Genomic DNA, 288,358 nt, shown 5'->3' with positions numbered 1-288,358 from the left:
CCCCCAAACCCCCATCGAGAAGGACTCTAAACTTGGAGCCGCCTCCTATCGAACCCCCAAGAGGCAATAGTGGGAGGGAAATCCCCCCCACACCGCTCTCGTTGGGGATTGGGATCCAAACGTGGCTTAAATAAGACCTCTGAATTAGGAAGATAATTAGGCTCCACATCCAACAATCTCCCACTTGGAGACAGATTATATCAACTCCATCGTTGTTTTACTTGCTGGACAATTCTTCCACTTTGGACCTGACTGATTCTCATCTTCATAATAATTCTGAAAGGCCAATTGAAAATATGTAGCAGCTCAATTTCCCCCTGGTTACAACCTTTGTCAACATAGCTATAGGATTATGGCTATTGTGTATCTTTTCCACCTTCAACTTTCCATCATCCAAAACTGGTCGTATGAAATGATACCTTAGTTGTATATGTTTAGTCTTAAAATGAAAGGACAAACTTCATCATGAGATAAATGGCACTATGGTTGTCACTATATAACATGATAATCTCCTACTTCTTTCCCAACTCATCCATAAACCTTTGTAACCAAATCATTTATTTACTAGCCTCTTTAGTAGCAACATACTCTACTTCCGTTGTTGAAAGTGCAACATGTTTTTGCAATATTGAAACCCAATTGACAAGTGTTCCACCTACAATAAACACATACCTTGTGGTACCCTGTGGTGATCCTCCTATTATCTTTGTCACCTGCCATATCTGCATCAGCATATCCCTGTAGAGTAATGTTTGAACCTCCAAAAAATAATTCTTGATTTGTGGTACCTCTCAAATACCTGATAATCCACTTCACTATCATCCAGTGCTCTTTTCCCATATTTTTCATATACCTACTTACAACTCCCACTTCATGTGCAATATTAAGTCTTGTGCATACCATTACATACATTAAGCTTCCCATAGTTGATGCATATGGAACTTTACACTATAATCCATCTCTTCCTCGGTCTTTGGACACATCTCCTTACTTAGTTTGAAATGGCTAGCCAAAGGGGTACTAACTGGTTTTTCACTCTGCATATTAAATATTTCCAACACCTTTTCTATGTACTCACTCTGAGACAATGTTAATTTATGATTTTCCCTATCTCTAAATATTCTCATACCAAGGATTTATTTTGCAGCACCCAAATCCTTCATTGCAAATTAATTTGCCAATTTTCCTTGAGCAGATTTATTTCCTGCATGTAATACCTTGCAACATGCATGTCATCTAAATACAATAGAAATATAATACAACTACCATCATTTTTCCTTTTAAAATAAATGCAATGGTCAGAGTGACATCTAGTATAACCTTGTTTAGACATAAACCTGTCAAGTTTTAGATACCACTACCTTGGAGCTTGTTTTAATCCATACAAGCTCTTCTTCAATTTGCACACTAATATCTCATTCCCTTTGACCTCACACCTTTGTGGTTGCTGCATATATTTATTTCTTCCTCCAAATCCCCATGGAGAAATGTTGTATTTCCATCTAACTGCTCAAGATGCAAATGATCTGCTGCCACTAGACTTAAAACATTTATGATTGAAGTCATTTTAACAACAGGAGAAAAAATTGCATCAAAGTCTATACTTTTCTTTTGTGAAAATCCCTTATACCTTTGTTTACCTCCATCTTCTTCATTCAACCTGTAAACCCACTTATTCTATAATTTTGTTTTACCGATACGAAACTTAACTAAGTCCCAAGTCTGGTTCTACATCAAAGAGTCCATCTCGTATTCCATGGCTTGCTCCCACTTCTTCCTGGTTTCTACCTACATTTCTTCTTCATATCTTTCTAGTTCAAGGAATCATTCAACAATACATAGTATAATTAATAATAGTATCGTTCACGAGGTCTACTTATCCTAGTAGATCTTCTAAAACTAGTTTCAGGTGTTTGAGGTGCATGTTGTTGTTGTGGTTGTTGTTTTTTATTTGGTTGTTGATCATTCTGATTTTCAGGCACCTTTACTCTTTTTGTGATCTCATCAAGCACTGTCTATTATTTGTTTTCCTTTTCATGTTTCTTTCCCTACTTCTGATCCTTATACAAGACCTTTTCATGGAATATGACATCTCTACTCCTAATGATTTTGTGATTTTCATAATTAAATAAGCGATAACCAAAATCATTTACACCATATCAAATAAAGGTACATTTGTTTGATTTTTCATCATCCTTTGTTCTATTTTCTTTATTGATGTGGATAAAGGCTTCACAACTGAAAGTATTTAAAAATGAGTATTTTACCTTTCTACCTGCCCATGCCCCCTTTGGAATACCACCATACAAGGAACTTGAAGACCCTCTGTTTATTAGATAAACAACAATATCTACAACATCTTCCCAAAATTGTAAGGGTAATCCTGCATGCAATCTCATTCACTTTGCATACTCCATGATTGTCTTGTTCATCCTTTCTGACACACCATTTTCCTGTTTTGTTCATGAAACTATCTTCTGTCTAGTAATTCCATGCTTTGAATAGTAGTTACCAAACTCTTTGTTGCAGTATTCACCTCCATTGTCTAATCTAAGACACTTTAACTTCCTTCCTGTCTCATTCTCAACCAAAGCTTTCTATTTCTTGAAAGTATCAAATACATCAGATTTATTTTAAATATGATAAACCCAAGGTTTCCTGGTTACATCATCAATAAAAGTAACATAATAATGAGAGCCACTGAAAGATGATACCTTAGCAGGTATCTATACATCCGTATGCACAAGCTATAATTTTTTTCTCTTATTTTCCTTCCCAACTCTGAGAAATCTAACCCTCTTTTGTTTTCCATAAACACAATTTTCACAGAAATCCAAATCAACATGCTTCAAACCTGGAAACAAATCTCTTAAGTGAAGAATCCGCATCCCTTTCTCCCTCATGTGTCTGAGCCTATGATTCCATAATGTCGTATGTGTTCCTATGAAGGTTAAAGCATTAACATAATTAGAAATGGCATTGCATAAATATAAAATACCGACCTTTTCTCCTTTTTCTATTACCAGGGTTCCTTTAGTGACCTTCTAGATTTTGTTTATGAATGTAGTTACACAACCCACACCACCTAACTGCCTTATTCAAATTATATTTTTCTTCAAGTCTATAACATGCCTTACCTCCTTCAATATTCATTGGTTTCCATTCTATTTCTTTATAAAAACCTTACCCATTCAAAAAAAATTATAGGGTTTGTCATCACGCAAAAAAACTTGTCCGAAATCTCCTTGAACATAGTCATGAAAATGTTTCCTTTCAGGTGTGGCATGGAAAGAAGCCCCTGAATCTACAACCCATGCATCAATAATGTTTTCTAATGAAAGAATCAAAGAATCTTGTAACACATCACATGTTACATTCGCTTCCTGATTTTTATCATGTTGTGTGTCTCCTTCTTTTCCCTTCTAAGATTTGCAGTATTTCCTCAGGTGTCATTTTTTGCCACATTTCCAACATATTATCCCCAATTTGGACTTGGATCTTCCTTTACTTTATTTGTTGTGATTTCCTAGGCTCTTTCCTCTTTCCATTTTTCTTCCCCTAGTCTCTCCATTCAAAACATTATCTGATGTCTCATCAAAGTTTTTTTGTCACATTTCCTTGCTAAAGATGGCACTGACAACATCATCAAATTTTAAATTACTATATGTAGAGATAGAGTTAGTAATATCCATAACTAGGTCATTCCAACTTTCTAACAATGAGCACAAAAATAACAGAGCCCTAACTTCATCATCGAAATTTACCCCTATAGAACTTAACTTGTCGGTAACCATGTTAAATTCATTTAAATGATCAGCAACAGATCCACCTTTTGACATATTCATATTAAAAAAATGCTTCATAAGAAATACCCTATTCGAGGGTAAGGGTTTTTCATATAGTTTCACCAGGGACCTCATTAGACCTTCCATTGTAATTTCCTTTAAAATATTGAAGGCTACTAACGCCACGAGGCACACCCATATTGTTCCTAGTTCTTTTTAGGTCAAGAATCTCCCATTCTTTGTCTAACATACTCGTCAACTTCTTTGTCTTCCCCGCTCAATGGTAGGTACACATCTTTCTCATATAGATAATCTTCCATCTGCATCTTCCACGGTTGGTAGTTTTGGATATTAAATTTCTCGACCCTAAACCTACCATCTTCTACCATTACTCCCACTCGAACCAAAACCCTTCTCTCCTCCAATTTTATCAGCCAAATAAACCTTCGACTTTAATACTAGTTGTTAGAAATTAATTAACAGAGCAATGACATACACAAAATATTTTGGAAACACAAATACAAAAATGCATAGAACAATAAAGACACAGATATATGTGGTTCACCCAATTTGGGTTGCGTCTACGAAGAAACATCCAATCCTTCCTTTTATATTATCTAACAAAATGAAGAGATACAACCTACAACATATTCATTGTAATTTCCTCTTCGCTCTCACATAATCTCCTCTCTCTTTCTCACTAAGAATAATAATCCACATTTGAAATACAATTCCCTTATATAAACCAAGGGGTTTCCTTCTTGGGAACAAAACCATAAATTAAACATAATTTCTACCGTCAAATCATCCACCTAATGAACGGCCTAGATTGACTACGAAATTACAATATTTTACAAGGAAATTTTTCATCTATTTTTAGTTATGGAAGTGTTTCCCCCAAGCTCCCACCCAGGGGGGGGGGACTCCAAACATGCAGTCACCCCCCCTGGAACCCCAAGGTATAAATAGTGAGGGTAACTCCCCCCCACACTTGTACATCAAGGATTGGGATCCAAATGTGGCTAAAACAAAACCTCGGAATCAGGAAGATAATCAAGATCGACATCCAACATGTGGTTAGCCACTGAAAGGTTGTACTCTTGTTAAAGAGGATCAAGATTGTGCCATACTTCTATGAAAAGAAAACAAAATTCATTGTGATCAAGTGTAGAAGGAGGCCTAAATTGTTTTTCATCAAGTCTAAAAAGGGGAGGTCGAGATCTTCCATCAAGTACCTATGGAGAAATAAGCTTATCATCAAAGGCAAAATTACGTTTGTTGAATCTGATAATTATAGTAGAATAGAAGGACAGGCTTCAAGAAGGATTCTCTAGAGCATAATTGAAGAACAATTGCTATAGAAGACTTTGAAGAGTACCATACTTGAAGGTACCTTGATGACACTTTTGGAGCAAGCATATTGGTCAACATTTGGAGAAACTTTATAAAAATATATGAAGAAAGTTTTGGAGTATTAAAGTCTATCCCTTGGAGATACCTTGAAGGCATGTTGGAGTAGATTTATTAACTCTTTCTAAAGCAATATTCTAAGATGAAGTAGAATTATTGAAGCCATGTTTTTCCATCAAGACACATACTAGGCCTATTGAAGATGACCTTGATGAACTAGGCCTTAAAGCATTATGCAGAGGCATTTGTTGAAGAGGATCTTGGAGTTGATTTCAAGACTTGTTGAAGAAGATAATTGAAGTCCTGAAGCAATACTCAAACCATTTTTTGAAGATTTGAAGTAGAAGGTTGGAGGCCTAGAGGATTGGAGTCCTCACACAAGGTTGGAGCATTGTGGAATACGAGGTCGGAGCCTGAATTGTTGAGAGGATTGGAATACTAAAGTAGACCAAGTTGGAGCTTGGTATAAGACAATTTGGAGCTTGGTTTGAAATAAAAGATTGTATTCTTCATCCAGGGTTGGATCCATGAAGGGATTATAAGTGTGATTGTACAAAGTATTGTTGTAAAATAGCATTGGGGTCCTTATTATTCTTGTTATTAAAATTATTCTTTTGTTTCACATCTTGTGTTTTGTTTCTATTAAGTGATCTTAACTGATATAAGATAAAAATAATAAAACAAATATTGATTAACCCCACCCCCACCCCCCAATATTTCAAACATGACATTCTATACTATTTTTTCACCGTGAAAATTTAATGGTGTGATTAAGTATTCATCAAACACTTTTAATGTGTTTGTAATAATTGACAATTGACATGAATGAAGAGGATTAGTAAATCATGATTTATTGTGATTGACTAGTATCAGCTACTATTAAATATGGTTAATGAGAGTTATGTTGTAGAATTGTTGAAGCCCAATTATCCCATCAAGGCACATACTACTCCTATTGAAGATGACCTTGATGAACTAGCCCATAAAGAATTTCTATATATTACTTGAGGAATTTGTTAAAGAATATTTTGTAGTTATTTTCAGGACTTGTTGAAGAAGATATTGGAAGTCCTGAAGCAGTACTGAAACCATTTTTGAAGAATTGAAGCATAGGTTTGGAGTCCTAGAGGATTAGAGTCCTCACATAAGGTTGGATCCTTGTGGAAAACTACATCAGAGCTTGATTCTTGAGAGGATTGGAGTCCTCAAAAAGACCAAGTTGGAACTTGGTATAGTACATGTTGGAGCTTGGTTTGAAATCAAATATTGGAGCCTTCATCTAGGGATGGAGCCCTTAAGGAATTATAAATGTGATTATACAAATTATTTTTTCAAAATAGGATTGGAGTCCTCGTTATTCTTGCTAATAAAATTATTCTTTTGTTGTACATCATGTGTTTTATTTCTATCAAGTGATCTTAATTTATATAATATAACAATTGTAAAATTCATACCCCCTCTCAATATTTCCAACATGACATTTAGTACTAATTTTTCACCTTGAAAAATTAATGTATGAATAAGTATACATCAAACACTTTTAATGTGTTTGTGCTAATTGATAGTTGACATGAATGAAGAGGCTTAGTAAATCATGGTTTATTTTGATTAATTATTATTGCTATTGTTGAAGAAGATTTTGGAGTTATTTTCAAGACTTCTTGACGAAGATATTGGAAGTCCTGAAGCAGTACTGAAACCATTTTTGAGGAATTGAAGTAGAGGGTTGGATCCCTAGAGGATTGGATTCATCACACAAGGTTGGAGCCTTGTGGAAAACCAGGTTGGAGCCTGAATTGTTGAGAGTATTGGAGTCCTCATGTATACCAATTTGGAGCTTGGTATAGTACAATTTGGAGCCTGTTTTGAAATTGAAGATTGGAGTATTCATCTAGGGTTGGATCCTTGAAGGAATTAGAAGTGTGTTTGTAAAAATTATAGTTGTAATAAAGGATTGGAGTCCTCATTATTCTTTTTAATAAAACTATTATTTGTTTTACATCTTATGTTATGTTTCTATTAAGTGATCTTAATTGGTATAAGATAAAATTGTAAGAGAAATATTGATTCACCTCCCCTCTCATTATTTACAACAATTGGTATTAGATCTGATACCTTCAAGCATAACCTAGTAGCTGGAATATAGATCCAAAGAACACAAATGGAAAATTCAATGAAGAAAGCCTCAAAACCTTCCGGATATATAAATCAAGTTGGCAAAGACCTCTCATTTAGTGGGATGAATTATGTACTATGGAGCACAAGAATAAAATTATTTTTTATGGCCCTTGGCAGTGAAGTATGGGAATCAGTGACTATAGGAAGTTCAGAAGAGTCAAATGAATTTGATAAAAAAAATTATGAAGGCAATCATGAGCATTATATTAGATCAACTAAAAGATAAGATAGGTCATTGGCCCTCAGCCAAGAGTCTTTGAGAAAGTCTACAAAATCTCTATAGAGAAGAATTTTTTTTTATGTTAGATGTAGGGAAAAATTATGTACTATGGAGCACAAGAATACAATTCCTTTTGATGGATCTTGAAGGTGATGTATGGGAATAGGAAGTTCAATAGAGGCAAATTAATTTGATAAAAAAACTATGAAGGCAATAATGAGCATTCTATTAGATCAACTAAAAGATTAGATATTTGAGTTCCCCTTAGCCAAGAGTCTTTGGGAAAGTCTACAAAACCTCTATAGAGAAGAAAAAATTTTGTGTCAGATGTACCAGATCTAGAGCATAAATATATTGAAGAGTCAAAAGAGGTAGATGAAGGCACCAATTGCATAAACGAGGATGATGATGAAGAAAAAGTTGAAATAGAAGGTGAATAGACCTAAAGGAAAAACTTGTGGTTTCTCTAGAAGATATAAGTAGATTAGAAAGGAAAATGAAGAACTCAAGAAGAAGGTACAATATGTTGATCATGACGGTGTCAAAATAAAGTAATAAGTTGTCCTTTTAAGGCATCAAGTACAAGAAAGAGCTAAAAATATCCACAATCTTAAGGAAGAATTCAATCAGAATGAGAAGAGAAATAATGAAGAATTTATCTCCATGATAACATAACTAAAATAAGCAGAGAGAAGGAAAGCCACATTTACAAGTAATCTCAAACAAAAAATCTAAATATTTGAGTAAATTTGAAGCAAAAATTGGACTACATGAATAATTCATCTCCCTAAATGTTCAACTAAAGGAAGAAAAGAGAGAAGAACAAGTAAGGAAGATCCAACTGAGAAAGAAAGAAGAAGGCTATGAAAGGCTTGAAGAAGAGATTGTTTCCTTGAGAAATTAATTCAACAAGCTATCTAAGAGTCTGAAGAGTTCTCAAGTCTTGGATGGCATCCTATGTTGCCAAATATCACCACTTGAAAAATCTGGTCTTGGATATGGAGGTGATCCTTCTAGAAAAAGTGAGGCATACCATAAAGCATCAAATAACAAGAAGGTGGAGAAGCTTGAAAGTTTTGCTAATACCCCCAACTCTAGCAAAAGTAAGGAAAGGAGTCAAAATAACATTGGAAGAACCTATGCTCCAAGAAGATATGTTGATACAAGTAGCAATGAAAGAACCCTAAGGAAGAACAACTTTATAAGTGCACCAAAACAATGCTCATCTTACAGGTATCAAACTATATTTTTTGGTCATTGTTGCTCTTGTAAAAATTTTAGGCACATGGAAAAGGATTGCAGATCATATAATAAAGATATTTATGAGGACTCCTATCATTTCCCCAAAAGTAAAATTGCAGAAAGATACTCTAAGGTATTCATCAACAAAAATTATGCTCCCTCATTCATGTACAAAAATGAATACTTCAAATTCCATAATGTGGGACATATAACTTGTGATTGTAACTTGAATTGGGCTCCTAGACAATTCAAATAGTTATAAATCAAGCATGGAAAAAGATTCACAAAGGTTTGGAGAAGGAAGCATCTTGAACAAGAAAAAGAACATGTTGAATGTGCCTTGAATGTTCAAGGCATCAATCATTGTTGCTGATCAAATTTGGGCATCATAGGCAGAAATTATGTTCCACCAAGGTTCTTCCTATTAGAAAGGGAGAGATCATCCATACTGTTAGTGACAGCAGAAATCAAAGGTTACTTAAATATTGTCTCAAAAAATCAACACTATAATAGGGGGAGTTGCTATATGACAAGAAGAAAAACATGATGAAAAGGGGAGTAGCATGTTGTCAAGAGAATTCATCCTTAATAAAGACAGGGGGAATAAATGTTAGGGAGAGAACTTGATGGGAAAACATTATTAAGGAAAGAACCACATTTTACATTGATGTCAAGAGGATAGAGGAGAAAAAGGAGTCTCATTGTTAATAAGAGTATTTCCATCAATGATAAAATGGGAGATTTTTGGATAAAGTTGTCATTGATGTCAGTGATGAAACCCTAGCATTGTTGGAAATGATGAAACCGTAGCATTGTTGGAGATGATGAAACCCTAACATTGTTGAAGAATTCCTAAGAATGACCCTAGTGTTGATGAATATGATGAAGCCCTAGTTCATGCAAGCCCTAATATGACAAAGAAACATATTAGGCTTATTGAAGATGACCTTGATGAACTAGCCCCTGAAAGCATTTTTGTAGACTATTTGAGGCATTTGTTGAAGAATATTTTGGAGTTATTTTTAGGACTTGTTGAAGAATATTTTGGAGTTATACGACTTGTTGAAGAAGATATTAGAAAATGAAACCTTTTTTGAATAATTGAAGCATAGGGTTTGGCCTTAGAGGATTGGAGTCCTCACACAAGGTTGGAGCCATGTGAAAACCAAGTCAGAGCCTAAATTTTTGATAGGATTGGAGTCCTCAAGTAGACCAAGTTGGAGCTTGGTATAGTACAAGTTGGAACATAGCTTGAAATAGGATATTGGAGTCTTCATCTAGGGTTGGAGCCTTGAAGGAATTATAAGTGTGATTGTACAAACTATTGTTGTAAAAAAGGATTAGAGTCCTCATTATTATTGTTAATAAAATTATTCTTTTGTTGTACATCTTTTGTTATGTATTGATTCCCCTGCCCCCCTTCCCAAAGTAATTTCAACATGGCATTCAATACTAATTTTTCACCTTAAAAAGTCAAAGGCGTGAATAAATATACATCAAACACTTTTAATGTGTTTGTGCTAAATAACAATTGACATGAATGAAGAGGATTAATAAATCATGGTTTATTTTGATTGACTTATATTGAATATTGTTAAATATGGTTAATGAGAGATATGATGCAAAAGTAGCTTAAAATTTTTATTTTTTTTAAACTAGTGCTAATAATTCTAGAAATTTTGTTACGCTTACATGTGATGCAAATTATTTGTAATAATCAAAAACATATAAATCTATCTCTATTTTCAAGGGGTTGATGTAAAATTCCTCCTAAATTACAACAGAGAAAACTATCTCGTAACGGTCCGAAAATATCTAGTAATTGCATGGTGGAAGACCATAACAGAAAATATCTAAGCTTCTTAGTTAAATAATTAAATAGTTGTGTTGTGTTATATTTAATTTTGAATTGTTGGTTCTGCTATGTTATTTTGGTATCGTAGCGGGGTTGTGAGAATGAAAATTTGAGAGGGTAAAACTTTGTTGCTTCGTACTCAGTGAGGATGTCTTGTTTTGTGTGTAGTTGTGTACGACCTAACATTAATTATAGCACACAAACCATCAAAACTTAGTTTATTCAAAGGTTTTTTTAGCTAGATCTGTGAGTCCTCCTCTGATTCTATTAATGGAATTCTGCATACTTTTCATACAAATTTATTAGATCATCAAGGTCTTACCATTACTAGCTCCAAAAATGTTCGAGTGAGGATTGTTTCAGGCTGATTGTATCACAACTCACTAGAATCGAGTAATACCTCTTGAATTGTTTGCCTTTGTTATTCTATCATTGGATCAATTGAAGAACCAAATGCCAACGTGAAAGAACCATTTGGGCCAATGAGCTTCATGTTGTTGTAGATTTGGGAAGAGTTGATTTTGTGCATAGCATCTAGCTATCACAACTACCATTTGAAATAATAAAATTCCTATGGAAAAGTGAAAAGAGGAATCTTTAACTAATTACTTCCACAATCAGAGAGTACCTGCATTGAGCTAAGCATACTTGTGTGGACCGTGGACCTTGTATGGATAGTGTAGAGTCACCACCTATGTAACAAATGGTGTGTTTGAAGTCATTTAAGAAGAAATGTAGTTGTGTGGAGAAGCTTGTGAAGCTATATGAAATCAAATATCCTTAAACAATGTTTTTCTTTGGCTTCAAAACCCAATTTGGAGGTGGAAATTTCTCATCATAATGCCCATTCCTAGACCATAATTTATGGGGGTTTTAGGGTTAACATGGGGCTTATATAGGGCTTAACAATCCCCTCCACTTCAAACAAGTATTGTCCTTAACACTCGACTAATTGTTAGTGATTCTACAAGAATAAGTCATCTTCCCATGTCATCTCTTCAACTGGTAGGTTCTTTTATTTGATGACGTACTCTAAAAATTTTGGGTTACTTGACTACTTAATCCTTATCTCAAGGATTGTTTCTAGTTATAGTATGAATTTCCTTCTTTATTTATCTTTGGTACACTTCTCGATTGCAAATGAATGGCATGGTCATGAACTCAATTATGTGAAAGACCCCTAAGACTTAATCCAAATGCCTTGGGATAATTCTTGACAGCTTTATGGAGATCCCCTAACATATATGGTATTGATGTGTGAACATTTAGTCAACATAATTGTGACATTACACCCTAGTGCCCCTTTTTTGAATAATTTTTTCATTCCTTTGGATCTCATCACTTCAAAGAGTTTACCTTGGAAATATCTAAGCTCAATCCTTTTCCTTCTAAGGTAAATCATATGAAGATATCTTGATAATTAAAGGTCATTGTTCCCAATTATTGCAACCATTGGACCCCTAACACAACATTAGCACCACTCATATGTATTTAAATCATGGTACTTTCCAACAAATGCTCCCCCATATTGAGCTTAATACTATGACACTTCCCTGAACAATTTATGGTGCCTCCATGTGCAATCATTACTTGAAACTCTAGTGTTGGATATATGAAAGGATAGAGAAGTTTTATTAATTGGTAATTGATGATGTTATGGGCACTACCCAAATCAATCAACATTGTTACCTTTTCCTTTTTAATATATCATTTTATCTTGGTGGTTTGTGGAATATCGTTGCCATATAATGTTGGAGAAATCTCTTATAGATCTAGATATTGTGATTATTCTAATTTTTTTATCTTCTTCCTCTTTAGAATCTATGTAGGATAATTTCTTCTCATTGCATTTATGCCCCTTACTATAATTGTTGTCATAGTTGAAACACAGTCTCTTTGTTGTTCCTTCATTCATTTTCTAATGATTCAACCTTGTTAGTTTAGGAACATGAGCATGATATTCGCTATAGTTATTAGTGACCAATTTTCTAGCAGCCATATCTTTACTCTCAACTTTTCTTTCTAGACTAATAGCATGCTCTAGAGATTTATGTTCAAATAGGTGTACGTCATCTTGGATTATTTCCTTTAAAGTTATTATGAATAAGTCTAACAAAGTATCCTTTGAAATATTATTTATTTTGAGATTTTACTTTTGGAATTTTTGAATGTCCTTTGTAACTAGACTTTTTTGTCAAATATTTATCAATTGACTAAATAATGTATTTCTCTAGTAATGTGCTATAAATTCCTTTGTAAAAAAATACCAAGATATAAAAAAATCATTTTTTCTTTTACAAATCCACTGGTATGATACATGTTAGCCTTTGTCTAAAAATAATGATGCAATATTTACCTTTTGTAAGGATGTCTCTTGGTGTAGATCAAAGTATTTCTCTATCTAAAATATCCATGCTATAGGATTATTACCACCAAACTTCCTCATATCAATTTTGGAATATAGTATTTCCTTGGTGTTGACTTGAAGTCCTAATGATAGGGATCTTGGATTGAAAATTCATGATGAAGGTTCTGCAATTCAATAATTTTTCTCTCCCATTGTAATAACATACTCTCCATATGAGATTTTACTTTTGGAATTGTTGAATGTGCTTTGTAACTAAACCTTTTTGTCGAATATTTATAAATTTAATAAATAATGTATTTCTCTAGTAATGTGCTATCGATTCCTTTGTAAAAAATGACCAAGATATAACATAATATTTTTTCCTTTCACAAAGCCAATGATATGATACATGTTAGTATTTTTCTAAAAACAATGATGAAATATTTACCTTTTTTTAAGGATGTCACTTAGTGTAGATCAAAGTATTGCTCCATCTAATATATCCATGTTACAGGATTATTACCACCAAACTTCCTCATATCGATATTGGAATATCATAGTTCCTTGGTGCTGACTTGAAGTCCTTATGATATGGATCTTGGATTGAAAATTCATGATTATGGTTATGCAATTCAATAATTTTTCTCTCCCAAAGTAATAACATACTCTCCATATGAGAATGATTCTCAAGAGCATGCTTCTCCATACGTCTATGATTTACTTGTATCTGTATGTTCATCTTAGGAAAATATTTTAATAGAATTTTTTGTAATTATTTTATTTCTTCCCTAATGGATTTTTTATTTCTTCCTTATTTTCTTCCATCTCCTTTTCTATTTCTCTTTTAAATTTCTTGAAAACTTGATAAATCCACATTTTTGAACATACTACCATCTATTTCATTAACTTTCCTCTCTAATCGAGATAACATAAATTCTAAGTCTTCACTTTCTTCATGAGTCAAGGATAAGACTTCAATGGATTTAATTGGTGTAGTAACTTTCTTTGGAGGCATGTTGAAAAATAATAATAATACTCCTCTCTATCACAACTTCCGATCACCAAAAAAATGGGATCATCTAATCAACAGTTAGGTCACTTGTATGTTGCATACCTTAATTTGGAGAATATATGAATGGATGAAGTTTTTCTTGATATATATTTGATATTTTAATCCGTTTCGATCTGAAAATTTTGTATGTAATAATTTGATATGTATTTTCTACACTTCTAGAGGTGTGAATATAATTTGATGTGCCAAGTGAAAGTTGTGGTAATTTTCCCAAAACTTAATGATTTAACTTTTATATTGTGACATGTGTCCAATTATTAAAAATATATATGAAATTTTCACATGAAATACTTTTGTATTTCTTCTAAAATTATTGAATATTTCACATTCTAAAAAGCCCCAAAAAAGAAGATATAACAAAAATATCAAGCCATCCTGTTTAAAATTTATTTTAGGCGTTAACACGGAAAAATAGTGCACATATTTGTACAATCCGGATGGCTCACAAAGTCATGCAGTAAAGTGTACAGGTGAAGGCTTTCCATTTGAAGACATCATAAAAAATAAAAAAATAAAGTTTTCCAAAGGTCTCAAGTATAAAATTCAACCGCACGGCCTACCCAAAGGTCAAAATTGATGACCGCACAGATTTTACTTCGATAGTCCTGCGGTCAAAGAAATGTTCAACTCAGCAATTTTGGACTACTTTACACACTTGGAAGATGATATTCCCTGACATGTTCGAGTCAAGGACAATCAGATTTGAGTCGCCCTGGATATATGAAGCCCCCAAAGGATCATCTTGTCATAATCATGTATCATTTTCTCGTTAATGGACCAAGAGAGGGAAGAGGGATTCAAAATTATATATAAATAGACCATTGGAAGACCAAAGACAAGGAAATTTTATGTTGGAAAAATTGTTCCCAAGCAATCCCGCATTCCATTGTTGAAGAAGAAGTAGAGCATTATTATGTTGGCCAAATTATTTCTCAACAATCCAACATTCTAGTGTGGATAGGATTTCACCATTAAGAGAGCCTTGATACTTCTTTGAGAGAGAGGAGAAGATTGCAAAGAAAGAGAAGAAAGGAACCTCCTTGTTGAGGATTTTGAGTACCATTGCTCAAAGAAGTATCTCCAAGTGTTTAGTATTCATATATTGTATTCATCTTCTACTTTCAACAGTCAATAAAGGGAGTCGTTTTCCATTACTTTGTTGACATTTTTTCTTCATCAAGAATTATTTATGTGTTTGTTTCTTAGTTTTTAGTTTTTGTTGTATATGCATTTCCTTAACCATTTACAATGCTTTTTTTACTCATGTTTGTCCACTAATACCAACCAACTCTATTTATGATTTCTTTGTAGCAAACAACCAACTGCTAAGAAGGTGTCGTTTGGTACCTCATTTCTACAAAAACACTAACAGAGATGTGGCGACTCCACTAGCCTTCTTTTACTCTAATGGTTGTTTTTGTTGGACCTCCTCTCTACATTATCACTGCTTGGTATGCTAAACATCTCTGGATTTTTTACAGGACCTTCTAGACATGTTCTCAGCCAGAAAGCTTGACTGTTCAATTTATCTTATCATCTTCATGGATTTTATTCAGATAGACATGCATGAATGTATGTGCATAGGAAAACATGTGTGGTTTACAGAGAGAACAAAAAACCATTGTAATTTTCCTTTCCCAGGTGATTGGCAGCCTTTAGTGAATTTCCTTCACCTCTACAATTTTTTTCTAGTTAGTTCATATTTCCTAACTTCTTTACTAATCACTATTAGTAGAGTAATCAGATTATATTTTCTTTTTATTTTCACTTTTCACATAGCTTGATTGTTAAAGGAGCAAGTGGCCCATTATTCACAAATCTTGTTACTAACCAAATAATTTTTGTTTCATTAGTTTTTGGGACTAGAACCAAGTGTTACTACAAAAAGCAAGTAATCTCCACTTCCCTTATGTCTTTTAGGCGAACCTGAGCTTACATATGAAAGCTTTCGTAAAGAACTTGAGTTTCCCATCTCCCTTTACGCGCACATAGTGTAATAGGAAAAGAGTAAGTGACCCATTATCCACGCATTATTTCTTTTTCATGCAAGGAACAATCCAAACATAGTGTAACTAGAGGGTATTGTAAAGGATCACCAAATATCCACATCTTAACACACTTTTTATGTTCACTTTACCACTTGCACACACATTACATGTCACACATTAAGCTTCTATAAGATTTGAACAAGAGGGCATCCAGTGTCCGGAGCTTTTTTAACTCAGTTTATTTTTTCAAACAAACAAACTCAATGTCCTATGATGTTTAGTTGTTATTAAAAATACTTTTGTTGATAATGCGCTGGACTCATTTTTGGAACAGATTAGAAAATCTAAATCTTCCTTTTGAATAGAGAACTATTACTACTAATATAGATCCATCTTAAATACGGATCTAACATGAGTCGAGAGGGATCCAATTTCTTCAGGTGAAATTTTTTTTTATGAACTGACATTATTTGAATATTTTGTATAGTTATTTAATTTTTTTATTTTTTTATTTTTTTTTATTTTTATTTGGCCTGACATGAGAAAAATTTCACATATCGTACTAGGTTGTAGAATGAGCCTCTCGGCTCAATAATATTGTAGGATAACATTATTGCTAATTAACTTTTACGTATGTGTTTATGATAATAAACATTAGGTCTCACATAAATTTGTATTTTTTCTCACCATCATTTTAAACATGGTAAGTTTCATATGTTCTTCAACCTTTCATTAATGTTATCGTGAATATATATTTTTATTCTCATTCCCTAAGTCATTGTAAAATGAAAATCATTTATTTTTTAAATATATTAAATTTATTTATTTAACATGTGATTAGGTCAGCTTATTTTATTCTTATTCGATAATGATGACTTGTTACAACCTAGAGCATAATAACTAGTGTAACTTGTTTTTTGTCATGTGAGTTTCACTTGTGTACGACCTACAACATGTCATGCCAATTTGGCTTAAGTCGTAAGTCATAATGTAGCCTTGTTTAATTTTGATCTGTCATAATGCCGTGTTGTATTTTTGAAGCCTACGATTACTCTCATAAATGAACTCAAAGAAGGAACGAATTGCAAATGTTTAATTTTTATAAATTTGTTCATTAAACATTGAGTCAATTACAAAATATAATAATTAAAACAATTGATATAGTTGTATAGTGATAATGGCTTTAATCCAATCTGCGAAATAGTCAGCTAAAATGATAAAATGACTAAATATTTTTTAACGTTATTATTATTATTAGTTGCCACTTAGAGAACATTGTAATCTAAATGTTAATTTCATTAAATATTTTTAATATTGTTTTATTGATTACCACTTATGGAACATTGTAGTCTAATTGATATAAATTTCGTGTAAATTTATTAATTAAATTTTTTAAATATTTAATTATTCCCAGGAGTATATGTGTCCATTGTAATGGTGTTGTGTTTACCATTTATATCGTTTTACCACATATATTGTTATTATTTGGTGTTTTTTCATGTATTTGGTGTGACATTGTTATATTCATCTAGCTATTTCCACTATGCCATGGTTGTGGTGAATATTTTCTCGAATGGATGTAGAGTAGAGTAAGTAAATGCAATCTAAGCATTTAATAGTTTCAAATATTTTATCGCAAGTCATTGTGGTTGCTATGGTGTTAGTGGGAATTTGTTTTTATACTAAACATATTTGGCATCATCAATGCACAAAGAGTTAAAAGTGTGATTTTTTTTCCCAACATCCTTCAAATTGTAATTTTAAATTCTGAATATATAAATTTATTTAGCATGGAAATATTTTTACAACTTTTTTAATATGCAATTTTGATAATAATTTATAATTTATAATTCTCATTACTTTGATTTTTACTAAGGTCATTTATCTATACCTTCTTTGATTCCTTTAACATTAGGATGGATTCTTCCCATCATTTAACATTTCTTGATCACATAAAACCTCATATGCATAAATATATGTCATGTATATATTTATCCATATATGATCTGCTTCTTCTTACTATACTCTTGTCAAAGTATCGACTTCATTTTAAGTATTAAAAACTACATTCTATTAGGGTAGGAAACTTAGTGTAATTCTTATTCTGTAATAAAGTGGTTTTATACATTTGCTCAAAAAAAATGATGTAGTGAAATTTGTTGAGGGAATACAAGGATATTATACATCAATTTGATTTATAACTAGATTGCAATCTCGAAATTAAAATATTATTAGATTTTATTTTATTTTGTATATTAAATCATTTTCTTATTTTATTTTTATTTTTATTTTGAATGAATGAAAATATTATTTTAATAATAAACCCAAGGGATTAATAGTAAAATGCCAAGGGATTCTAAACCCAAGGGAATAATATTAAACCCAAGGGATTAATATTATAAACCCAAGGTATATAAACCCTAAGATAAATATTATAAACCCTAAAATAAGCATGTTTGACCATGGTTGATTTTCATATTGAGAGAATCCTTGTCACAATGTGACGTTGCACCATGGTTGATGATGCTTGATTTTCATATCGAGACAATTTTTTTCAAAATGCAACGTCTGACCATGGTTGACCATGATTGATATTATAAATCCAAGAGAAAAATAAACCCAATGGATTACTACTAAAAACCCAAGGGAATAATATTAAACCTAAGGGAATAATATAAACCTTATGATAAATATTACAAACCCTAAAATAAACATGGTTGACCATAGTTGACCATGGTTGATTTTCATATTGACAAAATATTTGTCACAACGTGATGTTGGACCATGGTTGACCATTATTAATTTTCATATCAAGACAATTGTTGTCACAATCAAACGTTGGACCATGGTTGAACATGAATGATTTTCATATTGAGGCAATCTTTGTCACAATGAGATGTTGGACCATGGTTGTCACAGTGTGATGTTGGACCATGTTTATTGACCACAGTTGACCATGATTTATTTTCATATTGAGACAATATTTCTCACAATGTGACATTGGACCATGGTTGACCATGGTTGATTTTTATATTGAGACAATATTTGTCACAATGTGGCGGGTGACTATGGTTGACCGTAATTGACCATAGTCAACCATTTTTTACCAATGTTGACCATGATTAACCATGGTTGATGTTATGAAACCAGCTCAAGAAAAGATAGATCAACGCCTTAAAATTAAGCCTCTTTGAGGGGGCAACCTCCTTTACATTACATAAATGAACAATTCTTGGATGATACAAATGAAAATACCTCCTTTCTATATATAGGAGTCTAAGGGGTCATAACATAATCAGAGCCGACATAACAATAATAATGTAAGGGCACAATAATAACAATAGTGGGCTTCTATGTGGCACAATAGTAACAATATGGGCACTACATGGGTACATCAATATAATAAGTGGGTTGTACTAATAACAATAAGGGGTTACACTAGTAGTATAGGGGTCTAACATGCCCCTCTCCTTCAAAAAGTGTTGTCCTCAACGCTTGAGTAGTTCTTGATGCTTCTATATAAAATTCTTGTCCTTCCATGTGGAATCTTCGGCAGGTAAGTTCTTCCACTTGATGAGATACTTTGAAATTGATCGATTTCGTAGCTATCGGGTTCTTGTTTCTGTGACTGCTCCAGGTTCCAATATGATTTTTCCTTCCTCTTCAATTTCTGGCAATATTGTTTGAATTGGGATCTGTTGCAACTTTTGAATAAGTGGCCATACTTCTTCGTCCTTCTTCCATTCATCCCTTGCTTCGTTTATCCAGTCTGGTTGGATAATAGAAATAGCACAAAACAATGCTTCCACATCCTCATCCTTGAAGAGTCTTCCCATTCGGTAAGGTCGCCATTTTTTAAGTGCTTGTAGTATTGCCAACATTTCCTCCTCATAAATAGCTTGCTTGAGATGTAGCAGTAAAAATACCCAATCACCTACATCAAAACATTTTTCACTACGATGTTGATCTACCTGTTGTTTCGTTTGATTTTGCACCAAAGTGGCGTTATCCTTTAAAAGTTGGAGAACTTGTTGATGATGCTGGATGTGATCTTTCTCTGCTTGAACCTTTTTCTTCTTGATATGTCCTTCTATTTCTAGAGTTTGAGGAGTGGTAATTTCTTCCAATCCTTTACAAGATATGGTCAGATTCATTTCTTGATGCTCGATGTGATCTTTCACTTCTTGAACATTTTTCTTCTTGATATGTCCTTCTATCTTGATAGTTTGAGGAGTGGTAATTTCGACCAATGAATTACAAGATATGGTTGGATTCATTTCTTCTTTCTCGATGTGATATTTCACTTCTTGCACCTTTTTCTTCTTGATATGTCCTTCTATCTTGAGAGTTTGAGGAGTGGTAATTCTTGTCAATGCTTTACAAGATATGGTCTGATTCATTTCTTCTTTCTCTTGGGTGGGGTCCTGGGGTATATCCTCTTCTTTTGATGTTTCTTGATCCTTTTCTTCCTCCTCTTCATATTCTATGTAAAATAATTTCTTCTCAGCACACTTATGACCTTTAGTGCATTTTCTATCACAATTGTAACAAATCCCTTTTTCTCTTTTTCTTCCAATTGTTGTGGTGTAACCCTCGTAGGTTGTGGAAGGCTGGGAGAAACAACACTTCCATTTTTATAGTTGCAAGGGGTATGCTTCCTGGTTTCCATACTTTTGTTTTGCACTATGTCACAAAACCCTTTTACTCTTTCCAATTGTTGTGGTGTTGCTCTAAAGAAGGTGTTTCTCTTTGTATCATCATAATGTGCTATCATTTCCTCCGTGAAAATTGATCACGTAACAAGTTGTTTACGAGAACAAAGCCCTTCATACCATAAAAATTGATCCGGTTCTAAATATTAAGATGCAATACATACCTTTTGTAACAGTGGTACACCATGTAGATCAAAATATTGCTCCATCTGAAGTATCCAATTTACTAGATCCTTGCCATCAAACTTCCTCATCTTGCTTTTTCTTGCTTTTAGGAGCTCGATCTTGAAACAACTATAACTTTGTACTTTCAGATCTTTAAGTTCTGAAATTGTGACGTGTAGTAGCCCTCTGCATCCTCTTTCCAATGCCACTAGTCTGATCCAAATTGGATTCTCCAAGAAAGAGTTATGCACAATCTCCCAAGATGACCTGATTATAGAACTTTCCATAAGAGCGAACTTGTATGAAGTTCCATGTGTCACTGTTTCGACCTTTGGATCTGAAAAATGCATACAAGAAACTACAGTCCGTCCTCTTTCTGTACCTTCTTATGAACTTTTAATCCGATCCCCAAAGAGAAAGTTATGACGATTTTCCCTAGGTCACCTGTTTGGAATAATTTAGGAGTCTACAAAAAGACCAATTTCCTCAGATCATATCTCCGCAAATATAGCGCGAAAAGCTCTGAAATTTGAACCTGAGGTTCAGTGCGATTTCTTCTCAAATGGGTTTTTTTTGCAACTTCTGAAACGTCGCAGAAAAAAGTTATAGCAAAAATTCCACGATGACCTGTTTGGAGCAGCGAAACCCTAGAATCTAAAGCTTTGATACCAAATGTTATGAAACCAGCTCAAGAAAAGATATAAAAGATAGATCAACGCCTTAGAATTCAGCCTCTTTGAGGGGGCAACCTCCCTTACATTACATAAATGAACAATTCTTGGATGATACAAATGAAAATACCTCCTTTCTATATATAGGAGTCTAAGGGGTCATAACATAATCAGAGCCGACATAACAATAATAATGTAAGGGCACAATAATAACAATAGTGGGCTTCTATGTGGCATAATAGTAACAATATGGGCACTACATGGGTACATCAATATAATAAGTGGGTTGTACTAATAACAATAAGGGGTTACACTAGTAGTATAGGGGTCTAACAGTTGATGGTGTTTGAGCATGGTTGATTTTCATATTGAGACAATCTTTGTCATAATGTGACATTGGACCACGGTTGACTGTGATTATAAACCCAAGGGATTTATCTTAAACCCTGAGATTAGTGTTATAAACCCTATGAATAATATTATACCTTAGGAATATGAAGCCTAGAATAATAAATCCAAGGGATTGATATTATGAACCCAAGGGAATAATAAACACAAGGTGTTAATACTAAAACAGTAAGGGACCATCAAACCAAGTGAATAATATTAAACCTAAGGGATTAATATTATAAACCCAAGGTATATAAACCCTAAGATAAATATTATAAATGCTAAAATAAACATGCTTTAACATGGTTGACCATGCTTGACCATGATTTATTTTCATATCAAGTCAATCTTTGTCACAATGCAACATTGTACCATGATTGACCATGGTTGATTTTCATATTGAGACAATCTTTATCACAATGCGACATTGGACCATGGTTAACCATGATTTATTTTATAAACCCAAGGGATTAATATTATAAACCTAAGTCATATAAACTCTAAGATAAATATTATAAACCCTAAAATAAGCAATATTAACCATGATTGATTTTTATATTGACACAATCTTTGTCACAATGCGATGTTGGACCATGGCTAACCATGATTGATTTTCATATAGAGACAGTCTTTGTCATAATGCGACGTTGGACCATGGTTGATTTTGATATTGAGACAATATTTGTCATAACGCGATGTTGAGCCATGGTTGACCATGATTGATTTTGATATTGAGACAATATTTGTCACAATGCAACGTTAGACCATGGTTAACCATGGTTGACCGTGGTTGATCATGATTGATTTTCATATTGAGAAAATATTTGTCACAATGTGACAGTGGACCATTGTTGACCATGCTTGACCAAGTTTGCTTTTCATATTGAGACAATCTCTATCACAAAGTGACATTGGGTCGTGGTTTACCATGATTGACCATGGTTGACGATGGTTGACAATGGTTGAGTAGGTTGATTTTAATATTGATATAGTTTTTATCACAATGCGATGTTGGACCATGGTTGACCATGATTATAAACCTAAGGGATTTATATTAAACCCTAGGATTAATATTATAAACCCTATCAATAATATCATACCCTAAGAATATGAACCCTTAGATTAAAAACCTAAGGGATGACATTATAAACCCAAGGAATTAATACTAAAACCCCAAGGAATTATGGCCAACAATTTCAACAATGACTATAATAAAGAAGGAATTTGTTTGATTGATGTAGTTGACTATGTGTGACTATTACTATTAATCAATAATAACGAGAGGGATCAAATCCATCGAGGTGCAAACCTTTCCTCGACTTCTACACTCCAAAAATAAGGTTTGCACCTCGAGGGATTTGATCCCTCTCAATGCATGATAGATCTAGTGTTAAATGGATCTAAGTTGGTTCCAGTTGAGGGAAACAATTTCAAATTTTTAAATTATCATTATTATGTATATGTTTGAGATAAACTTCAAAATTCACATTATGTTTTCTTTTATTGGCATGACCATATTCTCTTGTTTAATTCAATCTGTTTTGTTTGTCATGAGTGATTTTTATGTTTGTTTTTTGAGGCTTTGAGTGGTTTTTATGTTTGTGTTTGGAGGCTTTGAGTGGTTTATGTGTTTATGTGTTTGGATTTGGATGGTATATTTGTGAATGTTACATTTGTTGTGTTATATTTTCATATGTGTATGCAATTGTTTATTAGTAATTAGTTGGTGATGAAGAAGGGAGACAATCTTATCGATAGTTTATAGGAGTATAGATACTGCAAACCTATTTCATTTAACTTTAGGTATCACAACATATTACACTTAGATCCATCTAACACCGAATCTATCATTGTGTGTGCACAATAAAATAGGATTATCAATCCACATCTACACTAAAATAAATGCATCTAGTGCAAGCAATCAAATATAATTAGAAATCAACATATTCATTAAAATCAATGCATATAGTGCAAACAATCAAATAGGATTAGATAGCATCATCTACACTAAAATCAATGCATCTAGTGCAAGAAATATTCTTCCCTCTCTGCGCCCCCCCTCCCCCCCCCCCAATCTAATCTTGAATTTTTTTTTTAATAAATTACAGCCTCAAGATTAAAAACATCTAATCCATCTAAGGCAAGCAATCAAATAGGATTAGAAAACAACATATACACTAAAATCAATGAATCTAATGCAAGAAATCAAATAATATTAGAAATAAGCATCTACACTAAAATCAATGCATCTAGAGAAAGCAATCAAATAGGATTATATATCAACATCTACACTGAAATCAATGCATCTAGTGCAAGCAATCAAATAGGATTAGAAATCATCATCTACGCTGAAATTAATGCATCTAGAGAAAGCAATCAAATAGGGTTATAAATCAACATCTACACTAAAATCAATGCATCTAGTGCAAGCAATCAAATAAGATTAAAAATCATCATCTACACTGAAATCAATGCATCTAGTGAAAGAAATCTTCTTCCCTCTCTTCCCCCCTCCATCTAATATTGAAAAACATTTTGGTAATTTACAGTTTTAATATTAACAAAATGTAATCGTCTAATGCAAGAAATAAAATAGGATTAGAAAACAATGAAATCAATGAATCTAATGCAAGTAATCAAATAAGATTATAAATCAACATCCTCAATGAAAACAATGCATCTAGTTCAAATAACCAAATAGGATTAGAAATCAACATCTACATTGAAATCAATGCATCTAGTGCAAGCAATCAAATAGGATTAGAAATCATTATCTACACCGAATTTAATGCATCTAGTGTAAGAAATATTCTTTGCTTTTCCTCTTCCCCCCCCCCCCAACATCTGTATCTGTATGTCCTTGTATCTCTCCTTCTTTGTCTCTATATCTCACTCCCCCTCCCCCAAACACACACACTCCACATATATCTATCTCTCCCTCCCTGTCTACCTTTCTCTATCTCTCTCTACTTCCCTCTCTTTACCTCCCATCTATATCTCTATCTCCCTCTGCCTCCCTTTTGTCTCTCTATATCACCACCAAAACATACACACTCTTTTTTCATATCTATCTACTCTCACTCCCTCTTCCTTTTCCTCCCTCTTCCCCTTCTCTCCCTCTCTCCCCCTTTCATGTATCTTCCCTCCTCATGTTCTCCTCTCTCTCTCTCTCTCTCTCTCTACTTATGTTCCTCTCTCTCACCCTCCAACTCCATATCTCTCTCCTTCCCTATGTCCTCTCTCTCTTCCTTCCTCTCTCTCCCTTTTCCTCCCACCTCCCTCTGTCTACTCCCCCCTCCCCCACTCTCTCTCTTTTCCCTCCAACTCTGTCACTATCTCCCTCCCTTATCCTTCTCTCCCCCCTCTCTTTCATCTCTCTTTAGTTGTCTCTCTATCTCACCCCAAAACATAAACACTCTCTCTCCATCTCTCCCTTATCACTCCCTCTCTCTCTCTCTCCACTTTTCTCTCTATATATCTTTCTTCTTCACTCTCTTTCTCCCCGTCCAACTCCCTCTCTCTTTCCCTACCTCTATGTCTTTCCCTCTCAATTCATCTCTCTAATCCTTCCCCTCTCTCCCTCTCTCTCTCTCTCTTAGCCCTCCAACCTTGTCACTATCTCCCTCCCTCTCTCCTTCTCTCTCCCCCATCCATCTTTGTGTCTCCCCTCTCACTCTTACCCTTCTCTCCCTCTCTCACTTTTCCCTTTCTCTCTCTCTTCATTCCTCCTCTCCCCTCCTTCATTTTATCTCCATTTTTCCATTGTCACACCCTCTATCTCTCCACTTGTATCACTTTATGTCTTTGTTCTTCCCCCCATATATATCTAGAGCTAATAATATCATGATATATTAATATATATTATAATATAACAAATTTAATATTATATTAAATTTAATATTGTATTAATCTAACGTTATTAAATTTAATAATATTAATATTATATTTAATGATGTTTTTTACATGGCATGATAACATAATTTATAATAAAACTACATCAAATTAATATTTTCAAATATTACAACTTTGATGATGACATATTTTTCCTTAAAGATTTAAATATATTCATAAGATATGGTTTTACTTTTTAAAGATTCATTTTACAAATATTTAATTAAAAAATTTATTAAAAGATTTTAGAGATTTTCATTCTTTATGTTGAGTTAACTCTTTTCTTTTGATTTAAGAAATAGTATTGGCTTTAATAAAGAGTAAAGATGTTTAAAATTTTACGTAATTTGGAATTTTAATGTGGTAAAAAATTATGTTAAAGGTAAATTTATGATCCATTCAAATTTACATATATCATAAAGGAATTTTAAAACACATGATATAAAAAGTTAATTATTTTAATAATTAATTTTAGTGTATTAAGATTATAAATTTATATATAATCTAAAGATTAAAGTTATATGTAATTTAAGATTCAAACTAATGTTTTGGCTAACATTAGCAAAAATTGCTTTTATTGTTTTTCAAGGACATGACATACGTACACATTAGGGTCATACTGGGTTGTATAATGTGTCTCTCCATGCAATAATAGGTAACTATGTTTGATTGACATTGAAGAGTGTTCATTGTCGAACATAACTAAACATAGTTGAACATAGTTAACCACATTAGTAAACCAATGTGTTCTAAACCATATTAATATAAATATTATTAAACATTTTTAAATATTTTTTATGGGTTTCCATGGTTTGACTATGTCATCATGCTTGACATAACAAGCATGATGTTTATGGTTAACTATAGGCACCAAGGTTAACTATATGGTTGACTATATTGTTGGCTATCTATATGGTTGACCAAGGTGGAATAAGGATGACTATGAGTGAAAAATGTTGCTATCATTTATTATGGTAAACATATAGTTGATTAAAGTTGACCATGGTTGATTATTTATACACTGACCCCAAAGGTTGACTATTTATACATAGACCACAAAGGTTGACTACAAAGGTTAAATATGTTTATCTGTGTCATCATGATGACTCTAGATATGTGACTATGCTTAATTGTAAGCATGTTAAACATAATGTATATCAATTATCATGGTTCAACATGATCTTCAAGTTCACTCTCTTCGACCAAATTAATCATGATTATGATGTGTTAATATTTAAATTAATATATTATTAATGTGTAAATTTATAGATTAAAGTTCAAAGAATATTATTAAGTTTAAAATGATATTAATAAAAATAATAATATATTAATATTAGTAACTATATCAATGTATAAATAGATTTCTTTCTTCATATGAGAGACCAAGACCTAAGTGGATGGTTATTGAGGAAGAACCGTGGGAAGAGAGCAATGATTGGTAAGAGCTAGGGTTTACAAAAATTAATCAGGCGTTGAACGCCATGGAGGGGCGTAAAGGGGGGAGCTCCTCTCCCTCCTATAGCTAGGCAGTCTCCAGCCAAGGCAAGAAACCGCTGGAGGTTGAAAGAGGTCTTTCAGGAGGAAGGACAAGGGACAACAATGACACACAGGAGCAGAATAATAGGAGGGAGGAAGATAGAAGAAGGGGACAAGAAACAAAAAAACAAACAAACAAACAAACAAACAAACAAATAAAAACAAAAACAAAAAAACAAAAAAACAAAAAACAAAAAACAAAATGGTCCATGTAAGCCTAAGACCGTTGTCACACCCAGAGTGGTGTTAAGCGATCCAGTGTTGCAGGTGCATGGGGATCACATGAGGACTTATGTTATCATTTATAAATTCATGGGGTTATGGCCCACAAAGAAGGCGCTACAGGCGTGGATTAAATATCACTGGAAACCTAAAGGGGATATAGACCTACATCTTGGGTCAAAGGGTTTCTTTATTGTAGTCTTTACTAACATCGAGGATAAAGGCAGGGTGTTTGAAGGAGGGCCCTACTTCAATGCAACTGCAGGCCTCTATATGCGGCCTTGGATGATGAATTTTGTCCCGAAGTGCAAGACTTTCACTTCGGTCCTAGTTTAGGTACGACTCTACTCCTTACCTCTAGATTACTGGCAACCAAGATCTTTATCAGCAATAGGAAATAAATTAGGGCGTTTTGTTAAAATATCTAAGGCAACTAGAAGGGGAAAATACACCTCCTTTTCCCATATATGTGTGGAGATGGATCTCTTTGGAGCTCTACTAGATGAGGTGATCCTAGAAGTTTTTGATGAAGAATGGGTGCAAACAGTAGATTATGAACATGTTCCTTTTAGATGTCGCAAATGCCATGAACATGGGCATCTATTCAGAGACTGCCCTCTCAACATTACAGAGAGCAAAAGTAAAGTTATAATAGGGAAAGAAACTGAGAGCTTTCATAAAGTGGGAAATAGAGGTAAAGGAGGGAAAGGGCACAAAAAAAACCACACCGAGAAAAAACAAGCAAGTCAGAACAGGTACAAGATACTAGAAGAAGAGGAAGAGGTAACAAAGGAAAATCAGGCCATGGAGGACAGCCCAGGGGAGAAGGAAAAGGAAGAAAATAGGGAGAAGACATAAGACAATAACCAGCAAAATGAGACTATGTTGAGCAACATGGAACTTGAAATGGACCAAGAAATGACCCTGAGTGAGGTGGAAACGGAGGATCATGAACTGCAGGATATTCTCGAAAGAGAACATCTAGATCTGGAAAGATTCCTGAAATAGGGGACCACAGAAGGTATGGATTCATTACCTCAAGAGGAGTTTAATAGAGTGCAGCAACTATTTCTATGGAGAACTCAAGCTAAAGGGCTGGGAGGGAAAAGAAACCTTGAAAGAAAGGACAATGAAGGGGTGAAAACCTTGAAAACCACACTAGAACTCGCTCCAAGAAACCCAAGAAGGAAAAGGGGCAGAAATAAACAAAATGAGTTACTGATAGAATGTGGAAAATTGATGATAGATTCAGGTAAGATGAAAGATCTAACCAGATACTCCTTTACAAATCTTTCTTAATGAATCTCACACCTTGGAATATTAGAGGTCTAGGAAATAAAAGGAAGAAAAAAAATCTTAACAATAGAATGAAACAAGAAACTCCAAATATGATTTTCATCCAGGAAACTAAATGTTCAATTCAAAAAATAAGAGAAACGCACAGCAAATGGCTCAATAGATATGAATTTCTAGAAGTCAAGGCAGACAAAACAGCAGGAGGTATTCTCACACTTTGGAACCCTCAAAATATTGGCATAGTGGATGTTGAGGCATCTAGGAATTATTTATTAGTGGTTATTCAGCCTGTGGGAGACAGGGAGATTTATTTAATCACAAACGTTTATGGCCCTCAGAGACCTGATGACAAACTCATACTACTCACTTCTCTAGAGGATCTAAGAGATAGACAAGCAGGAATACCATGGATTCTAGGCGGGGACTTTAACATGATCAAATCCCTGTCAGAAAAAAAGGTGGGACCAGAACTCTAAGCAGAGACTCTATAGCATTTCAGAATTTTATAGACAACATGAATCTAGTTGACACAGATACAAGTAATGGCCTCTTTACTTGGAACAACAAAAGTGAAGGAGAGTCTCAAGTAGCCTCAAAGTTAGACAAAGTTATTATCTCAGAGGACCTCATGCTCACAGGCCTTGATATGACAACGAGAATTCTCCCCTTTGGTGGTTCAGACCATTGGTCTGTTCAATTTGAGGTGATCGGCATTAGAACCCCAAAGAACAGACCTTTTAGGTTTGAAAATACCTGGCTCACCCATCCAAAATTTATTAGCAACATTGAAAAATGGTGGAAAGAAGATCTGCAAATCCAGGGAATGAGAATGTTTCTATTACACAAAAGATTGAAACATATCAAACTTAGGCTCAAATATTGGAATAAGAATGAGTTTGGCAATATTTTTGAAGTGAAAAAAGTTGTTGAAAGAAAAACGCAGGAAATTAATCAAACCCTTATCACAGATGGATTTGATGGGGAAAATAATGAACTAGACAACAAGCATCAACAGGATTGGGAGGACTTATGCAAACAAGAGGAAATATTTTGGAGAAAAAAATTAAGAGTACAATGGCTAAAAGAAGGGGAGGGAAACACAAGGTTTTTCCACAAATCTACAATGGAGCATAGGTCTCACAACAAGATCTCATTGATCAAGGACTCTAGAGGCCAACATCTCAATACCCATAAAGAAATAGAAGCTGTGTTGGTTCAACATTTTCAAAGCATAGCAGAGGAACCTCTCTTAGATAGATCACAATTTATCAGGGACTTCACAAAGCACATTCCTAAGCTAGTAACAAGAGAAGATAATTATAATCTTAATAGGCCGGTGAATGAAGAGGAGGTTAGTGAAGTCATCAAAGAAATGCATAATGGAAAAGCGCCAGGCCCGGATGGTTTCAATGTAGATTTCTTTAAAGCATGTTGGAGTATTGTCAAGCAAGATATTCTGAATGTGGTGGAGGACTCCAAGAATAATAGAATTGTATTGAAGGCGCTCAATACATCCTTCATCTCCTTGATTCCTAAACAGGACAATGCTATGACACCAAACAGATTTAGACCTATAGCTTTATGCAATGTGGTGTATAAGATAATATCCAAAATAATTGCCAACAGACTTAAACCCCTTCTTCCTACTCTGGTTTCTGTGGAGCAAACGGGATATGTGGAGGGCAGACAAATTCTCAATAATATCATTCAAGCGCATGAGGTGGTTCATTCATTGATGAGTAAAAGGCAGGTATGAATGATTATGCAATTGGACCTAGAAAAGGCCTATGATAAGTTAAATTGGACCTACATCAGGAAGGTCCTTCTAGCTTTTGGATTTGACCACAACTGGGTAAGATGGGTAATGGCCCTGGTGACTTCCTCTAGTTTTTCAATTCTGGTAAATGGTTCTCCATCTAAGACCTTTAAACCTTCAAGAGGCCTCAGGCAGGGAGATCCTCTCTCCCCCTTTCTCTTTATTCTTATGATGGAAGGACTAGGACGAGCCATCAAGTTCGCTAAAGAAGCAGGTAAGATCCAGGGTCTCAAACTATCCGGGAACGAACAAGCTTTGACCCATCAACAATTTGTAGATGAGACCATGCTACAAGGCATTCCCATGGTCAAAGAAGCACTACATTACAAACAAATCCTGAGTGACTTTGCAATGGCGGCATGTACAGAGGTGAGCCTCTCCAAATCAAAGATTTTCTTTTTCAATACTAACATTTCTATTCAATGAAATATCTCCAGAATTCTGGGTTTTCAAAGAGATATGATACCTTCCAAATATTTGGGAGTACCACTCACAGACAAACCTCTAAACAAGATTGTTTAGGAGTCTGTGATTAAGAAGCTACAGGAGAAGACTCGAATATGGACAAATAGATCTTTGAACTTGGCGGGCCGACTGGTGCTTACAAAAGTTGTCCTTCAAACAATCCCCATCTTTATGTTTTCAGCCCTTCCAACTCTAAAAGGAGTTATGCAACAATGCAGAAATATTCAAAGAGATTTCCTTTGGGGTAAGGGGAAGAAAGGAACAAATGGGCCTCGGTAGCCTGGAAAATATTTGTAAACCTAAAAACCAAGGAGGTTTAGGACTCGATGATCCTGAAGTGCTAAATAAAGTTTTGGGGGCAAAATTATGGTGGAGATGGATAAAAGATTCAGATGCTCCTTGGGCTCAAATTTGGAACCAAAAATATGCAAGCAATTGGCAAAACAAGGACCACATAAGAATGTCTAGCATCATAAAAGTCTCCCACATCTGGAATAAAGCTTGCGAGAATAGAGGCATAGTTCAAAAGAATAGCTTCTGGGAAACTAGAGTAGGAGACTTGGCGTGGTTTTGGGAGGACAAATGGCAACAGGAACCTAAGCTGTTAAGAGAGGACTTTTTGGATCTCAAGAATGATATTGATACCAAAGGGTTACTCCAAGTAAATGATTTTTGGGATCAGACTAATAGCGAAGGAAAATGGAGAACCTGGAAGAAAATGGAATACAGGGATAATAGCCCCTTGAAAGCAAAGGCTAATTCTCTAATAACCATTCCGGATCAAAGAAAGATATTGATTTCAGCTGATCCTGACCAACTTAGATGGGGAAATAACAATGAAGGTACCTTTAACCTTGAAGAGGCAAAATGCATAGCCATTGAGCTTGATTCTACAAAACTGGATTGGGTATGGAAGAATCTCTGGAAGAACCAAGGATGGATGAAAACCAAACTGTGCATGTGGCTGGTACATCACAAGAAAATTCTGACATGGGAGAATATCCAGAAAAGGGGCGTTTTGGGCCCATCCAGATGCCGGATATGTGAATCACAAGAGGAAACTATGGAGCACCTTCTCAACACCTACATATTCACCTCCACATTGTGGGATGGTATTGCCTTAATATTCAGACAAACAGACAAGGACAGAGGAAGCATTACCAATACCCTAAGCAGCTGGAGGAGAAACTTCTCTAATTATGAAACGATAAACAAAGCTTGGGCTTTAACTCCAAGCTTCCTAATATGGGACGTCTGGAAAGAACGCAACAATAGAATTTTCAAAAAAAAAAAAAAATCCTCCCAGAGCATCCTGGAACAAATTTTAAGACAGCTCAAGGAGACGATTGGAACTTTAATGCAAACAACCCTACAAATTTCCCTTCAAATGTTGATGTGCAGATACTTCTTCAGTTGGGTATGCAGGGGCTTATTCCTCAGGGTAAGAATAGGTTGGTAAAGCAACTGGTCATTGATAAAGATTTCTGGCATCCTCCCCCCCAAGGATTTATGAAATGTAACATAGATGGGGCCTCAAAAGGAAATCTGGGTATGGCTGGTTATGGTGGTGTGATAAGGGATGAAAATGGCTACATATAATACATTTTTCATTTTAATTTGGGAAGAGCCACCAACAATATGGTGGAGCTAATGGCACTAGAGCAATGTTTAGAAATCCTGAAGAACGAAAATCTTCATAATATCATAATTGAAGTAGATTCTGAGCTGATCATCAATTCGGTCAAGAGAATATGTTGTGGGTTGGCTCCAGAAAAGGTCTCGAGACACTAGAGGCTTCTTCAGGTCTATCAAAGAATCCATCTCCACCTTTAGAACATGAGAACCTTAAATTTCTCACATGTGAGCAGGACAGCCAATAAATTGGTGGACATACTTGTCAATAAAGGTGCTCTCTGCACTAAAAGCAGTAATAAGTACAAATGGCAAGAGGTTCCACAGGGTAGATTAAGAGATGACTGTCTCAACCAGGCGAATGAGGACCGAGAGATACATCAGAACAGAGAATGTTAGCAGTAGCAGAGGTTGGGTTTTGTAGATACACAATCAACATGAAGTGGTTTTCCAGAGGTCATTTGGAAAACAGCACGCAGGCCTTTGTTAGCTTTACCAGTCCAGAACAACGCAGACACAGAGTTCTTGGGTGGGAGATGATTTGCAGGTTGAGAATTTTTTCAAAACTTTCTCCTAACACAGATCAACTCAGTTTTACTTGGTGGGAAGGGGGAGTGAAGAGTCTTCAGTTAGAAGGAATAGCAAAAACCAACCATAGGTATATAACTGTTGGCAATGGATACAGTGAACCGGTGTGGTTGGTTTACAGGTTTTCGAGTGCTCGGACGATGGGAATCCCTCCTACTTTTCTTCAAATGGAGATTCCTCTCTTCCGTTGGATCAAACGACTGAGGATCAAGGGTGAAGATTCAAATTACAGATTTATGGGTTCAGGTCAGATTCTTTGCTTCCTCAGCGGACTCGCAACCTTCCTCATGACAACCTTTAGTTTCATTACCACCCTCAGGGTGGTTTTCGGCTCATCGGAAGCTCTCAACTCTGCAAGTGGTTTCACAGATTTGAGCCTGATGCCACTCAACTTGCAACACGTGGCTCTAGTAGGATAGAGAATACCGCCCTCATCGGGCGGGTATTTTCCGGGCTTCTTTTCCATCTGATATGTTTATCAACCATTGGATCTTGCGAGGCAAATCAACGGCCCAGGATCATTATGCATGTTGGTGGGTCCAAGTCAGATTTATGCCTCATGGTTATCATTTATGCTTGTTTAGCTTCGTGGTGGGTATCAATTAATTTCGAGCGGATCACATACGCAATGTTTATTCCCCTTTTCGGACTCGAAATCTGAATAGTTTGGTTTAAAATTCCTTTTTGGGTCCGGTTTTAGTTCCAACTTGTATGCCTTATTTCGCTCCGTTGTAACGGATCAAATTATATCTATATTTTTTGAGGACTTATAGTCAAGGGGTGAGCAGAGGGCACAACTGTTTTTCCTTTGGCTCGCTACCCCATACCCTGGATGGGATAGTTAATTCTATGTCCCCCGTGTCCTTTGGGTGGTTGTAATTTATGTAATTAATCCTTTTTGTTTAATTTGAATAGAAGGTACGACTCTTGGTTCAACAAAAAAAAACTATATCAATGTATAAATAACATATTATATTATTATTATATTATATTATTAAATCTTATATTTAAACGTAATATATATATATATATATATATATATATATATATTCAAATTATGAAATAACTAATTTGTTTTTGGGTGGTGTAGTTATCCTTAATTTTTAAATTATTAAACATTTTTATTGTTTTAAATGTTATTTTAAATTTTTATTAATTTTAGTGGATTTTAAATTTTTTAATTAATTTTTCTTGCTTGTTGAAACTTGGGAGCATGAAGAATCTAAGGTCCCTAACATAGATGGCTTTACACTATGGTCTACCTAGAACAAGTGATCCTCCTGTAGAGGCATTAGGGGTATAGCTTGTTACATTAAGAAGAACATCTCCCCACATGCTAGGATTTATAAAAATGACCCTTACAACCAATATAGTTGGATAGAGATTACTGACATTAATGATAAAAATGCCTACATAGCAATATGTTATTTTCCCCCATCAATTCTAACTTCTATAAGAAAAAGAGTCTAGATAAAAATAGTCCTTACAGTGGTTTAGAGAATGATATTTCTAGCCTAAGTAATGAAGGTAATATCCTTTTAATGGGTGACTTTAATGCTCGAACTTCAAGCAACCAAGCTATTCTTCTAAGGAATCATTCCAACCCTAATCCTCTTTGGTTATACGAAGACCTTACTCTGGCTAGCCGGTACAAAAGAAGCTCTGAAGACCTCGAGGAGAATTTGTTTAGGTTGGAGCTAGTCAGGCCCTGTAGTGCTCAGGATCTGATAATTTGCAATGGTCTAAAGAATTGGCCCAAATCTAGCCAGATGACCTACATCCATGGGCTTGGTAGCAGCGTGGTAGACTATGTTATTTTCGATCTCCCTTTATACAACGAAATAATAAATTTTTACATCTTAAACGACCACGAGCCTGCCTCTAATCATAGGCCTTTACTTATAACTCTCAATCTTCCATGCATAGACATCCCATAGAATATAATCCTTATAGACAAAAGAACTTAATCTTTGATAGAAATAAAAACGATCTCTTTCTAAGTGAATTAAAAAATAATTTTCTTCCTTTATCTAGTATAGACAACATAGAAGACCTCTATCATAATTTTACTACAACCCTCTCATATTCTATTTACAAGTTCTCAATTGAAGTTTCAAGTAATAAAAGAAACAGCAAAACCAACCCATGGTATGACAAAGATTGTAAAAGTGTGAGGAGAGCAATTAAGGAAGTTGTTGATGAATCTCTTAAAATTGGCAAGATAAAAATATACAAAGCCCTTACTAAAAGGAAAAAAAGGTATTATATTCGTAAAAGACAAGAGAATCTCTTACACCTCTCTAAGGTAGCTCCTAAGAAATTCTAGAGGCAGATTCTAACTAGGAAAACTAAAGATAATAATAAAATTGCTTTACACGACTGGAATTCCTATTTTAAAAATCTTTATGAATCTCCAAATGTCATGGATAACTTTGAAACCCTGCTCACAACGAAAGAATTTTTCTCATTAGAAGACATTGATTTTGGTGTTAAATGCCTAATAAATGGGAAAACTATCGACATTGAAGGTTACCAAGCGGAAATCTTAAAAATTGGAGGTCTTGTCCTCATCCCCCACATTCACATTACTCAGAGCCTCATTATCCCTATTTTTAAAAGTGGGGATACAACTAACCCCTCTAATTATCGGACAATTATGATCAGCCCTCTCTTAGCCAAGTTATATGATATTATTTTGGAAAAGAAGTTGAGCATATGGCTTGAAAGTGAAGGTAAGCAAGCTAAAGTCCAAGTGGGTTTTAGAAGGCAGCACTCAACAACGGACCACCTCGTTACGCTTAGGATCATTGTGGAGGAATGCCACAATGATAAATCCAATCCCTTTTGGACTTTAGAAAGGCTTTCGATACGGTTCCTAGAAACAACCTATGGAATAGATTAGAAGAGCTAAAGATTATTTTTGAGTTGAGAGTTGTCGCTATAATGTTATACGAGAATGTAATTACCAAGTTAAAGAGCAATGAGGGGTCGTCGAGAGATATTAAGTGTAATATCGGAGTTAAACAAGGTTGCCCCCTCTCCCCTACCCTATTTGGCATTTACATCGACAAGCTAGAAGGTTGTTTAGAGGAAGCAGGTTGTGCTGGCACAATCTTAGTTGGGATAGTCATCATCCTTCTTCTCTATGCTGACAATATTGTTCTTCTTGCAAGGTGCCCATCTGATCTTGATAAGTAACTTAGACTTATTAAGGATTTCTGCTCTACCATGGGTATGACTATTAACACTGACAAAACAAAAGTTATGATTATCAAATCCAAGAAGGAGGCTTACGCTAATTTTATGTATGACAATAGTAACTTGGAGGAAGTGTCTTCTTACAAGTACTTAGGAATTGATATTCATCACAAGCTCAACAGGAACTATAGCATTGAGAAAAGGATTAATGAGGGGTGGAAAGCTTATTTTGGTCTTGAAAATAATAGTAAAACGACAAACCTCGTAATGTGGGATAGAAAGAAGTTCCCCTTTGAAACTTTAGTCACTCTTGTTATCTTATATGGATGTGAGGTTTGGGGTTGCAGCATCTCTAGATAATCCTGGAGAAAGATTGAGCAAATACAGAAGCACTTTATAGCATATAACCTCAAAATTAAAAGTAATACACCATAACCTATTCTCCTTATAGAAGTGGGTATTTCCCCTATCGAGAGCCTACCTATGACTAGGCTTCTGGTGTATAAGCACAAACTCAATAACATAGGAGACCATAAACTTCCTAAGCTAGCTTTAAATTCCAACCAAAACCACCTAAGACTCAAACAAGGTTGGTATAAAGCTACCAAGGCCTGGTTAAACCATTGGGAGATCGACAAGAATGTTGCATTGCAAAACATTAATAACATTAAAAATATTGTTACTTCTAAGTTCAAAGAAAAAATGTGGTGTGAGAAAGATTTAGCAGCTAAAAGAAAATTAAGATATTATAAGGAGGTCATCAACCCCACCCTAGAAGATCAAAAGTATCTCTTGGTTTTAACTAGCTCAAAGAAGAAAATTAATATAGCCAAGATTAGAACGAACTCTCATGAGCTCCATAGTGAAACGAGTCATTGGGCAATTCCTAAAACACCATGGTTGGAAAGGATCTATCATCTCTATGAGAATATGAACACTGAGGATGAAAATCACTTCCTCTTAAAGTGCCCCTTGTACAACCACATTAGATCTCAGTTTTATAATCTTTGTTGCAATACTGACCTTTCTAGCCTTTTATGATGTCAAAATTATAGTGAGCTCAGGAGGCTTCTCTCCAAGCTTTTTGAGCATAGGAATAAAATCTTAAATCAAACTAAATAATTTGTTTTCTTTAAGTCCGATAGACCAAAGTTTGGTCTCAGTGGACGTTAACCATCATCATCATCATCAATTTGGGTGAGTATTTTAAATATTTTTATTAATTTATATAGTAACTTGTTTTAATTATGAAGTTATTATAGATACATGCCCTATTTAAATTTTTATTTTTAATTATGTTTAATTTTGAAATTACTAAATTTGGTAGTTATTTTATTAATGTGATTGTGTTAATTTATATTTTTGCAGGCAAGACAACTATGATGAACAATCTGATTTTAATTGATGCACATTCTACATTGATCAAATCTTTTTTCTTTTCCCCTTTATCCTTGTGTTTAAATAATTGAATTCTAAAACTTTTTATAGTATAGTTATATTTTACAAATGTATATGATACATTAATTTTCTATATAAATTAAAAGGAATTAATAAACATTTTTTTAATTTATTTTATAAATTTGAATTTAAAAAATATTATTAATTTTCATTTATTTGAAAATGAAAAGCAAAAAAATCAATAAAAATATAATAATATTATATAAAATTAAAAATATGATAATATCTTATTAATAAATAAAATATAATATTAAAAATATGATAATATCTTATTAATAAATAAAATATAATGTTACAATAACATTAAACATTATTACAAAATCCTATCATTCTAATTTTAATTTTATATATAACTAATATAGTTTATTTTAATTGATTGCATTAAACTATAATTATAACTGCATTAAATTAAAATTAACTACACTAATTATATTAAGACATAAACTTAAAATTAAATATTTTATATTATATTACACCTATATTAAACTTAAATTATTTTATATTATTTAAAATAAGATAAATTATTTTATATATATTATAAAATATTTATTTAAATTTTGATCTTTTAAAATGAATTAATTTTTTTATGACTAAAATAAAATTAAATGATAACACATAATTTTAAAATGAATTAATTTTTTTTGTATGACTAAAATAAAATTAAATGATGCCACATAATTTATATTAAAAATTAAAAAATAAAAGAAATTATTGACTTATAAATTTTATAAGATAAATAATATCTATTTCATTCAAATTTTCATTTTTAAATGAATGAAAAATTATAATATTAATATATGATTTGTTTTTTAAATTTTCATTTTTAAATGAATGAAAAACTATAATATTAATATATGATTTGCTTTTCAAATTCAATTTTTTTGGTAAAATTTACATTGAAGAAAACCTTTAATAACACCATTTAGCTCTATGAATTAGAAACAATTATAGTTTTTCAAACGTAACGTACTTGTTATGGCCACTTTTTTTGGAAAGGTGATCTTGCAAGAACCTCCGCATTAATGTTTTGGATTTTGTCGATTGTAAGTTAGCCTGGAATCTATATCATTCCTTCAATTTTTCGTTCATTCTGTTTTTAAAACATTCCGCTCGCTCTTCAATTGATTCCAAATGTGGCAATGACAAGAAAATTGTGTTTTCACCACATTTGATTACATCGATGTTGTAAGTGGTTTATTTTTAATTCTGATTTCTATATAATATCTGGTTAGTTAGGAGTGTATCTCAAGTAATTATGCAAATTCTAACTATATTAGCATAGATTTAGTTTAAATATGGATCTAACATGAATCGGGAGATCTAATTTCTTTCTTTTTTCAGAAGAAAAAACTATATAATATTTATATTATATCTCTAAAGAACATGTACATTATGAAGAGGAAAGACAAAAATTCCGGTTAATAAGTAGTTGGATGGAGCCCAATATCCGACCGTAACTTTTCAGAATATACATATTTCTATTGTTAGATCAAGTATGAGAACTATTGCAAAGAGATAATCAAACAAAAAAATGTAATACCTGGCCATAAGACAGTATAATATGTACGGGATCATGAAACATACCAGAATAGAGTCAACACTATATACCCGGCATGGAGAATGGTTGAATAAAGTGTGTGATGGATTCTGCAGTGATGCTCAGATGCCACATGCCACATGGAGACTGCAAACCTTTCTTTGATAGTTCGTCCGCTAGCTCATTTTGCAAACGTTTTATATGTGTAATAGGATAGAGTGTAGGCTTCCATAATGTTGAGATCCTGCCCAGCCATCCAAAAATATTGTTCTTTTTTATAGATTGTTTTCCGATTACATGTTCTATGATGATTTTAGAGTCACCGAATATTTGGATAGGTCCAATATCCAAAAATGAGCAGAATATGAGTAGACCATGTAGAGCCATGGCCTCAGCTTTGTTGTTGGTTCCTAGGCCACCGTTCCAAAAGATAGAATAATGTAGGTCCTTTGTAATGCAGATGTAAACACCACATGCACATTTGCCATCTTTTGCTGCACCGTCAAAGTGAGCCCATGGGAGGATATGCTCTTGAGGAGCTAAAGCACTAGTCGGAGACTTCAATTATTGGGGAATATATGGGAGGATTGATAAATAATAGGGGATAACCTTGTCGAATATATGCCCAAAATCCTCCTCGCAGTTTTGAAATATCCTTTGGTTTCTCCACTTCCATACGAACCAGAAGACAATAAGTGGAATGGGACGCCAAGTGATTTTCTGTGAACCCCACCATTCTAATGCTTCCATAATGGAGGAATGAGATATGATAGAAAATCCAAAATGAGAAGCCAGCTGTTTCCATAGGATCTGAGTGAGATGGAAATTAAGAAAAATGTGCATGTTGTCTTTTGTTTCAGATAGACAGATTGAGCATATAGCTGGCCCGTGCCAGTTCCTTTTCTGCAGATTTGACCATGTAAGACTTTTATTATGAAATACTAGCCATGAAAAAAGTATAATTTTTAGTGGACAACCAGATTTCCATAGAGTGTTGGGAAATATTTTTCGGGAGGCCTCCGTTAGATCTTCAATCAAGGAGAGATATATATCTCTCACTAAAACATTAGTCCTTCCTTTTTTAATCTGCCATACAATGTTGTCGCTTTCCTCTTTTTTGAAAATCCCAACATATTTCATTTCCCAGATAGTCTTGTTCCATTGAGCAGCCAATGTTTCATCGAGGCCCAGCTCCCTAGCCGATTTCCATCTAGGAATTTCTCCCTGCCATCCTTGAATGACTTGTGCCCAGTAGAATAGACCTTTTTGTTGAAGGAACATAAGAAGTTGTTGAGGGATAGGGGACTCCACCTCAACACCCATGATAGAATCAATGCCAATTAGAATGTTGTTTCCTGTTTGAAATTTCCATACCAGATTCCTGTAGAAGAAAGGAAGAACCTTTTGGAAGCTCCTCCAAATAGACGACCCTTGAGAAGGACCCAAAGATCTGTTCTTGTGCCAATAAATGACATCTTTATTCCCAAGATATTTCATCTTAATAGCGTTACTCCATAAACTGTCTCCAAAAACCGCTCTCCATAGAGATTTACATAATAGGGCCAAGCCAAAACAGCGAAGATTCATGATGCCCCAGCCTCCCATTTTTCTAGGGAGCGAAATGTTAAATCAATTTTGTAAGATGGTATTTCCTCTTGTCCTTGCACCCTCCCCATATAAAGATGGCCATTAAACTGTTTAATTTTTTAATGATCGTTGAAGGGATGAAATATAGATGAGCCCAATAAACAGAAATTTGTGCAAGTATAGATTGTGAGAGAATCATCCTACCAGCTAATGATAAACATTTGAATTCCCATCATGATATCCTTTTATAAAATCTATTGATGATCCATGACCAGTCAGATATGGAGTAGCCCGTGGGTTTTAATTGGTAACCCAAATATTTCATACCTTCTTTGATAGATTTTGCCTGAATCTTATATAGTTGAGAAATGTAATCCATATCATCCATATTGACCTTTCCATAGTGAAAAGATGATTTTCCTTCATTAATATATAAACTTGTTGCCCTTTGAAAGGATATTAATATCTCGTGCATAATATGCCATGATTGTCTACAGAGCATAGCAAACAGTAGAATATCGTCCACGAAAAGATTGTGCATGAAAGAGCTTCCCCAGGATATGGAAAGAGGACAAATGTTCCCCATAGCCACAGCTTTTTTGAGATGAAGACTGAGAGTATCCATAACGAGTATGAATAATAGGGGAGAAAGGGAGCAACCCTGAAAGAGACCTCTTGCAGCCGAGAAGAAAGAAGTGGGACGTCCATTTATGAGTATGGAAAAGTTGACTCCTTCCGCACATGCCATAATCCAATTAGTACATTGATCCTTTAGCCCGATCTTAATGAGAAGACATCTCAGATAGCTCCACTCTAGGCAGTCGTAGGCAATTTTTTAGATCTATTTTAAGAATGGCAGCTCCTATTTTTTTTTGTTTGCATTGAGTGCAAAGATTCCTGAGCTATAGCCACTGCGTCTAATATATTCCTGCCATTTAGAAAACCATGTTGTTCCTTTGAGAGATAAAGTGAGAGATTGCCACGGATTCTTTCTGCTATAACTTTTGAGATGATTTTATAAATAGTATTGCATAAAGATATAGGTCTGTAATCAGAAAATGATAATGAGTCCCTTTTTTTGGGATCAATGCAATATAGGTAGAAGTAATGATATGATTAATTTTGCCTCTCATTCTGGATTCTTCCACCATCCCCAAAATATCGCTTTTCATCATGTCAAAGAAATGGATGAAAATGTCGATGGTCCAGCCGTCAGGGCCAGGGCATTTATCTTTTTTAAAGGATTTCATTACAGCTAGTAATTCTTCCTCCCATACAGCAGCAAATAGTCTGTTGTTTTCTTCTTCATCAAACATACATGGGAAGGGTTCGATGCCCCACAAAATGTCATTTATCTCTCTGTTGGCGTCCCGATTATATGCCTTCTGAAAATGATTAACAGCTTCTTTAGAGATATCTTTATGAGTGTACAGAATTCTGCCCTCTTCACTCTTGATTTTCCATATAGAATTGGTAGCACGTCTTTTTCTTGCAAAACGATGAAATAACTTTGTATTTTTATCTCCCTCCTTTAACCAAGTGGCACGACTCTTAAGCCGCCATGTCATTTCTTCAATGGATAGTAACTTCTGCTTCTTTTTCTCTAGTTCCCAAATCCGAGATCAAATACTCCATGGAATGGAGTGTGATGACATACCAATGGCAATGTTTTCTAATTCATTTTTAATCTCTAGAAGTTCTAAACAGTTAGATTATTTCTTCACAGTGTGCCACTTTTTTACTTTTGATCATAGATTCCTCATTTTGCCAATCAAATTTTCCGAAGGGGAAGCTCCAGGTATAGGATTGCTAGATTGCCATGCTTCGCAAATAATGTTGTTGAATGTCTCATCTTCTAGCCAAATCCTGTTGAACTTAAAAGGATAGTTTTTCCGTGAATTCTGATCCACCCATTGCAATGAGATCGGACGATGGTCAGAAAGAAAAACTGGGAGGGTATAGTTATCTAATTTTTTAAATTTTTGGATTTTTTAAAATTTTTATTTTGCTAAATATAAATAAAATTTTAACTTTGATGACTAAAAGACACTCTTACACATCACACTGTTGTAGAATAAACCTCTTGACTCAATAAGCCATATCATACTAATTCTAATTCTGAAACAAGGTTCACAATAACATTTCAGAAAAACGTAGACTAAAATAGTTTTCCCAATACATTGTCAACAAGATGTAAATCCTCAAAATACATTGTCAACAAGATGTAAATCCTCAATTTTAGACCATGTAAATAGGTTAGATTTCACACAATTCTTAATGTGAAATTGTTGTTCTAGGTAGAGGATTGGTGCTCATACATATCAAGCCTTTATAATATCAAAATCCCCATAATAAAACTCATCATATGATGTAAACTTCGAAGGGAGACAAGGGAATTAAAAAAGGTTGCAAAATCAAAACGTACCTCCGACATATTAAAATAAAAATATAAACAAACTGAGCATTATGTTAAGCACAAATTTTTATAGATGTCCACGACGAACAATAAATGACAATCATAGATTTTTTTTATTGCCATTTATGTAGATTCTCACATTCAACATTAATCAACTACATCATTTTCGATGACAATACGTTTAATAAATTCAAACTCCAAACCGAGACTTGTATCAGGCCATGAAATAGACACGTTGAAGGAAATAGCTGAGCATTTCTGGTCCAGAGTGAGGGCGTTGTTATTGTATACATTCCGCATGCAGTAAAGCTCCGGGGACGCAGAATTAGATCCATTGACATAGAATCCCAGACCCTCGGACCTCACTTGCCCTGTTACAGATTATAAGGGGAGAGCGTTAACATCAATAATAGGGTTTTGCTATCGGCTATGAGGTGCAGAGGACGAAACAAGGAAGCAAAGGGGACGGAGAGAGGATCAAGCGCTAAGACGAACCCTAGCCCTCCTCAGTAAATCCCGCCCGTCCATTATTAATAAAAATCATAAGTCAACACATCTCCTTCCCCTCCTTCCACCTACGCCTATGGGCTAATTACTTATTATTCCCTGCAGCAGCAGGTTAATAACTCATTCACAATACGTTGATTTTGACATTAAATCTAGCGTCACTAAAAAAATATTAGAAAAAAATATATATATATATATATATTTTTTTCTCAATTTTGATCGGGTAATTTGCATGGGCTCTTATTTTGCCTTCATTATATTTCTGTACTTTCAGCACAGTGAATAGTACCTCAGATTTCTTATGAATTGTGATTTAGTCAATCACCTCCTTGTGGAGGTAGAAGACATGGAGAGTCTCTGGCATGCCTGTATTAAATATGGTATAATTGCAACTATGCACTATGACATAATTGCATTCAATATTTATTTTTGGGAATCTACTTTTCCAACAACTCTCAAGCACTATGGCATACTCGTATTAACTCGAATACAGTGAGAAGTGATTATTAAATGTTGAATACCATTTTAGGGAATGGAATATTAGCGCACCCAGATTGTGTTCCAGTTTTGCCGAAACAAGGTTCCTCGATGAAACAAACCTGAAGCTCTCGGCACTGTTCTCACTGTAAGCGCTGCTCTCGACGAAAAAGCTTCATAAATAACCAGTAGTGAAGGAGACTCTGCATCGCTTTTGAATATACTACTCTCGGCATGGAAGTTCCTATTTCCACCTCTATAGGTTTATAAATGCCCTCTGACATGAGAGGGAAATACCGGTCGCCCTCTCTCTCCACACTCCATTCATTGGTTCGCGCGTTGTCACTCAGAGGGCGAGCGGTATTTCCCTCACATGTCAGAGGGCATTTATAAACCTATAGAGGTGGAAATAGGAAAAGCCCTCTCGGCATGGTCTTGGCACTATTCTCACTGTGGGCACTGCGCTCGACAAAAAAACTTCATAAATAACCAGCAGTGAAGGAGACTCTGCATCGCTTTTGAATATACTATTAAAGTATATAGCCAAAAGAGACACAATGTAAAACAGAAAAAAGCTCATAAATGACCTACAATGCAAAAGACTTTGCATCGCTTTTGAGTTTTTGTTAAAGTACATAGCCAAAAGCGATGCAATGTAAAACAAAAAAGCTTCATAAATGACCCCCAATACAGTAGACTATGCTAAAATACATAGCAAAAAGGGATGCAATGTAAAACAGAAAAGCTTTATAAATTACCCACAATGCAAAAGACTATACGTCACTTCTAGCCAAAAGGTATGCAATGTAAATCCGCGAGCTGCCATTATCAAAGAGTTCCTAAGATGCCTTGGGAAGTGTTTTCAAATCTGAAAATATTATGTGCAAGAGACTCTGCGTCGCTTTTGAATTTTCGGTAGAAATACCTAGCCAAAAGGGATGCAATGTAAGGCAAAACAAAAAACTTCTTAAATTAGCCACAATGCAAGAGACTCTGCATTGCTTTTGAACTTTCTATTCAAATACATAGCCAAGAGGGAAATAATAAAAAATAAAAAAACTTCATAAATGACCCAGAATGCAAGAGACCTTGCGTTTCTTTTGAATTTTCTATTCAAATTCAAATACATAGCCAAGAGTGATGCAATATAAAACCAAAAAGCTTCATAAATGAACCCACAATGTGAGAGACTCTGCGTCGCTTTTGAATTTTCTGTTAAATAAAATGAATGCATACCAGATTCTTGCTCACCCACAATGCAAAAGACTCTGCGTCGCTTTTGAATTTTATGTTCAAATACATAGCCAAAGAGGGATGAAATATAAAACAAAAAAGCTTCATAAATGACCCACAGTGCAAGGGACCCTGCATCTCTTTTGAATTTTGTGTTCAAATTCAAATATATGGCCAACAAAGATACAATATAAAACAAAAGAAGCTTCATAAATGAACCCACAATGCAAAAGACTCTGAGTCACTTTTGAATTTTCTGTTAAATAAAATGAGTGCTTACCAGATTCTTGCTCGCCCACAATGCAAAGACTCCGCGTCACTTTCAACTTTTCTGTTCAAATACATAGCCAAAGAGGGATGGAATATAAAACCAAAAAGACTTCATAAATAACCCACAATGGAAGAGGCCACGCGTCTCTTTTTTCTGTTAAATAAAATGAATGCTTACTGGATTTTTTTCGGTCGCTGCTAAATAAAATTAACACTTATCAGATTCTTTCAGCCTAGAATGGAATGTTCACCAATTCCTTCTGAGCATGGTTTTCTCTCAACCAACAATACGTATACCTGAATGGGAGGAACCATAAATAGTGATCTAGAGGCAATAAAGAGCAAAGAAGCGCATTTATTGAGGAAACTCAATTTTACCATGCAGACAGACACGTATCAGCCCGACCTCGTACAATGTACACAAGATGTTTTAGGAACAAGTGATGAAGAGAAAATGCAGTAATTGTATCTAACATTTCCATTATTTTAAAATATCGGTAAGTAGTAATGATGACACAAGGAACAACAATGTTTTGTGGTTTTCATTTTTTTCTAAACTCTGTTAGATTTAAAGACTCGGAACTTATGGCTTCCCAAAATTTTACATCCCCAACAATGATAGAGTCATTCGATCATGATTCAAAAGGCCTCCATAGTGAGATGTAAATGCCTTAACATTGGCACAAGTGGTGATGGAAGTCATTGGATCATGCCTAAACAACAAGTATTCACAAGATCTCTCTCATACGACATAAGTGCATAAGTTAGCATGGAATGTGGAGACTAACACAATGGTGATATTGATGGTGGAAATTTTTCTTGTGGCTTTGTTATTATTCCCTGTCGCAACAAGGTAATAACGCATTTAGAATGCATTGATTTTGACATTAAATCTAACTTGACTAAAAAATTAAAATAAGTTTTCTAATGTAAACATTAGAAAAAAATTAATTTATTTTTTTTAATTTTTTAAATTTATTTTTTCTCAATTTTGATTGGGTAATTTGCTTGGGCTCTTATTTTTCCATCATTATATTTTTGTACTTTGCAGCACAGTGAATCGTACTGGCAGATTTCATATGAATTGTGATTGTCCTGTTAGTCAATCACATCGTTGTGGAGGTAGAAGACATTGAGAGTCTTCAGCATGCCCGTAAATATGGGATAATTGCAACTGCGCAATATGGCATAATTGCATTCAACATTTATTTCTGGGAATCCACATTTCCAACAACTCTCAAGCGCTCTGGCATGCCCGTATTAACTCCAATACAGTGAGAGGTGATTATTGAATGTTCAATGCCATATCATGGAATGGAATATTAGTGCACCCAGATTGTGTTCCAGTCCTGCCGAAACGAGGTTCCCCATGTTCAATATGCCTTGCACCACCCTCCCATTTCCCACATGATTCCGGCACCACTGTGACCCCATCTCATGCAGGGAAATTCCCTTTTGGCTATCGAAATTGTTTCACGAGCCTTCTAATTACAATATACACAGTAAGTACACAAAATTTATGCGCTAAGTCTTGATATGTACTATACATTGTTAAAATAAACTTGAATACGGGAAGGTACACTGAAAGCAGATTCTAACCAAAACAAGAAAATACCTATAGTACAAACAAAGACTAAGAGCATGTGGCGGATGCACTTTTATGCGATTTGAACTTGGGTCGCTTCGCCAAATCATTCACCGCCTCCATCTTCCACCATTTTGAATTTACTACACCACCACAATGAGATGAAATCCTCTCTAGCTGGGTCACTTCCATTCATTCTTGGGTTCATTTGGTAAGGAAAACAAAGTTACCACATCCCTCGCCCTGCTGTGGGATCCCTTATTCCTCCATTGGCTCCATCAATCTCTCATGCCTCAATGCTACTCTTCACTGATTATAATTCAGCTCAGTTATTCTTTTCTTGAGGATTCTGACTTTTGCAAATCCTATAAAGCATCCAAGGGCATATGTAGTTACAATGTTGTAAAGAAAAATTATCTTTGCCTGTGCGACCACTGGAATTCCCCACAAGCGGTAGGAGGAGGCGAGATGCAGGAAGAAGCAGTGTGATATAAGGTAAAACAGTGTGAAGACGCGTGGATGATATCTGGCATCAAGAATCATGGGAAGTGTCGAGTGCCAACATGTGCCAGCGATACATGAAATCTATTAAACTTAAAAGATAATTTGGTGTAAACTTTGGATAGAAAAAACTATGGGATATAAACTTCTCGTATATGCATCTGAGAAAAAATGAATCCAAAGTTGATATGCATTCAACATGAGAGAAAAATTTGGGTATGCATTCAACATGGCTTGAATGAATGATTGAGGAGAGTTTATAAAAGTTCATTTATGCAAGGTTCCATATCAAACTTTCTGCAATAAGACCTCAAACCTTATTTCCCAATCATGTTTAAAATAAAAATAATTTATTTTTATTATATAAATAAAATATATTACCATCTTATGTTAAAATTTGGGATGGACACATAATTTTAAAAGTCAATGCTAGATTAATAGGTGGTCAATGTTCTATCGAACGCTATAAATTGCAAAGACATATCTTCTTTTCAAGGATTTTGACCGTTTCAGGAATGATATGAAAGGCCTAGCAAAGGCTTCCAATAACTAGAGAAGGCCTCTCACTGTGACAAAGAAATAACGTGTAGAGTACAACTGTAAAAGCTTAGATATCAAATTAATAAGAGAGATATGGAGCAAGGACCAATTAGTTCGATGGATCTATGTTTTCTCAATAATATTTTAGTAGTATTCATTAACAATGAACTCAATAGTGAAACAAAACAAAGATAAATTATAGAATTGCACTTGTCATTCAAAAAATATTTGTATTGAGAGATATGTTACAATTACAAACATTAATTGTCCATCAAATTCACAAAGAAAGATAGAGCTTACAAATTTCTATTCTCTCAACCGCTTTAGTTAACCATCGAACAAATTACTGGGCTGAAATAATTCATTCCATCTAAACCTTGAATGTGCTTCCCAATCTCCCATAAAGGCAATTATGTAAACCTTACTACAAATTTTCACAGTCGCATACCTAGTTTGTAGAACCTTGCACCACCATCCTTGGGTAGGGGAAGGTAAAATCCAAAATTTTATTAAAAAATAAAGTTTTGAGAGCTAACATAATCCATGAATTCAAGTGGGAGTTCGAACTTTGGACCACCATCCTTGACCAGGTAAAATCCAAATTTTATTTAATATATAAATAAATTTAATATGGTTAATAATAATTAAATTATATTTTTAAATACTGAGATAATAATAAATACAAATTAATTATATTCTAATATAATAATAAGTACAAAATCAAGTAATTTAATTAGAGGATTAATAATAATCTAATTTCAATGACATAATTAAGTTTTAGAGACTAAACTATTAAAAAATTTATAATTTTATCTTTCTTTCTATATATATATATATATATATATATATATATATATATCTTTAACTACAATATTCTTATAATCATTTAATTTTGCAAAACAATTTAATAAGGTATAGAAAATAATATATTTTTAAAAAACAACTATAGCTATTGAAAATGTCCATGGAAATATATTTTTATATTATGTGAGGGACTAATAAGACTATTGTTGTGGTTGAGTAGGATTAGATTCTCCACTATCACAATGAAGCATTACAATTAACAAAAAATCTCAATTTACCAATTAGTAAAGACCTAGTTTAACTTATACAATTTACCAATTAGTAAAGGCCTAGTCTAACTTATAGATGAAATGGCTTTTTTTCACGATGGTTAATTTTAATCAAAATCCGACAATTTTTTTTGAGTTTAAATTGTTTAATATGCATAATTGGAGTGCCCTGGGGTTTTAAGGGTGCTTAATCTATTTATGCATTCAAAAATGTATTTTAAAAAACAACAAATCTTGAAATTGTATTGCTGGATTTTGGTGAATTCCGGTGAAAAAGATTTTTTCGTCTATAAGTTAGACTAAGCCATTAGTAAAACCTAAATTGACTAAATTCTAAATTTTAACACTAACATGAATTCAATGTTTTTACTTTAATTTAGCTAAGCCATTAGTAAAACCTAAATTGACTAAATTCTAAATTTTAACACTAACATGAATTCAATGTTTTTACTTTAATTTAGTTATATTTAAACTAAGCGACGGGTACTACCTACTATATAACATTTGTTTTAATTAAATTTCAAGTAAATTTTAGCTTGTAACTTTTCAATAAGCATCAAATTATAAAACAATTATGAGTATAGTATTAAAAAAATACATTGATGTGCTTCTTTTTAACAAAAAATCATCAAATACAAATTTCCAATTATATTTGCAAATAAATAATATAGTTGCACATGGGAGAACATGCTAATCATATATAAATTTTCATTAATGATGAAGAACAAGAAATAATATGCGTTGGCTCCAATGATTTCAGTAAGTATTAAATAATATGAATAAAAAAAGAAAAGAAAAGAAAAGAGCCTTCATTATTTTTACACACAATTAATGAGGGAAAAATACATTTTAAATTGGAGCTCAAATATCCAAATATATGTCACAAATACTTGGTTCATAGCTTTCAAAATTCAATAATTAAACTAAGTGGCAGGGAACGCTAGCTATGCGACCTTGTCATTTTACACTTTAGTTTTGTTCATATATTCTTGTTAATCATTATATTTGCCTTTGTTTATATATTTGTTTTTATTCATTTGTTATATTGGTTTGTTGTATTAATATGTTATACAATTAATTAACTGTTATATAATCAATAATATAGTTCGTTAATTTTATTTTATTTTTGTTAATAATATATATTATTTTGTTATAACTTGTTAATACAGTTTGTTAATAATAGTTTGATCATTTTTATCTGTTATGTTGAATTGGTTAATTGATTTTGAGAGTTTCGCTGCATTTTGGAACCGTGTATGCATTTTGTGTGTTGGTGTGTTTTGTGGACAAACAAAGTCATCGCATATTTTCTAAAAGACTATGTAAGGAAATTTAAATTTCAGAGTGAAGGAAACTTGACAAACCCTAACGATTCATTGGTTTGTTACCGCACAAACTAACAGGGGACCTAAAAGGGATTCCTAAAGGGCAAATCTAAGCCCAAGGGAAACAAATGGAGACTTAGCTCACTGTCACCTCAGCTAAAGCTCCCTTCTATTTATAGACTATCATAGATGGGAGGAGACCCGGTATATTATGGAGTCACTAATGAAGGATAAGTCAATGAATGGATATGAGTGACCCAAATAATCTCTTTTGCAGAAGAGCTTGAAGGAGGGAGCTTGTTTGCTTTCTAAGAAAGATACAATGTCTTCTAGGGAAAGGAAGGGAGGATTTTATAGTTAGGTTTATGGGATATGACTTGTGAAGGAATTTCCCAATCCCTAAAATCCTTGTTGAAATTGGTATCCCATATGGTTCTTGAAGAATTATCTTTTCAAAGGAACGAGACCACACGAGATCAAGTGGACCTAGTCTAGGTTAGGATGAAAGAGTATGGGAACCAATGATGATCCCTAACGTGGACAAGGAATGGAAATGGATCAAAGAAATAATATCCACTTAAAGGTTTGAATTGATCCAATAAGGTACTAGCCTTTGGGGTTACTAGGGCAAAGTTTCATCCCAAAGCTAGGGCTTAGCTTTTCTCACAAATCCACCGTCAAAATGGCTTCAAAATTATAGGAGACCTTGAGGAAACACTAATACAAAAGAACCTAAGAGATCAAACTTTTTGGAGGGCTAGCTTGTCGGGAAAATGATTCCCTATGTGACCTAACTTGGCAAGACCTAGGAAAAGGTGAAAAAGATTTGATTGTGGGTGACCACCTCTTGGTAGATCAGTGCCTTAGTCTTGGGAGGATGGATTCTATCATAAATATGAATGAGGACATTGTTTCTTAGTCAAGGAGGCCTTAAGACTACCTCGCTAACTTTCAGGGCAAAGGGAAGCAACCTTACAGATTTTATACATCGACTTGCAAAAGGTGATGGATTATCAATATGAATTCATTGATAGAATTATCCATAGGAAATTTCATTCAAATTACATGGCCCATACATTGAGAGATGATATATCGAGAAAAAATTTCCACAATTTAAGCAGTAAATGCATGCAGCAATTAACCCTAAAAATAGTGAAAATTCCAATCCAATGTATATGACAAAGTAAAACAAGAATAACATTTAAAAGCATGTGCTTACATGTAACAGAGTATATCCAACCATCCACAATTGAAAAAATAGAAGCTCTAAGATAAGATAGGTCAATATACATACATCAAAAATCATCTATAAAGCTCCAATTCATCCTTTAGAAAAAGTGTGAAATTCTCAAGGGAGAGAAGAGATCCAATCCAAAGTGATGATGATCAAAAGAATGCATCTCACTTGTATTTATACAAGAATGAGGAGTTTGAATTAGCCTCCTTAGCCTACATAATCCCCAAAAATAAAATAAGGTTCTAATAATTCAACCTTTGGTGACAAGCCCACTAAAATAGCTCATAAATGAAAGATTAAGCCTCTCAAGAGGTCAAATAATAACCTATGCATGTCGCAGGGCCCTCTAAGAAGCCTAATGAGGTCCACGGGTTCCACAATGAATAATAGGACCCTCAAAAGCAGTGGATAAGGGGTTGGCCCCTTGTAATAACCTATGGTGCTCCACATGACATGTGGGGGCACACAAGTGTCATCATGGGTCTCCAAACAAATAGAAGATGCTTGTAGATTTCCTACAAGGGCTAGGATGATGGTGTAGGTGATGCCATATCATCATGCAAGTCTTGGATCATCTGCCAAGTGTATGGTGCAAATCTGGGTCCAATTGGACATGATGGATTAGGTGCATCTTCCTCGTCCAGTACGTGAACCACAAGCAATCTTTGAATAGAAGTGGGGATCCATGGAGTGTTTTCTGTTGTTGTGGATGCCCATGGCTCTCAACACACACCCTACATGTGACAATATAGCCCTCTGGAGGATTAGGACCCCGTATAGGAAGACCAAACCCAAAATGGAAACCATCTGCAATTATGCATAAGATCCAATGCGTCCCCTAGCCATCCAGTACAAAACGTCATTAGAGAAATTGAATAAATTATCTTACCAATCATGGACCACAAGTGGACATTTCATAATGGCCTACCCTTCCAAAATGGGCTTCGAGATGTGCCATTGTCTCCTGAACTCCAAATGGTGTCAACCAATAATCATATTAGGTGGTTTCTACTTCTAAAGGGTATAATATATCCAAGGTACATCCTTCAAAAGGTGGTGGCATCCGACAAATATGTGAATGAAGTAGGTGATGAGAATGGATAGCCCTAGGCCACATGTTGGGGTACAAGGGTATCTAATAAAAGGTAAGCCCACACTTGGGTTTATAGTGTATAGGACGGAGCAATCATTGTACATGAGGTTCCTCGACCTTGATTTTTCCACCATTCTTTATATTCCTTTTGCCTTTTTATGATTTCCTTTTATTAATTGCTTGGGGCTTAAGGGGTAAGAGCATGATGTATAAGATATAGCAATGAAAACCCCCTTTTAAGGTAGGGTGGTTCATTTCCTGCCAGGGGTTGGGACAATCATGGGTTCCTATATGATGAAGGGGGTTCATAGAACTTGTAGGAACCAGAGTGATGACCATGATGATGGGGTAGAGCTCATGTATTGGATTTTTCCCACGTGCTAAATGTGTTTTTCCTAGACATCTTTTGCATTTTGTGGTACATTTTCCAGTTGAATGTGGCCATATATGCTTTTATCTTTTTTTTTAGTTGCATCAACCTTTGGGCTTCATTCGAGGCCATGACCCAAAGTGTGGGTAGGGTAAGGGGCATGCTAACCCTATGTGGACCCAAGTGGGAGAAATGATGAATGGGGTGATAATCAATGGAAAGAGGTTAATATAAGCAGATAAGGGAGCGGAACCACACAACCAAAATCAGGGTTTCCCATGAAGTACCATACCTAGAGCCAAATGGTCAGTAAAAGAGATTCCAAGGGACTAGAAACCAAGGTTAATACCTAAAAGGGGTCTAGGGGACAAAAACACAAACCTAACCTATTCTTTCCATCGAACGCCCCCATTAATCCATTCCCAGAAGTGTCCATGATAAGAAAACTACAATACTCAATTTCCAAATGACAAGGCATGCCTTTAGCTTCGGGAGGCCCACCTTCAAACATATGATCATGGAAGATGGGTGGGGGACTACATGGCTAGCTCAAGTGGCGGAGAAATGGCACAATGAGCTAGCTAGTGGTTGCAAGGGGTTGTTGGCTGTTGGATGAGGACCATATTGGAGAAAAAAAAATCTCTTAGGGATATTACCCACAAAATGGTGGGTAACATCTGGCTCCAACTGACACGTGCTCTATCGAAGAAGCGGGTGAAGCTACTCGAAAGAGAGGTCACAATAACTCCACCAATCTCTTGGTTACCCTAGACCTATCACCTGCACATATTATAGATGGGAAAACATGTGGTATCATGCTTTCGCAGTGTCTCATGATCACACATGCTATATGTTAGGCCATAAAATCAACACAAAATAAAATATGCAAATATGCACCTATCTACCATGAGAAATATCATATGATGTTATTTCTAATGCAGAAATAGGCATGTGATGCATCCTACTCTACCATGCATATGATACAATGTCAATTATCAAGGAAGGAGGTGATATGACTTAATTTGACCAACTCAACCAAAGTTCATCGTTAAGTTTGGCAATGTAGTAATAGTCATCTCCAACCTTTCCATGAATCCTAAGAGATATGGGATCTTTATCAACCAAGACTAAATCCCCAACCCTATATTCTTTCTTAGACTTCCACCTTTTGCTTGTTTGTGAGATTGGCTGCTTGAGGATTCAAATTTCCTGGGTAGGGAGAATATGGGAAGGTTTGTCAATATTGCATGTCTCATAGTATGGTCTACTCTTGATCACGTGCGGTAAGTAAGAAGGTTCCCTATAAAGGATAAAATGGGTTCCATCGTATTGCAGGATGGTTTCATATGATAGGTCCATTTGAACATGCCCCCCAACAGTAGCTCCCCATTTCCAGGATAACGACATCCCCCACTCATCAGGAATATCAATAATAATAACATCCATGAGGAGGGATATATAGAGACTCCTAGCTAAAGAAGCCTTAAGGTATTTGATCATACCTTCCACTTCCACAGTTTTGGAATTAAAACCACATACCCTTTTATATGGTCGAGTGATTCTGAGACCTAATTGCTTCATAACAGTCAAAGGCATGATATTAGCAGAAGCACCCGAGTCTAACATACAATTGTGTAAGAAGAGGTCATTGATATCCAAAGTAAGCAAGAAAGGTTCGTGCCCAGGGTTTCGGTTAGGAATATGAATGTTTTGCAATTCTTCAAGTAGTTCTTCCTCTTGAATCCCCAGGGACTTCTTAAGTTGTTTTTGTTGCTCGGGAAGCTTAGCAATCTCCTTTAGGGGAACAAGTACAATCATATTTCCTACAGCAGCCCCTATGCCGATGTCAATTTTAACTTCCTTCCCCTTTTCCTTCTTCTTGACGTATTCTTTCCTAGGATGATCCTTTTTTAGATTGACTTTCTGTGGGGGATCTTTCTTAGGAGGAATTTTGGGGATAGATTCTTTAGGAGGGGCTTTCTTAGGTGATGGGTCTTCCTTAGGTGATTTCTTAGGAGGTGAGGGGTCTTTGCTCTTTTCCTTTCGAGAATATTGGACCCCTATGAATCTTCCCTGGATATCGGAGTTAAGAATGGATTCTTCCTTTTCCTCCTTATGGGTGACCTCACTAATGGGAGCATGTTTGTATGACCCTCCCAGCAAAATGTTGAAGACATCATATTTCACAAGATTGGCTTACTCATCAATTTTTTCACCTTCACTTTCAACCTCATCCTCAAATGTAGAGTCTAGCTCAACGGCATTAGTTGGAGCCACTATATTTTGGACTTGAAAAGAGTTCGACCTATCTTCTTCACTTTTTATTTTTAAGAAAAGGCTTTCCTTTAGGGATGTAACTCAATTTTTGGGTTCTTTCTATGGTGGTGATTTTGTTCATGATAACCCTGTCACGTGCATTGGCTTCTTCGGTGAACCTTTCCATCCTTTTGAGAATGGCAAGGAGAGTTTCTTCATGTTGATCTTTGGACTTCTCCTTCTTGGTTTCAACTTTGGCTCTAGGGTGATCATTGATATCAACCTTTGAGATTTGTATGTTTTCTTCAACTTCCATTGCCATTTCTTTAGCCTCGGCCAAAGTGGATGGTTTCTTATCCCTCAACACATAGGTGAGGTGACCACCCACTGCCTTTATGAATTTGTCAAGGATGTTGGCTTGAGATGGCTTCAAATGATCAGGTATATCTTTGACTACCCTATCAAACTTTTGAATGAACTCTCGCACATCTTCCCTTCCCTTGGTTATTTGGTAGAATTTTTCAATGTTGAAGGTCCCTTGGGCATTGCATGACCACCTTTTCATGAATAGGTCCTCAAATTCATCAGAGTATTTTATGCATCCAAGGGGAAGGCTAAGGTACCAATCTCTTACTTGTCCTTCAAGTGATAATGCAAAAAACATTATGTTCCTATCTTCATCAAATATCATTCTAGGGGATAGTTGCCAATAAAATTCTTCAATAAAACCATGGGAAGTCCAAGTAGCATCCCCTTTGAATTTTGGCAACCATCGGTTATTTTTTTCAAGTAATGACTTGGGATCATTACTCAACTTCAAAGGGGCAAATAAACTAACCAAGTGTCTTTCACTCTTGGTCATCTTGGATTGATCCTTTTCGAAGTCAGCGCTTGAACTAGATGACATCTTTGGAGATGTATCACTAACCTTCTCAAATTCAAGGGAAAGGGTGGTTCTAACAGGCGATGAAGTTCGCTCTCCCCTTTTTGCGACAACCCTAGTTAAAGGAGGAATGGTGTCACCTTCAAGTAAACTAGGGGATTAGACAATGAATGGAGTTGCCAGAGGAATATTTTATAAATATCGTTAATGAATCAATTCCTCAATGATTCACTAGGGAGGTATCCGTTCTTCCTCCCCAGCAATAGTGCCAAAATGTTACCTCTCAAACTAGCAAGGGACCTAAAGGGGATTCCTAAAGGGAAAAATCTAGGCCAAGGGCAACAAATGGAGGCTTAACCCAATGTCACCTCAGCAAAGGCTCCCTTTTATTTACGGACTTTCAACGATGGGAGGAGACCCAGGATATTATGGAGTCATTGATGAAGTAATCAATGGATGGATATGAGTGACCCAAATAATCCCTTTCCTGAAAGAGCTTGAAGGATGGAGCTTGATTTCTTTCTAAGCAAGGTATAATGTCTTATAGGGAAAGGAAGGGAGGATTTGGGGGTTAGTTTTATGGGATATGACTTGTGAAGGAATTTTCCAATCCCTAAAATCCTTGTTGAAACTAGTATCCCAGATGGTTCTTGAAGAATTATTTTTTCAAAGGAACGGGACCACACACGATCAAGTGGACCCAATCCAGGGTAGGAGGAAAGGGGATGGCAACCAATGATGATCCCTAACATGGAAAAGGTATGGAAAAGGATCAAAGAAAGAATATCCACTTAAAGGTTTGAATTGATCCAATAAGGTACTAGCCTTTGGGGATATTAGGCCAAATTTTTATCCCCAATCTAGGGCTTGGCTTCTCTCACAACTCCACTGTCGGAATGGCTTCAAAATTGGAGGAGATCTTGAGGAAACACCAGCGTAGGAGACCATAGGAAATACAACCTTTTGGAGGGCTAGATTTCCAAGAAATTGATGCCCTAGGTGCCCCAACTTGATTAAACCTAAAAGAAGGTTAAAGGATGTGATTTTTGGTGACCACCTCTTGGTAGAGCAATGTCTTAACCTTGGAGGAATGGAACTTATGATGAAATATGGATAGGATTCTTGATTCTTAGTCAAGAATACCTCAAGACCACTTCACTAGCCTTCTAGGTCAAGAAGAAGTAATCTTGCAGCTTTTATACTTCGATGTACAAAGGAGATGGCTTATCAAGGTCAGTTCATTGATAGAATTACCCCTAGGAGATTTCTTTCACATTAAATCACCCATACATTGAGAGATGTTATAATAGAGACAAAATTCCACAATTTTAAACAGTAAATGCATGCAATAATTAGCCCTGGAAATAGCAAAAATCCCAGTCTAATGTATATGACAAAGTAAAACAAGAAAAAAAATTAAAAGCATGTACTTACATGTAACAGAGTATATCCAACCATCCACAATTGATAAAAGAAAAGCTCCAAGATAAGATAGATCAATATCCACACATCAAAATTCCTCCATAAATCTCCATTTCATCTTCTACAAAAAGTGTGAAATCCTCAAGAGATAGAAGAGATCCAATCCAAAGTGACGATGATCAAATGAACTCATCTCACTTGTATTTATACACTAATGAAGAGTTTGAATTAGCCTCCTTGGCCTACATAAGCTTAAAAAATGAAATAATGTTCTAATAATTCAACCTTTGGTCACAAGCCCACCAAACTAGCTCATAAATGAAAGAGTAAGCCTCTCAAGAGGAAAAATAATAATTTATGCATGTCTTAGGGCCCTCTAAGAGGTCTAATGAGGTCCAGCATGCCACAATGAATAATAGGACCCTCAAAAGCAATGGAAAATGGGTTGGCCCCTTGTAATAATCTGTGGTGCTCCAGATGACATGTGGGGGCACACAAGTGTCCTCATGGGACTCCAAACAAATCGAAGATGTTTGTATATCGCTTGCAAGGGCTAGGATGATGGTGTATGTGATGCCACATCAATGTGCAAGTCCTGGATCATCTGTTAAGTGTATGGTGCAAATATGGGGCTAGCTGGGCATGATGGATCAGGTGCATCTTCCTCGTCCAATCAATGAACCATGAGCAATCTTTGAATGGTTGTGGGGATCCATGGAGTTTTGTCTGCTAGTTTGGAAGCCCATGGCTCTCAACGCATACCCTACATGTGCCAATATAGCCCTTTGGAGGATTAGGACCTTGTATAGGGAGACTAAACCCAAAATGGAAACCATATGCAATCCTGCATAAGATCCAATGTGTCCCCTAGACTTCCAGTACAATAAGTCATTAGAGAAATCGAATAAATGAGCTTACCAATAATGGACCACAAGTGGGGACTTCATAATGTCTTTCCCTTACATAATGAGATTTGGGATATGCCAATGTCTCCTAAACTCCAAATAGGGTTAACCAATAATCCTATTAGGTGGTTTCTACTTTTAAAGGGGATAATATATTCAAGGTACATCCTTCAAAAGGTGGTAAAGTAAGGGATGAGAAGCAGTAGCCCTGGGCCACATGTTGGGGTACAAGGGTAGAAAATAAAAGGGAAGCACACACTTGGGTTTATAATGTATATGAGGGAGAAATAGTGGTACATGAGGTGCCCAACCTTGATTTTTCCACCCTTTTGTATATGTCTTTTGCCTTTTTATGATTTCCTTTGACTAATTGCTTGGGGCTCAAGGGGTAAGAGCATGATGTATAAGATATAGCAGTGAATACCCCCTTTTAAGTTAGGGTGGTTCATTTCCCACCAGGGGTTGGGACAATCATGAGTTCCTATATGATGAAGAAGGTTCATAGAACTTGTAAGAACTAGAGTGATGGCCATGATGATGGGGTAGAGCTCATGTATTGGCTTTTGCCCACGTGCTAAATGTGTTTGTCCTGGCCATCTTTTTCATTTTGTGGTACATTTTCCTGTTGAATGTGGCCATAAATGCTTGTATCTTTATTTTTACCTGCATCAACCTTTGGGCTTCATTCCAGACCATGACCTAAGGTATGGGCAGGGGAAGGGGCATGCTAACCCTATGTGGACCCAGGTGGGAGAAATCATGAATGGGTTAATAATGAATGGAGAGAGGGTAATATAAGTAGATAAGGGAGTGATACTATGAAACCAAATCGGGGTTTCCAATGAAATACCATCCCTAGAGCTAAATGGTCAGTAAAAGAGATCCCATGGGACTAGAATCCAAGGTTAATACCTAAAAGGGGATAGGGGACAAAAGCACAGACCTAGCCCATTCTTTTCACTGAATGCCCCCATTAATACATGCCCAGAAGTGTCCATGATAAGAAAACTAAAATACTCAATTTCCAAATGGAAAGGAATACCTTTAGATTTGGGAGGCCCACCTTCAAACATACAATCATGGAAGATGGGCGAGGGACTAAATGGCTGTCTCAAGTGGCGGAGAAATGGCACAATGAGATAGTTGGTGGCTGCAAGGGGATGATGGCTGCCGATTAGGGACCATCTTTGAGAAGAATAAAAAAATCTCCTAGGGATATTACCCATAAAATGGTGGGTAACATGGCCTTAGGAGAGTCAACACTATTGCATTCACATTTCCTTTCCTAATTGAAATACAGAAAAGACATACCTATAGGAAACTTGGTTAAGCCTCATAAGTAGCCAACTTGAGGATAGTATATATTATTGATAGGTTAAAATTGAATTTCTTTTGTTTTCTCTTAGGTTAGAGTGAGTCTTGGTCCTACATTTCCAATGCCTGCATCTCAAAGCATACGAACCTCGGGTTGACAATTAATGAGAGGATTTTGTTTTGACTTAATTGAACAATTAAACCCCACCCAAAAAATATGCATCCTCCAATAATTATTTTCTTTATGCACCATCACTTTTGGAGCTAAAAATGAAAACCTAATATGTTGAATAATACTTGAATCTAGAATGTCTTTGTACCAATTTCTCAATTTTTCCAATGAGGATATTTATAAGTCCTTTTATTAGTAGAAATAATCCTAGTTATTAATTCAATTCGATTTTCATAATATCTAGATGGAGGTATGCCTTTGGGAATTTCTTAAAAGGCCTTATAATGCATTTCCAAAGTTCTTTTTAATTCCTCGTGCATATTTTCATATTCCTACATGACTTCCATAGAATACAATTTAACCAAAACTCCATTGCTACCCCTTTTAGGAGCGTCCATTCTATAAGAGCTAATGACATGAGAAGGTCTAGATTTTATCCACTTGATTTCATATTGAATTCCTTCAAGATCAACTCTCATGAATAATTCATTATAGTTCGTAGAAATTGTACTCAAGGTTCACAACCATTGAATTCCTAAAACAACACCTACACCTGAAATTGGAATGGCATAGATTGAGGTTTTCAACTTATATCCTCCCATACTCAGTTTAATCTTGTGGAATTTTCCCACAATATAAATGCTCCCTCCATTAGCAAGTAAAACTTGAAAATTTTTCATTGGATATACAAAATAATTGAGGTTTTCCACAAATCCTATATCAATGAAGTTATGGGTACCACCTAAGTCAATAAGCATTATGACCCTTTTATTACTAATGCAACCAACAATATTTAAGGTTTGAGGAGCTCACAATTTTGCTAATGCATGAACAAATAACTCATACCTGTATAAATCAATTTTGTACAATTTTTTTGTCTATATTTCCTTCACTTTTAAGTTAACAACTTCAATCTCACTTATTTGTGTAGATGCATGCATTTCCTATTCATCACTATTTTCCAAGGTGAACATTTTTATCTTCTGTCGTTATAACCTTTTTACCATTTTCTATTACAACTAAAGCATAGTCCTTTTTCTCTTCTTTCATTCATTTCCTTCTATAATACTAGATTAGGTTGAGGTAGGATTTTCTTATGAATCCCAAAATGATCTCTACTTCCTCTGTACAATTTCATGGAAGACTTGTGTGTAGCCTTAGTCTTTGCTTAAATATGATGAGAAAATTGCATAGCTTCCATAACATTTTCTATATGTTTTAGGAAAAACTCATGTTTCATGTCTTCTTATAATACATCCATTTAAGATTCCAACAAATTTTCATTGCTTATGTTATCCATCCTTATGAATAGAACCTAAATTTATGAATTATAATCTTCAATATCACCAAATTGTTTCATTCTTTTCAATTCATTGAAGTAGTCTTATTCCCCAACTTTACCATATTATGCTTCTAAGTATATTGTAAATAAACCCCAAGTATAATGATACAAATAGTATTTCTTTTAATAATCAATAGGATTTTATCTCAAAGTTGAAATTCGCTATGTTAGTCATTTGCTTATCATCCATAATATTGTGTAATTCAAAACATTGCTCTAAACATAGGAAAAGACTTTTATTCCATAAAAAAATTTCAATTCAACCTTGGGAACATTCACTCTAGGAAACCATCCATGAGAATGTCCACAACTAGAGTTAAACCAAATTGAGAAATTTTTATTACTAGCAAGTTGTTCAATTTGAATACTACCTCTATTTTCATAAGTTCCCTCAAACACATTAGTAATTATAAGGAGCCTCTCATTTATGGATTATATAATATTTTTTCCATTGCATCTATGTTTTGTTCCAAATGTTTCATCTTCTTATCCATTTCTTCCTTGTTTATATCCATATCCCTTTTAATTGATTCTTGCATCTGTGACAAGTGACTTTCCAACTTGGATACCTAGTACTAGAAATATTCTATTTTTTGATGACCCATGGATGATCCTTCAAGAGGTTTAATTGGTGTAGTAACTTTTGAATATTTCTTTGAAGGCATGTTAGAAAATAATAATAGTACTCTTCTTTATCACAATTTTAAGTCATTAAAAGCATGGATCTTCCAATCGAAAGTTATGTTTCTTGTCATTTATGTACCTTTAAAACCTTAAATCTGAGAATATATATATATATATATATATATATATATATATATATATATGTTTGATTTTTTCTTTACATATATCAAATATTTGAGCCCTTACGAATCTGAAATTTTGTCCTATAGTAGTCAAATATGTATTCTTTGCAGTTCCACAAGTTTGACCAAAACTCCATGTGCTAAGTGAAAATCATGGTAACTTTCCCAAAACGTGCTTCCTTTTTAACTTTTTCAAAGGTCAAACTTATAAAGTGAGCCACATGTCCAATTTTTCAAATCAAATATTGAAATTTGTATCTAAGGAATTTTTTATGTTGCTGGATTGGCCAACATTCAGGAGCTCTCCCCGATATAAGGACTAAATTACCTCACATTGTTTAGTGTATGAGCTCCATCCGAAATACAACCTGGTTGTCGAAGCAGTGGGTTTTAATGATGTGCCTTGGCCGCAATAACGCATAGATTTGTGTAATCGTGACTTTGGTGAACAAGAGTGTGACTCTGCGGAGAGTCAAGTGCAATGTATGAAAGGTTCTAACACACAAAAAGAAAATGAGTGAGAAACTTAGAAGCCTGTAATAGTACGCAGCTTGAAAGGAACACACGAGCATAAAGACATCATGAGCTAGCCTACGAAATAGTTCACACATTAACCATGACAGAAATAAACAACAGTATGCATTTAACAAGATTCATACTAATGCGAACGAAATAGTTCATAAGCATTAGTGTAAGTGAAATAACATATATTTCAAACATAATAAGAATAGTCCTACTATATTCACAACATATGCATGAAAATGTGTCGGCTTTGAGCTTTTATTAAAGTGAAAGTTCCAAGCATAAATATACCATTGGCGAACAACTAGCCCCAATAGTGGAACATGAAGTCTACACCTGCTCTACCAAAGAAAGATACTCCCTCTATGCTACTATGAAGCCAAGGCTCTCAACCAACTCCCAAACTCCTGATCCTAAGCTAAAATCCTAGCCAAAAGCTTGGCTCCCAAAAGCCCTTTACATGAGTTATGAGGACATATTTATAACAAAAGGGGTGACTATTCACATCCCTCTTGTGACTCTTGGACTTCCCTCATGACTCTTCAACTTCTTTACAAAATGACTCTTCACATTCCACAATTGACACTTGGAATTTCACTTAAAAATTAATTACAAAAGAATATTACAATATACTCATACCCATATAGCACAAAATTGGGTAGAGCCAACTAGACAGGCTAATAAGACAAAAGTCAACCTTGATTTTGGGGAAACTCTAGCTCATCAATTTTGACTTATAGGTTCTCGAGGACATTCTAGTGTCAAGATTTGTACCGCGCGATGACTTCCCCAAACTGTGCAATGGGATCAAGTTGAAATCGATCTCTAGCCTCCATGGCATCTGGGTATACTGATTTGGAATCAGTCTAGATCTCCTCTTTAGCAGGAGCATCAAAGTGTTGATTTGGACAGGGCCACCAATGTACTTCTGCATGTTTTGCTTGTTTACATCAAGATCTTCTTTGGTAGAAATCTATCTAAATTGGTCCAAGTATTCTTCAACCTCCTACCTAACTTGATTCCTACGTTTAGCTTCAGTGAGCGAGCCAACTGATGGGATCTTGTGCGATTTCACCATGAAATCCACGTTGTTGTACAATAATGCATATGAGACCTGAATATTGGCGATGAATGAGGCAGGTTGTTTGTTTCTCTAAATGATCATCCGCACTTGCGCTTTCTCCAACTCTTCCTGTTGCATTGTTTTCTTCACCAATTCGGGTGGTGCCCTTTTGTATTGCATTGACCATTCATGCATGGAAGTGATGGTTGTATGGAAAGCCTTAATATCTTTGGCATTATTCTTACACTTTTGTTGCATGTCATGCAAGTGGAAAATTGCCTTATGCATGGTGACAAGTTCTTCACACAAGCTCCGCATAGTTTCTCCCAATGTCGATAATTTACCAAGTATGGTTGCCTTAAGTTCTTTTAGATAAACTTGTGCGGGAGATGCATTCTGAACCTTTGCTCAAAATTGTTCAGCTTCTTACCTTGCAGCCTATAAGTTCTTTGCCAACTATTTGTTCTCGGCCATCAGACACTCCAAATTTGACTTTGTAGCACTTGTGAAGGCCAAGTTGGTTGTAGTAATGGCACTCGGATTTCTTCTAGTGTCAGTCACAATCACCCTTTCTCTGATGAATATAGGAGATGCGAGGTTGTCTAGAAAATGTTTCTTCCTTGCTTGTACAATATTTTTCTTAAGCTCATCGTACATCAGATTGTACATGTCCATGATCGGACCATCGTCATGAGGAACAATTTCCTCTTCCTCGCTTGGTGCTTGCTCTACTGCTGGAGGATGGGGAGACTAGATGGTGACCTGCTGTGCACTTGGCATCAGATCAACATCTTGGTTCTGCGGCTCCGGTTCCACCTCCATGTCTTGGATATCGATCAATTCCTCAATATCTTGAGCGAGCTTTTTGTCCTACATCTGTTTTCTCTCCTCCTCCACTTATCGGCTCTGCTCTTGTTCTTCGGGTTGTCTTTGTGCAGCTTCTTCTTCTTCTACTCTCTACATTTCTTCTTCTTCCTGCTTCTTTTCTTCTCCCAATCTCCTATGCTTTTATTCTTCCCTCTTCTTTTGTTCTACTTCATGCATCCTCTATTTCCTTTTCTTCTCTTCTTCTATGGCCACTTTAAGTATGACTGGATCTTCTTTCACCTTGCGGCTTTGCTCTCCCCCTAGACTGTACGCAACTTTCCTCTCACCCTTCTCGCCCACTGAGTTGCACCTTTCCGTTGGTAATTCCTCTGGAGTGACTTCTTTCTACGGAGTAACCTGTGATGTTCCAACAAAGCTGACTAGTTCGTGGGACTTGGAGGCATTATAACAATTCTTCCATGCTTCCTCCTCAAGCCTGTCAAAAGTCTCGCTTAGCCACTGATCATGAATCATTGCACATTTGTCTTTGCAAACATTCCTTGGATCGTACAAATTGAAGTCCAAACAACCAAATGCTTATTTTTCTATTACCCTGCCTTCGGTGTCTACAACTTTCAGATTCTTGATTTCGTACAATCCAATCTGCATAGGAAAAGCAGGCCAAGGTGTTTTCGTCTTCCTGTGCAGCACTGTTGACAACCCAATGGAGAGATGGTAGGCAACTTCTTGCATGACTAACTTATCGATGGCATACCTCGGTAAAATATGCAGAGACCTTTTTCCACCAAACACTCTGAGGAAAGTGTCATCTAGTGAGGTAAACCAATTTGTTATCTCTGGCATTGCTTCCATTTCCCCACGTGTCACGCAAGGTGGCTCTTCCTCAAATATCAACTTATATAACGGAATGAGGAAGGGATCAATTAGCTTTTCCATTACTCCTATATGGTTTCACTCCGAGAGAAGCTTGTAGTAGATCTGCACGACAGGGTATTATGGGGTCCAAGTCCAATTCATGCCATGGAATGCATTGCCAGAGTGCATATTGCATTCAGGTGTTAGGAAACCATGTCAAATATGGCTTACTTTCCCTTGGGAGGATTCAAGGAATTAGCTACATGGATCTTCAGTTGTTGAGCCAACAAGTCTGACCAATTGAATGGTTTTCCTTTGTTCACAACCTGGTTCAGTAATATTTCCCACCCTTCAGGGAAGGTCTCAGTACTTTTTTGACCACAGATTTTGCAGCATAGAACTATCAAGAGTTGATTGGACCTCCTGAAATATTTTTTCTTGTAGGTGTTAGTGGGTGTCTGACGGATATTTCTTGGCTCTTTCACCCAGCTTTTGACAATTTCCTTTGTACTCAAATAGTTGGTGGTCGCATAAAAGTAAGAATCCATGAGCGATTCTGACTCCGGCAACTGGGACATGAGATGGTAATCTGGTACTAGAAAAGAAGCAAGTCTTTGCCTATTGACATTGTTGAGAGTCATAGTCTTTGAATCTATATGAGACAATATCAAGCTGACAATGTCTGCACATGGGAAAATCAGGTACCTGCATGCAACCTTATGTAACCCTGGCCTTTGGACATTGATATACACATGTCGGCCTTCAAGGTCTTCTTTTAAGCTTCTTGTTGAAAATGCTTCATTCACTTTATGCCATGTGATGTCTGATTTTTTCTCTATGAATAGTTGAGTATCTATGTAAACCAATAATTTCATTAGAGTACTCTCAATTGCCTCCCTATTGATTCTTTCGGTAGTATCCTTTGAAGCATGTCTCTTTGGTGCCATGATGACAGTAACTGATGAAGAGAAGTGCTCAACAACTACAACACATGTAGGAGAAAAATGCACTCATGGAAAAAATGAATTAGCTTCAGCAAAATGACTCACAAAGAAAGATCACAGCAGCAACCACATGACTAAAGGGAAGGATTAGGCAATTCTTGAGGTGAAGTGAGAGGGACTGGTTCCCTGAACTGCGTATTGTGCAGTCTCAACAGTCAGTGGAGAACCTTGATGTTAGAGATTGCACAGTCTCAGCCTGGGCAGACAGAGGTGGAGACTATGCATTATGCAGTCTCAGTGGCCAAGGGACAAGCTTGAGCCTTGGAACTGTGCAATGTGCAATTGGGCTAGGCAGGTACTGCGCATTGCGTAGTCCCAGAGGCCAAGCATCAAGATTGAGCCTTGGACTTGCGCAATGCCCAGCTAGACAAGGTAACTGCTGGTCAAGGGAAGGGCAGATCTGCCCAGAAAGAGTATGGGAAACTAGTAGATCTTAGTGATGGTGCAAGTTAGAATGCATATATGACTAAGGATAGATGGATCAGTGCAAATCAAATGTAGAAGAAAATCTCAGATTTTTCATTTTTATTTCCTAACCTGAGGCTATTTCCTATGATTTCAAAATCTACCTTAAATTCTCTACCTCTGGTACCTAGGCCTTACTAAAGATAATATTTTCATCCACACACATAAAAAGTGTTATTGGTTTTGTACTAGGTCCAGTAGATAGGCCTTTAATTTCCATCCCGGTTTGTGCATTCTTGGGTTCCCTTCCCAAAGAATCTGCCAACATGATAAAGAGATTAGGGGACAACGGGAAAACATACTTTAGTCCTCCTCTAGTAGATAGGAAGATTATTGTGGGGGTTTCATTTACCAAGTTTCCATAAATAAAAAAATAAATGTAGCCCTCAACACACCCAAGCTTTTGCAAAAGCCAAAAGATTTCAAAATACTTGAATCACTAGCCAGTTTCTTTTATCACCAATTTTGTTGATTTCAAGTTACATGACCACTCCAGATCTTTGCATGTTTGAATAGAATGTATTTGTTCTTGGGCTAGTATAAATTATCTTGAAGGTGCCTCCCTTTAATAAAAACACTTTGCTCCTCGTATGTAATAGACAATATATTCTTCAACCCATTGGCAGTGACTTTATCAATACCTTTAGAAGAGGTATTACTTGCAGAAGTAGTCACCTATACCTATTAGCATTTGTGGGATTTAGATTAAGAAATGTGTGGCATTCAAAGCATCAAGAACAACACCTGAATACCTTGATTTTTGTTCCATTTCCAAGACATCTTTTCCAATCACCTCAAAAGTTATTTGGTCAAACTCACAACCAAAAAGGTCGTTGGCATTGTAGTGTTGGTGTTGATGTCAACAGGTTGGAGGTGTTGCATATGCATGTGAGATGGATGTTTGGTGTGATGTCTTGTTAGTTGGCATGATGCCAACATACCAATGATTAGACTTAGTGGAGGTGATTTGGAGATGGATTCCACACGTGTGTGTTTGGTTTGAGGTTGGTATGTTATGTTGATTGAAGATGTTGCTTCTATAGGAGGTTGCAGTGTTGCTCTAGTTGTTGCATTGTCTCTTTATGTCTTGGAGACATTAAATTGCCGCTACACGTGTTAAGTTTTGGCTGCTTGTGTTGGATATGTCTTTATTAGTGTTGGAGGTAGTTGTATGACATGTTGTTGTTGTTGTAGGAGCTTGGAGATGTTGCTACAGGAGTTGGAGTTGTTGCTACAGGTACTGGAGGTGTTTAAAGATATTGTGTTTGTTTCTTAAGGAGTTGGAGGTATTGGTCTTGGTGCTAAGGTTGGAAGAATAGGTATTTCATTTCATTAACTTTTTCTTGACTTATGTCATCAATTTTAGACCTGTTACAGAGGCTTGAAGGAGTATTCAGGAGTTGAAGAAGATGTTTCATCAGTTGGCAGAAGTTCTAGGCTGAAGGCTTGATGTTTTACCTTAGTTTTAGCCCTAGTTGCATGGAGGATGGGTCATCAATGCGACTAGAAAGCTCCAGTCACTTGGAGGAAAGCCCATGCGAGCAACCGACAGATCCAGTAGATTTTAGGCAGGCCTGTGCGTGCGACCGAGCCATTTCATGAGTTTTTTCTTCATTCCTCGCATTATTTAGCCCATTTTTATGTTGTGGTGACATTCTTGATCATAAATTTTCAATTTATGGTTGGAAAAGTTCGTGGCACCTCTAGAAGCTGATTAAAGTTGAAAATATCAAAAATCCTAGTGGAGTTAGTGGTTTATCAAGTCAATGAGATGAATCTGGATCAAATCAAGCATATGAATAGAGTTGTGAAGCCCAGTAGTTCTTTGTAATTATTGAGTTGAGCACTTGATTTCATCCATATATTGGAGGAATCTCAATGATAGTTTGGTTAGATGAGTGATGTGTTGAGTGAGTGTGTGTGTGGAGAAGAGTCTGCAATTTGTGTGAGGATTGTATTGCAATAATTCTGAAGCAGTTTGCAGGAATTGTAGCAGTTTGTTGAAGTATGCTTCAACCATCATATTTGTGTTGTGAGTGAGAAGATGAAGTGTGGTTTAGAGTAGTGATTGGTGATTATATTGTTGCTTGTGGAGTATTTGAAGTTTGGAGTTTTGGATTTTGTTTGTGCTTTGATGCTATGTTGTTGTAGTGTTCATGTTGAGCAGTTCTTTGTTCCAGTTTGAAATATTTTGAAACGAGAACCACATAGAGGAGAAGAGTTGGGTGACTCAAATGAATTCAATATAAGTGAGCAAATTTCTCAATCCAATGGTTGTTGGATAGCTCAGCAGAAATTGGGCGAGGCTTGTTGGTCGTGATAACTTCCAGCAAATTGGAGTCTATAGAGTCGATTGTTAGTTTAAGAGTAATTGGGCGAGGATCGTTGACCATGGTGGCCTTAAATAGATGGTAGTCTATAGATCTGCATGAGAAACAATCTCCATTTGATAGTAGCCATGTATATCTCTATGTAAAGAATTGTTTGACATAAAAGAATTGAGCAGCGCAGCAGCAGCAGGGTGGTTTTTTCTTGGGGAAGGTTTTTCCACCAGACATGCTTGTATCCATTGTGTTGATTGATTTTATGGTTGCATTTTATTTTGGTGCTCTAATCTATGGTTTTGTGTTTCAGTTTATACATGGTAAAATATTAATAATTTGGAGAAAAATTTTATTTGTGCTCTCTCTACTGATTCACCCCTCCCCCTCTCAGTAGTGATCCAGATTCCAACAATTGGCATCAAAGCGGGACTCTCGATTACAGCTTGATCGTTGGAGAGTGGATCTTGGAGATTTTGATAGAAATATGCAAATTTTTTCAAAATGAACTCTCAAGGAATTCCTGCTCTTATTGCTGCAAATTTCAAGGTTTGGCAAGAAACTATGAAATATAAGTTATTTTCTTGTGGATCTAACATTTGGTTTTTGGTTTGTGAAGGATGTTATGATGATTTGCCTTCATATGAAAATAAGAAGATAAATGCTCAAGAAAGGCAAATTATTCTTGAAAATCTCCATAATGCATATTTCGAGAAAGTCAGAGATTTAAAATCTACCCAAAAAATTTGGTGCAGGTTGCATACATTATTCCAAGCAAGTTGCAGCAGCAATGATGAAGAGTTTGAGAAGAGCAGCAAAAAGAAGATGAAGAAGAAGGGATGTAAGAGGAACAAAGCTCCAATTGAACCAACTGTACAAGAGGACAATAGATCTGAAGGTTTAAGCTGGATTGACTTACTTTCAAGTTATATGTTTAATAGTAGTGGTGATAATAATTCAGATCTAGTTAGTGAAGAAAATGATGATCGTAATTATGTTCTTCTTAAAGCTGAATATGAATCTGCCATGGTTGTTATTAAAGAATTTTCTAGCGATATTGGTAGACTAACATATGTATGCAAGGAGCATGAGAATAAATTGCAGGTTTGTGAAGAAAAGGAGAAAATTTTCAAGCAAGAAATTACTACCTTGAGAACACAGGTCGCAGAATAAAAAAGATTAGAAGTCAATTGCAGCAAACAAAAAGATAGAAAGGATTATGTTGAAGCGCTTGAAGGTGTGATTGACAAATTAAGAAAGGAGCTTGAGGAAAAGGACCAGAAGTTGGAGAAAGAAAAGAGCACCATACCAGTGAGAAAATTTGGCAGCAATCTTCAAAAGGGTGAGACAAGTTTGCATGTAGGAAAGATTGATTAAGCAGAACCAAAGAAGCATGAAACAAAGAATGTGATCAACAATAGCAGCAAGAAAGAAGAAAAAAAACAAATCCATCAGTAGTGGCAAAGCAGAAAACCAAAAGGAGATTACACATCTAGAAGATCATTTTCTCCGATGGTTGGAGTTAGTAGTTTTCAAAGGAGAAGTCAAAACTCCTTTTCCCCCTTGATGGACGAGATTGAGTGCTTCAACTATCATGATTTTGGTCATGTGGTAGTTGATTGTAGTAGGAGAATGCACCCAGCCATGCAGTTGTTTTATTAGCCAAAAGGAGGACCTACATTCAACTGTACAATTTCTTTCAATGGTCATTGCTTTGTTTGTAACATGTTTTGGCATAAAGCCATTGATTGCAGATCTAGCATGAAAAGATGGAGGTCAAGTATGAGAAGCAAAAGATCAGATCCATTGGCTACATATCTTGGTCACATAGAGTGTTATGTGTGCCATAATTTTGGGCACATGGCCAAGGATTGTAAGATTCCTAGTTCATTGAGGCCATTTGTTCAAAAGTAGTAGTCAAGGGAAAATGTGAAACCAAGAAACACATGGAAGAAAGAGAAGCAGCTAGAAAGATGTGAAATTTCACTTTTTTCTCATGATGTGGATGACGTGTGGTATATAGATAGTGGATTCTCACACCATATGTCAAGAGATAATAGAAAATTTCATTTTCTCAATAAAACCAAGAATGGTTGTGTTGTGTTTGAAGGTAGTGAAACTGCTAGAGTGTTGGGAAGTGGCAAAGACAATCTTGGTGAGAAGAGGACAAATGCAGAAGATGTTTGGCTCATTGAAGGCCTAAAGCATAATATCTTGAGTGTGAGCCAAATGGTTGATGGAGGAAAAGAAGTGATTTTCAACTCCAAAGGTTGCATCATCCGGAAGGAAGGATCAAAGAGAGTGATTTCCAAGGGAGTCAAGACACTAGATAATGTGTATGTGTTGAAGAGAAGAGTGAAAAGCAAGAAGAGACCAAGAGAGTACTCTTCCTAATCAGATTCAGAATAGATGAGATCAAACCCTATTGCAATCCATTCTTGCATGTTAGATCTACTTGACTACAGAAGTATGCATGAGACTAGCATGATCTCAAAGGGAGTGTTGACAGCTTGTTTCAGTCACTTCATATGAGGTATATCATGCTTAGGGGTAGTTATGTTTTGCAAGGCTTGATTCTTTATGTTTATTCTTTTGCACTCATTATTTTTCCAGTTGATGTATTTATTGTATATGAGTGGAAAGGACATGTGTATTAACCTTGTTGCATCATTCATTGATTATTTTTCAGCTATATTGTTACTGATGGTTTTTGGAGTAGTTGCATGTTGAGAAGTTGTGATATTGTTGGAGGTACGGCAGCCACATGGTTGTCTTATGTAAATGGTCAAGGTGTGATGGAGGATCATACGTTTAAGGGTAGCATATGTGCTTCCTAATGGATTTGCGTAATGTTGACATTGTTTTATGTGGGATGTCACATTTTGCTAGTTGGATCATCTAGAATTTATGTACCTCGTTGCTTATGTTTTTACTTCTAGATGAATCATGTATGATGATGATATATTTTAGATGGTTGAATATGATGTTGTTTATGATGAGTTGGACATTCATTTTGTTGAGTCATGTTGATTCATATGGTTGATTATGTTTGTAGAGATTCTTGTTTCTCATGATTATGTGTTTATTGATGAGCCTCTTGGATGCTTTATGAGATGAGGATGTATTTGTTGTTGCATCTATGTTATATTGTCATGTTGCTGCTACTATGACTTTATTGTTGATGCATATGTGGAGTATGGTGGTGGTTGCTAGTGGTTTCTATGATCATTTTATATGATCAACATTGATGGGATGGTGATGGCCAAGGTGTTGAGTGGCCAAGCACTAGCATATGATGTTGTTAGTGTCTCTCTTGTAGTTGCTACACATTGATAGAGTATATCATTTCTCATGGAGGCCATATGTTTTGATGCACTTTCCATGTACTCGTGTTATTTCATATTTTGGGCATGTAGAGATGAGCACATTTATTTGCATATGTAAAAGCCATGTATTGTCATTATGTCATCTTTTGGGTGTATTTCTCAAGAAGAGATCCATGGTGTCTACTATGTCTTGAGCTATGTATGGGTCAATGGGAGTCCAAGTCATGTTTCATCTTGTATATCTTTGATGTAGCCCCACATATTGGGTGCATGATGTAAACTTGGGTCCATATAGTCATGGTTGGTGATAGGAGAGTTCACAGATGATTCATATGCCTGTCTTGTGTATTTGTCACATCCATGTATTTGCTCCATGAAGCATTATATTGTATTGTAATGTATTGTATATCATGTCCAGAGTCAGTCGCATTCATGGTCCTTGAGTAGTAGTCTCTTACACTTGAGTAGTAGCAGTAGTAGGAAGTGTGTGGTTGCAGCTCCATTAGATGCTTAGGGGGAGCATGTTCAGTCTTCAGTGTTGGCATGGCATTGGTTAGAGACATGTTAGCAGTTGAGATTCTCATTTTTGGTCTACATCAGTCTTGTATTAGCATGGTGTTAATTATGATAGGGGTAGTCTTTCTCTCATCCGGCACACTATTAGCATTGTTCTTCAGTGTTGGTATGGCCCTTTGCCATTGATGTCAAAGGGGGTGAGAATTTGGATGGATAGTTGCAGTTTTAGTATATGGAGGTCAGCCTAACATGTTGTTGAGGTTGACATCAATGCCAAAAGGGGGGGTTGTTGGCATTATAGTGTTGGCATTGATGTCAACGGGTTGGAGGTGTTGCATATGCATGTGATATGGATGGTTGGCATGATTGTTTAGTTAGTTGGCATTGATGTCAACATACCTATGACTAGACCTAGTGGAGGTGATTTGGAAATAGATTCCACATTTGTGTGTTTGGTTTGAGGTTGGTATGTTATGTTGATTGAATATGTTGCTACAGGAGGTTGGAGTGTTTCTCTAGTTGTTGCATTATCTCTTTATGTCTTGGAGACATTAAATTGCTTCTACATGTGTTGAGTTTTGGTTGCTTGTGTCGGAGATGGCTCTATCAGTGTTGGAGGCAGTTGTATGACATGTTGTTGTTGTTGTAGGAGCTTGGAGATGTTGTTACATGAGTTGGAGCTACGGTTATAGGTACAGGAGGTGTTTAAAGATGTTTTGGTTGTTGCTTGAGGAGTTGGAGGTGTTGGTCTTGGTGCTAAGGTTGGAAAAATAGGTCTTGCATGTCACTAACTTGTTCTTGGTGTTAGAAAATCAGAAAGGCAGAAATATTTTCTTATACTTGATAATTACTTGTGATGTTCTTGACTTCTTATGAAGTTTTATATCTTCTTTCTTCTAGTTCATCAAGCAATTACCAAAGCAAAAGAACATAAAACAATGGACACCAGATATAGGCACTATGCGAAGGAAAAACCCCCCTCAAGGGGAAAACCCAGTCAAAATTCTCTTCCTTTCAATCGTATTCTTTGAGACTCTTCACCCTAGACAAATACCAAACCTTCCCTCGACATTGTTATCACTCAGGTTGTCCCTTGGCTCCTCAAGGGATACGGCCGAGGTAACCACAAACCAATCTTTTGACTGCAGGTCCTAGCCTACCAGCAGTCAGAGAGGGCTCTCTCTTTAGGGTTTAGCTTTGTTGATGATGATTTTAGGCTAGTTATTGAGTACAAGGGGCTTTGTTTAGTTTTGGTGGGAAGGATGATGCTTTCAAGTAAAGAGGCAGGGATAGTATGAAAGTTTTAGAACCATTGGGCGTGGAGTCAAGGAGTAGGACTGCTGGGGCGTTTTCTTGGTCACAAGAGGGAATATGGAGCAAGCTAGCTACACATGAAACAATGATTCAAGCTAAAAGGATGGAATGAGGGCTAGGAATGAGAGGCAGTTAAGAATCTCTCGTTCAGCTTAGCAGAGGGAAGGTGAATGAGCTCTATCTAGGAGCAGTGAAGAATCCCTAGATAACTGTCAAACATGAGTGAATTAGGGGAAATATGAGCCACATGGAATTCATATTCATTACTAATACAGATGAAAACATAAAGAAACAGCAGAAATTGAGCATAGAGGGCAATTAAACCAATTCTAAACTATTCTTTCTTTCTGCTATTTTAGATGGTACATTAATGGAAAACAAAGGTAAGAAACACTTATTGAGTCATGTTGCAGCACAAGAATTCCACATTCAATTCGTCAAAACATTAATACACAGCACACAGTCATTTCTCCAAGCTTTTCAGCAGTCTTTGATTAAGTAAAACATCATGTATACAGAGCGAGTCTCTCTTGAAGCTATACAACCAACCAACCCTTTAAACAATGAATTAGGGTGGTTTTATAGATAAAATATCTACAAAATCAGATCCCAGTTAGATCTGCTGTAATAAGTGTCTTTAACCTAACACATGTCTGAAATAAATGCCGGAAAATATCCTCAAGTTGCGCTGGGTGCAGTTGTATCAAAAAGGAATTTAATGTGTTGTCTTTATGGTTCTGTGCTGACCACTTAGCCATAACTGTGCTTTGGGTTTTGGTCCATACTCCTGAGGTTCTGAGGTGCATTAACTGTGATGGGAGAGCCTTGATTAAAGCTCCACCGTTTTCTTTGACTTTGTTGCAGGTCATTCAATGTTCACCTGCGTTGGGAATAAAAGTTTTTCATTAAAGACATTCGACTGATACTCCTTGCCGCTTCCTTGATATGCTTTGGCACTGAATGTGCGCCTTTCTCACTTCTGATACTCTTTAAACTGTTTCATCGACCTTTCATGGCTGTTGTTCGGCCCTCTGCTACTTTACAAACTGTCTTTGCCCCTTTCTGAATGTTGCACGAAGAAATTTATGTCATTTTGCAACTTTCGGGCCTGCTGGAGGCCGAGCCACGAAAGGGCTTTCCATTTTGGCCTATTTCCCTTAGCAATACGTGATTAGTGCTAGGCGCTAATCGCGCATGAAAAACTGCCTCAGATTCTGATTTCGGGCTCTCTAGGCTGCGATTTGCGCCTTTCGCGCTTTCTGACGGTGACGTCAGCAGTGGGTCCCAGTACGTGGGTGACGTGGCAGGGTGACGTCAGCAGTACGGCCGGGTGACGTGGCAGTACGGTAGGGCTGATGATGTGGCAGTATGGTGGCAGCTACGTGGCAAGGACATGGTGGTAGGAGGCCGACGCAGGATGATGACGTGAGCACGACGTGGTGGTGACGTCAGGCAGGGGAGGGCGGTATCTGGTTTCGTGTCGCACCGCTTTTGTGCGAAGGCGGTTTCGGAGGAGGGGGCTCTGCCATAGCTGAGAGGGTGACGCGTGGTGGGAGTACGACGGGAAAACCGCCTATCTCCCGGACGTTAACCCTCGGCATGTCGGGGCACAAAAAGGCCCGCCCATCGTAGATCTCGAGCGTGCCAGATCTGACGATCGGCGGCACCGATAACGCGGCGGAAGGTTAGTGACGGGACCCGCTATGTTTTCAATTTTTTTTTCATACCGGGGGGGGTTAAACATTAGAAATGTGGGTTTATGGGTATGCGCAGGCAGCGTTTAAATAAACGCTAAACAGGGGTTGGCTATTGATTTAACAGGGGTTAAATTAATTCTAGGTCTGGACGCGGAAGGGCTAATGCCAAGCCCCAGATGAACTCAACATTCCCTGGACTTAGGAAATATGGCTATAGTGCCAAAGGGAGGGGTTATTTAATATTTTTTGAGGAATTTTATAGCTTTTTTGTATAATAAGGGATAAGGAAATGATACAGGGAGCTAGATAATAGAGTTAGGAGTTAATATGATACTGTGGTGAAGTGTAAGGGGGAGGTTAAGTTTGTGAACTAAAACTTGGACATAGGAAGTGAATGAAGTGTGGAGACATGATTTTACACAAGAAATGTGGCTTCTTTTCACAGAAGAAAGTCAAAGCTTGACTTGGTGCTGTTACAAAATAAAGTGATAACAGGACTGGTTGGGTAGATCCCAAGGTCCTCAAGGGGATGTTAGTGAGTGATTTGGGGAATGAGAAGAAGGGGGAGTTAGACATTCCTCACTTGAGCTCCTCCAAAGGGGAATTGCCTTACCTTGTGATCTGAATAGATATAACACTTGAAAGATGAAATGTATCACACAGCATGATTCTGCAACCACAAAACTACTTACCTAGCCTACTTACCTAGCATTTTTTCTTCTTTTTGCATGGGTGCACTTGGACTTGCAGACCCTAGTTATCCTTTTTTTCTTTTTTTTGTCCTTCTATCTAAATCTACACTTATTTCTTCCAAGGGCCCAGATTAAGCAGTTGGGCTCCTTTGTTTCTCTACCTATCTACAAATCTGCCAAGATTAAACTGTTTGGACAGATAATGATTTTCTATATTCTAAAACAAGAAATTGAAACCTAGGGTGCCAAGATTAGGCTGTTTGGACTTCCCTTAACAAAAAATTCTTCAAAAATGGTTAATTTATCAAAATTGGAATACAGTAGTGGCACTTAGACTGGCACACTTTCATGGCCTCTTCTTTGGCCTCTCTTAGGAAATATGGAGCATTGCAGCATGCAAAGTATGACATATTTGGCATGTAAAAATGTCAATCATGAAATATGAACACCTGTTGCAACAGGAGGCTAACAGTGGCTCCACTTGGGGATGGCTTTTCCTTGTGAAAAGACAAGAACAGCAGGTCAGACTGCCTTGATCTTCTATTGTTGCTGTGGACTTGAAAAATTTCCTTGTGCTGGCTGTTAAAAATGTGAAACTCTGAAATAGGAGCAGCCATGTCCTTCATTGAAATATTGTGAAATACATAGCACTGCCTGCTTTCTTCTGCGTGCTTGATATTATATACCATGTTGCTTGAGCATTGCCTTTGAAATAGATCCAAAATATGGATCAAAACTGATGTATTTCCCTTAGCTTCTGGTCTAGAAACAGTTGCTGATGTGAAACTAAACAATGCTCCTCTCTTATTGATACTGTTTGACTGAAGACTGCAAGCTGCAAATAGTTTCCTTTTACCATGAATTGATGTGATATGACAGTGTTACTCTTGCTGTTTTGCTGAGATTAATGCAGAGACAGAGATTTTTAGAAATGGAATATTTGCATTGGCTGTGTCTTAGCAAACTTTGCTGCTGCTCCTCTAACACTCAGACTACTTATATAAAAAAAAAAAAAAAACAAAGTGTTGATATATACAAATATCAATGTATAAAGAGATATTTACAGAGCTGCATTGTACCCCTTAAAAGGGATCATGGTAATGTTTTAGCATTCGGCCATTAACAGAGCCTTCTTCAGCAATGCTGCCTTCTACAGTTTTGAGGAAATATGTGTTATTTCCCTGAACAGCAGAAATAACAAATGGCCCTTTCCATAAAAAATCAAATTTTGCATGTTTGCCCTTGTCTTCTCTTCGTGAGTCCCACCTTAGAACTTTGTCGCCAATGTAGAAATCCTCAGCCTTAGCTCTCTTATCAAACATCTTTTTGAGTTTCTCTTGCAAAATTTGAGCTCTGTTATAAACTTGCTCTCTGGTTTGCTGAAGATGAATGGTCTGATTGATTCTTCTTTGAATATCATTTGGTTCTGCTTGGATCTCTTGTAACATTTTCATGATAGGAGTGCCCAAGGAAGATGGAAATCTGACCTCCATTCCATACACCAGCTCGTAAGGGCTCATCCCAATGGATTTCTTTGTTGAAATTCTGTCTGCCCATAGGGCATTTGTGAGATTTTTATGCCAGTTCTTCTTGTTTTCTTCTAAGACCTTCTTGATAATATTAATCAGGCTCTTGTTAGATGACTTGGCCAAGCCATTACCTTAGGGGTAATAGGCTGTGGAGTGGCCCAAGGTAATGTGAAATTTATGGCAAAAACTGATCATCTTTTTGGATTTGAAAGCAGCGGCGTTCCCAGTGATGATCTTCTCAGGGCAGCCAAATCTAGAAAGGATATTACACTCAAGGAATTGGATAATAATGGAGTCATTGGCCTGTCTGCATGGGATGGCTTCAATCCATTTAGTGAAATAGTCGGTGGTTGTTAAAATCCACTTGTGCTGGCCTGAGGAAGAGGGGTGGATTTCTCCAATGAAGTCAAGACCCCATTGTTGAAGAGGTTTCTCGGTTAAGATGGGCTTAAGGGGCAAGGGTAACAGCTTTCTTTTGCCCTCAAATATTTGGCATTTATGACATGAGATAGAAAACTTCTTTATATCTGCAAATAAAGAGGGCCAATAGAAACCAGCCCTTAAAATTTTATCAGCAGTGGACTTCCAGTATAGATGTCATCCACAGTCCCCTGCATGGAATTATTTCATGACATTGTTAGTTTCATTCATGGTTAAACAATTAAGCAATATACCTTCATGATTTTTCCAAAATAATGCACCATCTATGACACAAAACTTTGAAGCCTTCATTTTTAAAAATCTTTTCTTGGTTCTGGACAATCCTGGGAGAGCAAACAGGTTTAACAATACAAAGCATATATCAGCATACCATGGGGATTGCAAAAAGGTTTCACTGATCTGTGGAGTCACCAGCTCCTGTTCATTGTCCAGTTGGTTGATGTCTAAGGCTTGAAAGTTTGTTTCGGACATCAGTTTGGCTAGACCTTGTCCCTTTATGAGCTTGGTTGGTTTAATTTCTATGTCATACTCAAGGATGTTAGCAATCCACTCGCCTCTTTTGCCCTCTAACCCCTCTTGGGTTAATATGTCTTTTACAATAGCATTTGGGACATAGGCAATGACATGTGAATATAAAATGTAAACTCGGAAATCTTTGATTGCTTTAACAAGGGCATAGGCCTGCTTCTCCATGATTTGGTATTTCAAAGGGGCATCTCTTAAGGCTCGACTGAAAAATGCAATTGGCTTTTCAGCTCCCTGATCATCCTTTTGCAAAAGGATAGCAGCTATGGTGTGCTCAGATGCAAATGAAAATATGATGAAATCTTTGTCAAATTGTGGACTGGTGAGGATAGGGGCTTGGGTTAAGGCAGTTTTGATACTCTCAAAGGCTTGCTTGGTCTCAAGAGACCATTTTACCTTAGCATCCTTTTTTAACATGTTGCTTAACAGTCTTATTAGCTCGGCTAGATTTGGAATAAATCTCCTTAGGAAGTTGATTTTTCCAAGGAATGCTTGCAACTCTTTTATGTTTCTTGGATATGGGATTTGGAGGATGGCTTGGATCCTTTCCGGATCTATTCTAATACCGTATTTTGAGATGATATGGCCAAGGAGTTTGCCTTCTTCAAGGCCAAAGAGGGACTTCTTGGGGTTCAAGGAAATGCCATATTTCCTACATGTCATGAATATTTGCCTTAAGTGTTTGAGGTGCTCTTGATCAGATTTGGAGAAAGGGGTTAAGTCATCAAGGTAGACAACTAGGAAATCATGTATTTCCTTGGAAAATGCAATATCCATTGCCCTTTGAAAGGTAGCACCAACGTTTTTAAGTCCGAAAGGCATCTTCACATACTTAAATGTTCCCCACGGTGTGGTAAAGGTTGTCTTGTCTTGGTCATCCGGGTGAACCAGTATTTGATTGAAACCTGAAAAGCCATCTAGCAAAGATATTCTAGATGACCCCACTACTCTTTGTAGAATGTGGTCCATTTTTGGCAAGGGGTAGTGGTCTTTTAGGGAGACTTGGTTTAAATTTCTTAGGTCTACACATAGCCTAATCTCACCTTTCTTTTTTCTTGTGGGAACAAGATTGGATACCCATTCAGAGAATCTGATGGGTTCTATGATACCTGCTTCAAACATCCTTTTCACTCCTTTTCAATCAAAGGAAGGAGTGCGGGATTGATTCTTCTAAGTTTCTGTTTGAAGGGATTTTGGTTTGGTTTTAAAGGAATGGTGTGTTGGATCACTGAGGTGTCATAGGACTTCAAGTCCTCGTAACTCCAAGCAAATACATCTTGGAATTATTTGAACAAATCAACATATTTGGGTTTTTGATCGGGTGGTAAAGATTGAGATAGTTTGATCATTTTGGGCTTGTCTGCTGTCCCAATGTTGTGTTCTTCTATAGCAGTGTTTAGGGGCTATATTTTTGGCTTTTTGGGAACATCATTGGCATCAAACATATCTTCTAATGGAGTGAGGCCAGCAGGGAGAAAGTTATCTTTTAGATCAACGATCACAGCCTCTATTTCTGCTATTTCCTCCAAATGCATCTGTTTCAGCTCTTCTATGTTTGCATTGTCAAAAACAGTTGGGTTCAGCATTTGTTTGGCTGTTACAGCGGTTACAGCCTGCTGATTTTCATTTGTTTGTTGTTGTTCATCCGTCATAGCATCCATGTCAATGTTAATATTTGAAAACTCATGCTCAAGAGTGAGGAAGTTGTTAATCTGGGCATCACTTTCAAACACTTGCCAATCTTTAACATTATTTGGGATAGCAGGCCTATGTTTTATCTCAGCAGTAAAATGGTGATTTGGCTCAAAGGGAAGCTTGCATGTACTAGCAAAAGTGGCTAGGCTGTGTGCATGAATGTTATGATCTCTTGAAATCTTGGCAAGCTTGGATTCAGTGAATGCATTGAGTATATTAGTAGCAGTAGTCCTATAGGCCCTCATTCTATTGTCATTGGTAACAAAGTTGCCTTTCACTTGTTGTATGATTAAATCAGAGTCACCTAAAATAGACACTTTTGCAACTCCTAGAGCTTTGAGCAGTTTAAGGCCTAAAAGGAGAGCCTCATACTCTGCCATGTTATTGGTGCATTTGAAATTTAGTCTGTAGGCATGACCTTCTGCATGATTGTTATGTGTATTGTGAATCCAGACACCTGCCCCTGCTCCTAACTTGTTAACAAAGCCATCAAACTCTAAGTACCATGTGATTTCTTACTTGTGGTTAGTATCAAGAGTTTCAGTCACTTTAGAATTGGGCAGATTTGACATTTCTGTTTGGGGAGGTTTTTCTTGTATGTTGGTTGCCTTGATTGTTTTGACAGTTTCATCAGTATGGGCAACCAATTCTTCATCGGTGTGCGTGTTCAGTTCTAAGGCCAAGGGCTTGTCATCAGTGAGAGTATTTGTTTCATCATTAAATAGAATAAAGGAATCCATATCAAAATGGGTTGAGTGAATAGGAAAATTTTGGGGCTTGTCCTCACTAGTTACCACATACTTCATCAGTGTTTCTCTATATAGTCTCTTTGGTTGCCCAAAGACAGATATAGTGGCATAAGAGAGGTCTAATTGGAAGGATCCTTGGAGTTTTGCCCCCCAAGATCTTGACAATAGCATGCCATACTTTGGTGGAATGTCAGCAACCACCACATCCATGAGGATTGTCTTGTTGGGATATTGGACTAAGGAGACACACAAGTCTTTGATGAGGCCTAAACACTTGACTTGACTTGAGTCAAAGGAGAATAGATCTTTGTAGGGTCTTGTAACATCAAGGTTCAGTTTTTCCATTACAGCTTTGGGCATAAGGTTGTGTGAGGCACCTGAGTCAAACATAGCATTGTGCAAGACTTTGTCATGTATGTGCAAACTGACATAAAAAGGTAGAACAGAACCATATGTTGATTTTCCATTAACTTCTGGACCGAACAGCAGTTCAGGTTGATCATCAAGAACATTCACATCATCCTTAACCTCTGGCATTTGAAGTGATATTTGAATTTGTTTCCTATACACATCATGTTTGGCAAGTTCAGATAAGGGGATGGATATCTTCAGTTTACCTATTTCTGCCTCTAAGTCAAATGATTTTTCAGATTGGGTTTTAGTATTTTGAGAGGCAGGCTTCCCTTTTTCTATTGGAGTATCAGCAATTTGGTCTTGTTTATCGGCGTTAAGGGAAGTAATTGCTTGCGGTTTTTCAGTTTTAGGAGGGCTTTTTGGAACGTTGTTCAAATTTTCTTTCGAGGAAGAAGGTGGCAGAGGCTGATCATTAGAGGATTGCATGTCCGTGACATCCTCTATGGTGACATCCTTTGGATTAGAGACTGTTTTACCAGCAGTTTCTATGAGGGCAACCTTTTCTTTAATCTTCTTCGGCTGCTTGGTATCATTTGGTTTAACCTTTTCAGTTACATCTATGGTTCTTGTCCTCAGCTTATATTATTTGCGGACCTCATACACAGTAGTATCATAGCCTTGTTTAAAATCAAAAGATTCACTAGATTTAGTTTGAAATCGATTAAAGTCATGCTCATCTTGGTCTTGTTGAGTTAGGAAAATTTATTGCTCAGCCTTCAAATCCACCAAGTTCATGTGAGTATCTTCCGTCTGTTCACTAGATGTAGATGCTTCAGCATAATTTTCATGAAAAGGAGGCCTTACATCATGGTCTGGGCTAGACCTACCAGCATTTGTATTCTGAGTTTTCCGGAAATTTGGGTTCCTTATGGTATTAGGTTGTTGTCCTTCCCATGATGATTTCCTCTCAACACTCTCTACTCTGTCTCCCAGCCTGTGCATGCCACTGATAATAGCATCCAGCTTTTGATCTAAGGCTGAGGGTTCCTCTTTAAAGGTGGTTCTTCTCTCAGTTCTAGCTCTGTTTCTTTTGGCAATTAGATTTGCCTCTACGCTAACAGCAACATTTTTCATGTCTGCAAGGGTTTGAGGGGCTCTTTCCCTTAACTGATAATCCATGTCAGTGTCAAAACCATCAGGGAATTTATACAAAGCAAGATCAGGTGGAGGTCTTAAGTTCTATGGTATTGCATTATAAACATTATTAAATCTTGCACAATAGTCCAAGACAGATTCTTGAGGGCCTCTTTTGATGGTGTCATATTCAGATAATATGTGCAAGGGGTCTTTCTTTTTCTCCCATCTATTGATAAATGACTAGTATAAGGCTTCTAGGTCTGCTATGGAATTGGCTGTGAGTGCTCTAAACCAAGTTCTAACATCGCCTGTCAAACTTTGGACGAAAATCTTCATTCTCACGCTATCGTCATCTATCTCGTAGTTCTCAAAATAGTCTTGCATCTTCTTTGTATGCTGAAGGGATGTGCAAGAACCAGTTCCATCACAATATGTGATTTTAGTTTGATAATCCTGAGGCATAGCCCCTGGATTAGCAGGTAATTGCAGGGGTGCATATCTATTATCCATGTTTACGGGGATAAGTGGAACAACAGGAACAGCTATAACAGCTGTAACAATAGCGGTAATGGGAGTATGTGCAGTAAATGGAGGTGTGGAAGGAGTGCTTTGAGAGGTGGATGATGAACAAGGGGAAGTGGGGGTTGAATGAAATAAAACCTTGACAGGGGTTGGAACACAGCTTGGCTGAACTGTCTCAGGGCTAAAGTCAACAAAATCTTCTCTTTGCTCTAGCTTCCTGAGGTTCCTTGGGATTAAATTGGGATTTTCAAAAATAGTTGGGGGGTTTGGTTCTGGATTTGACCTTGTATACTATGAATTCCTTTTGGGAGCCAGATTCTGAACTTGTTTTGGTATTTTCTGTGAACGCTTTTTAGAATTAGCAAGGAACTGATCAAATTTTGAAATAGCTATGTATAACTTAAAACTAGCATAAGGATTGACTGAAGCAGCATTTGTTTAGTCTTGTAAATGCAAAGAAAGAACAGTTTCAAAGGCTTCCTGGCTGACATTCAGGCTTCATCTGTAGTTTTAAGGAATATGCAGCAATTGGAAAATTCATTGTTTTCCCCAATGGAGCTTTTCAACTTGATTTGTGAGATTTAACTAAGGATGTCCCCAGTGGAGTCGCCATTATGTTATCACTCAGGTTGTCCCTTGGCTTCTCAAGGGATACGGCCGAGGTAACCACAAACCAATCTTTTGACTGCAGGTCCTAGCCTACCAGCAGTCAGAGAGGGCTCTCTCTTTAGGGTTTAGCTTTGTTGATGATGATTTTAGGCTAGTTATTGAGTACAAGGGGTTTTGTTTAGTTTTGGTGGGAAGGATGATGCTTTCAAATAAAGAGGCAGGGATAGTATGAAAGTTTTAGAACCATTGGGCGTGGAGTCAAGGAGTAGGACTTCTGGTGCGTTTTCTTGGTCACAAGAGGGAATATGGAGCAAGCTAGCTGCACATGAAACAATGACTCAAGCTAAAAGGATGGAATGAGGGCTAGGAATGAGAGGCAGTTAAGAATCTCTCGTACAGCTTAGCAGAGGGAAGGTGAATGAGCTCTATCTAGGAGCAGTGAAGAATCCCTAGATAACTGTCAAACATGAGTGAATTAGGGGAAATATGAGCCACAGGGAATTCATATTCATTACTAATTCAGATGAAAACATAAAGAAACAGCAGAAATTGAGCATAGAGGGCAATTAAACCAATTCTAAACTATTCATTCTTTCTGCTATTTTAGATGGTACATCAATGGAAAACAAAGGTAAGAAACACTTATTGAGTCATGTTGCAGCACAAGAATTCCACATTCAATTTGTCAAAACATTAATACACAGCACACAGTCATTTCTCCAAGCTTTTCAGCAGTCTTTGATTAAGTAAAACATCATGTATACAGAGCGAGTCTCTGTTGAAGCTATACAACCAACCAACCCTTTAAACAGTGAATTAGGGTGGTTTTATAGATAAAATATCTACAAAATCAGATCCCAGTCAGATCTGCTGTAATAAGTGTCTTTAACCTAAAACATGTCTGAAATAAATGCGGGAAAATATCCTCGAGCTGCGCTGGGTGCAGCTGTATCAAAAAAGAATTTAATGTGTTGTCTTTATGGTTTTGTGCTGACCACTTAGCCATAACTGTGCTTTGGGTTTTGGTCCATACTTCTGAGTGGTTCTGAGGTGCATTAACTATGATGGGAGAGCCTTGATTAAAGCTCCACCGTTTTCTTTGACTTTGTTGGAGGTCATTCAATGTTCACCTGCGTTGGGAATAAAAGTTTTTCATTAAAGACATTTGACTGATACTCTTTGCCGCTTCCTTGATATGCTTTGGCACTGAATGTGCGCCTTTCTCACTTCTGATACTCTTTAAATTGTTGCATCGACCTTTCATGGCTGTTGTTCGGCCCTCTGCTACTTTACAAACTGTCTTTGCTCCTTTCTGTATGTTGCACGAAGAAATTTATGTCATTTTGCGACTTTCGGGCCTGCTGGAGGCCGAGCCACGAAAGGGCTTTCCATTTTGGCCTATTTCTCTTAGCGATACGCGATTAGCGCTAGGCGCTAGGCGCTAATCGCGCATCAAAAACTGCCTCAGATTCTGATTCCGGGCTCTCTAGGCTGCGATTTGCGTCTTTCGCGCTTTTTGACGGTGACATCAGCATGACGTCAGCGGTGGGTCCCAGTACGGCGGTGATGTGGCAGGGTGACGTCAGCAGGGTGACGTCAGCAGTACGGCCGGGTGACGTGGCGGTACGGTAGGGCTGATGATGTGGCAGTACGGTGGCAGCTACGTGGCAAGGACACGGTGGCAGGAGGCCGACGCAGGATGATGACGTGAGCACGACGTGGCAGTGATGTCAGGCAGGGGAGGGCGGTATCTGGTTTCGTGTCGCACCGCTTTTGTGCGCAGGCGGTTTCGGAGGAGGGGGCTCCGCCACAGCCGAGAGGGTGACGCGTGGCGGGAGTACGACGGGAAAACCGCCTATCTCCCGGGCGTTAACCCTCGGCATGTCGGGGCACAAAAAGGCCCGCCCATCATAGATCTCGAGCGTGCCAGATCTGACGTCGGCGGCACCGATAACGAGGCAGAAGGTTAGGGACGGGGCCCGCTATGTTTTCATTTGTTTTTTTCATACAGCAGGGGGGTTAAACATTAGAAATGTGGGTTTATGGGTATGCGCAGGCAGTGTTTAAATAAACGCTAAATAGGGGTTGGCTATTAATTTAACAGGAGTTAAATTAATTCTAGGTTTGGACGCGGAAGGGCTAATGCCAAGCCCCAGATGAACTCAGCATTCCCTGGACTTAAGAAATATGGCTATAGTGCCAAAGGGAGGGGTTATTTAATTTTTTTGAGGAATTTTATAGCTTTTTTGTATAATAGGGGATAAGGAAATGATACAGGGAGCTAGATAATAGAGTTAGGAGTTAATATGATACTGCGGTGAAGTGTAAGGGGGAGGCTAAGTTTGTGAACTAAAACTTAGACATAGGAAGTGAATGGACTATGGAAACATGATTTTACACAAGAAATGTGGCTTCTTTTCACATAAAAAAGTCAAAGATTGACTTGGTGTTGTTACAAAATAAAGTGATAACAGGACTGGTTGGGCAGATCCCAAGGTCCTCAAGGGGATGTTAGTGAGTGATTTGGGGAATGAGAAGAAGGGGGAGTTAAACATGCCTCACTTGAGCTCCTCCAAAGGGGAATTGCCTTACCTTGTGATCTGAATAGATATAACACTTGAACAGATGAAATGTATCACACAGCATGATTTTCAACCACAAAACTACTTACCCAGCCTACTTACCTAGCATTTTTTCTTCTTTTTGCATGGGTGCACTTGGACTTGCAGACCCTGATTATCCTTTTTTTCCTTTTTTTGTCCTTCTATCTAAATCTACACTTATTTCTTCCAAGGGCCCAGATTAAGCAGTTGGGCTCCTTTGTTTCTCTACCTATCTACAAATCTGCCAAGATTAAATTGTTTGGACAGATAATGATTCTCTATATTCTAAAACAAGAAATTGAAACCTAGGGAAGCCAAGATTAGGTTGTTTGGACTTCCCTTAACAAAAAATTCTTCAAAAATGGTTAATTTATCAATATTGGAATACAGTAGTGGCACTTAGACTGGCACACTTTCATGGCCTCTTCTTTGGCCTCTCTTAGGAAATATGGAGCATTGCAGCATGCAAAGTATGATATATTTGGCATGTAAAAATGTCAATCATGAAAGATGAACACTGTTGCAACAGGAGGCTAACAGACACCAAGTCAACCTCCCAGATCTTCGACCTCTCTTCCAGCAGCTTCGACTATGTAGCAAAAAAAAAAAATTCTTCTTCTCCTTAGACTCCACCCAATTTTCACTTCATTTGGCTTCCTTAGACCCACTTCGCACTTCTTTGGCTTCCTTAGAGATATCAAAATTGCTTGAGATGCTATGCTCCAAATGAATCTGACTTGCTTCTATTTATAAGCTTCAAGGGAGTTCAAATTGATGTCCTTTCGCCGACTTGATCTCTTTTAGGCCGACTTGATGTGGAGGATTCAAAAAATATATTTGACTCGATACTAAACCTTTTTACATGATTCAAAAGCCCAAGAAGGGTCTCTTTAAAAGTACAATGACTCTATTGACTCAGAATAAATCCTAAAAGTCCTCAATGCGAACTTTGACCTAAAACATGGTGACCCATGCTTTAATAAGTTACAATAATAATAATAACAATAATTTTCTTATTTCTTTTGACAAGTACATTACAAGATGACAAAAATACATTTAATGAAGACTAAACCTACTTACATTTTCCAACACTCCCTCTTAACTAGGGTAGCATTCATTAAAAACAAGAACAAGGAAGATCTCAACTATTTGAACCATGAAGAACTTTAGGCACCGCAATGCCATGGACTCCTGACCGGGGCAATATATACATTTGTCTCTCAACAATTTAGGCACTGCAATGCCACAGACTAGATTCTTGACCAGGGAAATCTATCCAGGTGGGACTAAGATGGACTCAAACTTTCAACCTCTCTAGGTACCATCAATCTTACTTACTAACCATCAACTTAGGGACCTAGGTGCGTATCCATGGTCAGATCTCTATGACCCATGCCACCCTCCCTACTTCGGGACCTAGACACCAACACAAAGTGCCAACCAGATGTCTTCCCAGGCAATGCTTCAATCACAAAGCCTCAACACTCCTTGAACCAGCAGATCAAGGACCACCAACCTCTCCCAATCAAACTGATTGGTAACCAGCATGCTATCAAAACCTTCGAGAGATTTACTTGTATAAACACAACCTCAATCAATAATACACTTTCATATGTACATAATCAAATACAAACCTCTGGGGTCTTCCAAACAACTTGATGTTGCTTCTCAAATTTTCATAGTAGGACTATCAACCAAATCTCTGACAGAATATTCCTCAATCATACACTTTCCTTTCCTACTTCTCATGCAGCAACATATCCTCTGAAATTCATTATTGAATCACAACCAAGCTATGCCCTCCCTCTCAACCAGGGAGTGTCTCTTTATCCAGACTACCTCTTAGTCTTAGGGAGATCTCTTCTATTTAGGCTTCCTTAGGGAGATCAGCTTCTTCTTTCCGTCATCGAAGAACCTTTCGTGGCTTCCAACCATTTTATCAGAGTTATCATCATCCTCGTCATGCTTATCACATCAACGAACATCTTCAACATATTGAAGATTGTGTACCTGCACAACTTAGATAGCAAGTACAACCAAATCTATACAAGAATGAAGTTAGCCATTTCATAATTATGGAAGCATTTCAACCTTACATATATCAGATACCCAAACTTTATTATAAACAAGAGACACATACTCTTCAACATCTTGTTAGGGACTTTTTCATAAACCCTAGACTACTTCATAGCAACTTTCATTCCATCTATTGTTTCAATGTTTCTTTTAAAGGTGTGACATAACCTACTACAACATATAGAAAACCATAGAAACAATTCACACAAATGTAGATCTACAAGGCATCTAACAACTTTCAGAATTCATATGTTAGAACTTCACTAGGGTTGCATACAAATCCTAGATTTCATACAAGAGAATTAATCAATCAAAACCAATCACAACTTAGTCATTAACATGATCAGCTTCCACTAGGGTTAGTTGCAAACCCCAGATTTTCAATCAAACATTAGTTCCAGCTAAAACTCAAATTTCAACAAATCTCAAATCATCATATTGTCATCATACATTAGAGATTTTACTTCTACCAAGGTTCAACTCCAAAACCCTAGAATTTCACAAATATTATCATCCTAGAAAGACAAACTTTGACTAGGGCTTAGTTCCAAACCCGATGAACAGGTTAACTCATACATCTAGGACTTCATCATCATGTATAAGTATTTCATATTATGTGTTAGTCAATCCCAACTATACAAATATCAACAAACTAGGGTTTTATCAGACAAACACACATATACCAAGGAAATCATTTCTAAGACATTATAAGGGTCTTTCTTACACATTCCACCAAACCCTAATGAGTTAGGGTTTCAATTTAAGAACATAGCAAACCCAAAATTACCAAAACTTCAAAAGTTCGAGATTTTAGACTTTATCATTCAACCCTAACAAGTTACATTTTCTTGATCATACCAAAATCCTAAACATGACATCATCAATGAAAACTTCAAATAGCATTTCTTAATATCCCTAAGTAGTTTAGGATTTCAGACATTCACATTAGCATACCCTTATGTTAGGGTTTTCCAGAGAACCTGTCTAAGGTTCTATAAAACAGTTAAGAGTAGGAGTGTGTTAGATTTATCAAGTGATGAATCACCCAAAATAAGAATCAATATGACTCAATATAACTAGATACAACAATGTTAGTAATATATTGTGAAATGAATAAACATTTGCTATGAAGAAATCAATGTTTTAAAGCATACCTTTGTTCCTTGACAAACCTTGTCTTGAGAGGTCCTCTTTCATACTCCTTGAGAATATAGCAGATGTTTTCCTAATCAAGACAATAGAGGGAGAACAGTCATTAGTAGTTAATATAATCAAAACTAAATGAGTACATGAAACCAAAAATTGAAAGGAAATGACATACTTATCTTTAGGAGTTGTTGTGGGCTCCCTCCAAAGCTTGAGGGATACCTATAAACTTATAAAACAAAAGAAAATGTATTTTCCACAAACATGTTAAAACCTATAAATTCTAAATATTAGAAATACAAAATAGAATAACGAAGACTAAAAGAAAAGGACTTAGTAGTGTAAGTCCCTCATGTCAGATTCTTCGAGTTTGACCTTTTTTGGATCTTCTTCTTCAATAACATTGGCTTGATCTCTTTCTCTCTTCTTGTTTCTTGGGTTGTTGGCATAGTCACTCATGTAGTGACCCTTCTTATGACATTGATAGCATTCTACTTTGGACATGTCTACTTTCTTCCTTGGTCCTTTCGACTTCTTTCCTTTGGGTTGAACAGTGTAGGCATTAGATACTTATTCAGGATTGGCAACTAGAGAGATCCTCAATTCTTCTTGACTGAAGGCAGTCCATATTTCTTCAAAAGTGGGAGCTTCCTTCCAACTGTTAAGTCTTGCAACAAATGCACCCTAAGTAGGTGGCAATCCGAATAGGAAAGTGATCACGAGTTCTTTGTTTGCAACTGTTACCCACCAATTCGTGGGTGATATCCCCAGGAGAAATTTTTCTCCATGATGTACCTCAGCCGGCAGTCAGCGGCCTCTTGCAACATCATACTATCTCATTGTGCCATTTCTCTACCACCTGAGCCAGCCATGTGATCACTCACCCACCTATATTGGTGGTATGTTTGAAGGTGGTCCTCCCAAATCTAAAGGTATGTCTTGTCATTTGGTAATTGAGTATTGGGCTTACTTATCATGGATACTTCTGGGTATGGATTGATGGGGGGATTTGGCGGAAAGAGTGGGTTTTGTTTGTGCTCTTGTCCCCTTGATCTCTTTTGGTTGCTACCCTTGGATCTTAGTCTCGTGGAATCTCCTTTATTGAGCATTTAGTTCTAGGGTGGTACTACTTGGGAAACCCCGATTTTGGGTGCGTGGTCTCGCTCTTTTACCCGCACATATTACTCCATTTCCACTCATTATACCTCCATTCATCTTTTCTCCCACCTGGGTCCGCAATCCCATTATGGGTCCACATAGGGCTAGCCTTCATATCCTCTTGCCCCCACCTTGGGTTAGGCCTAGAATGATGCCCCAGAGGTTGAAGCAATTAAAAGAAGAAGTGAAAAGCATAAATTGGCCACATTTAATAGGAAATTGTACCACCAAATGGAAAAGATGGTCGAGACAAAAATAATTAGCACATGGGCAAAAGCCATTACATGAACTCTACCCCAATCGATGGCCATCACCTTATTTCCATAGGCCCTAGATGAGCCTCCTCTATCACTCAGGAACCCAAGATTGTCCCAACCCATGGAGGGCAATGAACTGCCCTACCTAAAAGGGGGTAATCACTGCTATATCTTACACATCATGCTCTTGTCCTTTGAGCACCGAGCAGTTAATTGAAGAAAATTCATAAAAGGCAAGGTATATGAAGAAGAGTGAAAAAATCAAGGTCAAGGCACCTCATGTACTATGACTGCTCCCTCCTATACATTACATACTCGGGTGTGGGCTTCTCCTTATCTAGCTACCCCTATGCCCCACTATGTGGCCAAGGACTACCCCTCTCATTCCCTATTCCATCTCACTTATTTGTCACTTGCCACCCCCATTAGAGGGATGTACCTTGGACATACTATCTCCATTAAGGGTTGAAACCACTTAATAAGGTACTTGGAAAACCCCCCTTGGAGCTTGGAGACACTAGCACATGCCAAATCCCACTACAAAATGGCATGCCATTATGAAGTGCCCACTTTGTTATCCATAATTTGTAAGCTAGTTTACCCAATTATTTTAATGACTGGTTGAACTGGAAGCATAGGGATCACATTGGATCTTATGCAGGATTACAAGTGGTTTCCATTTAGGTTGGGTCTCCATATATGGGATCCTAATCCCCAGAAGACTACATTGGCACATATAGGGTGTGTATAGAGAGCCATGGGCCTCCACAATAGAAGACAGCACTCCATGGATCTTCATGGATGCTCAGAGACTACTAGCCCCCATAGGAGCCCCACACTCTTGGCAGGTGTTCCACGACTTGTACGATGTCATGGCAGCATTCATTCCACCACTTGGACCCTTGCAGAGGATCTACAAGCATCCCCTATTCATGTCGAGACCCATGGCGTCATTTATGTGCCCTCAGACCAACAGAGAGCACCACAGGTCTACTACTTGGAGAACAAGGGGCCAACCCCTTATCCATCATATTCTAAGGAATTTATTCCTAAATATGGAACTTATGGATATTATTATGCCTTTGGAGGGCCCTACGACAAGTACATATTATTATTTGTCCCCTTGTGAGACGTATTTTTACACTTGTGAGGTAGTTTGGTGGGCTTGTCACCAATAGGGGTATTATTTGCACATTATTTTATCATTAGGGGCTAATGTAGGCCCATAGGCTAATTCGAACCCCTTAGGAGGCTATATATTAATGTTATATACATTCATTTGGATCATCACTTGACTTGGGATCTCTCTAATCATAGAGAACTTTGCATTTTTTTCTTGAAGGATATTTTCTAGAGATGGATGAATTTTGATGTGTGGATTTGGGCTATTTTTCTTGTCTTGGAGCTTTGTCTTGAAAACGAAATGTTGGTTGGATATATTCTGTAAAATTGTAAGTAAATTTTCACTTTTTTATTTTTGTTGCTACATACTGCTAAAATTAGGTCTAGTTGTTGCAAAATTAAAATGTGGAATTAAGCATGTTTTAGCTAGTTTAATACATGGGCCAATGTTATATGAATGAAATGTCCTAAATATTATTTGTCTCAATAATCTTAAATAATTTTCTTTGAAGTATAAATGCTTGAAGGTAACTTTTCTTTTCTTTCTCTCAACATTGGCTGAAACTGGCTTTCCGGGCCTCCTTGATCAAGAAACCAAGTTCTTACTCATCATCATCCTTGATTCCATATCCCCAAGTGAATTAGGCATTGATCCCTCAAAAAGGGTGATCATTTTAACCCTCCTTTTACCCTTTTCCCATTTTTCCCTAGGTCTAGCCCCATTAGGTCACCTAGGGCATCAATTTCCCAAGAATTGACCAAAGGAAAAATTTCGATCTCCTACAGGCTACTGCGCTAGTGGATCCCCTCCGTCTCCTCCAAATTTGAGGCAATTCTAACAGTGGAATCTCCGGGAATCCCAAGCCCTAGCTCTAGGATCGAATTTTGCCTAGGCATCCCCAAGGCTAGACCTCAATAGGATCAATTCAACCTTTTGAAGTAAATATTTTTGTTTGGTCCTTTCCTTTCACCTTGTCCAAGATAGGAACATCATTGGTTGCTACATTCCATCCCCAAACCTGGACTAGGTCCACTTGCCCTGTGTGGTCCCACTTCTCAATAAAGATTATTTGTCAAGGACCATTTGGGAATCCAAGTTTCCCAAGGATTATATGGATTGAGAACCTAATCTATAAGTTTATTCCTTCTCCCTCAACCCTTCAATCCTCACCCTTACTTCTAGCAGACCAAGTCCCTTGCTTAAAGAGCAAGCAAGTTCCATTCTTCCCTCCATCCTTAGGAAAGGGTTTCCAGGGTCACTTTCCGCCTATCCATTGACATATACTTTACAAGTCATCCCTACACTACCGAGACTCCCATTGGTGAAATTTCGTAAAGAGCAGGGAGTCTTAGCCATGGTGACAGTGGGCTAAGCCTCCATCGTTTCCCTTAACCTAGTAGTTTCCCTCTTAAGAACCCCTTTTAGGTCCCCTGCTGGTTTGAGTGGTAACATTTCTGGCGTCGTTGTCGGGGACACGAAACGTGCATTTTGTTTCCCATATGAAAAATTGAAATATCATTACTGGCAACTCCATTTGAAGAACAAAGCCCTAGTTCTTCATTAAACTTTAAGGTTGTTGAGAAATGGCAACAAGAAAATCCAGTTAATTTGTCCTTGACTTAAACTGTGAATTAAAATTGAATTCTATTCTCATAGCAACTTGTAAATAGTTAATTAAATATAATTAACTTAATTATCTTAGAAATTTCGAGTTGGAAGTCTTTTTGTAGTCATGTATATGTTCTCCTTAAATTTTAGAGGTCCATGATGAGTTTATTTGAGTTGTAATTACATAACTCAGTTTGACTGAGTTGTAGACAATTAAACTAGTTCTAACTGTTTGTGGAACTAGTAGAGGATTAGTAATGAGTTGGTGCAATGGTGCATCCTCGGTGCTACTCCAACTAACTGAAGATTCCCTCATGAGAAACTCATGTATGTCAGTTCAGAGAAAGACCCAGTTGAGACTAGAGTGCACGAACAGTGTATTATCAATTGGAGAATGATCTGAGTTGTATAGATCATGCATGCAATCATAAGAGGACCTACATTTGGATTGCGTAGTTATGGAAGAAGGAATTCCAAATTAAATATGGGTTATTCCTCACAGGAATTGCGCAAGGAAATAGGGGCTCAGCAAGCAGCAAAAATTGGCTAAGTGTTGGTCAGTGCGGGCTTGTGAGGAAGAGAGTTGATCATACTTGTGCGGAATTGTTCTTGTGAGAAAAAGCTTTGTATTATCACTCAGATTTCTGATTAATGCAATAGATAATTGGGGTTTTGAGCAGTGGCTTTCCTTAGAGAAACAATTGTGTTATGTTTCTTTGATTATCTTCCTCTTGTCAATTATTGTTTTCATCGATTCTTGGTTTCCAATGTTTAAAGAGTAAAGTATATTCTTGTCTTGTGTTTTAATACATTACATGCACTGTGAATCTACAGGAAAATATACATGGTATTGGAGCTGAAGGAAGTTTAATAAAGGGGATTTCAAAGTTTTGAGCTTTGGGTTACAGGTGAAATTCGAATTTGCAATACATGCTTCAAGATCGGTAGATGGCATTCTATGGTTTGAGGCTCGAGTATGCCTTAGAAGGAAGCTCAAATTATATAACCTAGAAGGATAGAATGGAGGTTGTGTTGGAGGATAATGGCTTAAAGGAATTTGTTGATCAAGGCATTCCTAAGCCAGCAGCATCGGATGCATAGAATCTAGTCGAATGGAAGAAGTGTGTAGCGAAGACGAGGCGGATAATCCTTGAGGGATCTCGAGACCATATTGTCTCGAGTCCCCATGGGAAGGAAACTCTGTATGCTATGTGGAAAGCATTGACAGACCTATTCCAGAACAACAATGACCATAGGAAGTTGGCACTGAAAGACAAACTTCGTAAAATCTAGATGGAGAAAGGGGAGACCATTCCAAAATACTTGACCAAATTCACTCATTGTCATGATGAGATTGGAATTGATAGAATAACCATTACCAAGAATGATATGGTGAGCCTAGCTATCCTAAGCCTTCCCAAGAGTTGGAATAGCTATCAGGACTCTGTCAATGGGAGGGAGAAGCTATCAGATTAGGAACGACTGTGGTTGGATTTGATGCAAGAGGAGATCAGAAGGAACACCAGAGATGGTTCCTCATCAAAGACTGATGATGAGGAAAATTGTGCCTTAGCGAGTAAGGCAAGGAAAGGGAAAGGGAAGGCATCCCTTTCCAAATAGGATTCTAGCCATGGCAGTAAGAAGAAAGACATGACGAAAGTTAAGTGCTTTCATTGTCATGACCTAGGTCATTTTGCTACAAATTGCCCGCTCAAGAAGTCCAAGAAGAAGTCCTCAAGAGGAGCGGCGGGTGAGGCTTTGGCCTCTCAATTCAAATTGAACTTTACTCTCATTGCAGGCATGGTGTCATCAATGATGGGTAGTGTATGGTACCTTGAAAGTGGAGCTTCATTCCACTTGACTAGTGACAAGGATTTGTTCAGTGACCTGGAGGAGAAAGATCTACAGATGAATATCGAGATGGGTGATGACAGGAGGTATAGTGCTACTGGATTGAGCACGGTTACATTTCAGAGGGAGCAAGGTGCTCCTCTCACCTTGAAGGATGTTATATATGTGCCCGGTTTGAAGAAAAACTTAGTATCAGTCACCAGGCTTGAGGATAGAGGCTATGATGTGATTTTCTAAAAAGGAAAGATGTTCCTTCGACATATAGCCATGGGTCAAGTAAAGAAGATAGGGATTCGAGTTAAGAATCTCTATAAGCTGGAGGTAGAGGATTATGCTGCTTTGAGCATGAAAGTAGAGAAGATGCAGAGCTGAGATGTTGGCGAGTTGTGGCACAGGAGATTGGGCCACTTGCATCATGGGGCTTTGAAAATCATGCAGCAGATCTCTACTAGTCTTCCCAAAGGTATGCTAGAGCAAGTTGATACATGCAAGGGGTGTACTTTGGGAAAATACACCAAGGCTTCCTTTCACGACAGAGATAGTCGAGCAGAGGCGATTCTAGAGCGAGTCCATTTAGATGTGTGTGGACCATTCTCGACAGCATCCACAACCAAACATAAGTATTATGTTATATTTGTTGATGACTTTTCTCGTAAATGTTGGATATTTTTCATGTAGAAGAAGGATCAAACTTTCACAAGGTTTTGTGAATTTAAACAATTGGTTGAGAAAGAGTCTGGCAAGAAGGTTAAAGCTTTGAGGAGTGATAACGGTGGTGAGTATGTCTCAAATGAGTTTAAGAACTTTTGTGCAGTAGAAGGGATTAAATGGGAGTTGACGGCACCCCATAACCCACAGCAGAATGGGGTGGCCGAGAGGAAGAACAGAAGCATTGTAGGGGTAGCACAGGTGATGTTGCATGATCAGGGCCTACCACTACACTTGTGGGTTGAAGCATACAACACAGTGATTTATTCACATAACCATAGCCCACATCAAATTCTTGGGATGAAAACACCAGAGGAGGCTTATCTTCAAAAGAGACTAGATGTTGGTCACTTCAAGATTTTTGGGTCATCGGTATATTTCCATGTGACCAAAGATGCACGAAAGAAGCTTGAGCCGACAACAGAGTTGGGGATATTTGTGGGGTACATTGATACACCTCACAACTATCAAGTGTACTTTTTGACTAGCATGTTGACAGTGGTTCATAGGGATGTCAAATTCAATGAGGAGAATGCCATACGAGTTTCCCTTGAGAGGGAGCTTGAGCTACATGCGGTTGAGGAGCCTAAGATGGATGTGGAGCAGCCACATGCAAAGGATCCGGGAGTGGAGACATCCACTCAGGGAGAGTCTTATAGAGATTAGAGAAAGCGCACCAGAGAAGTTGACAGGTTATTGCATGATGCACAGGAGAATGTGGGAGCACCTACATAGGCAAAGGAGGTCACCTAAGAGGTACACTAGATACATGGCTCTTGTGAGCGGATGTGTTGAGACAGATCCATCTTCCTTTGAGGAAGCAGTGCAGCAGCTGGTTTGGGTTGATGCCATGGTGGAGTATGACACCATAGTTCGTAACAGTGTTTTGGATGTGGTCCTGAGACCGGAGGACAAGTCAGTGGTGAGCTCCTGATGGCTTTACAAGGTAAATCAAACTACAGATGGTAGTGTGGAGAAGCATAAGGTCGGGTTTGTGGCCTGTGGCTTTTCATAGGTAGATGGGATTGACTATGATGAGACCTTTTGTTAAAATTGGAAACTAGGGCCAAACTCCATGTGGGTCATCTTATTTATGACAACAGATATTTTTATTGGATCCCTCTCATCGAGAGGTGTAGGATTGATCTAAAGATCATCCGATTCTGTCAAGTATTCATGGAGTTATGAATTTATTTATGTTATAAAACAAATTTTCAAGTCAACCAACATCTTATGTAGGCTCAGAAGCCCAAGAGTCATGTCTATTCATCATCTACGTCTTAGTATAAATAGAAGATGACTTGAAGTCATTTGAGACACACACTCTTCATGTGATCTCCTCCTCTCCATGTCTTTGGGTTTTTTGTGAAGGAGAGACACTAAGAGTATGTTGGGCTAAGTAAATGATGCCCTAGCTACAGTAGTTGATGCCCAAGCTGTAGTAGATGTTACCCTAGCCGTAGGTCTAGAAGAGACCCTAATTCGTTGTAAGGAGAAGCCCTAAACATAGCTAAAGAAGAGACTTTTATCCGTTGCTCTAAGAGGAATAAATCCGCAGTCTATTAGAGCCTAATACGCAGCTTCAGGATGAGACATAATCTGTTGTCAAGAGAGTCACATACGCAGTTCCTAGAGGCTTCTATTTGTTGTCATAAAAAAACCTTACACAGCACACCTAGCCGCAATTTGTGAGGCCCTAAAAGGAAGCCTAAAACCGCAGTTAGAAAAGACCTAATCTCAGCTTGAAAGGGACCCTAAGTAACAGCTAGAAGGTTGGACCTAGCCACAACAAAGCAGTTATACTACAGCGTGAAGGATCCGTGTTAATGCCACATAGTTGTAGGTGACAGCGTGGTAAAATCCAAGGTTGTTTATGGAAAGAAGCAGTCTTGACACTAGATCTCGATGGTTCTTCTGTAGCTGCTTAAGCATATTGGATAGAAGTATGAAGATGATCCAAGTAGCATATCTATTGCATAATAGAAACAGTGATCTGAATTACAAGAAGTCTATGTCTTAAGATTCGGATCTGTATAGGCATATCACATGGCCTCGGCATACTTGTAAGGATCTCATTTGGATGAAAATCTTGGACAAAGGGACTGTGTTATCTCACACAGCAGTCCTAAGATATAGATATTGGTGAAATCCTTATGGCAGTACAAACATTTTGTACAACAATGACGTGGAGTATTAAATGATGTTCCAATACGAAGTAATGGAAGAAACAGTGATCACCTCAATAAAGAGTGTCAGTCTAATCAAAGAGACTAGGATCATAATCATATAGTACAGTAAGGTACAGTTATGATCATCACAGTGACAGGTGCAACTGATGATGAAAGATGCAGCATGATGGGCATGTTAGTAAAGGGCAGCATGATGATGAATGAGACAACATAATGATGAAAGATGCAGCATGATGGGCATGTTAGTAAAGGGCAGAATGATGATAGCAGATGGGAGTAGCTCAGTGACTAGGTGCAGCACAGTGATGGATGCAAGATGAGTACAAGTTGCAACACTATGTTAGGTGAAGCCGTCACCTTGGAGAATCAGTTGAAGCAGAATGTTTTCAACTGATCTCATGTATCATCACTATAGGAGATGATCTATGCTCATATCTAGATAAGTCAAAGTGTTGACTTATGTTGTAAATGTACTATCTCTCTCTCTCTCTCTGTTGAACTTTGAAAAACATAAAAGAAGAATTGTCAAGGGTTTCCCCACATTGGGGATTGTCCCTGACTGGGGCCACATCTTGTGTCCTCTTGTCTTGGTATGCTTTTCTGCTATTTATGTTTATGTTCTATCTGCAGTTTACTTTAATACAGATTTGATTTCTAATCTGGAAAAGATATGGAGCTAACTATGAAAATTTAAATCAATTTCTCTAGCATAGAACATACCTAAAATTAACATGGTTTCAGAGTAGAGGTGAAGACAATGCCCAAGCAAGAGTGAAAGAGCAATCACCGAAGACAGTTGGATAAGGAAAAAAGGATCAGTGGATTCCTCATCCCTCTTCAAATTCACCAAGGGTGAAATCGAAGCAGAGAATATTATCAGAATGGCGCAACGGAATATGGCCTACCTAAAGATCACTTCATTGGAAGACCAGATCTCAGGGTGGAAGGAAAGGCAGATAACTAGTTCGGCCATTATGCGAAGGAGTGTCTGAATGGCAGGGATACATCACTTGATGATGATAACAATCATTCCAAGGACATCTTCAATTATCAAAGGAATGACGGGTAATGCAGGTCATCAGGGAAATGGTTGACACTTCAAAGAAAGCAAGGAACCCCTGATATGAAGAATCAAATGTTGTTTCTGATAAGATAAAGTAGAATTATCTTGTACTGGCTTATTTATTGTAGTGCTTCAAGGCACTTCATCGGATAGATGGGTGCACTCTCTATTTTGGTAGAGATGGAAACAATCGTGGGATTATACTTGGAGTCGATGCCACCTATCCCGGAAAGGGTGTAGGGAATGTTACCCCTCAATTGAATGAGGGTAACTCAATTCATTTATAGAATCTCTTTCATGTATCTGATCGCAAGAAGAACCTGGTGTCCATGGAAGTCAAAGGTTACAGGGTGGAAATCATCGATGAAAAGGTACGAATTTTCAAAGATGTTTTTGAGTTTTGGGTTGTATCAAGTTGCAGGAAGTTCTATGAGTCAGATGGTGGCAGGGATGCCTGAATTCAAAAAAAGCATGAAAGTACATGTCTAAGATGTACCGAAGGAAAATCTTACAAGGGGACCATTCCCCTCATGTAGCAAGTCCACAGGTTTGGAACAATCCAAGGGGTTCGAGATTCATGATCAAGAATCTCACGTATGCAGGTGGAAGAAAGCCCTCTATGGCTTGAAGCAAAATTCATTGGGCGTAGTATGAGAGGATTAATAGTTGTCAAATGAAGCTAAGATTCACTAAGAGTGAAGATGATTCAAACCATTGTTTGAAGGTTATGGATGATAGACCTCCCATACCAGCACCTTCTGAGGACGACCTATTTTAAACAGGTGCATACCCTTTCACTTGCAGAAGTAAGAGGGAGTTGGATTTCGGATGTGCAATGGTGAACTGCAAGCCCGCAACTACCTCGAGGATCTTAACTTTCAGAATTTATATGGTGATGATGTCGGACCAGATTTGGGAAATGCCTTTGAGTTTCATAAACTCATTCGCGTTGATGTTCTTAGTGAACTTCTGTCCGGACATATGTTTTGCAGTTAGCACGGTGAGCTCATATTTGGTTGAGCCTCACTGGATTGGTGCCAACAATCTTCTGAGATATCTTCGCGACACAATCTCTCATGGATTGAGATACATTGTCGGAAATATGAAACTGCATGATTATTCGAATGCTGACTAGGCAAGCAGTGTGGAGGAACACTAGAGTACTTCTCAGTGCTAGTTCTCTTTGGATTCTGCTTCGATATCATGGATGAGCAAGAAGCAAAAGTCGGTTGTTATAACTACGAGTATGATCTCGTATGAAGCTTCCTGGTTAAGGAAGCTCTTCAGTGAGCTGTTTCTACAGATGATGAATACCACTGTGATTCTCTATGACAACCAGAGGTAGGATTCGATTATTGAGGAATCTCGTATGATTGCTCCAGCAGATAAACATCAGATACTACCTTATCTGGGATATGGTAAGTCAATGAGCAAGGAAGCTCCATCGTTGTGAGATGATGTACAGGTAGCTACACTTTGTCAAAACCCGGAGGGAAAGATCAAATCTGTCATTTTCTCGGACGACTTAGATTCATCGAGTGACCCTTGTAAAAGGGTCCTACATGTTGCATACATTGAGATCTGGGAGCTTTTGGGGCTTGGGGTACTTACTGGAGCAACATACAACCACAGGGTGACTCACCCTCCCCTGGTGGTGCTCTATGAACAGGATGATTAGTTCTCCTGTGGGCCAGGATGATTCGTTCTCCGTGGAAACCGTGGAACATGATGATTCGTTCTCCTGTGGGCATGGATGATGTGTTCTCCATGGCGATTGTGGAACAGGATGATTCGTTCTCCTGTAGGCCAGGATGATTAGATCTCCATGGCATCCATTGGACAGGATGATTCGCTCTCCTATGGACAGGATGATTCACTCTCCTATGGACAGGATGATTCGCTCTCCTGTGGACAAGATGATTAGTTCTCCTGTCGAGGCATCCTACCGATGCAATCTAGGACTCATGGGAAGTACCTCTCATCTGATCAATGAGAAGGGAAATGAGGATAGGGACCATAGTAGTACCCATGGACACATCGTTGTATCTACTGTACTCCCTATGCTAGGATGACCTTCATTGATCTAGGATCAATGATACTGGTCTAGGACCAGTGAGAGTGGTACATACTCTAAAACTGAATTCGGGTCAGTAGAGGACTGGTCTGGGACCAGTGGTGTTACAGGGAAAAGTGTCTACTCAGAACTGCTTATCCCACTAAGGTGTGATAGCTACCTTAGAAACAAACAAAGTAAAGCTACTTTCAATTTTCCTTTATAAAGTATAGATAGAGAGGAACAAAGAAGACCAACCTCTGTCTTGTGCTAATCTCCTGGTTTGATTCCTCTCTTCCTTGATAGTCTTTCGCTACTTATTCCCTTGCACGCCTAGCTTCACAGAGTACCTGTAAGATCACAGTAGCATAGCACTATACAAAGACATGGATCTATAATCATAAACAATCTAGGATCAGATGTAAATTGACCATACAAATGCAGCAAACATAAATGACACAAGAGTATGGAGGAAAACTTGAATAGATTTTATTGATAAACAAGAAAAAGCCAAGAGGAGTTACAACCAGTTCTTCTGACCCAGCATCAACCTCTTAGCAAGGAAGCCCCTCTTCACCTCATACAAAGCTTAGATCACCCAACAATCTGATGTTTGTCTCAAGAAACCAACAGCAATTCCTTACAATATGCAAAATTCTAGCCTCTGGATCTCTGGGTGAGTGATCCATATATAGATATCTGTAAGGGAGATGAGTCAGCTTGTGATTTGATTAGTGTCTTCCCTCTGATAGTTCTTGCTTCCACTTGGAGATTGATGATCTCTTACTCATCCTTGGTCGAATTCAGAGAGGCAAGTGTCACAGGAGAAGTTTCTGGAAGCTTCCATTGCCTCTCCACCTCGTGGAATGACACTGCCATTTGTCATTTCTCGCCCATCGCACCCCATAGAAGGGATTTTTGAAATGCAACGCACCCACACAGTGTATTTAGGTGAGATGCAATGCACTTGACCTGTGGAGCAGCTGAAATGATCCTGTTTTGACCAATTCTGAGCAGTTTTTCATGGAAAACTTCTGGGAGAAGCTGTAATCAGTTGACCTTGTTCCTTTAGGGGTTAGAACAACACTTTTAGGGACTTAGGAGCCCTTGGTTTATGGACATTTCATGCTTGGGGTTGTAGTGCCCAAAAATGTCTATAACAGTTGCCCCCTAAAGCATGAGGTCGTTAATCTTTTGATGTCGGGTGAAATGCTTTATTATGAGGATCCGAAGTTCTTTCAAGCTGGGAGGAGACCTGTAATAAGATACAATACAATACATTATCTTCATAATATTTGCATGATCTAGCTGAGGCGGGCATTCCCATGCTCAGTTTTATAAATTCATTTTCATGTACATAAGACAGACAATCGTCTGAGTGTAGACTGATGATTCTGATAGAGCCATCATCCCTTTGATTGGATGATTATCTGTGTAGCAATGATGTACATTTGATGTCTTTATTTTCCTGAATATATATCGCAGCCCGGATGGATGAAACTAGATCCGGGGTCTTCAATCTCGTTCGATCTTCACTCGAAGTACAAGTCTATCCATGTGAGAGATGTTCTGGAGTCGAACATGGAAAGACATCGCTTGATTACTAGCCAATGATATAAGCTGTTAATAAGCGCGAGAGGAATCACCGATAATGATAATGACCCTCAAGGTACTGCAGCACAATTCACGTGGTGTGAATAAAGGACTTGGCGTCAAACACCACGCAAAATCTTTCAGTCGAAGTTCATTAATGTAAACCTATCGCCGGAAGTGAGAAACTTGCCATTGAGGCATGCAAGCTTCAAAGTACTGAATGGGGTGTTCCTAGATCAACTTCTTGGATAATGAGCTGATGTCGACAAGAAGTGATCTGTCACAGGAGGGCCTTAATGAATCCCACATCAATGACACGAAACGGAGCAAATGATTTTAATGGAGGTGAAAACGATCTGGTGATATAAGGTTCAAGGTGGCGGTCATGAAAGAATGGAGTAAAAATGTATCGTAGTGGGTGAGACACAGGTGAATTCTCTGAATGACTTCTCTTGAACATATCGGCGACACTGACGTGATGGATTGGTAGCATTAACCCCGAATGTGGATGGTATGATGGGACCATGGTGATGTGACCGGTGAATGAAACAACCCAACCCGACTTGGATGCGGAGTGAAAGTGTCATGTTCAAGAGCGACTTGCTACCAACAAAGTTTCTTCAAGTTTTCTTCCCAATTTTTCCCCAGTCATTGCTGACCAGTACCTCTTTATTTTTATCAAGCTTGAGGAGGATAACATATACTTGTTCTATAATTTGTCCTTCGGGCAAACCCATCGCTATGTTTTAACGAGCCTAGCGATAGTGAAACTCATTCTCGTCTATAGACAAGTTTGTCGCTATTAAAATTTTAACGAGTTTAACGACAAAGATAACTCGGTCCTTTTCAATTTCAGAGAGTCTGAAAAGGAACGTAAAGGAAACTCCAAAATTCCTTTTTCGTCATCTAATCCCTTAAGTCCGAAAAAGTATAAAACAATACAGAAGGGATGAATTTTCGATACTTTTAACGAGCCGAACAAAACAAGCGCTCGATCTTTTTGTGTAATAATCTCTCAGGTCCAAAAAGATTAAAATTTAGAGGAGGGATAGCACTTCCGGTCCCTTTAACGAGCTGGAGAGGCCAATGGCTCGGCAATCTTTTCATATTTTACGAGTCAATTGAAAAGAGCTTAAAGGAGACTCGTCTTTTGAGGAACGAGTGATAAAATGGGTAGCAACTGATTCCAGGTAAGGTTTGGAATTTTCCAATCATGGCAGTGTTACAAGGATGGCTAGTGAGATCACTCTTCGCAGCTGTTCCTCAAAATGGGTAAACAATCAAATGGAGGTGAATGATCGGCCAATGCAAAAGTGGAGGTGACGGTGCAAACACGACCAAGGCTTTAAAGGCTAAAGTATTACATTCACGATGGTTATTTACCGGAAAAATGGTTCATTTTTTAATGAGCTTAAACTCTGGAGGAACATGTGCTCATTGCTTATGTTTATTTTTTAACGAGCATGAAGTCCGCGCTAAAACTGCTCGATTAATCCAGTCGTGTGATAAGAATGTCTCATATATAAAAACGGCAACTTTTAGAGTTTTTCCCCACATCCTTTCTTTATGCAAGTTAGGAAACGACCAATCCTACGAGTTTAAAGGGTTAGAGGACCTACAAATTTAAAAAATAAATAATCGCTCTTCGCTTGCATGCCAAAAGGTTGCATGCCCCCAGGTATAAAACAGAGTTTCAAGGTTACCCCTTCTTCCTTCCGTTAAAACATTTGTTTTACTGGGAGAGGCCTACCTTTTACAGGTTACCAAAGATTGTTCTATTTACGGCGTAAACAAAACACTTCTTCGGCGATGTTTATCGAAATAAACAAAGGTGAGTGGCGATGCTTGCCAACCCACATAACTTTGACAAGAGAATCTTATTCCAGAATAACCCCCTCTTCCAATCACGGATGGGAGTACAGACTAGTCATATTTTCTCGCGGAAACCTACCCTATACCCGAAGTTTTCCTGCCGAAGCAGGCCAGGATGCATGCCCCCTGGGTTTTAGTCATGTCCCTCGGATTACTCGCGCTCATTGGGCGGACGGACTGGAGGTTGAGACATTTCTTGCGTGAAAAGACCATTCAGGGATGGTATATGACTATTTGCTCTGTGTGATCCGGGAAATGAAAGTTGGTCTACAAGCTTGACCACTCTTCCTTTGTGCGGAAAACACATTAATCTAAAGAGTGAGGAGACAATCGCTCCCATGCAATAAATATAGTCTCGTCCAAGGAGTAGATTATAATCCAGGGGTCCTTGAACTACCATTACGTTCATTTGAACGGTTTTCCCCCTCAATGTTATTGGCACATTGGGAAGGATCCCTAACGATCGATTGGTTCCTTTATCAAAGCCTGTTAGATTTCTCATCTCAGGCAAAAGCGATGGCGAACCAAGCGCTTTCCAAGCATTGGAGGAAAGGATACTCACAGAAGCCCCTTCATCTATGATGGTACCAGCCATAACCATTCTATATATTTGAACAATGATTCGGAATGTTATACTAGCTGGTAAACGGGGTCTGCCTAGTTGATTCCAATCAAAGGAGACAACTAGGTTGCTTGGAGGTGGGACCGAATAGACGGCCGGATATGACTCTGACGAACTTCCTTCCTGCGGTAAAGGAACGGGTAAATTGCCCCATGTTCATTGGAGTCTGTGCTTACGAAAAGAATTTGGACGGTGTCATCCTTGTTCTCTTCAGTGACTGTATCATCCGAAGATGGAACCTCTGAAGGCAAGACCGGGTCAACTGCCGCCTCGACCTTTTGACTTTCGTCTGGTATGGGTTCAGATGGTTTGTCTTCAATGATAGATGCTTCAGCCGACCACCTGAGTGGCCAGCTGGATTTTCAACTAGTGACAGACTCGGCAAGAGTTTTTTATATCCAGGAGGAAGTCGTAACGGTGAAACCGGACGATCGTCCAAAACTCTTTTAGCCTCGTCTAAGAAGGGACAACGGTGGACGGCATGATCGCCTTCGCACAGTTTACAACGAAATCTATATTTTCCTTTTGTCTTGGGGCTTCACTTCCACTAGTTGACGGTGTGTTTTCAACATGATCATCAGAGGTTGATGACACCGGGTTGTGCAAACGAGGAGACCAGTCCCTTAAGATCCGAGGGATGCAAGGACAATCTCTATGATAGTGGTCTCCTTTGCAAATGACACATGGCGATTTAGGCCTGGTCGGTGCAGTGTGTGGATTTTCGCTAGAAGACGCTCGTTTGCCCCCATTCGCCTTTGGCTCCTTCTTCTTCTTCTCTTTCTTCTTCTTTTCCTTCTTCTTCTCAGGTACTTGACTTTTGGCTTTCCCAGCCCCATCAAGCGAAGAGGAAGGAGGAGAGGAAGAATTGGAGGAAGTAGAAGGTTGGTGGGTAACTCTGGAATCATCTAGTTGCTGACTCGATTGTTCAGGAATTGCGGTGTTCTGAACAACAGAGGTTGAGAAGAGCCATACAAGCAAGCCGATTGTCAGTCCTGGAAGCGACAATGTGGCCATATGGGGTGCACCAACATCTCCCTAAGAGGAGAAGGGACTAGGATTTCCTCCAAGGGGAATTCCTTGGTTGGTGGATTCCATTTTCTCAACCTAAGATCAACGTAGGAAAGGGTAATGAATATTCCATTTAAAATAAATTTTAGACGCTTTGACACAACTTGTTTTTTCAATTTTTAAGAGTCGAGAAAAAACAAAAGATGACTCTAGTCGCCTTCAATTTTTAATGAGCCTGAAGTGACAAGTGCTCAGATGGACCTTTTCTGTTAAAGAATCTAAAAAGGAACGAAAGGGATTGCTCTGGAAATCTAGGTAGAGGGATTATCAAACCAATTGCAAAACTGCAAAATACTTTTTACGGTACGGCAGTCAATCTTCCTGAATGTTGTGTTCAGTGCATTGCGATCGATAGGGCGGCAGACACGACTTCCTATGGATAAAGGATTAAGCCTATTGTGGTCTCCCAAAATATACTCGACGGTACGTGGGAGCACAAGTCCGTACTGGCACTTATCGTCTCAAAGTGGAGGAATCACCCAACCATTAGTGAGAACAACAGTTACCAGGCTTTACGACGCCGGAATACATCTCTAGCCTAGACTTCTAAATGTTGTGCATTAGGTTCCAAAGCGTTGTTAGATTAATTGAATTTATTTTATAGTTGATCTTGTTTATGAAGTTTGCCTTTCAGGTTCACCGCGAGATGTAGATGTAATTCCTAAAATGAAATCTAAGATGATAAACAATCTTTTTATCTTCTTTGTGCAATGAAAATCCTAGCTACTAAGGAAAGAAAGACAGAATTCTTTCACAAAGAGCAAAGAGCACACTCTAAATGCACTTTCCTAAATCAAACCAATCAAATTGTCTTAATGCAAATGCACATGCATCTATTTGTTTTCGACTTTCTTAGTATATGAATGATAAGAAGAAAGTTGATGCACAAATCTGAATTTCTTTTCAAGCGACAAATATCAACAAGTTTCTTTTCGAAATCAAAAATGGAGACGATCACAACACCTTACGATTTTGAAATGAATACTTGTTTTTGATACTAGAAAAATTACAAATTCAGACCAAAAACAATAGTAACAGGATAATCGACTATCAACAGCAATCAAACTCTTTCCTATGATTGAAATCGACACTTGCGCACTTTCAAATCAAAGGACGACAGTACGATTACGCTACTTTTGCAAAGGAGAACTGAAAATGACTCAAAAAACACACAAAAACATTTACAGTTCTTTTGTACAAAGGAGGCGGAATAACAGCAAGGAAAAGGGGTTTCAAACAGACATATACTAATCACAGGCAGCAAAATTCATGAATAGAACTGGAAAGAATGAATCACAGAAACCAAACTGCACAAAGCCTAGCCTGATCAGCGCACCTATGACACAGGGAATTTGAAATGCAGCGCACCTTCTACACTCAGGAAGTGCGCTAAATTTCAGATTCTCATAACAGTACCTGCGCTAGGCCAGAAACGAGACTTTGCTTGGGTTCCGGGTCATAGTTTGCAGTTCAGTTCATGGGTTTTGGCCGAGCAAAAGGTAATCAGTAATTCAACAATCAGGGGTAGATCTAAGGAGGATCTAAGAGCTATCACAAGGGCAATCAGAGAGTTTGTGAATCAGTTGTTTAAATCATAAACAGATCCCGGAGATGGACTGAAGTGGCATTTATCTACTTTGCATTTGCTATGGCAAACGTAGTTCGAATGCTACCTGGCACGACTTCAGACTCCGTCTGTAAGTTTATGAAATAGACAACAAGGAAGATAAACAAACAAACTAATTCGTCCCCAGCGGAGTCGCCATTTTGTTACAGGGAAAAGTGTCTACTCAGAACTGCTTATCCCACTAAGGTGTGATAGCTACCTTAGAAACAAACAAAGTAAAGCTACTTTCGTTTTTCCTTTATAAAGTATAGATAGAGAGGAACAAAGAAGACCAACCTCTGTCTTGTGCTAATCTCCTAGTTTGTTTCCTCTCTTCCTTGATAGTCTTTCGCTACTTATTCCCTTGCACGCCCAACTTCACAGAGTGTCTGTAAGGTCACAGTAGCATAGCACTATACAAAGACATGGATCTATAATCATAAACAATCTAGGATCAGATGTAAATTGACCATACAAATGCAGCAAACATAAATGACACAAGAGTATGGGGGAAAACTTGAATAGCTTTTATTGATAAACAAGAAAAAGCCAAGAGGAGTTACAACCAGTTGTTCTAACCCAGCATCAACCTCTCAGCAAGGAAGCCTCTCTTCACCTCATACAAAGCTTAGATCACCCAACAATCTGATGTTTGTCTCAAGAAACCAACAGCAATTCCTTACAATATGCAAAATTCCAGCCTCTGGATCTCTGGGTGAGTGATCCATATATAGATATCTGTAAGGGAGATGAGTCAGCTTGTGATTTGATTAGTGTCTTACCTCTTATAGTTCTTGCTTCCACTTGGAGATTGATGATCTCTTACTCATCCTTGGTCGAATTCAGAGAAGCAAGTGTCACATGAGAAGTTTCTGGAAGCTTCCATTGCCTCTCCACCTCACGAAATGACACTGCCATTTGTCATTTCTCGCCCATCGCACCCCATAGAAGGGCTTTTTGAAATGCAACGCACCCACACAGTGTATTTAGGTGAGATGCAAAACACTTGACCTGTGGAGCAGCTGAAATGATCCCATTTTGACCAATTCTGAGCAGTTTTTCATGGAGAACTTCTGGGAGAAGCTGTAATCAGTTGACCTTGTTCCTTTAGGGGTTAGAACAACACTTTTAGGGACTTAGGAGCCCTTGGTTTATGGATATTTCATGCTTGGGGTTGTAGTGCCCAAAAATGTCTATAACAAGTGGTACACACTCTGAGACTGAATTTAGGTCAGTGGAGAATGGTATTAGACATTCTCGATCAATTCTTCTTATTCATGGTTCAGCAGAGCTAAGATGAGCTAAGCAAGGCTGAGTTGAGCAGAGCTGAGCTAAGCAGAGCTGAGCTAAGCAAAGCTGAGCTGAGTTGAGTTGAGGTGAGCTGAGCTGCGTTGAGTAGAGCTGAGCTGAGCTGAACAGAGCTGAGCTGAGCTAAGCAGAACAGTGTAGGGCACTGATGGCAGAGATAGTTGGACATATGGATCAGCGGGTGGAGTTCTCCCTAGTTGAGAGGGAGTGTTAAAATTGGAAACTAGGGCCAAACTCCATGTGGGTCATCTTATTTATGACAACTGATATTTGTATTGGATCCCTCTCATCGAGAGGTGTAGGATTGATCTAAAGATCATCCGATTCCGTCAAGTATTCATGGAGTTATGAATTTATTTGTGTTACAAAACAAATTGTCAGGTTGACCAGCATCTTATGTAGGCTCAGAAGCCCAAGAGTCGTGTCTATTCATCATCTATGTTTTAGTATAAATAGAAGAGGACTTGAAGTCATTTGAGACACACACTCTTCATGTGATCTCCTCCTCTCCACGTCTTTGGGTTTTTGGTGAAGAAGAGACACTGAGAGTGCGTTGGGCTAAGTAAATGATGCCCTAGCCGCAGTAGCTGATGCCCTAGCCACAGTAGATGTTACCCTAGCCATAGGTCTATAAAAGACCCTAATCCGTTGTAATGAGAAGCCCTAAACGCAGCTAAAGAAGAGACTTTTATTTGTTGCTCTAAGAGGAATAAATCCGCAGTCTATTAGACCCTAATACGCAGCTTCAGGACGAGACATAATCTGTTGTCAAGAGAGTCACATACGCAGTTCTTAGAGGCTTCTATTTGCTGTCATAAAAAGACCTTACACAGCACACCTAGCCGCAATTTGTGAGGCCCTAAAAGGAAGCCTAAAACCGCAGTTAGAAGAGACCTAATCTCAGCTTGAAAGGGACCCTAAGTAACAGCTAGAAGGTTGGACCTAGCCACAACAAAGCAGTTATACTACAGCGTGAAGGATCCGTGTTAATGCCACGTAGTTGTAGGTGACACTATGGTAAATCAAAGGTTGTTTATGGAAAGAAGCAGTCTTGACACCAGATCTTGGTGGTTCTTCTGTAGCTGCTTAAGCATATTGGATAGCAGTATGAAGATGATCCAAGTAACGTATCTATTGCATAATAGAAACAGTGATCTGAATTACAAGAAGTCTATGTCTTAACATTTGGATCTGTATAGGCATATCACATGGCCTCGGCATATTTGTAAGGGTCTCAGTTGGATGAAAATCTTGGATGAAGGGACTGTGTTATCTCACACAGCAGCCCTGAGATATAGATCTCGGTGAAATCCTTATGGAAGTACAAACATCTTGTATAGCAGTGACGTGGAGTATTAAATGATTTTCCAATATGCAGTAATGAAAGAAACAGTGATCACTTCAGTAAAGAGTGTCAGACTCATCAAAGAGACTAGGATCATAATCATACAGTACATTAAGGTACAGTTATGGCCATCACAGTGATAGGTGCAACTGATGATGAAAGATGCAGCATGATGGGCATGTTAGTAAAGGGCAGCTTGATGATGAATGATAGTAAAGGGTAGCTTGATGATGAATGAGACGGCATGATGATGAAAGATGCAGCATGATGGGCATGTTAGTAAAGGGCAGCATGATGATAGCAGATGGGAACAACTCGGTGACTAGGTGCAGCATAGTGACGGATGCAACATGAGTACAAGCTGCAACACTATGTTAGGTGAAGCTGTCACCTTGGAGAATCAATTGAAGCAGAATGTCTTCAACTGATCTCATGTATCATGACTATAGGAGATGATCTATGCTCATATCTAGATAAGTCAAAGTGTTGAATTATGTTGTAAATGTACTATCTGTCTCTCTCTCTGCTAAACTTTGAAAAGCATAAAAGAAGAATTGATCAAGGGTTTCCCCACATTGGGGTTTGTCCCTGGCTGGTGCCACATCTTGTGTCCTCTTGTCTTGGCTTGTTCTTCTGCAATTTATGTTTATGTTCTATCTGCATTTTACTTTAATACTGATGTGATTGCTAATATGGAAAAGATATGGAGCTAACTATGAAAATTGAAATAAATTACTCTAGCATAGAACATACCTAAAATTAACATCTTTGCTCCGGTTGCAAGGTACTCATTGATCATATCTATATTGGCACTATCAATGCATATGGGTTGAAAGATATGTCAGATGGATGTAAAGACAGCGTTCCTTAATGGCACAATTGAAGAAGAGGTGTACATAGAGCAGCCTTAAGATTTTGAGACCTTCGACTGTGAGTCACTTGTGTGTCAACTCAAGAGGACATTGTATGCATTGAAGCAAGCACCCCGTGCTTGGTACACTAGGATCAATAGCTACTTCAGCGAGTTGGACTTCACCAAGAGTGAAGCAGATGCGAACCTGTACCACATAGTGGTGGAAGGTAAATTGTTGATCATTATGTTATATGTCGACAATTTGATTTTGATAACTGATGTTCAGCTGATCAAGTCTTTGCAAGGAGGACCTCACAAGAGAGTTTGAGATGAAGGACATGGGGCTCATGCATTACTTTCTAGGCATGGAAGTATGACAGGGTGATGGGGAATTGTTTGTGTCTCAGGACAAGTATGCCAACGAGATACTCAGGAGGTTCCGCATGGAGAGCAGCAAATCCATGGAGACTCCTCTAGAAGGAAAATGGAGGAAGGAAGATGCTACTTCAAGGGAAGTAGTGGAAGCTATTGTTTACAGGCAGCTTGTGGGTTCACTCATGTATTTGTTGAACACACGACCGAATATGTGATATGCAGTTAACCAGCTTAGTCAAGTGATGGTTAGGCCTACCAAGTTGTATTGGAAGGCGGAAAAGCATGTGTTGAGATACCACAAGGGAACTACTCAGTATGGATTATGGTACAGACGAACAGATGGAGTGAAGCTTCAAGGCTTCACCAATGCAAATTGGGCAGGGAGTCCATCCGACAGAAAGAGCACATCAAAAGGGATCTTTAGTATTGGGTCAGTAGCAATTTCTTGGTACAACAGAGAACAGAGATTGGTTGCACTCAATTCAACAGAGGCAAAGTACATGGCTACAAGTCAGGCAGCATGTGAGGCCATCTAGATGAGGAAGATTCTAGTTGGTTTTTTTGGTCAACAGAGGGATCCAAGTATGATTTACTGTGATAAACAAACTCTGAAAATCTAGTTTTTCATGATTGGTCCAAGCATATTGATATTCGATATCATCATCTTCGAGATTATGTATTGAGCCAGATTATGTTGTTAGAGTACGTTCCCATGGAGAAGCAAGACGCTGACATTTTGACAAATGCATTTTCAAGATGTAAATTCGAGTTTCACAGAGATAGGATCAGGGTAGCTGATAATCCATTTCTTGTTGAGAGGGAGTGTTGAAAAATGGCAACAAAAAGTTCCAGTTTAATTTGTCCTTGAATTAAATTGTGAATTAAAATCGAATTCTATTCTCATAGCAGCTTGTAAATAGTTAATTAAGTTTAATTAACTTATATAGCTTAGGAATTTCGAGTTGGAAGTCTTTCTGTAGTCATGTATATGTTCTCCCTAAATTTTAGGGGTCCAAGATGAGTTTATTTGAGTTGTAATTAAATAACTCAGTTTGACTAAGTTATACATTGTTAAACTAGTTCTAACTATTTGTGGAACTAGTAGAGGATTAATAGTGAGTTGGTGCACTGGTGCATCCTCAGTGCTACTCCAGCTAACTGAAGATTCCCTCATGAGAAAATCATGCATGTCAATTCAAAGAAAGACCCAGTTAAGACTAGAGTGCAGGGACAGTGTACTATCAGTTGTAGAATGATCTGAGTTGTACAGATCATGCATGCAATCAGAAGAGGACCTAGATTTGGATTGCGTAGTTATGGAAGAAGGAATTCTCAATTAAATATGGGTTATTCCTCACAGAAATTGCACAAGGAAATAGGGGCTCAGCAGGCAGCATAAATTGGCTAAGTGTTGGTCAGTGCGGGCTTGTGAGGCAGAGAGTTGATCATACTTGTGCGGAATTGTTCTTGTGAGAAAAAGCTTTGTATTATCACTCAGATTTTTTATTAATGCAATAAATAGTCGGGGTTTTGAGCAGTGGCTTTTGTCAGAGAAACAATTGTGATATGTGTTTTTTATTATCTTCCTCTTGTCGATTATTATTTTTATCGGTTCTTGGTTTCCGTTGTTTAAATAGCGAAGTAGATTCTTGTCTTGTGTTTTAGTACATTACATGAGCTGTGAATCTACAGGAAAATCTACAAAGGTCGATTCTTGTAAGGTTAAGCAAGCATTTTTCTAGGCATCTTTAATTTCTCCCTGGCGAATCCTACATATGTTTCATGTATATCTCAAAAAGGTTTTCATTATTTCGTAAATTTCCTGTTTTGGAGATCGTTAGCATCCCTAGACATCCTAATCATGTCACGGGAAGGATGTTGCATGGGATGCCCATGTTTGATGGTGATCCACTCTCCGTAATTGACCATGTAGGAATATTTAATGCACATGCTTCAAGAGAGAAGGTTGTCCACCAAGATGTCCTTATGTTATTGTTCATGGGATCTCTCAATGACCATTACTCATGGCTGCATAATCATTAACCTAGGAGCATCTCATCTATTGAAGAGTTTGTTGATGGCTTTCTTAGGCATTTTCAAGTACACTTTGCATTATGCATCCAAGAGGAATCTTTCATCAAGCATCATCAAGACATTAAGAATCTAGGTAATGAGCAAGAAGACGAGTCCTCATTGGGTCGACATGATGAAAATAATGACTTTAAAGACACATGTTCCAGGAAGGATGAATTTATGGAAAATGAAATTGACACCAACCATACCTTTCTCAAGGATATTACTCCCGGTGAATCCTCTTTTGAAAACGTTGAGAGAGATGACCCCATTGACTCCTTGAAAGATGACATTGAGGATTATTTTCACATTGAAAAGGAGAAATGGGAAATTGTTGGTCCTCAATTTGACTGTCCTCCCATTTACGTTACCGACAGGGAGGATGAGGATGAGATTGGTCGGCCCTTCCCCTCAAACAATATTTATGATGACATACCCATTAATACCCTTGGGAAGGAGAATCTTTATTTTCATTTGCATCAAGAGGGGCAGTTGGAAGTAATCAATTTTCCTTTAAGGAGAGGCCCAATCTTTGATACCAAGGAGATTGATAAGACCCCCACTTCTCCTGAGTATGATTCTATGTTCAAATCACTTGAGCCTTTAGATTATGATTTTGGGAAAGCGCAACCTGTTGAATACAATACTTCTTTCTCCCTTTTTCCTATTGGTCATCATCTTGAGTCCTCATCAAGTGATTCCTTCACCCATGGTCATATGATCTCAAGTAAATGTGAGACTTCCCCGCCTCCTGAGTATAGTGTTAAGGAAAATCCCTTCATTAATTATAATTTTCCTCTTTGGACATGCCCTCAGGGTTTTGATCACTCCATAGTCTCCCTTCTCCAGTGTAACCATTATGTGCAACCTATTTCTCTGTCTCATCAGCCTCCCTTTACTACCCATCATAACCCGATGAAGGCCATAAGACATGACGTAAATAGTAAGGAAAATGGTGGAATTGATATGCCAGAGGTTTCCATCCATCAAAAGTTTATGAGCTTGGTTGTCGACATCTCTATATTTTGGTTACAAAAGAAGATCTCATGGACTAGATTACATCATTTTCTTACCTCTTCTCACATAATCATCCATGTGTGAGCATCATATTTTCCCAGCTCCCGCTATATTTTCCCAACTATGCCTACATGTATAGGATGTTCCATGAGCAATCATATAGGTAGGCATATTTATATTGACTTGATGATATGTTGGTTGCACTCGCTTTATGATTACACTTAATAATAGCTTGATTATATGCATGTTAGGGTAGGATGCATTGCATGATGATTTTTGCATTAGAACTAACCGCATATGATGTTTCTCACAATAGATTAGATTGCGTTTAAAAAATATTGCATATTTATTTCTTGTTGGTTTATGGGCTAACATTAAGTGTGGGTGATCATAAGACACCGTGAAAAACATGTTGCCCCATGGCTTTGATCTTTGACATTTGTAGATAACAAGTCTACGGTGACCAAGAGATTGTTGGAGTTCTTGTGACCTCCCATTTGAGCAGCATCGTCCACTTCTTCGAGAGATCACGTCCCAGTTGGAGCCAGATGTTACCTACCACTTCATGGGTGATATCCCCAAGAGAAATTTTCCTCCATGATGAACCTCAATCGACAGCCAACAGCCCCTTGCACCCTCCTACTAGCTCGTTGTGCCATTTCTTTGCCCTCTGAGCCAGCCATGTGGTTCCTCACCCACCTGTGTTGATCGTATGTTTGAAGGTGGGCCTGTTGAATCTAAAGGTATGTCTTGTCATTTGGTAATTGAGTATTGGGTTTACTTATCATTGATACTTCAAGGTATGGATTGATGGAGGGATTTGGTGGAAAGGGTGGGCTTAGTTTGTGCTCTTGTCCCCTTGATCTCTTTTGGTTGCTATCCTTGGATCTTAGTCCCGTGGGATCTCCTTTATTGACCATTTGGTCCTAGGGTAGTACTACTTGGGAAACTCCAACTTTGAGTGTGTGGTCCCTCTCCTTTACCTGCACATATTACTCACTTTCCACTCATTATACCCCCATTCATCTTTTCTCCCACCTAGGTCCACATTCCCATTCTGGGTCCACATAGGGCTAGCCTCCCTATCCCCTTGCCCCCACCTTGGGTTAGGCCTAGAATGATGCCCCGGAGGTTGAAGCAATTAAAAGAAAAAATGAAAAGCATAATTGGCCACATTTAACAGGAAATTGTACCATAAAATGCAAAAGATGGTCGAGACCAAAATAATTAGCACGTGGGCAAAATCCATTACATGAGCTCTACCCCAATCCATGGCCATCACCCTAGTTCCATAGGCCCTAGATGAGCCTCCTCTGTCATTCAGAAACCCATGATTGTCCCAACCCCTGGAGGGAAATGAACTGCCCTACCTAAAAGGGGGTCATCATTGTTATATCTTACACATCATGCTCTTGTCCTTTGAGCCCTAAGTAGTTAATTGAAGAAAACTCATAAAAGGCAAAAGGTATATGAAGAAGGGTGAAAAACTCAAGGCTGGGGCACCTCATGTATCACGACTGCTCCCTCCTATACATTACATACCCAAGTGTGGGCTTCCTCTTATCTAGCTACCCTTATGCCCCACTATGTGGCCTAGGACTACCCCTCTCATTCCCTATTCAATCTCACTTATTTGTCACTTGCCACGCCCATTAGAGGGATGTACCTTGGACATACTATCCCCTTTAAGGGCTAAAACCACCTAACAAGGTACTTGGCTAACCCCCATTGGAGCTTGGAGACACTAGCACATGCCAAAGCCCACTACGGAAGGGCATGCCATTATGAAGTGCCCACGTTGTTTATTCATGATTTGTAAGCTCTTTTACCCTATTATTTTAATGACTGGTTGTATTGGAAGCCTAGGGGACACATTGGATCTTATACAGGATTACAGGTGGTTTCAATTTAGGTTGGGTCTCCCTATATGGGATCCTGACCCCAGAGGTCTACATTGGCACATGTAAGGTGTGGATAGAGAGCCATGGGCCTCCACAGCAGTAGACAACACTCCATGGATCTTCATGGATTCTCAGAGACTATTAGCGATCCACTTTTGGGATGATGGTGATATGTTTGGTACATTATGCCCAACGGGCCCCCACAGGAGCCCCACACTCTTGGCAGGTGCCCCAAGACTTGTACGATGTCATGGAAGCATTCATTCCACCACTTCGACCCTTGTGGAGGATCTATAGGCATCCTCAATTCATATGGAGACCCATGGGGTCATTTATGTGCCCTCAAGCCCACTGAGAGCACCATAGGTCTACTACTTGGAGAACAAGGGGCCACCCCCTTGTCCATCATATTCCGAGGAATTTATTTCTCAATATGGCACTTCTAGATATTATTATGCATTTGGAGGGCCTTGCGATGTACATTTTATTATTTGGCACCTTGTGAGGCTTATTTTTACACTTGTGAGCTAGTTTGGTGGGCTTGTCACCAATGGGGGTTTTATTTGCACATTATTTTATCATTAGAACCTAATGTATGCCCATAGGCTAACTTGAACTCCTTAGGAAGCTATACATTGATGTTAGATACATTCATTTGGATCATCACTTGACTTGGGATCTCTCTAATCATAGAAAATTTCACATTTTTTCCTTGGAGGATATTTTCTGGAGATATATGAATTTTCACATATGGATTTGGGTTATTTTTCTTATCTTGGAGCTTTGTCTTGCAAACAAAATGTTGGTTAGATATATTCTGTAACATTGTAAGTAAATTTTGACGTTGTTATTCTTGTTGATGTATATTGCTAAAATTAGGGTTAGTTGCTGCATAATTGAAATGTGGAATTAAGCATGTTTTAGCTAATTTAATATATGGGACAATGTTATATGAATGAAATGTCCTAGAGGTTATTTGTCTCGATAAGCTTGCATCATTTTCTTTGAAGTACAACTGCTTGAAGGTCACTTTTCTTTTATTTCTCTCAACATTAGATGAAGTTGACTTTCTGGGCCTGCTTGATCAAGAAACCAAGTTCTTACTCATCATCATCCTTGACTCCATATCCCCAAGTGAATTGGGCATTGATCCCTCAAGAAGGGTGATCATTTTAGCCCACTTTTTACCCTTTTCCCCTTTTTCCTTAGGTCCAGCCCCATTAAGTCACCAAGGGCATCAATTTCCTGAGAACTGACCCTAAGAAAAATTTTGATCTCTTACAGGCTACTACGTTGGTGAATCCCCTCCCTCTCCTCCAAATTTGAGGCAATTCTAACAGTGGAATCTCCAGGAATCCCAAGCCCTAGCTCTAAGATTGAAGTTTTCTTAGACATCCCCAAGGCTAGACCTCAACAGGATTAATTCAACTATTTGAAGTAAATATTCTTGTTTGGTCATTTCCTTTCACCTAGTCCAGGATAGGAACATCATTGGTTGCTACATTCCATCCTCGAACCTGGACTAGGTCCACTTGGCCCCATGTGGTCCCACTTCTCAATAAAGATTATTTGTTAAGGACCATTTGGGAATCCAAGTTTCCCAAGGATGATAGGGATTTAGAACCTCGTCTATAAGCCTATTCCTTCTCCCTCAACCCTCCAATCCTCACCCCTTACCCCTGGAGGACCAAGTCCCTTGCTTAAAGAGGAAGCAAGTCCCATTATTCACTCCATCCTTAGGAAAGGGTTTCCAAGGTCACTTTCCACCTATCCATTGACACATACATTACGAGTGATCCCTACACTATCGGGACTCTTCCCATCGGTGAAAGTCTGTAAAGAGCAGGGAGGCTTAGTTGTGGTGACAGTGGGCTAAGTCTCCACCGTTGTCTTCAACCTAGCAGTTGCCCTCTTAGGAACCCGTTTTAGGTCCCCTTCTAGTTTGAATGGTAACAAGAACAATTTCATCAATGGAAAAAAGATCGTATCTGATTATTGCTATCTTCACAAAGGAGGCCACTATATCTTCTTTAGTCATCTTTGTGGTCCTTAGTTCATTCTTCAAGCTTGCCACTTGAACAAAGTTTTTAATAGTGAATAGCTTTGACAAGGCTCCATACATTTTGTAAGCACGATTAATGTTCGCTATAAACTAGACAAGATTGTCCTTTATTCCTTCTACCATTAGAGTCATGGCCACCAATTCTAATAATATGAATTTTACTTTTCAACATCATTGGAGTCATCTGCAGGCTTCTTTACTTTTCCCTTTACCAAGTCTAGCACCTCGTTCTTTTCAAGGATGAGGTCAATCCTCTTCTTCCAAGACCTGTAGTTTGAGGCTCCTTCAAGTTTGTTCTCTCCCTTGATTGTGTTAGGCATCTTCCTTGAATATAGTAGACTCCTTCCCTCAGATAATACTTTTGAATAGTTCCTTGATCACGTGTTTGAGACTACCTTTTTCTTCTTTCTTCACCAAAGCTCTGATACCATTTTAGAAGTCAGAAAGGTAGAAAGATTTTCTTATACTTGATGATTACTTGTGATGTTCTTGACTTCTTATCAAGTTTTATAACTTCTTTCTTTTAGTTCAACAAGCAATTATCAAAGCAAAAGCACATAAAATAATGGACACTAGATATAGGCACTATGTCAGGGCAAACACCCTGCACCCCCGCCCCCCACCGAAAGTAAAACCCAATCAAAATTCTCTTCCTTTCAATAGTATTCTTTGATACTCTTCACCCTAGACAAAGACCAAACCTTCCCTCCACACCAACTCAGACTCCCAGATCTTCGACCTCTCTTCCAACAGCTTTGACTATGTAGCAGCTTATGGCATTAAGAAAACTTGGAAGATTTCGATCTCCCAAACTAGGGCATGAAACAAATAGAGAGGCAACAAAATTTTGTTTTTCTTCTCCTCCTTAGACTCCACCCAATTTGCACTTCCTTTGGCTTCCTTAGACCCACTTAGCACTTCTTTGGCTTCCTTAGAGATATCAAACTTGCTCCAGATGAATTCGACTTGCTTCTATTTATAGGTTTCAAGGGATGTCAAATTGATGTCCTTAGGCCGACTTGATGTGGAGGATACATAAATTATATTTGACTCGATACTATACATTTTTACATGATTCAAAGGCCCAAGAAGGGTCTCTTTAAAAGTACAATGACTTTATTGACTTAGAATAAATCCTAGAAGTCCTCAATGGGGACTTTGACCTAAAACATGGTGACCCAAGCATGAAATTCATGCTTTAATAAGTCACAATAATAATAATAATAATTCTTTTCTTTATTCTTTTGACAAGTACATTACAAGATGACTCAAATACATTTAATGAAGATTGAACCTAGTTACATTTTCCAACCCTTGGCCTATGTCATCAATTGCAAACCTGTTATAGAGGCTTGGAGGAGTGTTTAGGAGTTGAAGAAGATGTTTCATCAGTTCACAGAGGTTTTGGGCTGAAGGATTGATGTTTTGCCTTAATTTTAGCCTTTGTTGCATGGAAGATGGGCCATCAGTGTGACTGGAAAGCTCCAGTTGCTTGGAGGCAATCCAATGCGAGTGACCAGAAGGTCTAGTCGATTTTAAACAGGTTTGTGCGTGTGACCAAGCCATATAACGAGTTTTACTCCACATTCCTCGTGTCGTTTAGCTAATTTTTATGTTGTGGCGACATTCTTGATTAGAACTTTTCGATTTATGGTCGAAAAAGCTCATGGGACCTCCAGAAGCTGATTAAAGTTGAAAATATCAAAAAGGCTAGTAGAGTTAATGCTTGATTGAGTCAATGAACTGAATTTGGATCAAATCAAGCATATGAACAAAAGTTGTGAAGCCCAGTAGTTCTTTGTAGTTATTGAGTTGAGCACTTGAGTTCATCCATATATTGGAGGAAACTCAGTGATAGTTTGGTTAGATGAGTGATGTGTTGAGTGAGTGTGTGTGTGAAGAAGAGTCTGCAATCTGTGAGGATTATATTGCAATAATTTTGAAATAGTTTGTTGAAGTATTCTTCAGCCATCATATTTGAGTTGTGAGTAAGAAGATGAAGTGTGGTTTATAGTGATTGGTGATTGTATTGCTTCCTGTGGAGTAATTGGAGTTTGGAGTTTTGGATTTTTATTTGTGCTTTGATGTTATGTTGTTGTAGTGCTCATGTTGAGCAGTGCTCGGTTCCAGTATGAAATATTTTGAAACGAAAACCACATAGAGGAGAAGAGTTGGGTGACTCGGGGGGGTTCAATATAAATGAGCAGATTTCTCAATCCAATGGTAGTTTGATAGTTCGGCAGAAACTAGGCGAGGCTCATTGATCGTGGTAGCTTCCAACAAATTGGAGTCTGTAGAGTCAATTGCTAGTTCAGGAGTAATTGGACGAGGATCATTGATCGTGGTGGCCTTCAGTGAATGGTAGTCTGTAGATCTGCATGAGAAACAGTGTCCATTTGATAGTAGCCATGTATATCTCTATGTATAGCATTGTTTGACATAAAAGAATTAAGCAGCGCAACAGCAGAAGGGTGGTTTTTTGCCCAGGGAAGGGTTTTCCACTAGAAATACTTGTGTTCATTGTGTTGATTGATTTTATGGTTGCATGTTTATTTTGATACTCTGATCTATGGTTTTGTGTTTCAGTTTGTGCATGGTTAAAGATTAATAATTTGGAGAAAAAGTTTATATGTGCTCTCATTATTGATTCACCCCCTTCTCAGTAGTGATCTAGTTTCCAACAAAGGCATATATTCCAGGTGTTTTATCCTTCTTGATGTCTTACAGTCTGCCAGACTTTTTCCCCGTCATTGTGCCAAATTTCATGTCAACATACAAAATTCATATTATATTATTAATTGATGAACTTTGATATACAAAAATCACTGCAGTCTAAATAGATACAATGCTGCCGACTGCATCATATCTTCATGTTTTTATTTTAAGCAGCAGCAGTGAAAATTTTCCATCATCTTTTAACATCAGCACAGGTGCAATGGCCCTCTCTCTCTCATTCACACACACACACACCTATATTCAAAGAGGCCCAGACTGACTACAAGACTCCCACCTTTCTAGAATGGTGTCTTGCCTTCACAATTAAAACAACAGGTGGTGTCAATTGATGCATGCAAGAGCTTGATGCTTCAACAGAGGTAGAATCAAGATTGATAGATTCTTTGCATTATCTATCATGTACAAGTCCCAGACAAACTCATCCATTCTCAATCTACGATCTAGAATGTACATTAAACACAGGCAATATCACGGACAAAGAAATCACTAGGCTGTGCTCAATTGAAGAAAGCTAACTGAAATTTCAAACATCGAAAGACTGCACCATCCTATAACTTGGAAAACCATGAGAAAAACAACTCTGAAATACAACAATAAATATAAAGGGTCAAATGCCTTTTGATGGGTGCTTTCCAAAAAAATTAGTAGCTGACTAAAGTGACCTTACGAAATTCAAGCAACAGGCTAGTGTTGCTAATACAGCTATGTGGTTAGCTTGTCTGTGTTAGCAATTTATTGCCAGGCCAAGACCTGCTTATACATTATACCTTAAATTCATGCTTAACAAGGAGAAAAACATGAACCTTCACTAACCATAATACAAATGCACAACCAACACACACCTCAATTAATATGGCATCAGATATAAAACAATGGTGCGACATGAGAGCCATGATTGGGTATTCACTTGCTGCCAAGGAAGTCCGACTCCGACTTTGAATATTTAAAATCCAAACCATTAAACTGGCTCTCTTTCACTATCTAGGTATCAACCTGTAACTTATTATATACACTTCTAACGGCCCTATGTCAGAGCCGTCATCATTGAATTCAATATCTTCCCCATTTACAGCACCTAGCTCTGTCAAATCGAGCACGTGGGTTAGCTTCAATGTGTCAGAAATTGTTAGTCCAGTTTAGTTGACCATGATTTACTTCCTTGTATGCTCTTATCTGACCACTAGCTCCTCCTAAAGCCTGTGATAGGTGAAGCAAATTATCCAGATTTGGAGCCAACTCAGGCTGCATTGAATGATATCTAGCATATGTTGAATGGCCAGACTGTGTGGGTGCATATACTGCATGGCCAGACTGTGTGGGTGTATATACTGCATGCCCAGACTGTCTGGGTGCAAAAGCTGCATGTGTAGACTGTGTTGCTGCATACGCTGAATGTTGTGCTTGAGCTGACATGTAGCATGAGCTTGTTTGCATGCCAGAAAGGTCTCGGGCAGGTGACTGTATCCAGAGTCTAGAGCCTTCAGCCTGTATACCAAAAGAAATGACAAGCAAGGAAGCACGGTAAAAATAGATCATGAATTAACAATCACATGTAGATGTAGAGTGAGCCATCTACATATATGCCTAATGAAAATTACCTGCTGACTTGGAAGGTATAGATTAGTTTCCTTAAACTGAGGTCCAGCAATGTCATCAAAACTAGATCCACTCCCTCCAGTTGCTGCAGGACTCGCAGCATATCCTGCAGGAGTGCTATAGCTACTATATCCCATGGGAAAAGCCCCATGAAGAGTGTTCCCACTGACAGTGTCTGGCTTATGCTGAGAGAGAGAGTATTTTACAGCTTCAGCAGATAGAGGATATGAGCTACCGGCAGCCAGATTATAATTGCTCCCACTCTGACGTGGAGAATATCCAGGATTGTCTGTGAAGCCATGAACTGTTCCTGGAGCATATAGTGCAGAGAGATACTGATGATAAGGGAGGTAATTGGAAGGAAACTGACAAGTATTCACACCGACAGATTGGGGAAACACCGCCATTGGCTGTTGCTGTGGAGGAATTCTAGCCTGTATTGTTCCAGATTTTTGCATTACATGGGCAGGATCTGTAGTTGATGGTACCACAGAATTTCCAGCCTGGAACATCTTATCTTTATCAGTATCTACATGCAAGAAAGAGCTATTAATAAACTTAAAAGTAAGGGTGGCAGATCATCAATCACCTCCTGTGATGACACTCCACTTTGTCCCCATAATAATGGATGATTTCCATTGTAATTGCTTCCAGATGTAGAACTGACTAGTGGAGAAAAGCGAGTATCTCCTTCCAAGCCAGGTATTAAAAATCGAGTGTAAAAGCTAGACGAGGGATCATGTGCTTGCTGCATCAATCAAAATTTATTAAAAAAAGGTTGAAACAAAGAGCTAAAGAAAGGAAAACAATGCACAAGTGTTAACACTCAAAACCAAGTTCAAATATAATAAAGCGGTATTATTATTAAATGACTTCAATAAAGAAGCATTAGATAAACGTGCGCATCATGTAAGAAAGTAGTTAGTCAATTAGTTAGCACAACTACCTGAGGTATGCTGGATAAGGATATGTATCTCATTGCTCATGCGTATTCATTATTTCACTTGGTATCAGAGTTATTAAGAGTCCTTGCACCTTTGAAAAATGGTTTCTAATTTTCTTGGAAATCATGAACAATCTCAGGAGGAGAGAGAAAAACTCAAAAAGCAAGTTGTTTATTATCAATCTTTAACAAGTGATATTATAAAGTTGCAAAAAAAATTGGGCAGAATATTTTTAACGTTAAAATATTTCCAGCGCTTAAAGTTGTAAACTTTAAAAACGTTTTGTTATTCAGAGGAAAAAAACGTCAGGAAGAAGCCAACACAAACCATGTTCACAAACATGCAACACAGCAGCAGATAACCCAAAAGAAGAGAATTTAACTCAAGCTAACATGCAACCTGCAGAAACCTCAACAACAGTCATACAACTCGGTGCAGACATTTTGAAGCACCAACTGGCAGCACAGATACAGAACTAATATTTCACAAGAACACCCTAGCCCATATAGCCATACCAATCCCTCCAGCACATTCGTGTTCATAACTCAATGAGTTTAAAAGAATTTTATGAGGGGATGAAACAACTATCAGATACACAGCAGAAGATGCAAAAATATCATACATACAGACTTTCAGAAGCCCTAATGTATCCATTGCAACAGTTAATCGAGATACCCAAATACACGTAAGTAAATAGAGCAGAATGAATGAACATACAGAGAAGACCTAAAAATATTAGACATGCTTCTGTTAGCTTTTGGGGTAACTCCAAAAGTGTTTCACCTGGCACTAATACCTCAGTGATGTTTCATGGACATATGGATAGCTCAGTTTGGATGGTGGATGCTAAACTTTGGTGTTATAACCCTATTTGTCACTCCATTATAGTGAGAGAAACCCAGGTTCAACTTACCTCAGTTGTTGGCTAGAATGCATCATTTTTCACCTTTTCTTTTATTTATGTGAGATTTATTCCATGTTAAAAAGGGTGGAACTACACGATTGAGTTATTTCTCATAATTATTTTGTCAAGATTTTACAACTACGAGATAATAATTATTTCATAATTGAGCCAACTGAGAAGAAACTCATAATTGTGAAAAAGGTTTCTAAAGTTTATCATTTCCAAGGAGATCAACTTGACCCACTTTGTGTATGAGTTGGCTAAGTGTCTATTATTGTAGAAGTTCCTAGCTTCTCAAGCCCCTACGTGTCTAGATACATTCTCCCATAGGATAGAATGAACCTATATAATCTCACCAAGAGGAAAGGGTGTTAGAGAGAGTATCCATATTATAACACGAGAGCTCTACTGTATCCAATGTCACATGGTTCAGGTTTGAATTCGAGTTCAACAACAATTAAATTCGATTCAAATTAGAATCTTTTAATAAGGTTTGAATGAGGTTTGCCATTAAGTTTGAGCATATATATAGATATATATGTATAATCTTTAAAATAAAATTGAACATAAAATAATAAATTAAGAATACCTAAATATTATTCATTTCTATTACTTAAATAAAATTATTTTAAAATTATATAATTTAGTTGATACTCTTTATAAATAATCAAAATAATTAATTTCAACCTATCTAATATAAAACTATATTACATATTATATGTTAAAATTTTAAAATATACAACACTTCTATCTTTATAGTTGCGAGTGCTAGGCTCCCTAGTTGCCATAATTTTTCTTTCCATTTTTCTTGCTAACCTGAATGCCTTCTCCAATGAATCAGGTTCCCAAAGGTGAACCTCATGTTGGATATTATCCTTTAAAGTCCCTATGAACACATCAATTCTATGCTCCTCTGGAATATCTTTTTAACCTTATGTTCAATTTTTGGAAGTCCTCAATGTGCTCCATCATTGAACCCTTTTGTTTGAGATTTATCAATTGGCTAAAAAAGGTGTTGCTTTTTGTATCCTCATAATGTGCTATCATTTCTTCCGTAAAAATTGTCCAACTGACATTTTGTTTATGAGAGCAAACCATCGATACCATACAAACTGATTTGGTTCCAAATATAAAGTTGCAATACGTACATTTTGTGTGTTTTGCACATTATGGAGATTGAAAAATTGCTCCATCTGTAGTATCCATGTTCCAGGATCCTTGCCATCAAACTTCCTCAAATCAATTTTTGGAACATGGTGGGTCTTCAATCCAACATTAGAGTCTATGAAATCATGATTAACATTTCTTTTGTTCTCATCATGAGTTTCCTTTACTACCCTTTCACCATTAGTAACCATTTCTTGTAGCAACTTATTCAAATTTATCTTCAATTCTTCCATCTTAGCGTCCATGCCATCCATCTTAGCTTCCATGCCATCCATCTTAAGCTTCCACACCATCCATCTTAACTTGCACGCCATTCATATTAGCTTCCACGCCATTCATCTTGGCTTCAGTTACCTTTTGTGAGAGTGAAATTTGTTGTACTTGGTCTTGTAATTTTGATATATCATGTTGCATTTCTTCCTCTTCTTCACGAGTCATGCTAGAGCTTTCAGGTTGCTTACTAAGTGTTTCCAATTTCTTTCTTTAGGGTATCAATTAATGCTAATAATTCTTCACTATTTCCTTTGAATTCCTTTAAACTAATTTTTCAAACCAATCTTATGCAAAAATTTTAAAAAACTACACACCCTCTTTTTCACTTTGTAAGAACTCGATATTAAATCTGTTGTATCTCTGTAACTGCGGATCTTGAATATCTGAAATCGCATCCTGCAGTAGCCCTTTGAGTCCTCTTCCTAACCCCGCAAGTCGGATCAAGATTGGATTCTCCAGGGAAGCGTTATGCCAGATCTCCCACGATGACCTGATTATAGACTAGTTCAGTAGAGTGAACTTGTACGAAGTGCCACGTGTCACTATTTCGACCTTAGTGCCTAAAACTGATTTACAGAAAACTACAAGCCATCCTCTTTCTGAAACTTCGTACTAAATTTCAATCTGATGCTCAGAACAAAATTTATGACGATTTTCCCCAGGTCACTTGTTTGGAATATAATTCGGGAGTCTACAAAAACCCTAACGTCCTCAAATCATATCTCTAAAAATATAGCGAGACAAGCTTTGAAATTCGGACCCTAAGTTCAGAACGATTTCGGCTCAAAAAGGTTTTTTTTTAGCTTTTGAAACGTCGTAGAAAAAAGTTATAGCGAAATGCCACAATGACTTGTTTGGAGCAGCGAAACCCTAGAATCCAAAGCTCTGATACCAAATGTTATGAAACCAGTTAACAAAAAGATAGAAAAGATAGATCAATGCCTTACAAATAAGCCTCTTCGAGGGGGCAACCTCCTTTACATTACACAAATGAACAATTCTTGGATGATACAAATGACAAGACCTCATTTCTATATATAGAAGTCTAAAGGGTCATAATATAATCAGAGCCGACATAGCAATAATGATATAAGGGCACAATAATAAAAATAGTGGGCTTCTATGGGGCACAATAATAACAATATGGGGACTACATAGGCACAATAATATAATAAGGGGGTTGTACTAATAACAATAAGGGGTTACACTAGTAGTATAGGGACCTAACATCTCACATAAATCCTAAGACTTACATATCATATAGGTTAGTTAATCATTCAAGTAGTGAGTGTCCATTCGGTCACTTGATTTTTTTAATTTATCATAAGCAAGAATTGTGACTCCATTAAAGCACTGGTCTCATACTTGAAATCTAATCTAATCATTAATCTTGCTAAATTTAACCAAGTAACTAGGCCACTCATCTATATCTCCCAAATAGGTTGGTTTCCAATTTGTTTCCTTCACCTCATTCCATAGGGACTACCCCCAAAGCCTGTTATTTGGAGACAACTAGAAGGGAGTGGACAGGGATCAAAGTGACAACCCCCGCCCTGAACTGTTGTCATGGTGTTTGTACATTTGGGCGACAACACTTGTATTTCTCAGTTTTTAGCTTTCTATTTTTCAACAGTATTTTTATGGTGAAATTTGCAGTTGTGATTTTATTCATTGTTATCGTGGCAAATAAACTGCACAATTAAATTTACAGTTAGAAGAATAATTTCTAGTTGTTGCAATAGATGAAATTTTCACAATTTATAGTTGGTTGCCCTCTTGCTCCTTATGGGCTCCACCCATCGAACTCCCCCTCTCCCCAAGTCGAATTTCTCAAAGGGGTGTGTATTCCTTTAGAGTGGCCCCCACTTTCCACTACCCATGAATTTCCCCTTTTCCTTCTAATGTTTGGGAAGCCTCCTTAGCACTTTATCTAATTATTTCTCCTTTATACCCACTTTTCCCAAGTTCAGCACCAAAATTGTGTTTATTCCCAAAATTGCAAAATTGTGGAAGTCCTTGTTACTGCTCAAACTAGCAAGGGTCCTAGGTGGGGATTCTATAGAGAAACTACTACGTCAAGGAGAAATAATGGAGCGATATCCCAATGTCAACTCAGCTAAGGCTCCCTACTCTTTACAGACTTTCACCAATGAGAGGAGACCCGGTATAAGAGATATCACAATGACAAATGGATCAATGATCGGATAAGGAGTGATTCCTAAAGCCTATTCACAAGAGAGACTCAATTAAATAGCTTACTTGGTTGAGAAGCAAGGTGATGGGCTCTCTAAGAAGAGTTATGAGAATACCTTGGCCTAGGGTTAGAGGATATGCCTCGATAAGGGGCTCCCTAGACTTAAGGATTTGTATGGAGAAATGGATTCTATGTAGTCCTTGTGGAATTTGAGTTATAAAGTTGTGGGACCACAGAGAACCCAGGTGGACCCAAACTAGGTCAAGGGAATGGAGTTTATCGACCAAAGAGGGACTTCACTTAGTTAGGAAAGAGAATATGATCAAAGAACTAATTTTCTTTCGAAATTTGAATGCAATGATCCAAGTGAGGACACTGACACAAAATCAGCCTAGGGAGAGAAACGATCCTCCAGCTAGCGCTTGCGATATCTCGGGATTCCACTATCGGTTCAAATTTCGAGGACCCCTTGAGAAGACTCCAATGCAGTTGTGGACCAATTTTCAAGGTGTTTGGATGGCTACAAAAGATTTGGTGTGATGCCCTAGGAGACCTTCAGGGGTGAGGCCTATAATTGGGAGAAGTGAAGAAAAGAGAGGGAAATTTGACCACCAAAGGGATACAAGGATCAATGCCTTATTGCTTGGGCTTAATGGAGTCAAGATACACATAGATCGAGAATTTTGTGTGCTGAGGAGGCCTAATTGATATTTTCTAGCCTCTCAAAGGGTATCAACTAGGTCATTAGGGATTTATACTTCAAATTTGTCAAAGAGATGAAGTTTCGAGGTCTTTCAACTTAAGAGTTGCCTCTAGGAACATTCACCCACCCTCTTCAAGTACAATGCATGCATTAATCACTTATTCAAGTTTCCCAAAAGAATTTTGCATTTTCTTTGACCCATACAAGAATAATGATAATCATAACATGCAGTAAATCAATAAAATAACAAGAATAGCATCAAAATTCGACTTACATCAAAAACAGAGTATATCCATTCATTAACTTTGCATTAGAAAGAAGCCCCAAAGACAATAGGAAAAATCCAAACATCATACTGCATCAAGAAAGCTCAAAACATTTACCCAGCAAAAAGTGTAAAAATATCTCAAGAGATACTAATCCAATCCAAGTGATCATGATTAGAATGAATCACCTCACTTCTATTTATACAATCACTAATGAGTTCGATTTAGCTAATTAGACATATTTGAGCCCCAAATAATAAAATAATGTGCAATAACAACATTTCTTGGTGACAAGCCCACCAAGATAGTTCAACAACATAATAATAAGCCTCTCAAGAGGGTCGAATGATCAATAAAGTGAGTCGTTGGTCCTTTGAGGAGGCCTAATGAAGTCCAATCTGCCATGATCTAAAAATGGACCTCAAACATAGTGGACAAGGGGTTGACCCCTTGTTTCCAACCAAAATCCTTATGGTGCCCCCAAGTGGCTGTGAGGGGCACAAGGACATCCTCATGGGTCTCCAAGTGGATTTTAAATGCCTATAAACCATCTGTAAGGGCTAGGATGATACCATAAGCCCTCTGTGGTGCTCATTTGGACCCTGGATCATTTGTCACGTGCATGACGAAGTTGTGGAGTTGGTTGGGCATTGTGAACCAGGTGCATCATCGTCATCCAAAAGGTGGAACACGAGCAATCAATGAGTGGTGTTGGGGATCCATGAAATACTCTTTGCTATTGTGGAGGCCCATGGCTCTCAACGCTCACCCTACAAGTGCTATTGTGGCCCTCTAAAGGGCTAGGAACCTGTATGGGGATACCAAGCCCCAAATGGAGACCCACTTGCAAGCCTGCAGAAGATCTAATGCGTCCCCTTGCCCTCCAACACAACAAATCATTAGAATAATCAAGTAAAAGAGCTTACAAGTCATGGAATCAATGGGGTACTTCATGGTGGCATGCCCTTCCATAGTGGGCTTTGGCATGTACAAGTGTCTCCAAGCTCAATAGGGGTTAATCAAAGACCCAATTAGGTGGTTTCAACCTTTAAAGGGCGTGACATGTCCATGGTACATCCCTCAAGTGGTAGGTGGCAAATGATATAGTAATGGAATGGAGTGGGTATCAAGGGAATCATCCAAACCACATGTCATGGTGCAAGGGTAATTATAATAAAGGAAGCCCACACCTGGGTATGAGTGTAGGAGGGAGAAAATCATGGTACATGAGTCACCCAGGCTTTTGTTTTTCCACCCTTCTCTATATGCCTTTTGCCTTCGATTTTTCTTCATAACTGCTCGAGGCTCCCAAGGGATGAGAGCATGATGTGTAATATATAGCAGTGGATACCTCCTTAAGGTGGGGCAATTCATCGCCCACTAAGGGTTTGGACAATCATGGGTTCCTTAATGATGGAGGGGGCTCATCTAGGGCCAAATTATGCTTTTTCTTTTCTTTTTAGCTGCATCAACTTCCGAGGCGTTGTTCCGGGCCTGACCCACGGTGTGGACAAGGGGAGGGGGGAGGCTAACCTTATGTGGACCCTGTTGACCCTGCCACCTACACCTACCTACAAGTCAATGAGAAAAGCCTTCAACCCCACAAGGTGTGGTTGGTGGCGGGAACTCATAGAAGGGGTTGTCAAACTAATCCTAACTCTCTCTGTTTAAGCTATCTCCTAGGTTAGCTAAGGGGGGTAGTCCCTAATGAAAAGTTAAGTTAAAAAGAGATATGAGTTTCTAGGAGAATTGTTACAGTTAAATAGATTATTTCTTTAAGATTTATAAGCAAAAACTGAGATGAGCAATAACCATCATAAGATAAGCATGAAATACATAAACAACCAGCGCCTTCCAAGTATTTGCTCTTTAAGAAATGAAATTGTGTTTTGCTTAAAACAAAAGTAGAATGCTTCAAAAATTGAAATCAAAGCAAAGAAAATCATAAACCCAATGCAACCAACATATCATCCAGTGAATATGAAACAACTTCCTTTTTGCTTAGTCATGCAATAGATCCATAGGCAAGGACAGAAATGACAACATGGAAGGTCAAGTCGGGAAGCGGGAAAATGAAGTAACCACTCATGGTGTATCATGGGGGAAGAGAGAGTAAAGGGATGTAATCTATTACACATGATCCTTTCTTCCAACCAAAAGATAGAGATATTAACAATCAAATTCATAAACTTCTCATGGATGGAAACCTCGGGCATATCATCCCCATCATCGTCCTTATCATTAATATCATGCTTCATGGCCACCATAAGGTCGTGATTGGGAGGAAAGAGAGATTTATGACATGGGATGACACAAGAGGCAGGTTGCTCATGACGATCATATTCACAATCCTGAAGGTACAAGGGGGGAGGAATGGTACATCTAATGGATAGCTTCTCCTCAGCATCATGAGTAGGAAAGGGAAAGGGATCATCAATAGTTGTGACAGTGTGATAATGGCCAAGGTGAGGGTTCGTCGATAATGTAGCTATGCCACAGAACCCTAAAGAAGGCATGGGAAAGCAAAGCCTTTGTCAGTTTCATCATCGATACCATAAATGGGGTCCGCTATTTCCAATAAACCTTCTTCATGCATGGGAAAACAATGACCCTCCCTTTCAATGGTGTGAGTAGTCATATCATTATGAGTAATGTCCTGGAGAAAAGGAGAGTCAATTTCAACCTCATTTTCCATGTCAGTATCATAAATAGGGTCACTGTCAAAATGATGGTTGCCCATATCCCATCTTCCCTCATTAATGCACAAGAAATTAGAAATGTCATCTTTAGAGGGAGCTACAATATCCATATCTTCAAACCCTCTTTCCTGAATGAAGGTCCCTACTTCATCATGTTCATCCTCATGGACTTCAATAGGGCTTTCACTCATGTCATGGACATTCTCAATCCTTAAATTTGCATCCTTAAGGTCTCCATTACAATCTTCTTTAGATTGATCCCATTCATCCATATATTCCTCACTTTCATGATGATCCTTCACACTTGAATTTTCTTCAAGGTCACCATGATCACCCAACTGATTACATTCTATGGGGCTTTGTGATTGATTGTAATATTTTTCATTGATAAGGTCAGTCAAAATGTTAAAAACACAAGTTCGGCTAGCAAATTCAAAGAGACGATTAGGATCTTTCTCATAGGCACACATTATTATGTAGAGTTGCTTTTGTGTTGTCCCATGAAACCTGAGCATGAATTCTTTATCCATGTTCTCCAATAAATCTTCATAAAACTCAGCATATTTGTCCACATTCTTTTGCAGTTCTTGAAAGTATTGATCATTGATTTTTGCAAATGTAGAACCAAGATTAATCTCTTTTTGAAAATTGTCCATTTTTCATGATTTTGCACATTAGGATTAAAATGGAGTCACCAAGATGAATTAAAATGCCTAGATAGATGTTTGCTTCACCCTACAAGCATTAAATTTGAAGTTCAATGAAGAACTAGGGCTTCGTTCTTCCAATGGAGTCACCAATAATGATATGTCAATATATCGTATGTGGAAAAACACACGTCTCGTGTCCCCGACAACAGTGCCAAAATGTTACCGCTCAAACTAGCAAGGGTCCTAAGAAGGGATCCTATAGAGCAACTACTAGATCAAGGGGCAACAATGAAGCGATAACCCAATGTCACCTCAGCAAAGGCTCCCTATTCTTTACGGACTTTCACCGATGGGAGGAGACCCCATATAAGAGGAATCACAATGATGAATGGATCAATGATCGGATAAGGAGTGATTCCTAAAGCCTATTCACAAGAGAGAATCAATTAAATAGCTTACTTGGTTGAGAAGCAAGGTGATGGGCTCTTTAAGAAGGGCTATGAGAATACCTTGGCCTAGGGTTCGAGGATATGCCTTGACAAGGTGTTATAGATCTAACCCAAAAATATATGATAATAGAAATAAACCCAAGAAATAATCACCAAAAAAAACAAGATCTGAATGTAGATAGAAATGCTTCTTTATTGATCAAACCCTTAAGATAGGGCAACACCATAGATTCACTCCTTAAGGAAAGAGAACACTCCACAAGCCATATGCCTATTCATACAACATTCCTAGACAGCTCTCCATGTGGAGTCTCTAGCCTCTATATAGGCCTCATACATACAATACCATGGGTCATTACCGTGGTTCTCTCATACCATCGAACCAATACCATGGGCCCATTACATTATTACTAACTATTTGTGGTCCCTTACATGATACGGGTTAACCACCTTATTTATTACTATGGCTCATCCCATTATTACATTATTCCCTTGGGTACCTCCCTTTGTACCCCATATTATCCCCCCTAGGTATATAACATTCCACCCCCTTAGCATGTTTCGTCCCCGAAACATGGGAAGAACATAAATAATAAGATTTACTCAAAAAAGTAGTCCACAGGTACCATGCACGTGCATCTAGCCATCCAAGAGAAAGGAGAATCCTCGATCCCATTGGTGCCTCGCTCGCTTGAGATGGAAGTTGACCGTGGCAGCTCTTCTGTGTTGATGTGTAGTAGGTGGATCTTCACTCCGCTCTATCTGTCATGCAGGGGTTGTTGTCCTTGTGGCTAATTGGTTGCCATCTTGTTGGTTGTTGTCTTACGGGGTGATGTGGGTGATGATATGTTGAAGTTTTAACCCACGGTGTCTTTTTTTTTAATTCACCTTTTACTAGAGCCTGATTGTTATTTGGTGCATGTTGGGCTGCTTGCTGTGGTGTCTTATCTTCCAATATTACTTCAACCACTGAGCCCTCATCTGATGTATCAGTACCTGTAACATTTTCTGCTTCAGCCTCTGTTTGTGTTTGATTGTCAATCATCTCTGGCTCATCATCTAATATGTCAGTCCCTGGAACATCTTCTGCTCCAGCCTCCATGTACTCTACCTATTTATTGATGAAAATATCCTATAATGTAATTTTATTCTTTTTATACCAGAGCTTCAGGAATTTCTTTTGCACATTAATATTGATAGTACCCACAGATTCCATCCAAGGATATCCCAAAACAACATCCATATTATCCATCTCTAAAGTATAAAAATCACCATGCAACACATACTTATCCATAGAAATCTTCAAATCCTTATACACTTGAACATCCTCATCATCCACCTATGTGTTTTCAATGTGTTTCACTGGAACTTGCAATTTTTTTGCCAAATTAACATTGATAACATTATGCTTGCAACTGGATTTATAGAAACAATGATCTTCTCCTTTTGAATCAATCTATGAACCTATAATAAGGATATACCAGTAGGAAATAACCCCACATGTTTCCCCTTATCTTGTTTTCTAGACTGAGACCATTTGTCCATAAGGAGTTTTTCTAATTCTTCATTCGAAAATTTGGACAAGTCTTTGATGCCAAGTGAGTTCCACCATATGGCGGTCTCTTCTTTCAAACCAATTAGTACTATAGACTTCTAAAATACCTCATATATGCTCTTTAGTTTTTGTATGAATTTTTCAATAGTAGGGCTATCATCTTTTCCTGTAAAATTTTCCATGAAGAGGGTTTGAAAAAAATTCACTTACTTGGCGAAAATTTGAAATGGCCACAATTCCGTCAATATTGCTCAGAATCTCTATTATGACCTATTTTCAGAAATGGAACAACCATTCTGCATCTGCCCATGTGATAGAAATCTTGAGCCAGGCACTGGAATTTCAGATCTGCGCTGCAACTCTCCCGCCGTCACCAAAATTTCTAAAAAAAAACGCTGATTTTAAATCAGCGATATCTCCCTCATCCGGACTCCGATTCGACTGATTTTTTTTTGAAATCGGGTATTTTTTCACAAAGAATTCAGATCTACAATTAGATTTTGCAGATTTTGCCCCAAAATGTACAGATCTGCGCTGCAAACTCGCTGCCCCGAAAAAATGTCTGCAACACCACTGATTTTTAGATCAGCAATATCTCCTTCATCCGGACTCCGATTCGGCCGAATTTATTTTTTTTGAAATTGGGTATTTTTTCGCAAAGAAACCAAATCTGCAATTAGATTTTGTAGATTTTGCCTCAAAATGTACAGATCTGATCTGCAAACTCGCCACCCCAGAAATCCTGCAAGACAAAAGAAAAATTCTCCACTTTTGCCCAAGAAAGTGCTCTGATACCACTTGTTATAGATCTAACCCAGAAATATATGATAATAGAAATAAACCCAAGAAATAATCACCAAAAATAACAAGATCTGAATATAGATAGAAATGCTTCTTTATTGATCAAACCCTTAAGGTAGGGCAACACCATAAATTCACTCCTTAAGGAAGGAGAACACTCCACAAGCCATATGCATGTTCATACAACATTCCTTGACATCTCTCCATGTGGAGTCTCTAGCCTCTATATAGGCCTCATACATACAATACCATGGGTCATTACCATGGTTCTCTCATACCATCGAACTAATACCTGGGCCCATTACATTATTACTAACTACTTGTGGTCCCTTACATGATATGGGTTAACCACCTTATTTATTACTATCGCCCATCCCATTATTACATTATTCCCTTGGGTACCTCCCTTTGTACCCCATATTATCCCCCCCTAGGTATATAACACAAGGGGTTACCTAGACTTAAGGATCCTTATGGAGAAATGGATTCTATATAGTCCTTGTGGAATTTGAGTTATAAAGTTGAGTGACCACAGAGAACCCAGGTGGACCCACACTAGGTCAAGAGTATGGAGTTGATCGACCAAAGAGGGGCTTGACCTAATTAGGGAAGATAATAGGATCAAAGAACTAAATTTCTTTTGAAATTTGAATGCAATGATCCAAGTGAGGACACTAACCCAAAATCAGCTTAGGGAGAGAAATGATCCTTGAGCTAGGGCTTGCAATATCTCAGGATTCCTCCTTCAAATTGTGCTCAAATTTGGAGAACCCCTTGAGAAGACCCCAGTGCAATCGTGGACTAATTTTCAAGGTGTTTGGATGGCTACAAAATATTTTGTGTGATGCCCTAGGAGACCTTCTGGGGTTAGGCCTAGAATTGGGAGAAGTGAAGAAAAGAGAGAAATTTTACCACCAAATGGATAAGAGGATCAGTGCCTTATTGTTTGGCCTTAATGGAGTTGAGATACACAGATCGAGAATTTCATTTGCTAAGGAGGCCCAACTCTTTGAAGGCCTTGCATTCTAAAATGAAATGTTTTTGTTTCCACTTTTCCCGAAAAGCAAAAAATACATACTCTTTCCTCCCACACTTCTTTTGGCCTTTTCCAGCGCCCTGTTTCACAATGGAGTTGATGAGAATTAGTCCTTAATTGATCAAAAAGAATTTTGGCTCTCAAAGAAATATTGACCTCTATGTACGCTTTTTGTTGATGATTACGAGTGGGATTAAACTCTTCAATATAGTATTTCTTCTTTCTCCCTAGCTCCTTCTCACAAGTACATTTGTGGAACTTATCCATAACAAAAGTATTTATCTCTTTAATATTTGTGAGACACATGCTCAAGCAAATACCCCATTTACTAAACCGTTGTTTTGCTGCATCCAAGTATTCTTTCATTTGCACAATATGTCATTAAAAATTTAACAAAGTCAAGCCTATTATATCTTATACTATGTACCCCTATGTTACCAGAAACGGAAGGGGAGCATTCATTTCCGAAAAAAAAAAAAAACGCAAAGAAAACAGAACGGTACGGAAAACACCATTTTGTACGATCGTTTTCGTTTTCAATACATGAAACCAGTTTATCGAGAAACGAATGGTTTTTTGAAACGGTTTTCTGAGGAATATTGTTCTGGTTCATTTGTAATGTTGGTCTCATTCCGATTGGGCATTGAGCCTAATAAAAAAAAGCAAAGATTGGTTTTCGAGAAACGTTGTTCTAGTTCGTTTGTAATGTTGGTCTCATTCTGATTGGACGTTGAGTCGAATTAAAAAAAATGAAGGTTGGTTTTGTGGATAGTTTTCAGAGGTGGTTTAATGGTCTGTTGTACTTAGCCTAAAATTTCTTTAACAACATTGTCCATTTAGGGATTTTGTTTGTTAAAATTATATTATTTCGATGTGTTGCCTATTGTTATGTTTTTTTTAATGTTTTAATTATTTTTTCTTAATTTTTGTGTTGGTTCTATTTAAAAGTGTATTTAGTGTAGAGTTTCTTATATAATTTTATTGTATTTAATATTTAAAAAATATTTCTTTATACAAAACTATAAATTTAAATGCATAGGGTTACATTATATATTATTTTTATTATTATAAAGATTAATTACTATTATAATGGATTAACGATAAAGATTTGATAGTTTAATGGTAACAGTTTTTTAGGTTTTGTCTTCAAACATTAGTTGTAGCATTTATGGTTCTCAACCCTTCCGTTTTTTCTATACAAAATGCCAGGGGAGTGAGAAACACTCCTTCCTATAGCAAGATAGTTGAAAGTAGTAGTAGTTCTAAACAGCCCTCTACTTTTGGCTCGATTCCCAAATCCCAATGGAGCTCAATTCAATTCTATTTAAAAGTGCATTTAGTGTAGAGTTTCCTATATAGTTTTATTGTATTTAATATTTAAAAATTGTTTCTTTATACAAAACTATAAATTTAAATGCATATGGTTACATTATATATTATTTTTTATTATTATAAAGATTAATTACTATTATAATGGATTAATGATAAAGTTTTGAAATTTTGGTTGTAACTTTTTTTAAGTTTTATCTTCAAACATTAGTTGTAGCATTTATGTTTCTCAACTCTTCCGCTTTTTCTATGCAAAATTCCAGTAGAGGGAGCAACACTCCTTCCTATAGCAAGATATTTGATGGTAGTAGTAGTGCTAAACAACCCTCTAATTTTGGTTCAATTCCGGAATCCCAATGGAGCTCAATTCAATCTTCACCATCCTATTACCCAACTAAGGAAACTACAGCCTAGTAGTTGCTTGCCAAATACTACAATATAGCCCAAATTTGAGGTCCGCTCAAATCATATGGGAGAATATACACATGATATGTGAGATCATGTACTCATCCAGAAATTTCTAGGGATATGGCCTTCAAAAAAATCCTACTCTTACTAGGTCCAAATCAAGTGGAAAAGGAAAGGCCAAATCAAGCTTGATTTCGATGCCAAAGTTTTCTTCACTATTGTATTTGTCAGCGTAGATGATCAAACATGGGCTTTTGAGAATGACCCATGTAAGCAACACAAGCTTTGTTTCTCACTATGAATATTTGAGAATGGCATATGTGAGCAATGAAAGCCTATGAGCAACTACCTATGAACCACATTATTGGAAAATGCGGATGATGTATGCTTTGTTTTATGTTTTCACATTTTTCCTTTTTTTTTTCTCTCCCCGTTTCTTGAATGCGAAACCTCCAAACTATGTTTCTTTCCCACTGTCGTTTCTCATTTCGTTTCCTGTTTCTCGTTTCTGATAACATAAATGTACCCTGTATCGATTTGGTCACACATGTCATATTGTTTCGAACCCCAAATCAACGCCACGTTTGAGGGACCATGCCTTTCAAATATATTTCCTCGGCCTCTATAAAATCAAGTGCAATCACTCTCCATGACATACACACAATAAAAATTGTACGATTTCATCTGTAAACTCAATTGCGGGTCTGTTGAGCAGAAAAACTTCAATGATGAGGCAAATTCTGTGATGGGATTTTGGTATAAGTTTTTTTTTTTGGGGGTTTCGTTTTCTCTGAAATTATCTTTGCGGGTAATCTCTTTCTCATCAGCATCTACGACCATGTAAAGGGTTCCTTTTGATCGTATTGGATTTTCGCTATGTGCAGGTGGAACTAAAGACGTTCTCGGCTCTTTGTAAAATCAGAATGAAGAAGTGAGGTTATTCTCATATTCTTATTGCCCAATCCTCTGCCGCTTGATCATATCATTCATTGATCTAGGCTCAAAGATTTTGCTACGGTCCTGTGCTTGGCAAGGAGAAAACCGTAAGGCGTTTGATACAGTTTTGTGCAAATTTGCCGTGAAGTTTTGAGCGCAAATTTGTGCTGATAATTGCACCCTGAATCTGAAACCCTTATAGCGCAGAGATCTCTTTAATAATGTAATCTCGCTGTCCTGAAGCTTTGATCAGTACCTGTGATTGATATCTATATATATATATATATATATATATATATATATGACCCTTGACAAATGGTTTAATAACTTCAACCTACTATTCTGTTCTCTATCAAAATAAGTGCATTACACCCTTGTAGAAGAGGTTGATCACCTTGAAACTGCATTGAAGTTGAACAAAGGTTTATTGTCAAGAGTTTTGTAGACCTGTGATTTTGTAAAGCTCGCATTTAGTCCTCTACTACAGTGACATGAAGCAATTGATATCACTTTGCGTAGCATTGAGGAAGTGATCTACGTGACTGTGTCGTGAAATCATTTGGGCATACTTCTTGTACATGCATTTATTTGTCTATAGCTGACCTTCATACCTGTGGACTGTAATTTGAGGCCTTTGAAGATTAGCATCATAGTTGATATTATTTGGATTGCAGACCTAAGATAGAAGGAGTTTCTTATGCTCTGGAACTTGAGGTTTGGTAAATACAGTTCTCCTTGTCATAATCTATTCTGTGCATTAATGCCATACGTGAACAAGGATCTCTACAACCTGCAGTAGTAATTGTTTGCAGATACAGTAATGTTTCGACAGTGATCAACAGCAGTAAGGTTTGCAGTGTGATTGGTTGTTTGCAGACACCTTTCTCTTAATGCTTGACAATGATAGTGACCTTGTCATACAGCAGTAATATGACAGTGACCTTATTGCACAACAATAACGTTATTGTATAACCATAATTTTAATGATACTGTGATGAATGGAAATGCAATGATGACATTCTTCAAGACCTTGATGACAGCTGGTATATGCCAGAGACACTATGATGATGATTGTGACAATGATCTTCACATCCATAACTTAGAAGTTTGACAGTGACCTTGATCAGACATTGGAGCTTGCATTTGTCATATGGAGTATTGTTGATAACAGTGCATTATTTGACAGTGACAGGGATGTGACAATATCATTCATATGTGACAGTGATCTTCTTGATGGTGTTATTAATAGTGAACATATATGACACCATAACAGTAATGTGACCATGATATGACAGCGTTTGCAACAGTGATGCATGTGACAGTGCCCTTGATGTGTGTGTGCATTTTTTAGTTGGCAAGTTCCAATTTGGTCCCAGCCTGTCGCTCACCCAGTTCTGGATGCCATTCTAGTTATGGTAAATTTGGCAAGAAGTTTATTTGTCTAGCAAAACAAAATCTGTAGGCTTGACAGATTCCATGAGCAGACGAAAATAAGAGAACAGACTCTGCAGAAAGGTCATACTTTTACCTTTAGTATCAAAAAAAATATATATATTTGTGCAGAGTCAATATATTGTTTTGGCATGTGTAAACCTCAAACTCGTTATTATAGAAGACTCTGTGTGTGTGTATTTGTTGGCTTGACCCATGGGGGATTTGAACCTTGAATCTCGTGGTTTTTACATAATACTTCATAACATGGCGATCGCCAATTGAGCTGCCCCCTGTGGACACAAACACACAAACAGTGTGTGTGTGTGTGTATGGAAGGAAAATACATGTTTTAGTCACCACAAAATCCTTCAAAACTATTCAAAAATTATCCAAGATCAATTTGACAAAAATTATGAACATGTTGAAGTTCAACCCCATAAAGGAAAGAGTGAAAATGAAGAAGGACTATCTTCATTAATCAACAACACAAATTTCCAACAAGGTTCTCGAATTCAATACTTGTCAAAATGAATCTATTCCTGCCTCCTTAAGAAGAGATGGCAAAATTTTTTTCTTAGGTGTGTTCCTTCTTCAGTGAGAAGAGATGACAAAATGATTGCTCAGGTGAATTTCTGCTTCAATGTAAAGATATGGAAAGATGATTGTTTAGGTGGAAGTAGATATTCTTCCTTCAAAATGGAGGTTATGGCAATTTGACAGAGCACAGGCACAGGTCCCAGAATCTCGAAAGATCAGCAACAGAAAAATAAAAAGGGTTGTTTCGTTTATTATCACTGTAATCATTCTTGTAAAACTTTGAATTTTTTATGAAAGCAGGGTGAGATAGTTCAAAACAGTATTGTTGACGGTTGTGCTAACCAGGGGGTCCTGGAGTATTAGCATTCCTACACTAAGTTCAAATGTAATAAAGTGATGTTATCATTGAATGAATTTAATAAACAAGTACTAGCTATAAGTGCTTATTATGTAATAAAGCAGTTAGGCACATCAGGTAGCACAACTACCTAAGGTATGCTGTACAAGGTATTAAGGAGATGTATCTCATTGTATTATATGACTCCATTTATCATAAAATAATAAATTATAGATTCCATATCTTTGTTATCGAGTGTATACATTGTTTAACAAGCAATCTCTGAGGAAGAAATTAGAATGAAAAATCACAAGCCAGACTTCCCAAGAATAGTTGCAGAGTCAGAACAGATCAAAAGCATCTTCTGCAAACACTCAGCATGAAAAAATTGCAGTACCCAATTCACTAATAAGCATTATCTGAGAAAAGATTAAAAGAAGAAAGAAAAGTAGGATAAACAGTCAAAGAAGTACCCATTTCTAACTGCATTGCAAGGAGGAGGATAATTCACATGGAGACACCTATTTACAAATGGAGAAGCAAATACTTGCAACATACCGGAAAGTTTGGTAAGTGAGAAACATCTTGCTGATGTGACTCTGCTGGTTCATAAGGGTTATTCTGCATAAATTGTGTCATTGACTCCATATTTGTATAATTCATTGCATTTTGAAGAAGAGAAAACTGTGAGCCAGATGCAGCAACTGGCTCTTGTTTGAATGGTTTAGGCAGTGAACCAGTAGTTGGAGAGAGAGTCATTTGACCATCATCAGTGCTGCTAGAAATGTTCTCTATTGTACTTGTAGATGTCTGCAGGTGATGTGAATAAACCTCACTGCAGTGTGAATAATACTCTTTTGGATGATGTGAATAACCCTCACTTGGAACAAATGATGCTGCTTTTGATTGTCTGCAAAAAGAAAAATCCATGATAACAATCAGGGGTCACTGAAGAGTTTGTAAATATTAAATAATGTCTGTTTTCACAAGCTCATATTTCAGTCCAAAGTTCAAACGCACTGGAAAAATCTGATAAAGAAACAGAAACCTTGAAGGATGTTCTTCCTTCGGTTCCTCGCCTTCCTGGGATGCTTCTGGTAGGTCTGTGTAGTTTTTATCACATTCATCATTAGCAAAGCTTGAACTGACATTTGTAGCAAAGCCTGCAACAAAGCTTCCAAAACTGATCCCTGTACGATCAGCTTCGGGAACTTGAAGGTGATTTGGTATGATTACATGTAGATCATCCCTAACATTCAATTCTTCAAGTTTCTCCTGCAACTTGGCAGCTTGATCTTCCAATTTTGCAGAGCTAGGAGATTGTACAGATGATATGCTAGCTTCAGAAGATTTAATGTTATTAGTGGATGTACCAATGACCCCAGAAACAGGCGGAGAATTTTGGTCAATGGACTTTAGCTTCCAATCCTTGTTAGATCCAACAGCTGCATGCAAAAGGGTAAACTTTCAGACAAAGTGTAGAAAGGAAAACTTCTTGTTCTACTTTATACAATTCTTTTTATATTTATAAAGAATGTAAGGTACTTATAAATATAACATCATGATAAAACACAAGCTATTGATTTACCAATATCCACAACCACTGATCTCTCATTTTTATCCATTGGACCTGTTGCACTCATTTTGTCACAAGTCCAAGGAGGCAGTTGTACAAAAAAATTTAAAATTCAGAATCATCAACCAGCATTTTGTTGTATCATTGTAAACCCCAATTCTGCAAGTTGTAATGTAAATGATGCTAGTACGACCATTTAATTATATAACAACCTAGGTAAGCCTATGATTTTGGCGACAAATTTCATCCTAAGAGGTTTTATACTAAGTTACCAGGATTCGGATACAGATCCGGATCCGGATCCGGATTCGCTAGTTTTTTGAAAATCCAGGATCCGGATACGGCAAGGATACGGCAAGTACAAAAAATATAATAATATTAAAAATATAATAAAATTAATAATAGACACAAAATCATACATTTTTATATATATATTAAAGCTAAATCATTGTCATTCATTTTGTGCTTTTACCATATATTCAAGTTCATCTTTAATTATCTCTTTAAATTAACAAATTGTTGTTTTTTAAGTTTGCATTCATAAAACACTATCATTAGTTTATGCCCACACACCTATATTTTAAGATTATTAAGACAAAACTAAATTTAAAATTATATCTATATATCAATATGTATATTTAAATTTGTATAAATTTTATATATCATTTTAAATTTTAAATTAATTAATAAAAATTAGAAAAAAAAATATTTTAAAATAAAAAATATATGCTCAAATTCGAATCTATAAGTCAAAACTAAATTATAAATAAAAAGCAATATAATTTAAAAAATACATACCTATATTTTAAGTTTATTAAGACAAAACTAAACTTAAAATTATATATATATATTTGAAATTTGTATAAATTTTATATATCGTTTTAAATTTTAAATTAATTAATAAAAATTAGCAAAAAATTATATGTTAAAATCCCAATCTATAAGTCAAAATATAGGTCTAATAGCTCGTAAAAGCTCGGGTCATGGGTCATAACACCGCAACTAGCGCAGTTGACTGCAGATCAAGGGCTGTGATAAAATGGTGTGTTGGTTGGATTTTACTTTACAGTAGAAAGATCAATATCTGCCTGTAATGTTATGCTTCGCGTGCTCGAAACTCTGCACGTTTAAAAATTCCAGAGATCGTTTAACTTGAAGCCAAGGTTCGGCGTTCGAAACCCTTGGAAATGTACAATGACTTTTCGATTCCCGCAGACACCACGAATGTCTACAAAGTAAAAAAAACATGGCAAAAAACTTAGAAATCCGGAAAAGTGACACGGGATCCGTTTCCAGATTTCAACATCTGTTTCTAACAAACATTAATACGCCACGTGCCGGTTCTTGGGCGTATTTACGCGGATCCGGATCCGAATCCGGATCAGATCCGTGGATCCGTGGATCCTGTACCCCAGAGGGCCGGATCCGGTAACTTAGGTTTTATAACCTCACCGCATTATGTGTGTTTCTAAACACGGATAATTGGCAGAGTTTTTCCTCCTGCTTAAACCCCAAAGCTAGGGTAGAATTCATTGACAGAGTTCTAGGTGAGTCCTAGTGTTATATGAAGTCTTTGTAAAAGTGGTTTGGGAATAATTAAAGCTATTTGGCTAAATTATTTTATTACAAACCACTTGGTTTACTAGATCATATTGTGTCACAGAATTGGTAAATATTATGAGCGCCTATAACGAATGAGTATTCCTTGTTTGAGGGTTGAATTTGTAATATCTAATATAAAAAATATTTTAGTGCATGGTCCCTCACAATCAGACACCATGGCTAAAATATTTTATGGTGGAAAAATTAATTAATCCCCTCTAGTGTCAAATAAAAAATAAAATTCAGGCAAAAAATAAAATTAAATCCTAAGCCAGAAAATTAATTAATTTGGAGTAAAAAAATTAATTTCTGAGAAATAAATTTCTCCGAGTAGAAAATGACCAAAAAATTCGTAGGTGAAAAAGAAGTTAATTTTTGGAAGTCCCCCACCAAGGTAGAAATGGATTTTTTGAGAAAAATTAAGCCCTTGGGCCTTGGTGGTTAAGTCAAAGTCGAATTTTTGAGGAAATTAATCCAAAAAAAATAATTTTTGGTTTAATAAAAAATGGGTTTTATGAGAAATTCGAAAATTCCTCAAAAATAAATATTTTCAACGCAAAAATCAAAAGATGATCAAATATTTATCAACGGGCGAGATTATTTTGATGAGGATCAAGCCAAATAGTTATTTTCCACTTGGAGGGTATATCTATAAATTTGAAGCCCTTTTGCTTCTCAAGACACAATGATGATGACTCTGGTTCTAGACTGATGTAATTTTGTAATGTTGGTGTTGAGCCATTATTCTGCTGGGAACGTTTGAATATCATAATAAAAAACTTTGGGGTTCAGTTCATGGTGTCTTTGTCTCATTGATCTGTGGTACATGCTAGTTATGTGCTAATCCTATATTGTGCTTCAGTGTTATATAAGTTGTTATTTCATTTTCCAATGATAAGAACATTCTCTTGGTAAATTTTGGATTTATCTTAGATGATCTGATTCATTATATGATTTAACAATTTTTCTTGGGAGATATTATAGAGATCTGCAAGTACACTAGCCCTTGGGCTCCAAGTTCAGAGACTGTGGGCATGAGTTGACGAGATATTATAGAGATATGCAAGTACACTAGCCCTTGGGCTCCAAGTTCACAGACTGTGGGCATGGGCTGACCTTGTTTGGGCTCCAGGAAATTTATATGATTTTCTTACTTCGCTAGGATTCTGGTTAATACACTATCTTTTGAAATACATTGAGTGATTGTCATTATTTTAAAAAAATCATTTACTCAAAAAAAAAAATTACAAGCCTTGTATATTTGTAAATATCTTGAGAATATTTTGTAAAAAAAAAAAAAAAAAAATTGTAAAAAAAATTCTAACCCTTGTTTTGCAGCGATTGGGTTTTGGGGTTTATTTTGAATTTTGTATATATTGGGGTTTTGGGAAACTTTTTATCCCATTTCTGCAAGTGAGCTTCAAGAAGATTGTGTTGGGATTTTGAGCTAGATCTAGGCCCTTGTGGGTAAGATCTAGTCTCCATTTGATTTGCAGGGCCAGCATCCAAGAATTTTGCAATGATTTGGGCCAAATTGAAGATCTAAAACAAATTTGAAGTACTTTGCAGGGTTTCAAAAAAATTTAGGGCCTCTAGGCCCAACGTTTTTCTCCTAACCCTAGTTGTTGCCCTTGTTAGTCTAGTCGCAGCCATAAAAGGGCCACGGCCCCCTTGATTTACCCTTCTCGTGAGACAAAAAGGCCTCGGCCTCCCTTTAGGCTAGAAGGCAACCCTTCTAGGGCCTCTCGTGAGCCTTGTTACCACTCAAACCAGTAGGGGACCTAAAGGGGTTCCTAAAAGGGCAACTGCTAGGTCAAGGGCAACTGTGGAGGCCTAACCCACTGTCACCATAGCTAAGTCTCCCTACTCTTTACGGACTTTCACTGATGGGAGGAGTCCCAGTGGTGTAGGGATTCACTTATAAAGTTTATGTCAATGGATAGGTGAGAAGTGACCCTGAAAACCCTTTCCCAAGGATGGAGTGAAGAATGGATCTCGCTTGCTCTTTAAGCAAGGGACTTGTTCCACCAGGGATAAGGGGTGAGGATTGGAGGATTGAGATAGAAAGGATAGGCTTATGAACAAGTTTCTCAATCCCTATAATTCTTGGGAAAATTGTATTCCTAAATGGTCCTTGACAAATAGTCTTTATTGAGAAGCGGGACCAAACGGAACAAGTGGACCCAGCCTAGGTTCGGGATGGAATGTAGCAACCAATGATATTCCTATCTTGGACAAGGTGAGGGGAAGGGCCAAACGAGAATACTTTCTTCAAAAGGTTGAATTGATCCTATTGAGGTCTAGGCTTGGGGATGCCTAGGCACAATTCGATCCTAAAGCTAGGGCTTGAGATTCCCGAAGATTCCACCATTAAAATTGCCTCAAATTTGAAGGAGAGGGAGGGGACCCACTAGCGCAGTAGCCTATAGGAGATCGAATTTTTTCCTTGGGTCAATTCCCTGGAAATTGATGCCCTATGTGACCTAATGCGGCTAAACTTGGGGAAAAGGGGAAAATGGTTAAAAGAGGGTTGAAATGATCACCCTTTTTCAGGGATCAGTGCCTAGTTCACTTGGGGATATGGAGTCAAGGATAATGATGAGTAAGAACTTGGTTTCTTGATCAAGGAGGCCTAGAAAGTCAACTTCGTCCAATGTTGAGAGAGAAAAGAAAAGTGACCTTCAGGCATTTATACTTCAAAGCAAATGATGCGAGCTTTCGAGATAAATAAATCTCTAGGACATTTCATTCATATAACATTGGCCCATACATTAAATTAGCTAAAACATGCTCAATTCCACATTTCGATAATGCAGCAACTAGCCCTAATTTGAGCAGTATGCAGCATTGGAAAAAGAGTATTTGAAAAGACTCCTATCCCGCCGATATGGGAGATAGATGTAATGAAATTGAATCGATTTTTCTTCCATCTGGTTTGATCTATTGTTTCAGTTAAGAGGAGTCATGGAAAGGACAGGTTCGAAATCACGATCAATCCCTTTCTCAAATCCTGCTGCAGCTGCACGAGCCCTTCCCTCATGCCACAAATGACCTACGAAGAAGAAAAATCCTAGAACGAAATGGGAGGTGGATAACCAACTTCGGGGAGAGACATAATTCACCGCATTGATTTCGGTAGCTACACCACCCACAGAATTTAAAGAACCTAAAGGAGCATGAGTCATATATTCTGCTGAACGTCGTTCCTGCCAAGGCTGTATGTCTTTTCTCAACTTGCTCAGATCCAAACCATTAGGGCCCCTTAGGGGTTCCAACCAAGGAGCACGGAGATCCCAAAAACGCATCGTTTCCCCTCCAAAGATAATTTCTCCAGTCGGAGAACGCATAAGGTATTTACCTAAACCAGTAGGTCCTTGGGCAGACCCCACACTAGCTCCAAGACATTGGTCTCTAACTAAAAAAGTAAACGCTTGAGCTTGAGAGGCTTCTGGGCCGGTGGGCCCATAAAATTCACTGGGATAAACGGTATTGTTGAACCAAACAAAACAACAAGCAATAAAACCAAAGAGGGATAGAGCCGCTAAACTATAGGACAAATAAGCTTCTCCGGACCATACGAATGCACGGCGAGCCCATGCAAAAGGTTTGGTTAAGATATGCCAGATACCACCGAAGATACAAATGGAACCTAACCATACATGTCCTCCAATTACATCTTCTAGATTGTCCACGCTAACGATCCATCCTTCTCCTCCGAAAGGAGATTTCAGTAAATAACCAAATATAGCACTTGGGTTAAGTGTCGGGTTCGTAATTTTTCTTACATCTCCACCGCCGGGAGCCCAAGTATCATATACACCTCCAAAATACAAAGCTTTTAGCACTGGAAGAAAAGCACCAACACCTAGCAAGATTAGGTGAATACCCAAAATTGTGGTCATTTTATTTCTATCTTTCCATACATAGCCAAAGAATGGAAAAGATTCTTCTAAAGTTTCGGGTCCTATGAGTGCATGATAAATACCACCAAAACCTAAAACCGCAAAAGAAATTAAGTGAAGTACCCCAGATACAGAATATGGAAAAGTGTCCACGATTTCCCCACCAGGACCGACTCCCCATCCTAGAGTAGCTAGATGGGGAAGCAGAATCAATCCTTGTTCATACATAGGTTTTTCCGGTACGAAATGAGCCACTTCGAATAGGTTCATTGCTCCGGCCCAGAATACAATTAATCCGGCATGAGCCACGTGAGCCCCAAGCAATTTACCCGACAAATTGATAAGTCGGGCATTACCGGCCCACCAAGCGAAACCAGTGGTTTCTTGATCACGACCAGCTAAAGCTATAGTTCCATTAAAGAGCGTTTCCACGGGGTAGGACCTCCTCAGGGAATATAAGGTTTTCATAGCAACAAGAATAATAGCATCAAAATTTACTTACAATGTTATAGAGTATATCCAACCAACATTTCGTTTGCTCAATAAAGCTCCAAGACAAGAGAAATAGCCCAAATCCATACATCAAAATTCATCCATCTCCAAAAATATCCACCAAGGAAAAAGTGCGAAAATTCTCTATGATTAGAGAGATCCCAAGTCAAGTGATGATACAAATGAATGTATCTAACATCAATATATAGCCTCCTAAGGAGTTTGAATTAGCCTATGGGCCCCTAAAGATAAAATAATGTGCAAATAATAACTCCTAATGGTGACAAGCCCACCATACTAGCTCAAAATGTAAAAACAAGCCTCACAAGGGGCCAAACAATGATGTATGCATGTCATAGGGCCCTCTAAAGGTTCAATAACACCCTGAAGTGCCATATTGAGAAAAAAATCCCTCGGAATATGATGGACAAGGGGGTGGCCCCTTGTTCTCCAAGTAGTAGACCTGTGGTGCTCTCAATGAGTCTGAGGGCACATCAATGACCCCATGGGTCTCCATGTGAATCGGAGATGCATGTAGATCCTCTACAATGATCCAAGTGGTTGAATGAATGTTGCCATGACATCGTACAAGTGTTGGGGCCTCTGCCAAGAGTGTGGGCTTGCTAGGCATAGTGTGCCAATCATGTCACCATTGTCCCAAAAATGGATCGCTAGTAGTCTCTGAACATCCATGAAGATCTGAGGAGTGTTGTCTGCCACTATGGAGACCCATGGCTCTCTATGCACACCCTACATGTGCCAATGTGGGCCTCTAGGGTTTAGGATCCCATATAGGGAAACCAAACCCAAATGGAAACCACCTGCAATCCTGCATAAGATCCAATGCGTCCCCTAGGCTTCCAGTACAATCAGTCATTAGAATAATCAGGTAAAAGAGCTTACAAACCATGAATAACAAAGTGGGCACTTCATGATGGCATGCCCTTTTGTAGTGGGTTTTGGCATGCTCTAGTGTCTCCAAGCTCCAAAGGGGGTTATCCAGGTACCTTATTAGGTGGTTTCAGCCCTTAGAGGGGATAGTACGTCCAAGGTACATCCTTCTAATGGGGGTGGCAAATGAAAAATAGGTGAGATGGAATAGGGAATGAGAGGGGCAGCCTTGGGCCACATAGTGGGCATAGGGGTAGCTAGATAAAGGGAAGCCCACACCTGGGTATGTAATGTATAGGATGGCGCAGTCGGGGTACATGACGTGTCGCGGCCTTGATTTTTCCACCTTTCTTCATATACCTTTTGACTTTTAAGAATTTTCTGTTAAAATTGGAAACTAGGGCCAAACTCCATGTGGGTCACCTTATTCATGGCTGATAATATTTTTCCTAGATTCCTCTAGTCGAGAGGTGTAGAATTGATCTAAAAATCATCCGATTCCGATAAGTATTTATGGAGATATGAATTTATTTTGATTATTGACAAATTATCAAAGTTGGCCAGCAACTTATGTAGGCTCAAACGCCCAACAGACACATCTATTCACCTTCAACGTTTGGATATAAATACAGGATGACGACTCCTCATTTGGTCACTCACTTCTCATCATATCTCTCTCTCTCCTGCGCAGAAAAAGAGATTCTTCTCTCTCCTGCACAGAAAAAGAGTCTCTTCTCTCTCCTGCGTAGAAAGGCTCTCTCTCTCACCCGAGCCGAAACAGGTCGTTCGAAGTCTTAGACTAGCGCACATCAAAGTCTTGGACTGATGCGTTTTGAAGTCTTGGACTAGTGCACAGTGAAGTCTTGGACTGATGCGCGACGAAGTCTTGGACTAGTGCACGGTGAAGTCTTGGACTGATGCGCGACGAAGTCTTGGACTGGTGCACGGCGAAGTCTTGGACTGGTGCACGGCGAAGTCTTGGACTAGTGCACGACGAAGTCTTGGACTGATGCGTGGAGAAGTCTTGGACTGATGCGCAGAGAAGTCTTGGACTGATGCGCGGAGAAGTCTTGGACTGGTGAACGACGAAGTCTTGGACTGGTGAACGACGAAGTCTTGGACTGGTGCACAGTGATCGACTCACCGGTGGAGACTTGACGAGTTTGATCTAGGGTTTGTTGCTGCTGATATAAATCAAATCTTTGTACTATTTCTCTATGTTGAATTATTGAAGATAAAAGAAGACTTGATCAAAGGGTTTCCCCGTATTGGGGTTTGTCCCTGGCTAGCCGCCACATCTTGTGTCTCTTGTCTTGGCTTGTTTTTTGTTGATCGTTTAAATGTTCTTATCTGCACTTTACTTAATGTACATGTGATTGTTAATCTGTGGATAATAATAAGAAAGATAAGTAAACTGCTCTAAGCCTAGAACATGCCATAACTTAACATGGTATCAGAGCTGAGGTGAAGACAAAGCCCCAGCAAGAGCAAGAGAAATCACCGAAGAGAAGGTTGGCAAGGCTATTTGAAAGAAATCATGGGGTCCTCAACACACTTCCCTGCTGAAGACAAACTCCGTGAGAAGTCTGACTATCACGGATGAAAGATGTCTCTCGATCTAACATTAGAAAAACAGGAAGTGTTGGACCATGTGAGAGGCGGAATTTTTGAGCCTCCATCAAATGCATCTGCTGCTGCTAGGAACAAATGGACCAAGGGAGAAGTCAAAGCAAAGAAGATCATCCAGAACTCTATCGACAAACGCTTGGTGGCCTATGTTTCTGAGCTGAACACCTCCAAGGAAATCTACGATAGACTGGTGAGTTTATTTAGAGTTAATGATGCAAATCAAGTCTTGTTTCTTAGAAATAAGCTGAAGGAAATTAAGAAGGGAAAAGATAAGAGTATGCAAGCATACTTCTTAAGAATCACCGAGATCAAGAACGATCTCCTATCTATTGGAAAGGTAATTCCTGACAGGGAAATGACACTCACCACTCTTGGAGGACTACCATCTGAATGGTATATATTCAGGACTACTCTTCTCAACAATAAAGTAATTCCTGGATTTGAGGAATTAATGGCCAGATGCATTCAAGAAGAAACAAGGATGGAAGAGCAAGAAATACCCATACTTAAAGGTCATCCCTCTGCCTTTTCTTCTCATACTAAAAGAAGAAACAATTCCGGGGCTAAATTCAAAGGAAAGGCTAGACCAAAGGGTGGAAGAAAAGGACGATGTTACAATTGCAATAAAACAGGTCACTATGCAAGGGAGTGCCCTGATAAAAGGGACTCACACTGGAACGATGATCAAAATCCCTCTTAAAGCAATCAAAGGAATGGCAAGTCAAATGGCAGAGGTAAAAGAAGTGTCAGAAATCAAGGAAGAGGACAACCATTCAAGAAGGCAAGAAATTCCAGGTATGAATCTAACACTGTTGACAACAAGCAAGATGAATATTATCTACCAGCTGCTCTATCTACTATTGCTCCCCCGGACTTGCTGGGAAATTGGCTTATTGATAGTGGTGCCTCAAGGCACTTCACTGGTTATAAAGAAGCTCTATATAATCTAGTAGAGAAAGAAACCAACCTGGAAATTGTTCTTGGAGACAATTCAAAATATCCCGTGAAAGGCGTAGGAAATGTCACTCTTCAATTAAATCAAGGTAATACCATCCACTTACAAGATGTATTATATGTACCTGATCTCAAAAAGAACCTGGTGTCCATTTCGGCAATGGAAGACAAAGGCTACAAGGTGGCTTTCAGCAATGGCAAGGTACATGTATGGAAAAAGAACTTTAAAGATGCTTTTACTCTTGGGTTTCGAGTTGATTCATTATATCAGGTCGGAGGAAGTCCATTGGGTGTCATGACTTGTGACACATCTCTTCAGTCTGAATTGTGGCATCGGAGGTTTGCTCACCTTCATTATAAAGCTCTACCTGATGTAAGAAAAATGATAACTGGGATGCCCGAGTTCAGATTAGAGCAAGAAGGTGTATGTCCAGGATGTGCCGAAGGGAAGCTCAAAAGGGGACCATTCCCCTCAAGCCAAAGCAAGACCTCCAATATATTGCAGTTGGTTCACTCAGACATATCCGGTATGATGCCTGTGAACTCTTTGGGAGGATATTTATATTACCTCACTTTTACAGATGATTATTCTCACAAGACTTGGATATATTTCTTGAAAAAGAAGGATGAAGTGTTCTCCTGGTTTCGACACTTCAAAGCCTTGATCGAGAATCAAACCGAAAAGAAGATCAAGATCCTAAGGACTGATAATGGGACTGAATATGAATCTAATGAGTTTCATGACTTTTGCAAAGAGGCTGGCATTAAGAGGGAGACCACTACACCCTATACTCCTGAGCAGAATGGTGTGGCGGAAAGGAAGAACCGTACGATTGTGGAAGTTGTCCGTGCTATGCTCCATGATCAAAGACTTCCGAAGTTTCTATGGGCCGAAGCTGCAAACACCGCTGTATATGTACAAAACCAATGCCCTCATCAAGCATTGGGTTCCAAAACTCCTGAAGAAATGTTCACTGGAAAGAAACCTGACGTATTTCATTTTAGAATTTTTAGAAGCCCGGTATATTTTCATGTGCCAAAAGAGAATAGGAATAAATTGGGTGCATCTGGAAATAAAGGAATCTTTGTGGGTTATAGTGAAAATACTAAGGGCTATAGAATCTATGTAGCTGGTCAAAGGGAAGTCGAGATTAGTTGTGATGTCACCTTTGACGAAGATATGGCCCTTAGCAAGGTGGACAATCCTCCTACTTTGAGGAGCACTCAAGGCGCTGACACCAGGGAACCGAAAGAAAAAGAAGAGGAGACAATGCCCGATGTGGAAGAACCCCTGGATCCTATTGATCCTCCTCCACCTAAGCCCTCCTCTTCAAGGAAGAGGCCTTCATGGCTTAGGGGGACACTTGATGATGTTGACAGACACACAGCACCCCGAGGAACCTTCCGTGAAAGTAAGAAACCGAACAAGTATCAGGGATACCTGACCATCATGAGCACGATCATCCAAAATGAGCCTTCATCATTCACAGATGCCGTCAAGCATCAACTATGGAAGGATGCTATGACCGAAGAATATGAGTCTATTATGAAGTAAGAAGTCTGGGATGTAGTCCCCGAACCCCAGGACAAGACAGTTGTCACTTCAAAATGGCTTTACAAGATAAAGCATGCAGTTGATGGAAGTGCGGAAAAGTATAAGGCTCGTTTTGTCACTCGTGGCTTCTCCCAGAAGGAAGGTATAGACTATGACAAGATATTTGCATCTGTTGCCCGATATACCACCATCCGCTCAATCATAGGGAACCTAAATCAAATGGATGTCAAGGCTGCATTCTTACATGGTTCGATCAAAGAAGAGGTCTATGTGGAGCAACCTGAAGGATTTGAGATTCATGATCGAGAATCTCATGTGTGCAGGTTGAAGAAGGCCCTCTATGGGCTAAAGCAAGCACCCTGAGCATGGTATGAGAGGATCGATAGCTACTTGATGAAGCTGGGATTCACTAGGAGTGAAGCCGACCCCAACCTTTACTTTAAGGTTATAGATGACAAGCCTCTCACACTGGTGCTATATGTTGACGACCTCTTTCTAACAGGTGCAAACCCTCTCATTCACGAATGTAGGAGGGAGTTGGTTTCTGAGTTCGAGATGAAAGACCTAGGACTTATGCACTATTTCCTAGGACTGGAAGTCTGGCAGAAACCAAGGGAGATTTTCCTATCTCAAAGAAAATATGTGGTGAAGATATTGGAGAGATTCGGCATGGTGGACTGCAAGCCCGTAACCACCCCGATGGAGCTTGACTTCAAGAAGTTAAGCGGTAGTGCTGCTGGACCTGTTTTACGAAATACCACCGAGTATCATCAACTCGTTGGAGCATTGATGTTCCTAGTGAACTCCCGTCCAGATATATGCTTTGCAGTCAACACGTTGAGTCAACACATGGTTGAACCTCACCACATACATTAGATTGGTGCCAAGAATCTGCTGAGATATCTTTGTGGCACAATTATTTATGGGTTAAGGTACACTGTTGGAAATGTGAGACTACTTGGATATACTGATGTTGATTGGGCAGGCAATGTGGTGGACCGTAAGAGCACTTCTGGGTGTTGTTTCTCCTCGGGATCTACTTCGATATCCTGGATGAGCAGCAAGCAGAAGTCTGTGGCTTTGAGTGTTGGCATTATGATTCAAGTGTTGTCCTTGATGGCAACTCACTCAGAGGATGGTACAGATGCTCAGAGGTTGGTACAGGTGATGGCAACTTAATCAGAAGACAGATCTCAGTACAGCATGCCAAGGAAGCTCATACACGCCGTTTCGTTAAGCCCAAGTCGCGTGTACACGCTAGTTCGATTCATAAAAAGCGCGTGTATGTGGAAAGGTTCCTTTGGTCCATGGTGGTTAGTCCTTGGAAATTGTGCCTATGATTTCGGACCATTGTGTCTCGACGGGCGTGTCGATCCCTAGTTTTGAAGTTGATGGTATTGTGTTACTATGGTTTTGGCTCTTGGTATTGAGCTAGGCCTAAGACTATATAAGGAGAAGAAGATCATTAGGCAAAATCATCTTTCGACAAGGGCTTGAATATCTAAGAGTGAAAGAGATCTGATTTGCAGGTGCTGGGTTGCTTGATCTAAGCCAAGGAGAGATCACATTGGTTGATGGAAGACTAGATCTAAGGATAGATCGGGATCTAATGGTTTGAAATGCACTATCATGATATGGTTGATTATGCTTATTTCTAGATCTGCATATTGTCGCAATGCTATGTTCTGGGTCTAACTAATGTCTGGTACAGCTGCAAATTGAGAAAGTTTATTTTTAGATCTGTACGCAGGTTGGCTTCGGTAAAAGAGCGTGTATACGCGGGTTTTGCTCCTTGAAGTAGCGTATATCTTTTGAAGCTTGTTTTTGGGTTTACAGTGGGGTCTGACAGTTATTGCAGAGTTCTGTAGTCTGCTCTGTGTTCTGGTAACTGGTGATTGACAGGGTTCAGTGGTTCAGTGATTCAGAGTTTGGTTGTTTTATGCTTCAATGATCTGTTGTGGAAATTGAATGAATTGTGGTCTTCAGATTGTAATGTTGTGCTTCAGGAATATTCAAGTCTGAAAATGTATGAAAGGTGATACCTGAAGAAAAGAAGATTGTAGGTCAGCACCTACGTACTAGTATCTTGGCTAGTACAAGAACAAAGGGGGTTGGAGCTCCCTTCCAAGGAAGTTTGGAGAACGAGAGAAGGTTGTAGCCTTCTGCAGGTTGTAGCCTGCATACTGGTATAAGGCTGCACCAGTACAAAAGATTGTAAACTGAAGTTTCTTAAAGAAAGATAGAGATAACTTGCAGCAGGTGGTTTTCACCCACATTGGGTTTCCACCTTATATCTTGGTGTTCATGTGTGTGGCTTTTGATCCGTTCTGTTATACTGCATCTGCTTACTGTTAATGTGCTGAATAATGTCCTGATGAACTTAACTGAAGAATAAGCTAACTAAGTTATGAGTTTTCTGCTTATACGCTGTTTTATTTAGTCACAGTAGCGTGTACACGCTGTTTTACTTAACTGAAGTAGCGTATATGTTTCTGAGCATTGAAAAGGTTTGATTGATCTGATAATACTGATTCACCCCCCCTCTCAGTATTATTTCCAACAATTGGTATCAGAGCAGGTCCTTCAGGGAAGCTTGATCGCTTGAAGGTAGATCATTCATCATGAGCAACTACGAGAAAGAAGCATCAATCAGGCCACCGGTTTTTGATGGAACAAATTTCAATTATTGGAAGGTAAGAGTTACTGCATATCTTCAATCTCTTGGTACAGAAGTTTGGAACATTGTAGAAACAGGCTATGCTTTTCCTTCAGCTACTCCTACAGATCCAGCTGAGAAAAAGACATATGAAACAAATGCAAAAGCAGTCAGTACTCTATTAGGAAGTATATCCCAAACAGAATTCATGAAGGTCATGCACTTCAAATCAGCAAAAGAGATATGGGACAAAATGATCACTAGCTATGATGAAGATGAACAAGGTAATAAATATAAGCTATTAATGGCATTTGAAGATGATGATTATGAGGATGCTGTAGATGTGGATAATCTCTATAATGAAATTACTAGACTCAAGAGATGCATAGAAGAAAAGAGTGTGATCATTGATACTTTGCAATTTCAAATTGATGAAAAGGAAAAACATCTTGAAAAACTAGAAGGTGAAATTGTTGGTCTCAGAAAAGAAATTGAGAAAACAAAAGCTATTAATCTTAAGTTTGTCAAAGGATCTGAAACTTTGGATGAGATTATCAATGTGCAGCGGTCTCCTCTAAACAAGACAGGTTTGGGCTATAATGGAGAAACCTCTAAAGCATCCACCTCAAAGAGTTATCTTGATGCAGCAAGAAGAAATGAGCAGAAGAACAATGAAGATAATCAGGTAAAGCAGGGACGAATTACAAACAGAAACTATCAGGGACAATCCTTCTTAAGGGTGAACAAAAGCTACAACCAACCACAGGTAAAATCTTCTCAGTTTGGCACAAGAATAGATGAAAATAGAAATTACAATCAGTTGGCTGGTAGATTCAATAACCGCAGAAGCTTCTTCAATGGACAATGCTTTTCTTGCCATAACTTTGGTCACAAAGCAGCTCAATGTGTTGCATATAAAACAATCATGACTAGGGAAGCTCAAAAACAAAGAAGTATGACAGGGATTACAAAGAGGACCTATAACAACTTTTCGGTTCTTGAAAATGAAGTTGAATGTTCTATTTGCAATAATTTTGGTCATAAAGAATCTGAATGCAGGAGCAGGTTTCAGGAGAAAAAGGAACAAGCCACGAGCACCAAAAAATGGAGAATAAAAGAACCTCAGACAGAAAGATGTGGGATAGCGTTTTATGCAGAAGGACAGGAAAATCTATGGTACATTGACAGTGGATGTTCGAAACATATGACAGGTGATAAAGAAAAACTTGAATCTTATTCTACTTTAGAAAAGGGAAAGAAAGTTTCTTTTGGAAATGATACTCCTGCAACTATAAAAGGAAAAGGTATTGCTCCTTTGAAAGAAAAGGTCAAGGCTGGAAATGTTTTGTATGTTGATGGATTGAAGCATAATCTTCTAAGTGTCAGTCAGATGTGTGATCAAAAACCCGAGGTTATTTTCAGATCGAATGGATGTCTTGTTCGTGATCTTGATACAGGTAAAACAGTTCTCAAAGGCAAAAGAACTCCAAATAATCTGTACATATTTGAAGAAGGACAACAACAATGCTATCTTAGCAAGGATGAAGAGCACTGGTTATGGCATCGAAGGTTGGGACATCTAAGCTTCTCACAAATAAGAAAAGCATGCAAATATCAGGCAGTTCGCGATCTTCCAGATATCAAAATTCCAGACAACACTATATGCAAATCTTGTCAGTTTGGAAAGCAAACCAGAACTAACTTTCCAGAAAAGGAAGGATCAGCTAGCTTGCCTCTTGAGCTAGTCCATACAGATGTATGTGGTCCGTTTAGGAAAAGGACACCTCGAGGAGAAGAATATCTGATATTATTCATTGATGATTTCTCAAGGTTTGTTTGGTTAGGGCTTATGAAGCACAAAGATGAAGCATTCGAAAAATTCAAATCCTTCAAAGCATTGGCTGAAAATGAATCAGGACACAAAATTAAGTGCCTCAGATCTGACAGAGGTGGGGAGTTCACATCAAATGAATTTTTCGATTTCTGCGATGAACATGGGATAAGAAGAGAATTCTCTACAGCTAGAACTCCTCAGCAAAATGGGGTTGTGGAAAGAATGAACAGAACTATCCAACAAATGGCTCGTGCTATGCTCGATGAATCAGGTACTCCTGCAACCTTCTGGGGTGAAGCTGCACATGCTGCTGTTATCATTCTTAACAAAACAAATGTCCGAGTAAACAGCACTCAAACACCTCATGAGCTTTGGAGTGGTAAAACTCCTTCCGTGAAGCATTTCAAAATCTTTGGGAGCAAATGTTATATTAAGAATACTGATGAGCAACTTGGCAAACTTGAACCTAGAGCAGATGAGGGCATTCTTCTTGGTTATTCTCCACATAGCAAAGCATACAAGTGCTACAATAAAAGACTTGGCAGAATTGTTGACAGTATTGATATAGTGGTTGATGAGAAGGGATATATTCCTAGGCAAGTTCATCATGAAGACATTGAAGAAGATGAAGGTTACTCTCAAAGGCGAAATGATGAAGAAGAAGAACCTCAAGAAGAAGAAGAATCTCAAGAAGAACCAGAGGAGCAGACAAGAATAGAAGAGAAGACTCCATCCAGATATGTCCAAAAGAACCATCCAGAAACTCAGATCGTGGGGCAGAAAGAAGCAGGAGTACAAACAAGAAGGACACTTGCAGAAGCTTCAAGCTACTTGGCTCTACTCTCCTCCATTGAACCACAAAATGTGAAAGAAGCATGCAAAGATGAATGTTGGGTCAAAGCAATGGATGAAGAACTTGAGCAAATCGAAAGGAACAACACTTGGGAATTAGTTCCTAGACCAAAAGATAAGAATGTAATAGGAACAAAATGGGTCTTCAAGAATAAGTTAAATGAAAATGGAGAAGTAATTAGAAACAAGGCCAGACTTGTTTGTAAAGGGTATGCACAGCAAGAAGGAATAGATTTTGAAGAGACCTTTGCTCCTGTGGCAAGACTAGAGGCCATCCGAATGTTCCTTGCTCTCTCAAGCTTTCAAAACTTCAAGGTATTTCAAATGGACGTGAAATCAGCCTTCCTAAATGGAGACTTAGAAGAAGAAGTATATATTGAGCAGCCAGATGGGTTCATTCTTGGAAATGATCCAAACCTTGTATGCAGATTGAAAAAGGCACTCTATGGGCTCAAACAAGCTCCAAGGGCTTGGTACTATCGGTTGGACAAATATCTTCACCAACAAGGCTTTTCAAAAGGATCAACAGATAGCAATCTCTATATAAAAGTTGAAAATAACAAATTGCTAATCCTTGTTGTTTATGTAGATGATATTATTTTTGGCAGCAATGAAGAGACCATGAGTCAAAACTTTGCCTTGGTTATGCAGAAAGAATTCGAAATGTCACTTCTTGGAGAATTGACATATTTTCTTGGATTGCAAATCCAACAAAATGAAGGAGGTATCTTCTTGTCTCAAACCAAATACCTCAAGCAGATCTTGAAGAAGTATGGCATGGAAGAGTCAAAGCCAGTATGTACACCCATGGTTACAGGATGCAGCCTCAGTGCAAATGATGAATCAGCAGCAGTTCACCAACCCACTTATAGATCCATGATTGGGAGTTTGCTTTATTTGACAGGTACTCGACCAGATATTACACATGCAGTAGGAATGGTTGGAAGATTTCAAGCCAACCCAAAGGAAACTCATCTTCAGGCAGTCAAAAGAATCTTCAAATATCTTCAAGGGACCCAAAACTATGGCTTATGGTATCCTAGAAATACTGATCTCACTCTTCATGCTTACACAGATGCAGATTGGGCTGGAAGTGTGGATGATAGGAAAAGCACAAGTGGAGGTGCTTTCTTCATGGGTTCCAGATTAGTATCTTGGTTCAGCAAGAAACAAAGTTCGATTGCCTTATCTACAGCTGAAGCAGAATATGTGGCTGCAGCATCTTGTTGCACACAACTTCTTTGGATGATGCAGACCTTGCAGGACTTTCAAATCACTTGCACTCCACCTGTCTCTATCTTATGTGATAATACAAGTGCAATCAGCATTTCAAAGAATCCTGTCATGCACTCAAAGACCAAGCACATACCAATCAAGTACCATTTTCTTCGGGAACAAGTGCTTGAGCAGAAGGTCAAGTTGGAGTATGTTCCTTCTAAGGAGCAAGTTGCTGATATTCTCACAAAACCACTGCCCAGGGAAACTTTTGAATATCTCAGACAAAAGCTGGGAGTAGTTGATGCTTCATCCTGTTGTTGAAGTTTGTTTGTTCTACAGAAAAGTTGGTATACGCAGGTTACGGAAGGGATATGAGCGTATACACGCGGATTCATGGTGGGTAAGTCGCGTGTATGCTGGACGCTTGTTGCAGAAAGAATATCCGCGTACATACGATGTTTTATAGAGGATAAAACGCGTATATGAAGTTCTGAACAGCAAGGGAAAACTCTGAAGTTCTGAACAGCAATAGGAATGTCAGAATTCTTCAGGCACAGTTTCAGGGAGTGCAACAGGCACAGGTTCAGGGGGAGCAGCTCAAAAGTCTCATAAAGCATTGTTGGCATTCAGATGTTTTGGTTGTTGGTTTCAGGAGAAGGAGCTCAGAAAGAAATTCTGGTTGCTGATCTAACAAGATGTTTATCAGATGCTGCTGGTGTCTTTCCTAAGTCTTGGTCTAGATCTGTTGTCTCTATGTCATGTATCTCTCTTGTCCTATCTCTTTTATGGTGTCAAGGTCATGTAACGGCCTATGTTGGTTTCCCCACTATGCCTGGGATGATTGCTGTAATATAATTGGTTGTTTCTGATATGTCCCCTCTTGGTAGGGAGTATGGATGTATGTATTGAGTCTTTTGGTGATAGGAAGGTCCCTTATGGTGTATAAATCTTGGTTCTTGTTGAAGAACATCTTTTTCAGATCTGGCCTACTGTCAGGGGGAGCACGAGTCAGCACAGCCAAGCAGAGGTATCAGCATGTCCTCAGGGGGAGCACAGCCCTTTGCCCTTGATGTCAAAGGGGGAGAGTGACTTGGTGTGGTGGTTGCCATCAAGTCCAAAGGGGGAGATTGTTGGCATTATGATTCAAGTGTTGTCCTTGATGGCAACTCACTCAGAGGATGGTACAGATGCTCAGAGGTTGGTACAGGTGATGGCAACTTAATCAGAAGACAGATCTCAGTACAGCATGCCAAGGAAGCTCATACACGCCGTTTCGTTAAGCCCAAGTCGCGTGTACACGCTAGTTCGATTCATAAAAAGCGCGTGTATGTGGAAAGGTTCCTTTGGTCCATGGTGGTTAGTCCTTGGAAATTGTGCCTATGATTTCGGACCATTGTGTCTCGACGGGCGTGTCGATCCCTAGTTTTGAAGTTGATGGTATTGTGTTACTATGGTTTTGGCTCTTGGTATTGAGCTAGGCCTAAGACTATATAAGGAGAAGAAGATCATTAGGCAAAATCATCTTTCGACAAGGGCTTGAATATCTAAGAGTGAAAGAGATCTGATTTGCAGGTGCTGGGTTGCTTGATCTAAGCCAAGGAGAGATCACATTGGTTGATGGAAAACTAGATCTAAGGATAGATCGGGATCTAATGGTTTGAAATGCACTATCATGATATGGTTGATTATGCTTATTTCTAGATCTGCATATTGTCGCAATGCTATGTTCTGGGTCTAACTAATGTCTGGTACAGCTGCAAATTGAGAAAGTTTATTTTTAGATCTGTACGCAGGTTGGCTTCGGTAAAAGAGCGTGTATACGCGGGTTTTGCTCCTTGAAGTAGCGTATATCTTTTGAAGCTTGTTTTTGGGTTTACAGTGGGGTCTGACAGTTATTGCAGAGTTCTGTAGTCTGCTCTGTGTTCTGGTAACTGGTGATTGACAGGGTTCAGTGGTTCAGTGATTCAGAGTTTGGTTGTTTTATGCTTCAATGATCTGTTGTGGAAATTGAATGAATTGTGGTCTTCAGATTGTAATGTTGTGCTTCAGGAATATTCAAGTCTGAAAATGTATGAAAGGTGATACCTGAAGAAAAGAAGATTGTAGGTCAGCACCTACGTACTAGTATCTTGGCTAGTACAAGAACAAAGGGGGTTGGAGCTCCCTTCCAAGGAAGTTTGGAGAACGAGAGAAGGTTGTAGCCTTCTGCAGGTTGTAGCCTGCATACTGGTATAAGGCTGCACCAGTACAAAAGATTGTAAACTGAAGTTTCTTAAAGAAAGATAGAGATAACTTGCAGCAGGTGGTTTTCACCCACATTGGGTTTCCACCTTATATCTTGGTGTTCATGTGTGTGGCTTTTGATCCGTTCTGTTATACTGCATCTGCTTACTGTTAATGTGCTGAATAATGTCCTGATGAACTTAACTGAAGAATAAGCTAACTAAGTTATGAGTTTTCTGCTTATACGCTGTTTTATTTAGTCACAGTAGCGTGTACACGCTGTTTTACTTAACTGAAGTAGCGTATATGTTTCTGAGCATTGAAAAGGTTTGATTGATCTGATAATACTGATTCACCCCCCCTCTCAGTATTATTTCCAACATTGAGCACCACCGAGGCAGAGTACATAGCTGCTAACATGGCCTCCTGTGAGGTAGTCTAGTTACGAAAGCTCTTCAGTGAGCTGTTTGGATTTACATTGGATACAACCGTGATCCTATGTGACAACCAGAGCGGGATTCGTTTATCAAAGAATCCCGTATTCCATGATCGCTCCAAGCATATCGATATCAGGTACCACTATATTCGTGACATGGTGCAGCGGGGAGCTATAAGGCTCCAACATATCAATACAAATGAACAGGTTGCCAACATTTTGACAAAGCCCCTAGGAAAGGTCAAATTTCTGACTTTCCGAGAACAACTTGGAGTCGTTCAAAGACCCTCTTTTGAGGGTCAAGTATGATGTACTGAGCTCTAGGAGCTCTAGGGGGGCGTGGGGTACTCTTGGAGCAACATATGACCACGGGTAACTCACCATCTCCTGTTGGTGCACTTCATACAGGGTAAAGGGTTCAACCTTCCCCTGACACCCCGTGGCAACTATGGTACTGGATGATTAGTTCTCTTGTGGGCCAGGATGATTAGTTCTCCTGTGGGCCAGGATGATTCATTCTCCATGGCGATTGTGGAACAGGATGATTCGTTCTGCTGTAGGCCAAGATGATTAGTTCTCTGTGGCATCCACTGGACAGGATGATTCGTTCTCATGTGGACAGGATGATTAGTCCTCCTGTCGAGGCATCCTACCCATGCAGTCTGGGACTCATGGGAAGTACCTCTCATCTGATCAATGAGCAGGGAAATGAGGATATGGAGCATAGTAGTTCTATCGATGGACGCATCGTTGTATCTACCTTACTCCCTATGCTAGGATGACCTCCATTGATCTGGGATCAGTGATACTGGTCTGGGACCAATGAGAGTGGTACACCCTCTAAAACTGACTTTGGGTCAGTAAAGGACTGGTCTGGGACCAGTGAAAGTGGTACACACTCCAGACTGACTTCAGGTCAGTGGAGGATGGTATGAGACATCCTTGATCACTTCTTCTTCTTCATAGTTCGAACAGAGCAGAACAAAACAAATCAGAGCAGAGTAGAGCAGGGGACAAGTTGTACAAGGTAGTGCATTTGATGGATGAATAGTGGCGACGGTCAGACGAATTCCGGCCAAAGAAGGTGAAAAGGTTTCAGCATTTAGTTTGGAGAATGAAATTTCAAAGCTGAAAGTGTCTATTCCATTGACTGAAATCATGAAAAACAGCAGCTACCGAGGTCAAATCTCCAAAATTCTGAATATTGATCCAATGCTTGACACGGTAAATGTAGAAGATGACCAGCCGGAATTAATTTTTGGGCCTGCTTTAGATGGTGAGTCTCCTGAAAGTGATATTCCTCCCTTCTATATCAGTTTGAGGTTGCATGAGTATGTTTTACATAATGCTATGTTTGACTCGGGTGCTTCACACAATTTGATGCCGAAAGCAATCATGGAAAAGCTGGGATTAGACATAACAAGAAAATATCATGATTTGTATTCATTTGATTCCAGCCGGGTAAAGTGTATTGGATTGATCAAGGACTTGGTGGTAAGCCTAGATCAAATTCCAGCTAAGAATGTCTTGATGGATGTGGTTGTGGCGGATATTCCTCCGCGTTTTGGTATGTTGCTTTCAAGATCTTGGGGAGCTAAGTTGAAAGGTACACTTCAGCTAGATTTTTCTTATGCTACAATTCCAGTCTTCGGTCAAATGAGAAAGTTATATCGGGAGCAAAAGATGAAATACATGATAACTAGCAAAGAAAAGCCAATAAATCATCCTGTAAATTATGTACATACAGATTTGGAGTCGTTTGTTTTGTTTGCTGATAATTTTAATGAGATAGATAGTCAGTTAGTTCAGGCAGAGGATATACCATAGATTACTGAAAATTTTAGAGAAGTTCTGCAAAAGGAAAGAGAAGAAAAGCCAGTTGCCATGAAGCAAACAGCTGAAGCTAAGGGGCAGCAAACAGAAAAAACAGAGGCAACACAGTTTCAGCACTTGGAAGAAGATGAAGATGCTCTTTGGACCATGGATTTTGATGGCGCTGTGGGCAGCGATGGTGCTGGTATTGGTGTGTGGATTCGAAGTCCCTTTTCTGCCCGAGACAAAGTCCCAAGCAAGGTGAGAGTGTGTTCTTATAAACTAGCATTCGATTGTTCAAATAATGAGGCAGAATATGAGGCTCTCATTGCTGGCCTTAAAATTCTTCGCAAGCTGAAAGCAAAGAAGATTGCAGTCTATGGTGATTCCGAGTTGGTGATAAAGCAAGTTAAAGGTGAGTTTCAGGCCAAGCATCCTCGTATGAGGGCATATCGAAATGTTGTCCAAGATATTTTGAAATTATTTTCTGAGCATAATTTGACATGTGTGCCCCGCATACAAAATGGTGTTGCGGATGCGCTGGCCAAGGCAGCAAGTAACTTAAAAATTCCAATGAATTCCAGCAACAAATTTGAGATTTATGTGAAACACCGCCCCACAATTCCGGATAATCAAAGATGTTGGCAAGTCTTTCCGAATGATGAAGAAATCAAAGATTTTCTGCAGATTGAAGGTGAGTTTAAAGATACCTCCATAGATACAGAATTAGATGAAGTAAATCAAATGGATGTGCTGCAACTTAAGGATAATTTTATTCCTAAGGGATTGATTCCTTTAGAGGAGCTGTTTGATCAAGATGATGTGGCCCGCAAACCGACATTAAGACCGACTGAAAAAGGTGTTGAAGAGGTAAATATTGGGACAGCTGAAAATCCTAAGATGGTAAAGCTATCTAAGTCATTGTCACCAAAGGTAAAGGAAGAGTATATCAGATTGTTATCTTCGTTTTCTAATGTTTTTGCATGGGATTGCTTAGATCTGAAAACATATGACACCAATATCATTCAGCATACTATTCCTATAAAGCCAAATCAGAAACCTTTTCGTCAAAAGTTGAGGAGAATCAATCCTAAATTGCTGCCATTGATAGAAAAAGAAGTGAACAGGTTGTACAAGTCTGGGATCATAGTGCCTATCAGATTTTCCGATTGGATATCAAATTTGGTGCCCGTAAGAAAGAAGACCGGTGAGATCCGTTTATGCATTGACTTCAGAAATTTGAATAAGGTGTCTTTAAAAGACAATTATCCGTTGCCCAAGATGGATCATATATTGCAGCGAGTAGTTGGAGCATCAAGGATGTCGCTACTCGATGGCTATTCCGGGTACAATCAGATTTTGGTGCATGAGGATGATCGTGACAAAACTACATTCACCACTCCATGGGGAACTTTTCATTATGCAAAGATGCCGTTTGGTTTGAAAAATGCAGGTGCCACTTTTTAGCGTGCGATGGATATGGCTTTCGCCAACGAGAAAGATGTTTTTTTGGTTGTTTACCTTGATGACTTGACTATATTTTCGAAATATGATGAAGAACATTTATATCACTTGAAAATTGTTTTTCAAAAGTGCAGAAAATATGGTATTTCGCTGAATCCAAAGAAGAGTCTTTTCGCCATGAGTGAAGGCAAGCTCTTGGGTCACATCATTTCCAAAGACGGCATCCGTATAGATCCTGCACGTGTTGAAGCTATTCAGCAAATTGAGCAGCCTCGAAACAAAAAAGAAATACAGTCCTTTAACGGGAAACTGAATTTTCTACGTCGCTTCATTCCAAATCTTGCTGAGCATCTTAGAGAAATCACAAACATGCTGAAAAAGGACAGTCAATTAAAATGGACAGAAGAGGCGGTAAAATCTTTCAATTTGGTAAAGTTGGTTCTATCTTCAGCCCCTACTCTAATCAGTCTGTATTACACACAAGACTTTATTTTGTTTTCATTTGCTTCTGAGCACACATTGGCAGCTGTACTAATGCAAAAAAGGGATGGAGTTGAGAAGCCTATTGCTTTTTTCAGCCGTATTATAAGGGACGGAGCATTAAAGTATAACATCATTGAAAAACAAGCACTTGCACTTGTGAAGGCCTTGAAGGATTTCCGTGTGTATATATTGCATTCCCACATTATAGCATATGTTCCTAACGCGGCAGTAAAGGATGTTTTGGTACAGGCAGAACCAGAAGGAAGGCGGGGTAAGTGGATCGCTGCGTTGTTAGAGTATGACGTGGAGATTAAACCAACAAAGCTGATCAAAGGTCAAGGTCTCGCTAAATTAATGGCTGAAACAAATTTACATGTCCTAGATATCAATTTGATGGCTGCCATGTCCGATGAAGATGAGGAGAATTCAGCACAACAGGTATCTGACATCTTTGTTTCTTCTCCTTGGTATGCTGATATTATATACGTACTTCAAAATTTGTCTTCACCTCCCGGGATGCCTCGAAATAAAAGTAGGACATTGAAGTTGAAAGCAGCCAAGTTTTGCATCCTCAAATTTGCACTATATTGGAAAGACCCCGGTGGAATATTGCTGAATTGTTTGGTCGAGGAGGAAGCCAAAACAGTTGTGGAAGATTTTCATAAAGGTGACTGTGGGGGCCATTTGTTTTGGAAGACTACAGCAAATAAGATCCTAAGGGCAAGTTTTTATTGGCCTTCATTGTTTTCAGATGTATATAAAGCTGTCAAGAATTGTCACGAGTGCCAAATTTTTCAAGGGAAACAGAAATTACAGCCATTGCCTCTCAAACCAATTGAGGTCAGCACACCATTTCAGCAGTGGGGCTTGGATTTTATCGGCGAAATTCATCCGCCATCGTCAGGACAGCATAGATGGATATTGACAGCTACAGATTACTTCACAAAATGGATTGAAGCCATTCCCACCCGGCAGGCCACGGATACGGTAATTATTTCTTTCCTTGAAAATAATATATTGTCACGTTTTGGCTGTTCTAGTAAGTTAATCACAGATAATGCAGCAGCATTCAAATCAAAGAGAATGGTTGACTTTTGCTACAAATACAATATCAGCTTGGGGCATTCTACCGCCTACCATCCGCAAGGAAACGGGCTGGCAAAATCTTCAAATAAGTCCTTGGTAAATATCATTAAAAAGTTGTTGGAAATCAATAAGAAGAGCTGGCACAAAAAGTTAGTGAATGCACTGTGGGCTGATAGGGTAAGTCAGAAAAAGTCAATTGGCATGTCTCCTTTTGAGTTGATGTACGGGACAGACGCGGTGTTTCCTACTTCGCTTGCTATTCCGGTAGTCAAATTGCTTCAAGAAGCTGGTAGTGAGGAAGATCCCATGCAGAGGCGGATTAATCAAATGATCCATTTACAGCAGACACGGGAGGAAGTACTTCAAAATACTCTCAAGCTGCAAGAGCGCATAAAAAAGATTTATGATAGGAAGGCAAAACCAGATGACTTCCAAATTGATGATGTGGTTTTGAGGTGGGATGCTCGGAATGAAGACAAAGGGAAGCACGGCAAATTTGACAATTTATGAAAGGGTCCCTACAAGATCACAGCATATCGTGGCCAAAATGCTTTTCTTCTCAAGGAAATGAACGGAGATGATTATCCCGGAGGGTCGGTCAATGGTCGGCTGCTAAAAAGGTACCATGTCTGAGCATTTTCTGCTCTTGTCATCATCATTGTACATACCGTTTTACTTCTGTTTTATCGCATGTGTGTACTGATCTTTCATCCTCAGTCTGGGGCCCGCGGTGAAGGCTATAATTCTCAAGATGAAGATTGGTTGGTTTGAGGTTTGTCAAGATGGTTTTATCAGTTCATTTTCTATCCAAAATTGAGTTAGTTTGGGTCAAAGTTGTGTCCAATTTTCAGTCAAAGTTGTAGTCACCAAAACTGTCAAAGTTTGTGTCAAATGAGTAAATAATGACTCCATCGCCCAATGGTTGAACGCACTGGTCTGCTCTCCCAGAGGTCTGAGGTTCTTGGCATCTCCAAGGAGCTACCATCCCCATTGGAGCCAATGTTAGAGTCGGTCTAGTATCCCTCCACCAGAGATCAAAGCTCTTTGCATTTCATGATTAGGTGTCCCATCAGTGTGATCATGTTGCATTCCGTTAGGCATACCATAACTCTGGTGGAGGAGTTTGTGTCTTTTATTCCCCTCCTGTTTGGCACTGCTGGTTCAGGTTTGTTTAAGTAAATAAAATCTTCAAAGGGTCATTCATCTTGTTTTAAATTTCGAGGTCTTAGGTCTAGGGTTGAGTCAATTTTTGTCTTGAGAGGTCATAAAGGACCAGCAGGCCAGAGGGATGTCCTTCATAAAACATCATTTCAATAATTCTCATTATTGTACAGCTAAATTTTCACCTTGTTTTCAAAACTCTGTTTTTGAAAACCAAAGGTCATTATCTCGTTTTTGTAAAAAATTGTCAAAATTTCAAATTCTCCAAATGTTGAAGCGCAGCCTTGGTCTCCTTTGCCAAAGCATCTTAGAAGCCAACCCTGCAAAAATTTTCAGAAGAAATCATTATTTCAACCAATTTTTTTTTCAAAAAAAGGAAACCAGAAGTCACAGCCAATTAATTCAAAAAGTGTCAACACTCAAACATTATAAAGTGGGTTTTGGGCAAATAAAAATCAAAAAGGAGCCTATAAAAGCACATCACTCTTCATTAGCAACTCATTTGCCTCTCACAAGCCAAGTGAATCCTTGCAAAGGCGATTTCAAGAGTCATTGAGCAAATTGGGCAGTTTCAGGAGCGCGCTACGCATCAGCTGAGGCGCGCTACGCACCAGCGCGACTTTTCCAGTGCATTTTTACTCAGGCGCTACGCACTAGAGGGGCGCTACGCGTTGGGCAAGGCGCGCTACGCGTTGGGTTTTTCGCCCAATAAACTGCCAGCAAGCTACCAAATCCTCTTTTCTCTCAAGCAAATTTCAGGTAGGCCTCTCCTCCATGGCTAGTTTTGGTTTTGCAAGATGAATGAGAAATTAATATGTTAAAAATGCCATGAAAATGAGAAGTTAAAACCCTACATTGTTGTGGAAAATTTAAAGACTTAGTTGTGCTAGGGTTTCAAAGTATTTTGCTGTCCAAGGTTGCCCATTTTTTATCCCTCTTTTCCCTCATCTTCACCAACATTCTCCTTTAAATTTTCCCATAAAATTTTATAATCTTCCTTCTCTAAAATCCCTAAAACCTACTAAATTCCCAAACCCTACTTCACCTTAAAATCCCACAATATTATGATTTCCCTTGTTGCCTTCCCTAAATTCCTTATTTATGTTTATTGTCCCTAATTCCCTCATGTTCCCCTTTCCCTAACAATCCCCTTGTATTTATGTCCCCTTGGTGACAGCATTTGAAAAAGTCAAACAGCAGTTAATTGGGTGCAAAGTCAGCAATACATTTCAGCCATATTGTCTTCAAAACTATGTCAGAAACCGAATCAGATTATGAGCAGAGTTATGACAGTGATTCGACACCGGAGATAGAAGTGCCAAGGAGGCATCATAAGGGTGGTAAAGGTGGTCGGCATGTCAGGGAGGAGCCCACTTCTTTGGCTCAGTTGCAAGCTTGTCCACTTGCAATGACATGTTTTCAGTATCAATCATGCTTTGGATATTGTGAGCGGTCTCGCAAATTCAACATCACAAAGAACTAGTCTGCTTGTTTGTCCTACATTTGCACAATGGTCAGGTGAACCTTGCAGGAGTGAACTTCACCCTATCACCCGAAATTGTTGCTCAAGCCACCGGGATACCAAATGTTGGGGAGGAGTGGAACAAGCGCCAGCAACTAGACAGATTTCATTATGAACCATATATCAAACCCGGGTGTATGAGACACCTAACTGTTGTTTTTCCCTTCAGATTCCTAAGGGATGAGTATGCACCCTTGATGAGGCTCATTATGCGTTATTTCACTTGTGAGGGCAGATTTTCACGTTTATATTCGTACCATATCCGTTTGTTGATGCATTTCACCCGGGTACGAATGATGAACATTCCGTTTTTCATGTGCCGAAATATAGAGAGGATGGTGCCCTTAGTGCAAAGGAAGAACCCCACACAGCAACACAAGAGTATATATCATTATGCACTGATCGAGATCATAGTGATGCATCAGTTGGCACAGCAGGGTATTGCTTGGGAGGATTTCATCTTCGCAACTTCTTCACGGTGCCACAGCCACCCCCTGAGATTGTCCATGATGAGGGAGGTCCTTCACATCAGTTTCACATTCCAGAGCCCGAGCATGTCAGCACTCCAGCATGTGTTACATATCAGAGAGGCCACAGGGCCTTATTTGCATCTGCACGGTGAGTATTATCTCCACACCAGGTGGAAGGGGTCTCGCTTTCTTCATCAGCACAGCGAGTGTTATCTCCACATCAGGTGGAAGGGGCCTCGCTTTCGACAGCAGCACAGGTACAGGAGAGAGGCAAGCAGCCCATGATTGATGAGGGACCATCAGGTGATCTGGACACGGATATTATTGACCTTGATATCATCTCTCCTAGCTCAGGGCTAAAGGAGGTCATTCAACAACAAAAGGCCGAGAATCACTTGTTGCAACAGAAATTGGAAATGGCCAATTGGACAATCAACTACTTGGAGCAGCGCAACAAACAGCTAGAAGATGAACACACTCTTTATGAGTTGCGGCGAATCCGAGAAGACCGAAACTTGGCCCGCAAGAGACCCGATGATTTGACACCTATTGAGCGAGAGTCTATGCTCATCCGGGTGAACACTCATTTAGAGAAATTGTTAGCCAAGGCAAACAGAGACAAAGAAATGCTCCGCCATATGAAGAATCATTACTGGGCCCGCATGCATGTTTGCAAAGCGAAACTGAAGATCCTTAAAGGGCGATTGAGCAAGGCACTAAAACGGAGAAAAAGGCCCGATCCACTCCAAATTTTGGCCGAAGCCTCTTTGAAGGAGCATGGTACTTGATGAGACACCCCCAGCTCAAATTTCAAAAAATTTGGAGAAGTTTTTGTTAATTTTGAAATTTTTGTATTAAAAACAGGTTTTTGCCCTCAACGCGTAGCGCGCCACGCGCTACCCTGAAGATGGGGAGGTCCAATTTAAGAAAGGTTTGCATTTTTGGATTTGTCATGATGAAATACATCTGCTCAACCACTGCCAAGGCATTTCATCAAGTTTTGGGTCCCCAAAAGGTCAAAAAACATGCAAAAAATTACCTCACTGCCCCTTTTTGGACACACAGGAAGCAGTCTTGGGAGAATGCATTTTTGGAGGGGCAAATGGGCACCAAATTTAAAAATTCCACTTGGGTTGGAAAGAAGACATCCAGACCTTTCCAACAAGCCCACCTGAGCCCAATTTGGATGCCGGGAAGTGCCCCAAAAGTGGGTGGAAAGGCGCGCTATGCGTAGGGTTTTGGCGCGCTACGCATCAGGATATTTTCCAAAATTTTCATCTTCAGCTCAGGAAAAAGCAGCCAGTTTGACCAGTTTTGACTTGTGGTGGGATTTTTCACCCTCCTTGATGTAATTAATGAAATTTTATGTTGACATGACACTTATTTACCTATTCTAGAATATTCATTTATAAAATAGCAAAAAATTAATGAATGAATTGGTTTCCTAGCTTATAGAGGCAAGTTGTTTTGATTGCCTAGATTGTAGTGCTCTGTTTAGAATTGGTTGAAACAGCTCCTAGGATGATGAGCTCGACCCCTAGAGGCAAGGGAATGTGTTAGCTTGCCTATATTATGTATTTTCTTAGTCATTTTCATGGTTGGACTCTTGGGGGATAAGCTTAGACTGTATTACACATTGTATCTCAACAATTTTGGCAAAGGAAAGACCAGGGTTTTGCAGCACTATTTGGGATTCCTATGGTTATTTGTGTTGATGGTGTGTTTCTCTCATGTACTTGTAAGTTTGTTATGTGTATCATTTTCCTACTATTCTCTTCTGCAAATTAAACAAATGAAGTGTTAAGGTAGAATTCATAATCTTGTATGCTCTGCCTTTAAGTTTGTTTAATATCTATGTTTTCATCTGTTTAAGGAGAACTCCTGAAATTTTCTCACTCTCCTTAGCTCCTCACCAGTCATTTCTATCCATTCAATTCCTTTAAAGACATCAGGACGATTGCCTACCTTGCCCCAAAAAGACCTCTGCAAAAACTGTGTCACATCCCCGCACCCAAAATTGCCTTTCCCTGTTTTCCAACAAAACCCTAAAAATCTTAAATCAAACTATCTTATCAATTTACTAGCCTAAAATCAGTATTCATATCGGTCATCTCAGCCCCTTTGAAGACCTCTTGCCGAGATAGACCCGGAGAGAGCCCTCTCCTGTCCTCGTAGGGCTAGCTACGAGGCTGAGCTTGGTTTGATGTTGCCTTGAGTTTCGCCTTCCTCAGCCTGAGCACGCTAACACGTTTCACTTTTTCTTTTAATTGCTTCAACCTCATGCGCATCATTCTAGGCTTGACCCAAGGTGGGGGCAAGGGCATAGGGAGGCTAGCCCTATGTGGACCTAGAATGGGAATGTGGACCTAGGTAGGAGAAAAGATGAATGGGGGTATAGTGAGTGGATAGGGAGTAATATGTGTAGATAAAGAAGCGGGACCACGCACCCAAAGTCAAGGTTCCCCAAGTATTACCACCCTAGCACCAAACGGTCAATAAAGGAGATCCCACTGGACTAAGATCCAAGGGTAACAACCAAAAGAGATTAAGGGGGCAGGAGCACAAACTAAGCCCACTCTTTCCTCCAAATCTCCCCCCCCATCAATCCATACCTAGAAGTATCCATGATAATTAAACCCAATACTCAATTATCAAATGACAAGACATACCTTTAGCTTCGAGAGAACCTTCAAACATACGATCAATAGAGGTGGGTGAGGGACCACATGGCTAGCTCAGGTGGCAGAGAAATGGCACAACGAGCTAGTAGGAGGCATAAAGGGGTTGTTGTCTAAGGCTCCTCGTGGAAAAAAAAATCTCCTGGGGATATCACCCACAAAGTGGTGGGTAACAAGCCTCTTTAGGCCTCTTAGGCCTAGTCGCAAGCCTTAACAGCCCTCCTAATCCCCTCGGCCTCCCTTATCCCTCCTCCGCTGCCTCTTGTGAACCTTCCTCCTTTTCCTTTCTCTCTCGGCATCCTTGCCGCAAGCCCTACAGGTCTCAAACCCTAGGCCGCAAGCTTTCCTTGGCCTCCCCCCTTCTCAACTTGCCTTATTTCCTTCTGTTGTGAGCCCTAGTCCTCCCTACCACTGCAGAAGCCCTAAGGGCCTCTTCTCACCTTAACGTAGGCCTATCTTGGCCTTGATCCCTTGTTGTTGCCCCTCCTTGGCCTAGCATTGGCCTTTAGCCCCTTCCTAGCCCTCTTTCCCTCATTCCATCTCTGATTTAGTCACTCGATTTTTTTGGACTAATCTTGGTGTTTTTTGTAGAGGAATTGGGTCAAAATCTTGTGTTTGTAGGTAGCCATATCACTGGAAAAAAAATTGGCAAGAAGGACAGTCATCTTCAAGGCCTCAAGGCCTAGTGGTTTGATCTCTAAACCCTCATCTCCTCACTGTGTCACATTTGCAGCCATCTAATTGTTCAATAACAGTGGTAAAATTCTTCATGGAATTGGCATAAAATGAACAAATAAATTTCGTAACATATTAATAAATCACTTGCATACTTGGGTAATCATTTGTTTGGCATGTTTCATGAATATTTTTTTTTGGTGACTATCCATTGTCTAAAAGAAGTATCATAAGGTCTGATATAAATAATGGCATAAGCGTCTCCTCGTTGTTTGCATTCTACATTAAGAGGAAGTGATAATTTGGGCATTGTTTTGGCGTTTGGCATTAGTAACTTACTGTTGTCCTAAGGTTTAACTGCTGCTTATTTATGTTTCTTGAATTGGTTAATGGCATATTGTGGAAAGGATAGCTAAGTACTAGTGACATTGGATCTTAAATTGAATTTACAAGTGGTTTAGTTGCTACATTGCTTCGTTGGTTCAAGACACTAACACACTTGTTTTCTTGTTAAATTCATAATTCGGAAGCCTAAAATTGTGCACTAATAAAGTTCACTCTCTAAAAGCACTTAACATAGTCCAATAGCCTTGTTGAATGGTTGCTTAAGTGGATAAATCTAAGAATTTGCTGGATATTGGCATCTCTTCATCTAAGTGTTCTTAACTTGAGGTCTTGTTAATATAATTGTATCTCTTGAATAATTGTCACTGGCATTGAAGAATCTAATTGCAACATTGGCGTTATCTTATTGACATAACTTGGAAGGCTTCTAATTATCTAAAGAGCATTGATAATCCTATTGTATATCTCTTGAAGAATTCTTTAATGTCCTTTTCATTATTGCTATTATCTCTAAGTAAGCATTGTGGATAAGTGCTCTAAGTTTTCTTATTGTCATTATTGTCTATGGCTAAATTGGATCTCTATTGTGGATGGTGATCTCTCTTTTTGGCATATTGGTGAACCACTCTTCAGAGCATCTATCTTGTTTTTAGTTTTGTACTTGAGCAATTATCTTGGTACATTGGTTACATCTTGTGAGCACTTGTTGTTGAATAATGTAACTAGTGTCGGTCTTAATAATTATGTTTGCACTGTATTTGTCAAAAAAAAGAAAAAGAAATTTTATTATTAAATAAATTGACTTATTAAAGCATGGGTTTCATGCTTGGGTCAATAGTTTTTAGGTCAAAGCCTCCATTGAAGGCTTTTAGAGTTTATGTCAAGTGTTTTTCTCCATGTCATATTGTAAAGAACACTTCTTGGGATTTATTTGTCAAAGAAGAAATTTATTTTACTATAAAATAAGTCAATTAGGCCTCCTCCACCAAGTTGGTCTCAATCTGGACAAGTCGGCCTAAACTGGGGGGCAGAACCACTATATAAAGGCAACAACTCGACCTCATTTTCCACTCTCTCACAATCATTTTGATTTGCAACTTCTGGGGCCAAAAAAAGCGTGAGTTCCAAGGAAGAAGAAAAGGATAGCGAAGGAGGAGGTCTCTCACAAGCATAAGAAGTTGAAATTCTCTCTCTTTTTCCCACACGTGTGAAGTTGTTGGAGGGGCCGAAATTTTGCAGTTGTTGTGGAGGCCAAAATTCTGAAGCTACTGGTGAAGCTGGGGCCGAAATTTCTGGGTCGATGTTGGGTTGTAGTTGTTGGACAAGAAGAGACTATTAAAGATTGTTATATCTCATTGGAAGGTTGACTTGGTGGAGGAGGAAGGTTTGCTGGTCTAGCGTCTTGGTCTATCTCATTTGAATTACTAAAGGAAGAGTTCTTGACTGGGTTTTCCTCTATATAGGGGTTTTTCCCTGGTTGTGCACCTACATTTGGTGTTCTTGATCTTCGTGTTTTGGTTTTGGTAATTGCTTGATGAGCTAAGATAAAAAAAGAACATAAAAAAGATAATAATAACTCAAGGAAATCACAAGTAATTATCAACAAGAGAAAATCTTTCTGCCTTTCCGATTTTCCAACACTTGTGACATTGGGTACTTCATCTTGTGTAAGATTGTCCTTCATTTATTAAGTACTTTTATTTGATAATTAAGGATCAATTAAATACTTAACATAAACAATCTTAACTCAAGACCACTCAATAATCGTGCATCAGCGTCCTAGAACTAGTCTTACATTAATAATTTACCTCCAAGCATAAGCTTGGTTGATAAAGAGATAGGAACACCCTTTCATCTTTGTTTGAGAAGTCTAGCCCTCTCTAGTGGTTAAAATGGTGACCTTGCAGTCGTCAGAGCCACAATCTTTGCAACGTCGGAGGCATTGGGTACATTAGCTTTCAAGGAGAGGTATCGTTAACCAAGCCTTTTCTTGCTTCACCTTGACTTCTCTCTACCACTCACTTTAGAGACTAGGCTCAAAATAGATAAAGATCAAGGGATACACTTAGTTAGGCATATAATTAAAATAAATCAAGATTCCTGCATATCACCTAGTTTGTAGGATTTGCATTTCATCTAAGATAGTCAAGCATTCAGTAAGCAACGATTGTTCATCCGGTCATTTGGTCCTCAATTGATATAAAGCAAGTGGTTGACTCCATAAGGCACTGGTCTCACAAAGTAATTTAATCTAATCTCTAAAAACTTGCTAAAATCAACCAAGTGGCTAGGCCATTCAATCGTGTCTCTCGGACTTGTTGGTTGCCAACGAGTCTTGCATTCTCACATTTCATAGGGACTACCCCCCATAGCCTGTTGTTGGGAGATAGCTAGAAAGAAGAGGTCGGGGATCAAAGTCACAGCGCTCGACTTGAGTCGTTGTCGTGGTCCCTGTATAATCTAAGCAACAATAGGACCATTACATACACAGCGATGACACACAAAGATTTTATACAAGCCTCAGTAAGTAATCATATATGTCTTCATGTGCCAAACTAAAAGAAGCACATCAGCACTTACGTAGAACCCTAAAGCAACTTCGCAGCTCTTGATCACTTGCGCTAAAAACTGCACATTTTATTTGTCAAAAAGGCGAAGTATGTGCAAGTTGCATTAATGCAGTATAACAAATAATAAGAAAGAAAGCCTTCAGCTTATAACCAAAATTTTCCACCAGCAAAATCTTCAGAAAGAAATTTCATGTAAGAATCCAAATCTCTATTTTCAAATGAGAAAAAGCCAAAGGTAGGAAGGCATGAATGAATCAAGTTGTACTATAGAAAAGGTGTATGCAATTAATGGATAGAAATTAAAACCAAAAGCTTATTAATTGCTTTCCCTTTCCTTATTTGTATATAGAAATGTTGGACTGCAGACCAGTGTGAAAGTAAGCATGAGATGCTTTTCTTCATTAAAATGACACAAATAAAATACAATAGTTTATGACCATTCGATTCATCTTTCAAGGTCTCTTAGGCTTCCAATGACATTATTCCTTACCATAACCCTAATGGATTAGGTGTCTAACACTCCCCACCACCACTCTGAATGGGGTTCTTCCGAGTGTTGATTTGTGGTAGCATCGAATGTGCACTAGCCTTGAAATTTGGAGGAGAGGCTAAGGCACATGAAATCTCTAGACCCAAAAATCGTTTTCAAAAATTCCATCTGAATGAGGAGTTATTAAAATAATTAATATTTTTAATGGGTTCCTCAGTCTAAACTTAGGAAAATAAAATTATTAATGGGTATTAATAAAGATAACGATGATAAGCTTCTAAGAGACGAGGATCAAGTTTGTTTTAATCTTAGTCATTGATTAGGGACTTAATCTCAGCCGCTAATTCATCAACAGGAAAAGTATAAGAGAAGACTTGAGGGTCATTTGGAGACACACCAGCGAATATTCAGTATCCCAAGGAAAATCGATTCTCAAAGAGAAGGAGATTGATTTCAGAGGGAGAGTTGCAGGGTGGAGGAAGAGGGGGGATGAGCAGCAGTCAGAGAGCTCAAAAGAAGTGACGCAAGGACTCTAAGAGACAGCGTAAAGGGAGACGCAGATCAGAGAGACGCAGAGGATGACACAAAGAGGGACCAGAGCTACGCAGAGCCACACAGAATGACGCGGGGTTGATGCAGTAGAGAAAGGAAGCTCTCCAGGTTGTCAGAAAGTCTCGGAGAAAAGTCTCAGGTGTTTTCTCCCAGTGTCAATGTAAATTTTTCTGTAAAAGCGATTGTTGCTGAAGATTAATAAAACCCTCCTTGGTTGCACCGGTTTTTCCGCGAACAATTGTCCAAAAATAACTGTGTTGATGTGATTGATTCTTGTGCATATATTTGTTTCTATATAATGGTGTGATATCTGCAGTAGAATTTATTTTAATATTTACTGAAGGGATTTCATAAATAACTTATTGGGAATAATAAGTAGGTGAAATAAATCAGTTGCTGCAGTAATAGAATTTCTGTTTAGAAATTTTCACATGGTATCAGAGCAAAGATTCGGTGACAGGAAGGGAAAATCAATTATGGGTCAAGAGCATGATGCAGAGGCATCCACTCAAGGAGACTCGTGCAAATTTTCAAAAGAATGCACAAGAGACAGAAATTACGATTATTCTATGTTGGCTTCCATATTGGAAGAAGAAGTTGTTTGCATAGCAAGCTCTGCCTCCTCAGAGGTTTGGTATATAGATTGTGGAGCTTCCTTGCATATGACGGGTATCCAAGAATGTTTTTTGGATTATCAGGAAGAAAGAATGAATTTTCATATCACCATGGGGAATAAGGCAAAGTGTACTCCAGTAGGGAAAGGTACTATAGTTTTTCAAACAGAAACAGGAGAGCGGTTCCGAGCTACCAATGTACTGCATGTGCCAAGACTGGGGATGAACTTACTTTCCATATTTCAACTTCAAAACAAGAGTTATGATGTTTTCTTCATTAAGGAAAAAGTATACGTCAAACACACAAGTTAGAAAAAGAAGGTCCAGATCAAAATCAGAAGTAACAGGTTGTACAGATTGCAGCTAGAATCACCAATGGCACTGATAGGCAGTAATGGAGACAAGGATTTGAATGAACTATGGCACAGAAGGATGGGACATTTGCACCATGGGGCTCTAAGAATTCTTAGAAAAACTGTAACATGAGTTCCAGATCTTAGTACTAAACGAGATGATGTATGCAGAGGGTGTGCTCTGGGCAAGTATGCCAAAGCAGTGTTTCCAAGAAGTAACAATAGGGCCAAGAGTGTACTAGGATTGATACACTCAAACATCTGCGGACCGATGTCCACAAAAGCTCTTAGTGGTGTCGAATACTTCATCACCTTCATCGATGACCATTCTAGGAAGACTTGGATCTACTTTCTGAAAACCAAAGATGAGGTTTTTGGTCGATTCAAAGAGTTTAAGGCTCTAGTGGAGAATCTGACAGGAAAGAAGATAAAAGTGTTGCGCTCAGACAATGGTGGAGAGTATGTTGACAAGGACTTCACTGATTTTTGCGCTAGGGAGGGCATCAGAAGAGAGTGGACAAGAGCAGAATGGAGTAGCAGAAAGGAAGAACAGGACTATTGTGGAAGCAACTAGGGCTATGTTGTATGATCAAGATATGCCAAAATTCCTGTGGGCAGAAGCATGCAGCACGGCATTATATGTCCAGAATAGAACTCCTCACAGGGCATTGGGAAAGATTACTCCAGAAAAGGTCCTCACCAGGAAAACACCTGAAGTTAGTCATTTCAGGATATTTGGGAGTTTAGCATATTGTCATATACCGGAGGAGAAGAGGAAGAAGTTAGATCAAACTACAAGGAAAGGATATCTCGTGGGAAATAGCGAGAATGCTAAGGCATATAGAGTCTATCTTCCAGGGAGAAGGAAGGTAGTAGTTCGGCGAGATGTAAAGTTCATGGAGGATAGAGCTTTCAGAAAGTCTCGAGAAATGCCTTCCGAGGAACAGTAAAAAGATGAGTCGTTGGTCAAACCACTTCAACCAGCGAAAGCTAGTACCAGAAATTCTCTTTCAAAACAGGAGGAATCACAAGAAGAGGAAGAGCTGATAGATGCGCCTACTACCAGAGGAAGAACGAGCCGGGAACTCCGACAGATTCTGGGGGCTGCAGAAGAATTCATTGGCGCACCGAGGAACAGTAAAAGGGAGCGAAGACAGCGAGACAGATACCAAGCCTTAGTAGCTCAAGTTGGGGAACCCTCCAGTTTTTAGGAAGTTGTTCAGCATCAAGTATGGGTGGATGCGATGATGGAGGAATACAGTTCTATAATGGTGAATGATGTCTGGGAGGTGGTGCCTAGGCCTCAAGACAAATCAGTGGTAGGTTCGAGATGGATCTACAAGATCAAATATGTTGCAGACAGTAGTGTGGAGAAATACAAAGCCAGGTTTGTGGCTAAGGGGTATGCTCAGAAGGAAGGAATAGACTACAAAGAGACCTTAGCCCTAGTAGCCTAGTATACATCTATTAGAACCGTGATATCTCTTGCAGTTATGATGGGGTGGGAGATTCATCAGATGGATGTCAAGACAGCATTCTTAAACAGGGTAATAGAAGAGACGAAAGCTCATGTATGCAGATTAAAGAAAGCCTTGTATGGGCTTAAACAGGCACCTAGAGCATGGTATGGTCGAATTGATGGCTACTTGCAGAAGATGGGGTTCGTCAAGAGTGATGCAAATCCCAATCTCTACTATCTGGTTGTAGAGAATGAGCCTCTAGTCCTCGTATTATATGTGGATGATCTATTCTTGACAGGATCATCCAAGCTCATTGAGGATTGCAAGAAGAATCTAGCCACAGAATTCGACATGAAGGATTTGGGAAAGATGCATTATTTCCTGGGGTTGGAAGTTTGGCAGCAGAAGGGTGAGATCTTCCTTGGCAAGGGAGATATGCTACAGAAATCCTGAAGAGATTCAGGATGCAGGACTATAGGCCTATGGCTACTCCAATGATTACCAACTGGAAGAAAATTGATGCATCGGAAGACAAAGATGTCGATCCCACCTTGTACAGGCAGTTCATAGGATCCCTGATGTATTTGGTCAATACCAGGTCAAACATTTGTTATGCTGTCAACACCCTCAATCAATTCATGGTGGAACCTAAGAGGGCACATTGGGCAGTAGCCAAACATGTTCTCAGGTATATACAAGGAACAGTGGAGCATGGACTATTGTACACCAGAGGCAATGACATCAGGCTGAGTGGGTTCACTGACGCAGATTGGGCTGGAAGTTCAGTAGATCGGAAAAGTACCACTGGGTACTGTTTCAACATTGGATCGGGGATGACTTCCTGGTGCAGTAGGAAACAGAAATCCGTAGCTCTGAGCTCAGTAGAAGTAGAATATATGGCCGCTAGCACAGCTTCGTGGGAGGCCATGTGGCTTAAAAAATTGCTTGTGAACCTATCCAGTAGAAGGATGGAAGTGACCAGGATCATGTATGATAACCAGAGTTGCATCAAGCTCTCTGAGAATCTAGTATTTCATGATCGGTCGAAGCACATTGATATCAGGTGTCTCTTTGTCAGAGACTATGTCCAACGAGGAGCAGTACAGTTGAGCTACAGTCCTACAGGAGAACAGGTGGCAGACATCCTCACCAAGGCTCTAGGAAGAACAAAGTTTGTTCATTTCAGGGAGAGGATGGGGGTGGTAAAGAATCCATTTCAATAATGGATAAGTCTCAAAAGTTGCAGTGCAGCAGTTGGCAGTGGCAGTGCAATGGGCAGCACAATGCAGGAGATTGAGAGGGAGTTGAAGTACAGATGTAGAAGTGACAATGGCAGTGTCATGGGCAACAGTACAGATGATGTAAGGTAGCAGGCCAAGCATCAGCACAGGTCTCGATGCGAAAGGATCAGTGTGATGTTTAGTGGTAGAGCATTACTAGAGCACATTCCTCGCTAAGAGGGAGTGTTGATTTCCGGTAGCATCAAATGTGCACTAGCCTTGAAATTTGGAGGAGAGGCTAAGGCACATGAGATCTCCAAGACCCAGAAATCGTTTTCAAAAATTCCATCTGGATGAGGAGTTATTAAAATAATTAATATTTTTAATGGGTTCCTAAGTCTAAACTTAGAAAAATAAAAATATTAATGGGTATTAATAAAGATAATGATGAAAAGATTCTAAGAGACGAGGATTAAGTCTATTTTGATCTTAGCTGTTGATTAGGGACTTAATCTCAATCGTTGACTCATCAACATGAAAAGTATAAGAAAAGGCTTGAGGGACATTTGGAGACACACCAGCAGATACTCAGTATCCCAAGGAAAATTGATTCTCAGAGAGAAGGAGATTGATTTCAAAGGGAGAGTTTCAGGGTGGAGGAAGAGGGGGGATAGGCAACAATTAGGGAGCTCAGAAAATGATGCAGGGACTCTAAGAGATAGCGCAGAGGGAGACGCAGATCAAAGAGACGCAAAGGGAGACGCGGATCAGAGACCAGAGCTGCACAGAGCCACACAGAATGATGCAGGGCTGATGCAGTAGAGAAAGGAAGCTCTCCATGTTGTCAGAAAGTCTCGGAGAAAAGTCTCAAGTGTTTTCTCCCAGTGTCAATGTAAATTTTTCTATAAAAGCAATTGTCGTTGAAGATTAATAAAACCATCCTCTGCTGCACTGGTTTTCCCACATTGGGTTTTTCCAGGGACAATTGTCCAAAAATATTGTGTTGATGTGATTGTTTCTTGTGCATATATTTGTTTCTGTATAATGGTGTGATATCTACACTAGAATTTATTTTAATATTTACTGAAGGGATTTCATAAATAACTTATTGGGAATAATAAGTAGGTGAAATAAATCAGTTGCTGCAGTAATAGAATTTCTGTTTAGATATTTTCACACTGAGTCCAAGCCGCAAGATGAGGACAGCTGCCAATGGCTGAATCTGTTCTCTAAATCTGGTGGTTTTCAAATGACTACAAACAAAATGGCTATAGCAAAAGCCAATGTCTTCGACTAAATGGTGTTTTCAAGTTGACCACCAACTTTGGGACTTGGCTCTTGTTGACCACTGAAGTGTCTACCAGAGGATTGTCAAAGACCATATATCCAGAGTACATTTTTTGATGGTCAGAGCAGTCAGAAATCCAAAAGGCCATCATCATCTTTCAGTAGATTGTCAAAGTTGTGTAATCCAAATTATGCACCCTTCGGGGTCACTGTAAGAATATTCTAGTATGATGAAATAAAGTCGTGTAACACACCTAGGTAAGCTTATGATTTTTGCTAGAGAGTTTCACTCTATGGAGTTTTTTCCTTGGCTAATTATTTGTGTTTCTCAAACATCAAATAATTGGTTAAATTTTTCTCCCAAATATACCCCAAAGCTAGAGTGGGGCTTCATGGTAAGTCTTAAGTGAGTCCTAGTGTACAGAGTCGATGTAAATTGCCATGCTAGATCATGTCTAATGTTTAGCAGAATTTGGTTGTGTCTAGAGGCCATTTTTTAATTGTCAAAATTCCCCTTTTCAATGGGATTTTTATATAATATTTGATGTAAATATGTAATAAAGTGTTGTCTATAGAAGTTGTAGGAGGTGTGAGTACTTAAGTTTACACTTCAACACCTCAACTTTCTTTCTAGATTCTAGACACACTTTGAGGGTGGAAATATATGTATGTTTAAAACCCTCTAGAGTCATAGTCCTAGGCTACCTAGGTCTTTCACATGACTCATTTTCATCATACTAAAATTATTTTTACATCATACCCATAGGGTTGCAGAATTTGGAATACAGATTGCTAAGAAGAAGAAAGAAAATCTGAGGAAGTCTGGACATCTGTCTAATCTGATTGTGCAAGAATGCTTCTGATGTGTACTTTGACCAAGGAACCTCTGACAAGTCTTCAAATGCAATTTGAGTGGTCAACACCTCCTATAAAAGATAGACTACTCATGATGACTCCATCTCATCTACTTTAACAAAGGAAAACGATGGGTATTGATTTGTCAATAAAAACTAAATAGAATTGTAACAGGCTTTTCATTACAGCAGTTTTCTTGATTAAAATCTCAAAAACAAATAGCTTATTTAAACACAAAATTTGAGCCTTGATTCTTGAATAAAAAATTTCAATAAGAATTTAGTACGCTTCCAATTAAAGTAGTTAATCTAAATCTAAACAGGCAACCAAATCAAAAGAATCACAAGAAGAACATTTTCTCTGTTGATATTATGATACAAAAAACAAGAGAGGGAAGAAGCATATCTGCCAAATATTATAAAAGCTATATCAGTTCATGGGAAAAGCAGGTCATTAACACATTTTCTTTCACAGAACATATCCAACCAACCTTTTTGATGACCAACAGACTGTTGCTGAAACCTGCTATTGAAGTGACCTCCTAAAAAAGAACATCTGGTTGGAGAAGCTCCAAGCATGTCAAAAGAGGATGAAAACGCCTGTGTTTCAGACAAGTGATCCCCATCTAACTCTAGAGGATGGTTCACATCAAAATCATGCAAAATAGAATGTGTTACTGCTGCAGGCTTATCACTCACAGATGTCTTCACCATAGATTCAGCAGACTCATGTGATATACAGTTAGTCAACTGTGATAACTGCATTAAATTAGACGAAAATGAACTACTCTCAGCAGAAACAGCCACAGTTGACAATTTGGATGACGACTGCCACACTCCAACTGTTCCAACATCATTTTTAATCATTCTCTGTAAACCTGGAGTACAATGATCATGCGATGGCACAAATACAGGATCTGTAGTGCACGAAGAGACTCGTGAAACGGAATTGGCCCAATTTGAAGAAGTGGAATGCTGCTCAACAATGTGTACTGCCTGTTCTTGCAGTGATTTAGAAGTAAGTGTTGAATGTGTGATTTCAGTTGGAATCAATGATGCACTAGTTGGTTTTACATCAGCCGACCTGTTGTGCTGAATAATATAACTCCAGCTTCCTCTTGACAATTGGGATGGGTGCACATATGCCACACTTCCATTTGGTACAATACGATTTATGTTAGCAGATGCTGGCAGAGAGCTGCAATAAGTTAAAACAATAAGACTGCAAGCATATATACAATACACAGAAATAAGAGCAAGTGCAAAAGTAGCAAAGCCATGTATGTTTGACAATAACTGCAAATATGACATTATATTCTATAATTCAGCTGATTATGATGAGGCTCAGTTTCATTACAAAAATAATTTGCATATCTGCATATATTGTGTCCACTCTTAAGGAAAAGCAGAGTATAAATATTCATGCTAAGAAGTTTTTCACTTACAAAAATTTCAAACTTCAAACCATGTAACGTCCCCTTCCATGGATTGGCCACCCCACAGAACTGGGACACAACCCGTTTTTGAAAAAATCTCAAAATAAATTTGAAGCCAATAGAGGCCCACCAGCATTCAAATTCATATGTGTATGCAATAGCCACGCATAAACTCATAGAAACCATGGATTCTGTATCCATTTCATTCATAAAAAGAGAATCAACTTAAATTGCAGAACTATAAAAAGAGAATGAATAGCATAGACGGAGTGCTTGGCTTTTAACCAAGATGGACAAAGAAACTGGCTACATACTAGCAATCTTCCACCCAACCATATGTATCCAATGCAGATTCCACCCCATACCAGGCTATGAGGCCACCAAGGTGAAGGAAACTAGCTACAAAATCACATCTCACTCAAGCCAACCCAATTGCTCTCAGGTTTAGCCAATCTACTCACAACTGAGCACCCTAGGTAACCATCCAACCATCATACAGTCATGGAATTCTCATCTACTACCATACATAGTAGTGAGCACAAGGAAGATATTTCCCTTCTCTGCTGAGCAGTCCCTCAAAGCATTCGTCCCTTCCAGTGCTCTTCAGTTAGGCAAGATTCAAGAAGAACCCATCCAGTTGTCTGACTTCTGGGAATACGTTAGTAGAACAATACCTTGGCTCTAAGTCAACCAAGCAGCAGCTATTAACAGGGGAAAGGTAGGTATCCTAGACATTCCAGGCTCTCTGCTCCTCTACAGCATCTATCTTCCTTCCAGGTCCACCAATTACTCTCCCCTAGCTCATTTGGTCATTTTCACATTTTGTATTGGCACAGAACTCAGAATTCAGAACTCCAGTGATGCTAGAACGTGAGAATGGCGAATGGTGAGAATAGTGTAACAAACAAGGCTCGTTATAGCAGGTTAGACATTCCAGAAGACTTGGATTATGTAGATCTCCATTGAAAATACAAGAATATATATTAACATGTGTGAATGTGTAACGAATAAAATATATATAAATAATGTAAACAATAATAATCGTAAATAATGATTAGTTAACTAGTAATTAGTAATTAGGTTGAAGAGGCATGTCTAAATGAGACCTGACTCTTCATAAAAAGACGCTTGATATATAAGCAAGCCTCTCGTTCTCATTTGTAAATCATCATATTCATTCTCATTCTTATTCATCTATTTAATATAATATTTATATCCTCAATGGATAATTTCATATTCCAAGTCTTTTGGAGTAATTAATTTGTAAAAGGAACTTTGTTCGTTTCATTTGGTATCAGAGCAGTTCGGTCCTCTAGGTTGCTTAACTGGTGCACAGAGCTCGTTCTCTAATCCAGGTCCTTGGCTATCGAAATTCGTCAACCTTGTTGCTGTACAATTGAAGCATTTTGCTCAGAATTTAGGAGTTTCTCCTTTTCTCCGTTTTTCTAGGCCTTTGGCCACTAAAAAAAAAAAAAGTTCAACCAAAAAAAAATATATTAGTAAATAAAATAAATAAAAGAAGAAGAAAAAAAAAAGTAAAAGAAAAAACAAAACGGATACAAAATCTCATACCAAGTATATTTAAAACTTTTTACGTGGAGAAGCCTGTGGTTTTAAAAACAACCCATGGTAATTGCCCATGGTATTTTAAAAAGTTAAAAACAAAAAAAAAACAAACAAGAGGAATACGTTTTACTTTGCACGTGGAGAACATTTTAACGGAGGTTTTAAAAACAACCCATGATAATTGCCCATGGTATTTTAAAAAGTAAAAAAATAAAAATAAAAATAAAAAGCAAAACAAAAGGAATACGTTTTACTTTTTACGTGGAGAACATTTTAGGTTTTAAAAACAACCCATGGTAATAGCCCATGGCAATTTAACATCGTGACCGTGTCATATGAAAAGACGTGACCTTTATATTTATTAAGTGGGGGTGACATTAAAAATTTATCAAGTAATTAAGTATATAAAAAAAGGGACCAATTTATTATTAAAAAAAAAAGAAGTGAAACTATTATTAGTTTAAGATAATAAAGTTATTTTGAAAATGAGTCTTAATATAAAGAAATACATACATATATAGAGGGCAACAATATAAAGGAGTAATTTTTTTAATAAAAGGGTATTCAAGTTTTTAACAATCCACATTAAGGGAGAATATTATAAATATATATATATATGTATATTTAAAAAAAAAAACAAATAACAAAAAAAAAAAATCCATACAAAGTTAAAAGAAGTGAAGAAAAAGAAAGAATATGGAATCCATGAGTAGGGAACAAAAACAATCAATCGCAAGAGATATAGAACAATTAATTACAATAATGGAGCGACAGGCTGAGAAGAGAAAGAGAATGGATTCCTTCTTCCATTCTCTACATCCATCATCACTTCCACAGAATGATGTTATCCAGTGTACCGAGAAAGTGCAGCTAAAAGATCAAGATAATGACAAAATAGCCAAAATTCAACAAAGCAAGGAAGTGTTAGAACACGAACATAAAAATCTTGTGGATATACATTACAAAGAAATAATGGAAAAGGACGAAGAAATTTCTCGTGTCAGGGACCACGTCGAAAAATTACTGGCACAAGTGAAGAAGACTAAAGTCACAAAAAAAGAACTCAAGAAGCACTTATCAGAACAAGAAGAGGAAACTTTGCGTTTAAAGAACCTTAATAAAAATTTATTAGATCAGAGACCTAAAAGATGAAAAACTTAAAATTCAAAACACTGAAAATAAGGTTAATGAATCAAAAACCAAAGAACTTTTACGTCTGAGAAACCATAATCAAAGTCTGCTCAATCAAACTGAGAAACTTCAGGAGGATAAGAAAGCATTAAAAGATAAGTTGGAACAAGTCACTCAAGAAGAAGTATCGAAATCTCCAGTCACAACAGTTCAAGTTGAAAATAAGGGAACGAATACTGATCCAGTGAATATGACAACTCAAGAAGACAAGTCAGTTGAAGAAACGACACACGTAGATGTTGCAATTCAAATAATAGACATCCCAAGTGAATGTTCCATAACCAATTCAACAACATCTTCGCCAGAAGAAAATCTAAAAACTTTATATCAGCATCTGAATCATGAGAATAGACGAATCAACCATGCTACATATTTGAACCATTCAGAACCGAAACAACAAACTGATGTTCCAAATAATAGTGATGTAACCTCAATCCAGTCTTATGCTAACAAGTCGTTACAAAATTCCAATGATCAAAATACTATACAGAAGATTAATCTGGGATGGTCTAATCCCTTCTCAGTGCGACAATTTTGTTTGTCACTAAGAAGATCATATCAACTTGTATCAATGAGGATGACTATTCCGAGACAGAAAGACTTTCGAAGCCGAAAAAGAGATCAAGCCTTTTTCATCGACAAGCTTTGAGGACAAAGCTTTTTGAGGAAGGAGGCAATGTAACGAATAAAATATATATAAATAATGTAAAATAATGTAAACAATAATAATCGTAAATAACGATTAGTTAACTAGTAATTAGTAATTAGGTTGAAGAGGCATGTCTAAATGAGACATGACTCTTCATGAAGAGACACTTGATATATAAGCAAGCCTCTCGTTCTCATTTGTAAATCATCATATTCATTCTCATTCTTATTCATTTATTTAATATGATATTTATATCCTCAAAGGATAATTTCATATTCCAAGTCTTTTAGAGTAATTAATTTGTAGAAGGAACTTTGTTCGTTTCAGAATGAGAATATGATACAAATGTGAGTGAGGGTCTCCTTATATACCCTAAGCAAGTGTTCCTTTATGAATGGTCATGTCCTTAGGGACATACCTCTTTATTAACTAATTACTGATTAATAATTATTTATGATGTGTTATTATTATTTATATTTACATTATTTATATCTATATTTTATTCATAACATTGCCTTTCTCTTCAAAAAGCTTTGTCCTCAAAGCTTGCTGATGAAAAGGCTTGATTCCTTTCCCTCTTTCGAATGTCTTCTTGTCTCGAAACTATCATCTTCGTTGATACAAGTTGATATTATCCTCTGAGTGATAAACAGAACTACCAAACTAAGAAAAGATTTGACCACCCTAAATCAATCTTCTGCAGAATCTTGCGATTACAGGATGCTCCGTGTGAACTTTTATCACAAGATTGAATTGCACTCAGATTAGTAGTGTTTAGAACAAAAGTTTGTTGTTTTTGATCTGAGTGATATAGATATGCAGATTGATTGAGTTGCCTGCTCTTATGATTCGGATGTCGATAGGGAGTTCTTGTGGTTTGATTGTCATTTATCTTGTGTGTGACAACTTCCTAATTTACTTCAAATACTGGTGTTGTTGATTTGGTTACCGAATCTTCATTTGGATTTTTCATCATTTGAACTGCAACATCTAAATACGTTTTTCCTTCAATTCGTTTGTCCTCTTTTTGGGTTGTGATATTGACTGGATCAGTATTTGTTCCCTTATCTTCAATTTGGGCGACTACGTATGACGACTTTGATACATCCTTCATGATGAGTTCTTCTGATTTATTTTTCAATGATTGCTTATCATTTTTAAGTTTCTTAATTTGAGTGAGTAATTTCTCACTATGGTCCTTAAGACGAGTAATTTCTTCGTTTTTGTCAGCGGTGATTTTGTCAACTTCCCTTTGCATATTTTGTATCGCTTTTTTACTTTCTTGAAGAATTACTTTTGATATTTCTTGTATGTCTTCTGGCGTCACTGAATTTGGTTCGAAAGTAACATCTTATTCCATAAACCTAATCCTCAAATCCTCTCTTTCTTCCCCTAGAATACATAGTACCTTGCTTAAAAAGCAAGCAAGTTCCATCCTTCAAAACTCTTCTGGGAAAGGGTTCATTTGGGTCACTCATATCCATTGACTTATGCTTCATTGGTGACTCCATACCGGGTCTCCTCCCATCGGTGAAAGTCCGTAAATAGAAGGGAGCCTTAATTGAGGTGACAGTGGGCTAAATCTCCATTTGTTTCCCTTGGCCTAGCATTTGCTCTTTAGGGATCCTCCTTAGGTCCCCTGCTAGTTTGAGCGGTAACAGGCCCCAGCAGCGTAGCCGTCAACCTTTTCAGGCCTTCTAGGCCTAGCCGCGGGCCTCTAAGGACCTTGGCCTGCCTTTTAACCTTCTGCTGCGAGCCTTAATGGCCTTATTCCCTAGGTCGCAGGGCTCTAAGCCCTCCCTCGTGGCCTCCTCCTCCCTTTCACGGCCTCCTATCCCCTTCGTTGTCCTTTATTCCTCCTCTGTTGCCCTCTGCCTGCCCACTATCCCCCTCGACCAGCTTTTCTCCCTTCTCCTTTCTTCGATGCCTCTTGGCAGCCTTCCTTCCTTTTTTGCAGGCCCTCCTTGCCTTGGACGGCAGGCCTACAAGGCCTCTCTACCTCAACGCTAGCCTTCCAAGGCCAAATGTTGCCTTACCTTGCCCTTCTTTGCCCCAACGCTAGCCTTCTAGGCCTAGCGTTGGGCCCCTTTCACCCTCCTTTGCCTCTTCCATCTCTGTTTGGGTATCATTTAGATTCTGAGCTAACATTTGGCGCTTTGCAGAGATATTGGCCATATTTCTTGTGGTTGCAGGTGGTCTCATCATTAAAGAAATTTTGGGCAAGCAAGTGGGCTTTCTTCAAGGCATAGGGGCAATTGATTTGCCTCCTAAACTCTTTATCCCCTCACTGTTTTGCTACAGCACTCTGATTTTTTCCTAGCAGTGGTAATCAATTCATGAAAAGTATCCTGAAATCACCTAACAAGTCATCTACGTAAACTAACAATTCATTGCAATCAATTGGCTAGTAACTTTTGGGCTTGTTTCATGAAAACTGGATGACTGTCATAAGCATCTTAAAGTCCAAAATATAATAATGGTAACTTAACATCAATGGTAAATCTTATGTTGATAAAGGGATCCAAGAAGGCTGCCTTCTAGGCTTCCCTTGGCTGCCTCCTTCATCTCTTGCATACTTGCATTCATCGAATTTCTCTCACTGTTTGCATTTCTCATATAAAGTGCTATAATTTGATCTAAAGGAAGAGATAGTTTGGGACTCTTTTGGCACATTTTACACAAGATTACATCCTGCTGTCATAAAGTTTCTTTGTTGCTCATTGGATCACAAGTTACATAAGGATTCTATTGTTTCATGCTCTAGTGGCTCATTTTGGAAAAGATTTGTCTCTTTGCTTAATGTGCTATTGTAAAGAAGATTGTTAGCATTGGTAATATTGGATAATAGCACTAACGTTTGTTGTCTTGTAAAGTTCCATAATCCTAATTGTGCACATAAGCTCACTCTCTAAAGCAGTTGACATTACTCTCAAGAATATCTTATTAAGTCATCTAAGTATCTAAGTGTCCTTAACTTGAGGACTTGCAAATTTAATTGAGTCTCTCTTAACAATTGGCATTGAGGAATTTAATTATAATATCTTGGAGGGCTTCTAATTGTATAACGGCATTGAATATCATTGGCATCTTGTATTGTCTCATTGGCTAAATTATTCTAATTGAATCTCTCTTAACAATTGGCATTGAGGAATTTAATTATAATATCTTGGAGGGCTTCTAATTGTATAACGGCATTGAATATCATTGGCATCTTGTATTGTCTCATTGGCTAAATTATTCTAAGTGCTCTAATTGTCATTAGATCTATGGTTCATGTTTAAAGTGGATATCTATTGTGAATGATAATTCTTTATTGGTAAATCATTGTAAAGAGCATTTATCTTTTTGTTTAACACTTGGGAAATTACTTCTTGGTTGTCTCTTGTATCTTGTTGGCACTTGTAAATTGGGCACATAACTCTTGTGGTTGAGATTGTTCATTATTTAACATTGTTCAATACTTATTGTCATAACTAAAGATCAATCGTAATTAAGTACTTAAAGGATCATTAAACAATCTCGCCTTAAGAAGCACTCAACTCATCTTGCATTGGCATCCTAGAACTAGTCTTGCATTAATAATTTACCTCCACAAATAAGCTTTCTTGATAGAGAGATAGGAACACCCTTTCATCTTTGCTTGAAAAGTCTAGACTCTCTACATTTAAAACGATGACCTTACAGTCATCAGAGCCAGAGTCTCTATAGCGCCAGAGGCATCGAGTACGTTAGATTTCAAGGAGAGGGATCGTTAACCAAGCCATTGCTTGTTTCACCTTGACTTCTCTCTGCCACTTACTTTAGAGACTAGGCTCAATATAGATAAAGATCAAGGGATACACTTAACTAGGCATTTAATTAAAATAAACCAATATCTTGCATCTCACCTAAGTCATAGGATTTGCATAGCATATAGGATAGTTAAGCATTTAAGTAGCGGTTGTTCATCCGATCATTCGGTCTTCAATTGACATAAAGCAAGTGGTTGACTCCACAAGGCACTGATCTCACAAGGTAATTTAATCTATTCTCTAGAAACTCGCTAAAATCAACTAAGAGGCTAGGCCATTCAATTGTGTCTCTCAGACTTGTTGGTTGCCAACAGGTTTTTCTTTCTCTCATTTCATAGGGACTACCCCCCATACCCTGTTGTTGGGAGACAGCTAGAACAAAGAGGTCAGGGATCAGAGTGACAACCCTCGACCTGAGTCGTTGTCGCACCGTCCTGTACAATTTGAGCGACAACACTACCAAACGATTGATCACATATTCACACTTTGAGTCATTATTGAGGAGCATCGCTATCGCTCTTTAAAGGTTTACAATTTTTATAAACTTCAAAAAAGCATTTGACATAGTCTCGAGGGAGGCATTATTCCAGATACTTTGCAACATTGGCATATCTATATCATGTGACTAGATGAGTCAATCTTGGGATGCCTCAAGATGGCACATAGCCTTTCTAACTTCATCTAGAGTACCATTCGGGTAAAACAAGGGTGCTCCCTCTGATCGACCCTTTTTGGGATCAGTACTGATGAGCTAGACACCCTTCATGAGCGATTTAGGAAGGCGATAGTTGTCCTCTACATTTGGTCTTGATCTCCCTTATCCTATTCGCTAATGACTTCGTCCTATTGGCCTCTACTCCTGAGGGCTTACAAAGATAGATCGACGCACTAGCCAGTTTTTGTGACCTCTAACACTTGTCGATCAACCTAGGTAAAATTAAGGCTTTGATCTTCAATGCATCTAAGCACTCTCTTACTGATTTACATTTCTATTATCGAGGGAAAGAGATTGAGATCACCACATTTTACACTTATTTGGGAGTACAGTTCACAGGACCTCATTTTGGTTTGTGGTAGGCCCTCCAACCTCGACTCAGTAAAGGGTGTGGTTCCCCAACCCTCATCGAGAGACAATGTTTCCACAAGAAGTTTCAAGACATCTCAACCAAACTCTCATGGAGGCAATTATTAGACCCACAATTCTCCATCGCTCTAAGATCTAGGGACGGAGCTTGTTACAAACATACTAGACTAGATTAAAGAGAGTATAAACCTTTCCTCTCAAGCGCATCTACCATTGTCATATGCAAGCGGATGGTTCCACAGCCCACCATTCAGAAAGAGTGTGGCATACACCCTTTCCACCTTCAGGCCATTTTTTACTTGGTTTCTTTCCCTCACAGACTCCAATCGCTTGGAGACTACCACTAGGCGAGAGAGGTATCCCTACCTTGCACTTTACTCGGTGACTCTCGCTTCAAATCCTTCCCCTAGCCAAGCGCAAAGTTGGTGCTCAGATGTATCTCGACTTCTTCAAATGATTACTATTTCCTCAAAGAACCTTCCTCATTTGGATTCTCCCTTGATGCGCCACATCATCTCTTACCAACTAAACAAGTATTGAACCAAACTATCAGAGAGGATATAGTAAGCCTAGGCTTGAAGATGTCTTTCTACCTATAACACCTTGTGGAGTTGCATGATGGCATGATTGTCCAACCCCTATATACACACAAACATTGGATGCACTCGCTCAAGATCCCTTTGGGATACTTCCATGTTGGCTCCCATCAACTCCAGATAGAAACAAATCACCATATACCACAATCTGATAGGATCTATCAAGTGTGCCACCTTCAAAGCCACAGACAGAGATGCACCACATTCTTCAGTCTCCCCTATACTATGAGATCAAAGGACACTATCACTGCCTCTATAAGGACTCGGGAGGCTCCCTCTCTACTTTATTTTTGTACAAGGATCAAAGATGCTTCACTGTCTTCATTAGTGAAATGTTTAGCCACAGATCTCAACTCCTACATTCCATGCCTTGCCTTGGGAAATGACCAGACTGATTATCTCACACTTCCCCTATTATGAATAAAATATGCATAAAATAATTCAAATGATGTAAACAATAATAATAATAAATAATGATTAATTAACTAGTAATTAATTAATGAAGAGGTATGTCCCAAATGACATGACCGTTGGTGATGAGGTATCTGCCTAGGTATATAAGCAGGCCCTCACCCTCAATTGTAATCATCTCGCTTGTATTCAAATATTTTTATATAATATATTATCTATCTCATGATGGACATTCTTATATACCAAAACTTCTGAGTATTTCGCTTCATATACGAACTTTGTTTGTTACATTGGTATCAGAGCATTCCTCTGAGTATACGAACTTTGTTCGTTACATTGGTACCAGAGTTGTTCAATCCTCTAGATGCTCCATCACTGCACAGAGTCAGCCTAATCCTAACCTTTGGCCATCAACTCTTCGTCAACTTTATTGTCGTGCAATTGAAAGCGTTTCGCTATAAAAGTTTTTGGAGTTTCTTCATTTGTTATTTCGTCAGAGGCCCTTGGCCATTTAAACAAAAAAACAAAACAAAACAAACTTTGGCCAATATATATATATATATATAATTAAAAAAATTGTAAACAATAAGTCAAAATAACAAAAGGGTAAAAAATACAAACAAACAAACAAACAAAATTAAAAATAAGTAAAAGAGGAAAGGTTAAAAAAATATATATATATATATAAAACATACAAAAATAAATTAATTAATTAATTAAAAAAAATATATATATATATATATATATTAGAAAATAAAAATTAAAGGTTAAAAAAAAACAATGATAATAATAAGAAAAAATGTATTATTAAAAGAAATTCATAAAAAACTATACAAGGGAGGGCAATGATCACCGTCGAACGGAAACCTTGTTACCCCGAATTCTCTCCATACTGACGTTGCAATTCCCTTATTCTATCAATGCTATAACAACACAGCTTGCTACAAACATCTGCCATAGAATATAAAAATAAAAACAAAAATTGCTTGCGGCCATCAACCACCGTCGACAGGCCATCACAATGGACACTGCCGTTTCGACGAGGCCCATAGCTATCAATCTTCTGTAGCCGTGAATTCATACAAAGCCACTACCACTATTAGACCGTCACTCCCCACAGCTGACCTTACTACTAGTTCCCCCTTACCGACGCCATCGTGCCCTGCTATCGTTTGTCCATGCATTTGATACCACAGTACGCTTATCCCATTCATGTTCTCACCGCTACCGCCAATCCACCTTGTCGTCATTACCGCATCTTGCAATCGACTAATCACTGCGAACAAAAATTATCAAAATTTGAGTTAGTGGAAAGGTTGCACCAAATTTGCGTTGTACGGTCGTGTCGTTTCGCGTAAGGTGCATTAAGTCAAATTATTACAATTAAAAATAAATAAAGTTTAAAAAATAATTAGACATATATTAAGGTTGTAAAGTGAATATTTAATTATTAAAAAATAAATATATCCTAAAAGGTTGGATACGCTACCAACATTCAAACCAATTGATTTGATACTTGCACTTCAAAGTTCTTTAAGTTGGAAGAAGCTTTACAAAGTGGATGGTAATATGAAACTTTTTATATTAAGTATAAAACTTTCTATATTAAGAATAATTAAGATAGAAGGAAGTTTTTTAATATTAAAAGAAAAAGGTGTTTGAAGGATTAATAAATTTAAAAGGGTTACCTTTAAAACCCTAATCTCATTTCGTTCAACACAAAATAGAGTTTAATTTGGAAATGAAGGACGAACAATTTTCCTATAAGGTTATTTTAATCACACATCACGAGTTAATTACATTAAAAGGGAACATCCAAGGGAAAAAAGTTAATATCGCTATTACTACAAGCAATGACAAAGATTACATAAATATTAATCTGGCGAATCGACTATTAATTTCAAATTCCAATGTAGGCGATGTTGAAATTTTTGAGTCTAACCCATTAGAAATTCTTCTGCACTATCTAGTTTATTTCACCTACTTGTTTAATTTCTTAACAAGTTATTTAACCATATAAATACTGAAAATAAACACAAATGCAGTCTCAACCATCTACAGATCATCAACTGAAAGAAGTAGACAAACACACAAGGGACACTGTTATTTTTGAACGATCATCCCTGAAAAAACCCAATCTTGGGAAAACCGGTGCAGCAGTTCTGAGGGTTTTATTATTAAGCAGCTTTTCTTGAGTACAACTGGGTGCCAAACTAGCTCACCCTACAGAGAAATCAATCTGGCAATAATACCTCTCTTCGGAAGTAGATATTCGGCAAGTCTGCTCCACGAAAATCTCTCCAACGCCTCTCTGAGGCTCTGCGTCAGCCCTCCTGGCCTCTGCGTCAGCCTTCTGATGCTCTGTGTTGGCTCTCTGGCCCTCTGCGTCACTCATGCAAGCCCTGGTAGCCTCTACGCAATCCCTCTGGCCCTCTGCATGGCTCCTGTTGGCTCTGCATAGCCTTCTCTGCCTCTACGCTGGTCTTCCGGCACTATCTCTACCTCTCTACTATGCACTCACTGCCCCTCGCTACAACTCTGATCACTGGTTCAATTTCTCTCAGCAAACCCCGCTCCAGAAAATCGAACTGACTAATCAACTTGGTGTATCTCCAACTGACCCTCAAGCCTCTTATACATTTTCTGTTGAGTCTTCAACGGCCGGCATTAAATCTCTAATCAACGGCTAAGATTAAATTTGGCTTGATCCATGTCATTTAGACCCTTCTCACCCAGTTTTATATTAATACCCATTAATATTTTAATTTTCCTAAGTTTAGACTTAGGAACTCCATTAAAAGTATTAATTATTTTAATATCTCTCTAACTGGGTGGAATTTCCCCAAACCATTTCTGTGTCTTGGAGATCTCATGTGCTTTAGCCTCTCCACCAATTTTCATAGCTAGAGCACATCCGATGCTACCCCAAATCAACACTCCCTCTTAGCGAGGAATGTGTTTTAGTAATGCTCCACAACTGAACATCACCCTGATCATCCGGCACCGAAACCTGTGTTGATGATTGGCCTGTTGCCCAACATCCTCTGCACTGTTGCATCCTGTACTATTGCCCATAGCTCTGCCACTGCTACATCTGTACGGCATCTCCTTCTGCATCCGTGTTGTTGTTGGTCCTTTCTCCCAACAGTGCAGCCCTCTCTCATCATGCTGCATTGTGCTACCTATAGCACTACCACTGCTACTGTTGCACTGCAACTCTGTTACTGAGACGTTGGTAATTGATCTACCCAACTACTGACCTCCTTGTCAGGCTAGAAACCCTCTTGATGTTGAAGCTCTCTCCCCTGCTATCCTGTGCTCCCTCTGTTGCCTCTCCGTTGTTGCAACAACTATGTGCCTCTCGCACTGCTGTAAACACCTCTATGTCTTCTTGCACTGCTACAACCTCCTTTGTGCCTCTCGCACTACTGCAACCCTCTCTGCGCTACCACAGATCCCTGCACTCTAGCACTGTTATGTCGCTTCATCTACATCTTGCTTCTACCGACATTTGTCATCCTGCTATTGTCACTCGGGGCTCCCGTAGCCGGATATGATCCAAGAGTTTGGGTACCTCAAGGATCCTGCCCCTCACCTCCTGTAATCGTCCTGACTACAGCTCAATGTCACCCCACCTCCTCTCTAGAGGTGCATGAGCACTCATGGCACAGTCGTCATCAATCTCCACTTCCTTCTCCGCCTTAGTCGACGCTGCCTTGGAGTCAAAAGCTTCTCCCTTATTCTTCTTCTTGGGACACTGGTTACATAATGGCCCAACTCCCCACAGTGGAAGCACTTTATCTTGGAGATGTCCTTCTTCTTCCTCTTCCCTTATTGTCCCGCAAATGCCAAAGCCGCATCCTCTTCCTCCTCTTTCTTGATTCGACCTCCTTTGCTGCTACTTCTCGCCTTGGTCAGTTGTCTGATCTCTTCTTGGCAAAGAGTTGCCCACAATTCTTCCTATCCTGGAAGAGTCGCTCTACCCAAAATGCTTTGGACGAATGTCCCACTCCTCGGAGACTGCATTCAAGGCAGTCCTCACCATTAACTCCTGATCTGGCATGGCCCCTATGGAAGTAAGTTGGTCCCGAATCTCCTGCACCCTGCTGAGGAATAGATCTATATGCTCCCCCTTCTACATCTGATACGACCGCAACTGATTCTTCAATAGCATCTTCCTCTGCCCGGAATGGCCTTGATACAATGTCGTCAAGGTATCCCACATCTCCTTTGCCATATTCTTCTCAGCAATATGCTGAACTACATGATCCTTGACCCCATCAAGGATTATGCACTTTGTCTTGGCCATTGCATCCTCATACCTTTCGTTATCAATTGGGTCGACTGGGATAGCCACGGTTCTCAAGGCGAAGGCCTTGATGCGATGTCTATCCAGAACAGACAGGATCTTGGCCTTCCAGATGACAAAGTTGGACGCCCCATCCAACCTATCCTGATCCCTCAGTCCGTTCATTGCCATCTCCGCACTTCTCTTCGACTCCCTCTGAATCTCTACTTCCCTTCTGGAAGTTCTCTATCAGAATCCCTCTGAGTCTCGATTTCCCTCCTGGAAATCCTCTCCTCGACTCCCTCTGAGTCTCGATTTCCCTCTGGAAATCCTCCTGCCAACTATCGAACCGCTCCTCTCTGATCCCTTTGCTCCTGTAATATTGATCTAGATTTCTTGGCTAGAAAACTACTTAGGTAGTGATTCCCTCTATACCTTGGTCCTGTCCTGTTAGGTACTGTTCTGCTTCAACAGCGACAGCACCCCACCAGCTTCACACTCCACAATCTACCCATAGCTGCCTAGGCCCCAACACTTGAAGAAATTGAGCCTCTTGGCTCTGTGCAATCCCGAAAGTGGCTGAATCGCTCCTCTAGCCAGCTGCATCACTCCTGCTTGGCTGAGCAGAATGAAGTGGCTCTTCCTGAGCCTCTTTTGCGTCTCACTACTTCTGCGTTGACCCTTTCTCTAGCTCGAAATGATGACGCAGGCCCTCTGCATCACTCCTTTGTTGCTTTCTGCTTAGCAACAGCTTCTGTCTCTCGGGACAGTTGTTTCTGCTACAAATTCTCTGATTCAGCTGGTGCCTTCAGCGCTCCTGTGATCTGCAACGCTCTGATACCATGTTGAAATTTATAAGTCTAACCCGTTAGAAATTCTTCCTACACTATCTGGTTTATTTCACCTACTTGTTTAATTTCTTAACAAGTTATTTAACCATATAAATACTCAAAATAAACACAAATGTAGTCTCAACCATCTACAAATCATCAACTGAAAGAAATAGACAAACACACAAGGGACACCATTATTTTTGGATAATCGTCCCCGGAAAAACCCAATCTTGGGAAAACTGGTGCAGCAATTCTGAGGGTTTTATTATTAAGCAACTTTTCTTGAATACAACTAGGTGCAAAACTAGCTCACCCTACAGAGAAATCAATCTTGCAGTGATACCTCTCTTCAAAAGCATATATTCGACAAGTCTGCTCCACGAAAATCTCTCCAACGCCTCTCTAAGGCTCTACATCAGCCCTCCTGGCCTCTGCGTCAGCCTAGAACCCTCTGCGTCAGCCTCCTGATACTCTGTGCTGGCTCTTTGGCCCTCTGCATCACTCACGCAGACCTTGGTAGCCTCTACGCAATCCCTCTGGCCCTTTGCGTGGCTCCTGCTAGCTCTGCGTAGCCTTCTCTGCCTCTACGCTGGTCTTCTGGCACTATCTCTGCCTCTCTGTTATGCACTCACTACCCCTCGCTGAAACTCTGATCACTAGTTCGATTTCTCTCAACAAACCCTGCTCCAAAAAATCAAACTGACTAATCAACTTAGTGTATCTCCAACTGACCCTCAAACTGTTGAAATTTCTAAGTATTACCCGTTAGAAATTGTATCTATATTCTCTGGATTATTTCTCCTACTTGTTAATTACGAAAAAGTTATTTAAACGTATAAATATCAAATTAAACACAACACAGTCTCAACCATCTACAGATCAACAACTGAAAGAAATAGCAAACACACAAGTGACAACGTTATTTTTGGACAACTTGTCCCCGGAAAAACCCAATGCGGGAAAATCGGTGCAGCAATTCTGAAGGTTATTTTATTATGCAGTCTATCTGAGTACAACTGGATGCCAAACCAGCTCACCCGACAAAGAAAATAATTCGACAGTAGTACCTCTATTCGGAAGCAGATATTCAGAAAATTTGCCCCACGAAACCCTATCCAGCACAACTGAAGCATTGCGTCAACCCTCCTGGCCTCTGCGTCAGCCTTAAAACCCCCTGTGTCAGCTCTCTGAGGCTCTGCACAGCCTCTCTAACTCTCTGCGTCACTCCAGCAGCCTCTGCGTGGATGACACAGGCCCTCCTAGCCTCTGCGTGGATGGTGCAGGCCCTCCTGGCCTCTGCATTGTCTCTGCTAGCCTTTGCGTGTCTCCCTTTGGCTTCTGCGTCTGCCTCTCTACCTTTGCGTTGGTCTTCTGGCACTATCTCTGTCTTTCTGTCTCGTACCCACTGCCCTTCGCTGCAAACTGATCACTGATTCGATTTCTCTTAGCAAACCCCGCTCTAAAAAATCGAATGACTGATCACTTTAGTGTGTTTTCCAACTAACCCTCAAGCCTCTTCTTATACTTTTCTTGTTGGTCCTTCAACGGCCGAGATTACATCTCTAATCAACGGCTAAGATTAGATTTGGCTTGATCCATGCCCTTTACAACCTTCTAACCCAGTTTTATATTAATGCCCATTAATATTTTATTTTTCCTAAGTTTAGACTTAAGAACTCCATTAAAAATATTAATTATTTTAATATCTCTTTAACCAGATAGAATCTGCTCAAACCATTTCTGGGTCTTGGAGATCTCATGTGCTTTAGGCTCTCCACCAAATTTCATGGCTAGAGCACATCCAATGGTACCCTAAATCAACACTCCCTCTTAGCGAGGATTGTGCTCTAGTAATACTCCACACTAAGCATTACATTGATTATACGGCATCAGTACCTGTACTGATGCTAGGCCTCCCCGCCCAACATCCTTCGCACTGCTACATGCCATACTGCTGCCCATGGTCCTACCACTGCCACTACTGCATCTGTACGGCAACTCCCTTTGTATCCGTGTTGTTGCTAGTCCTTTCTCCCAACACTGCATCTACACTGCCACCCCTCCTCATTATGTTGCATCGTGCTACTGCTAATTGTTACTGCACTGCAACACAGTTACTGAGAAGTAAGTAACTGATCCACCCAACTATTGACATCCCTGTCAGGCTAGAAACACTCTCGATGCTGAAGCTCTCTCTGTCGCTATCTCGTGCTCCCTCTACTACCTCTGCGCTACTGCAACAACTCCCTGCCTCTCGCACTGCTGCAAACCTCTTTGTGCCATCCTACACTGTTGTAACCTCCTCTATGCCTCTCGCACTACTGTAGCTTGCTAGCTTTGCACTGCCTAGGACTACTGCACTGTAGCATTCTATGTCGCTTCATCCGCATTTGTTTCGACTGACATCCGTCATCCTACTACTTCTCACTTCGGGGCTCCCGTAGCAAGGTATGATCCAAGAGTTTAGGTACCTCAAGGATCCTGCCCCTCATCGCCTGTAGTCTTCCTGACTACAAATCGATGTCTCCCCATCTCTTCTCTAGAGGTACATGAGCACTCATGGCACAATCGACATCCTCCTCTACCTCCTTATCTGCCTTCATTGGCGTTGCCTTGGAGTCAGACGCCTCTCCCTTAGTCTTCTTCCTGGGACACTAGTTCGCATAATGCCCCAGTTCCCCACAATTGAAGCACTTAATCTTGGAGAGGTCCTTTTTCTTCCTCTTCTCCTGCTTCCCCGCAGAGGCCAGAGTTGCATCCTCTTCCTCCTCTTTCTTGATCCGGACTCTTTTGCTGCGACTTCTCGTCTTGGAAAGCTGTCTGATCTCTTCTTGGCGAAGAGTTGCCCACAATTCTTCCCAATCTGGAAGATTCGCCCTGCCCAGAATACTTTGGACAAATGTCTCCCACTCCTCGAGACTGCGTTTAGGGCGGTTCTGACCATCAACTCCTGATCCGGCGTGGCCCCTCTGGAAGTCAATTGGTCCCGGATCTCCTTCAATTTGCCGAGGAAGTGATCTATCTGCTCTCCCTTCTACATCTAGTATGACCGTCACTGATTCTCTAGTAACATCTTCCTCTGCACGGAAGTATGTTGGTACAGCGTCTTCAAGGCATCCCACATTTCCTTTGCTGCCTCCTTCTCGGCAATATGTTGGACCGCATGATCCTTGACCCCATCAAGGGTTATGCATTTCGCCTTGGCCATTGTCTCCTCGTACCTTTCATTGTCAATCGGGTCAACTAGGATAGCCACTGTTCTCAAGGCGAAGACCTTGATGCGATGTCTATCTAGAATGGACAAGATCCTGGCCTTCCAAACCACAAACTTGGACGCCCCATCCAGCCTGTCGTGATCCCTCAGTCCATTCATGGCCATCACTGTGCTCTTCCTTTCGACTCCTCCGGGTCTCTACTTCCCTCTGGAAGTTCTCTCTTCGACTCCCTCTGAATCTCGATTCCCTCCTGGAAATCCACCTGCCAACCGTCGAGTCGCACCTCTTCGATCTCCTATGCACTTGCAACACTGATCTGGATTTCTTGGCTAGAAATCTGCCTAGTTAGCAACTCCCTCTACCTTGGTTTTGCCCCATTAGGTATTGTTCTGCCTTGGCAACAACAACACCCCACCAGCTTCACTCCCGCAAACTACCCACAGCTTCCTAAGCCCCAGCAACCAAAGGATTGAGCCTCTAGGCTCTACGCAATCCCGACACTAGCTGAAATGCTCCCCAAGCCAACTGTGTCAACCCTCCTGGTCTCTACATGGCTCTTCGTGAGCCTTTTTCTGCCCTCCTCAACCTCTGCGTTGACCTCTCTCTGGCCCGATCTGATGACGCAGTCCCTCCGCGTCAACCCTTCTCTGTTGCTTTCTGCTAGGAACAGTTTCTGTCACTCTGTTTCAATAGTGCCTTCAGCTTTCCTGTGATCTGCAACCACGCTCTGATACAATGTTGAAATTTCTAGGTATTACCCATTAGAAATTTTATCTGTATTCTCTGGTTAATTTCTTCTACTTGTTAATTACGAACAAGTTATTTAAATATATAAATATTGAAATAAACACAATACAGTATCAAGCATCTATAGATCAATAGCTGAAAGAAATAGCAAACACACAAGTGACACCGTTATTTTTGGACAACTCGTCCCCAGAAAAACCCAATGTGGGAAAACTAGTGCAGCAATTCTGAGGGTTATTTTATTATGCAGTATATCTGAGTACCACTGGGTGCCAAACCAGCTCACCCGACAGAGAAAATAATCCTGTAGTAGTACCTCTATATTCGAAAGCAGATATTCTGAAAATATGCCCCGCGAAACCCTCTCCAACACAACTGAAGCACTGCATCAACCTGAAAACCCCCTGCATCAGCCCTCCTGGCCTCTGCGTCAGCCTGAAAACCCCCTGCGTCAGCCCTCCTAGCCTTTGCATCAACCTGAAAACCCCCTGCGTCAGCTCTCTGAGGCTCTGCACAGACTCTATGTCACTCCAGCAATCTCTGCGTGGATGACACAGGCCCTCCTGGCCTCTGCGATGTCTCTGTTAGCCTTTGTGTGTCTCCCTTTGGCTTCTGCGTCTGCCTCTCTACCTCTGCGCTAGTCTTCTGACACTATCTCTGCCTCTTTGTTTCGTACCCACTGCCCCTCACTACAAATTGATCACTGATTCGATTTCTCTTAACAAACCTCGCTCTAGAAAATCGAATGACTAATCACTCTGGTGTGTTCTCCAACTGACCCTCAGGCCTCCTCTTATACTTTTCATGTTGGTCCTTCAACGGTCGAGATTACATCTCTATTCAACGGCTAAGATTAGATTTGGCTTGAGCCATGTCCTTTAGAACCTTCTAACCCGGTTTTATATTAATGCCCATTAATATTTTATTTTTCCTAAGTTTAAACTTAGGAACTCCATTAAAAATATTAATTATTTTAATATCTCCTTAACCGGATAGAATCTGCTCAAACCATTTCTAGGTCCTGGAGATCTCATGTGCTTTAGCCTCTCCACCAATTTTCATGGCTAGAGCACATCCAATGCTACTCCAAATCAACACAAGCCCCCTCTTATACATTTTATGTTGAATCTTCAACGACTGAGATTAAATCTATAATCAACGGCTAGGATTAGATTTGGCTTGATCCATGTCATTTAGAACCTTCTCACCTAGTTTTATATCAATACCCATTAATATTTTAATTTTCCTAAGTTTAGAATTAGGAACTGCATTACAAATATTAATTATTTTAATATCTCTCTAACTGGATGGAATTTCCCCAAACCATTTCTGAGTCTTGGAGATCTCATGTGCTTTAGCCTCTCCACCAATTTTCATTGCTATAGCACATCTGATGCTACTCCAAATCAACAGGCGAAACAACAGATATTTTTGGAAAAAAAAATATGAAATTAATGATTTACAAATAACAATAGATCATTATGAGTACATATCTCAATTTTGTGTTGTAAAAATGTATGATAGAGAAGTTAACATAATTCTTGGTCAACCTTGGTTTAAATAATTGGTATGTTCATGTTAAACATAAAGAAGAAGAAAAATGATGTTTTCTTACAAGGGAAAGATGATCACATTTTGAGACATGACAATGAAGTCAGAATCGGTAATGTCCTAATCAGAAGACCTTAAAGATGTTACAAAATTGATACATCAAAAGAATCAAAACACAACACTAAAAAAGCGGAAAGAGCTTAAAGAAGTCATCTCTAGTAAAGACAAGGAAATTTTACGCCTCAAAGATCATAGTGAAAAACAACTCAAGCAAGTCAAGAAGGGTAAGGCCACCAATAAAGAACTCAAGAAGCCCCTATCAAAAAATTATTAGAAAAAATTATTAAGGTTTTTTATTAAAGAACCTTAATAAAAAAATTATTAGAACAAATTAAGTGTTTAAAAGATGAGAAGCTTGAATGCCAAAATAAAGATGACTCAGAAAATAAGGAACTCTTATGTCTTAAAAATCATAATTAGAGGCTACTCACTCAAATTAAGAAACTTTAAAATGATAAGAAATCATTGAACAACAAATTAAAAGAATTTATCACAAAAGAAGTATCGAAGTATTTAGTCCAAGTTAAAGAGAAAGGAATAAATCCCGATCCAGTGAATATCACAACTCAAGAAGAAGACAAGCCAGTTGAAGAAAAGACACACTCATATGTTGCAATTCAGACAATGAACATTCCAAGTGAAGGTTTTGTAACCAACTTAACAACATCGTCAACTAAAGTAAATCAGGAAATTGCCAAACACATGATAAGAGAAAATCAAATCACCAATACTCCTTATTGACATCTAAACCACAAGAGCAAACATTCCAATCAGTCTGTGTATCTGTATCTCAATACAGAAACAACAAACCCATGTTCTGAAGAATAATGATGTCAGCACAATCTAGACTGACAATATCAAATTATCCCCGCTATCAAGTGTTGATTTTGGGTAGCATCGGATGTGTTGTAGCTCCAAAATTTTGTGAAGGGGCTAGAATATATGACATCTCCAAGACCCAAAAATCGTTTGGAGAAATTCCACCTGGATGAGGAGTTATTAAAATAATTAATATTTTTAATGGGTTCCTAAATCTAAACTTAGGAAAATAAAAATATTAATGGGTATTAATAAAGATAAGGGTGAGAAGCTTCTAAGAGATGAGGATCAAGTATGTTTTAATCTTAGCCATTGATTAGACTCTAGAGACTTAATCTCGGTCGTTGATTCATCAACAGGAAAAGTATAAGAGAAGACTTGAGGATCATTTGGAGACACACCTACGGATACTCAGTATCCCAAGGAAAATCGATTCTCAAAGAGAAGGAGATCGATTTCAGAGGGATAGTTGCAGGTTGGAGGAAGAGGAGGGTATCAACAGCAGTCAGCGACCAAGGAAGAGGTGACGCAGGGGTATTGAGAGACAGCACAGAGGGAAGATGCAGTCCTCACGCAGGCTAACGCAGAGGGACACATAACCATGCAAAGTGACGCAGAAGTGTGAGAAGGGTCTCTAGGGTGTCAGAAACTTTCCAGGAAAGGGATGAACCTTGTGTCACGTGTTTTCTCTTAGTAGTGTCTCAGTTTCTCTGTAAAATCATTCCTTGTAAAAGCAATTATTGTTGAAGATTAATAAAACCCTCATCTCCTGCACCGATTTTCCCACATTGGGTTTTTCCGGGGACAATTGTCCAAAAACAACTGTGTTGATGTGATCGGTTCTTGTGCTTGTTATTTTCTCTCTGTAATTATGTGATAACTGTAGTAGAATTTATTTTAATATTTGCAAAAGGAATTTTGTAAATAACTTATTGTGAGAAATAAGTAGGTGAAACAAATCAGTTACTGCAGGAGAATTTTTGGGATAGAAATTGTTAGGATATTCCGACACATAGGATATAGTTAAGTTCAACTTGGTCTAGCATAGAGTTAGGTTAGAGTTAGGTAAAGTGTGTTTCTTTACCGTTGTACATTTTGTAACTTACAATCCGACGGTCACGATATGTAGTGATCCGACGGTTCACTCTCACCTCGGTATTACCGACACTTGATCCGTGGCTTGACACCCGATTGGTCCATGAGTTCTATTTAAAGCGCATGGAGGGTCATTGTTCGGGTAATCCGTGCATGAGAGAAGCTTATGTAAATTTTCATTCTTTGATTAATAAATTGTCTGTACCCACGTTGGGACAGGCCGTGGACTGTTTCCCTCCTTGCACTCTGAGGGTTTTAACCACGTCAAAAATACTGGTGTATTGATTTGAGATCTGGTTGTGAGCGGTGTCCTTTTGGTATTCTTTCTGAGGAACTTACCCTGTAAATTCCTACATGGTATCGGAGCTATTTGAGGGCCGCGTCCGTTGGTGATCCAAATCTGAAGCCGGTAGAACTGCATGCGGCTGTCGTTTCCTAGATCTGCTGTTTCTGACTGCTTTCGGGCCGAGAGGACTGCTCTGTTGCGTTCGGAGCATCTGTTTCAGTGAGGAACCCCTTTCGTTTCACGCGAAAAGGTTTCCGGTAGCCCTAGCTGCGTCATTTTTCAGATCGGGAGGTATACAGTGTTTTTTTTCGCAGTTTACTGTCATTTTCTCTCTGCTTATTTCGGTTTCGGTTTATTTAGCCTTTTTTTTCCCGGATCTATACCTTTCATTTCTGCGTATGCTCTTTGCCCTGCGACTCTGTGCGATCTGGGCAAATCAGAAACAGAAAGAAAGGATTTTTCTCATGCGTATGCTCTTTTCCCTGCACCTTAGTGTGATCTCGGAAAATCAGAAACATTGAGAAAAATATTTAGTTTTTCGGTTAAAGCTAACTTTGAGATTTTTTTTTAAAAATTCTAGTTTTTTGGCTAAAGCTAACTTCGAGCCGTAAGGTTCGTTTTTCTTTGCATATTCGTGTTGGGTTTTGTGTTTTGTGTTTTGTAGGGGAAAAGAGCCTTCCCAAGGCAAGCACGCAAATCGAGGCCCCCCCCCCTCTCTCTCTCTCTCTCTCTCTCTCTCTCAAATATTTTGTATAGATCAATTGGTTCAAAGACTTTTTAAGAGAGTAGAGGTCTTGGGTTCAAGTCTCCATTTTGTGGGGGCGGATTTTTTCATTCCCGCACATTCGCGCACTTTGCCGGCAACGTCAACAATTTTTTTTTCAAAAAGCCATAACTTCTTCATCCGGAAGCCTTTTTCAGAGCCGTTTTTTTTAAAACCGCCTATTTTTTCGAGATCTATCCATTGGACCACTTACTTTCAGCATCTTCAGCTTCAGTTTTTTTTCAAAAAATGGAAAGTCCATGCCAAGTCATTCTTGACAGCACTAACTACTTCCAATGGGTAGCCTACATGGGAGATTTACTTAGAAGTAAAGGTCTCTTCAGAATAGCCACAGACCAAGAGAAGAAACCCAAAGATGAAGACAAGGCCGAAAAATGGGAAAATAGACAAGATCAAGCACGTGGTTTGATAGGAATGTCTGTTTCTCCTGATCTTAGATTCCACATTGCAGAAATTGAAACTCCTCATGAAGCATTAGAAAAACTTGCTAAAGTTTTTGGGATTAAAAATGAAATTAGAGCCCATCAACTTGAAAATGAGTTGCTTACTTTGGATCCTAATAATTTTTCTTGCATTGAAGATTTCTTGTCCAAATTCAAGACCCTTAGATATCTCTTGGAAGGTGTTAAAGTTAAGAAAGAAGATGGTAACCTTATTTATTCCATCCTTACTAAGTTGGGACCAGCCTACTCTGTATTTGTTTCCACTTTCCATTCTACAAGGGAAGCTTTCATTTGTCAAGGCAAAGACTACAAACCCCCTTCCTTTGACTCCTTTTGTGATTCCTTAATAAGAGAACAAGAAAAACTCTTACACCTTGGTCTTCTTAATCTTGGAAACTCTTCCTCGAAAGCGTTAGCCGCCCAGCAGCAACCAAATTCAAAGAATCCTAAGAAGTCTTATCCTCAAAGGAATGGTCCTAAACCAACTCAGCCTCAAATGAAAGATCATTTCAGCAAAATGATAAGACCAATAAAAACAAATGGAAGAAGACTGATAGACATTGTAACTTTTGTAATCGAGATGGCCACTTAGAATCTAAATGCTTTAAGAAGATGGAAGCCTTGGAAGCCGCAATGAAGAAACATAACATCCATCTGGAGCCTACTTCAACTTCAACTTCCGGAACGGCACTTTCTGCATGTCATCGTCAATCATCTCAGTCTGGTTATGCATTAAATGTATCTTCTTCTTCTTCTCATTCTCATGAGTGGCTCATTGATTCTGGAGCCTCTTGTCACATGGCCAAAAACCAAGCCATGTTTTCTTCTTTAAATGATTGTAACACCAAAAATATATATGTTGGTGATGATAGATCTCTTAATGTTGTAGGGACTGGAACTGTTCATCTAGACAATGGTCAGTTCAATGATGTATTATGTGTTCCAAACTTATCCTGCAACCTTCTATCTGTCTATCAGATAACTCATTCAGGTGAAGGTAAAATTGTTGAATTTTCACCTCATGATGTTGTAATCAAGGATCTAAAAGATCCTAAACAGATTCTAGCTACTGGTCTTGCTGATGATTCCAAAAGGTTGTATAAGTTTCACAACTTTGGGTCATCCCATCTTCCCTCAGTATTTGTTGCTCATAATGATGAAGTGAGCAAACTTTGGCATGAGCGATTTGGTCACTTAAACTATCGCTCCCTTCAGCATCTATGTAAAGAAAATATGGTGACAGGTCTTCCTATGGTATCTTGCAAAGATGGTGTTTGTTCCGGATGTGTACTCGGAAAACATCATCGGGACAGTTTTGACAAACGTGCCTCTTGGCACGCCTCAGCCCCTTTACAGCTTGTGCACAGTGATTTATGTGGTCCTCTTCCTGTTGCTTCATTCTCTGGCTGCAAGTACTTCTTAACTTTCATTGATGATTTCTCTAGACGCACTTGGGTATACTTCTTAAAACTCAAGAGCGAAGTATTTAACACTTTTTTGGCCTTCAAAGCATTTGTTGAAAAACAATCTGGACATCAAATTCTTAAGCTAAGAACTGATAATGGTGGAGAATATGTTAAAAACACATTCATCAACTTTTGCACCGAAAATGGAATTCAAATGCAACATACTGTTCCATACACTCCACAACAAAATGGTGTAGCTGAAAGGAAAAATCGCACCTTAAAGAAATGGCTAATTGTATGCTGCAATCTAAAGGACTCAGTCTTAGTTTTTGGGCCGAAGCAATTAATTGTGCAAATTATATAATCAATCGCACTCCTACTAAGGTTCTAGAGAATATCACTCCAGAAGAAGCTTGGAGTTCCATTAAACCAGATGTAAGTCACTTTCGTGTGTTTGGAAGTGAAGCATGGGCCCATATTCCAGATGAAAAGCATAAAGCTTTAGAACCTAAGAGTGAGAAATGTACTTTTGTTGGATATTCTGAAGATGTAAAAGGTTATAGACTTATTCCATTTAAGTCCAAAAATGTTATCATTAGAAGAGATGTAAAATTTGATGAAAATAAATCGGCCTGCGAGCCTAGTCCGGCGGATGTGCCACCTCTTCCTATCTCTTCTATCTTTGAAAACATTTCTTCTTCTGATGATGAAAGCGAGGATGATAATCCTCCCCCACCTTCTCAGGATCCTCAACTTCCAAGATGGGTCCGTGCTACTCGGGATGCAGCAGGTGATCTTGCCGGTGATCCTACAGATCAGCGACGTACACGTTCTCAGTTTGAAAGAGCCTCTTCTTTACTGGCTCAAGCTCCAGTAAATCATGATCCTGACACTTTTGCAGAAGCTTCAGGCCATCCACATTGGGAAGCAGCTATGAATGAAGAATATCATTCATTGATGACAAATGATACATGGGATCTTGTTCCTCTACCAAAGGGACGCAAACTTGTTAGATGCAAATGGGTTTACAGAACCAAGTATGGACCAGATGGGAAAGTTGATAAACATAAAGCTCGTCTAGTTGCTAAGGGCTTTTCACAGGTTGAAGGCATTGACTACACTGAAACCTTCTCTCCAGTTGCCAAAATGAACTCTATCCGCCTTGTTCTTTCCCTTGCTGCCTCTTTAAAATGGGAAGTCCATCAAATGGATGTTAAATCTGCCTTCTTGCATGGGGACTTGCAGGAAGAAATCTATATGGAACAACCCATTGGCTTCATACAAACAGACTCCAGCCTCGTTTGTCGACTTAAGAAATCCCTTTATGGCCTCAAGCAAGCTCCTCGGGCTTGGTATGCCAAAATGGATAGCTTTCTTTTAGAATCTGGCTTTTCTAGGTGTCATTCTGACAATACTGTCTACACCAAGAAAGTGGGCAACTCTCTTATCATCCTTGTTCTTTATGTTGATGATCTTATTCTTACTGGTAGTGATCCCAACCTTATAAACCATGTGAAGTCCAGCCTTAAAAAGAAATTTGAAATGACAGACTTAGGACACTTACACTATTTTCTCGGTCTTCAAGTCTTGCAATCCCAAGAAGGTATTTTCCTTTCCCAGTCCAAGTATGCTTGTGATATTCTTCGTCATTTTCACATGGAAGACTGTAAGCCAGCCCCTTCTCCCTTTCAGTCTGGAGTCAAACTTTCAGTCTCTTGTACTTCTCCTGAAGTTGATGCTACCTTATACCGTCAACTTGTCGGAAAACTCTTGTATTTAACCCATACTCGTCCTGATCTTTCCTTTGCTGTTGGCCTTGTTGCTCGTTTTATGCAAAACCCCCGTGAAAGTCATTGGAAAGCAGCTAAAAGAATACTTCGTTATGTTCGAGGTACAGTACAGTTTGGGATTCATTACAGTGCCAAAGCAGCTCCTCTGTTAGTTGGTTTCACTGATTCTGATTGGGCTGGTGACCTTGATGATCGGAAGTCTACTGCCGGTTATGTCTTCACTCTTGGTTCAGGACCTATTACATGGGCTTGTAAGAAACAGGCTGCCATTTCTCTTTCGTCAGCAGAAGCAGAGTATCGTGGTGCCGTGGAAGCTAGTAAGGAAGCCTTGTGGCTTCGTCAGATCCTATCAGAGTTTGGCTTTGAGCAGCAGCATCCAACCACACTTTGGTGTGATAATCAAAGTGCCATTCAGCTATGCAAAGATCCAGTCCAGCATCAGCGCAGCAAACACATTGAACTACACATGCACTTCATCAGAAAGCTCATTCATGACCATGTTCTTGAAGTGCAATATTGTCCAACAGATGATCAGGTTGCAGACATCTTCACAAAGGCTCTCACAGAGGCGAAGTTCACTAAACTTCGATATATGCTTGGAGTTCAGGAAGTTGTCACTAAGGGGGGATAGGCTCTAGTGCCTCCTTCCTTCTCCTATTGTGTCATATTTGTAAATCCTTCAATCCTATCCCAAGTTGTTCTTAAGGGGGGATGTTAGGATATTCCGACACATAGGATATAGTTAAGTTCAACTTGGTCTAGTATAGAGTTAGGTTAGAGTTAGGTAAAGTGTGTTTCTTTACCGTTGTACATTTTGTAACTTACAATCCGACGGTCACGATATGTAGTGATCCGACGGTTCACTCTCACCTCGGTATTACCGACACTTGATCCGTGGCTTGACACCCGATTGGTCCATGAGTTCTATTTAAAGCGCATGGAGGGTCATTGTTCGGGTAATCCGTGCATGAGAGAAGCTTATGTAAATTTTCATTCTTTGATTAATAAATTGTCTGTACCCACGTTGGGACAGGCCGTGGACTGTTTCCCTCCTTGCACTCTGAGGGTTTTAACCACGTCAAAAATACTGGTGTATTGATTTGAGATCTGGTTGTGAGCGGTGTCCTTTTGGTATTCTTTCTAAGGAACTTACCCTGTAAATTCCTACAGAAATTTCCACATGGTATTAGAGCAGGTATCCGGCAATAGGAGAGAAGAATCGGTTATGGGTCAGGAGCATGATGCAAAAGCATCAACTCAAAGGGATTCACAGAGATTTCCAAAAGAAAGCACGAGAGACATGGATCATGATTATTATATGTTAGCTTCCAGACTGGAAGAAGAAGTCGCTTGCCTAGCAAGCTCTGCCTTCTCAGAGGTTTGGTATATAGATAGTGGAGCTTCTTGGCATATGACAATTCGAGAATGTTTTTCAAATTATCAAGAAGAAAGGATGAATTTTCGGATCACCATGAGAAATAAGGCAAAGTGTACCCTCATAGGAAGAGGTATTGTAGTTTTTCAAACCGAAGCAGGAGAGCGGCTTCAAGCAACCAATGTGTTACATGTGCCAAGATTGGGGATGAACTTACTCTCCGTGTCTCAACTTCAAAACAAGGGCTATGACGTTTTCATCATTAAGGAGAAAGTATATGTCAAACACCTGAGTTGGAAAATGAAGGCCCATATTGGAATCAGAAGTAACAGGATGTATAGATTACCGCTAGAATCTCTAATGGCACTGATAGGCAGCAATGGAGATAAAGATTTGAATGAACCATGGCACAGGAGGATGGGACACTTAAACCATGGGGCTCTGAGAATTCTCAGGAAAACAGTATCAGGAGTTCCAGAATTAAGTATCGAACAAGATGATGTATGCAAAGGGTGCGCTGTAGGCAAGTATGCCAAAGCAGCGTTTTCCAAAAGTAACAATAGAGCTCAGAGTATTCTAGGATTGATACACTCAAACATCTGAGGACTTATGTCCACAAAAGCTCTTAGTGGTGTTGAATACTTCGTCACCTTTATCAATGACCATTCTAGGAAGACTTGGATCTACTTTCTAAAAACCAAGGATGAAGTTTTTGGTCGACTCAAAGAGTTCAAGGCTCTGGTAGAGAATCCAACAAGAAAGAAGATAAAAGTGTTGCACTCAGACAATAGTGGAGAGTACGTTGACAAGGACTTCACCGATTTTTGCGCTAGGGAAGGCATTAGAAGAGAGTGGACAGCTCCCTACAATCCGGAGCAGAAAGGAAAAATAGGACTATTGTGGAAGCAACTAGGGTAATGCTGTATGATCAGGATATGCCCAAATTCTTGTGGGCAGAAGCATGCAGCACGGCAGTTTATGTCCAGAACAGGACTCCACACAGGGCATTGGGAAAAATCACTCCGGAAAGGGTCTTCACCGAGAAGACACCTAAAGTCAGTCATTTTAGGATATTTGGGAGTTTGGCGTATTGTCGTATACCCGAAGAAAAGAGAAAGAAATTAGATTAAACCGCTGAGAAATGACATATTGTGGGATATAGCAAGAATGTTAAAGGCATATAGAGTCTATCTTCGAGGGAGTAGAAAGGTAGTAGTTCGGCGGGATGTAAAGTTCATGGAGGACAGAGCTTTCAGGAAATCCCGAGAAATGCCTTCCGAGGAGCAGTCAAAAGATGATCCATTGGTCCAACCATTTCGACCAGCAGAAACTAGTACCAACAATTCTCCTAAAGAGAAAGCTTCAAAACAGGAGGCATATCAGGAAGAGGAAGAGTTGACAGATGTACCCAATACCAGTGATAGAATGAGATGGGAACTCCGAAAGATTCTACGGGATGTAGAGGACTTCATTGGTGCACCCAGGAATGATAAAAGGGAGCGAAGACAGCCAGAAAGTGTTGGAAATACTGAGAGGGGGCGTGAATCAGTATTCCTTTTTAATTGTTCTTTTTATCACCAAAACGTATATATATATATATGGAACACAGAAATAGATAGTTGGAATAAATGTTTTTATTAACACAAACAGTGCAATGAAATAAATACAATATATAACTGGTTGCAATCAGTTGCCAAGCACCAACTTGGACTTTTGTGAGGCTCCAACCTCCAGAGCACCAACTCTGTTTTGCCAAGGCAATAGTTCTGCACTTAGGAGCACCAACTCCCAAGGATTCCAATCCTTTCAGTTCTGAGGCTCCAACCCTGTGGGCTCCAACCCAAACCTGGTATAAACTGTTTTGTTGTAGTTCTCTGCTCCCAAGCCTGCTGAGCTTCTGCTTCACTCCTGTTCTCCTGCTTCTCCTGCCTCTCCTGCCTCTGCCTGAACTTCGGCTTCCTCTCACTCTGATTATGCACACACCCACTCCTTTCCTTGTTTTTCTTGTTTTATGTATCCCTGATGCCTCTGGCTATTCGTTTCCGCTTTCCACTAGCTCTTCGGCTTTCTCAACGCTCGCTTCAGCTCCCTCTGCATTGGCTTGTCCTTTGGCTTCCCTCTTCTTCATTGCTTTGGCTTTTCAGTTTCTTATGCGCTAGCTTACCCTTCGACTTCCTGGCTTCTCGGTCGTTGTAGCTTCCTCTGTCTCTTCGTTCTCACCAACACTCCTGGGACACGTTGATTTAACAGCGAGGACCAAATACACAGAGCAAAACTGCTGCATGTTAAAACTGTAACAGAGCTCCCTTTTATTTCAATGATGATAGGCATACACAGGACTTTATTGTTTAACGGACATGCCAAATCCCAATCGCAATCGCAATCAGCTTTCGTTCAAGCCTCCTGAACTATCGAGACCGTTTCTTAATGTATTTTTGCCTCCAAACCCCGCGCAGTGCAAATAGTCAAATACACAGGAAGTATGAGAAAAACCGCCGAAACGTTAAAGGGCGGACTTCAAATTTATTACACCCGCATCTACACCTGCATCGGGTCCGCAGTGTATATCGCAATCGACGCTTTCAGAGCAGCAAGGCCTTAAGCACTTGCGATATGTCGGATGCAACATAACAATAGACCAAACTGCAATGTTGCATCAAGTCCGCAACATTCATCGCATTCGGTGCTTGCAGGAGGACAGCCCTTTGGGTATTGCGATATGCGAGTACCAATAGGGCGGATGTGATATAATATACACTCGAACATATATGTTTCATCGGGTCCACACATATATATCGCTGTCAGGGGTTTTGGGGTGATGGCATATAACCGAACCCGCCAATTACACTGTCGGCGATATATATATATATATATATATATATGCCGCCTTTATACTCCGATATATACATATTTCTCCACTCCGATAGTGTATTCGGATATAAATATGATTTCTGCCTCCGATAGTGTAAATGCATATATATATGAGTCTTCTACCTCTGATAGTGTATTTACATACATATACACTATATTGATCCTGATAGCTCCCGATAGTGTATTCTTTGGCATTCTTTGCCATACTTTGCTTCGATAGTGTATTTGCATGCATATACACTATATTGCTCCTGATAGCTCCCGATAGTGTATTCTTTGGCATTCTTTGCCATACTTTGCTCCGATAGCTCCAGATAGTGTATTCTTTGGCATCCATTGCTCCGATAGCTCTGTTTGCTTCCTCCGATGGCTCTGTTTGCTTCCTCTGGCTCCTCGAATATTGCCATATTGACATCAATGACAATCTATGTCAACAATCTCCCCCTTTGTTATTGATGGCAATATTCTTCTGCTCTCCTCCTTTGACATCAATGGCAAAGGAATGCATACGAACTCCCTCTGTCGAACTGCTCCCCCTATAGAACTGCTCCCCCTGTCCTGCAACATCTTTATGAATGAACTTGAGTGATGCTAAAGAGATAACCCCCATCTTTTGACGAAGATGTTCAAATGCTTCTCGAGGAAGAGGTTTTGTGAAAATATCAGCTATTTGTTCTTTAGTATTGATATATTCCAAGATGATGTTTTGTTCAGCTACTTGTTCACGAAAGAAATGATACTTGAATGGTATGTGTTTGGTCTTTGAGTGCATCACTGGATTTTTGCTGAGACTGATAGCACTTGTGTTATCACAATAGATGGTAATTGGTTGATTTGTACCTACGTTGACATATTTTAGAGCTTCCTTCATCCATAGTATTTGAGTACAACAATCTGTTGCAACTATATACTCGACTTCGGTTGTGGATAATGATATGGATGTCTGTTTTTTGCTGAGCCAAGATACTAAACAGTCTCCCGGGAAGAATGCATTTCCACTAGTACTTTTCCGATCATCTACACTTCCGGCCCAATTAGCATCGATGTATGCAGTTACAGTCAGTGTTGAGCTCTTAGGGTATCAAAGACCAAAATCAGGAGTTCCTTTCGGATATCTGAGAATTCTTTTTACAACTACCAAATGGGATTGTTTAGAGGGCAGATTGAAATCTTCCCACCATTCCTACTGCCTGCATTATGTCGGGTCTTGTAGCAGTTAAGTACAGAAGGGCTCCAATTATTGACCTGTAATGAGTTGCATCTACTGGAGGGGAGTCATCATTTTTGCTCAATTTGCAATTTGTGGTCATCGGTGTGCTCATGGGTGCACAATCTTCCATTCCAAATCTTCTAAGCATGTCTTTAAGATATTTGGCTTGAGATATAAACAATCCTGCTCAGGTTTGAGATACTTGTAGTCCAAGGAAGTGAGATAACTCTCCTATCATTGACATCTCGAATTCTCTTGACATGTTTTGAGAAAATTCATGGCTCATTTCATCATTATTGCTAGCAAAAATCAGATCATCAACATAAACAAGTGTGACTAGTAACTTACCTTCATCCGTCTTTATGTAGAGATTACTTCCTGCCACTCCCTTCTTGAAGCCTTGTTGTTGTAGATAGTGATCCAATCTTGCATACCAAGCTCTGGGAGCTTGTTTCAACCCATATAATGCCTTTTTCAACTTACAGACTAAGTCTTTTCCTTCCGTTAGATCAAACCCTTCTGGTTGCTCCATGTAGACTTCTTCCTTAAGTTCCCCATTCATAAATGCTGATTTTATGTCCATTTGATAGATTTTGAATCCTTTTGAGCAAGCAAATGCCAAGAACATCCTAATATCTTCCATACGAGCTACTGGTGCAAATGTTTCTTCAAAGTCAATTCCTTCAATTTGTGAATAGCCTTTGCAAACAAGCCTTGCCTTGTTTCTGATAACTTATCCATCTTCATTCATTTTATTTTGGAATACCCACTTGGTTCCTATTATGTTTTTTCTTTTGGACGAGGTACCAGCTCCCATGTCTCGTTCTTCTCAATTTGGGACATTTCTTCTTCCATGGCTTTTACCCAATGAGGATCCTTGCTTGTGCAAATGTTTCTAGTTCTATCATGGATAGAAGAGCAATAACGTTTCTCTTTGGTGTAATTATCATCCTTCTTCGGGTTTGCATCCCTACATCTCTATTGCCAATAATCTGCTTTTCTGGATAATATTTCTGGAGAAACTTCATCTTTGAAGGGGTATGAGGTGGTTCTTTTTCCTCTTCTTCTTCCTAATCTATTTCTTCTTCTTTAGGTTCTTCTTCTTCAATAAGAGGATCATCTTCATGTTCTTCAATTTCTTTTTCTGGAAGGTCTTCATCAATCTTTACGTCAATGCTTTCCACTATTTTCCTTCATCGAAAATTGTAGCACTTGTAGGCTTTGCTCCGTGTAGAGTATCCAAGGAATATCCCTTCATCAACCCGAGAATCAAACTTTCCTGGTGAGCCATCACTGATTTTTATGAAGCACTTGCTTCCAAAGATCTTGAAGTACTTTACTAAAGTAGGTCTTCCTTTCCATAATTCATAAGGAGTTTTTTCACAATTTGGTCTTAATTGAGTTCGATTCAAGGTATAGACAGCTGTCCCAACTACTTCTCTCCAGAATTTTGGTTGCAAGTCTGCTGCTAATAACATTGTTCTTGCCATTTCTTGAACTGTTCAGTTTCTTCTTTCAACTACCCCATTTTGCTGGGGTGTTCTAGCAGCAGAGAATTCTCTTTTAATTCCATGTATATTACAGAACTCATTAAATTCTTTTGATGTGAATTCTCCCTCTCTATCTGTTATAAGGCACTTAATCTTTTAGTCCTTTTCATTTTCTACAAGAGCTTTTAGATTCTTAAAACACTCAAATGCTTCAGATTTATATTTTATAAAATATATCCACATCATTCTAGTATAGTCATCAACAAATAAAACAAAGTACCTTTCTCCTTGGAGTGCTTGATTTCTAGTTGGTCCACATAAATCAGCATGGATGATCTCCAAGGGCTTTGATGTAGAGAGATCCTTGGTCTTGTGGCTGGTTCTGGTTTGCTTTCCATGTTGACATGGACCACATACTCCTTGATTTGGTTTGAATAGCCTTGGGATGTCTCGTACAGCTTTAATCTTGCTGATATTGATTAGATTTTCGAAGCTTGTATGTCCAAGTCGCTTGTGCCACAACCAACTTTCATCTGTCTGACTCAGGTAGCATTTATTTTCTTGAATCTTGTTCAGAATGTAAATGTTTTCTGGTGTTCTAACCCCTTTTGCCACAAGTTCCCCTAAGGAAGAGTTCCTTATTTCACAGTCTTTGGTGCTAAAGACAACATTATGTCCTTGATCACAGATTTGGCTGACACTTAGGAGGTTGTGTTTGAGCCCGTCTACTAGCAGAGCATCTTGAGCTTTTCCTTTTCCATTGATAAGAGTAACAGTTCCTTTTCCCGCAATTCTGGCATATCCACTTCCAAAGGACACATTTCCTTCCTTTTTGCTCAATGAGACAAACTTCCTTTTGTCCCCTGTCATGTGTCTAGAGCACCCACTATCCACAAACCAATGATTTTCATTATTTTGAGCATATAGAGCCAAGCCACATTTATCCATGTTGGGATTCTCACTACTTGCTTTTCCTCTTTTGAGTGGGCAGTTTTGTTCATAGTGTCCATTATTGTAGCATAATGAGCAAATCAGATCAAATTTGGTCAAGGGATCAAACGAATTGAAGGTTTTGATTTGTCCCTGCCTTTTGGGGCCATATGGTTTGATTATTTGATCCTTTAGCTTGTGTGTTTCACTCTTGCAAGCCATGCAATGTCTGGCTTGATGACCAAAGTTTTTACAATGAAAAAAATGTCCAAGAAAGATAGTTTTGTACCTGTTGTAATAGCCACGGTTTGAGTCAATTTCCTTCCTTGGAATTACCCCCGCTTCATTCTTTGAATTTGAAATGGGCCTTTGATGGAATACTGGTTTGTATTTGTTGTAGTATCCATGATTCAAATCCACATTCTTCTTTGGAGTTATTCTCTCTTCATTCTTTGGATCTAGGATGTGCCTTTGATGACATACTTTTTCTTCTTTTGGGTTGCTGGAAAATGCATCGGCATAGCTTTTCGCACTATTCTTAGTGTTTGATGATTCTCCTATAAAACCTATTCCAGACTTGTCATGTTGAGGTTTTTGACTTTTTAGGATAGTCTCAAGTATTTGAGAGCTTTCCCAACCCTTTTTGACTTGCTCCAATTCCTTCCTTAGAGATACTATTCCGGCTTCACATTCTTCGCAAGTCTCTTCTTTTCTTTTAGCTTTGTTTCCAAGAGATCTTCTCTTCTTCTTGTTTCCTTGTTTTCTACCTTGAGAGAAATGATTTTATTCCATAATTTCTCATTTTCTTCAATGGCACTTATTAATAGTTCATCTACATTTCCTTCTAGCCCTCAGTCACCATCATTTGTGAATGCCATGAATAACGTTTCTTGGCTTTCATCATGGTCACTTTCCTCATCTGATTTCTTTTTGATGACTACAAATTCATCCTCATCAGACTCATCTTGCTTAGAGAAGAAGTTCTTTTTATTGAAACCTTTCTTCTTATATACCATTCTTTTAGAATTTCCTTCATCATCACTATCATGTTTATGAGGACATTTTGCAACATAATGACCTATTTTTCCACATTTGAAACAGATAAGAGGGTACTTACCTTTTAGCTTAGATCCTTTCTTCAGCTTTCGTACAAATTGAGCCAATTCGGATTCCACATCGGATTCATCACTACAGTCATCTCTTTCTTTCCTCTTCTTTGATTTTGAAGCCTTGAATGCTGCATCTTTGGAGCTTCGACCACCTTTTCTCATCTCATAGGCAGTGAGGATTCCATGCAATTCATCCATCTTGAGAGTATCTAGATCCTTTATTTCTTCCATGGCGCTTATTTTGGAGTCAAATCTGTCTAGAAGAGATCTTAATACCTTTTGAACAATGGTACTTTCTTCAATGTTTTTGCCCAATGCTTTAAGAGAGTTGACCACTTCAACTACTCGGAGAAAGTATGTTGCAATATCTTCTTCATCTTCCATTTTCAAATTTTCAAACTGCCTTCTATGAGTTTGAAGCTTTGCTTTCTTGACTTTTGAGTCCCCATCGTATAATCCAATTAGCTTATCCCACATTTCTTTGGCAGAGTTACAGTTCATGACTTTTGTAAACTTGGAATTAGTGATTCCACTAGTGATGGAGTTCAAGGCTTTTGAATTTGCAATGTAGGCTTTCCTCTCGTCTTGATCTGTTGGAAGAGTGGAAGGAATTGGATACTCATTTAGAACCGAATGCCACATTTCAGGTCCAAGGGACATTAAGTAGTAGGTCATTCTCTTTTTCCAAAATCCAAAGTTAGTGCCATCGAACAGAGGAGGTCTTCCTGATGCTTCGTGATTTCTCATCATGGCTATGAATCCTTCTTCAAGCTGTTAGGCTAATATGAAGAAGCCTGCTCTGATACCAATTGTTGGAAACACTAGGGGGGGGTGAATCAGTATTCCTTTTCAATTGTTCTTTTTATCACCAAAACATATATATATATGGAACACAGAAATAGATAGCTGGAATAAATGTTTTTATTAACACAAACAGTGCAATGAAATAAATACAATATATAACTGGTTGCAATCAGTTTCCAAGCACCAACTTGGAATTTTGTGAGGCTCCAACCTCCAGAGCACCAACTCTGTTTTGCCAAAGTAATAGTTCTGCACTTAGGAGCACCAACTCCCAAGGATTCCAATCCTTTCAGTTCTGAGGCTCCAACCCCATGGGCTCCAACCCAAACCTGGTATAAATTGTTTTGTTGTAGTTCTCTGCTCCCAAGCCTGCTGAGCTTCTGCTTCACTCCTGTTCTCCTGCCTCTCCTGCCTCTGCCTGAACTTCGGCTTCCTCTCACTTTGATTATGCGCACACCCACTCCTTTCCTTGTTTTTCCTGTTTTATGTATCCCTGATGCCTCTGGCTGTTCGTTTCCGCTTTCCACTGGCTCTTCGGCTTCCTCAATGCTCGCTTCAACTCCCTCTGCACTGGCTTGTCCTTTGGCTTCCCTCTTCTTCATTGCTTTGGCTTTTCAGTTTCCTCTGCGCTGGCTTACCCTTCGGCTTCCTGGCTTCTCGGTCGTTGTAGCTTCCTTTGTCTCTTCGTGCTCACCAACACTCCTGGGACACGTTGATTTAACGACGAGGACCAAATACACAAAGCAAAACTGCTGCATGTTAAAACTGTAACAGAGCCCTTTTTTTTCAATGATAATAGGCATACACAGGACTTTATTGTTTAACGGACATGCCACGTCCCAATCGCAATCGCAATCGGCTTTCGTTCAGGCCTCCTGAACTATCGGGAGCATTTCTTAATGCATTTTTGCCTTCAAACCCCGCACAATGCAAATATTCAAATACATAGGAATATATGAGAAAAACCGGCCAAAACATTAAAGGGCAGACTTCAAATTTATTACACCCACATCTATACCTGCATCAGGTCCGTAGTGTATATCGCAATCGGCGCTTTTAGGGCAACAAGGCCTTAAGCACTTGCGATATGACGGATGCGACATAACAATAGACCAAACTGTAATGTTGCATCAGGTCCGCAACATTCATCACAATCGGCGCTTGCAGGAGGACAGCCCTTTGGGTATTGCGATATGCGAGTACCGATAGGGCGGATGCGATATAATATATACCTGAACATATATGTTTCGTCGGGTCCGCACATATATATCGTTGTCGGGGGTTTAGGGTGATGACATATAACCGAACCCACCGATTACATTGTCACCGATATATATATATATATATATATATATATATATATATATATATACATATTCCGCCTTTATACTCCGATATATACATATTTCTCCGCTCCGATAGTGTATTCGGATATAACTATGATTTCTGCCTCCGATAGTGTAAATGCATATATATATGAGTCTTCTGCCTCCGATAGTGTATTTACATACATATACACTATATTGCTCCCGATAGCTCCCGATAGTGTATTCTTTGGCATTCTTTGCCATACTTTGCTCCGATAGTGTATTTGCATGCATATACACTATATTGCTCCCGATAGCTCCCGATAGTGTATTCTTTGGCATTCTTTGCCATACTTTGCTCCGATAGTGTATTTGCATGCATATACACTATATTGCTCCCGATAGCTCCTGATGATGTATTCTTTGGCATTCTTTGCCATACTTTACTCCAATAGCTCCCGATAGTGTATTCTTTGGCATCCATTGCTCCGATAGCTCTGTTTGCTTCCTCTGATGGCTCTGTTTGCTTCCTCTAGCTCCTCAAATATTGCCATATTGACAATTTGACATCAATGACAATCTATGTCAATAGAAAGATACCAGGGCCTTGTAGCTCAGGTTGGGGAACCTTCCAATTTTCAAGAGGCCGTTCAGCATCAAGTATGGGTAGATGTTATGGTGGAGGAATACAGTTCTATAATGGTCAATGATGTCTAGGAAGTGGTACCTAGGCCTCAGGACAGGTCAGTGGTAGGTTCGAGATGGATCTATAAAGTCAAATATGTTGCAAATGGCAGTGTGGAGAAATACAAAGCCAAGTTTGTGGCTAAGGGGTATGTTTAGAAGGAAGGAATAGACTACGAAGAAACCTTCGCCCTAGTAGCCAGGTATACTTCTATTAGAACCGTGATATCCCTTGCAACACAGATGAGGTGGGAGATTCACAAGATGGATGTCAAGACGGCGTTCTTAAACAGGGTGATAGAAGAAGTATACATTGAACAGCCAAAGGGTTTTGAGACACATGAGAAGAAATCTCATGTATGCAGATTAAAGAAAGCTTTGTATGGGCTTAAACAGGCACCTAGAGCATCTTACAGTCGAATTGATGGCTACTTGCAAAAGATGGGGTTTGTCAAGAGTGACGCGGATCCTAATATCTACTATCTTGTCGTAGAGAATGAACCTATAATCTTGGTGTTATAGCTGGATGATCTTTTCCTGACATGATCATCCAAGCTCATCAAAGACTGCAAGAAGAACCTAGCCACAGAATTCGACATGAAGGATTTGGGACAAATGCATTATTTTCTGGCGTTGGAAGTTTGGCAACAAAAGGGCAAGATATTCCTTGGACAAGGGAGATATGCTACAGAGATCTTGAAAAGATTTAAGATGAAGGACTGTAGACCTATGGTTACTCCAATGATCACCAACTAGAAGAAGATTGATGCATCAGAAGATAAAGACATTGATCCCACCTTGTACAGGCAGCTTATTGGATCCCTGACGTATCTGGTCAATACGAGGGCAAACATTCGTTATGCTATCAAAACCCCAGTCAGTTCATGGTGGAACCTAAGAGGGCGCACTGGGCAGCAACGAAACATATTCTCGAGTATATACAAGGAACAGTCGAGCATGGACTATTGTACACCCAAGGCAATGACATCAGGTTGAGTGGGTTCACTGACGCAGATTGGGCTGGAAGTTCAGTAGATCGGAAAAGTACAACTGGGTATTGTTTCAACATTGGATCAGGAATGACCTCCTAGTGTAGTAGAAAACAGAAATCCGTGGCTCTGAGCTCAGCTGAAGTAGAATATATGGCAGCTAGCACAACTTCGTGCGAAGCCATATGGCTTAGGAAATTGCTTGTGAATCTATTCAGGAGAAGGATGGAAGCGACCAGGATTTTGTGTGATAATCAGAGTTGCATCAAGCTCTCTAAGAATCCAGTATTTCATGATCGATCAAAGCACATTGATATCAAGTGTCACTTTGACAGAGACTGTGTCCAACGAGGCGCAGTACAGTTGAGGTACACTCCTATAGGAGAATAGGTGGCAGACATCCTCGCCAAGGCTCTAAGAAGAACAAAGTTCATTTATTTCAGGGAGAAGATGGGGATGGTGAAGAATCCCTTTCAGTAGCAGAAATGGATAAGTATCGAGAGTTGCAGTGCAATAGTTAGCAATGGCAGTGTTATGGGTAGCATGATGCAGCATATTCAGAAGGAGCCGCATTACAGATGTAGCAGTGACAGTTGCAGTGTCATGGGCAGTAGTACAGGTTGCAGTAGCGCAGTAGATGAAGGGCAGAGCACCGATGCCATGGATCAGTGTGGTGCTTCTATTGGGAAACACTGCTAAAGCATTTTCCTCGCTACGAGGGAGTGTTGATTTTGGGTAGCATCAAATGTGCTCTAGCTACAAAATTTTGTGGAGGGGCTAGAATACATGAGATTTCCAAGACCCAGAAATCGTTTGGCTAGAATACATGAGATCTCCACCCGGATGAGGAGTTATTAAAATAGTTAATCTTTTTAATGGGTTCCTAAGTCTAAACTTAAGAAAATAAAATTATTAATGGGTATTAATAAAGATAAGGTTGAGAAGCTTCTAAGAGACGAGGATCAAGTTTGTTTTAATCTTAGATGTTGATTTGAGACTTAATCTCGGTCGTTGATTCATCAACAGGAAAAGTATAAGAGAAGACTTGAGGATCATTTGGAGACACACCACCAGATACTCAATATCCCAAGGAAAATCGATTCTCAAAGAGAAGGAAATCGATTTTAGAGGGAGAGTTGCAGGGTGGAGGAAGAGAAGGGTATCAGCAGCAGTGAGTGACCAAGGAGGAGGTGACGCAGGGGTATTGAGAGACAACGTAGAGGGAAGACATAGTCCAGGAGACGCAATCCTCACACAGGCTGATGCAGAGGGACGCAGAACCACACAAAGTGACGTAGAAGTGACGCAGAAGTGTGAGAAGGGTCTCCAAGGTGTCAGAAAGTTTCCAAGAAAGGGATAAACCTTGTCTCAGGTGTTTTCTCTCAGTAGTGTCTCAGTTTCTCTATAAAATTATTTCTTGTAAAAGCGATTATTGCTGATGATTAATAAAACCCTCATCTATTGCACTAGTTTTCCCACATTGGGTTTTTCCAGGGACAATTGTCCAAAAACAACTGTGTTGATGTAATTGGTTCTTGTGCTTGTTATTTTCTCTATGTAATTATATGATAACTGCAGTAGAATTTATTTTAATGTTTGCTGAAGGGATTTCGTAAATAACTTATTGTGAGAAATAAGTAGGTGAAATAAATCAGTTACTGCAGTAGAATTTTTGGGTTAGAAATTTCCACATCAAGTAATTCCAAGTTTCACAGAAGATTAATTTAGGATGGCCTGATCCCTTCTAAGTTCGGCAATTTTATTTATCACTCCAAACTTTTTATCATCTTGTGTCAACGAAGATGACAGCTCGAAGAATACCAAAAGATGCAAATAGTTTACAAGACAAAGAAACAAATGACACACCTTATTAACAATAAGCTTTGAGGACAAATCTTTTTGAAAGAGGAAGGCAATGTTATGAATAAAATATATATAAAATAAAACAAATAATGTAAACAATAATAATAATAAATAATGATTAATTAACTAGTACTTAGTTAATGAAGAGGTATGTCCCAAAGGGCATGACCGTTGGTGAAGAGGTATCTGCCAAGGTATATAAGAAGGCCCTCACCCTCAATTGTAATCATCTCACTTCTATTCAAATATTTTTATATAAATATTATCTATCTCATGATGGACATTCTTATATACCAAATCTTCTTAGTATTATGCTACATATACGAACTTTATTTGTTACATTGGTATCAAAGCATTCCTCTGAGTATACGAACTTTGTTCGTTACATCCCCATTGATCAATCAGATCGGAACAACAAATGACAGGTTGAGTTCCAAACTGCACCAATAGCAGGAAGATGAGACCTCAGGTTTCTCCTTAACCTCCCCCTTTAGGAGACCACCCAATATTATTGAGACTGGGTTTAGAGATGTCAAAAATACATTAGGGTACACATTCTCAAAGCATTAGATATATTAGCTCTACACAGATATAGAGCAGAGCACACCCCGCCCATCAGACTACCTCCTGGATCCTCAGGAGCAACCAAAGATCTATTTGGAGTTTCCTTCTTTCGACCCCAGTTAAGAATAGGCAACCAGGCTCCTTGATGGTTCCAAAATATTTGGAAGTGAACCAGTGCCTAGTTCACCCCCATCACCCTTGGTCAACAGACTCGGGAGACCTTGACATCATTGGCCCCGTTGTCTGATCTACCACTCACTCTCTCTCTCTTGATAGGTTCATGTTTTGGGTTGTCCACCTTTCTAGTCTTCGACAAAATCACTTAGTATCATATATCACCGTACCTTTGTCAAAACTTTATACATACATATAGGCTTCCTTGTAGTATTTTTGGCATTTTCTTGGAATTACACTCCCATATTGTTTTCATGCTGGTTGTACTCTTCAATCACATTGACCTACTTTTGTGGTCATTTGTCGGACATTAATAAAATTATCTTATCTCAACTTATCTAAAGTGACCCTGCAGGCAAGCAAGTCTGACTCCAATAGATTGCATCACTTGATTTAATGGACTCTACCTAAGCAATTAATTATAACTTTATCACATGACAAAAGCACAATTAGCATGCATCTAATGACCATTATATCTAACTCTGTAAATTTTCTAGTGTTTTATGCTTGACACAATCACTTATCACAATTCTTCTTCAATTAGCAATCAATTTCCAATATAATTTTAATCTTCCAACAATAATAAGCAATTGTAGATAGAACAAGAAATCAAATGCACAATAGAAGACAGCCAACAACAATAGAGACACAGTAGTTGGGTCAAAGACCACAGAAAAAACCCCACAAGGGGGAAACCCTTTCCAAATTCTTCTTCTATTAGATTGTCATCAAATGTTCAGCAGAGAGATACAATGTCCCAAGTACATCAAAAATGAATCAAAGGTCAAAGCCTTGACTAGTCCAATCAACCATCCAAGTATCCAATCAATGATGAGCCCAAAAAGTCAAAACTGGTCAAAAGTCAAATCTGCAAATTCCGGTCAAAGTCAACAGCAGTCAAAGATACCCTAACCAGTCTTGGTCGACAATCAAATCAGCCTCCAAAAGGTTCAGTCAAGGCAGCAGAAAACTCGATCTCTTTTGCTTAGTCAAACAGTCCCAAAATATGCCTTTGAAATTGGTCAACGTCAAAGTCAACCATGCAGTCAAAGGGCAGCCTCAGGTATGCAGTCAAACATGGTCAAAGTGCCCAGAAAAAATCATCCTCCTTGCTTCTGAATTGGTCCAAGATATTTCCAAAATCCCAAGTCAACCCATGCCCAAAATACCAAAACTTAACACTGGTCAAAGGCCCAAAATAGAAAGTCAACACAGCAAACAGAAATGTCTTCCTTCCTTTCACACATGTGAACTCGGACCTGCAAATTCAGAGTTGTACGAACCAATCAAGAGAAGATGTGATGTGTGAATGATGCCTCCAAGTGATGTGACATGTGGTCTATTTATATGAAGTTGATGAGGATGAATTTCCTTGCCCAGGCTGACTTGTAATTTTTGTGCAGTTGGGGTTCCATATTAAAAATGATATTTTTCCTTGTGCAAATTAAATTCTTCCAAGAGCTAGTAGGGTCCTCTCAAGGTGAGGAAGGGTTCCAAAAGGAGGGAATTTCTCCCTGAGCTGCCAAATTTCAACAAACTCATACAGGCTTCAAATACTATAATGGGCATCTTTGGCCTTCTATTCTCATAGCATCATTATTGTTCCATTTGTGGAAAAAATACTTAAATAAGACACGGTACTTAGTAGATAACATATACCACATATATCTAGACAACATATCAAGAAAATGCATCTAACAAAACATAAGCTGAGTGCAAAAACACTGCAGCATATATAACAGGATTTTTAAAACTATATCTTCTAAACTAACCAACTAAGATGAGAAATATCTACCTTCCTTCAGAAGCAAATGCAACAGACTTCTCATTTTGCAGTGTCATGGATGGAGGCAATGCAGAATTGGAGCATATGTTAGTGTTCTGATGGACTTTATTATCCCTTGTTATAATTGAGCCCCTACCAGCACCAACATCTGAGCACATGTAACACAATAATTAACAATTGCCAACTGAGATAAGCCCCATCTTTAGAATACTATTCTCATTTTCAACGTGAGCTCAAAAATATGGTTTATATTCAAGATATCCATGGCACTTAACCCTTCGAATTTCGAAGTGCAAGAATTAGCTTCTGAAATACATAACAGGAAATAAGCAAAAGCATTTTTCTTCTTTCAATGGATATCCTTCCGAATATTCCTTTCTTCTTTTATCCTTCTCTACTTTCATCGGGGATAAACAGTTCAGATAGAACACCGCACAACCACCCAGCCAAAGGTAACCTTTAAAAAACAACAATGGTGATTCCTTAGCCACCCAATGATACTCAGAGGAGGATTATCACTCATATAACATGTTTTCTATTCAAGATATTCACAGCACTGAACCCATGGATTGAAGTGTGAGAAGTAGCTTCAGAAATAAATGCCAGAAAATAATTAAAATTTTCTCTTTCCATGGATATCCTTCGTAAAATATTTCCAAACCCCTATGATATTCAAAGGATGATTATCACTTAAATAACATGGTTTATATTCAAGATATTCACTGAGATCAACCCTTTGGATTTTGAAGTATGTGAATTAGCTTCTGAAATACATGCCACCCAATAATCGAAAATATCTCTCTTTTTCCAAATGGATACCCTACTGTTATTTCCTTTATTCTTTAATCCTTATACTTTCAGCGGGGATGAAGTGTTAAGATAGAACAATGGACAACAACCTGTGCAAAGATAACCTTTCAAAAGCAATAATGATTATTCTTTAACCAAACATAATGATATTCAAAGGATTATCATCAATCAAATAATATGCTTCGTATTTCAGATAATCACAAACATTAACATTTGCATTTTAAGGGTGAGAATTAGCTTCTGAAATACATGCCAGCTGTCATGTCCCTTTGCAAGTGATCATCACATGACTCATTAGCCTATAAGATTCCCGTAGGCTATAGTCAAAAAAGGGAATCAATTAATTACTTAATGTCATTTCTAACATGATATTGACTAATTAAATTAAAAAGAGATTATTAAGTGACTTTTGATTAATTAAGGAATAAAACTTTATAAAGTCACTTTATATTATTGAGAGGGAAAAAGGTAAAATGGGGAGATCCATGGTATTTTGATAACCCATAGTATTCAGAGTCCTATAAACACTACCCACAGGTGGTGGGTAACAAACACCATAGGAGAGAAAAATAAGAAAGTGCTAATGCCATCAAGCATCCAATATGTCCCCACCAGACATTCAATGAAAAAGACGATGTGACTACTTCACATCACCATCATCTAACCCCTTAGGGGGGCTAGAACTATCATACATGAATAAGGTTTATCACTATCCAGATGAACAAGTATACTAAGATAACACTATGATGAGGTGGCAAAACCATCAAAATTGTACCGAGAGGCTAATTCGTCAATCAAAGGCATGCAAATGTGAGAGAAGCACCAAACATAATCCATCAAGCATGATCGTCCAACAAGGAGAAGTGAGTCATTTGCAGCCCAAAACACCAACTCAACCAAGAAGTAGCATTTCCAAGCAAAGAAAACGAGTGTGTGCCCCCAATCCAGGAAAACTCCAAGGTCCCAACAGCAAACTCCAATGTGATGAAAATCGCACTTGAAACCCCATGCAATATGAGGGGTAACAACAGGGAAATGATATTTTGATGAATCAATACAAAAATATCATAGTTAGGGCTTTGGTGAGGTACAAACTTTCCATTAACGTTTGGATGTGTCCCATTGACAAAAACAAGCATTTTGAATGCAAATACACCAGCTTTTAGGATTGAATCTATGCCTTTGTATTAGTGAAAATAAGTCGATGCCAAGAAACCAAACCAAGCTCTTCAATGAGGTACTGACTTTCCATTAATTTTGACAAGTGCCCCATTGCCAAAAGCGAGCATTTGGGCATCCCACTGCTAGAAATAAGCGTTTGGGCACATATAGGTATCTGTTAACACCACAACACCAGTCTACAACATCCCATTGTCGTTGCAGTTCAAATGGCCAAAATGGGCCATAAGGCCATTTTCAAAGGCACCTGCCAATCAATATAGACATGAATGCCTCGAGAAAATAATATTTCACATTCAAGAGGTGAATGGTGACAAATACAAAGGAATCAATCCAAATATTTAGATCGTTTTTGTGCCCTTGGGAAACTGGTCATAGCATTTGAACAAATGAAGATTACATTAATATTTATCAATATAATTAGTTAATTACAAACAATATCAAAATTAACATCATGACCAGTAGGAGGAAAACAAATGCAGATACAATTACTTAATATAAAAACCTGTTCAATATTCCAAGCTCCATTTGCCTAAATAAAAGCAGTAATCCAAGTCAGAATTCCATTTATCTGCAATTTGTGGAAAGGTAATCCTTATCATCCAATAATTCCAAAATAACGCAAAATAAATTCAGACCAGGGCCACTTTATACGATACTAGGGTAATAGATGCTCTGCCAATTCCAAATCTTTAAATACCCAACAAAGGAAGGAACCGATGTAATAATGATATTGATTATTTCAACCAGTACGGAGAAAATCTTAAGGAAAAGAAAATAAGCACGCAACTCTAAGAATATCAGGAATAATAAAGCAATCCAAACAGAGCATGGAAAAGCAGTTAACGTAAGCAGTATGGAATCCTAAGGAAAAGAAAATAAGCACGCAACTCTAAGAATATCAGGAATAATAAAGCAATCCAAACAGAGCTTGGAAAAAACAGGTAATGTTTCTGATATTGAATACTTTTAATTATCGATATAATTACAATTTTAGAGGATAATGAATATATAAAATTATGCAAAAACAAACTACAGAATAAGATTGGTTCTTATAATACCATATGAATTATGATGTTGCAAGTAGCTTCCACGACCAGCTGCTCGTTCTAACAATACACCTGCTTTTCCGCCTTGTCCTTGACTGCTAGCTTTCAATTGTGTATCTCCATAATCTCTATTGCTTGCATTCTGCAACAAGAAGCATGTAAAGAAAAGGGAAAATGAAGGTTAGATGATTCGCCTGATCGGTGCAGAGAACATTAAATAATACATATGTTAGCAAATCAAAAGGCAGAAAATATTTTCTTACTTTGATAATAGCTTGTGTTAATTTAATTTATGTTGTCTTATTTTATCTTCTCTTCATCAAGCAACTATCAAATCAAAAGAACATGAAGATCACAATAGAACACAGTATGTAAGCTATCAGCCAGGGCAAAACCGCTCTCTTAGGGGAAAACCCAATCAAAACTCTTTATAGAACCAAATCAAAAATGAGACCAGTACTTAACCAGGACTACCACCAAGCACCAAGTCAGCCCTCCAAAAGTATCTTCTTCCGAAGGGTCAAAGCCTTCCTTCAAAGTTTTTTCTTCAATGTCTTTCTTCAAGGAGTCAAGGTCTTCTTCAAGATGTTGTTGAGAAATCTATAGGGCAATGATTAGAGTGGTTTCTCTTTTCTTGATAACTGCATGTGATTTCTTTTTACTTTTTCTTACTTATTAGCTTATTTACTTATTATTATATTTGTATATCATCAAACAACTATCGAAACAAGAAGAACAAGAACACAGAAGGTAGGCTGCAAGCCAGGGCCAAAACCTCTCCACTTGAGAGGAAAAACCCGCAAATCTCTTCAATTGATGAATTATAAGACCTCTAGACTAAGACCAATACGCTCCAAGACCAAGTCCAACCCTTCCAGATGATGTGCTTCCTTTGTCCAAGTCAAACCCAGTCAAATCTCTTCCAGTGGCACAACTTCGACCTCCAACTTCAGAATTTTGGCCTCTACTGCAGGTCTGAAATTTTTGGCCCTCCCAATGGCAATTGTTGCCACATGTGTGAGCTTATTCTAGCCTCCCAAGACTTCTTCAGACCTTCACTTGGATTTCTTCTTCTTGTGGTGCTTGAGGATGGCCTAATGTGACCTTCACTGACTTTCTTTCTCTTCCATCTTCAAGATTGAACCTGCAAAAGAAAAATGCTAGAACAACCGCACAAACCCTAGCCTTCCTTCGCAAGTGTGAGAAAGAAATAGCCCAGAAACAAGTTTTCTTCATCCTTTTCCTTCTTCGTTGCCATCTTCTTCTTCCCCCATCGCTTGAATGAGTAAGTTGTGAATGTCTTCCAAGGAGGTCGAGTTCCCTCCTTTATATACGCTTCTTAAGGTCGACGTGGCTCCTCAAATTAGGTTGACTTGGTCTTGAAGGGTATTTTGACACTTTTAATGACAAAAATAATTTTCTTTACAAGTTACAATGTGCCCGATGGGGTCTTCAACTTATGACAATGACTCTTGACTTCTTGACCTAGTACAAATCCTAGAAGCACTCAATGGGTGCTTGACCTCTAAAATAAAAAACCTTGAGCATGAAACCCACGCTCCAAAAATAATAGTAATAATTTTTCTTTCATTTTACAATATACAAGAATCAAAAGTACATTTCATATTTATGAAAACCGAACCTAGTTACACATTTTTCAACAGATGTTTCCTTTAAAGAGTCAAAGTCTTCCTTTAAAGATATTTCCTTCAAAGAGTCAAAGTCTTCCTTCAAGATGATTCCTTTAAAGAGTCAAAGTCTTCCTTCAAAGATATTTCCTTCAAAGAGTCAAAGTCTTCCTTCAAAGATATTTCCGTCAAAGAGTCAAAGTCTTCCTTCCAAAGAATCAAAGTCAACGAGAGTCAAAGAGTCTTTTTGCAACTTGACAAAAAGTTTGGCTTCTTGCTTTAGGTCTGCAACTCAGCCTGCAATTTTCAGCCCTACAATTCGCACATATCCCAAGAAAATTTCGCAAGTGTGAGCTTGATTAGGTTAAAATTAGGGCTTCTTCTCTTTCACTTGGATTCTTCTTTTGTCTACTAGCCTTCATTCTTGATTTTCTTCTGATTCTAGGTGCAGATCGAACTTGGATCGATGAAGGTCACATTAAATCGAATTCTCCTCTAATATACACTCATCATGAGTGATCGAATGGGCTTCTTTCAGGCTGACCTTATTGGCAGGGTCGACTTGGTTTTGGGAGTCCAAAAAATGACACTTCAAAAACAAAATTAATGTTTTCTTGATACAATGTGCCCATAAGGGTCTTGTTACGCACCATTTTGTGTGTGATATCCCTAGGAGAAAAAATTTCTCCAAGATGATCCTTAGCCAGCAACCAGCAGCCCCTTGTAGCCACCAATTAGCTCGTTGTGCCATTTCTCCGCCACTGAGCCAGCGATGTGGTCTCTCATCCATCTGTCATGATCATATGTTTGAAGGTGGGCCTCCCAAACCTAAAGGTATGCCTTGTCATTTGGTAATTGAGTATTATAGTTTGCTAATCACGGATACTTATAGTCATGGATTAATGGGAGGATTCGGCGGAAAGAGTGGACTAGGTCTATGCTCTTGTCCCCTTGACCTCTTTTGGATGTTAACCTTGGACCCTAGTCCCGTGGGTCTTGGAATTTCTAAGTCTGACACGTTAGAAACCCTTCATGCACTTTACTGATTTATTCCTACCTACTTGTTCTATAAATTAACAAGTTATTTACCATGTAAATACTGGAAATAAATACAAATGCATGCTCAACACATTACAGATCATCAACTGAAGGAAATAGAAACAAGCACACAAGTGACACTGTTGTTTTTGGACTAATGTCCCCGGAAAAACCCAATGCGAGAAAACCGGTGTAGCTATCTGAGGGTTTGATTTATTAAGCAGTTTCATAATACAATCTGGGTGCCCAATCCGGCTCACCTAACAGAGAAAAATCCTGGAAATAGTACCTCTCCTTCAGAGACAGATGCTCCGACTGAAACCTCGGATAAACACTCTGGCAGCTCCTCAGCTCCAATCTGCCCCATGAAAAACCCCAACATCAGCCTCTAGGGACTACGTCAGCCTCTTCTGCCCTCTGCGTCAGCGTTCGCAGCAGTTCAGGTTGTTCCCGACAATTCGAGCTATTCCCAGCAATTCCGGCTTCTGCCCTCTACAGCAACTTTCCCGACAATTCCCGGCACTTCCGACTTCTGCCTTCTGCGTCAACTTTCCCAGCAATTCCAACTTCCGCCCTCTGCATTAGCTTTCCCGGCTATTGCGTTGATCCTCCCGGCACTATCTCTGCGTCTCTGCTTTTGTATTCATTGTCCCTCAGCTACAACTCCATATCACTCTCTCAACTTTCTCAGCAAACCCAGCCCCAGAAAGTCGAAATCTTGATCTCTTGGTGTGTTCTCCAAGTGACCCTCAAGCCTCCTCTTATACTTTTCTCGTTAACAAATCAACGGCCGAGATTAAGTCCCTAATCAATGGCTAAGATTGGATCTGGCTTGATGCATGACTTTTGGACCATTCTTACACAGTTTTATATTAATTCACATTAATATTTTAGTTTCCCTAAGTTGAGACTGAAGGACTCCATTAAAAATATTAATTATTTTAATATCTCCCAAACTATTTAGAATCTGCCCAAACCTTTTCTGGGTATTGGAGATCTCATGTGCCTTAGCCTCTCCACCAAATTTCGTGGCTAAAGCACATCCGATGCAACCCCAAATTAACACTCCCTCTTAGCGACAACTGCGCTCTAGCAATACTCACTGAGTATTACTCTGATCATCCAGCGTCGGTCCTTGATGCTAGGCATGCTGCCCATCATCTGTACTGCTGCATCTCGTACTGCCACCCATGGCTCTACCACTGCCATTGTTGCATCTGTACAACAGCTCCCTCTGCATCCATGCTGCTGCCGATGGCCCTGCCACTACCACTGCTGCGTCTGCACTGCATCCCCTCTCATCATGCTGCATCGTGCTGCCCATAATACCGCCACTGCTAACTGTTGCACTGCAACTCAATTACTGAGAAATAAGTAACTGATCTTCCAACTTTGACATCTCTGTCAGGCTAGAGACACTCCTGATGCTGAAGCTCCCTCTGTCGCTGAATAGTGCTCCCTCTCTGACCTCTGCATTGCTGCAACAACTCCCTGCATCTATCATTGTTGCACACCTCTCTGTGCCATCTTGCACTGGTGCAACACTCCCATGCCTCTCGCACTGTTGCAGCCTGCTAGCCTCGCGCTGTCCTGGGAATCCCGCACTGTAGCTCTCTCTGCCACTCCATCCTCATCCGTCGCTACTGACATCCGTCAGTCCTGCTACTCTTCGGGGCTCCCGTAGCTAGGTATAATCCAAGAGGTTGGGTACCTTGAGGGTCCTGCCCCTCATCTTCTGTAGTCCTCTTGACTACAACTCGATGTCTCCCCACTTTCTCTCAAGTGGTATGTGTGCACTCATGGCATAGTCATCGTCTGTCTCCACTTCCAACTCTGCCCTTGCTAGCACTGCCTTGATCTCGGAAGCCCTCCCTTGTTCTTCTTCCTCGGACACTCGGTAGCATAATGACCCAGCTCCCCACAGTGGAAGCATTCGACCTTGGAGAGGTCCTTCTTCTTCTGCTTTTCTTGCTTACCCTCAGATGCAAGGGAAACATCCACGTCCTCCTCCTTGATTTTGATCCCCTTGCCGCTGCTTCCCGCCTTGCTCGGCCTCTGATCTCTTCTTGGCGAAGAGCAGCCCACATTTCCTCCCAATTTGGAAGGGTCACCCTGCCCAATATACTCTGGACAAACACCTCCCAGTCTTCTGAGACTGCGTTCAGGATTGTTCTCACCATCAATTCTGGATCCAGTGTTGCCCCTGTGGAAGTCAGTTGATCCTGGATCTCCTTCAATCGACAGAGGAATGGATTGATCTGTTCTCGCTTCTTCATCTGGTATGATCGCAGCTGATTTTCTAGTAGCATCTTCCTCTGCACAGAAGTATGCTGATACAACTTGGTCAGGGCCTCCCACATCTCCTGTGCTGTGTTCTTCTCAGCAATATGTGTTACTATTTGATCCTTGACCCCGTCAAGGATGATACTCTTAGCCCTCGCCATTGCATCCTCGTACTTGTCATTATCAACTGGATCAACTGGGATAGCTATCATCCTCAAGGCGAAGTGCTTGACATGATTCCTGTCTAGTACAGATAAAGATTCTAGCCTTCCAGACTACGAAGTTTGAGGGTTTGTCCAGTCTGTCCTGGTCTCTTACTCTGTGTAGTGCCATTTCACTGCTCCTCTACTTCCCTCTTGGAAGTTCTTGGTGTGACTCCCTCTGAGCCTCGATTTCCCTCCTGGAAACGCTTCTGCCAATGTCGAGATGCCCCTCTCCAATCGTTTGTGCAACTACAACACTAATCCGGATTCCTTGGCTAGAAATCTGCCTCGGCAGCAACTCCCTCTACCTTGGCCTTGCCCTAGTAGGTATTGCTCTGACTACAGTACCCCACCAACTCCACTCTGCAACTTACCCATAACCTCCTAAACCCCTACAAATTGAAGGTTAGAGCTCCTAGGCTCTGCGCAATCCCGACACCGACAAATCAACAACCTCAGCCAACTGCGTCAGCCTCCTGGCCTCCTCGTGAGCCTACCTTTACCTCCCTCAGCCTCTGCGCTGCCTCTTCCTGGCTCAATCTTGATGACACAAGCACTGCGTCACCCCTTCCTTGCAACTACTCTGCTAGGAACAGCTTTTGTCACTCGGGATCGCTGCTTTTTTGCTATTGCTGCTATGTTCGGCTGATGTCCTCAGTTCTCCTGTGATCTGCAACCACGCTATGATACCATGTTGGAATTTCTAAGTCTGACATGTTAGAAACCCTTCATGCACTTTACTAATTTATTCCTACCTACTTGCTCTGTTAATTAACAAGTTATTTACCATGTAAATACTGGAAATAAATACAAATGCATGCTCAACACATTATAGATCATCAACTAAAGGAACTAGAAACAAGCACACAAGTGACACCGTTGTTTTTGGACTAATGTCCCCGGAAAAACCCAATGCGGGAAAACAAATGCAGCTATTTGAGGGTTTGATTTATTAAGCAGTTTCATAATACAATCTGGGTGCCAAATTCAGCTCACCCAACAGAGAAAAATCTTGGCAGTAGTACCTCTCCTTCGAAGACAGATGCTCTAGCTGAAACCCCGGGTAAACACTCCGACAGCTCCTCAGCTCCAATCTGCCCCATGAAAAACTCCAGCGTCAGCCTCTTCTGCCCTCTGCTTCAGCTTTCCCGGCAATTCCGTCTGTTCCCGACAATTCCGGTTGTTCCCGGCAGTTCCAGATGTTACCGACAGTTCCGGCTTCTGCCCTCTGCGTCAGCTTTCCCAGCAATTCCGGCTTCTGCCCTCTACGTCAGCTTTCCTGGCTATTTCGACTTTTGCCCTCTGCGTCAGCTTTCCTGGCTATTGCGCTAATCCTCCCGGCACTATCTCTGCCTCTCTACTTCTATATTCACTGCCCCTCAGCTGCAACTCCAGATCACTCTCTCAACTTTCTCAGCAAACCCAGCCCCGGAAAGTCGAAATCTTGATCTCTTAGTGTGTTCTCCAAGTGACCCTCAAGCCTCCTCTTTTACTTTCCTCGTTGACAAATCAACGACCGAGATTAAGTCCCTAATCAACAGCTAAGATTAGATCTGGCTTGATCCATGACCTTTGGACCATTCTGACACAGTTTTATATTAATTCACATTAATATTTTAATTTCCCTAAGTTTAGACTTAGGGACTCCATTAGAGCATATCTGATGCTACCCCAAATCAACAGTGGGATCTCTTCTACTGACCTTTGGGCTTTGGGGATGGTACTACATGGAAAACCCTGATTTTTTTGTGTGGTCCCGCTCCCTCATCCACATATATCACTCCTCTTCCACTCATTATAACCCCATTCATCATTTCTCCCACCTGAGTCCACATTCCTCCACTACGTCCACATAGGGTTATCCTACCCCCTCCCCTTGCCCACACCTTGGGTCAGCCCTGGAATGATGCCCCAGAGGTTGATGCAGCTAAAAAGAAAAGTAAAAACATAATTGGCCACATTCAACAGGAAAACGTACCACAAAAAGCAAAATATGGTCGGGACAAACACATTTAGCACGTGCCCAAAAGTCAATACATAATTTGTACTCCATTATCGTGGCCATCACCCTAGTTCCTATAGGCCCTAGATGAGCCTCCTTTATCATTCAGGAACCCATGATTGTCCCAACCCTTAATGGGTAATGAACCGCCCTACCCTAAAGGCGATATCCAGTGCTATACTTTACACATCACGCTGTTATTCTTTGAGCCCTGACCAGTTAATCAAAGAAAAATCATAAAAGACAAAAGGCATATAAAGAAGGGTGGAAAAATCAAGGTCGAGACACCTCATGCACCACAATTTCTCCCTCCTATACATTATATAACCATGTGTGGACTTCCCTTTTATTAGCTACACTCGTACCCCAGCATGTGGCCCAAGGTTGCCCCTTTTCATCCCCTACTCCATTCATCTCTTTATCACGTGCCGCCACCCTTTAATGGATGTACCTTGGACATACTATCCCCTTTAGAAGCAGAAACCACCTAATAGGATATTTGGTTAACCCCATCTGGAGCTTGGGGACATTAGCACATAACAAAGCCCACTATGAAAGGGCATGTCATTATGAAGTGCCCACCTGTTGTCCATGGTTTGTGTTGTCATCCTCTGCAAAACTTGTCTTCAGTTGTTGAAAAGGTGCAATTGGGCAGAAAAGTTTGCAGCCATCTGAAGGGTCACAGAAGCAGCCAAAGATTTTGATCAAACCTCCTCCAACGGGTAAAGCTTGGAATGAGCTTTCCAACGACATATGGAACTCCTCAAATGGACCCTGGAATCAAAAGTTATAACAAATCGAAATTGCCCTTGAAAACTAGAAGCCAAGGAGAAAATGTCTTAAGGAGGAATCCCACAAATCAGTGATCGGAGGTCCCAGCGGTCCACAAAAGACACCCTAAAGAAAAATTCGTGAAAAGAGCCATTAGTGTAAAGCGCTGAGGAGCACCTCGAAAAGCGTGACAAAGGAAATCAACACAAAACCAGGAGCAAGCGGGCCCTTTCTCTCTCCTCCAAGGGGGACACATGGCAGAATATTATTGGATCTGATAAAGACAGGGTGGTGTTGACGTGGCAGCACGGAGGAACGTGGCATGCTCATTTGGCACTTTCAAGGGTCCTTTAGGGGCATATCCAAGCGACATGTGTCACCCCCCAAGACGCGACACATGGCATTGATGATGTCACCAGTCCGCAATCGGGGGTAGCAGCACATGGTGCATCAAAATGGAATTCTCCAATAGCGAACCTCTGACTTGGGGGGCTCCGATACAAGGGTTGGCCCACAGTCACATAAAAGTTGATTTTTGGTAGCATCGGATGTGCTCTAGCCATGAAATTTGGTGGAAAGGCTAAGGCACATGAGATCTCCAAGACCCGGAAATCGTTTGGGGAAATTCCACCCGGATGGAGAGATATTAAAATAATTAATATTTTTAATGGGGTTCCTAAGTCTAAACTTAGGAAAATTAAAATATTGTGTATTAATATAAAATGGGTGAGAAAATTCTAAATAACGAGGATCAAGCCAAATCTAATCTTAGTCGTTGATTAGGGACTTAATCTCGACCATTGAATCGTCAACAGGAAAAGTATAAGAGGAGGCTTGAGTGTCGATTGGAGAAACACCAAGTTGATCAATCAATTCGACTTTCTGAGGCAATGTTTGCTAAGAAATCGAGTTAGTGAACTGTTGCAGCGAGGGCAATTCGGCAGAAGGCCGAGAATACATAGCAAAGAGGCAAAGAGAGTGCCAGAGAGACAACGCAAAGCCTAGGAAGGTTGACGCAAAGGCAACCAGGACTGACGCAGAGGTTGAGGAGGCTAGCGCAGAGGACGCAGAGGGCTAAGAGGTTGACGCAGAAGCCACAAAGGCTGACGCATGCAGCGCAAAGGGCTATAGAGCTGACGCTGGGCTGAAGAGACTACGCTGAGGAATTTTCATGGGTCGGACTGAGAGTTGATCAGTTGACGCATAGCCGTAGAGGGTGACGCAATCCTTAGAGGGTGACACAGTTCCAGAAGTTAGCTTGGAGCAGCTTTCACTGTCCAGCTAAGGAACAATCGAAGTCATTGTGGGGCCAATCATCCGATTGCTGATTAGCTGGAATATTTGTCTTCGAAGAGAGGTACTACTGCCGAGGGCATTCTCCGTTGGGTGGGCCATTTTTGGCACCCTAGTTGTATTCAGAAATCTGCATAGTAATAAAACCCTCATATCTGCTGCACTGGTTTTCCTACATTGGGTTTTTCCGAGAATGAATGTCCAAAAATAACGGTGTCCCTTGTGTTGTGTCAGTTTATTTCAGTTGCTGATCTATATATTTGTGAAGGTTGTTGTTGTGTTTATTTCGATGTTTATATGATTAAATAACTTGTTAATGTAAAGAACAAGTAGGAGATAACAAACCAGAAATAGCAGTAGGGATTTTTGATGTGTTAGATTCAAATATTTTCACATGGTATCAGAGGGATTGTAGATCAAGGAGGACTAAAGACACCAGCAAAATAAATCTGAGGATTTGCAGCAGAGAAGCAGTTATCCCGAGAGACAACATTGTTCCAGAGTTGAACAAGCAAGAGGAGGAGTGACGAAGTGCTAAGAGGGTGACGCAGAAGCTCACGCAAAGCCTGTGTCAGCGTTCTGAGTCAGGAGAAAGACCAGCGCAAAGGCAGAAGGGGGGCAGATCAGGCCTACGCAGTGCCCGATCATCTTTCTTAGCCAGGAAGGATCGATGTTGAAGCCAGGAGGCACTGATCCAACGCTCATTGTGATTGCACAGAGCCAGAAGGGCTCAGATTCTTCAGTTGTCAGGGCTAAGGGCGTTGTGCAGATTGTGATTTGAGGAGTTAGTGGGACGATGTTTCTGTCTGTGCAGAACAATGTCTAAGGAGACAGAACCAAGGTAGAGGGAAGCACTTCCTCGATGGATTTCTACCAAAGAAATCCAGATCTGAGTTGCAGCAGCAAAGGGGGATTGTAGAGGAGTGGTTCGAAAGTTGGCAGATTTCCAGGAGGAAAGTCGAGACTCAGAGGCAATCTAGAAAAGGAGCAGAGATTGCAGTGAACGGATTGAGGGATGAGGACAGATTGGACGAGGCTTCCAATTTTGTCATCTGGAAGGCCAGGATCCTGGAAATCCTGGATAAAAATTGCATCAACAACTATGCCTTGAAAACCGTACCTATCCTAGTTGACCCAAATGCAAATGAGAAGTATGAGGAGGCCATGGCAAAGGCAAAAATGCATGATCCTAGACGAGGTCAAGGATCATGTCATACCACATATTGCTGAGAAGAACACAACAAATGAGATGTGGCAGACACTGACCACCTTATACCAAGGCTCTTCCTTGCAGCGAAAGATGTTATTGGAGAATCAGCTGAGGTCATATCAGACACAGAAAGGGGAGGAGATAGATCACTTCCTCCTCAGGTTGCAAGGAATTCGCAACTAGCTTATTTCCGTGGGGTCTACACCTGATCCAGAGTTTATGGTTAGGACTGCTCTCAATGCAGTCTCCGAGAAATGGCAGACGTTTTTCCAAAGTATTTTGGGCAGAGAGACTCTCCCCAGTTGGGAAGAGATGTGGGCAACTCTTCGACAAGAAGAGATCGGGAGGTTAACGAAAGCGGGGAGTAGTGGTAAGGGATTTTGAGTCAAGAAAGAGGGGGAGGAGGATGCGGCTCTAGCATCTGCAGGACAGCAAGGGAAGAGGAAGAAGAAGGACATCTCCAAGGTCAAGTGCTTCAACTGTGGGGAGTTGGGACATTATGCATCTCAGTGTCCCAGGAAGAAAGACAAGGGAGAAACTTCTGACTCAAAGGCAGCTCCAGCAAAGGCGGAGAAGGATGTGGAGACTAATGACAATTGTGCCATGAGTGCTCATGCGCCTCTAGAGAAGAGGTGAGGAGACATTGAGCTGTAGTCGAAACGACTACAAAAAATGGCAGGATCTTTGAGATGCCCAAACTCTTGGATCACATTTGGCTACGGAAGCCCTTAACAACAGTAGCATGATGACAGGTGTCGGGTGGAGCAAAGTGTGGTGGAGCAGCAAGGCAGGGCTAGAGTGCAGAGTTCTGTAGCAGCGCAGTAGAGGTTGCAGCAGTGCGAGAGGCACAAAAGAGGTTGCAGCAACGCAGTTGCAAGTAGATGGAACAAGAGTTAGCAACAAAAGCAGCTTTAGCATCACGAGGCTTCCAGACTGACCAGGATGTCAATGGTTGGGAGAAGTCAGTTACTTACTTCTCGGTAACTGAGTTGCAGTGCAGCAGTTAGCAGTGATAGTGTTAGGGAAAGCATGGGCAACATATTGAGAGGGAGTTGCAGTACAGATGTAGTAGTGGCAGTGGCAGTGTCATGGCAGCAGTACAGGTAGCAGCAGTGCAAGGGATGTGAGGCAGTAGGCCAAGCATCTGCACAGGTACTGATGCGGAAGATCAATGTGATGCTTCTATGGTGAAGCATTACTAAAGCACATTCATCGCTAAGAGGGAGTGTTGATTTTTTGTAGCATCAGATATGCTCTAGCCATGAAATTCGGTGGAGAGGATAAGACACATGAGATCTCCAAGACCCAGAAATCGTTTGGGGAAATTCCACCCGGATGGAGAGATAATAAAATAATTAATATTTTTAATGGGATTCCTAAGTCTAAACTTAGGAAAATTAAAATATTAATGTGTATTAATATAAAATGGGTGAGAAAGTTCTAAATAACTAGGATCAAGCCAAATCTAATCTTAGCCGTTGATTAGGGACTTAATCTCGACCATTGAATTATCAACAAGAAAATTATAAGAGGAGGCTTGAGGGTCAGTTCGAGATACACCAAGTTGATCAATCAATTCGATTTTATGGGGAAGAGTTTGCTGAGAAATCAAGTTAGTGATCTGTTGCAGCAAGGGGCAGTTCGGCAAAAGACCGAGAATACGAGAGTGCCAAAGAGACAGCGCAAAGCCTAGAAAGGCTAACACGGAGGCAGCCAGGACTGACGCAGAGGCTGAGGAGGCCAGCGCAGAGGACGCAAAGCGCTAAGAGGCTGACGCAGAAGCCGGAGAGGCTGACGCATGCAGCGCAAAGGGCTGTACAGCTGACACTAAGCTGAAGAGGCTGCACTGAGGAATTTTCGTGGGCCAAACTGAGAGTTGATCAATTGATCAACTGATGCAGAGTCGTAGATGGTGACGCAGTCCTTGGAGGGTGACGCAGTTCTAGAAGTTAGCTTGGAGCAGCTTTCAATGTCCAACTAGGAAACAGTCGAAGTCACTGTGGGGCCAATCATCTGATTGCTAATTAGCCAGAATATCTGTCTCTGAAGAGAGGTACTACTGTCGAGGGCATTCTCTGTTGGGTGGGCCATTTCTGGAACTCTAGTTGTATTCAAAAATCTGCATAATAATAAAACGCTCATATCTATTGCACCGGTTTTCCGGCATTGAGTTTTTATGGGGACGATTGTCCAAAAATAACGGTGTCCCTTGTGTTGTCTCAGTTTATTTCAATTGTTGATCCATATATTTGTGAAGGCTGCTATTGTGTTTATTTTGATGTTTATATGATTAAATAACTTGTTAATGTAAAGAACAAGTAGGAGATAATAAACCAGAAATAGTAGTAGGGAGTTCTGATGTGTTAGATTCAGACATTTTCACAATAAAGGGCCAAAGAACCAGGGGCTAAAAACAAAGGGTGATCGGCAATCGCAAGTTATGGATGTCACACCAATGGCACAGCTTAGAAATCATCGATGTGTCGATTGCGATATTCTGGGTGGGCCCAATCGACGATCAACACTCGCTATGTTGCAAGAATTGTCCAGTGCAAAGATCAAGGATTTCACCGATATGCAGGATTTTGTTTAACAAAGGAACGAGTCTCCCAAACACGTGTCCAAAGGCCCTAGCGCCCGAGGACTAAGCGCCAGGTCATAGCCCCCGGACATATGATGAGAAAGGGCAAAGAGGCTAAAAGCAAAAGGAGCTGAAGTGGATTGGAATGCGTCGTCTATGAGATCTTTTAATGCAAAAATCCCGAGGTGATAACTGCCCAATAATGGAATACAGGGCTTTAAAGACACAATGGGTCGAAAGCTGAGACATTTAAGAAGGACATGGAGCATTCAGAAATCGGCATGGGTTGACCCTATAAAGCCTCTTGTGACAAGAAATCAGGGTCAACACAAATAGGGTAAATGAACTCAACCGTACCACGCCCAGGCCTGCGGTGAGTAAATGAATGTATGGAAGCTCAGGAAGACTTAATGATTCAACATGGAGCTCCATGCAGAGGGAAGATGAAGTACTACCCAGATGACCTCTGTTTTTGTACCGCAACGTGAGACTGATAGTTTAATCACTCCCAGCTCTTGAGAATGAGCGATTCAAGCAGTAAAGGCAGAAGCGACTAGAACCAACCGAGTACTAGAGAAGGAAGATCATGACAAATCAATTACCCGATCAAAGGCGATCCCAGGGATGGGCATGGAGATATTTTGCTGATGTTTTCATCTAATTGTTGACTTGTTTTGTTATCATGTACTGTGTCACAATTTAATGAAGTGATTAATCTTTTGTAGTCATTTTTGGGCCACAGAGCCATCCCAGACCGAGACAGCTAGTCGATCTGACAGTTGAGGCTCGACTGATATATTTTGGTAGTAATTACTATTCAATGCTCCCCTCTCAAGATAAATAGTGGGAAGCAACACTTGACAATGGTTCAAAATTTTTGGAAATGTTTTTCTCTCTTAAAATTTCCATATGTGTTTAACATTCTCCTCAAATTGCATGTAAGTAGTAGCTAGATATATTTCCATTAGATGCAGATTCATTTCAATCAAGTCTTTGATAAAGAATGCTTGTATTGATATGGTGATAAGGTCTTTAAAAGGTACTCCATGCATCTCAGCATCTCATAAACCTTTCATTGCTCTTGTTTTCCTCTAAATCCAGAGATACAAAATTCTTAAAGTCTAAGCTTTGTTTTGATGGATTTTCTCTCTATTGTCTTCTACTATTCCATCTCCATTAACAATTGATTTGCTGCGAGTTTCAATCTGCTTTGGCCACCATTGTTTGAGTATTACTCCTTATGGAATTCTGCACACATGTTATTTCTTACATTGTGCTTTCATGAGCAGTTCTGAACCAACCCTTTCAAACTATTCGTGACAGAAAACTATTAGTGTTGCAAGCTCTCAAGATAAATCTACTAGCACTACTTAAGATGTCCTAGGCACTAGTCTATAATCAACCCAGAGGTTGTCTCTAGGAGGCTTTTCTTATCCCCTGAAGCACTTCTTGATTTTGGGTAGCATCAAATGTGCTCTAACCTTGAAATTTGGTGGAGAGGCTAAGACACGTGAGATCTCCAAGACCCAGAAATCGTTTGGATAATTTCCACCCGGAAGAAGAGCTATTAAAATAATTAATATTCTTAATGGATTCCTAAGTCTAAACTTAGGAAAAGAAAAATATTAATGGGTATTAATAAAGATAAGGGTGAGAAGCTTCTAAGAGACGAGGATCAACTCTGTTTTAATCTTACTCGTTGATTAGAGACTTAATCTCGGCCATTGATTCATCAACGGGAAAAGTATAAGAGAAGACTTGAAGATCATTAGACATATCGGGAGATACTCAATATCCCAAGGAAAATCGATTCTCAAAAAGGAGATCCATTTCAGAGGGAGAGTAGTAGGGTGCAGGAAGAGGAGGGGAGCAACAGCAATCAGTGGCTGAGGAGGAGGTGACGCAAGGCTATCAAGAGACAATGCATAGGGAAGACGTAGTCATCACGCAGGTTGACGCAAAAGCATGCAGAGTGACATAGAGCAGTGCAGAGTGATGCAGAGGTAGGAGAAGGGTCTCGAAGGTGTCAGAAAATTTCCAGGGGAGGGATTAACAATGCCTCAGGGGTTTTCTCTCAATAGTATCTCAGTTTCTCTATAAAATCATTTCTTGTAAAGCGATTGTTGCTGAAAATTAATAAAACCCTCATCTGTTGCACCAATTTCCCACATTGGGTTTTTTTAGGAACAATTGTCCAAAAACAACTATGTTGATGTGATTGGTTCTTGTGCTTGTATATCACTATTATTTTTCTCTATGAATTTATGTGATAACTATAGTAGAGTTTATTTTAATGCTTACTAAAGGGATTTCCTAAATAACTTATTGTGAGAAATAAGTAGGTGAAATAAATGAGTTGTTGCAATAGAATTTCGTATTTGGAAATTTTCACATGGTATTAGAGCAAAGATTGGGCAACAGGGGAGACGAATTTGCTATGAGTCAAGAGCATGATGCTGAGGCATCAACTCAGAGGGACTCTCGCAGATCTTTAGAGAAAGAAGAAAGCACGAAGAACATGAATCACGATTATTCTATGTTAACTTCTAGATTGGAAGAAGTCGGTTGCCTAGCAAGTTCTGCCTCCTCTGAGGTTTGGTATATAGATAGTGGAACCTCCTGGCATATGACAGGAATATGATAATGTTTTTCGAATTATCAGGAAGAAAGGATGAAGTTTCAGATCACCATGGAAAATAAGGCAAAGTGTACCCCGTAGGAAGAGATATTGTAGTCTTTCAAACAGAAGCAAGGGATTGGCTTCGTGCAAACAATGTGCTGCATGTGCCAGGATTGGGGATGAACTTACTTTCCGTATCGCAACTTCAAAATAAGGGCTATGAAGTTTTCTTCATTAAGGAGAAAGTATATATCAAACACCCGAGTTGGAAAAAGAAGGCCCAGATTGGAATCAGAAGTAACAAACTATATAGGTTACAGCTAGAATCTTCAATGGCACTGATAGGCAGCAGTGGGGATAAAGATTTGTATGAACTATGGCACAAGAGGATGGGACACCTACAACATGGAGCTCTGAGAATTCTCAGGAAAACAGTATCAGGAGTTCCGGAATTAAGTAGCAAACAAGATGATGTATGCAGAGGGTGCGCTCTAAGCAAGTATGCCAAAGCAACTTTTTCTAGAAGTAACAATAGGGCTCAGAGTGTTCTAGGATTGATACACTCAGATATCTGAGGACCTATGTCCACAAAAGCTCTTAGTGGTGCCGACTACTTCGTCACCTTCATCGATGACCATTCCAGGAAGACTTCGATCTACTTTCTAAAAACCAAGGATGAGGTTTTTGTAGATTCAAAAAGTTCAAGGCTCTAGTAGAGAATCTGATAGGAAAGAAGATAAAAGTGTTGCACTCAGACAATGGTGGAGAGTACGTTGACAAGGACTTCACCAATTTTTGTGCTAGGGAAGGAATCAGAAGAGAGTAGACAGCTCCCTACAATCTGGAGCAAAAAGGAAAAACAAGACTATTGTGGAAGCAGCTAGGGCGATGTTGTATGATTAGGATATGCTCAAATTCCTGTGGGCAGAAGCATGCAGCACAGCAGTTTATGTCCAGAACAGGACTCCGCACAGGGCATTGGGCAAGATTACTCCGAAAGTGTCTTCAGCAGGAAGACACCTGAAGTCAGTCACTTCAGGATATTTGGGAGTTTGGCGTATTGTCGTATACCCGAAGAAAAGAGAAAGAAATTGGATCAAACTGTTGAAAAAGGATATCTTGTGGGATATAGCAAGAATGGTAAGGCATATAGAGTCTATCTTCCAGGAAGTAGAAAGGTAGTAGTTCGGCGGGATGTAAAGTTCATGGATGACAGAGCTTTCAGGAAATCCCGAGAAATGCCTTCCAAAGAGCAGTCAAAAGACGATCCGTTGGTCCAACCACTTCGACTAGTAGAAACCAGTACCAGCAATTCTCCTAGAGGCATCAGAACAGGAGGAATCTCAATAAGAGGAGGAGCTAATAGATGTACCCACTGCCAGTGGAAGAACGAGCTGGGAACTCCAACAAATTCTGCGGGATGCAGAGGACTTCATTGGTGCACCCAAGAATGATAAAAGGGAGCGAAGACAGCCAAACAGATACCAGGCCTTAGTAGCTCAGGTTGGGGAACCCTCTAGCTTTCAAGAGGTCATTCAGCATCAAGTATGGGTAAGTAATCAATGAATGAATTGAATTGATTTACAATGAGCAATGAAGCTCAATAAATAATACAACTGTATTTACAGAAACAGCAAGTTTCTACTAAGAAAATAGAAACAGCAAGTTTCTAATAAGAAACTACTAATAAGATCACAAATGAGCATTAAACACATAAGATCACAAATGAGCATTAAACACATAAGTAGCATTATTCTAATACCCTCCCTTAATGCTCAATCTATTTACAACACCTCTAGACCCTCTGAATTTTACAAACTTATCAGGACCAAGGGGCTTGGTGAAGATGTCTGTTGGCTGCTCCATGGTGGGAACATACAGCAACTGAATGGATCCGTCTTCAACAAGCTGTCAAATGTAGTGACAATGGGTTTCCACATGCTTTGTTCGTTCATGGAAGACTGGATTCTCGGCAAGTTTGAGCACTCCTTGATTATCACAGAACAAGGGAGTAGGACCTGCCTAGGAAACATGCATATCCGCAAGCATACGTCGAAGCCAAACTGCCTCACAAGATGCCTTAACTGCTCCCCGATACTCTGCTTCTGTCGAGGAGAGAGCCATTGCCTGCTGCTTCTTACTAGTCCATGTGACAGCACCGGATCCCAGACTAAACACATACCCAGCTGTAGATTTACGGTCATCAACCAAACCGGCCCAGTCGGAATCTGAGTAACAACTAAGTGTAGGATCTGAACTCCGAGTGTAAAGAAGTCCATAATCATGGGTGCCACTCACATAACGTAGAACACGCTTCACTGCTATCCAATGATCAGCTTTAGGAGCAGACATGAAGCGTGAAATGTAGCTCACTGCAAAACTGATATTAGGTCTAGTGGCAGTAAGGTAGATGAGGCTACCCACTAATTGCCTGAATAAAGTTTCATCCACAAGTGGTGAGGATGACTGAGCTGAAAGTTTGAGCCCTGGTTCCATAGGAGTCGTGGCAGGTTTGCAATCCTGCATTCTGAACCTGTCCACAAGATTTCTGGCATACTTGGACTGAGAGAGAAAGATGTTGTTCTCAGTCTGCCAGACTTCAACCCCCAAATAGTAATGAAGAAGTCCCAAATCTGTCATATCAAAAGTGTTGCACAAATCTTGTTTAATCCCATGGATCAAATGTGTTGAACTGCCAGTAATGATAAGGTCATCAACATAGACAACCACAAATAAAATATCATCACCAGTATGTTTGATATACAAGTTTGCATCAAATGGACTCCGCTAAAAACCATGATCTGTTAAGTACTTATCAATTTTCATGTACCAAGCCTGAGGGGCTTGTTTCATACCATAGAGTGCTTTGACTAATCTACAGACTTACTGTTCTTGACCGGTAACCTTGAATCCTGGAGGCTGCATCATGTAGACTTCTTCTTGTAAGTCACCATTCAGAAAAGCACTCTTTACATCCATCTGATGCACTTTCCAACAGAATTGAGCTGCTAAGGCAAGGACAAGCCGTATGGTACTCATCTTGGTTGTAGGAGCAAAGGTCTCCTCATAGTCTATGCCTTCCTTCTGTGAGAACCCTCGAGCAACAAGACGAGCCTTATACTTGTCGAGGGTTCCATCAGCTTTGTATTTCACTTTATACACCCATTTGCAGCTAATGGGCTTCTTCCCTGCAGGAAGATCAAAAAGAGTCCAAGTGTGATTCTTCTGAAGACTCTGGAATTCAGCTTCCATAGCTTGTTCCCCCTCAGGTATACCCTTAGCTTCTGAATAGGTTTGAGGCTCAAAAATACTGTGTAAGTTAGCCATAAGAGCAAAATTTACTGTAGGTTGTTGTTTGCTCTTATTTCTGGAAGTTCTACCTTCAAAGAGTTCATTATCCCGGAGATCACCAATAGTTTTAGCCCACCATTTAGGTTGGAGAGTAGAAGAACCAATATCTGGAGTAGGTGGAGGAGGTTCAGGAACAACAGGAGCAGCGAGAGGAGGATTATTCTCCGGAGGGAACTCAGGTAGTGCATCATCAAATACTGATGTTGCATCATCCCTCCCATCAGGTGGACCTAACGGAAGAACACTGGGAGGCTGATCCTCAGAACACTACTCAGAAGGAGGGGACTGAAAGAACCCTCTGTTTTCATCAAATACTACGTCCTGACTGAAGATAAGACCATCAGTGTCTAAATCTATCAGCCTATAGGCCTTGTGCTGATCATTGTACCCTGTCATCATGAGTTTCTTGCTTTTGGAATCCAACTTAGAGCGCTTAGCTGCTGGAATCCAAACATATGCAACCGAGCCAAACACTTTGAGGTGACTGATCTTAGGTTTACGGCCAGACCAAACCTCTTCTGGAATCTTCCCCTTAACAGCCTGAGTAAGTGATCGGTTAAGAAGATAAATAACAGTAAACACTGCTTCAGCCAAAAATTTGTTCGGAACACTCCTGTGTTGTAACATGGAACGAGCCATTTCAACAACCGTATGGTTGCGATGTTCGACAACACTGTTTTGCTGAGGAGTGTAGAGTGTAGTTAATTGGCGTTTGATGCCATGGGTATCACGGAAGTTGGAAAAAGCAAAAGAACAAAATTCCCCCCCCCCCGCGTTATCTGTCCTAAGAGTTATGATATTACAACCAAACTCTTTTTCAACTAAGGACTTAAACTTATGAAAGATACTAAATACATCAGATTTATGTTTTAGAAAGTACACCCACATCTTTCTACTGAAATCATACACAATAAGCGAAAAATATTTGCAACTAGTAATTGAAGATGTATTCTTAGGACCACAAATATTAGCATGAATTAACTGGAGTACCTTAGATGCGCGCCAAGATTCTCCATCCTTGAATGAAGACCGATGTTTCTTGCCAGCTTGACAGGCCACACACTCCCAACTGTTGAGTCTGAATATCAGGTAACCCTGACACAAGTCCCTCCCGAGATAGCTGAGAGAGATACTGAATGTTTAGATGCCACAGAGTGCTGATGGGAGAAACACGAGCTGCTAGAGCCACTTCAGGGGAATCACCAGTGTCAAGAAACCTGTATAGACCATGATCCTCTAGGCCAACAGCAACCGTAAGACGAGTTTCCCTGTAAATAATGGAGCAATTGTGCGCACTGAACACCACATCAAGCTGAGGAGAGTTCCTCATAATATGGCTGACAGACAACAGATTAATTTCCATACCAAGCACATAGTACACATTCAGGAAGATGAGTGTGCGCCCATCAGATTGGATCTGAACTGTACCTCTGCCAACCACTGTGTACTCTCCACCTCCGCCGAATACCACGAAATCACTGAAAGATGAGAAGTCAATAAACCAGTCATGCCTGTGAGAAAAATGACATGATGCACCAGAGTCAATGTGCCAGGCAAAAGACGGGACATGATCTGAGGACCTCTTAGCCATAAAGGTGTAAAAGGCAGATTCCTTCTACTCGGAATGTTCTGCAACATTCGCTTGTTGATGAGACCCTCCCTGCTTCTTCTGTTCAGAAGCAATCCTCTATCGACAATCTTTCTTCATGTGGCCGAACTTGTGACAGTAATTACACTGCACATTTTTCTTCTTAGCAAGATTAGAAGGTTGAAAAGAAACTTTCTGCTGAAAGGACTGAGAGGACTGATATTTGGCCGCAAAACCATTTTCTAAGGACGCTGATGAAGCACCACTACCAAACTGTTGTTTCCAACGATCCTGCTGCAGGAGTTTGGTGCATAACTCCTGAAACTTCAGATCAACATTAGTGGAGGTAATGTTGAGTGTTTCTTTGAAGTGCTCATAAGGTTTTGGTAGACTTTTCAGAGTGATGATTACCATATCTTCTTCCTCCATGATCCGACCAATGGCTTCGAGCTGATCTCGAATGTCTTTAATCTTGTTAAGATGTTCCTGTAAAGACATACATTCATCCATCATGATGGAGAACAATTGATTCTTTAGAAAGAAAGCTTTGCTCTTGTCGGATGTCTCGTGCAGTTCCTTCAAATGTTGCCAAATTTCGGCAGCTGTGTTGCTGGAAGGAATCTGTGGTAACTGATCATCAGTCACAAAGAGTTTGAGAAGCATAATAGCCTCTCGATTTCGATCATCAAACTTATCTTGATCGGCACCAACTGTACCAGGACTGAGCTCTTTGCCCAAAACAAGCTGGTCAAGACGCCTATATTCAAAAATGGTCAACATTCTCTGTTTCCAAATGTTATAATTGGTGCTATTAAAGCGTTGATTGCCTTCCAACATCAGATTGGTTAGCGAAGCCATCTGAACATTTCCCAAGACACAGAAAATTTGATAGGTGCTGGTGCAAATAGAACCAGAAATCGTTCTGTGAAGCTTAGGCAAGGAGAAACTTGGAGGATATTTGTATGCCCAGAAACTAATGTGTATGCAAAAAATCTATGTTTTCTGAAGAATCAAAAACATATACTAAGAGATTGATACGAGCAGGCCACCAGCAATTCGTGGTCTCCACAATGACTTCTCTATGCAAAAGACAAGCTATATAACATACCAAAATTTACGTTGATTGTCCCCCAAAAATACCTGACCCACCAGGATAGCGAATATGGGCCCACGTGCTATCAGGATCTCCGGATGGACGAGATTCGGTCCCCTTGTCGAGAACGTTGCCATGACAGGCGACGGCTTGACGCTGAATGGTTTATGATCTTGCATTCATTATCAACAGCCATGCTGCGTTGGCCATTTCCACAGATCCTCAGAAGCAAACTCTGCGAAAAACCGCCCGACACCGCCAAAGTGGATGCGCAGATCTGGAAAAAAAGAATCAATACGGCCTGGCCGAAACGCTCAGACGCTCAGCAAAGGGCGATGCAAAGCCAAAAATGATAGACGATGGAAGATTTGAAGATGTCGTCGTCTTGATGCGGTGCGAGACAGACTTTGTGAATGTTTTCCAGCTTGACGCTAAGCACGGTGCCACCGAGACGTTTGATGGCGTCGTCGTGTTTTTCACCGAAAGCCGACACTGGGAGGAGATGACAATCAGCATCGAGACTCTGGATAGGGATTACGTGGAACGAGATTCTTCGATTACTACGCCAATCAGAATGAAACCCCTTGCAACGTAGAAATCCACACCCGTTGTAACCCGGAATCAAACCAAATCCAACCCAACACTACACGGACTAAAGCAATCTAGACCTCAATTTGAAGATTATTCACTGCAGATCGACAACCGGAACACGCTTATCACATGACCGAACGCAACACCAATCACTCACATTCATCCGAAACCCTTGCAGCAAAAGATTGACGAATAACGAACACCTCTGGTATGAAAACCCTCAGAAAAACTGCGGCTCAAAAATTGTGATGCCCAGTAAAAATTTCAGACTCCTAGAGAGCAATTTCGAAATGAAGCTAAATTTTTCAAACAATGAAAAATTATTTCGAAAAAAATACTCGAGCTCTGAAACCATAATCAATGAATGAATTGAATTGATTTATAATGAGCAATGAAGCTCAATAAATAATACCATTGTATTTACGGAAACAGCAAGCTAAGAAAATAGAAACAGCAAGTTTCTAATAAGAAACTGCTAATAAGATCACAGATGAGCATTAAACACTAAAGTAATTATTCTAATAGTAAGATGCTATGGTGGAGCAATACAGTTCTATAATGGTCAATGATGTCTGGGAAGTGGTACCTAGGCCTCAGGACAGGTCAGTGGTAGGTTCGAGATGGATCAACAAAGTCAAATATGTTGCAGACGGCAGCGTGGCGAAATACAAAGCCAGGCTTGTGGCTAAGGGGTATGCTCCGAAGGAAGGGATAGACTACAAAGAAACCTTCACCCCAGTAGCCAAGTATACTTCTATCAAAACTGTGATATCCCTTGCAGCACAGATGGAGTGGGAGATTCACCAGATGGATGCCAAGATGGCGTTCTTGAACGAGGTGATAGAAGAAAAAGTATACATTGAACAGCCAGAGGGTTTTGAGAAACATGAGAAGGAATCTCATGTATGCAGGTTGAAGAAAGCCTTGTATGGGCTTAAACAAGCACCTAGAGCATGGTACGGTCAAATTGATGGCTACTTGAAGAAGATGGGATTCGTCAAGAGTGACGCAGATCCTAATCTCTACTATCTTGTCATAGAGAATGAGCATCTTATCCTTGTGTTATATGTGGATGATCTTTTCCTGACAGGATCATCTAGGCTGATCAAAGACTGCAAGGAGAACTTAGCCACAGAATTTGACATGAAGGATTTGGGACAGATGCATTATTTCCTAAAATTGGATGTTTGGCAGACAAGGGAGATATGCTACAGAGATTTTGAAAAGATTCAAAATGCAGGACTGTAGACCTATGGCTATTCCAATGATCACCAACTGGAAGAAGATTGATGCGTTAGAAAATAAGGTCGTTGATCCCACCTTGTACAGGCAACTTATTGGATCCCTTATGTATCTGGTCAATACCAAGCCAGACATTTGTTATGCTGTCAACACCCTCAGTCAGTTCATGGTGGAACCCAATAAGGCACACTGGGCAGCAGCCAAACATTTTCTCAGGTATATACAAGGAACAATCGAGCATGGACTATTCTACACCCAAGGCAATGACATCACGCTAAGTGGGTTCACTGACGCAGATTGGGCTGGAAACTCATTAGATCGGAAGAGTACCACTAGGTACTATTTCAACATTGGATCAGGAATGACCTCTTTGTGTAGTAGAAAACAAAAATCCGTGGCTCTAAGCTCAGTTAAAGCAGAGTATATGGCAGCTAGCACAGCTTCGTGCAAAGCCATATGGCTTAGGAAATTGCTTGTGAATCTATTCAAGAGAAGGATGGAAGCGACCAAGATTTTGTGTGATAATCAGAGTTGCATCAAGCTCTCTGAGAATCCAGTATTTCATGATCGGTCGAAACACATTGATATCACGTGTCACTTTGTCAGAGACTGTGTCCAACGAGGGGCAGTATAATTGAGGTACACTCCAACAGGAGAACAAGTGGCAGACATCCTCACCAAGGCTCTAGGAAGAACAAAGTTTGTTTATTTCGTAGAGAAGATGGGGATGGTGAAGAATCCGTTTTAGTAGCAGAAACAGATAGTATCAGGAGTGTAAAAGTGGCAGTGCTATCGACAGCATGATGCAGCATATTCAAAGGGAGCTGCAGTACAGATGTAGCAGTGACAATTCAGTGTCATGGGCAGCGGTACAGGTTGCAGCAAGGCAGTAGATGAGGGGCAGAGGACCGATGACATGGATCAGTGTGGTGCTTCTATTGGGAAGCACTGTTAGAGCACATTCCTCGCTAAGAGGGAGTGTTGATTTTGGGTAGCATCGGATGTGCTTTAGCCTTGAAATTTGGTGGAGAGGCTAAGACACATGAGATCTCCAAGACCCAAAAATCGTTTGAAGAATTTCCGACCATATGAAGAGTTATTAAAATAATTAATATTTTTAATGGGTTTCTAAGTCTAAATTTAGGAAAATAAAAATATTAATGGGTATTAATAAAGATAAGGGTGAGAATCTTCTAAGAGACAAGAATCAAGTCTGTTTTAATCTTAGCCGTTGATTAGAGACTTAATCTCAGTCGTTGATTCATCAACAGGAAAAGTATAAGAGAAGACTTGGGGATCATTTCGAGACATATCGACAGATACTCAATATCCCAAGGAAAATCGATTCTCAAAGAGAAGGAGATCGATTTGAGAGGGAGAGTAGTAGGGTGGAAGAAGAGTAGGGTAGTAGCAATAGTCAGTGATTGAGGAGGAAGTGACGCAAGGCTATCGAGAGACAGTGTAGAGGGAAGACACAGTCCAAGAGACGCAGTCCTCACACAGGCTGACGCAGAGGCACGCAGAGTGGCACAGAGCAGTGCAAAGTGACGCAGAAGTGACACAGAGGTAGGAGAAGGGTCTCGAGGGTGTCAGAATTTTACAAGAGAGGGATGAACAATGCCTTAGGTGTTTTCTCTCAGTAGTATCTCAGTTTCTCTGTAAAATCATTCCTTGTAAAGCGATTGTTGCTGAAGATTAATAAAACCCTCATCTGTTGCACCGGTTTTCCCACATTGGGTTTTTTTAGGGACAATTGTCCAAAAACAACTGCGTCGATGTGATTGGTTCTTGTGCTTCTATATCACTGTTATTTTCTCCATGCATTTATGTGAGAACTGCAGTAGAATTTATTTTAATGTTTACTAAAGGGATTTCGTAAATAACTTATTGTGAGAAATAAGCAGGTGAAATAAATTAGTTGCTAGAGTAGAATTTCATATTTGGAAATTTTCACAGCATTGCTGCTACATCTGCTAGAATTAGCTAGAACATCTTTTTGGCGTCATTGCCAGGGAACGGAATTACGAAATACTTTTCCCTAGGTACGACAAATCATTACATTCCCCCTGTTAGGTGAGCAAGGGAAGTGTGCATTGAAGAGTTCTCACCTCAGTGACTCCACTATCAGTTTTTTTATTTTTCATTATGGCACCTAAAAGGCCCCACACCCGTGCAAACCCCTCTCAACAAAAATCCTTATCCAGTTCACAGAAGGTTGCAATTCGTTGTTCTGAATCTCCTCCTAGAGTTCTGGTATATCCTCTCGAGAGTGGTCCACCCCTCAGTGCAGCCTCCCTAGAGGACAAAGAAGAAGTTGAGTTTTGATTTGAGGTAGCATCGAATATATATTGTGAGTTGGCAAAAGTCAAAAGTGAAAGGGAAATTGTCTTTGTTTCAAAATTTCAAATTATTTAAAAGATACATCAAGGACTAGCTCCAAGTTTAAGATCAAAAAGAAAAAAGAAAAAATGAAATCAAGTGGGCCCCAAATCAAATAATATATCATCACATGTAAGCATACATATCAAAAGTCGGTGGAACATTAAAAGTTGGGCACAAAATTAAAACAAAAATAAATTGAATTTTATTTCTACAAAACCTTAAGTTGACTTTAAGATGGTATTTAAAATTTAAAAACAAATTAATTTTTACCTCCAAAGCCATTATGTCGGCCCATTCTATTCTAGAAGGACCTTCTTAAGATTATATAAACACATTATTTGGCTCTTCAAAAGAAAGGAAGCTAAATGTGCAAAGTTTCAAGTGTGTATGATCTGAAAATATTTTGGACTGTGGCGTATTGCCTCATCAAACGATAGGCTATGCTGAAAGTTTTTGTGACAGAGATCCTCTGAAGGAATTTGCCCCTCCATTAGGGTTTATTTCTGGGCTTCTCGAATTTGTGGATTAGCCAGGATCTTGTCGAAAAATGGCATAATTTTTGTTTATTTTTGGGTTCAAGGGTTTTCGTTGGATAAACCTTTTATTGCAGGCCTATCTCCAACCCAACGAACAATTCCAAGACTTGAACTACGTCTTGATCGTAACCTAAAAGCCATGTATTTGCAGCCCTTCCAGGATCAGTGAGAAACATCATACATTTCTTTGATGCCATCGAAACCGTGAAATGAGATTGATATAGCAGAAACGTTGTGAATCATTGAAACCTACGTGTAACTACAGCCAAATATGATTAAGTGTTATCTCTTCTATTCAACAAAAGGCGATTCCGTGAAGCAATTGTGAATCTATCGAAAGGCAGTGATTTCGGGCTTTTGATCTACAATTTTTTTATTTTTGGGTTTTTGGATTCGCTGGATATTCAGTTTGTGACTGCAGGGAGTTCTTGCATTTGATAAGGGAATTCATTACATTGTTATTTTTAACACTCATCACCTCTAGAGCTAGTTGAAGAAGACTTTCGCTAGGCTTCTTTTGTCTTGTTTGCAGACGGGTCTCGACTCTAATTGTTTTATTGGAACTCATGTATGGCGTGTTACCTGAGACATGGGCATTGACTGCAAAGCCATTACAATGCACTGTTGACAAAAGGTTGTAACACAATTGAAACATTTCTGAGTCTCATAAAGGAGCAGTTCGCATATTGAATAGTCTTAGGGTTGAGTCGTGTGCCTAAATGTAAGCAATCAAATCCATATTGTGTAAACACTTGTGACTGAATGTAAACACTTGTGACTGAATCCCTTGTGTACTGCTCTTCATGTGATATGTTTTATGGTTTTATAATGATGCTTTGAATTGTCTTTAAGAATTTGTGAAAAATAATAAGAAATATTGATTCACCCCCCTCTTAGTATTTCCAACAATTGGTATCAGAGCAGGTCCTTCAGTGGAAGCCTAACAGCTTGAAGGTAGATCCATAGCATACATTATTTTGACAAGATGGCTGATGATTCTGAAGAAGATGTCAAAACACTCAAAGAGAAGATTCGAATTCTAACACGTGACTGGGAGAGGTCTAGATACATGTATGATATACTTCACAATGAGCATGAAAAACTGAAGGATGAAAAGAAGAAGATTGATGATAGTGAGCATTTTACTTATGCTGACAATATCCGACTTAGAGCTCAAATCAATGAGATGCAATCATCCGGAAAGGATAAGGAACTTGATGAAGCCAAGAAGGAAGTTGAGGATCTCAAAGGCAAACTACTAGAGCAAACGATAGGGAAAGAACCTTGACAAACCAGCTCAAGGAAAAGGAAAAAGAAAAGTCAAACAAATGGAACAAGCAGAATAAAGAAAAGCAAATCACCTCTTTGAAGAGGGAACTTGAAGAAGCCAAAAGGGTCGAGGATGTCTTAAAAGGTCAGATAAAGCAGAAGGAAGAAGACTGCATAAACCATGAGCAGGAAATCGTTGCCTTGAGAGCTGAAGTAAACAAACTGAAACAGAAACTCAGAAGTTCGCAAGTGTTGGAAAACATTATCAATTGCCAAAGATCTCCATTCATCAAGACAGGTCTTGGATATATTGGTGAGACCTCACATTCCAATGATGAAGAGCAACCACAAGTCAAAGAATATGAAGAACAACCACAAGAAGAGAACCCTCATCTGAATGATGAAGAACAACCACATGAAGAGAAGCCTCATCCAAATAATGAAGAACAACCACAAGAAGAGAAGAAGTCTTTTGTAAGGAAGTCCTATCCCAAAAATGAAGAACAACCACTTGTCAAGAAGTCCTATCCCAAGAATGAAGAGAAGCCCAAAGTCAAGGTCCTATACAAATCAATCAACAAAGAGAGCTGGAAGACCAATGCTTCAAATCAGGATGATGCATTCATGACACCAACTCAAGATAGAGCATTCAGGTGTGAAAAGAAACAAAAGCATTTTCAGGGACGAGACAGCTTCAGCAGATCTTCACCCCATACACCCAGGTATGCAGAGACATTTCATGGTTACTGTTACACATGTTCTAACTATGGACATAGAGCTCGAGATTGCAGGGGACATAGCAGGAGCATTGACAAAGGGTTTTATCAAAAACCTTGGAGCAAATTTTCTGGAAGACGGGACAGAATCCTAGACACCTATAATAGCGGGAACTACAACCTTTTTACTCCATTATTGAGATCAAATGTAGAGTGTTATTTGTGCCATAATATTGGCCATTTTGCATGAGATTGCAAAAGTGGATTGAAGCAAACCCTGATGCAGGAAGGAAGGGATGTTGAATGTTATCTATGTCACAACTTTGGCCATTTTGCACGAGATTGTAGAAGCGGTTTGACGTGGACCCCACAGAATCATGAAGGTAGGTCATTCACTGGGCAGGAAGACAAGACCACCAGAGTCTGGCAGAGAAAGCAGGTATTCCCATGATCTCTCACATGATTGATAGATGCACAAAGATAGGGGGAGTTTGTAGAAGCATATTGTTCAAAGGGGACATCAACACAGGATCTAATGCAGCAGGAAAGCATGTTGACAGGGGTAGTTTATGCAGAGGTATGTGGCACAAGTCTACAATTGAAAAACAGTTAACATGGATAGAATAGCAAGACAGATATGTCAAACTCATAACAGGTTCAGGGGAGAATAACAGTTAAAAGATTACAGGTCCACAGGATCAAGCATATTAACAGGGGAAGCTTGCAGAGATGATGCAGAGAGCATGTTGTCAGGAGGACCCATATCATTTGATGTGTCAATCACCCTTTGCCATTGATGTCAAAGGGGGAGAGAAACTTGGAGGAGTCCAGGGAGAGAGAGATGCAGGATGCAACATACCTTGTATGCTTGGTGTGTTGACATCAATGACAAAGGGGGAGATTGTTGAACAGGTTGTCATTGATGTCAAAGCGGGAGTAGTTGTAAGATGATTGAGCAGGTGTGTAGCTATTCATTGATGCCTAAGCAAGAGCATGAGCATGTACCAAATAGATGGGAGGTTGCATGAAAGAACCCTAGCTCTAGCGTTTGGATTCTTTGACGATGGGCATACCTCATTTTTTTTGGAGTTTTTGAAGCAGCAAATTAGTGAATTTGTCTTGGAGACTTTGGCCAATGGATTCTCCTCGTCATGCTGATTCTGGTCGTATGTGGAGTGTCTCATGGGTCTTCTTGTTTTGTGAGAAATGCTCAGCCAAAGTCAAATCCCCTTTTTAGGGTCCAAAACCCCAAGGGCAGCTAAGGTGGCATAATAAGGTTATATGGCAACATTTGCCAATGTTGCAACAAAGGTGATGAGGTGGTAGCTTAGTTATGGCATGGCATCCCATTGGAGTAAATGACGAGTTGGCAAAATTCAAAAGTGAAAGGGAAATTGTCTTTGTTTCAAAATTTCAAATTATTTAAAAGATACATCAAGGACTAGCTCCAAGTTTAAGATCAAAAAGAAAAAAAAATGAAATCAAGTGGGCCCCAAATCAAATAATCTATCATAACATGTAAGCATACATCTCAAAGTCGGTGTAACCTTAAAAGTTGGGCGCAAAATTAAAACACAAATAAATTGAATTTTATTTCTACAAAACCCTAAGTTGACTTTAGGATGGTATTTAAATTTAAAAACAAATTAATTTTTAACTCCAAAGCCATTATGTTGGTCCATTCTATTCTAGAAGGATCTTCTTAAGATTATATAAACACATTATTTGGCTCTTCAAAAGAAAGGAAGCTAAATGTGCGAAGTTTCAAGTGTGTATGATCTGAAATATTTTGGTCTGTGGAGTATTGCCTCATCAAACGATAGGCTATGCTGAAAGTTTTTGTGATAGGGATCTTCTGAAGGAATTTGCCCCTCCATTAGGGTTTATTTCTGGGCTTCTCGCATCTGTGGATTAGCCAGGATCTTGTTGGAAAATGGCATAATTTTTGTTTCTTTTTGGGTTAAAGGGTTTTCGTTGGATAAACCTTTTATTGCAAGCCTATCTCCAATCCAGCGAACAATTCTGAGACTTGAACTACATCTTGATCGTAACCTAAAAGCCCTGTATCTGCGACCCTTCCAGGATCAGTGAGAAACATCATACATTTATCTTTGCTGCCATCGAAACCGTGAAATGAGATTGATATAGCAGAAACATTGTGAATCACTGAAACCTACATGTAACTACAGCCAAATACGATTAAGTGTTATCACTTCTATTCAACGAAAGGTGATTCCGTGAAGCAATTGTGAATCTATCGTAGGCAGAGATTTCGGGATTTTGATCTACATTTTTTTATTTCTGGGTTTTTGGATTCATTGGACATTCAGTTTGTGACTGTAGGGAGTTCTTGCATTTGATAAGTGAATTCATTGCATTGGTATTTTTAACACTCATCACCTCTGGAGCTAGTTGAAGAAGACTTTCGCTAGGCTTCTTTTGTTTTGTTTGCAGACAAGTCTCGACTCTAATTGTTTTATTGGAACTTATGTATGGCGTGTTACCTGAGACATGGGCATTGACTGCAAAGCGATTACAATGCACTGTTAACAAAAGGTTGTAACACAATTGAAACATTTCCGAGTCTCATAAAGGAGTAGTTCGCATATTGAATTGTCTTAGGGTTGAGCCATGCGCCTAAATGTAAGCAATCAAATCTATATGGTGTAAACACTTGTGACTGAATGATTCAGACGTTAGAGATTTACACCTACCCTGTCACAGCTATTGATTTGGTTGAGATGTTGGAAGTCACTTTCAAATAAGACAGAGAACAAGAACAAGATTTCATTTCTGTGTTGGGTCATCTTCCTGTGTCAACAAAGGTATCTCAAAAACCACAAAACAGTTTGTAGTGCATTCTCTTGTGTAATGCAGCATATAGATCCAAATGAAAGGAAACAGATCCTCGTGGAGAGTTTCAACCTACTAATCTGGTCCCTAAAACTATATTCAAATTTTGGGCACTTGTTTTCATTAAGCAGAACCAGTGAAATTCCTTTAGGGCTTCAAGTACTGAACACGAGAATCGTTCTCTGTGGCTCCATAACTAGCAAAGAGGTGGTTTTAGTCTAGCATAACATTTGTGACAATGCAGACCTGAACGTTGAAGAAAGACCTAGCCCTTGAAGTGCTAAATGAACATAGTGATAGTTGAAGCCTTTTCAGTCCTATCAACCAAGGAATTTTTGGCAGTGGTATATCTCATCAGTAAGGGTTTCAAATCAGGGTTTCATCAGTGTTCATGCTCAGTACTTGTCAATTGTGGATAATTCCTTAATTGTTTTTATGCACTTGTATCTCTGAAGCAATGCCCAGATTACAGTTGTCTTATGATGAATAGAGATTGGCAGGATGGATTGTCTTTTAGCACCTACAACAAATCATTTTCTCTTGCAACACTTAAGAGTGCAGAACTTTTGAACAGAGTATGAATGATGACAATATTGAGACAGCATCCCTGTTGACATGAGATTCTGTGACAATAGAGTTATGGCATCAAGGGCATATCCAGAGGCCGTATGGCAGTTATATTTGTAGAAAGATGAAACCCTCACGACAGTACCTTGATGTGACAGCGACCTACAGTGGTTGAGACCATTGATATACCAGTGGCCATGACACAAACGAGACCTTGTAATGTGACCATGATAGTGATGACAATCCTTTCGATAACAGTGGTCAATTGATATGTGAACATTGTAAAGAGCTTGTTGTGATACGGGCCTCAATGAATGACAGTGATAGACCTTGATAGCAGTGACCTTTCCTTAATGACAGACAGTAAAGTGCAAGTAGACAGTGGTAGCAGTGAAGTGCAGTAGCAACAGCAGTAGGAGTGGACAAAGGTAGCAGGTTGGAGCAATAGCAGAATAATAGAAAGTCATAGCAGCAGCAGAGAAGGAACGTTTGAAGTAGCAGTGGGAGCAGCAGTATATGTGCAGCAGCAGTGAGTAGCAGTGGCAGCAACAGTATATGTGCAGCAGCAGTGAATAGCAGTGACAACAGCAGTATATGTGCAGCAACAGTGAGTAGCAGTGGCAGCAGCAGTATATGTGCAGCAGCAACATCAGTGAGCAGTAGTGGCAGCAACCATATGTGTGCAGCAGTAGCATCAATGGGCAGCAATGAGCAGCAAAGGAGACAGTGGTTGTAGTAGTGAGCAGCAGTAGTAGTGATTGTACTTGGGCCATTATCCCTGGAACAGGAGCCCAACCTTCAGGGAGAATTTTGCTTCTTTCCAGATTGCTAGAAAACTCTTGGGAGTATTTCACTTCCTTCCGGGTCCTCCGGGTAAAGTATTGTATGTACAATGTACACTACATAATACAACGCTTGTTAAAGCTAAAACCCTTGTGTACTGCTCTTCATGTGATATGTTTTATGGTTTTATAATGATGCTCTGAATTGTCTTTAAGAATTTGTGAAAAATAATAAGAAATATTGATTCACCCCCCTCTCAGTATTTCCAACGTCAGTTTCTATGTTTCAAAATCATATTTAATTTGGTGTAGGCTGCTTCAGTAATTTACTTCAATGTTTCAAGAAGAAATCTGAGATAAGCTTGTAATGTAATTTACAATATAAGTGAAGTAGATTCAGTTGGTTGTAGTAGGACTCCTTCGATTGTTAGATCTAGGAATTTTCACATTGAGGAGATAAAAAATAAACCCCAAGGCAGCCCTACCCACAGTCTGAACAATCCCTTATTCCACTATCAGTCAGTTGTCATACCATTGATAATACCTCAAGCTCCTCCAGGAATTCAAGCACCCCTGATCCAAATGGTTGTCCCAGGCTTCTTGCTAAACAAGTATGCTCCCTTAAACCTGCCTTAACCTCCACATTCCATGTCCCAAGACTACCTCAAGCTCCTGCCCAGGTATAATGAGGAATCTGAGGTAAGAGCATAAAGACACGTAGAAATTTTCAATGCCTTTGCAGAGAATCAAAATGTTGAACATCAGGATGTAGTGTTGAGGCTTTTCGTCCAATCTCTAGACGGGGAGGTCAGGAAATGGTTCAAATCCCTGCCAAATGCTTCCATCAACACTTGGGAAGAAATGGAGAATTCATTTTTGCAGAGATGGGGTGAGAAGAGAGACCATGGGTACATCCTCACTAAGTTCAACGCTATCAAGAAGAAATATGGTGAGGATGTCTCAGACTTCATTAAAAGATTTAATAAGTTGTACAATAATCTGCCCGCTGAAATCAAACCTCCACCGGTCACTGCCCCAGTGGTTTTCGCTGGGGCATTTGATTCAGATTTCAGTTTTACTCTTAGAGAAAGGAGGTCTCCGACCTTAGATCAGATCCAAACCAATGCCCTAGAAGTAGAGGCAAACTATACCTCCACAGGGAAGTCGAGAAGCAGAACCGACTTTGGAGAGAAGAAAAAGGGAAAAGAGGAGGTAGCTTCCACAAGTGGAAGAGAATTTCAAGATCACAAGATAGACGAAATGGATAAATTGATAAAAAAATTATCCTCTAAACTGACAAAGATGGAGCTAGAGAACAAAAGCCTCCAAAGACAGAACTTCCCAGCTTCCAATCGGGGTTTTAATCCCTAGTGTAGAAGGCCTCCACTACAGTTGATGCAAAGGGAAAGGAAAGAACAACAAGATCACGTCCATCCCCCACTATATATAGAAGACGATCTAGAGGAGTAGATGCCAAATGTCAATGAAGTCTAGGGGAATGTGTCCGATGAAGAGCAAGAGGTCAAATTACAAGAAGAGGAAGAGGAGGAGCTTGTTGCAACGATGAGCGACGATGAGATCGTTGATTATTGCAAACGGGTCACTAATCTCATGCATGCTCAACTACAAAAGAGGTACGATCTTCGATCGTCAAAAAAGAGATCGAGGGCACAAGACCAAGACGACGATGCTTCTTCCCAAGAGCCTCCCAAGCTAGCAGACAAGGGGAAAGGACAGTTAGATCCAAACATTCAAAGAAAAAAGGAGTCCTTAGATTTGAGTTGCCATAAGCCCAAAGTTCACAAAGAAGAGAAACGACCTCCTCCTCCTAGACCCATCCATGAGAAGAGGAAGGAACTGATGGAGGTTAACTCTACAGAAAGGGGCCATGTTGTCTTTAATCTTCAAAACGAGCTAGAAAAGTCAAAATCTCGGTGCCTTTATCAAAGCTCTTGAAACAACCCACCTATAGGGCTCAAGCTTCCCAGTTTATGTTTCCATCCGTTCCTGATCAATCACCCGATAGCTTGAACCTCCAAGAAGAAAGGCCAATGGTTGTCTTTGGGCCCCATGTCGAACAACACGATCCCTCCACACCATTTTTTTATGTCACTCTAGTAGTACATGACCTCCTGCTTCACAATTGCATGTTAGACTCTGGAGCTTCTCATAATTTGATGCCATTATCTGTAATGGAGCAACTGGGTCTAGAGATAACCAGACCCTATAAGGATCTCTATTCCTTTGACTCTAAGAGGGTCAAGTGCTTGGGGATGATCAAGGACATGGTGGTTAATTTGGCCCAGATCCCAGCAAAAAGTGTGGTAATGGATATTGTAGTTGCTGACATCCCAGCGAGGTTTGGTATGCTTTTGTCCAGGTCTTGGGGATCTAATATTGGAGGGTCCATCAAGCTAGATCTGACTTATGCTACCATTCCTACCTTTGGTGGAGAGGAAAGGAGACTGTACAGGGAATCCAGATTCGTCAAAACAGTCACTAGAGCTGATTGTTCAGACAATGCTTGTATAGAACAGAAAGAGACATCTCCTGCTTTATGCTAGAAGAAGACGAATTCATCCTAGAAGAAACACAGATACAGCCTGCAGTCCAATTGGACCGACAGCTCAAAGAGTGTAGCAAGGTATGGAAGTTATATTTTGATGGGGCAAATTCAAAAGAAGGAAACGGGGCAGGAGTATTGCTGATATCTCCAGAAGGTAACTTAATTCCTCTATCCTTCAAATTGGAGTTTGAGGCCACCAACAATGTGGCAGAATATGAGGCATTGTGTTAAATTATGGTATGTTCTATGCTTAGAGCAGTTTACTTCAATTCTTCTTATTAGCCACTGTTTAGTAATCACATAAACATAAAGTAAAATGCTGATAGAACATTAATAGATCGACAGAAAACAAGCCAAGACAAGAGACACAAGATGTGGCGACTAGCCAAGGACAAACCCCAATGCGGAGAAACCCTTTGATTAATTCTTCTTTAATCTTCAATAGTTCAGCAGAGAGAAATAATACAATTCAAAAATCTGTAATTTTATAACAGCAACAACAAACCCTAAATAAGCAAAGTCAAACTTAGTCAAACAACCTCGGATTAACTTCTAGTCAACCTTGAAGAACTCGATCTTCAACAGCAACATTTGGCAGCCCAAAACAGCCCTTGGTCAACAGTCAAAACAACAGTCAAAGATCAGCAGTCTGCGGTCAACCCTAACCAGTCAACGTTGGTCAACGCAGCACCCAAATAGTCAATGCAAGTTATCCCTTGGTCAACGCTTAACAAAACAGCCTAGGACTTGGTCAACGCAGCCCTAGAAAAGTCAATGTTGCCCTAAAATCAATGAACACTGCCCTAAACAGAAAATGCATCCTTCTTGCACATGTGAGAGAAGTTGCTCCTTCGCTGGCCCAAAGAGATGAGGAGAGAGAAGATGTGTTGAGATGAGATGAGTGAATAATGACTCAACCTCACTTTTACTTATATGATGTGTTGGGCATGTGTGCCACACATTTAGCTGTTGGCCGACCTTGACAATTTGTCAAGTAGATACAAATAAATTCATATCTCCATAAATACTTGTCGAAATCGGATGATCGTTAGATCAATCCTACACCTCTCGATGAGAAGAATCTAGGAAAAATAGCAGCTGCCATAAATAAGATGACCCACATGGAGTTTGGCCCTAGTTTCCAATTTTAACACTCCCTCTCAACTAGGGAGAACTCCAACTGCTACTCTGTCTGACCATCGGTACTATCTCTGCCATCAAATGCGCTGCCCTGCACTGCTCGGCTCTGCTCTGCTAAACTATGAAGAAGAAGAAATGATCGAGGATGTATCGTACTATCCTCCACTGACCCGAAGTCAGTCTCAGAGTGTGTCATACCACTCTCACTGATCCCAAATCAATGGAGGTCATCCTAGCATAGGGAGTACGGTAGATATAACGATGCGTCCATCGATGTACCACTGATGGTCCCTAACCCCATTTCCCTACTCATTGATCAGATGAGAGGTACTTCCCATGAGTCCCAGACTGCATGGGTAGGATGCCTCGATAGGAGAACTAATCATCCTGCCCCAAAGTTGCCACAGGGTATCACAAGGGAAGGTTGAACCTTTCACCCTGTATATAGCGCACCACTAGGGGAGGGCGAGTCACCCTGTGGTTGCATGTAGCTCCAGGAAGTACCCCAAGCCCCCCGGAGCTCCTAGAGCTCAATGTATGCATCATACACAACCCTCATAAGAGGGTCTCTCAACGACACCAAGTCGTTCTAGGAAAGTCAAGAATTTGACCTTTCCTAAGGGCTTCGTCAAAATGTCGACGACCTGCTCATCTATACCGATATGTTGGAGCCTTATTGCTCCCCGCTGCACCATATCCCGGATATAGTGATACCTGATATCAATATGCTTGGAGCGATCATGAAATACGGGATTCTCTGATAAACGAATCCCACTCTGGTTGTCACACAGGATCACGGTAGTATCCAATGTAAATCCAAACAGCTCACTGAAGAGCTTCCACAACCAGACCACCTCACAAGAGGCCATACTCGCAGCAACGTACTCTACCTCAACGGTGCTCAAAGCCACCGACTTCTACTTCCTGCTCATCCAGGATACCGAGGCAGATCCCAAAGAGAAATAGCACCTAGAAGTGCTCTTTCGGTCCACCACACTGCCTGCCCAATCAGCATCGGTATATCCATGTAATCTCACATCTCCGGCAGTGTATCTCAACCCATAAGTGATTGTCCCACGAAGGTATCTCAACAAATTCTTGGCACCAATCCAATGTGTGTGGTGAGGCTCAACCATATGTTGACTCAATGTGTTGACTACAAAACATATATCTGGACGGGAATTCACCAAGAACATCAATGCTCCGCTGAGTTGATGAAACTCGGTAGCATTTTGTAAAACAGGTCCGGCGGCACTACCGCTTAACTTCTTGAAGTCAAGCTCCATCGGGGTGGTCATAGGCTTGCAGTCCACCATACCGAATCTCTCCAATATCTTCACCACATATTTTCCTTGAGATAGGAAAATCTCTCTTGGCTTCTGCCAGACTTCCAGTCCTAGGAAATAGTGCATCAGTCCTAGGTCCTTCATCTCAAACTCAGAAGCCAACTCCCTCTTACATTTGCGAATGAGAGGGTCTGCACCTGTCAAAAAGAGGTCGTCAACGTACAACACCAGTATGAGAGGTTTGTCATCTTCAACCTTAAAGCAAAGATTAGGGTCGGCTTCACTTCTAGTGAATCCCAACTTCATTGAGTAGCTATCGATCCTCTCACACCATGCTCGGGGTGCTTGCTTCAGCCCATAAAGGGCTTTCTTCAACCTGCACACATGAGATTCCTGATCAAGAATCTCAAATCCTTTGGGTTGTTCCACATAGACTTCCTCTTTGATCGAACCATGCAAGAATGCGGTCTTGACATCCATCTGATGTAGGTTCCATCCTTGCGAAGCAGCAAGGGCTATGATCGAGTGGATGGTGGTATATCGAGCAACAGGTGCAAATATTTTGTCATAGTCTATACCTTCCTTCTGAGAGAAGCAACTAATAATATTTCTTCTATTTGTTAATTTATTTAAACAAATTATTTGTAGTTGTCTATGGCAAATATCAAAATGCATACACTATAGTCTTCACAAATTAATTACTATGGAAAATAAAAGTAAGGAAAATACTAGCACAACAATAACACATTAACACATTTGCTTTTGGACAATTGTCCCTGGAAAAACCCAATGTGGGAAAACCGATGCAGCAAATGAGAGTTTCTTTCATTATTCTTCAGCAAAATCGCATGGACAATCTACTGATAGCAGAATAGAAGAAGAATCACTGAAAGAAATTTTACAAACAAATTTCTCCACTCCACAGTGAATTTCTGACACCTGAGAGGACCTGCTGCCCTCGCGTTAGCCACAATGCGTCAACCTCTGCGCATGACTGCGCTGCTTGCATCACTTCCTCTACGTGGGTGATCTGCGCCCCTCTTCTACGTTGCCTCTTCCTGTCGTTTTCTGCACTCTCGACTATTTGCTGATACCCTCTCCCTCTCACCTGCAACTCACCATCTCATTCAATTTCCTCTTGCCGAACTTCAGCCAATGAGAAAATCGATCTACTTGGGTCACTGAGTATCTACCGAGTGTATTTTCCAAATGCCCATCGAAGTCCTTATAATCCTGTCATTGACCATTCAACAACCCAAATTAGATTCTAATTAATGGCTCAGATCTTTTTGACTTGATCCTTGTCTTCTTCTAGAAATTTCACACCCAATTTAATTAATACCCTTTAATTATTTTAATTTCCTAAGTTTAGACTTAGGTATCCATTAAAAATAATTAATTATTTTATTAAAATTGTCTTCGGGTGGAATTTCCCAAAACGATTTCTGGGTATTCTGGAATATATGTGTCCTAGCCTCCCTACAAATTTTGAGGCTTAGAGCACATCCGATGCTACCAGAAATCAACACTTGCCCTATGCTTTGGTCCTCGTCATCTCGCTGGTAGGCCCAACTACCAACTAGCTTAGACTCAAACTCACATATTGGCTGAGACTCCATCTTGAGAGCTCTATCCTGCTCTTGCTCAACCATCACTTCTCTATTTTGAGAACTTCTTGGCTTGTTGCTCAAGACTATGTTTGTCTCTACCTACAACTTGCAGAGATTCTTCATCCTCACACCTATATGCTTCTTACTTCCAAAAGCTAAGTGTTGGAGGTAAGCCTTTCCTGTACTAAAGATGACATCATAACCCTTGTCCTCAAGGGTAGCTACCGAAACAATATTTTGCTTTAATCCTGGAACATAGAGGACATCTCTAAGATGAAGAGGATTACCTGACTACCTCCGAAAGCTGACAGTACCAACTCCTCTAGCTGCATACATACCATCATCTCCTAGCTCGATCTGAAACTACATGTTCTTCTCCTTTAGGTGGTTAAAATTCTTCTTGTTCCCAGTCATGTGGAAGGATGCTCCTGAATCAATATACCATACATAGTCATCTGTTGAGCTTGTCATGCAAACAATCAATGAGAAATCTTTCTCGAATTGGGCAAAAAGTGCATCTACCTCTATTGATGCAGCTACATGATCCTTACTGGACTTCTTCCGCTTAGGACACTTAGTGGCATAGTGTCCAAACTCATGGCAATGGAAGCACTTGATCTTGCTTAGATCCTTCTTCTTGCACTTTTGACTAGACTCGGCCACTCCTTGGCCTTGTTGCTCTTGCCTGCCAAGGCAAAGTTCTCCTCGTCCTCTGTCTTCATCAATCTACCATCTCTGGTCCCTCTCCAGATCTCTTCCTAAACGCAATCATCCATAGCCTTTCCCAACTGGGAAAATTTTCTTGCCACTTACTGCATCTTGGAAACCATACCAAGACTTGTGAAGTCCTAGAAGAGCAAAACTCACAAGGTCATGCTTTGGTACAGTCATGCCCACACCACCCAGCTCATCTCATACCTGAGTGAACCTTGACAAATATGTGACGATGGGCTCTCCAGCGCTCATCTAGATACTCCTTAGCTTCTCCTTAAGAGCAAGCTTCTTGGTATCACTAGTATTTTGATATAGATCTAAAATAAATTTGAACATCTCAGAAGTTGTCTTCTTCTAATGGATATGAGGAACTATATGATCTTTGACCCCTTCTATAATAATCCTCCTGGCCTTGATATCATTCTTATTATTTTGGGCCAACTGTCGGGGATCTTGTGGTGGTGGAATTGCATTTTTAACAAACTCTCCTGCCCCATTATCCTCCAATACTATCGTGATCCTCCCTTTCCAAGAGACGAAGTTAGAGGCTCCCTCTAAACGGTGGTTAGATCTCAACCCTTGGAACGCCATCCTGCTTACCCAGAGAGCTCTCCAACACCTGCCCACTAACAGCATTATAGTCCTTCACAAGAGGTTGTACTTAGGGCACAATAAGGCCACTTCTAACAGCCCTCCTATACTGTACATAAGTTTTCACCAAATCTATCAAATCTGGACCTACACCAACTTAGCAATCATCAACTCGAAAGGTCAACAAAAACCATACCTTTGGACGCCCACTTTTGTCCTCAAACTCTCGACCCTATGCACACTGTTATCTAAAGTTTTTCGGCCCTGGTTAGGGCACCAAAACAACTCAACATCTTGGCCTCAAAACTTTCACAAACCCTCCTCCACAAGCCCTGATCTCCTGCGCTAGAACTCAACCCTTCTTTACAGCTCCTCTAAGGTGAAATCTACCTTAGTCCAGCCTACTATCTAGGGCTCGGCCCTCCTGCAATAAACAGAGACAAACTTGACCTGTTTACAAGGTGTTTGCACCACAAATCATGCACAGAGTTCTGCCCTAGGCTTGTGTCCAACAGTCCCTCTACTCAACCCGCACAAGAACATAGAAAGAAGACCCAACCTTGCCCTTCTTCACTTCCAGCGTGACTCCTTTACAGGTTGTCGCTACCTCAGTCCTTTTCAAATGATGAGTTGCTCTTGTGATGTATTAATCAACTTGTGTTGGTATTTATACAGATCTATGCTCTGATACCATGTAGAATTTCCTTGAAATTCTGGAACTGCTTGATGAACTAACTGAAACTAGGTTCGATTCACTAAGACCTAAAATTTCTCTACTATAAATCTACAGCAGAATAAAACACTGAAATAAAGACACAATTACATAAGATTTTTTCTAGGGAACCCAACTAGGAAAACCCTCTACTTGCTATAGATTTTATTGACAAAAAATTGAGCAATTGATCTCTTTACAAGGTGATTTGTTTCAATAGAAAACAACCCATTCTTCATTGTTAATACTTAGTTGAAACTCCCTGCAAGAACACCTGATCTAGCTCCTCTTCCTTGCACTGTCTGGCTCCTATTATCTAGCACTGGAAATCACTATTTCCTAGCGCAAATCTGAGTCCATATTTCCTAGGAATTTCTCCTAATTCCTAGCGTTGATCTGCAAGGAATTCTTTGTCACAAGACTACGTATAGGCTACTCCTAGATATGCTCTTCTCACAAAAAGCTCTCACACACACAACCTGTGCATACAAGAACGTATCAAAGATGTAGCATTGATCTGCAAGGAATTCTTTGTCACAAGACTAGGTATAGGCTACTCCTAGATATGCTCTTCTCACAAAAAGCTCTCACACACACAACCTGTGCATACAAGAACGTATCAAAGATGTGCCTTTGTCCTCCTTTTATCAATTTCGATCATGCTACATCTGGCAAGTTTAAACTTAGAACATAGAGTTGACTTGACTTGTTAACTAAGTCCAACTCACTCACTAACCCGTTCTTGCCTCAAATAGACACTCGTCGTTTTCTAAATTTAAACTTGTTGTACATAATTAGACAATTACAGACTTGGAACTGCAGTTGTGATTGACTAGGTTAATTGAGTTCAAACTAAACTCTCTCCAATCATGACTTGGAGTTTATAACTTGCCCTTGCCTCAATCTAAACTAAAGCTCTCAACTCGTCTTATCCAAATTCAAATTGCCACTTGGAGACCCAATTAACTGACCCTCCAACTCCATGCATGAATCTGTTAACTCTTTCATCTCCATGAACTCGTTCTTGACAAAAGGAAGACACATCGTGGTCTTTCTTGACTAAGGCACAAGTCAAGAAGGACCTTCCCTCGCTACTATTTCCAACAATATGAAGAAAAATAGACTGTTACAAGGTTGTGCCTGTAAGCAAAAATGGATTGTTGCAGCAAATCCAAAAAAAAAAATTGGAAGGCAAATCCACTTACCTACACTTTGAATCTCCTCTAAAAGTTGTTTCTCACCCTTGTTGGCAATCCAAACGCTCCCACAACTCGAAAACAGCGAACCAATGAGTAGGAAATCGCCCTAAAAGCAAGTTTTAAAGCACATGAGGGTCTTTTCTTAGGGGACATGTGTCAGAAAATCGGGACATAAATTTTGCACATGTTGTGATAATCCCACTTAGCAATATTGCTAAGGGAAATACCAATTTTGTCAAATTTTGGATTACTATTTAGGAATAGTGGGTTGCAGGACCCCTCTTAAAAGTTTTGAGCTAAAGTAAGTGCCCAACATAGGAGAAAAGAGGAAATCGAATGGTTAGTGGATGGTGGGGGCCACCCCAAGGAAGAAATACGCTCCCCTCTTGGTAGTATGCACTCTTGGAGGGAAAGAGAGTGGGAAAATCTAAGGATGGGCCCCACATGGGGAAATTGGAGGCACAGTGACAAAATAGGGGGAAGCACTCACTTTGGGGCATCTTTGATCATTTGAACACGCTTGAGCTGAGAGCTAAGTCTGCATGTGATGTTGAGCACAGGAGATTTTCAAGCGAGAATCTCACCCTACCTTCGGTGGACTTCGAGTGCCAACCTAAGGAGGTGTATTGCATCATTTCAAATCTGACCAAGGAGCTTGCCAAGTGAATTCATGGAGATGGACAACAAGTGGGACGTAGAAAGGAAATACGCAGTGATTGGAGGAGCTAGTTGTGGGGCTATGATTTGTTGACTTTCCAGAGCAATCTAAGGGCCATCATCTGCTGAAGATTTGGAGAGTTTCCAGAGCTCCATTCCAGGGAGAGTTGGTTGGGCCAAGCATTCATCAACAAGGACTGTGTGGGCCTGCGTAGTAGTATTTCGTGCCACACGTGGAGCATTGGGAGGAAGAGGATTTTGGGACTGAGACTTGTGGGGGAATTCAGAAAGGGGATTTACTGAATATTTCAACCATTTTGGGGATCTTCAGCAGTGACATCTACAGGTGGGCCGAAATACCAAGCAACTAGAGGAGTTAGGAGAAATCGGGCCGAAATTCCAGATTCAACATTTGGCCAAACCCTTTCTGGGTTTTGGTGGGTTATTGAAGGAGAGACCAGGGTTAATATCCCGGAAATTTTTGAGCACCTGAAGAGGGCCAAATCAGCCATTCTTTCTAGCCAACACTTTTTTGGAAGATCAGCGCAGAGCTATTGAGGGATCTGCGATTCAGCAATTGGGGCAGTTGATTTCATCACTTGGGTTTTGCTAGCTTGCCTTGGGGCAAGCCCAAGTGCACATATTCCAACTTCTATTGTACCCCATACGTTATAATAAAATGGCTCAGATCAGTGCAGTTTTTGGCTTATTTCATGGTGTCTAATTTGTGTGGAATTTTTGTGGGTATTTTTGCTAAATTTTCCTTAGGGATATTACACGTGCCCAAACTCATATCATTTGCCCAGGGCACGGGTCAAACTCGTTCTGGGCATGTGTCATCATGGTGCCATGTTCAATGCAAAGGATTCATGGGAGGGGGAACATGTCATGTCACTTAAGGGGGAGATATATAGTTGTTATAAGTTATTTTCAGATTTGTTATATGCTTGGGAAGTGTGGCCTAAGAGCTAGAAACACCATTCCCTTGTAGTACATTTGTTTGTTTGTTTAATGTTGTTTTCTTTTTTGGAGGGCTGCCTTTTGTATTTGGTTGAAAAGAAGTGCAGTATATGATCTTGTAATTTATATTTCGGATTCAGCCCTTAGGCTAAAAGTTCACAAGAAGTAGATCCAGGAAACCTTGATGTTGAGGTGGAATTTTTGAATTTGCATTAAACATAGTAAATGGAAATTATATATATGAAAATCTCCCCCACTTTAGTTTTTTGTCTCATTCTAGAACTGACAAAGAATCAAGAGGATCCTTGTTCAAATAATATTATTTTATTGAATACTTATGTCTGATATAAATGATAAGACTTAAACGCACATGGCTAGTAAACAACTTCCTACAGAAAATTGCCATACAATCATTGACATTTCAAAAAATACTAGAAGGCAAGTTCCAATGCAAAATTTGATTGGAACCTGTTACCGCTCAAATTAGCAGTGGTCCTAAAAGGGGGATCCTAGAGGGGCAACTGTTAGGTCAAGGGCAACAATGGAGCAATAGCCCACTGTCACCTCAGCGAAAGCTCCCTACTCTTTACAGACTTTCACCGATGGGAGGAGACCTTGTACGAAGGGAATCACCTAGACAAATTGGTCAATAAAGGGAAAAGAGTGATTCCTAAAGAAGCCTATTCACAAGAGAGGCTCAATATATGGGTTGCTTGCCCAAGAGGCAAGATGAAAGGCTCTCTAAGAAGGGCCAAGAGGGTCTTCGGGGATAGGTTTAGGGAATGAGACTTCTTGAGGAGGGACCTAGTCTTAAAAACCCTTATGAAGACTTGGTTTCCAAATGGTCTTTGAAGAATTACCTTCCAAAAGTTATGGGACCACAAAGGACCAAGTGGACCCCAGGTTAGGTCAAGGGGATAGGATTGAGCAAACAATGATATGATTGACCTAATTAGGGAGGAGAAGGGGATCAAAGAAAGAATTTTCAATGAAAGGTAATGCAATGATCCCAGTGAAGTCACTAGCCAAGGAAACCTAGGGCAGGAAATGGTCCTCTAGCTAGAGCTTGCAATATCTCGAGATGCCACCGTTGGATTTGCTTCAAATTTGGAGGGCCTCTAAAGCAAACTCTAGCGCAATTGTGAACCAAAAATCGAAATATTTGGATGCCTAGATTGTGAGATAAGTGATGCCCTAGGTGACCATAGTAGGCTAGGCCTAGAAAGAAAGGGAGAAGGTGAGAAAAATATGCTTTAAGATGATCACCTATGGAAGACCAGTGCCTATTCCTTTGGGAGAAATGGAGTCAAGAAGATTCCAATGATTATGATGGTTTCATTCATTCAAGGAGGCCTCTAAAACAATTTCGCGTGACAATTAGGGCATGAGGGAAATTGCTTCAAGGTCTTTATACTTCAATGTGCAATATGTGATGACTTATCAAGATAAATTTCAATGAAATATCTCTAGGAACATTCACTTATTCAAACATGGCCCATAACATGATGCAGTGTTAATAAAAGCAAATTTATACCCTTTCACCAAAGAAAAGCAGCGAAATTTCGACCTAGTATAGCAAAAATCTCAGCATCATTTATGTGACATAAACAAGAATGACAAAATAGCATTAAAAGAGCACTTACATGTGAGAACAAGTATATCCAATCATCATCATATGCCAATATAGAAGCTTCAAGACAAAAATGAAGATATCCAAGCATCAAAATTCATCCGTCCAGCCAATTTTGTCATCCAAAAAGTATAGCAAAATCTCTTAAGAGAGAAAGATCAATTCAAGTGATGATGCTAAAATGAATTCATGTCACTTGTATTTATACACTTCTAATGAGTTTGATTTAGCTAATTAGGCCTACATTAGCCCCTACAATATAATAATGTACAAAATAACAAACTTTTTGGTGATAAGCCCACCAAACTAGCTCATAAATAAAAGAATAAGTCTCTCAAGAGGTCGAATAATGAATAGTGCATGTCGTTGGGCCTTGGAGGAGGCCTAATGGAGTCCATATGTGCCATAATGTCTAGTTGAACTCCCAAAAGCAGTGGACAAGGGGTTGGCCCCTTGTAATAACCTGTGGTGCTCGAAATGACATGTGGGGACACAAAAGTGTCCTCATGTGTCTCCCAACAAATCAAGGATGTTTGTAGATCGCCTACAAGGGCTAGGATGATGGTGTAGGTGATGCCACATCATCGTGCAAGTTCAGGGACATCTGGAAAGTGTATGGTGCAACTCTGGGGCCAGCTGGGCATGATGGATCAGGTGCATCTTCTTCGTCCAATAATTGAACCATGAGCAATCTCTGAATGGATGTGGGGATCCATGGAGTGTTGTCTGCTGTTATCGAGTCCCGTGGCTCTCTACACACACCGTACAGGTCCCAATGTAGCCCTCTGGGGTCAGGACCCCATAGAGGGAGACCAAGCCCAAATGGAAACCACCTGCAATCCTGCATAAAATCCAATGTGTTCCCGTGCCTTCCAGCACACCAAGTCATTAAAGAAATCAAGTAAAAGAGTTTATAAACCATGGATAACAAGTGAGCACTTCATAATGGCATGCCCTTCCATAGTGGGCTTTGGCATGTGCTAATGTCTCCCAGCTCCAAATAGGGTTAACCAGGCATCCTATTAGGTGGTTTCTACCTCTAAAGGGGGTGGTATGTCTGTGGTACATCCTTCAAATGGTGGTGGCATGTGGCATAATGATGGAATGGAGTAGGGAATGAAAGGGGGCAACCTGGATCACATGCCATGGTACAAGGGTAGCTAATAAAAGGGAAGCCCACACTTGGGTAAATAATGTGTAGGAGGGAGCAATCATGGTGCATGAGTTACCTCGGCCTTGATTTTTCCACCCTTCTTCATATGTCTTTTTCCTTTTTATGATTTTATTTGGTTAACTGCTCGGGGCTCTAGGTAATGATAGCATGATGCGTAAAGTATAGCAGTGGATACCCCCTTATAAGGTGGGCAGTTCATCTCCCATCGAGGGTTGGGACAATCACGGATTCCTGAATGATAAAGGAGGCTCATTAAGGGCCATGTAGGAACCAGGATGATGGCCATGGAATGGGGTAGAGCTCATGTCATGGCTTTTACCCACACGCTAAATGCTTTTTTCCTGACCATCTTTTGCATTTTGCGGTACAATTTCCTATTTAATGTGGCCAATTATGCTTTTCCTTTTTCTTTTCGCTGCATCAACCTCCAGGCATCATTCCAAGCCCGACCCAAGATGTGGGGCAAGGGGAGGGGGTGGCTGACCCTATGTGGACCCAGGTGGGAGGAGAGATGATTCGAGGTGTAATGAGCGGAAGGGGAGTAATATATGCGAATTGGGGAGCGGGACCACGCAACCAAAATTAGGGTTTCCCATGTAGTACCATCCCTAAAACCAATAGGTGAGTAAAAGAGATCCCACGGGACTAGGGTGCAAGGTTAACATCCCAAAAGAGACCTAAGGGACAAGAGCACAGACTTACCACTCTTTCCGCCGAAGCCCCCCATTAATCCATGCCCAAAGTTTCCATGATAAATAAATTAGAATACTCACTAACCAAATAACAAGGCATACATTTAGGTTTGGGAGGCCCACCTTCAAACATACGATCATGACAGATGGGTGAGGGACCACATGGTTGGCTCAGGTGACAGAGAAATGGCACATCGAGCTAGTTGGTGTCTGCAAAGGGCTGCTTGCTTCTGGTTGAGGACCATCATGGAGAAAAAAATCTCCTAAGAATATCACCCACAAAATGGTGGGTAACAAAACCCACATACAAAGTTTAAGTATTGCTTTTGCTCTTTGATGGAGGTAAAATGAGCTTGTGAAAAATATTGAACAAGTCACAACAAAAGCAAAAATAGAAAACGTTGTAGATATAAATCTCACACAAAGGAAAGCATAGCGATGTGATAATGTGCAATCATACTACAAACATTGTAAACTATAGCAAAAAGTTGTAACAACGAATGATAATAGTATTCCATTGGATAGAAAAAGCTTTGAAATAGAGAACAAATCTTGTACCAACTGAGCATGACCTTACCTCTTTTTTCTTCTCCCACTTCCTCTTAACCTCGTGAAAGGGATCTGCAATGTTTATAGGACATTACGAGGCACTATAAAAATCCATGGCCAAAACAAGTGAACAAATTATAATTAATATGTAACTAACAAGCTAGCCTTGTAAAAAAATACAAAAATCAAGACACGCCTTGGGTAAATATAGCTGTAGAGCAACTGCCCAATGTCACAAAATCATGAGCCAACTATTGGTTTTCTTTAAACTTGTTGGCATTGTTAATTGATGAAGATAATATATTTCGCTTTACATGTGCTATGATATGAATATTGGCAAGGGTGATGAACCCTTTTGACCCTTATGCAATTTGGTTATTCCATATTTTAGTACATTTTTTCCTGGCCAACAATAGAAAAGAAGGATATTTCACGAGGGGTCTGGTTAATAGTTTCCATGACAGAGCCCCCGATTTATGTTGCCGTGTTAGTGTGACCATTTTGTGGATGAGGCCTAGTGCAAGTCGGGTGAATTTGACAGAAAAGCTACCCAAGTCCCATTTTCATAGTCAAATGTCATAATAAAAGCTAGTATGATAGAGAAGTCCAACCCTCGTATCAAAAATAAGCGTCATGGCTAAATTTGACAGAAAAGCTACCCCAGTCGCAATTTAATGGCCAGAGTTCATAGGATTGAAAAGCTGATATAATTAAAGATTTTGACACTCTCCTATCTGCTAAAATAGGGTTCACCGAACCGAAAAAACGAAGGATATGCTATGATATAATACTCGAAGCAGCTCGAATGGTAATTTAAAACCATGGATTTTTCAGTTCTCTTTGCTCAAATTTCTCGTTGATAGACACATTGATAGAATGCAGTATGGAGCCCCTTCAACTTTATCTTGAATAATTTCCATGTGGAAAGCAGCCCTTGAAATAATATTTCATTAAAGCTCTTTCACTCTACATAATAATTTGACAAGAGTACAAGGACGTGTAAGAATCGCAGAGACTTGCAGTGCACAACCAGAGCAATAAAAAGAATAAAACGCACTTCACCATGCCCTAATAACAAACAGAGATATGACTGGCTGCACAAGTTGGGGAGATTGATCGTATTGTGCTCCAATATTCAAAAGAACTTAGAAGGTCAACAACCGCAGAGCAGTTATCTAGAGGCAGTATAACAAGCAACCCACAAGAGAAAAAGATAAGAGACGCAGTTTTGAGCTGGGAATGACAAGTGGAGTCAATTCTTATCTGTTCCAGCTGAACAAGATTTGAATGTGTAAATTAACCAGAACCCAAGTATGAAGAAAAAGCAGAGACATGTCTACCTTGAGTTAGTAGCTTCTGGGCGGTCTCATTGGGATCCATGTTGGATTCTTTGAGGGTTGCATGTATTTCTTCGTCTGAATGAGTCCCTGCAATAATTTCTTTTATTGTTTGTATGGTTTTTCTCAAATCAGCAGGGATGTGTGGTGGAGAGCTCCCCATTGTTTAACAACAACAGAACAGATCAATATTTTTCAGTCCTATTCCACTGAAACCACCTGAGATGTGTGATGCGGCTTCTTCTTTGCGTAGACACCACGAAACAGAAACGATAAAGGAGCGCACATGACCCTCTGGAGGCCTGGAGAGTATCCTAGTTGGAGTGGGAGGGAAAATTAAAATAAAAGATAAGAAGCCAGCCTTTTTCCGATGAACTGGACAGCTTTGAAATTCTGGCCAAACCAACCAACTATATCGTTTGATTGGATTCGAAGCCATTTATTTTTATCTTCCCCGAGATCTTTTCACATGAATCCTTTGTAGCTTTTTCGCTTTTCATGTTTACAGCATGGAAGACTAATATGATTAAAGTAGTCGCTGTTATATATATGTTATCATCTTGGGGCATGAATTTCAAACTTCGCAGAGTGATCGAATAAGATGATTTGGTTTCAGATTGCAAGCATATTTTTATTTTTATTTTTTAAATGAATGGTGTTCCTAAAGGTAGTGGTTGTTCCCCGAGAATAATATTTATTTATTTTTTAATTGATGGCGATTATAGAGGTAGAAGTTGTTTGATTGGTTATATGATAATTATATTGTTTATTTAATTTGTTTTATATATATATAATATTTTTTTACTGGGCTGAATGAATTTTGAGAAGAGGTAAGGAGGGTGTTTACCACTATATTGATTTTCTCGGTGATTAAGGCAATGTGCTTATCACCGCCCTGATTTTTTTGGTGATTAACATTGGGTAGCATGGCACACTTCTACCATGCATATTTTTGTGTGGTATAGATTAACTTAAATGCTTAAGATGGTTAAGTTACCTAGTTGGGTGATGGAGTAGGCAAAGATCAAGGTGAGTCTGAATCTCACATGGTGACAGGGACTCTGGCTCTGCGTTGCTGCAAATGAAATAGGCTTCTATTATTTTCATGTATGGTTTTCTTCCATGGAGTGGGGGGTGAATCCAAAGAACGAGTGTGTCTTGGTAATTGAGGTCTAGGTGTTTGGGAGCCATGTTCAAGAGTTTGGAGAGCTCATGGCGAAGTTAAGACCTTTTAGTTACAGACTATTTGGGATCTCGGCATAAGGGTTCCTCTACATTCATGACCACATTTAGGCGTTGAAATTACAGAGCTAGTGGTGTTCTCCTGTATAAATAATTTCTAACAATGCTCACTTATGGGTTCACAAACAAGGGACAAGGTATTGTTAAGCTTTTACCCAACTTGGTTTCATTCCTCAATTATTATTATTTCTAATCAATGTAATTAGTATTCCTGGCCCTTTTTTGGAAAATATGGGAGTTTTGTCATTTTGGACCTATTCTTGGAATTTTGGGTCTTTTAGCTTTGTTTGGAAATTCACCACTGGTATATGGCAATCCTCCATAAATTGAGCCAACAGTGGTCATTAATGGTCATTATTGATCCATGACAATACTAAGCTTCAACATATCGTAATCTTTATAGCAACAAATGCATATATAGAGGTCTTGGAGCTTGAACTTCAAATCTCTACTGAGTGATTGAGTAAGTTGACTTGGTTTTAGATAGCAAGCATATATTTAATTGGATTTTTTGATGGTGTATACAACAATAGCAGTTGTATATTAATATTATGTTTTATTGGTTGTATGATAAGTATATTTGCTTGTTTAACTTTATCTTTTGTATCTTATGCCAATGTAAGCATGTGCATGTGAATAATAATGAGAATAATAGCAATAGATACATTTATCTTTTAATCTTCTAGACAAATTTGTTAAATATAAAATCACCTTCCCTTTTATTGTATATTAGTGGTGAGGATTGGTCCACAACATGTACTATTTGTATATTAATGGTCATGATTGATCCATGACAACATATACTATTGTATATTAGTGGCCAAGATTGTCTCATGGCAACATGTACTATTTGTATATTAGTGCTCATGATTAATCCATGACAATATATATTATTGTATATTGGTGGTTAGGTTTGGTCCATGACAACATAAATGCTTCAACATGTCATGATCTATATGGCAATAAGTGGATACATAGAAACATGGCCCCTACTATCATAATAGTTGTTTGGTTATGAGGTGATCATGCTTTTTGGCTTAACTTTCCCCTACCTTATTTATGTGGCATGCTTGTGTGTGTGTGAATAATAACAAGAATAACAACAACTGAATATGACTCTCTTGTGGAATGTTAAAAAAACTTCCACAACTACAAAATATCCTCTCTTACTTCTTCCTTCGCAATGGGATGATAAGCTTTGAAGTATATCTCCATCTTCATTGGGCACTAAGATTTTCACCATTGCTTGAGTCTTCAAAACCTCGATTCATCATTGTGTTGAGGGACACCTTTTATAGAGAGTGGGCCTAGGTGATGGGGTAATTATCAACATTATTTTCGTGTGTATATGTATAACATTAGAAAAAATAAAGGAAAGATAATTGATGTCGATACTGATACTTTGATTTCAAGACACTGTATATCTCTATATTGATGTATGTTTCTTTTGTATTGTCACATTTGAATTATTTGTATCTTCTCAATTGGCATATATCTATCTTAATTTTCGATCTAGAAGAGAGATAGAGGACTCAAATTTAGAGAATGGAGAGGATTTTACTCAACAAGAAACCAATAATTTATAAGTTAACACAAAAAGATGGAAGAAAAGGTATATTTACTCATATCTACGTGATTTTTTTCTTTATTGAGTTTCCCTGCATCTTTCATAAGTGGATAAAGAGACAAATGGAAATTAACCCAATTTGGCGAGCCTAAGAACTAGTGTTTTGGGATCAATAATCGATCACTGGTTTGAAATCTTTAGATAATAGGTGGGATAACGCAATTAACTTTTGGTTTGAAATAATTAAAGAAGGATATGTGGTAGAATTTGCTATTAAATGCGATGAATCTTTTAGTAGTGCAGAAATAAAGTTTGAAGTTGAGTCTAAATGGGGATTGTTGGTCGGAATTCCACTTTGGATAAAGATGATGTTCTTTGAGAAAGGGATAGCATAAATGGAGCTCGACAGGATGGCAATGTAAAACCCCTATGCAAAGCAAGGGATGAAAATGGGGGGGAGGAGATGCGATAGAGAAAAAAGATGGATCTAAGAATGAAAAGAAGAAGAGAAGAGAAATATGCAAGAAGAACCAAGATTTAGGAGATAATCAATAAAGATGGAATGAAACCAAGAGATGATAATAAGTTAGGTAGGAGATCCAAGATGAGTGTGGGAGGAGAAGCAACGTCAAGGAGAAGTGCTAGAGAAATATCTATGTCAGCTAGGAGTGTGGGAGGAGAGTAAAGAACATCAAAGAGGCATGGAATTGAGGAAGAAGTACCAAGAATTGATACCAGGAGTAGTAAGCATAGGATTGTAGGTAATAAAATCACATCTCGGTGGAAAATAAGAGAGAATATTGAGTAGCAGGAATGTGAGGAAGATGGTAGTGACAACAAAACAAGGAGTATTTAGGAAGAAGATCTTGGTATTGATAGGAATATTCACGCAACTAGACTTGCAAGGCTCTTTCAGCTTCACAGGTGACAGAAACCAAGTAAGATGGAGTAACTCCCTTTTTGAACCACCCCTTTATACTACTTAAAATAAGTGGGAAAGGTTTAGGAGAAACCAAAGTTAGAAATATTTTAAAAGAAAGATTACCAACTAGTTAGTGGAAATCAGTCAGTAGCACTGGCATTAAATTTTGCAGTGGCAATACTGACAAGAGATGATTTGACCCCAAGACTTGTAGAGTGTCATGGGATCGAGAATGATGATATTAAACAACATTGGTTCATGTATGAAGCAATATGATCATTGAAGTAGTGAAGATTGTGTGGTTAAAGACTACATTTAGAGGCATACCTCTAACTTAGTACATGAAGTATAAGCCTACCACACCAGTGGGACAAACCAGATCTCTCATCAAAATAAAGAGAGACTTGCTCAAAGAATTCCAAAA

At 39.1% G+C, this 288,358-nt stretch overlaps 1 protein-coding gene and 1 long non-coding RNA gene across 4 annotated transcripts; one reads left to right on the top strand and one right to left on the bottom strand.

Moving 5' to 3' along the window:
* Positions 1–124,242: 124,242 nt before the first annotated feature.
* On the bottom strand, positions 124,243–284,734 carry LOC149256416 (uncharacterized). Of its 3 annotated transcripts, none has more exons than XM_089460742.1 (10): positions 284,207–284,734; positions 282,895–282,938; positions 234,800–234,929; positions 231,759–231,897; positions 187,044–187,750; positions 144,685–145,081; positions 144,195–144,546; positions 125,604–125,762; positions 125,017–125,517; positions 124,243–124,903 (listed from the first exon to the last, which is right to left on the bottom strand). In XM_089460742.1, exons 1-10 carry the CDS (start codon positions 284,364–284,366, stop codon positions 124,535–124,537), a joined length of 2,958 nt encoding a protein of 985 aa, XP_089316868.1. In that variant the 5' UTR covers positions 284,367–284,734; the 3' UTR covers positions 124,243–124,534. The 3 variants fall into 3 exon arrangements, with proteins under 3 accessions (XP_089316868.1, XP_089316869.1, XP_089316870.1); XM_089460743.1 differs by having other exon boundaries at positions 187,044–187,702; XM_089460744.1 differs by lacking the exon at positions 282,895–282,938 and having other exon boundaries at positions 284,207–284,339.
* LOC149256417 (uncharacterized) lies at positions 140,866–141,482 on the top strand. Its single transcript, XR_016267273.1, has 2 exons — positions 140,866–141,148; positions 141,277–141,482. It is a non-coding gene; the product is annotated as an uncharacterized LOC149256417 (long non-coding RNA).
* Positions 284,735–288,358: the final 3,624 nt, after the last annotated feature.

This window comes from Pinus tabuliformis, chromosome 7, assembly GCF_031772625.1.
Source record: "Pinus tabuliformis cultivar Carrire ecotype Pingquan chromosome 7, CPIR1, whole genome shotgun sequence".
Classification (NCBI taxonomy): Eukaryota; Viridiplantae; Streptophyta; class Pinopsida; order Pinales; family Pinaceae; genus Pinus; species Pinus tabuliformis.
Note: the sequence above shows the minus strand (reverse complement) of the source record. Positions and strands in the feature narration are given on the sequence as shown.

Bases quoted from the DNA above. Each gene is read 5' to 3' on its own strand.
- LOC149256416 (XM_089460742.1), bottom strand. From the start codon at position 284,366: ATGGGGAGCTCTCCACCACACATCCCTGCTGATTTGAGAAAAACCATA. The intron at 231,898-234,799 runs GTATTATAAGAA...ACATGTGCTCAG, and splicing joins GCAACATCATAATTCATATG to ATGTTGGTGCTGGTAGGGGC. The intron at 125,518-125,603 runs GTGATTGATGAT...AAGATGTTCCAG, and splicing joins GTGGAGTGTCATCACAGGAG to GCTGGAAATTCTGTGGTACC.